Source organism: Pleurodeles waltl, chromosome 3_1, assembly GCF_031143425.1.
Source record: "Pleurodeles waltl isolate 20211129_DDA chromosome 3_1, aPleWal1.hap1.20221129, whole genome shotgun sequence".
In the NCBI taxonomy this organism is placed as follows: Eukaryota; Metazoa; Chordata; class Amphibia; order Caudata; family Salamandridae; genus Pleurodeles; species Pleurodeles waltl.
In genome coordinates, this window is record NC_090440.1 from 1,473,623,100 (window position 1) to 1,473,911,457 (window position 288,358).

Sequence of the window (288,358 nt, forward strand, 5' to 3'; positions counted from 1 at the left end):
GTAGGATGGAAAACACATCTGCACAGACAAAAGATGAAATTGAACTCTGCCAGGTCCATGCGTGCCGTGCAATGTACCACGTATACAGAACCAACAACATGAGGAGCCATCAATAGTAACAAGAGCATAGTATCCTGGCAATACCATCCCTGGGGTGGTGCAAGGTCTCAGCACCGCATGGGTGTATGTGAAACATGTAAGACTGGGACAGGGGAAAATTGCCATGTGTGGTGCTGTGGCATGAGCACAGCAACACCCATTGCAAGGCCTCACCATGCAAATGGATGCATAGGGAGGGATAACAACGACAAGATGGTGTCCAGCCACAAAAAGGATAGACATCACACCTAGACGATATGATGCAGCCAATTGTGCCAACTGGGCTTCCCTTCATGTGACACGCAGGTGGGGCATAGCGCTGTAGACTGCAGCCATAATGTACAGGAACAATGCTTTGGAATTAAGGGGCACATTATAGGCCCCTAGTGCGACAGGAACGTTACTTTTAGTGATGCTCCTGTGGCGCTAAGCACTGTGCCGTATTTACAAGGTGGCGTTAAGCCACTTTTTGTGGCTTAACGTCACCTTGGAAATATGGCCCCTTCCCACTCAGCACTGTGCGTGGAAGGGGCATGCAATGGGTATTGCTGTAGGCGTGCCACAGCAACAACCATTGCATTTTGATGCTGTCTCAGATGTATGAAATTGGGTGGCGTCCGAACAGAATACTTTTATTCCTCCTCCTTTTTGCTTTTTTGATTCGTGCTGCATAGAAAGAGCAAAATGCCAGAAATGATTGTTTGTGTGCGTGAAGGTGACCCTTCCTGCACTTAAACAATCATTTGAAAATGACGCTTTGGCACTTCTGTGTGTGCTGCTTTCTACAGCTCACACAGAAGTGCCAAAGCACTATTAATGATTGTTTATATTCTGGAAGGGACACCTTCACGCACATAAACAATCACACCCCCAAAACACAGACATCTTTGCACGATGGTACAAGGATGCCTGCGTTGGCGCTGGCAGCTGAATTTAGCACCAGCGCAGGGGACAGCACAGAAATGTGTTGTATTCACTGAAATAAGCACATTCCTGTTTTTCTAAATTGACGCTGCGCTGCCAATTTTGTTGCAGCACTGCACTGCACAAGTTTTCCATAAATCTGTCCCTAGGATGACAACAAGCCTCAAATATCAATTCAGTGACATGACATATCAACGGCCATAACACAGATAGACTGGTATTACACCATCTCATTGTAGAGGATGATGGCTCTCCTGCGGATCTGCCTGTCCCGGAGTACCCTGATGACCTGGATGACCAGCTGGCAATCATCAGCCAATAGACCTTCCAAGAAGTCCTTGTGACCTTCAGACACCACCTCCAGTAGCAAGGAGGAGTATTGATGTAGCAGCCATCCCACAGGCCCCACTTAGCACCCCAATAGTACGACCTGCCAGCACCAACACAGCTGAGGAATCTGAGGATTCAAGGACCAGCTTTGAGAGGACAGTGATAGGAGTCCAGCGGGAGCTGGCCAAGGAGTTGTGGGTCTGGATGCAAATTATGGCAGCCAGCCTAGAGGGTATGCGCACATGCATGGTTACAGCTACTGAACAGACTGCAGCCAACCAAGGCACACACTCCCCAATGCGTGGAGTCCAGGAGTGTCTGAGGGACATAGCTGCTACCATGAGGGAGAGGCCACAAAAATTGCCCTCCCAAACTGGCATCATCATGGTTGAGGACAAGATGGACTCCATGCACCGGGAATTGGTCTCCCTCAGGGCAGACATGGCTGCCTACCAAAGGAATGTTGCTGCTATGCTAAAAAATCAGCAGCTCCTCCCTGCTGCAGTGATGTCACATGTAGTTCCACAGATGGCAGCTGCCGGGAATTGGGAGTCCAAATCTCCAGCCACTGAAGTGTGTGTGGCCCCCTCTACCTCCCCACTACAACCATCAAGAGTAGAGGAGGCACCACATGGGCAGTGTTTTCCTTTGTCTTGTGCTTGACATCATGCCAGTGTTAGCACTGTTGCAGATATGCACTCCTTACCAACACACTGGTTGCCTTTCTCCGATGGAGTGCAATTGTCTCTCACTTTTTTTCAATTGGCAATTTATGTTCCCCTGCACTGAAAGTCACCTTACCCAAGCATGTCCCATGACATGTCTCTCAACCCTGGACTTGTGTTGTGTCACAATTGGATGGATTCCACTAACAGGGTCACAGACCTGGACATTGTAAATATTGCACTACAACATTTGTAATTAAACACCACCTACACAACCAGCATGTCTTTGTGTATTGTGACACATCTTCCACGCTTAGGAATTGTCATGGACCGCCAGGGCCAACGACCGCGGAAGCACCGCCAACAGGCTGGCGGTGCTCCCATGGGCATTCTGACCGCGGCGGTACAACCGCGGTCAGAAAACGGAAAACCGGCGGTGTCCCGCCGGTTTCCCGCTGCCCTGGGGAATCCTCCATGGCGGCGCTGCAGGCAGCGCCGCCATGGGGATTCCGACCCCCTTACCGCCAGCCTGGCTCTGGCGGTCTTGACCGCCAGAACCTGGCTGGCGGTAACGGGTGTTGCTGGCCCCTGGGGGCCCCTGCAGTGCCCATGCCACTGGCATGGGCACTGCAGGGGCCCCCTAACAGGGCCCCACTAAGATTTTCAGTGTCTGCATAGCAGACACTGAAAATCGCGACGGGTGCAACTGCACCCGTCACACCCTTCCCACTCCGCCGGCTCCATTCGGAGCCGGCTTCCTCGTGGGAAGGGGTTTCCTGCTGGGCGGGCGGGCGGCCTTCTGGCGGTCGCCCGCCCGCCCAGAAGGAAACTCAGAATAACCGCGGCAGTCTTTTGACCGCGCAGCGGTATTCTGGCGGTTCCCGTTTGGCTGGCGGCGCCCGCCGCCAGCCAAACTCAGAATGACCCCCATAGTGTCAGTACAAGATTGCAGGAATATGGGGGCACATATCTACGCACAAGGTACCTACATGATGAATGTCTATGCTGGTCTCATTCCCTACAAGCAATTCACTGAGTATGTCAAAAAATGTTGAACACATGTATGCTTCACCCACTACATACAACAGCAGAGGCTGTGAAACAGTTCACGGGCAATATCGTCAGCTGGGGTACCAGTAGAACACATTGGTGTGAAACAGAGGTACTTAACCTCATCTGTAATTGACACTACTCAGTTTAGCAGGATAGATTTGAAATGTAGGCTGTTGTCAGATATCCCACAGTGCCTAGCATTCCAACACAGGACCCAAACAATGACAACTGAATTACCACACCTACCTGTCAAATACATGGTTAACATAGTCACCTTGAGTGATGGGTACACTGGATGGCAGATGCACAGACAAGTAGATGTGTTGTAGCTGCCAGTGTGACAGCTCAGTTATAGGAAGGTGATTAACATGTCAAGAGAGGGATCTGGAGGCAGAACGGAATCCCTAGGTCAACACAGAATTTTCACTGTGCATCCATGGGAAGACCCTGAGACCCAAGCATATGACACATGAAGTAAGGGAGTACCCAAAATGTTTTAATTAGAATTAAACTAAACTAAAAAGAATGAATAACACCTATCCTAACCTAACCTAACCTAACCTAACCTAACCTAACCTAACCTAACATATCCTAACTATGCATAACGAAAAACTGACCCTAACTACTCTTTGCTAAACTTACCTAACACATTTAAAAACACACTCTAAACATTGGCACTCCACCCCCTTTATATGAAGAGACACATGCAGGGCAACATATACTAAACTAAGCTTATACTACCTATATCTAAACAAATATATATTTAATGGTAATTTTTTAATATTTTAAATAAATATAGATATATTTTTTATAAAACACATAAAGGCTCCAACATCACCCAACAAAGTAACATTTAAAAAGTAGAAAAACCACCCCCAAACCGTCTTATCCTAACTAAACTTCTAACCTAATCTAACCTGACCCTAACCCCCTAAAACTCACTATAAAATATTAAAACAAATGAGGAGGGAGGGGACTGAATTGGGGGTGAGAGTCATTAAGCCAATTACAGATTGGCCCTCTTGAGTTTCTGCTTGATGAACTTCAGTCTCTTGGTGTTCTTCTCCACCTTCTTCTCAAGACTGTCCAACTTTTTGAGGACCAGTGTCACATCACTATGTAGGTCCTTAATTGCACTCATGTCCATGGCAGCAGTTGGGGTGGGCTGTTGCACAGATGTTGAGGGTGTAGCAGCTGGGGCTGTTGTGATGTTGGCAGATGTGCCCCCCTGCACAGCTGTGGTGTTTGGTCCTTTCTGTGTGGGCAGTGTGCCCCCCCCCCGGGTGAATGCCCTCCATTCCCAGGTGGATCGCTCCGTACAATAGTGGCGTGCCATCCTCCGGAACCCAGATTTCACTGCCAGGATGTGCCTAAAGCAGAATGCTCTCTTCTGAAAAGGCCGCAGTTCCCCATTGTTCATGTTGGTAGCTGTTAAATTGAGACAGGCAACCATCAGTATCAGCATTGTGTGTAGAATGTACAGATTATTAGCTTCCCCTCTACATTGAATTGCACATGCACTCCAATGCACATTCCAGATAAAACAATGGCCCTGATGAATGAAAAGGCAACCCTGCCTTAGCATCATTTCATTGACACCATAGCCACTCACAACATGATTAGGAACCAAAACAAATTATGTGCATTGATTTTGTGCCATGTGTAACAATGCAAAGGCAACGTCAACTTCACAGAGATCAGGGCCACTATTCCTCATCATATGTGTCAATTTTCAACCATACATCACCAGTAACTTGGATCTGTTATTGGGAGTTTGGGATACAGTTGGTAACCAAAAGGGGTCAGTGTTGATAGGCACACATGCAAGCCTGATCACAATGACTGTCACCTACACTTTGAGCATCACATCGACCTACAACTTTTTTGTTCCTCACCCCCTGTTCCTTAGGGGGGATGGCCATGCAATCCATCATCTCAACTGTCCAGGTCATCCACCAAGGCATGCCCACTCATACATAGAGTCAGGGAGTGGACCATATGTTAGGAGGGCTGCCAACTAGGAAGCTGGTATCCATAGGTCTTTCACATCTAAATTCATGTGTCCAAGTGTAGACACCCATCAAGACCTGATCAGCAAATATTATTCCTTAAACACCCATATCCATACCAGCACACATCTGGCCTTGACCTGCATGCACGCCTTTTACATTCCATATAAGTGTCACGTAAATGGAGTACAAAATATGAGGCACCATGCTGGGGGACAATTGCCCACCCAGTCCTAAATGTACATTACAATACAGGGATGCACCAATTTGTGTTCAAAATGGTGCATCATTGTGTTTTGAGAATGCTGGTGTGTCCCTGTGCCAATAACGGTTCACTTCTAAGTCAAATGTGGGCTTGTCATCACCTTGTTTACACGATGATGCCCACTAAGCACCACAAGCCTCACAAGATATGACTCTCTACTTGTGCATGAGGAACCCTTAAATGGGACACCATGGTGGTCATTACAACCCTGGCGGACGGTGTTAAAGCGGCGGTAAGACCGCCAAGAGGCCGGCGGTAAAATTTTTGGAATAATGACCGTGGCGGAAACCGCCAACAAAGACAGCCACTTTAACACTCAGACCGCTACGGCGGTACAGACAAACAGCGCAGCGGTCACCGCCAACAGACAGGCGGAAGACAATGTACCGCCCCCAGTATCACAACCTACCAATCCGCCACCTTTTCCGGGGTGGATACACCGCAGATAAAAACACGGCGGAAACAGCCATTTCAAAGGGAAAACGTTCACCTCTACACATCCCACAAGGAATCAGGACACCATGGAGCAGGAACTCCATATTCTGCCAGCGATAGTCTTCCTACTCCTATACGAGGATCATCAACTCCGGCGGCGAAGCACACGGTGAGTACTGCACCTATGACATAGGGGAGGGGAGAGGCAAAAACACAGGGACACACACAACCAACATCCCAACCCCCACCCCGACCCTCACCCACTACAACACACACCAATGCATATCTATACATTACAGTAACACCCCCCAAACCCCCCGGAAGAATGCAAAGACAAAAGGAAATGAGTTGAACCATTGTAATATATCAAAATACAGTAAGCAAATATATACAGATATATATACACATTAAACAAAAAATACACCACGATTAGTAGTGCAGGTAATGCACCATTCATTGTCCGTGGACCACTGGGCCCAAAATGCATGGGCGAGGCCCACACAAGATACCTGATGAAAACGGAGAGAACACTGCTGGGGCATCAGATAGAAATACAACAGGCACCTCAGGGGGAAGGGAAGGGGGGGCACCTCAGCCAGATGAGTGCACCACGCCAGCTCCACGAGGGGGCTACATACCCATTGATGTATCCTGGGGAGTGCAAAGCCACAGTCTCTCAAGTCTATACAGTGTGTAGGTTGCCCACTGTAACATCCTGGGGAGTGCAAAGCCACAGTCTCTCAAGTCTCACAAGTGGGTGGGTTGCACACTGCCATATCCTGGGGAGTGCAAAGCCACAGTCTCTCAAGTCTCACAAGTGGGTGGGTTGCCCAGTGCCATATCCTGGGGAGTGCAAAGCCACAGTCTCTCAAGTCTCTATAGTGGGTGGGTTGCCCACTGTACCTTCCTGGGGAGTGCAAAGCCACAGTCTCTCAAGTCTCTACAGTGGGTGGGTTGCACACTGCTTTATCCTTGGGAGTGCAAAGCCACATTCTCTCAAGTGGATAACAGTCTCCACTGGTGCTGGAGGGGGACTGGTGCCCAGAGTGCAGCACACACCCCATGACGGTCCCAATTGCGTCACTGCCCCTGCCGCAAATGGGCTAGCGGTGCATTCCATGGCGGTCTTTGCCCTGTTCAGCGGTCCCTGGCCTGTTCAGCGGTGCTTGCGTTGCCAGTGTCAGACCTGTTCAACAGTGCATTCGATGGCGGTCTTTGCCCTGTTCAGCGGTCCCTGGCCTGTTCAGCGGTGCTTGCGTTGCCAGTGTCAGACCTGTTCAACAGTGCATTCGATGGCAGTCTTTGCCCTGTTCAGCGGTCCCTGGCCTGTTCAGCGGTGCTTGCCAAGGATGTCCTTCATTGCCCAGCAGGGCTGTGGCTGGCGGTCCTTCATGGGTCAGCTGGGCTGTGGCTTGCGGGGCCCTCCTGGCCAGCTGGGCTGTGGCTGGCAGTGGCCTCCTGGCCAGTGACTCTGGGGCTGATGGTGGCCTCCTGGGCAGTGACTCTGGGGCTGGCGGTGGCCTCCTGGCCAGTGACTATGGGGCTGGCCTCCTGGGCAGTGACTCTGGCGGTGGCTTCCTGGCCAGTGACGATGGGGCTGGCCTCCTGGCCAGTGATGATGGGGCTGGCGGTGGCCTCCTGGCCAGTGACGATGGGGCTGGCCTCTAGGGCAGTGACTCTGGCATTGGCCTCCTGGCCAGTGACGATGGGGCTGGCCTCCTGGGCAGTGACTCTGGCGGTGGCCTCCTGGCCAGTGACAATGGGGCTGGCCTCCTGGGCAGTGACTCTGGCGGTGGCCTCCTGGCCAGTGACGATGGGGATGGCGGTGGCCTCCGGAGCAGCGGGGGATGATGGCGGTCCTCTCCGCCGTGCTGCTCCTCCCAGACTTTGGAGATTTTTTCTGCCCCTTCCCCACCTTGGGAGGAGTCACAGCGGAGTTGACACTCCCCCCGGGACCCTTGTGAGCGTCTTTGCTGGCTGGAGTCTTCCCTATCTCCCGCCGGGTACTGTCCAACTTCTGGTGCTTCACAGGGGGGGGACTGGCTGTGCTGTAGCTCCGTGCCACACTGGCTGGCCTGGTGGCCGGTGCACTCCACATACCTGTAACAACAGGCACCACTGGTCCCAGAGATTTTTTGGCTGAGGTGCTAGTATGGGACCTATGAGTTGGAGGGGGGGGTGGTGGTGAGAAATAGGTTAAGGGGGGCCAGGAAACGTTTTTGGGAGACACTGGGACTTGTAGATGGAGGGGGTTTGGGAGTGGAGGAAGAGGTGGTGGTTGTAAGTTTTGTGGATTTGGGTGCAGGTGCATGGGCTTTAGGCTGTTGTGAGGTGGATGGCTGTTGGGTGGGTGTGTGCCTGCGTTTGTGTATCTTCGGAGGGGGCGTCACAGACAAACTGGGAGAGGACACAGGGGACGTGTAAATGGTAGTGGGGTGGTGAGTGAGCGGGGTGTGGTGGTGGGTGTGCTGGTGCGGGACGTAGTGGCTATAGTGATAGTGCATGCAGGTGTGAGTGTAGACGAGACTGGGAGGGAGGAGGGAGACGACGAGGAGGGGGACACAGTGGAGGCAGTGGATGTTGGTGTGTCTGTATGTGTGTGATGCTTGCGTGAGTGCCTGTGGGATGTGTGGTGCTTATGTTTGCCTGAGCTTCCCTTGTGTGGTGAGGTGTGTGCAGGCTGGTCTGATGGTGTGCTTGGGATAGGCAGAGGTACAGGGGATTGGGTCGGGGTGGAGGAAGTTGGAGGGGTTAGGCTAGACACAGGGACAATGGCTGCCATCAGTGCTGATGCCAGAGTTTGCAGGGTTCGATGAAGGGCAGCCTGACCAGAATGAATGCCCTCCAGGAATGCATTAGTGTGTTGCAATTCCCTTTCTACACCCTGGATGGCATTCAAAATGGTAGACTGCCCAACAGTGAGGGACCTGAGGAGGTCAATGGCCTCCTCACTGAGGGCAGCAGAGGTGACAGGGGCTGAGGTGCCTGGGGCGAAGGTGATGCCCACCCTCCTGGGTGAGCAGGCATGGGGCGAAGGCTGAGGGGCTGCTGGGAGGGCGGTGCTGGTGGGGGGTGGCGGCTGTACCTGTAGAAGTGGGGGGCACAGCTTTTGCCGCCACCACAAGGGAGCTCCCATCGGAGGACGAGTCCGTGTTGCTGGTTGCAGATCCTGTGACCGCCGTGGTGCTCCCCTCGCCCTCCGTCCCACTGGTGTATTCTGAGTCCGTGGTGTGGCCCTGCATGGCCATGTGGGATGCAGCTCCCTCGTGCTCCGGTGCCACTGTACCTCCGCCTGATGATGCTGATGCACACAAGACCGGGGAGACCACAAAAAGACCTCCCATCTTTTCCGGCAGTAGGTGCTCCGTCTGTGGTGGACCCCGAGGGTCCGGACGTCCTTGGCGATGGCACGCCAAATATCCTTCTTCTGGTGGGCGCTGACCTACATGACATGTACAGGGGAAGAAGAGAAGTCATTAACAACTGCACCGTCTAAGTGAGTGGCCCACATCCCTACCCTTGCCATGTGGGTACATACCTCTGAGTTGTTTGACTCTGTGGTCACTGTTGTCATTCCTAGGCACCGTCTGCTGGGACATGTGAGGAGATGGCGGAATCCTCCAGTGTACCGACCGCTGGTGGACCTGTCGACAATGGAGGAAAGACATTTGATCATCACCTACAGGTTTGACCGTGCCACAGTCCAGGAACTGTGTGCCCAGTTGGAGCCTGACCTGATGTCAGCAATCCGCCATCCCACAGGGATCCCCCCTCAAGTGCAGGTGCTATCAGTGCTCCATTTCCTTGCAAGTGGGTCATTTCAAACAACAGTGGCCATGGCATCAGGGATGTCCCAGCCTATGTTTTGCAATGTGTTGTCCAGAGTATTGTCTGCCCTTCTGAAACACATGCGGAGCTACATCATTTTCCCTCAGGTGGAGGATTTGGCTACAGTTAAAGGTGACTTATATGCCCTTTGACATATCCCCAACATCATCGGTGCCATTGATGGAACCCATGTAGCTCTGGTCCCCCCCCACAGGAGTGAACAGGTGTACAGGAACCGGAAGAGTTATCATTCGATGAATGTACAGATGGTATGTTTGGCAGACCAGTACATCTCCCAGGTAAATGCTATGTTCCCTGGCTCAGTGCATGACGCCTACATCCTGCGGAATAGCAGCATCCCTTATGTGATGGGTCAACTCCAGAGGCACCGGGTGTGGCTATTAGGGGACTCTGGTTACCCCAACCTGTCATGGCTACTGACCCCAGTGAGGCATCCCAGGACAAGGGCAACGGAACGCTACAATGAGGCACATGGGCGGACTAGGAGGGTGATCGAATGGACCTTCGGCCTCCTGAAGGCCAGGTTCAGGTGCCTCCATATGACAGGTGGATCCCTATTCTACTTACCAAAGAAGTTGTGCCAGATCATCGTGGCCTGCTGTATGCTTCACAACTTGGCTTTGCGACGACAGGTGCCTTTTCTGCAGGAGGATGGTCCAGATGACAGTGTTGTGGCAGCTGTGGAGCCTGTGGACAGTGATGAGGAGGAAGCAGAGGAAGAAGACATTGACAACAGGGACTCAGTTATCCAGCAATATTTCCAGTGACACACAGGTGAAGACACATTCCTGCCTACTACAAGTACTTTCACACTTCTACCTCTATCCTGTCTGTCGATTTCAACCAGTATATGGTAACTGAGTTGTACATTTCCCTTACGGTTCCACAGGTGTGGTTTCCAACGTGTGTCATCTGCTTATATTCCTCATGGACTTGAGATGTGTGACATAGGTATGTTGACATTACATTTGAAAGAGCATTTTGACACTGTAATTGCTAATACACATATTCGAAATCACAGACTGACTCCAGATTGTTTTGTGCTTCAAGGGTGTTTATTTAAATACAAAATATTGGAGGGGGAAGTTAAATGGTGAGGGGTGATGGCAGAGGAATGTCCATGGCAGAGTCCAGTCTATTAGTCTCACCGGTGCATTGCCCATATGGGCATGGGAAGTGGAGCTGGGGCAGTTTAAATATGGACAGGGTGGCAAAGTGGGACAGTGGGTTGACAATCAGGGTGGTCTCATTTCTTGGCGGGGGTCCTGGCATCGTGCTCTGTCTTGTTCCTGCATCTCAGGGACCGTTTGCGGGGTGGTTCGCCATCTGCAGTGGGTGGGGTGCTGGTGTGGTGGTCCTGTGGCGGGGCCTCCTGTCCTCTAGCACCTGCGGAGGTGGTGGGCAGTTCATCGTCCATGCTAGTGTCAGGGGCCCCTTGTAGTGCCACAGTGTCCCACCTGGTGTTAAGTATTTCCTTCAGCACCCCTACGATGGTGCCCAGGGCGGAGCTGATGGTTCTGAGTTCCTCCCTGAAGCCCAAATACTGTTCCTCCTGCATGCGCTGGGTCTCCTGAAAAATGGCCAGTACCGTTGCCATCGTCTCCTGGGAGTGGTGGTATGCTCCCATGATGGAGGAGAGGGCCTTGTGGAGAGTGGGTTCCCTAGGCCTGTCCGACCCTGTCACACAGCAGCCCTCCCAGTTACCCTGTGTTCCTGGGCCTCCGTCCCCTGGACCGTGTGCCCACTACCACAAGCCCCAGGTCCCTGTTGTTGTTGATGTAGTGGGTTATCCTGGGTTCCCTATAGTGGTGGACACACATCTGATTGGCGTGTCCTGGGGACGGAGGTATTGGCCCTCTGGGTGGGTGCTGTGCTGGTGTTACCAGAGGGTGGAAGCTCTGTGGTGGCCTGTGACTGTGTGTGGGGAACCGACTGTCCCGAGGCCCACGAAGGTCCGGGCTGGTCATCTGGATCCAGTTGAACAGAGCTGCTGTCATCACTGTGGGCCTCTTCAGTGGGTGGGGTGGAAATGTCTGGACCCTGCTGTCTGGTGACGTTGAGTAGTGGTCCTGCAGGGGTGTAAAAGCATGATTATTGCATCTGTGTGTGTCATGGTGTGCAATGGGTGGGTGACCGTGTACCCCAGTGCTAGCATTTCTGTGTGGGGGCTTGTGTGATGATGGTTGAGGGGGCTGTTATGGGTATGTGCAGTGGGCATGCTTTAGTGATGGGTGTCCATGCTTTGTTGTGTCATGCAGGGCTTGGTGCTGGGATGTGTGGTTTGTGTTATTAGTACATTTGTGAGGAGTTGGAGTGATAGGGGAGGGGGCGAAGGTGGGGGTCTGTGATAGCATGCAGGTAGGGTGGGGGATATGAACGTTAAGATTTGACTTACCAGAGTCCATTCCTCCACCGACTCCTGCAAGGCCCTCAGGATGCAGAATCTCCAAGACCTGCTCCTCCCATGTTGTTAGTTGTGGGGGAGGACGTGGGGGTCCACCACCAGTCCGCTCTACCGCGATGTGGTGTCTTGAGACCACGGAACGCACCTTCCCCCGTAGATCGTTCCACCTCTTCCTGATGTCGTCCCGATTTCTTGGGTGCTGTCCCACTGCGTTGACCCTGTCGACTATTCTTCTCCATAGCTCCATCTTACTTGCAATTGAGGTGTGCTGCACCAGTGCTCCAAATAGCTGGGGCTCTACCCATTTCCTCCACCATGACCCTGAGCTCCTCCTCCGAGAACCTGTGATGTCTTTGCCGTGCCATGGGGTGGTGTAGGTGATGTGTGGGGTGGTGTATGTGGTGATAAGTGTTGTGATGTGTAGTGGTGTGTGGTGTTTTGTGCGTGGAAGTAGTGTGGGTGATGGTGTTGTGTGCCTGTGGATGCTGTTGTTCTTGCTGGTGCTGTCTCTCTCTGGCCTTCTTTCAGAATTTTTTGTCATGGGGGTTTGTGGGTGATGTGGGTGTGTGTTTTATATTGTATTGGGTGTGTGGGAGTCGTGTGTGTATGTGTATCAGGTGTGTGTATTTCGAATTGTCCAATGTGGTTGTGTTTTGTACGAGTGTGTGTATTTTGAGCGCAGCTGTATGTATCGACAATGGAATACCGCGGTTGAAAGACCGCCGCGTGGATTCGTGTGTCCTGATAGTGTGGTCGTATTTCTGTTGGCGTGACGGTGGAGGTTTTGTTTTTGCCAGTTTATCACTGATCTTTGGTGTGGCGGTCTTGTGTGGGGGTCTGGATTTTGTCGGATTTCGAGATGTGGGTCATAATAGCTGTGGCAGAATTCCGCGGCGGCGGCGGTGTGTTGGCGGTCTTCTGCACGGCGGTAAGCGGCTTTTACCGCCAATGTTGTAATGACCCCCAATGTAACCATTCAGCCTACTTTAACATCTGACCACTTGACAGCTCATCACTTCTAGCATTGTGTGCAACACACATAACTCACTCACACAAAAGCCTCAACCACTACACAGCACAGACATTATCACACTTACTGGATACATCTGGGTCCTCAAATATTGCCACCTCGCCGATGGTACAGGGGGTAGGTCCACCTGTAAGAAATGGATGGAAAAGCATTGTTAGTGACATATCTCTGTCACTACTAGTGGACAACATATACAGTGTGTACTATTTTAGAGGAGTGAGCTAATTATACAGCTTGAAGACAGTGCAACAGCCATACCACTGCACACTTACTCTGATACTCAGGTGAGTGAAAGCCACACATCCGAACACTTGGGTGGTCATTACAACCTCTGTGGTGTTTTACCATGACCGCCAAGGGACCGCCATGCGGAAGACCGCCAGTGGTGGTGGTTTGCCGCTCAGCCTATTATGACCGTTGGCAGCTCTCCGTCCTTTTACGGATGGAGAGCCGCCAACAGCCATACTGGCAGGAGGCGGGGAAGTGGAGGTTGCTCCACTGCCATGCCTACAGAACACCGCCCAGCGAATCACGTCCTGTGATTCGCCATGGCGGTGTTCTGTTGGCGGTGTGGTGTCGGCGGAGCTGCCCCCATTGCTCGCGTCCCCTCCCAGAGGATCGACAGAACAGGTAAGTCGATCGTCCGTTAGGGGAGGGGTGTGGGGGGGTGTTGTGTGGGTGCATGGGGTGTGCGTCTGTGTATGTAGAGGGGGTGTGTGAGTGCGTGTATGCTTGCGGGGATGTTGCATGTTTTGGGAATGAGTGCGTGTATGTCTGTGGGTATATCTGTATGGATGTGTGCGTGTATGTTTGTATGTGGGTGCGCATGTCTGACTGTGTGTGTGTGGATGTAGGCATGTATGTCGGCGTGTGTCCGTGTAAGTGTGTAGGTGGTGCCTGCGTGCGTGTTGTGTGGGTATGAGTTCTGTGATGTTGGGGGTCGGGTGGGGAGGGGGGCCCTGCCACCTTTGGGGGGTGGCAGGGGTGGTGGGGGGGTAGGGGAGGGAGTTGGGGTGGGGGTGGGCGGTGGGGGAGACCCCTATCAGTGCCAGGGAAGGAATTCCCTGGCACTGATAGTGCTTACCGCCATGGATTTCATCGCGGTTCAAACCGCAGGAAATCCACAGTGGTAAGCAGGGTCAAAATACCGCTGGCGGTATAGTGACGGCTGCCAGGCTGGAGACCCAGGTCTCCAGCCCAGTGGGCGGAACGGAGAACCAGCGGATGACCATGGCGGTAACCACCATGGTCATAATTTCACAAAGTAAGACCACCAGCCTCTAGGCGGTCTTACCGCCGGTTCTCCGCCTTCCGACAGGGTCATAATGACCCCCTTACACTGGGCCTGAGACTCATGTAGTGCTACACCCTGCAACCACCATATGTGGGCAATCTTTAGAAGATGAAACTCCATGGTATGGGGAGGAGTTAGGTGACATATACATGACCCTACCCTGATGCTCTGCAGAACAACTGACTCAAGTAATCTGCCTTGTCCTGCAAGGTACTCAGAGGCACTCTGTGATGGACAAGCGGCTCCATTTTTAGTCTGCAATAATCATGTGTTGAGTAATCCATCACTGATGTGTCAAAGTTGTCTGATGGTACCAAATGCCCCATTGCCAGTGACACTTAAGGTGGGCATGCCCCCTTTGCTAAGATAATGGCAGGGATAATGTCTATGAAATGATGACAATGTAGCACTAAACATGGATTGCCCTACATTGTTATCACAATCCAGTTACATATGGTATGCTTGGCTTATCATATTTGACACTCTGCTGGGGCACAGGTGTTGCCATGGCCCCTGAAATGTGTGACTTGGCGATGGTTGTGCATGACTCACCAAACATCTGACCTGCATTGATAAAATGGTAGGACATGTGAACAGTTACACTTCCTTCTGGTTGCATGCAACCTGTCCACAAGCATTGCATGCAGCACGCCAACACATCTGCTACTGTCATTCAAGAGCAGTGAACTGTAAATAGTTTGCCAATGGGAGACTCACCAACAGGGCCACCGATCACCACACCAAGATGGTCAAGCAGATCCTGCTCCCTGGCCACCAGATCTGCTCAGCGATGCTTCAGCTTGTGCTTGTTGCGGTTGCTGCTGTACACCCTCTTCAGGTGGTGGAGCACCTTGCCCCACTACAGCCACCTCTCCTCCGTCCGGTAGCCCTGGCTCACACAGACTCCATCTCCATCATTAATGGCAGGTAGTGGGCTACCAGCCACACTAAGCCTCCCAGTTCCTCCTTCCCCATCCTTGTCAGCCTCCCCCTACCAGACATATCTCTCAGATACAGGTTGACAACAATAATGATTATTAACAAAATTCAAATTTAAAGCCCAAACAAATTCTCCCAACTTAACAACTATTCCGGACAGACACCCCACAGAACAAGTAGCTTGATAGATACAAAAAACAAACAAACATTTTACAAACACTGGGGTAAAGTACAGTCAAAAATACAAAAAACACAACAGGAGGGACATCACAAGATACAATACAGAGCAAGAAGACACCACCAACTCCAGGAGACAACCACACAGTCAAAAGAGGCATAGACTGTAGAGAGAAAGTGAATGTACACCCACTGTACCATGCCTGTAAACAGGATTTTGTATTACATCACTTCCTGTCCACGTGCGTCACGTTTTCTGTTATGAGTGTATTTAGTTGATGCATCTGATATTTGTGTGAGTATTTCAGAAGCATTAGCTACATGTGTCTTTTATTTTGAAGCATTACCTTTGTGCACCGATTTAACAGTAAATCAGCATTAAGATGAGTGCGAAGGTGTAATTTACGCTAAGGGCCCATGGGTCATATACTTTGCGTTTGCGGATGTTTTCAAAACATTTGCGTCATTTATTTTGACTCTATTCCTGATTGCGTAATTTTGTTCCATTGTCTATGTATGCACCTTGTATTAACATACAAATGGAATGGGGTGGGCTGCAGTGTGGCATTTTGTGTATGGCCACATGTGGTAGTCCATGCAACAATGTGATTTGGGTGTGAGTGGGCTGTTACACCGAAGTGTGTGTTACAGAATCGACAACATGCAAATATTTTCACGTCATGCATATGTATGCATGTGTGACAACAGTGTATCCACATATGAATGGCAGGCAGTACTATGCAACAGTTATGGCATGTGATTGTGTTTACGTATGTGATGTCTGTAGCTGTCTTAAAGAGCATAACATTTTTGATGAAAGACACAGCTCAGGCATTGTTGATGATGGCTGATGAATGCTAGGAAATGTTATCCGACAACTGTCTCCATATGTTGATCTTGAGTATATGGTGACTTGTGTGTGGACTACACATATGTCTGACATGTGTACATATTTGGTATATACTGTGATTGACACACTCTCCCAACATTCCACCCATATTATGTTTTGAACACAATAGTCAGATTAAACTCATTACATTTAGCAATGGTTGTTGTTTTTGTGTGATGGACTTGCAGACCTAGCTGCATATGTTCTTATCCGTTCTGATGTGCATTCCACAGATGTGTCCGTGCAAAGTGTGAGGTCATGTGTACCCTGTGTCTGGATTTGGCCCCTTGGCAGTGGCAGGACTGATTTCCATGGATGTACTGTGCAGGCCCAACTTCTTTCATTGCTTGTCATACCTGGGCTAATCTTATGACCATTGTCACCAGTGATGTCCCCCCTTGGCACACATGCTCCATGCAGCCATTGCAACTTTCACATTTAGTTGTGTCAGTGGTATGTTCAAACATTACAATCTCACCATATTTTGCCATCCACTGCCTCGTGTGGGGACCCTTGTTTACCTCCTATTTGGATACGTTGTAGTTGTGTGATGAGCTATTGTTGTACAAGTTGATAACGTGGATGTAAATAATATGCTGTGGTCCATAGATTATGTCCTTCAGTTGTCACATTCAAGTGATGAGGTTATTTGTGATGTATGTGATGATAGCAGTTCAATCTTACGCATCACATGTGATGTTGCTACAGTACTCTTCAGATTAGTGTTTGTAACATGCTCTCTGAGGTTAGACTCACAATCCTAGGGTATATGTTGTGGAGATTGAAGAGATCAAAGCTGAATTGTGTGAATAAGTGAGGTGTTTATTGACCAAATGGTCAAGGTGAGTTATGTGCTTATTAAGAGAAGAAGTTCTCAACAATGTGCAGTCTGGGGTGTATCGTAGCAGCTGTGTTGTTATGTTCCCTCTCATTTTCTTCTCCACCATCCTCAGGCAGGTCATCATTCTGCTCATATAAGGGGACATTCAACCGTAAACATATGTTTGCAGGATAACACATGTCATTATAATCTTGCAAATGATGTGTGGGGCATACAGGTGGCTACATCATGTGATGTCCAGGCACCTGAATCTTGACTTCTGGATGCCAAATGTCCTCTCCACAATAGTCTGTTTCCTCCAATGTCCCTCATTATATGCACGCTCTGCTGCTGTGCTTGGGTTGGGAAATGAGGTAATTATCCATGGCTGTATGCCATAACCCTGATCCACTGCAAAAGATTATAGGAGTAAGTTGTTGTTAGGGCTTGGAACAGGTTTGTCATATAGCATGGCAGTTGATATTTTGAGTTGGTAGTGACTCATATGTGTTTGTGGTATGCTGTGAGTTCCAGTCCTTGTGTGATGTCTCCTCAGCACTGGGTTGATGGTCATTATGTATATACCATGAGTTGTGTAGTGCTCCTTTATATCAGTGTGCTATCACTAGAGGGGATATGACACATCCTCACAACACAAAGGGGTCAGATGTTGTGGCAACATGGTAGCACTAAGGAGCCTGGACATCCATCCATTTTGACACGTGTCATTGCAGATGATGTGCAACACTTAGGGCCTTTGAAACTGGTAGGTGAGAGTGCATAACACAACTCCGAAATTGGCTGCACTGTCCTGCAACATTTAGACTATTCAAGAAAGCCCCATTTGTGGCATGTTACTAGGCAACACTTTGTTGTCCCCTGCGCCAGTTGCTCATATGCAGCCATGCACCTACACTACCTACCTTGCACCAGGGTACTTGGCTAGCTGCCTTGTAGAGGTGGATGTATCTGTGCATGAAGGGACACCACCCTATACATATGCTGTTTTGATGTCCAATTTGCTCTTTCTGTGTGTACAGTTGTATGGAGCATGCATTGGTGGCACAATCATCTGAATTCAAAGCACAGTCTACTTCCTTATTGCAACTTGCATACAGCACCCCTAGGGTGGTGTTTGTTGTTGGCACTGCCTCAGGTTTTAGGTGACAGCTACATCTAAGTGAGCATCATCATGCTATGTATCTTGTGGTGACACACCTGCAGTGTCACACATTGTACACCTCTTCCACACTACATACAGCATGAGAGGTTAGCCGAATTACAATGTGGCTTCAAGTCATTATGAAATGGTCATCTGCCAAGATGTACATACAGTACAGGCCATGACAATGGCACTGTGGGCTTTTACATAGGTCACTTGGTGATCCAGAGTGGTAGCTAATTTTTGTGGCAGTCATGAGGTGTCCAAGGGAGTGTATCCCATTGTTATAGGATGATCAACATAACTACCAGTGTCTCTTCTATCTTCCAACACATGAATCAGCATTTCTACTGTCGACACATGCACAGTGCAGGCTATGGGATGGAGCTCAGCTACTTAGCAAATATGTCCCTTGGGACAGTGCATATGAGGTCAGTGATGTCCTATTTTCTCCTACAGGGACCCACTATGGCATCCATGATCTGCACTCTCTGACAGTGGCTCTGCCCCATGGTGGCCCATCTATTGTATGTGGTACAGACATGATGGTGTTGTGAGTCTGTGAGTGTTACATGTGAGGTGCACTACAGTAGGTGTAGTACCACTTATCACACACCAGGCACATGGTATGTGATGGGCATTGATCTTATATTCCTATGTTTGTGAGCCAATTCGTCAGGCAGATGTCTATGCACACTACAGGTAAGTCAGGTATGTATTGATGAGATGTCGTTGGTATAGGAACAAGTTGTCTGGTATTTGATGTTTGTTCTGGCAGTGATTTGCACGGCATGACTTGAGGGATCTGTAGCTATATCAAACTTACATGACATGGGCATGGTGTATGCCATTGACTTGTCTGTGCTATTCTTTGTTTGGTGTACTGTGTGTGAACTGTATGCAGTAGGCAATTTGTGGGCACTTGTAGTGGTCTGTGTAGTTCTTCTGTTAGCAAAGGTTACATGTCTGCACCTGTCCTTCCCGTGTGTGCCTGTTAAGTTGTGGGTGTGTTACGTACATGTGGGTGTATGTGTTTGTGGTGTGCACTCATTGTGCTGTGCTGCAGCATAGTGCACATGTGTTGTTAGCTGCACATCTGTTTTACCCTGGCCATTTGTTAATGTAGTGGTGTATGCCTTGTGTGTCCACCAGGGTTGGTGTGTTGTGTGTATATTGCTAGATTTGTTGACTTACCCAGAAGGAGGCCATTCCAAATTGTCCATCCTGGAATTGTTCATTGATCCTGCTGTGCCAGAATATGTAGGCATCATGGACACTCCAAGGATACTTGGCCAAAATGTTTATGAATAGTCTGCGATGGTCCACTAAGACCTGCACATTAATGGAATGCGTGTGCTTGCAATTCCAGTATAAGTGCTTGGTTGCTGCAGGTGGTACGAGCCGGACATGGGTGCAGTCAATTGCACCAAGCACATTTGGGAAGCCATGGATTTGATAGAACCCATGTTTGTTCTGCTTCTTTTGCTGGGTGTTGGGGAAGATGATGTGGCTGGGTGTCAGGGAGATTATAGCGTCTAACACCTTTGGCTGGATTGCATAGTATGACAGCTGGAGACACCAGCAACCAGGGCACTCATTGTTTGGAAGGAGCCACTTGCTAGCGTGTCCAGGACAGCTAGCAGCTTTGTCACAGATGGTATGTTGGTGGGGTCTGCAGACTGGCTGTAATTTGTGACTCAATGTGGTGCAACAGGTGTAGTATGGCTTGACAGTTCAGTCTGTAGGTCCTAATTATGTCCTGGTCCCTGAGACCAAGGAGGGTTTTCCTGGTTCTGAAGACCCTCTCCTGCCTTCTGCATTTCCTTTGTGGGCCAAGTTGTAGTGGTGGTGATTGCTGTAGTTGTTGCTGTCCTCTGCGTCATCTCGCAAGCTGGATCAGTATCACCTCTGTCTTCTCCTGTGGGTTGGTTATGTTGCTTCTGTGTGTTCTCCTTAAGTAGTGATGTGATTGCCTCATTTTAACGCCTGCCCTGACCCAGGCGTTAAATGTTGACGCAAATCAGTGTTAACGTCATTTTTAGGGTCCACCTCCCATCCGTGTGTCTTTTTTGCCTGGGTGGACAAACATGGCGCTAGGGGGTTTGAGCCATTTGTTGGACAGGAATGCCTACCTTGCATCTCATTGACGCAAGGAGGTTTGATGCATCTGACAAACGACGTTAACACCAATATTTTGAAGATAGACGGTTCTAGCATCAAAAGATAAATAGGGTGTTGAGATTGAGCAATATTAGCATGTGAGAAAACAGGGCTGATTGCAGAGGCCCCCTAACTTTTTGCCCCCATTTTTCACTTTTTGCTGGTGTTTTCCCGACTCTGATGGTGCCCTGGGTACTGATAACCAGTCCCAGGGCCAGTGCTCTGTGTAAAATGGATATGCAAATTAGGCTAATTTTAATTGGCTAAGTTAACCTACCTATAAGTCCCTACTATGTGGTAGGGCATGTAGTTTTAGGGACCACAGCATAGGTAGTGCACCCATAGGTGCACTGCTGAGGTGCCCAGTGTCATTTTAAAGGCAGGCCTGCCTTTCTGGCTGCTTTTAAATTAAAGTTATATGCAAATTCGACTTTGGAATTAAAAGTAGTTCCAAAGTCTTAAACTACCTTATTTTTACATAAAAGTCACCCCTAAGGTGTGCCCTATGTACCCCTAGGGCTGGGTGCCATGTAACTATAAGCAGGGAGCTTATAAAAATAGTTTTATAAGCCCTGGTGAGGTAAAAACAGCCAAATTCATTGTTCCCTCATTGTAGTAAATGGCCTTCATAGGCTAGAATGGTGGAGACTTTATTTTAATTTTTAAAGTCCCCCTAAATGATGGATACCAAGAGTTTGGTTTCAAATTAATTGTTATAATAAATCCCACAACTTCCAGTTGTTGGATTTAATATAACTTGTTTAGGTAAAGATTTTTAAACTTTACCTGAAAAGTTGCCAATTTCAGCCCTGCATTGTTTTTGCTGCTGTGCTCTGATTGGCCAGCCTCTAGCAGCCTGGCCAGGCTGCCTTGATGAGGTGTGAAGTGGCCTGGCTTCACACAAAGGAATGTGCCTGTGGAAGGGAATCTCCCCTCAGTAGTTGGTGAGGCAGGAAGGGGGAGGGCTGCCAAACTGGTCTTCAAAGGCAGAGAAGGACATTTGGAGCAACCAGCAACACCCCCACATCCTGCAACCCCAGACAACTAGGTGCCCCCTTGATTAGATTAGGAGAGGGCAGGAGATGGGTGTGTTTATGATTTTTTACCACACCAGTGGGTGGGCTCAGCCAGATGTAACCTCCAAAACTCAGATTCAGCCATGATGGATTTTTGGAGAATGTTGCCTCGTGGGATTGATGTTTGCCAAACTTCCCAGGAAGTGGTCATCACAGGGGGAAGGACCTTGCACCTGATTGGAGAACCAGGACCCCCCTGCTTTTCACCCAGGAGCAAGGATAAAACTGGCAGACCTGCACCCACACCTCAGTTCCCTACCACATCCAACAAGGGAGAACCAAAGGAGAAGAAGGACTGCCCTGCTGGACCCCTGGACTGCACCTGGAACCTGCACTCAGAAGGACTGCACCAGCTGCACACTTGGGCTTCACCACAAGAAGGACTTTGCCTGGCTTCAACTGGTTCAAGGAGGGACTCCCTGTTTGCTACAGGTGACAAATTGCTAACCAGAGTCCGCTGCACCAACTCCTGAAGAAATCAACCAGCTGATCACTGCCCAGTGGCCAAAAAGGAGCTTGTGCAAGGTGCATTCTGGGAGTTGTAGTCCGCACCCCCAAGGACCTTCTCAGAACTTCTGGACCCTTGGGGTGAGCTGTGGACCTCAAACGAACCTTAAAAGGACATCTGGGAGAAGCCCCAGAAGTTTGGAGAAGTTTGGAGAACTTTTGAAATAAAGCTCCATAGAGGGACCGACGCGCCACGGCAACTCTAGCCGGCTTGCCTCAACCGCGACCCGGCCTGATTTGCTGGTTCGTCCCAGTAAAGAAAATCTCAGAAAAAGAGTCTAAGGGCCAGATGTAGCAAACTTTTGTGAGTCGCAAATGGCCCGATTCGCAAGTTGCGACCCCGCAAAATCGGAAATGGGATGCAAAAATCCCATTTCCGACTCTCAAAATGCGATGCGAGCCGTTACCGACTCGCAAAATTTGCGACCCCATTTTGCGAACCTCAAATAGGAAGTCACAATTTGCGAGTCGCAAACCATATGCAATAGCAACTCGCAAATTGCGACTAGTCGCAAAAAGCCCAGTTTGCACTTCGAATTTACCACTAACTCAGAGCAGGTGGTAACCATTAGCAAAGTATGAAAGGAGACCCAGAAGGCATCTGGGTTACTCAAGATGGCGGAGATATACCTGATAGCAGTGAGGAGGAGAGCCAACGCCGCACAGCAGAGGAGGAGGAGGAGCCAGAGACAGGAGAAGATATACAGAACCAGGCAGACGCTCTTCCAGCAAACTGAGGAGGAAATTTATGACAAATATAGACTTAGCAGCACAGCTATACTAGATTTAATAGATTTACTCAAACCACAGCTAGAACGCCAGACTGTGCGCGGCTGTGCCATCCCTACGCATGTGCAAGTGCTATGTTCAATGCACCTCTTGGCCTCGGGTAGCTATCAGGGGGTCATTGCTGTGGCAGGTGGGGTATCCCAAAGTTCACTATCACGGTTCTTTAGGGAATTCCTAGATGCCTTACTCACACATATGTCCCGATACATATACCTACCCAGGAATGAGGCAGAAATCAACACCACCAAGTTGGATTTCTACCGGATTGCCAACTTCCCCCATGTCATAGGGTGTGTAGACGGGACACATATACAAATATGCCCTCCTGCAAACTTGGAATATCTGTTCCGCAATAGGAAGTGTACCCACTCACTCAATATTCAGGTGGTATGTGACGCTCATTATATCATCACTGACATGGTTGCCAAATTTCCAGGCAGTACTCATGACTCCTGCATTTTTAGGCACAGTTGGATACACCAACGACTGGAACGTGGGGAGTTTGGAGATGGATACCTCCTAGGTAGAGCTGAATACACCTTGAAGACATGCACACAGGTCAATGTGCAAACCACCCATGCCTTGCTAACATTGTACGTTTTGTGCCAAACAGGTGAAAGTGCATATGCACTACGTCCATGGATACTGACTCCGTACTTAACACCCAGCAATGATTGCGAGAGGCGATAGAACAGTGCACATAAGAGGACCAGGAACATGATAGAACGAACCTTCGGACTGCTGAAAGCAAGGTTCAGATGCCTCCACCGAAGTGGAGGTGCCCTCCAGTATACCCCAATAACGGCTTTCAAAATAGTTGTTGCATGCGCTATCCTGCACAACATTGCCACCCGACGTGGGCTACCTCTCACCCCTGAAGACCCTGATTCTGAGGATGAAGAGCAAGAGCAACCAGATCGCCATCATGGGGATAGGAGCATCGCAAATCAAGGCAGACTGAGACGGGAACACATTGCAAACCAATACTTTGGAAGGTACGTGCCAACTTTTACCATACTCACCAATATAACAAAAAGTCCATGTGTGAAGTGGAAAGAACAAGTGATTTAATAAGTGCAAATAACAAAACTATATACAATAGAAACAGTTCTGGGGCTTCAGTAGTCCACCTGGCATGGGACACATTGACGTCATGTGCCCCAACCCCAAGGACAGTGTGGAGCTCACACCCTACGGCGGGGTCGGCCAGCCTGGCTGGTACTAGGGGCGTCAGCAGTGCTCTGACTTGTGCTTCCACTACATAGCACCCTGGTGTCACTGGCAGAGACAATGCTGACAGTGGAGCCCTCCTCACTGTCCTGTGGCGTGTCGCCTGTGCCCATGGCCACCTGCCGTGCCTCCATGAGGTCCATTGCATGGCGGAGACGTCCCAGTCCCCGCGCCACATCACCCGCAAAGTGGCCCATGTCCACCTGGAGGCTGACTGTGCGCCTAGACAGCCCAGTTGTGTTGACAGCCAGCCTAACTATAGAGGAGGCCATCCTATCCAGGCGTTGCAACAGCTGGCGGTCCCTGCGCCGTGCACTGTCACTCTGCGTTAGCAGTCCTGCCACTAGTTGGTGCATAGACAGTGCCAGGTCACCCGTGTTGTTACCAATCACCTGCAATTCCGAATATACCTGCTGCATACTGAGGGCATGAGTGTGTTCAAAGCGCTGCAATACCCCACTAATCCTCCTTAATTGTTGGTTTTGCAGGCGCTGACCCCGTAGCAGTTGGGCCTCTGTTGGTGATGTGGAGGCATGCCCTGACTCTGCCTGCTGCTCTGCTGTTGATATCCTACGTCGCCTGCGAAGCGGTGGAGGCCCTGTATTGTCTGCCGTGGCACTCTGGCTCATACCTGGTGCAGGCTCGCACACCATTGTTGCAACAGGTGTTTCCTGAGAGGGCATGGTGTTGGTGGTGCAGGTAGCAGTGGTAGCTGGTCCTGTTGTCTCCTGTGTGTGCTGGCTGACCATCGGCCCCTGGCTGCTTGGGCTGGTGGGGGTGTCTTGAGGGAGACCTGTGGGACATAGGGAATACACTGTCAGTGTCTACTATCTGTTATCAACTTCCTAATAAACAATTGCCTATGAACTGCCCACTTGACTACATTGCCCATAATGCATCATTCTGGTGTTTGCTACGCTGAACTGGAGCTATCTTGGTTGTGCATGCCCCTGTGTACAAGGTGGGTGGGGGTATGGCATTAATGAGGGTACATGCATGTCACATGGTACTCACCGGTTGATGGTCCTGGCTCAGAGGTGTCCAGATCTCCCATCCCGCTCACAGCCTCAGGCTCTAGGGTCTCTTCTACCCTTTCCTCCAGGGGTGTGGGTGGTGGTACCGTCGATGGTCCCCCTCCAGTGCCTCTCATCTCCCGGAGCCGCTCTGCCACCCTCTCTTTGGTCCGGGAGCGCAGGTCATACCACCTTTTCTTCAGTTCTTCCACACTCCGGTGGCTGACCCCCAGGGAGTTTACCTTGTCCTGGATCTCTTGCCAAATTCTTTTCTTCTCTGTGTCTTGCACGGTGAGGGCTGCCCTGCCAAACAGCTCGTCATGGTGCTGACAGCACTCATCAGTCAGCACCTCCAACTCCTTTTCAGCAAACTTTAGCTTCCTTTTCCTAGGATTGTCAGCCATGGTTGCAGGAGCTCTGTTTGTTTGCTGTGCTGAGTTTAAATGGGTGTGGTCCTCCCTCCTCCCAGGTGTATTTGTAAACTTCCTGGCTGTGATGTCATCATCATGTGCCAGGAAGTGTTTTCCTGAGTGTTCTGAGTAGTTTTCCAGAGTATTCTGCAGCACCTGCATTCAATTTTCAGCACAGTCGCAATTTGCGACACCCACTCGCAAAGTTCGTTTTTTGTGACCTCGCAAACAGCGGACTCGCTATCTGTGGTGCGACTCCATGTGCGAGTCGGAAATTGTCCTCGCACTTTCTACTTGCATTGCAGTTAGCGACTCGCAAATTGCGAGTCGCAAATAGTCGCAATTTGCGAGTCGCAATTTTTAACCTACCTACATCTGGCCCTTAGTCCGAAGGTAACAAGTTGACCGGGACCTCCCAGTCAGCGTATCCGAGGAGGGCTCCAGGGACGTCGGATCAAGATCCAGGTTTACACCGGTCGAAGGATTTTCACCTCGAAAAAACGACTAAGTCCGAAGGTTGAGGGTGAGAGTTTCCCGCAGCAGCAGTGCAACACCGCATTTCTGGGGGGCACTGCCTCCTGAGTCTTGCGAGGTAGGGCTGCAGCTAAACAATGAGGTCCCCACCCAGTCCCTGTGCAGCTTGCCAGACTCCTCCCTGTCTAAGTGTGTCTCCTGAAGTAGAGCTATATCAGCCTGCTTGGAGTTAAGGTAGGAAAGCACCTTTTACTGTTTTATGAAACGGGTAAGGCCATTTACATTCCTGGATATGATCCGCAGTGGGGTGGGGGGGCGGTGGGGGGCCATCCATTGTGAAACCCAGAGATAAGGGTAGAAAGAGAGGAGGGGAGAGGGAGACTGGGAGTGGGAAAGAGGGAAAGTAGAGACACAAGGAATGGGCCAAAAGGGTAGGGAGAGCTCGGTTCTGCCCTCAGGAGCAGAAGAGGGGAGAGAGAAGGAAGAAAAGAAAAAATTTAAATGAAAAGAAGAGAGAAGAGAAGATAGGGGAGGAGAGAAGAGAAGGAAAGAAAAGAGAGCGGAACAGAGAGTCCTGCTGATCTCAATCTGTAGCCTGTGGGTCTAAACCTAAGCCTATAGAGCTCAATCGCCCGACCAGTTGCCCCCCGCCCAGGGGAGGAGGCACGCAGGGCATCCCAGTCTCACCAACCCAGTCCCCCTGTCAGGGCACTAGCACTGGGGGGCAGCGCAGGAGCACTCAGCAGGAACCGGAGCGGTGCCGCACCGCAGGAAAGGGGGGTGGGGAGGGAGAGCTGTCGCATAATACGTCAAGGGTGATATCAGCCCATGTCCACGACAGTAGAGACAAACCACAGAAGTGACACAGGCGCATGATGTCCGCATGTAGTCTGGGGAAGGGAGAAAAAGGAGGAGGGGAGGAAGGGAAAGGGGGGGTAGCATCTATTAGCACGTCCAATGAAGACCCCGCACCTCCCAGTGCAGTGACCCCCAATTGGGAGACATAGGTCACAATGCCCAATATCAAAGCACTAGCAGTAAATGTACGGAAGCATATCCTTATAGGGGCTAGTCTAACAGCGTAGAGGGGGGGCAGTATGGCCTGTGGGAGGGGGGTGTATGAGTGCAAGAAAGGGGGGGTGATGCACAGGGTGGGGATAGGGTGAATTGAGGAAAAGGTAAAGAGTGTTACCCGGACATGTGCACCATATGGCATTGAGAACTTAAAACAGCAAACATCAGTCAGCTAAAAGCAGTCAAACTTGGAACATATTTCTAACGAATGGGATCAGAAGATCAATAAGCATGTCACGCAATAAACTCAAACAAACCAAAGGAGAGCTAGGCAACAGAATAAGTTTGCAGTAAGACCTGTTAGAATACAGTTCAACTGTTAAACAAAGCATCTGCGATATTATAAAGGCAGGTACTCATCTCTCCGTCATCTCAGTGGAAGAATCTCTGCAGCTCTCGCAGGACTCCACATCCCCCAATGGTGAGGCTCCCTTGGAATGCTCTGCGTCCCTGTCCTCAGGTGGGGGTCGCAGTGGGCTTCAGAGGGGAGCGAGATTTGTCTCTGTCTGTGGTCTGCATGTGCATCACCACTGCCTGCAGTACTTGACCCCTATTGTTGTGGCTCTTCGTGAGCTTCTCAAAGTCTCTCCCCCTAGGATGGGAGTCTGCTTTGGTCCGTCCCGCTTCTCCAGGTGAGGAATTCGGGGGGGGGGGTGCTGCCCGGGGTCGATCCCAACAGGTCCTGAGTCCGGATCAGGGTTGCTGTGTCCATGGACTGGGTCTGGTTCTGGAGCCCCTCCAGAAACACTCGAAGGTCTTCGGGGTCATAGAAGTCTCTGGACACACCATTTTTAGTGATTCACATTCTTGCTGGCTCGAACAACCCATATTTCACTTCCAGTTGACGCAAACAGGGTTGAAAGGCCAAGAATGCCCTCCTGTGCTCACTGGTCTCTTTGGAGAAATCAGCCGTTATTCTAACCTCTAGGACATCCGACTGAAATGGGCTGTGTGCCCGGGCCGCCTGCAGGAGTTGACGGGTCTGCACGTGGCACAAAAGGCATGCTATGATTGGGCGTGGACGATTGGCTTCCTCTCGCCGTTTGGGACCCAGTCTGTGCACTCTTTGAAATTCCGGGGGAGGTCGAAAGATAGGCCAGTTAGCTTGGGTAGAGTCTCCCGCAAATAAGAGTGTATGTTCGCACCTTCAATGTTTTCCGGGAACCCGAGAAAGCGGGCATTGTCTCTACGGCTCCTATCCTCCAAGTCAATCAGCTTGCTTCGGAGATGTAAAAGTTCCTGGTCTCTGTCCACTAAGGAGACAATATGCATTTCCAATGATGTTACTTGCTGGTCTAGTCCCGTAACTTGCGACTGAAAGCCTGCTATATCCAAGCGCATGGATTGCATCTCTGCTGTCAGTGAAGCTATGGCGCTGTCCCTCCCTTCCAGCTTGCGGCCCACCGCAGAGATCTCCTGTAGGATGCTTTCCATGGTCACTCCCTGCGTAGGGTCTGCCATAGTACTAGGTGGAGTGAGTGGGTGCTCCTCTACGGCGATGGATGGGGCTCTCTGTTGGGGCAAAGCTTCAGAGAAGAGCAATTGCTGGGATGGTTTGCCCGATTGCTTGCTTGCTGACCTACCACCGGGCATCGCAACCTCGCCAGTTCGGATAGAGTCCGGAAGAGCACCGTCCCCCGGTGCAGCAGATGTGGGAGGGCAAGTGAGTGATGCAAGAGGAAGCGGGGGAGCAAGGACGCCTCCCGTGCTGTGTTAAGTTCCCGGCAGAGACAGGTGGGTATCCACTGCAGCGCCAGTAATCAAGGGTCAGAAGTCAGAAGAGGGGTGGAGGGTGCAGGCAACAGTAGCTCAGGACCCACCAGGAGGAGTAACGGCAGATCAAGGAGTCCTCAATTGGACCAGCGCCAGGGTGACCAATCTTGGACTGCATGCACTCCAGCCTGAGGGTCAAGGGTAGTGCGGCTGATCCCCTGTCACAACATGCAGTGTTGTGAGTGTTCCACTCCTGGTGGTCCCATTAGGTTCCCCTCATTCCACTTACACGGCGGGGGAGAAAGTATTCTGTCTGTTTCGCTCATAGGCCCATTGCACAGTCCCTCCGGGCACTACTCCACTATGTGTCTCTTCTCTCCTCGCGAGTCTCGTCTTCTCCGGGCCACAAACCCCTCCTCAGGGCCACCAGCCAGGGTCGATCCCCGGCTGCGCCAGTCCGTAGTGCCTGCAATGTGTCTCCTGTGCACATTCATAAACTTCCGGTAGTCAGCCTGGGTGGGGGTCGGAGGGGATGTGAATCTAAGCCGGGCCACTATCCCCCTTTTACTTCCGTATGGCGGGCGCGCCTAGCTCAGGGCTCCAAGTGCCGTCCTCGGCACAACACGCACCAGAAGGAAGAGAAAGTAATATGAGGTAGGGCGGGCGCGGGCACACGAAGGTGAGCAGAGCCACGAGCCAAGCCCTCACCTTTCTGCCGAATCCCCAGCCTCAGCACGCCTCCCTTCCCAGGGCGCTTGAAGCCGACTGTCCTACACTCGTTGTGCCGGGCCTCCGATTCACACGAGGCCACGGCTCAGCACTAGACCGAGGGCCGCCACTCCACACTTGGCCCCCGTGGGAGTTATCGGGCGCTCCCTGTGTCCTTTCGAGGACTCCCCCAGAGGCAGTGGCCCCCAGCGCTCACTCGGTGATCGAAGCAGGATACTCGGTGCCTGTGTAGCGCCGCCACCCCCCGCCCAAGGGCCGCCGCTCCGCGGAGCCCAGCTCTCAGGCGGCCATCTTATCTCGTGGCCAGACCACACCCCGGGGAGGCCAACTTTAAAAGAATGTCATTACTTTCTGTCATTCCTTTCAAGATGGTTAGCTCATTATGCTTCTAGTACTCTTCATAGGGTGTAACAGCAATTCCAGTTGAGTGTTTTAGGTGCCAAATAAATGTCTCAGGAAACTGGTTTCATATATTTTTTTTGTGCCCACCACTTTATGGGTTTTGGTATAGATTTTTTCAAGAGCTAAGTAAAATAGTTGGGTTTTTGATTTGACCCGAGGCAGTTCTAGCATTATTAAAATATTCACAAAATACAAGCATGCTAGCAAAATCTGCATCTGCAAAAATATGTTATTTGCATTACCATTTCTGGTGCCCAGTCTTTAATATTACAATGCTGGAAAGCAAAATATCTAACTATGGAAAATGGACTTACAGAGGTGATTAGAATTGAAAATTTGAGTATTTACATGCACAACACGAGTTTACCACAACTTCTTGCAATTTGGAAGATTTTTTTATACGAGCATTATTCACTTTGTGAAGGAGCTGGCTCAGCAACTTTAAAATGAGTGTTTACATACTTCTGAAGTGAAATTCCTTCTGTTGCAGGTATGTGAATTTATCAAAGGCACCTTATTACTGTGTAGCACTTCATATTTGGAATGAATATTTATAACTCTGAGACATGAGTGCCCTATATTGCTATAGGGTATAAGGAGGGTTGATGGCTTTGGATTGTCATCAGTGCAATGTATTTTCATTAACTGTTCACGAAAGGGTGGCTAGATTGTGGGCTAGCATATATTTCAATTCAAGTGTTACTGCATTAGGTATTCAAATATATCAAAACCATCTCATTTGCCCATTGCACTTTACATGTTGATTTATTAAGAGCATATCCTTCATTTGAATGAATACAATTTATGGTACTAGCACAAAGCACTTTGTAATTTTTCTAAGAGAAAACAAAGGCACTTTACTCGTAGGTTGCACTGTTAACCATGCCCAGGAGCTTTTATTCACATTGAGGATTAATATTGACATATTTTGTATGGTCAACTTTTCATTTAGATTAAAGATGGCCTTTCTAGATGATGTCTTTTTTTAACGGTACAGATTCGTCAATTGAAATGCTTAATATTGAGTGGAATTTGCCTGTTGATGTTTTTTGCATGTTTTACCTTGCATTGCTTAATGAAAAAAATAAAAAATACAACTTCATTATTTCAATATAAAATATATTAACAACCTTTTTATTAATTCAAAATTTTATGTGACATCAATTTCGATTAAAATATAATTAAACTACTTAATTGTAAACATCTAAACAACAACAGCTAATAATGATGCATAGCAAAAAATATTTTGTTTAATTAGATGGCAATGTATATTTTCATTTAAACTTCAAAATAATAATTTAATTTAATTCATTGTAATTAAATGTATTAAATATGTAATTCAGGGGGTGTTAAAGTGCCCAGACACGAGATGGCTCCTCAGGTGTAGGGCCCCATTGCACCAAAATTTTGCACTCCTCCCTTCAGACAGCATCCAGCATGAAATTGAGGGATTCCATATGTCAATCCCATTTTTAAAATGATAGCCCGGCAAGAGCTCCAAGTGAGCTCCATGAGTGGATGTATGGTCTCATCTGACATTCCCTCACTGGCGGGAGTATGGTGGTGTATGCCTGTAGGCTCTCTCTGTGGTGGCACCATGATGGGCCAATGTGTAGCAGAGAGAGGGGCACAGAGACCTGAGGACTGTGACGAGGCTGAGTCGAATGGAGAGGTGTTTCCCCAAAGCAGCTGCCAGTGCTGATTGGGCCAGCGGCAGACTGCTGGGCCCACTTATGTTTGTGGAGCAAACGGAGGCCTTCCCTATAATAGTGCCATTTTAGGGTGAGGATTCAGAAGACAGGATGTATGGTGGACCTGACAACAAGGGGGAGCTGTGCTGGGCTGCAGAGCAGCTCTTGCATGTGACCGCTTTTGCACCTCCAGACTGGTGAGGGGTAAAGAGACCACTTGGGCCTCATGGCAGAGGACACATCCCACGGGGTGTGGTTTGGCCTTCTGGCTAGTGGCGAACCACCCCATTTGATGGTGCAAGGCATTTTGATTACCTGGACCATGGCCGCAGTGGTGTTGGATCAGGACAGCAACACAGGGAGGTGCCCTGCTGAAGCTGCCCAAGACAAAGTACCAGGGAGCTGTAGCGGATTGCAGGGGGGGGCAGAGAGTGTCTGGCTGGAAATTGCAGCCTGCTTGTGCAACCTAGTGCGACACCCTTTCTGGGAGGGTGAGGCTGAAGAAAACAGCACCGTCAGCTGTTTACACCATAGTGTATGACTTTGGGGTTCCCTGGCTAGCATAGTGGCCCCCACACAATTGTACATGCTACTAAGATCCGGGTCTGCCTTCTTTGACCTCTGCTTGCCTCTACCCTGCTCAAACTTTAAATTCATGGCAGCTGGCTATGGTTTTGGATGAGGCTGATGAGGCACAAGACATGCTACAAAGAGGAGGTGCTTGTGACTATATGAAGAGCCCTAGATTTGCTGATTCTCTGCATAAAGTGGCAGCCATCAAGAAAAGCGGGCCAAGATCACCTCTCGCAATGGTGCTGATGGTGACTCTTGATGATGGGCATACACACACATATATTGCAGTGATGTAATTTGAGATGTCATCAACAATGTCATCACTGATGTCACTAACCCTCACACGAGTGATGTAATATGTTGGGTCATAAGCCGTGCACTGCAGGGTGTAAGTTATAGTTAACTCAGGTAACTATAGCTGCTCAATTTGTATGGTTTTGTGTGTGTTAAATCTGAACCTAACTATAATGTCCCTATAATCATTGTTTTGTCAGTGAATTTCTAAGGTTTTTTGAAATTCTATTTACAAATTATAAGACCAGGTACCTTTTTTCCATGAACTTCTATGGTTTTTTAAAATGTATTTCCTAATTATAACATACCTGTAACATTTGGTATTTTAGTGAAATTCATCAGTTTTTTATTTAAATATAAATTTAACTACAATTTGACACATATGTTCAATTTACTAATACACATTTTGACTTGCCTGTACCTCTAGCACGGTTTGATGAATCTTCACAACCTTTTCCAGAAAATGTGGCTCGGTGATTCTAGGTGCGCAGGGGAAGGTTTGGGGTAATCCATCAAGCTGGGGCCAAGAAAAAGGGGGCTAAAAAAATGTTGCATTTCCCATATTAATTCCCATATGACATGTCAACACATCTACAGCCCGAACCACTGGATGGAATTACACCAAATTTGGCAGAAAGCTAGCTGCTGGTACGTAGATTGTGCTTTTTGGTATTTGGTGTCAATCCATTCAGTAGTTTAGGAGATATTTAAGGGCAAATACATTTGTGTACCTCTGACCACGAATAATTCACAAAATATGTGAATTTTTGTAAATTCCCTGAAAGAAGAAATGTTGCAATTGGATGACCGCAACCTGAGTAGAAAGTTATATTTACCATTTTATTTCATGGGACACAGTCCCTGGGGGTGAAATTTCAAATTAAATGTGGCTTAAGGGATCAGGGTGAATGTACCCTGACCCCAGGGGTGTGATCTAGGTGTGTTTTCTGGGCAAATTATAGGTTTAACATAATTTTGCACCAGGGTGTGCTAAATTCACAAAAACTCATGAAGTTCCAGGAATAATATGCAAAATATTCACAATTATGAAATATTTTGGAAGAAAAACCTCCGACTCATTTATACACCAATTCATTCATTCATACATGCACTCAGCGGCTCATATGCACACTAACACACCCACTCAGACACTCACGCACCCACTCACACATCCACTGACAAAGACAGGCCCTGTGCCCAACCTGTGCTGTGCAAGGCCAAAGGCCATGCATGGCGTGATGTTGGGTGTTTATAAGGGCTTGGTTGTAAAGCCTAGCTGCAAGGCAAGGCCTTGCAACCAACCCCCACCATGCACGGCCGAAGGCCATGTGTGGTGGAGTTTGGAATTAAGTATAGTAATTAAAATTACTTTATGTTAAAAAAAAACATAGAAATTCACTGAAAAAAAACAAAGGTTACATGGACATTATAGTTAGGTTCTGAATTTACTCATACAAAACCATAGAAATTCAGCAATTATAGATAGAGATCTTTCCAGTAACTATAACTCTCACCCTAAGGCAACTATAATTCGTGCATTCACCATGCATAGGTAGTTACTACACATATCATGTCATTGATGAAATCTTGTTTGGCATCTTTGATATCACTGCAACGTTTGCAATAACATTATTGATAAGAAAACTGTACTTGGCAAGGGTGCAAGTTATAGTTACTTGAAAGAACTCTAACTATAACTGCTGAACTTCTTTGGTTTTGTACGAGTAATCTAACTGTAATATATATATATATATATATATATATATATATGTATAAATATATATATATATATATATATATATATATATATATATATATATATATAATTATACAAACACACAGTAAATCACACAATCCAGCTGGCACCAATCACTTCCACCTAGCGAGGCCGGACACCCACTAATATGAATCTAAAAAATACCATACCAATCCTACATACATCAAAGGAGCACACTCCAGGACTGGGTGCCATGAAAGATTCTTATTTAGCAAGGTGTTTCAATCTCTACAATCTTCGTCACAGCCAAACAACAACTCATGCCCCAGGTCCTTTACAACAGGTGAAATTATTTTCGGAGTTTTCTGCGGATCCATTTGCGGATTTACACAGGGGGCCGCGCTGGGCTCTGCGGTGGATCCGCGGATCCTGTACAAACTCCTACCAACTTGGGCTATCTTTTGAGGAGTGTTGGAAAGGGTTGAGTATAGAAGCCAGTCATAAATGGTAGAACATAAGTTTCAGATGAAAGGGAGATTGGTATTGGTTTTCGGATTGAGTAACCTTGAAAGCAAAGGTGAAAAGTTTGCCACGTTATGGTTGCCTGCTGTGAGAGTAGATTTCCATTCTTGTGGTTGGTTTTCTGTATATTTTTCAGTGGGAAGAAATTGTAAGTGATACTGCAAGGCAAACACAGACTACAACAAGCACATTTATCAGGTATGTGTAGTAAAATATACTTTATGTTAGAAAGTATTAATAAAGGAATGAATGAATACTAGGTGAATGCAACTCAGTAGTTTGCTACCAAAATGTCATCACAACTATACGTAGTAGTTTTGTAATTGATATAAAGAAATTATACAAGCCAGCCAATAAATGACTAAAAGTATTTAGCAGCAATTAGAAAATAGTAGTAGTAATCTTTATTGTTTAGTTAATGAAAACCATAATAATCAATGCATTGTATACAATATATAAAATTCTATAAAAGAAGGACAAACAAAAGGAGGAAATTCTATAAAATCTTTGAAATAAATATGCAACTAAAGTGCGATGTGCCGAGATATATTTTTATTTTTTATTTTTGATAACTTACAATTCTAAAGCAGTCGAGGGGCGGAGTGACTATTAAACTAACTTTGTAGACACTTGATGCCCGTGGTGCGGTTGATGTTACATGCTAACTCAATGTGTACAGCCTAAGAACCTGCTGTTGCGCCTATGGGCTTCTCTTTGACTTTTTTAACTGAGTCGTCTTAAAATGTGTCCTTCCACGTGCTATAACATTGTCAAAACTCTAATACACGACTAATAAAATAAATGAACACTTAAAAGTGAGCCAACTGTCAGCTAAGGTGTGTCCTAAATAGTAAGTTTATGCTTGCGGTGTGGACAGTCATAAATTTGATGAATCTGCAGATTGACTGCGGATCGTGAGGGTCAATCATTGACATCACTGCTGGCCAACAGGAATGAGTCCCATTACTCTCAAAGACTGGTTTTAACAGTTGTCGTCGTGCTTCTTTTAAAGCCGGGCAAATACAAATCAGATGGACCATGTCTTCCTTGGGACCTTTACAATACCTACAGGAAGATTCTCCTCCATTCTTCCAAGACAGTTGGTCCGCTCTGGATGGTAGAGCACCTAGACAAAGAGCCAGAAAATGACGCTTGATATGTAGTGCGAAAGTTGAAATCAGATATTGTGATGGCGCCAAAGTGGTATAAGTGTGCATAAGAAGCCAGGCGTGCGAGCGTTGTGCAAATTTATATTTATCAGCTAGAAAGGACTGCAATCCCATTTCTTTTTTTAGCGCTCGACACAACAGTGGATATGAGATGTTGGAGTCCCACAGTTGCATCATTTCTTTCTCTTTCAGAGAATTATACAGATACCTTTTATGTACTGATTTTGGATTGATGCTCACTGAATACCATGAAGCCATGACTAGGGGGCTGGTCATATTTTTTCTTATTTTGTACCAGGACTTTATTGTGTGCGCTTTCCTGCCCAACAGCTGTTGTATTAGGCCAAATTCTAGCCTGATCTGTGCGGGAGAAGCGGAGCCAGGAAGTTTAAAGACCTGCTTATAAATTTGTATTTGTTGTTGGTCCAGTAGCAGTGTGTCTTTCCCATATAAAGCTTTGCTTCCATATGTAGTGGCTGGGAGGAATTCGGCTGACATAACAGACAGTAACTGCTTATACAATGGGCCTTTTAATCTTTTTGCTAGGGTACAGAAAGCTAACGTTAAAGCTTTGCACTTCGGTGCAATGTAGCGCTTCAGCGGTGCAAGATTGGCCTGGTTATCGATAATGATGCCAAGGTATTTATAGCAGCGAGTTGTTTCAAGGGTAATGCCATTCAACTTTATATTGTTAGCTAGATTCAGAGGACATCCCATGGACATGGTTTTGGTCTTTGAGGTGTTAACTTCTAATTTGTTTGTCTTTGCGTATTCACCTAAAGTAGTGACCAACCTCTGCAGCTCTATTTTCGTGTGGCTTAGCAGAACAATATCGTCAGCATATGAAAAGAGTGATTGGGTCAAACTTCCCATCCTTGGAGAGTGCGAGTTGGTTGCATCCAGCTTCAAGGACAGATCTGCCGTGAAAAGGTTGAAGAGGTGCAGGGCCAAAACCCAGCCCTGTTTTAGGCCTATATTTGTCGGTATCCTCCTAGAAATTTTTGAACCATCTGCTACCTTGACCTGTACCCAAGTTTTATCGTATAGCATTTCTATGCATCTGAGAGTACGCTCCTGCAGGCCCCACCTTCGCAATTTGCTCCAGAGAAGTGCCCTATCAACTCGGTCAAAAGCACTTTTGAAGTCCAAGAAACATAAATATAGTTTTTTCTTTAAGCATTTTGCTCGGTTGGCAATGTCTCCTAGTGTAAGAATGTTAATCACTGTACCATATCCCTTCCTAAAACCAGTTTGATTCAAAGGAACCAGGTTATTTGAGTTTGACCAATTGAGCTGGTCAGCCAGGACTAAGGTGGCAAAGTATTTGGCCTTGCTGTCAATTAACCCTATCAATCTGTAACTGGCTGGGTTTGCTCTACAACCCCCTTGTATATTGGGTTAATGATGGATCCTCTCCAACTTTCTGGAATGATTGTGTTACTCTCAACTTCAGTATACAGGATTGACAGTGTTGTTGACCAATATTCAGGGTCAGCCTTAAAGACAGCTTGCAATTAGAAAATGTGCTTTATGGGCATTTGTATGTTGTTTCACTATACTTAACTGACTCCTGAGCTATGTTGAAATTAGTATACAGAATGCAGTGATTACATATTAAAACATTAAAAATGTTGTAATTAGTATTAAAAAGTGAAATGCCTATCCTAAAACTGATATAGATATTTATGAAAGCAATGGATAACTCATAGAGAGTTGCATATGTATTGATAAATGTCAAAGGTTGCAGTCAGAGACAGACACAAGTGAGCCATCCTACTTGTAAGTATAACTGTGTATTTTTACTATTATTTTCAGTTAGCATTAAAGAAGTTGCTTAGGAAGTCTTATAAAATTATTTGTGTAATGATAAGCATAGATATATAGTTTTATGGTTAAGTAGACTTGGTACTATATGACGTGATTAAAAACTTTGTACGCCCAATTTACTGCAAACAAGTAAATATCCTTTAAGTGAGATGGAAATAGCTGACAAAAGTGAATGCCTTCTGATTAGATCATGAAACAGTTTTCTGAGTTTAATTAAGATATTAGCCTCCACATTCCTATGCCCAGGTAAATATACACTATAGTAAAGATACAGCACTTAGGTAGTTAAATAGAGAATGGAGCTAGTAACACTACCAGCCAATTGATGGATACACTGACACAATCACGCCGACACTGATGTATACACTAACAGACCCAGGCAGGAACTGATGCACACAGTAACAGAGCTAGGTAGAAACTAATGCATACAATGTAACACCCAGGCACACATGTATGCACACACTGACACATCCAGGCATGCACTAATGCAGTCTGACACACCCAGGTACACACTAAGTTATAAAATGAGACCTGCTGGCTTAGATAGATACATACTGTAACACATGTAGGGAAACACTGAATCATACACTACCACAGCCAGACACACACTCATACATACACTGATGCACCCATGTACACACTGAAGCATAGATATATACACATAGACAGACACTGATACATACATGGAGAAGTCTGAAACAGAAAATAAGAATGCTTCAAGAATTAGATCCATTTAAAGTCAGAAAAAACATAAATTTACAAGGCCATTCATTGGCATGTCTTTCGAAAACAGTGTGTAGAAGCACTTTTCATCACTTTAGAAGGTTCGCTGTGCATCATTCAAAAATTTGAAATTTAGTAAGGAGAGTTTATTTTGTAAAAAGTCCAGCTTTATATCTGGGAGATTTGAAGAGAGCTCTCATACATGATACTTTGGCTAAGGTTGAGAAGGTTTGTGAAGACATTCAGTTCCATTTCTTTGGCCCTGAAGAAGAGAGTAGGGAGAATGAGGAGGTAGTGATTGGAGGTGTAGAGGAAATGGACACAGAGAATATTATTGAAAAATTGAAAAAAGAGATACACAAGTTTAATGCTCTATGTTCTCAGAAACCAGAGTATATGTGCATTAGTTGTCTCCACACTCACTATAAAAATCAAACTCGTAATGTAGTTGTATTTCTCAAACTGAACAAGATAACAATGATAAGATATTAGGAATTTGGTGCACATCTAATTGTACAAGAACACTTTAATTAGGCATTTGATATGTAAGTATTGTTATGAACAATTAGAAGATAATAAAGTGCCAGCTAAAGCAATTCATAATAGATTAAAATTGGTACCAATTGCAAAAGAACTTGACCAATTAACTGTGTATGAATCAATTGTAGTACAAACTGTTCAACCATTTCAAGTGACTATTCAAATGGAACCAAAGACAGGTAAGCTCCCACCAACTGAACTTCAGGAAGGACTTAAAGGAAAAATGGTATATCTACCATTAGATTAAAAAATGTTGAGACTGTGGGTGTTGAAAAAGATGTAGATGAAACACTGATTATTCTGTTAAATGGAGAAAAGGGTTAGCCAAATTATACCTGAAAGAAATTAATATTTTTTCCCAGAATGTTGACATGATTGGAAATGTAACTTGTATTGATGATGGAGTACTAAAATCAAGTGGACAAATAGAACAAGTAGATAAAGAAAAGTCAGAAAAAATATATGAACACTAGGATTCATCCACTTTATTCTAAAGACGTTGCTAGTGATGCTATTGATCTCTTTAAAATGAAACAAGCAACAGGTTCCTCAATGAGTGTGTAGGAAAAAGGTTTAGAGGCTTGTTGTTTTCTGCAACTATTTCCCAGAGGAGTAGGGGGCCACTATGATAACCAACCTGTGCAAAAAGCTTCACTGCATACATCACAAAATCAGAAAAAACAGAGATGAAGGAAACCTGGGAAGAGATTTCTGCAGAAAAATCCCTCGCAAAGAAGTTATACAGGCAGGTGGTAGTCCTTGGGGCTGTGGAGGAGGCTACAGGGCCTCTACGGCCTCCTCCACCTTAAAAAGCATTTTGTCCCATGGTGGTGGTCCCCGGAGCGCGGGGCGTATGGCTTCTGCTCATATTAGGTCAATCAACCCGGGGAGGTGATGGTCCCCGGGGGTTATTAAAATCCAAGTAGGGGGGCTCCGTGCAACCCTCTCCTATAGTAACTTCAAATGCCTCTGAGACTTGGCATAGACTAAAGAAAGCGCGAGAGACCTCTTTTTTTTTTTAATTCTCTGAAAAATCTGCTGATCCATATACAGATTTTTACGATTTCTTTTCAAAACCATTGCTTTATAGCCATGGCAGAGTTCCTCAGCAACCCCAGCACCAGGGCTAAGGGGTCAGGGTGACTCTACCCTTGGTCCTTTTTTTTTTTTTTTTTTTCTGGGACTCGGCTGAAGCCGAATCCCAAAATGTCTGCCACGTCTTTGTTGAAATGTTGGCATCCAATCAGATATCAGCACAGGGACAGTTGGATCTGTGGAGGATCCTTGCCCCTATATATATCTATATTTTGTGGCCTTAAATTACTTCAAAACTACTGAACGGATCATGTTCATGTTCAGACAAGAATAGACCTTTTTCAATTCGTGAGAAAATGTAAGTTAAAAAAATGGTTTCAAACCAAGGTAACAACACAACCAGCTGCTGTGGTAAAAGCCCAAACTAGCAAGCTACTAATCTCGGATATTGACAAGCTACATACGTTATCTATTATGGATGAGGGCACACAGGCTCATGATGATCTTAATATGAATTTGGAGGTTTTGGGCCTACAAACAGATATTGCATGTATTATTCCATTTAAACCTAAATCTATTTTTGTACCAGTTGTACACAGTGATGCTATAGAGGTTTTTGAGAGGGATGTGGTCAAACACGTCGAGAAAATATGGTTTGGTGCAGCGGGTAGCAAACCTGACAACCTCTCACCCATGCAAAGATTGGCATTGGACAAATTAGTTAAGGATTCTAGTATTGTAATCCGTGAATCAGACAAAGATGGCCAGGTTGGTGTGTTAGATAAAAATGTATATTTGCTAGAGGGTGAACTTCAACTTAGAGTGGCAGACTGCTATGCTGTAGCTGAACAAGCAGATTTGAAGCTATCTACTGCAAAGTACCATGAGTTGTTAGTGGAATGGAGAGAGAGGGGTCTAATTGAGTAGGAAGAATATATTTTTCTCAAATGTGACCATCCTAAGACACCAATTTTGTATCTTCTACCTAAGCTCCACAAAGATAGTCAAAATCCCCCAGGCAGACCAATTGTGTCAGCAATGGGTTCTTTACTTGAAAATACTTCACGATACCTTGATTTCTTTTTAAGACCTTTTGTGGAGAATCTACCCTCCTACATGAAGGATACCACACAATTCGTAAAATTAATGGAGGGTCTAAGTTAGGAAGATGATTTTTTACTCCTAACCTTGGACGTTACAAGTTTATATACCTGCATTCAACATGATTTAGGGGGTCATTCTGACCCTGGCGGTAAAAGGCTCTTACCGCCAGTCAGAAGACCGCCATCATACTGCCGCGGCCGCGGTAAACCGCCACGGTCATTCTGACCCACAACTGCCAAACCGCCAAAAACCCGACATCCACTGAAGCCCGCCTCATCTGCGGTCAGCGATAAACTGGAGATGACCAAACCTCCACCGTCACGCCAACACAAACACGCCCATGCCATTACGACCCACGAATCCACGCGGCGGTCTTTCAACCGCGGTATCCCATTGGCGGTACACACCGCCGCGCTCAAAATACACACACATTTACAAAACACAGCCACAATGGACAATTCGAAATACACACACCTGATACACATACACACACTACACCCACACACCCATCACCATATAAAACACACACCCACATCACCCACAAACCCCCACAAATCGAAATTCAGAGACAAGGCGCAATACACAGAGAGAGAGCACAGGGAACGCAAACCACAACACACACAGGAACCCAACATCATCACCCACACCACATCTACGCACAAAACACCACACACCACCACACTCATCACCACAAACACCACCCCACACCTCATCCACACCACCCCATGGCACCCCAAAGACACCCCAGGTTCACGGACCAAGAACTCAGGGTCATGGTGGAGGAAATAATCAGGGTAGAGCCCCAGCTCTTCGGCACACAGGTGCAGCACACCACAATAGCCAGGAAGGCGGAGCTATGGCAAAGGATCGTCGACAGGGTCAACGCTGTGGGACAGCATCCCAGAAATCGGGAAGACATCCGAAAGCGCTGGAACGACCTACGGGGGAAGGTGCGGTCGATGGTGTCAAGACACAACATCGCTGTGCAGAAGACTGGCGGCGGACCCCCACCCACTCCACCCGAATTCACAGCATGGGAGCAAGAGGTCTTGAACATCCTGCATCCTGAGGGCCTCGTTGGAGTAGGCGGAGGAATGGACTCTGATAAGTCTAATCTCAACTACTTCACCCCCCCCAACCACCAGCATGCCAACCCACACCCCCACCCTCACCCCTAACCCCCCAGCACACATACTCCCTGTTAATGTCTCACCAGCACAACCCACCCAACCCAACCCAAACCCCTGAATGCCAACACAAACCATGGACACCCATCACCTAAGCATGACCACTGCACATACCCATCCCCCCCCACAAACCACCCTCACAACTCCTCCCACATGGGACTGCCAGCACTGGGGGACAAGGGCACCCACAATTCGCATGCCACAGCACACACAAAATCAATAACCATATTCTTTTACCCCTGCAGGGCCCGAACGCCAACACATCGGCCAGGAGGGTCCAGATTTGTCCATCCACCCCCAGAACAGGCCCCCAGTGATGACAGCAGCTCTGTCGACCTAGAACCTGATGACCAGCCTGGACCATCGGGTACCTCTGGACAGTCGGTTACCCTCAGTCAGCCCTAGGCCACAGCAGACCTACCCCCCTCAGGAAACACCAGCACAGCACCCACCCAGCGGGCCCATGCTTCTGTCTCCAGGACAGGTCAAGCAGCGGTGTGTCTACCAGTACAGGGCACCCAGGGTAACCCACAACCTCAACAACAACAGGGACCTGGGGGCACTGGTAGTGGGCACACCGTCCAGGGGACAGAGGCCCAGGAACAAAGAGGAACTGGGAGGGCTGCTGTGCGACAGAGGGAGGACAGGCCTAGGGAACCCACTGTCCAAGAGGCCCTCACCACCATCATGGGAGCGTACCACCACTCCCAAGAGACGATGGCGACGGTCCTGGCCAGGTTCCAGGAGATCCAGGCCATGCAGGAGGGCCAGTACATGGGGTTCCGGGAAGAACTGCGCAGCATCAGTTCCGCAATGGGTACAATCGTGGTGGCACTCAACCAGATTGTCACCACATTGCGGGACCATGTGGCCCCCCAAAGGGCCCATGCCACTAGCATGGAGGAAGAACAGCCCACCACCTCCGCCGGCGCTAGTGGTCAGGAGGCCCCGACACAACAGCAACGGCCCTCCCGGACCCCACCCCCTGCAGAACAAGAACCACCCCGCAAGAAAGGCCTGAGATCGAGGAAGAAGACAGAGTAGGATGTCAAGACCACCGCCATGCACGGAAACCCCCGGATGTCATCCCACTGTCCCACTTGTTTACCCTGCCCAACCTTGAACTGCCCCTGCTCCACCTTCCACAGGCATATGGACAATGGACCAGTAGGAACGACAGTCTGGACACTGCCATGGACATGCCTCCACCATCACCCTATTTGAACTATACACCTATTTTAAAACTTCAATAAACACAATTATTGCACATTAACCAACTGGATTCTGCTATCTATTTATTTAAACCAAATGTATTCGATATAACCAACAAAACATTTCTAGTTACATTGTGATGACAACATACCAGTGTCACACAGCGGTAGTCCATGGGGAAAAAAAACAGAGGGCACTCCGTGGGGATCAGATCACTGAAATAGGAAGTGATATACACAACTAAGTTACCATACATTGGGGTGAAAGGTCAGACAGTAGAGAGCCACTACAGTTACAGATATAATACAATGCAGGAGTAGATTATTACCTGTGTTTCACTGGAAATACTGCAGTATCACTCTGTCCCTGTTGTCTGTGTCGTCCTCTTTGTCTTCCTCCTCTTCACTCTCCGCAGGCTCCACAGCAGCCACAACACCACCATCTGGACCATCCTCCTGCAGGAAAGGCACCTGGCGTCGCAAAGCCAGGTTGTGAAGCATGCAGCAGGCCACGATGATATGACACACCTTCCTTGGTGAGTACATTAGGGATCCACCAGTCATATGCAGGCACCTAAACCTGGCCTTCAGGAGGCCGAAGGTGCTCTCAATCACCCTCCTAGTCCGCCCATGGGCCTCATTGTACCGTTCCTCTGCCCTGGTCCTGGGATTCCTCACTGGGGTCAATAGCCAAGGCAGGTTTGGGTAACCAGAGTCACCAATTAACCACACACGGTGTCTCTGTAGCAGTTCCATCACATAAGGGATGCTGCTATTTCGCATGATGTACGCGTCATGCACTGACCCTGGGAACTTGGCATTTAAATGGGAGATGTACTGGTCAGCCAAACAGACCACCTGGACATTCATCGAATGATAATTTTTACGGTTCCTGTACACCTGCTCATCGTCTTTTGGGGGAACCAAAGCCACATGGGTACCATCAATGGCACCAATGATATTGGGAATGTGTCCAAGGGCATAGAAATCACCCTTCACTGTAGGCAAGTCACCCACCTCAGGGAAAATGATGTAGCTCCGCATGTATTTCATCAGGGCAGACAACACTCTGGACAACACCTTTGAAAACATAGGCTGAGACATCCCAGATGAAATGGCCACGGTAGTTTGAAATGATCCACTTGCCAAAAAATGCAGTACTGACAGCACCTGCACTAGAGGCGGAATCCCTGTGGGTTGGCGGATGGGTGACATCAGGTCTGGCTCCAGCTGGGCACACAGTTCCTGTATAGTGGCACGGTTGAGTCTGTAGGTGAGTATGACGTGTCTTTCTTCCATTGTCGACAGGTCCACCAGCGGTCTGTACACAGGAAGATTCCTCCGTCTCCTCGCAAGTCCCAGCGGGCGATGCCTAGGAAGGACAACATGGAGCACAGAGTCAAGCAACCCACAGGTAAGTGCCCACAGCATGCCCAGTACACGAATCTCTCGGGATTGAATGGGTAGTATGATTGTCGGTGCAAGGCCTAGCCATGTGTGACGCAGTAGGAATGAAGCCATGTGGGCCCTTGAAATGGCGGCTGCCTGACCTGTGAAGTGTGACAATGTGAAGTGAGGTCATTGCGCAAGCGTGGCACACCGTGGCGGTAGGCGGTCGCAGTCCGCGGCACAAAACCGCATTGGACAACATTGAACCCTATGGGTTTCAGGAGCCAATGGCGGTGAGCGCGGCGGTCGCGGTACGCACCGCAGCGGTACGCACCGCCGCGGCACGCACCGCCGTGGCCGTAACCGCCATTTTCTCTCGGCTTGATCACACGAGACCTGAGCATCCACAGGAGAGGACCTATACTGCAAGTGCTGCTGTGACCTCGGTCTAGAAGTGACAATGGCTGCTGCGACTGGGGAAAGGGCCCCCGCCTTCAGTTCCGAGGAGTTGGAGAAGCTCGTGGACGGGGTCCTCCCCCAGTATGCGCTACTCTACGGGCCTCCAGACCAACAGGTGAGTACACGGGGGGCAATGCATAGTGCCCAATGCCTGGGCTGAGTGGGGAGGATGTACGATGGAGGGGAGGGCAGCGAATGACGAATGCATGGCACGACAGATGAGAGCATGTGCCACATGGCAAGGTTGGGGAGGGGGGGCCACTCACATCGAGCATGCAGAAAAGTGATGATGTTTCTCTTCCCCCCCTGTACATGTCACATAGGTCAGCGCACATCAGAAGATTGACATTTGGCGTGCCATCGCCAAGGACGTCCGGGCCCTTGGGGTCCACACCAGAAGGGGCACCCACTGCCGCAAGAGGTGGGAGGACATCCGCCGCGGGAGCAGGAAGACCGCGGAGGCTCTGCTGGGGATGGCCTCCCAACCTAGGAAGGGTGCCAGTCGTACCTTGACCCCCCTGATGTCCCGGATCCTGGCGGTGGCCTACCCCGATTTAGATGGGCGCTTGAGGACATCACAGCAGACACAAGGGGGTGAGTACCAGCACATTCAGCTATTTTGCGCGCAGTGGAGGTGCCTGGGTGGGGGAGGAGGGCTGTGGATATCCCTAGGCCAAGGCGATTTCTGTAGGATAGGCCCGTCCGTGAAGTATGGTCCTGTGCCCCCGCCCCCCACCTCTGTAGGGTGCCTAGTAACGCGATTCATGGACCAGTGTATACTGTGTGGGCAGTTGTCGCCCATAGGCTTGTAGGGTATGTCCCAGTGAATGAGTAGTGTACCCCAAGTGCGCAGCGTAGTGCAGGGGGCTTCTGTGTCTGTCCTCTCCGCCAACGGTGTCCCCAATGCATGCACTCAACTTGTCTTTATGTTTTCCACCCCCCCCCATTTTCTTTGTTTTACTGTGAATGTGTGCATTAGCATCATCAGGCGGAGGAGAAGTGGCATCGGCGCAAGAGGGAGCTGCATCTCACATGGCCCTGGAGGGTCATGCAATGGACTCCGACATGACCAGTGAGACGGAGGGCGAGGGGGGCTCCACCACGGGGACCCGTGGAGACGGCAGCGACACCGACACGTCCTCGGAAGGGAGCTCCCTTGCGGTGGCGGCAACATCCATGCCCACCGATCCTACAGGTACAGCCGCCACCCAGCGCACCAGCTCCGCCCTCCCAGCAGCCCCTCGGCCTTCGGCCCGTGCCCGCAAGGCCAGGAAGCCGGCCATCTCCTTCGCCCCAGGCACCTCAGGCCCTGCCCCAGTCACCCCTGCTGCCCTCAGTGAGGAGGTCATTGACCTCCTGAGGACCATCATTGTTGGGCAGTCTACCCTTTTGAATGCCATCCAGGGTGTGGAGAGGAAGGTGCATCAAAGCAATGCATACCTGGAGGGCCTTCATTCGGGTCAGGCTGCCCATCAACGATCGTTCAACGCTCTGGCCTCAGCACTGACGGCAGCGATTGTCCCTGTCTCCAGCCTCCCTCTTCTGACTCCCTCCACTCAGTCCCACTCCCCTGTTCCTCTGCCTATCCCATCCACACCTACAGACCAGCCTGCACACACCTCAACACCCAAGGGCAGCTCATCCAGACATAAGCACCACAGGACACACAAGCATTCACCCAAGCAACATCCAGATGCAGACATGCCAACAGCCACTACCTCCTCTGTGTCCCCCACCTCCTCGTCTCCCTCCTCCCTCCCTGTGACGTCTCCACACACACCTGCAAGCCCACCACCATCAGCCATTGCACCCATCACCAGCACACCCTCCACACCAGTCCGCACACGTGCAGTCACCACCCCCACTGCCATGTACACGTCCCCTGTGTCCTCTCCCAGTGTGTCTGTCACCCCCGCTTCCCAACCACACAAACGCAGGCAGGCACCCAAACAACAGCCATCCACCTCACGTCAGCCTCCTGCCCAAGCACCTGCACCCAAAGACAGCACAATTGACTCTCCTACAACCACATCCTCTTCCTCCACTCCCATACCCACTCCAGCCACCCTTCCCATGGCTCCAAAGAAAATTTTCCTCTCTAAAGTGGACCTCTTTTCCTCACCTGACCCACCCCCTCCATCCCGTAAGAGTTCCACAAACACCTCAGCCACCACCAGCCCAGCAACTCCAAAGAACGTCGTGCCTGGTTTTTGGAGTCTGCCCTTTCCTTGGGCTGGGACATCGTCCAGCAGCAAAGGCACAGCCAGCCCCCCCCCCCGGGAAGAGGACCAAAAAACTGAAGGGCAGGCGCGACAGGCCTGATACGCCTGCCCCCAAGGAGGGTAGCCTTGCACCGTCACCTGCCACATCGGGTAAGGGAGCCAAGGGCCACGGACAGTCTGCCAAGGAGGGCAAGGGCAGCAAGGAGCAAAAGGCAGGGAGCAGCCGACCTGGCCATGAGGACCCCACCAGCCCCATTCCGGGGGTATCGAAGGAGAGCCAGGGCCCCAGGACTCCATCACAGGAGGGCCCGCAACGGAAAGGTCCGATGCAGACTGAGCGGCAAGTATTGGCCAGGTGTGGTTCACTGGAAACACAAGACAGGCACCGCTGAACAGGGCCCCGCCGTGAGGAGCACCGCTGAACAGGGCCCCGCCGTGACCAGAACCGCTGAACAGGGCCCCGCCGTGAGGAGCACCGCTGAACAGGGCCCCGCCGTGACCAGAACCGCTGAACAGGGCCCCGCCGTGAGGAGCACCGCTGAACAGTGCCCTGCCGTGAGGAGCACCGCTGAACAGGGCCCTTCCTGTCAAGCACCGCTCCGCTGGGCCCTTCCTGTCAAGCACCGCTCCGCTGGGCCCTTCCTGTCAAGCACTGCTCCACTGGGCCCTTCATCTCAAGCACCGCTCCGCTGGGCCCTTCATCTCAAGCACCGCTCCGCTGGGCCCTTCCTGTCAAGCACCGCTCCGCTGGGCCCTTCCTGTCAAGCACCGTTCCGCTGGGCCCTTCATCTCAAGGACCGCTCCGCTGGGCCCTTCCTGTCAAGCACCGCTCCGCTGGGCCCTTCATCTCAAGCACCGCTCCTCTGGGCCCTTCCTGTCAAGCACCGCTCCGCTGGGCCTTTCCTGTCAAGCACCGCTCCGCTGGGCCCTTCCTGTCAAGCACCGCTCCGCTGGGCCCTTCCTGTCAAGCACCGCTCCGCTGGGCCCTTCCTGTCAAGCACCGCTCCGCTGGGCCCTTCATCTCAAGCACCGCTCCGCTGGGCCCTTCCTGTCAAGCACCGCTCCGCTGGGCCCTTCATCTCAAGCACCGCTCCGCTGGGCCCTTCATCTCAAGCACCGCTCCGCTGGGCCCTTCCTGTCAAGCACCGCTGGCCCATTGGCAGTCCCGGTTCTGTGTCAGGCAGGCCTTCACGACGCACTCTGCCCACCATGTCTCCTCCATGACCAGTGGTCTCTGTAATCCACCTGATGGACTGTGGCTTTGCACTCCCCAGGATGCCACAGTGGGCAATCCACCCAGTGTAGAGACTTGTGAGACTGTGGCTTTGCACTCCCCAGGATGGCACAGTGGTCAATCCACCCACTGTAGAGACTTGTGAGACTGTGGCTTTGCACTCCCCAGGATGGCACAGTGGGCAATCCACCCACTGTAGAGACTTGTGAGACTGTGGCTTTGCACTCCCCAGGATGGCACAGTGGGCAATCCACCCACTGTAGAGACTTGTGAGGCTGTGGCTTTGCACTCCCCAGGATGCCACAGTGGGCATGGAGGCCGTTCGTGGATCTGGCGTCGTGGACTCATGTGGCTGAGGTGCCCCCCTTTCCCTTCCCCCTGAGGTGCCTGTCTTTTTATTTTAGTGATGCCCCAGCAGTGTTCTCTCCAATGGACTCGATCTCGTGTGTGGGCTTTGCCCATGTGTTGCTGCACATTGGCCCACGGACATTTGGACTTTGAATGACTGGGCCGGACTTTTGCTACTGGTATGGATAGAGTTCTAGATGTGTATTCATTCTTCATATATTGCTAAGGTCGCTATACTTTATTGTTGCAATAATATGGTTCTACTTTTACATTCATTGCCTTTTGTCTTTGTTTTTTGGGGGGGGGGTTGGGGGTGTCACTCTGACTTTCTTATCTGCATAGGTGTGTAGGTATTTTGGTGGGGGTGAAAGTGGGGGTGGGTGTGTCGCGTATGTGTGTGCCCGTAACCTTTCCTCCTCCCCCCTCCCCTGTGTCGTAGGTGCAGTACTCACCGTTGTCGTCTGCGGCGAGGTTCGTGATCCTGGAAGAAGAGCAGGAAGGCAATGGCTGGGAGGATGTGGAGTTCGGGTTCCATGCTGTTCCGATTCCGCGTGGAGTGTGTCGAGGTATGCGTTTTCCATTAGAGATGTCTGTTTCCGCCGTGTTTTTATCGGTGGGGCTCCCGCCCCGGAAAAGGTGGCGGATTGGTGGGTCGTGATAGGGTGGGCGGTACATTGTCTGCCGCCTGTCTGTTGGCGGTGACCGCCGCGCTGTTTGTTTGTACCGCCGTGGCAGTCGGAGTGTTAAAGCGGCGGCCTGTGTTGGCGGTTCCCGCCAGGGTCAGAATTCATATTTTTAGGCCGCCAGCCTGTTGGCGGGTTGGCCGCCGCTTTAACACTGACCACCAGGGTCAGAATGACCCCCTTAGTCCTGATGGCGGTTAGGCATTACATGAGAGCTAGGTCCATCTCATACCTTATGCATAGAGAAATGATTTGTGATATGATTTGATATTGCCTCACTAATAACTTTTTTCTTTTTGACAATCAAGTGTATAAACAGCTACAAGGGACAGCTATGGGTACATGTTTTGCTCCCAGCTACGCAAACCTTTTCATGGGCTGGTGGGAGGAACAGATATCTATTAAGATTACTGATTATGAGGATAAGGTTGTACTGTGGTGTTGGTACATTGACAACATCTTTATAATTTGGAAATATGATGAAAATTCAGCAGTGAGATTTGTAGCAGCTCTAAATGTGAATGAGTACAATTTAAAATTTAGTGAACAACACAGCAAGATGACAATTCAGTTTCTAGATGTAGAAGTTAGCATTGAAAATGACTGTGTGAAGACAAAACTATATGGGAAAGCAACAGTTGGCAATAGTCTGTTAAATGCTAGGAGTGTTCATCCCTCCAATTTGATCAGGATCATTCTATGTGGTGAATTACTACGTGCCAAACATATCTGCAGTACTAGGGACAGTTTCCAACAAGAATGCATGGTTATGTGCAAAAGATTCCTTCAGAGAGGTTACAGAAAGCAAATTATCAATGCAGCTATAAAGGTAGAGTGTTGGTCTAGAACAGAGCTACTCTATCCAACACATACAACTAATGTTTTCAAGTCAAGCCCCAAATATGAGACAGATCCTGAAAAAGAGTTACCATATTTTGCAGACAGATCCCCATTTGATGAAGTTTGTCAGTGATATACCATCTATCACCTTCCGTAGAGGTAGATCCAAACGGGATAGCTTGATCCATAATCTGGTGGTCAATTTGAATAACAGGACTCAAGATAGATCTAGTGTTTCAGGGTTTTATTGTTGTCAACAGTGTAAGGCTTGTAAGTATTTATACCAACTGCTTGGATGTCATTTGGGGCAATGGACAGAACAGACACAGGATTCAGGGTCATTATAACTGTAACACTGATCTTTGTGTATATTGCCTCAAATGTCTGTGTGACAAAATATATGTGGGAAGCACCATACATAAAGCAAAGAAGAGAATTCTGGAATATTTATGAGCCATTTGTAATAATGATCATAATTACCCTGTGGCAAGACATTTCCAAGAAGAACATCAGGGGAATGAGAAACTGCTCAGCTATCTGGTTTGTGATCAAATTTAGATCTGATGTGCGTGGGGGTGATAGACAAAAAACGTTACGAAGGTTGGAATCCAAATATATCATTAGATTCATGACTCTCTCCCCTGGGGGACTTAATTCCAGTGAGGAAATGAGCTTTCATTTAGGTCATTAATTCTGGGTATAAGTATAATTGCTGGTTAGGTGTTTTTCATGAAAAACATTTTTAGGTTGTAGATATTAGTGATTGTTTTCTAACAAGGGATGTGGGGTGTTATTGGGCACTTTTAAACATAGACTCTTTGGCAGCGGTTTCTGTTTGAGATTTGTATACTTTCTGAAGTGTAGATAAACAGGGATTCTTAATGATATGGTTTGGGTTACTTTCAGCTATCATATGTGCATTTAGGGAATACAATTTCAATACTATTAATATATATTTAATTATTTAACTTTTATAATTGTTTGATGTTGATGTACTTTGGTACTTGTAGGAATGCCTAACCTTTAATCTTGTAAGTTTATCTTTGGATTCGGCTGTTTAGGCTATTTATGCATTATATGCTATATATACCATTCAAATATGGCCACTGCCTTTGTGAATAGTTTTCTTCTGTTTATACAATTAGTCTGTTTTTTATGTTTAGTGCACTTAGGTATTTATTAGGTTAATGTGCCTTTTTCCCCCATCCATGAAGAAGGCTACGACTGAAACGCGTTGGGAGGAGGAACTTTCTGTGTGACAGTAAAACTTTCTGCAAATGGCTGGAAGTGTCCTGACTTTTCTTTTTATTGTAAGGAAACCATTTTATATCTATATATCTCTCTATATTTACATATATATATATATATATATATATATATACTGACACACTGTTTGATTCTGGAATTAATGGAGTTCTGCTTAAATAATAACATCTTCCCTTTTGCAGGACAGCTGTATAGACAAGCACAGGGGACCGTCACCCCATGCTTCACCCCCAGCTACGCAAAATTGTTCGTGGGCTGGTAAAAGAAGCACAAAGCCTGGAAGTAGGAATGAGGTCTGTGGATTGAGAGTCTGGTCATATGTGCAAGATATATTGATGATTTATTAATTTGATGAAAACAAAAACAGGGAATCTGCAGTTGAGCATATTGCATACCTAAACAAGAACACTCTCAACCTGAACATTACGAGCCATATCAGTGACAGTGGTGTCACATTTATAGTGCTGACTGTCTTTATCAAAGAACATCAGCTACAGACTGCCCTATATTGCAAACCCACAGCAGGAAATTCTGTGCTAAATTCAAGGAGCTTCCATACGAGGAGCTTCAAGAGCAGCATAACATATGGTGAGCTCCTAATGATAAGAAACTATTTTTGAGGGGATGAAGATTACCAGGTGGCAGAAACCTAGCCCATCAGAGGATATTTTGCTAGAGGTTATTCTTCCTCAGTTCTAAGAGAGGCAAAGGCAAAGGGAGAAAAGCAATCTAGGCAGGAGCTCCTGGGAGTTCGAGTAAATGACCATAAAGGGGCTAATCAGATATATCTAGTGACCACATTCTCAAATGATTTTCAGGAGGTGATGAGGATGTTGTGCATTAACTGGTGGATATTGAAGGGTGATAATGCCATTGGGGACAGATCATCTGAACAGTCGCTAGTGACATATCAGAGTGCCACCTCCCTTAAAGACTCCTGGGTGCAGAGCCACTATACTACCAGTAAGCAGGAGCAGAAGGAAGGTATTACCAGTTTCTTTCCCTGTCTCGGCTGTAAGGTTTGCAAGACGAGCAGCAAAGTCAAAGATTATGAGATCCCAGGCAAAAAGAACTGAAGTAGGATCAATAAACTGTTGGACTGTCATTCTGAATTTACAGTTTATTGTCTGGTGTGCCCCTGTAGCAAAAGGTACATAGGAAGCACTACATATCCTGTAAATAAGTGTGTGCTTGAACACATGTGGGTGATTAAGAACAGGATCCCACTCCTCCTGTTGCTAGACATTGTGAGGTGGCCCATGAAAGCAACAGCAAGGATTTGTTTTGTTTTTTGTCTGGACCAAGATATCCAAGGCGGAAAGAGTGGGTAATAGAGTTTGGAAGTTGCGACAGCTAGAGTCAAGGTATGTTATTGACCTGCAGGCTAAGACACTAGCAGGACTGAATAGTGAGGAGGAACTTTGGGTTCACATAGGTGACTGAGGACATATTTATCTAGACAGTAGCTATGGTAAACTAGTGCTTCTGATGCACTTGCTGTGAGACTTTGTCATAATTCCTCTTATTTTTCTTTAATTTGGTTAGGTCCGATATCCTGAGTTATTTTTACATCTCTTATTTGCTTTTCCTTTTTATGAGTATTCTGTTTCCTTTCTGCTCTTTTTTTTTTCCCAGGGAGATGAGGGCATATATATAGTTTATGATTTTTGTCACCCATGAGTCTTTTCTCCTCTGCGTATTCGTTTTCAGTGGATGTTTCCCATGTAATGTTTTCCCCACTCCCCTTTTGGCCCTTATATGACTGACACAGAAGAGTAGTCTGTTAGGGTGAATCATCATTAAGCAGACGTACTAGATGAATTTCACCCAGTTGAAAGACTGCAAGAGAGTTTTATAGTACTATTTTGCACACTGTTCTTTTCCCTGATTTGAAGGAACCACTGTGGGGAATTGGGAGTGTTAAGGATTTGCCCATTTAGAGCTCAGTTATGGAATTCTTACCTAATTAGGGAGATGTGGAAAAATTGTAGTTGGGTGGGTTGGAGTGGTGATTGGCACTGATGTAATGTTTTATTGTAACTCCGCGGAATTCCACGGAGTGAAACTATGTGAGTTCTGCCCACTCCTATACTATACTCAAGAACATTGAACTATAGAACACTCTACTCCACTGAACTTCACTCTCTGCCACTACATTCTAAAATGCTCTATTATAGTCTATACCACTCTACGGCACTCTACTCAAAGACACTCCCCTCCACCACACTCCATTTCATAACACCCCAGTCAACAGCACTCCACGTTACAACACTCAGCTCTACTGCCACTACACTGTACAATGTTACTCCACTCTACGATACTCCAGTCCATGTTCTGATACACCATGCCACTCCAATGTATAACACTTTGCTCCACTGAACACTATGGTGGTCATTCCAACCTTGGCGGTAAAAGCCGCTTACCGCTGTCAGAAGACCACCAACATACCGCCGCGGCCGCGGTAAACCGCCACGGTCATTCTGACCCACAACAGGCAAACCACCAAAATACAGACATCCACAAAAGTCTGCAACACCAAAAGGCAGCAAGAAACTGGCGATGACCAAACCTCCACTGTCACGCCAACAGAAATATGCCCACACTATCACGACACACGAATCCACGCGGCGGTCTTTCAACCGCGGTATACCATTGGAGGTACACACCGGCACGCTCAAAATACACACACACTTACAAAACACAGCCACATTGGACAATTACAAATACACACACCTGATACACATACACACACCACTCCCACACAACCAACACAATATAAAACACACACCCACATCACCCTCAAACCCCCACTCCTACAGAATCGGGACCACGCACTGAGAAAAAGAGAACTGAGCACCCAGACGCGCATTTTACTTTCACCCAGCAATATTTCCACGCACTTCACACAACACACCAATACACATCACCACACAATCCACCCCACACATCACCCACACCACCCCATGGCACCACAAAGACACCCCAGGTTCTCGGAGGATGAACTCAGGGTCATGGTGGAGGAAATTGTATGGGTAGAGCCACAGCTCTTCGGAACACAGGTGCAGCACACCACCATTGCCAGGAAGATGGAGCTATGGAGCAGAATAGTCGATAGGGTCAACGCTGTGGGACAGCACCCAAGAAATAGGGACGACATCAGGAAGCGGTGGAACGACCTACGGGGGAAGTTGCATTCAATGGTATCCAGGCACAACATCACGGTGCAGCAGACTGGTGGCGGACCCCCACCTCCTTCCCCAGAATTTACAACATGGGAGGAGCAGGTCTTGGCGATCCTGCATCCTGAGGGCCTCGCAGGAGTAGGAGGAGGAATGGACTCTGGTAAGTCTCATCTTTACTACTTCATCCCCCCAACCCCACCAGCATGCCAACTCATACCCCCACCCTCACCATCACCCCCATCACATCCTGCTCCTTGCAAATGTCTCCCCATCACAGCCCACCCATCCCAACCCCAAGCCCTGCATGCGACCACAAAGCATGGACACCCATCAACAAAGCATGCCCACTGCACATACCCATCCCCCCCCAAACCACCGTCACAAAAGCCCCCACACGGGAATGCCAGCACTGGGGTACACGGGCACCCACCCATTACACGCTATGGCACACACAAATGCTAAAACCATACTTTTATACCCCTGCAGGACCCGAACGCCACGTACCGCGCAGGAGGGTCCACAAATGTCCACTCCACCTGCAGAAGAGGCCCACAGTGAGGACAGCAGCTCTGTCGACCTGGATCTAGATGACCAGCCCGGCCCATCGGGGACCTCTGGACAGTCGGTTCCCCTCAGACAGCCACAGCCCATAGCAGACCTTCCCCCCTCTGGGAACACCAGCACAGCACCCACCCAGCGAGCCCATACCTCTGTCCCCAGGACACGTCAATCAGCGGTGTGTCCACCACTACAGGGCACCCAGGTTAACCCATCACCCCAACAACAACAGGGACCTGGGGGCAGTGGTAGTGGGCACACGGTCCGGGGACAGAGGCCCAGGGAAACAGGGGAACTGGGAGGGCTGCTGTGCGACGGGGGGGACAGGCCCAGGGAACCCACTCTCCACGAGGCCCTCTCCTCCATCATGGGAGCCTACCACCACTCCCAGGTTTCAGGAGATCCAGCTTCCGCAGGAGGAACAGTATTTGGGGTTCAGGGAGGAACTACGAAACATCAGTTCCGCCCTGGCCACCATTGTAGGGGCTCTGAATCAGGTAGTCACCACATTGCGGAACACTGTGGCACCACAAATGGCCCCTGACACTAGCATGGACCAAGAACTGCCTACCACCTCTGCCGGCGCTAGTGGACAGGAGGCCCCGCCACAGGACTAACAGGCCACCAGCACCCCACCCCCTGCAGAAGGAGAACCACCCCACAAGTGGGCCCTGAGATCCAGGAAGAAGACAGAGTAAGAAACCAAGACCCCCGCCAGGAAAGAATACCTCCCTGATTGTCATTCCACTGTCCCACATTGACACCCTGTCCATCCTTATACTGCCCATGCTCCACTTTCCACAGGTATTTGGACAATGCACCTGTGATACTAATAGTCTGGACTCTGCCATGGACAATCCTCCACCATCACCCCTCACCGATTTGCAATCACCCACCAATATAGAGCACTGAAATAAACACAGTTATTGCACAAAACAATCAGGAGTCTGGCTGTGAGTTTGTACAAATGTATTAGACATTACCGTGCCAAAAATGCATATTTACATTGTGATGCCAACATACCACTGTCACACAGCTGTAGTCCATGGGGAAACAAAGCAGATGTCACGCAGTGGGGCCCACATCTATGAAATTGGAAGGGAAAGTCACAACTCAATTACCATACACTGGGGGAAAAGGTCAGACAGTAGAGAGGTAGTAGGGGTTAAGTATATGTAATATGCCGGGTTGGAATCTTACCTGTGTGTCATTGAAAATACTGCTGTATTACTGCGTTCCTGTTGTCTATGTCGTCCTCTTCGGCTTCCTCGTCTTCACTCTCCACAGGCTCCACAGCTGCTACAACACCACCATCTGGACCATCCTCCTGCAGAAAAGGCACCTGGCGTCGCAAAGCCAGGTTGTGAAGCATACAGCAGGCCACGATGATCTGGCACACCTTCTTTGGTGAGTACAATAGGGATCCACCTGTCATATGGAGGCACCTGAACTGGGCCTTCAGGAGGCCGAAGGTCCGCTCGATCACCCTCCTAGTTCTCCCATGGGCCTCATTGTACCATTCCTCTGCCCTTGTCCTGGGATTCCTCACTGTGGTCAGTAGCCATGACAGGTTGGGGTAAGCCGAGTCACCAATTAGCCACACACGTTGCCTCTGGAGTTGACCCATCACGTAAGGGATGCTGCTATTCCGCATGATGTACGCGTCATGCACTGAGCCAGGGAACTTAGCATTAACATGGGAGATGTACTGGTCTGCCAAACACACCATCTGTACATTCATAGAATGATAACTCTTCCTGTTTCTGTACACTTGTTCACTCCTGCTGGGGGGTACTAAAGCCACATGGGTCCCATCAATGGCACCTATGATGTTGGGGATATGTCCAAGGGCATAGAAATCACCCTTCACTGTAGGCAAATCCCCCACCTCAGGGAAAACGATGTAGCTCCGCATGTGTTTCAGCAGGGCAGACAACACTCTGGACAACACCTTGGAAAACATAGGCTGGGACATCCCTGATGATATGGCCACTGTTGTTTGAAATGACCCACTTGCAAAGAAATGGAGTACTGACAGCACCTGCACTAGAGGGGGGATCCCTGTGGGTTGGCGGATTGGTGACATCAGGTCTGGCTCCAGCTGGGCACACAGTTCATGAATAGTGGCTCGGTCAAGCCTGTATGTCAGTATGACATGTTTTTCCTCCATTGTCGACAGGTCTACCAGCGGTCTGTACACGGAAAGATTCCTCCATCTCCTCACATGTCCCAGCGGACGGTGCCTATGAAGGACAACAGCGAGCACAGAGTCAATCAACCCACAGGTACGTAACCACAGCTTGCGCAAAACACGATTCCCAATGCATTGAATGGCTTGTATGAGTGTTGATGCAAGGCCTAGGTATGCGTGACGCAGTAAAAAGTAAGCCATGTGGGCCCTTGAAATGGCGGCTGCCTGACCTGTGAAGTGCGACAATGGGATGTAAGGTAAATGTGCTGGCGTGGCACACTGTGGCGGTAGGCGGTCAAAAACCGCGGCGCTAAGCAGCATTGGTTAACATTGACCCCTATGGGTTTCAGGAGCCAATGACGATGTGCGCCGGTGGTCGCGGTACGCACCGCTGTGGTACGCACCGCCGCGGGCGTGACCGCCATTTTCTATCGGCTTAATCACTCGATACCTGATCTTCGACAGGAGAGGACCTACACTGAAAGTGCTGCTGTGACCTCGGTCTGGAAGAGACAATGGCTCATGCGACTGGGGAAAGGGCCCCTGCCTTCACTGCTCAGGAATTGGATAAACTCGTGGATGTGGTCCTCCCCCAGTATGCGCTACTCTACGGTCCTCCAGACCAACAGGTAAGTACACTGGGGCCATGCTTAGTGGCCAATGCCTGTGTTGAGTGGGGTGGATGAAAGATGGTGGGGAGGGGAGCGATTGAGGCATGCATCAAACGACGGATGAGAGCATGTGCCACATGGCAAGGGTAGGGATGGGGGGCCACTCACATTGAGGGTTTAGAAGGTGATGACTCTTTGTCTCCCCCTGTACAATTCACATAGGTCAGCGAAAACCAGAAGATTTATATTTGGCGTGCCATCGCCAAGGACGTCCGGACCCTGGGGGTCCACCACAGACGGGGCACCCACTGCCGGAAGAGATGGGAGGACATCCGACGATGGAGCAGGAAGACGGCGGAGGCTCAGCTGGGGATGGCCTCCCAACGTGGGAGGGGTGCCAGTCGGACTTTGATCCCCCTGATGTTCCGGATCCTGGCGGTGGCCTACCCCGATTTGGATGGGCACGTGAGGACATCACAGCAGACACAAGGGGGTGAGTACACTCTTATTCTGGTTACTTTGTGCGCAGTGGAGGTGTCTGGGTGGGGAAGGAGGGCTGTGGGTATCCCTAGGCCAGGGCGATTTCTGTAGGCTAGTCCCCTCCGTAAGGCATGGCCCTGTGCCCCCGCCCCCCACCTCATTAGGGTGCCAAGTACAGCTATTCATGGCCCTGTGTCATCTATGTGTGCAGATGTCATCCATAGGCTTGTAGGCCATGTCCCACGGATTGAGTAGTGGACCCCAAGTGCGCGGCGTAGTGCAGGGGGCTTCTGTGTCTGTCCTGTCCGCCAACGGTGTCGCCAATGCATGCACTCAACATGTCTTTATTTTCTCCCCCCCCCTTTTTTGTGGTTTTCCTGTTCATGTGTGCATTAGCATCATCAGGCGGAGGAGAAGTGGCATCGGAGCACGAAGGAGGTGCATCCCACATAGCCATGGAGGGCCATGCAACGGATTCCGATTTCACCAGTGGGACGGAGGGCGAGGGGAGCTCCACAGCGGGGACTCGGGCAAACATAAGTGACACGGACTCGTCCTCTGAAGGGAGCTCCCTTGTGGTGCCACCCAGCGCACCAGCACCGCCCTCCCAGCAGCCCCTCAGCGTTTGCCCCGTGCCTGCTCACCCAGGAAGGTGGGCATCTCCTTCGCCCCAGGCACCTCAGGCCCTGCCCCAGTCACCCCTGCTGCCCTCAGTGAGGAGATCATTGACCTCCTGAGGACGCTCACTGTTGGGCAGTCTACCATATTGAATGCCATCCAGGGTGTCGAAAGAGAGGTGCACCAGAGTAATGCATACCTGGAGGGCATTCATTCTGGTCAGGCTGCCCTTAAGTGATCGTTCAACACTCTGGCTTCAGCACTGATGGCAGCCATTGTCCCTGTCTCTAGCCTCCCCACTCCAACTTCCTCCACCCAGACCCTATCACCTGTACCTCTGCCTATCCCAGACACACCATCAGACCAGCCTGCACACACCTCAACACCCAAGGTAAGCTCAGGCAGACATAAGCACCACACATCACACAGGCATTCACCCAAGCAACATCCACATACAGACATACCAACACCCACTGCCTCCACTGTGTCCCCCTCCTCCTCGTCTCCCTCCTCCCTCCCTGTCACGTCTCAACTCACACCTGCATGCACTACATCTTCAGCCACTACGTCCATCACCAGCACACACACCAGAACCCCCCGCACACGTGCAGTCACCACCCCCACTGCCATTTACACGTCCCCTGTGTCCTCTCCCAGTGTGTCTGTGACCCCCTATTCCAAGATACACAAAAGCAGGCAGCCACCCACCCAACAGCCATCCACCTCACGACAGCCTCCAGCCCAAGCACCTGCACCCAAAGACACCAGACTTCACACTCCTACAACCACATCCTCTTCCTCCACTCCCATACCCACTACACCTACCCCTCCCATTGCTCCTAAAAAGCTTTTCCTGTCCAAACTTAACCTCTTTCCACCAACTCCCCCACCCCGTCCATGTCATAGGACTCCAGTCAGCACCTCAGCCACCACAGTACCGGGCCCTGTCATGACAGTCTGCCATGGACTATGGAGTCCCCCACCCTCCAGGGCAGCCAGTTCAGTACGGAGCCAACGCACGGGCAGCCCACCCCCGGAGAAACAATCAAAGATAGGCAGTGGCCGGCGCGAGAGGGTGAAGACACCAGGCACAAAAACCCCTACCATGGCTCCGTCAGGAGGTGTGGAGACAGCTGTCACACCGCCCAAGGTGGGGAAGGGCCACAGGCGATCAGGGAAGGCTGGGAAGGGCAGCACGCCCGACAAGACCGCCATCAGCCCAGCTGGCCAGGAGGTCCCCGCCAGCCCCATCCCAGGTGGGCAGGAGGCCATCAACATGCCCGGCACTGCAGCACAGGAGGGCCCCGCCAGCCCCATCCCAGGTGGTCAGGAGGCCACCAACATGCCCAGCACTGCAGCCCAGGAGGGCCCCGCCAGCCACAGGACAGATGGGCAGGAAGGCACCGCCAGCCACAGGCCAGGTGGCAAATGATCTCCACGCCATGGCCAGATCCGCTGAACTGGGCTCTTCATCTCAAGCACCGCTGAACTGGGCCGTTCATCTCAAGCACCGCTGAACTGGGCACCGCCGTCTCAAGCACTGCTGAACTGGGCACATGCTGTCTCAAGCACCGCTGAACTGGGCACCGCTGTCTCAAGCACCGCTGAACTGGGCCGTTCATCTCAAGCACCGCTGAACTGGGCACCGCCGTCTCAAGCACTGCTGAACTGGGCACTGCCGTCTCAAGCACCGCTGAACTGGGCACCGCTGTCTCAAGCACCGCTGAACTGGGCTCTTCATCTCAAGCACCGCTGAACTGGGCCCTTCATCTCAAGCACCGCTGAACTGGGCACCGCCGTCTCAAGCACCGCTGAACTGGGCCCGTCATCTCAAGCACCGCTGAACTGGGCACCGCCATCTCAAGCACCGCTGAACTGGGCTCTTCATCTCAAGCACCGCTGAACTGGGCCCTTCCTCTCAAGCACCGCTGAACTGGGCACCGGCGTCTCAAGCACCGCTGAACTGGGCCCTTCATCTCAAGCACCGCTGAACTGGGCCCTTCATCTCAAGCACCGCTGAACTGGGCACCGCCGTCTCAAGCACCGCTGAACTGGGCCCTTCATCTCAAGCACCCCTGAACTGGGTACCGCCGTCTCAAGCACCGCTGAACTGGGCACCGCCGTCTCAGGCACCGCTGAACTGGGCTCTTCATCTCAAGCACCGCTGCACTGGGCCCTTCATCTCAAGCACCGCTGAACTGGGCTCTTCATCTCAAGCACCGCTGAACTGGGCACCGCCGTCTCAAGCACCGCTGAACTGGGCACCGCCGTCTCAAGCACCGCTGAACCATGAGCGCCAGGGGCTGGCCCGCATCTTAGTCAGGCAGGGCTGCACAAAGCAGTCTGGGCACCAGGCCTCACCCAGAACCAGTGGAGACTGTTATCCACTTGTGAGACTGTGGCTTTGCACTCCCCAGGATGTAACAGTGGGCAACCCACCCACTGTAGATACTTGAGAGACTGTGGCTTTGCACTCCCCAGGATTGAACAGTGGGCAACCCACCCACTGTCCGGACTTTTGAGTCTGTGGCTTTGCACTCCCCAGGATTGAACAGTGGCCATGGAGGCCCCTCGTCGATCTGGCGTCGTGGACTCATCTGGCTGAGGTGCCCCCCCTTCCCTTCCCCCTGAGGTGCCTGTAGTTTTGCTATCTGATGCCCCTGCAGTGTTCTCTCCATTGGAGTCAGGTATCTTGTGTGGGCTTTGCCCATGTGATTTGGGCCCAGTGGTCCACTGACAATACATGCTTCAATGCACGGACTTGTACATTTATGTATATAACAGTTTTTGATGTAGAATTATATTTTTAAGCCTGTAATACAATACATTCCTATGTTTAGAATCATTTCCTTTTGTGTTTGCATTCTTCTGGGGGGTTTGGGGGGTGTCACTCTGATGTGTTGATACGCATTGATGTGTGTGTTGTAGTGGGTGAGGGTGAGGGTGGGTGTGTCTCCACCCCCCTCCCCTGTGTCGTAGGTGCAGTACTCACCGTTGTCTTCTGCGCCGGCGTTCGTGCTCCTGGTAGAGGAGTAGGAACACAATCGCTGGGAGTATGTGGAGTTCGGGTTCCATGCTGTCCTTATTCCTCGTGGGCTGTATGGAGGTGAGCGTTTTCCCTTCGAAATGGCTGTTTCCGCCGTGTTTTTATCGGCGGGGCTACCGCCCCGGAAAAGGTGGCGAATTGGTAGGTTGTGATACAGTGGGCGGTACATTGTCTCCCGCCTGTCTGTTGGCGGTGACCGCCGCGCTGTTTGTTTGTGCCGCCGTGGCGGGCGGTGTGGTAATGTGGCGGTCTCTGTTGGCGGTTTCCGCCAGGGTCGGAATTCCATTTTTTTTCCCGCCAGCCTGTTTGCGGTTTGGCCGCTGGTTTAACACCGACCGCCAGGTTTGGAATGACCCCCTATGTCATTCCACTCTACTCGACTCCACTCTGTTCCACTAAATGATACTCCACTCTATTACACTAGACTCTATTACACTCTCCTTCACTGTACTGCACTCCACTCCACTTTACAGCACCCCAATCAATGACACTCCACACTGCGATATGAGACACATTTTCATTAAAACATAAAAACCATTGACATACAATGAAAATCAAAGGTTATGGATAATGTATAGTTAGAAATATGTTACGTATTCTTTCTATATGAAAAAACTTCAAATACACACACATTACAAATTGTAATGATATAAATATAACTTCAATTTATAATGTATGCACCCCCTTCAAATTACTATGAATCGCACACCTCGGAATAGAGTCTTCTTACCTCACTCACCACACTACATTAAATACAACTCATGCCTTTTCCATTCACTATTTATACCCTTGCATACTACAGCACTTATAACATGTGAAATCATGGCATAACTTCTCAAACTATATTATTTGTCACAACACAGTGCATGGTGGAGTGGGGAGTTATAGTTAGCGCTGCTTGGTTAGTGAGTTGGAAAGAGTGTGTAATGAGGTCTGTAACTTATCATAACTTTTGAAAGTGGTGGATAAATTCTAACTATACCTTTAGAATTTTTAAAGTTTGTGTAGTTTAAACTTGGTTTATAAAAGGAAATTAGGTCTTCTTAATTATAAATAAGCTTTAATCTTTGTTCCTTTCCATTTTTGTGCATGGCAGGGGTTGGACACAGGTTATTTTGAACATGCAATTGCAGAGAAAACATTTACAGAGAAAACATTCTTGCTTTGCATTGAATACGTTCAATAATTAGTGAGGATTTGCCCTTTACAGAAGTGGAGCTTCATCTGGGGCACCTGCTATGTTTATTATGTATGTGTTCCCCGTTGAAGTTTAATTTCTGTGAACATCAACGCCAGAAAGGATTGTCACCTGCTTATTTAGCCAAGAAGAGTCCACAGTCTTGAGCAAAATGTCTACCAAACTGGTGCACTTTCTATTGGCTAATTAGTAAGTGCTACCTTGTTGGGAAAATGTATAGTGCACAATCTACTCTACCACTGGGTACAGGACCACAATGCCTCCAGTGACCATGTCGGGTATAATTTTGGCAATGTGACTGTTCCTCAACTACCTTACTACTAAAATCTGTACTAACATGAATTCCCGTATACATAAGGAGTCAAGACTGCAACGTGCTGAATTTCCACCAAACAAGTGTACTTACTCTTAATTATATTAATTAAATGCTTCTTTGTTTGGTAGAGATGTGCTCATATTCCTATGCATCAGGAACACTCGGGGGCTTTTTGGTAACCTGTCCATGAAGGGGGAAAAAGGTGGGAAGACTTATGCATACCACTAATGTATAAGGGAAGAGGCTAAACGGATGGAGCTTCAAGGTCATTTTTCACATTTCTATACTCATAGTAATTTAAAGGATGAACGATGGATTCTGGGTGCACTCTTCAGAAGATAACAGGAAAAATCCTGCTCATCACAGTCACTATAGAAAAGATTGTGCTCAGATAAAGCAAGGTTGCATCCATCTCAATCAAGCATTCCAGATTGGTTTTTAACAGGAAATTGCAGGGATAAGACCCTTCCGTTGAATTGAATACATTCTAGAAGTTGGAAGGATTTGTCCTTTAGAGAAGTGGGGGCCTCATCTTGGCACTTGCTTTGTTTATATTTGTAAGTGCTTCCAGTTGAGGTTTAGCTTCTGTTAAATGAGCTTTCATGCCAGAATGGGTTCTCACCTGCTTATTTTTCCAGGAGGAGTCCACAATTTGTGTTAATCTGTGGATACTTCTAGACCACCGGGGGAGCCTCCATTCACCCAAGGTCCCCATGCTCCCACACATGGGGAGCAGCAACAAATGCTGCTCCCTACATGTGGTAGCAATAGTTTCATCTGTATTTCTGTCTGCTTGACAGCTGTCCGTAAAACAGGTGAAAAGTCCTCTCTCAGAGAGCGGTCCCAGTTTTCCTGCTCCTGCCCACTGGAAGATGACTTAGCACTTGGTCTCACTTGGCTGGAGTTGTCAAGTGACTACTAAATCCAGAGAGTGGGCATCTTGGGACATAGGAAGGCGGACCCTGGGTGGCAGTCCCCAGGGCAATTAATGGCTCCAGAAGGGGGGCCATGCAGCCCCCTCCTTTGCTTTTTATGGCCAGCTCCAGGGAGGTGGTGGTTACTGGGGTCAAATATGTCCGAGGAGGGGGCCACATGACTCTCCTTCCCCTTTAAATGCTATTCATGGACCTGGGAGGTGGTGGTCCACGGGGCATTCAGGGCAAAGGAGGGGGGTTTGCAAAGCCCCCCTCCAATTTATTCATAAAGCCCCAGGGAGGCTCTGGGCTGGTTACATGTGATCACATGTGCACATGCATGTGCACCTGTGTGAAGGCTGCACAGGAAGATTTCTGGTGTGCACAGCCCAAGAACTGCGATTAGGTAGCCTGGTGCAGAAGGGACTATCAGGGGTGGGCGGTGACCTGGAGAAGGTCTCATGAGATGAGTGTACACATGTGAGGGATAGTCAGTGTGCTTATTGTCTTTTCACTGTAGGGACACTACATTAAATGTCAACATCAGTATGCTTACTGTCTTTTAACTTTGAGGACACTCCATTAAATGTCAATAACTGACCTGTCCAGATGCCTGAGCAGGGCCTTAAATCAATCAACCAGTTGTCATCCCGTACCAGGAAATGGATGGAGAGTCCATGGAAGGAATGTCAGGGAGGAAGGGCTGAGGCTTTAGGAGCACATGTGGCACTAACTCCTGGACGCCGCCATTTTGAGCTATTCCAAAAGACTTTGCAGGAAGGAGAGGACAGGGGCAAGAAAGTGATGTGGCATTTCTGGATTGGCCAGAGGTGCAGGGCTGCTGGACACTTTTGCCCCAACTTCAAAGCTCTTGCACAGGGGAGGGCTCTTTATCTTGCCTTTGCTTCACTGCAAGACACTGGAACTGAGGGCGGGTGTCATGGTCAACTGGAAAGAAGAACCTCCTGACTGCCCACGGGGCAGGGTCTCTGCCCCTGAATGACTTCAGACCAAGTGAGGGGCATGCCAAGGCCAGGTAAGCTGACCCCCTTACCCCTCCTTGGGACTAGCTGGGAGAAAGACTGGGCTGGCGCAAGGAGAGCGCACTACCCATTAGAAAAGGAAGGCACCCAGATGAAAGACTGGTGCAGGGATTCAGTGGGACTGGCTTCCCACTATTTAGGAACTTTCTAGGCCAGGAGGCTTAATAAAGGGCTCCTGGTGGCAAGAGCTTGCCACCAGCAGTGAAATGACACCAAGATCATCAAAATTGACCCTTGGACACCTTTGACCTTCTCCGAGTGAGTGATTAAGCATGTGGGGCTCTGCCGCTGCTGCAAGCTGTGTCCTGGGGTGGGCCAGGGCCTTGGGGCTGTCCCCAAAAGAAATGAAGCCAGGGGCTGCTGTCGCGCCCCCATGAAGTCTACCAATGGGGCCCAGAGCCCATCCTGGGACCCCTATGAAGAAGTAAATTCAGACAGCACTGTCACCCTTCCTGCGAATGTGTGGGCGGGGCCACTGACCTGAAGTACAGCCGGGGGCACGGTGGGATCTCCTGTGAAGGTGCTGGAAGAGGCCCGGACCCCATCCTGGGTTTGTGCCAAGAAATGAAGCCAGGGGATGCCGTTGCATCCCCAGTAAAGATGGCCACTGGTTGAAGGAGGGGCAGAAGACAAAGCCGGGGCGTGCCATCTTGCTCCCTGTGAAAATGCCCAGAGGGGCCATGGACCCCATTTCAGAGCTCTGTGAAGAGGAACAAATTTTGGAGTGCCATTTCACTCCCCGAGAAGGTGGGAAGGGACCCTGGACCCTATCTCGTGGCCCCCGCTTGTTCAGAGGAGGAGGGGGAGTGTGCCACTGCACTCCCCCAGGCATTCTGCCCACCAGCTGCAGCTGCATGCATCTGCCCACATGAGTGGGCAGACACCAATTGGCAGGCCCGCTCCTGCAGCAGCACCTGGAGGTGCTGGCCATGCAGGGAGCCAGCGGGAGCGCCAGGGGTGGCATCCCTGCACCGCTCCCCAGTGAGGGAACCACAAACATGTTGTGGGGGTGTCCCGGTGGGACTGGGCACCCCCAAGGCAGCACTCAAACTTCAGCACCATCACAGATGTCCCCAGCTCAGCTCAGCGATAGAGCCACTTATTCCATATGTACCCCACCCCAAAATGCCTTGCGGGCCACCATGATTTATTTTGTCTCCTTACCAGCGTGTAGTGGCCCAGGAAGATGGGGCTACCACCAACAAAGTGCCCATGGACTGGGAGAGCTGCAGGAGCAGTGCAGCCTCCCACCAATGCAAAGTTTGTGTACCCACCCTAGGTTGTGTGGAGCTGCCCCCTGCGCCCCCAGGGGCAGAAGGCTGTAATTACAAAGAGTTTGACAGCCCTAGTTGAAATAGTAGCATGTTATGCTAAATGCATTCTGTGAATGTGTGTTCCCAGGGGTGAGACTTGTGAAGGGTCATATGACAAGGCACCCTCTAGGGGTGCAGAATGGTGTTACACAATGTTCATGAAGAGTAAACTGAAAGTAATCCTAAAAGCACAAGTTGTTACAACTTGCCTATACAGATACCTCTTCATGCTTAATTAAGTAATAAGACTGACAGCCACCTGTTATCAAAGAAAACATATTTTCTTGCAAGATTTAGGCGCTCTCAATCCAAGTACAGTCAAATATTACACTGGAACATTAGTAAACGTTTTACCATGTGAGTTGTTGGATTATAGCTCCCCTCAGGGGGAGACCAGGATAATTACACCATGTCAACCAAAAGTAAATTCATCAACTTGTGTATATTTCTAAATGGCTGCATGATATTTAGTAGTGTGTGTGTGTAATAAATGTACTTTTACTTTATCAAAAGCAAACACAGAGACTGGACAATAACTTATTGAGTGCTGTTTTTGTGTGGTCGTGAATGGCGATTACTAGCCCATACCACCTCCCTTGAGTAAACCTTAGACTGCTCTGCAATGCTACCCTGTGAGAGTCAACCGCCGCAATCAGGTGTTTGGTCGAGTGCAGGCCCGTTACTTGTGCAGGCCACACATCTAATGACCCACTCTCCAACAATCAAAAAGGGCTCGTTCTGAACCAAGAGCTACCTTTCTGCCAAATTTGGTGTAATTCTGTCCATTAGTCTGGGCTGTAGTCATGTCTAAAATTCCTCCAGGAAGTTGTACGGGGAAAACATGTTTTGAGACTCCAATTTTCTCTTCCCTCACTTAATGAATCATTCTAAAACTTTCACCACAGCAGCTTACGTAAGTTTCATACTAGTTTTGAAAAGTTCATGAAGATTTTTCAATGGGCACCAAAAGCTTTTCCTAGGAAAACTAGGACCTTACTTCAACTACATACTGGTGACCAGTATGTAGTTTATATAATAAATTATATAAAAATTAAAAGTTGAGTTCAGCTGGACTCATTACCATTTTACAAAAAAAAGAAGTATACTTTTTTAAAAATATTAAATACATTTTTATGTTAAATCCAACCAAAATATCTCCTTTTAGGTATATGGGATATTAAAGCCTTAAAAAAAATCTTTCTCTCACTTTCTTTCTCTCTATCTGTATATCTTTTAATCAATTTCTCCCACTCATGCACCCACTTAGACACTTATGTACCCACTCAAAGACCCACTCAGACACTCATGCACCCACTCACAGACCCACTGACACCCTCATGCAGCCACTCACAGACCTGCGCACACATTGATCCACGCACTAAACACTGATGTATACACTCTCACACCCAGACAGACAATTTGACAGTCACACTCACACCCAAATACACTGTCTCACACCTATTCTCACACCCAGAAAAGCTGTGGTTAACTCCTGCCGCACATGGAGAAAGGGCTGTGCACAGCACAGGTTTGGGTGGTTGGGGGATGTTGGCTGTAGGGTCTGGCTGCAGGCCAGGTCTTATGGGCTCCCGCCCCTGCACATGGGTGAAGGACGTGCATGGTTGAGTGCTTCCCTGTGGCAAACTGTCGCCCTGGTGGTTGGATTAACGTATATTAATTAAAATTACTGTTTGTTGACAAAAACATAGAAATTCACTTAAAAAAACAAAGGTTATAGGGAAGTTATAGTTAGGCTCACATTTTAAACGTACAAAACCATAATAATTCTCCAGTTACAGTTAGAGTTGCCTCAAGTAACAATCACTTTTGCCTTTGCCATGCAGTGCAATTTACCCCACAAATTACGGCAATCATGCCATCTTTCATAGCATCATTGTTAATATCAATTGCAGTAAAATGTTTGACAAAAAAACTGTGCATGGCGGGGGCGCCTCAAAGTCATTCACTGATTCAATATGTGAATTTTACATTTAAATCATTATTATTTAAAGAGACAATAACACAATCCAGATCTCTCCTGTTTCCCACCACAACAACAAAAAGATTGCCAATGAAGCAAACCTAGAGTTTCACATGCTCCAATGTTTCTAGGTTTTGTTCTGTCCAAATTAATTCAGCTTCCCTCCATCATATCATCATGTTTGCATACGTTGAAACAAATGAGGTGCCCATGGTTGTTCCTTGTTCTTGTAGAAAATAATTGTCATTAAGAAAAGCACACCGTGGCACAGGCACAATTTCAGCATCTCTAATTAATATTGGAGAGTGTTCCATGAGGCTTATTGATGCACATCTTAGAAATATTACCGTGCATTGATTCCTTGAGAATGCTGCATTGATGTGTATAAGAAAACCACATCTGTAGTTGATGTAAGGTAATTCGACTTCCAGGGGGTCCCATCATTCTTTTTTTTTTTAAATAAAACAGTCACCTCTCTTAAATATGATGGTATTATTATTAAAACAAATGGAAATACAAAAGTGTCAATAAATCTGGATGTATTCCCCAATAATGAACTGATAGAGCTGACAATGGGACAGCTCCATGGGTTATCCATGCGTTTATGAATTTTTGGTAAGAAGTAGATGGTTGCATCAGAGGAGGAAACATCATCAACAATTTGTTTTCATCATCATTTATGAGATAAATCAAGAGTGGTTACATATTATGTTACTTCCTACAGTACGAGGCAGAAAAAGCAGACATGAAGGAAGTATTGGAAGAACTCTGGCAAGCAATCCTTAAGTAAAAGATTATACAGATTTAGGCTACAATTAGTATTGCAATGTCAGATCAGTAGCTATGAAGCGTGTGACTGTTAAAGTTCCTCAAGCTTATATGGCAAATCAAGGACAATCAAGGGGCTCACTTTAAGCTTATCAGCATCAGATTGAAGAGTTCGGAAAAGCCTACCTGAAAATAAACACTTTGCATATTTTGATGCCACAAACAAAATCATTTTGAAAACAAATATGTTGGGCACAAACTACTCAAAAAGAAGCCCCTCTATCCCTCTGTGAAGTTGCTCAGTGCTACACATATAGAAACAATATGGCAGAAGGTATCAACCCTGGAAATTTGAGTTGATTGTATCAATGGTCGTTTAATACATGACAGTAAACCTACTCTTATTAATCACTGTAAACTAAATTGTGACACAGGAAAAAAGAAATAATTTCACTATTTAGCTCTTCTTTTAAACCATGGTGCAAAGAAGAACTTAAAGGTCCCTTTCAATGCTATGTAAATGCATTTAACATGTTTATAAAAAATAATAATGGCACTGCATTGCCTGACTTTCAGACATACTTACAAATGTGTAATCAAGAAATAGAATAAGAGAACAAAATTAATGATGAAATTCAACAAAGTACTATACTAATAATATTTCTACCTCCAGGACTGCTGACAAACATAGATAACCAATTAAAGGCAGAAATGCAGTTAGGGCCACATGGGGGCCCCTGCAATGCCCACGACCATGTTGTGGGCAGTGCAGGTACCCCCCTGTTAGAACTATTACAATGTGCACTGTATGCTATGGCAGGCAGTGTGCAGTCCGATTGTGCTGTATGCAACGCCATTGGCCTTGGTTCCCTGAGGTAGCTGAGGCCAATGCTGCTGCACTGTTTCCGCTAGTCAGCACAATGGGAACATGGTAATCTGATAGTGGGGAGGCCGCCAGCTTGACAGCCGCCTCCCCACCGCTGTATTGGATTTCAGGCGGTCAGACCACCAAGCTCATTATCAGGCCCTTAAATATTGCAATTGTTCATCTTCCTACGCGGCAGGTACTCAAAATGTCTTATGATGTGCTCTTTTGAGGCAAACATGTCATTGTGTTTGAAACTCATTACAACTAACACCTGTAAAAAGTCAAACAAATTTTCAAAACATTTTTGGGAGCTTCAGACCCGAAATTGTTTGGAAAGTATAGGCAATGTCAACATTTGGTTGCATTTCACATATACAGAATTGGCATAAAATATGAGGAAAGCCAAAGAAGAGGAGTATGCCAAGATATTGAAAGACATTCACCAAATGAAGCAAAGATTAACAAAATCACAAGAAAATAATTTCCTAACCTTTATTCACCTGCTGAAGTTATGCATTACCTTCTGTCAAGTTCACAATCCGTTGTTTGTTCAATGCCAACTGAAGAACAATGTGCACACTTAAACTATGAATTGCTAAATCTAGAAAAGGAAATAACTTTACATCTTCTTTCTAAATATAAAGTGGAGAATCATAAACTAAACATACCTATAGGTAAAAGTTCAGCTAATAAATTTGTAAAGATAGAAAAATCTGTTTCACATACAGCAGGATTTGAGAAAGATTTGCAGCTATGCAAAAATTGCAGTGTAGTTTTATATCAAAATGTACATGCGGAAGAAAGAATAGTCAATGGGGCCATAGGATTTGTTTTCGGCTTGGTTACACCAGGTAAAAATTACGGCACTGAATTTATAGTGGTCAAATTTGACCACATTAAATATCAAAAACTTGTCTGCCAATGTGCAGCAAGATTCTTACTTTTGAAAAGATGTATATATCTGCAGATAACAGTTTCCTCTTCATTTGGCTTTTGTGGTATTAATACACAAATAGCAAGAACTAAGCTTAGATTAGGCAATCAATAGCATTGGATCACAAGTATTCAAAGAAAGTATGTCATACATTGCTGTTTCTCGAGTAAAAAAATGACAGGACTATATATTACCAATTTTGATTGGGGATAAAAATAAATGCAGATAGTAGCTGTGTAACAGAATATAATCATTTGCAAAACAGATATGCTCTTCATCTTGGTCAATAGCCCATTTAGTTACAACCTAAATTGATTTTAAAATTAAAAACTACAATGACAAAGAAGAGCTGCATGAACCTAAACAAAATGCCAGAAAAACAAAAATACGGAAATACCAATACATGTGTTTCAAAATCAGAATGATATCAATTGTTACAGCAATGTAATTGTTAATCTTCTTTTTTACCTAACATCTCTGAAAGATATAATCCATCAACATGTAGATCAGTACTTCTGCAATCAACAGATTTTGTCCCAGAATCAAATATGCTACTCTGCAAGTGACATAACAGATGTGGTAGATTTGTGTACTCAACAATATGCTCATTAATTCTGTGTGGCTGTTCTAGGAATAACAGCTAGTTGTGACCTGTTCAGTATAAACTACTCTTGGGACATGAATATTAAAATTGTCCACTTTCAAACTCCATTCTTACAAATATTGAAAGATTTTTATATATACCAATACCTGATTGCAAATAAATTCCATTTAGGAAAACAATATCTAAAGCTCTGCAAAACAACTATTCTGTAAGTATTTTGTTCTAATTGCAATGTAAACATTGTATTTTTTCTGTATGCAATGTAATTGCTTGTGTTTATATACAATATTTTGTTTTTTACTATTTGATGTATAGATTTTTAATTAAGTATTGAATTGATGCACTTTATGTATCAGTCTTCTCTTTTATTTTATTTTTTACTGAATTATAAAAATACATTGTTTAACATTTATTTTAAAAATGGTTATGTTCTGGTGGTGCTTTATTTTGTTGAGCTTTACTGGTTTGTGTTTAGGTAGGTGATTTATAAGAAGGAACTTGCTATTATGTCTAAATAGTCTACTTTGTTTTAAAGCTACATTGTAGCATTTTGTAAAAATTTTTGGTTTGTTTATTTATTTTAGGTTTCATTTGGCTCAGTTATCATTCTATCCCTCATTGTTGGTAGCTTTGATCTTATTTGAGGGCTTCGGTGATTCTTGAATTGGTTGGTTGGGTTGGGTTCTTCCTAGGGTGTCTTGAAAGGCAGTGTGTCATCCTTTAACTGTGTGGTCGGTTTTGGCATATTGAGCTGTGGTGATGTTGTGGACATTCCAACATAGTTATTGGATACTTGAATGGGCATCTGAGTGCAAAGCTGTGTAGTCTGCCAACTAAAATGTCTTCAAAATGGTCCATTTGAGGACTTAACTCTTATTTATTTTGTTGGTAAAATTGGATTTCTGTAAGCATTTTGTAGTGTTTAGCTGCATCTGTTACAAGGACATATGCCAGTGCAATTATTTTTTTGATTTCAAATGCAAACTGGCTGTTTGCTTCAGCCAGTGCAGATTTTTGGAGATGCCTCCAAATAATTTGGTTAAAGTGGTAATAGTAGCCTTGTGTGGTTATATATGGTATAGCTTACATTTTGTTTGCAACATTATCTGTTAAAAGTATATTAAACTTTTATGTGAGGAGTAGTAGCTAGCTTTTATTTTGATGTAAGTTAAACGTTTTTAGTAAGTACTACTTTGTTTGTTAGGTAAAAGTGTATAAATGAGGTGTAAGTTAGTGTTTAGATATTTACCACATATTGAATGAATCAGTGTGAATGGTCAAGGGCATATTCTGAAAATTATGGCCATCATTCATGTTTCACATTGGGTTATTATAGACGGATTATTTGAAGTGGCACATATAATTATTCTTTTGGCATTATTGTTGTTGTAGTCGTGTAGGAAAAAGGATCATTGATATGTGTAGTGGTTAAGTGCTCAGGAATTGCTGTGTCTTGGCATCTTTTAGGGGCTGCAGTAGTTTCACTGTATACTTTCTTGCACTATTAGCTGTTTTAATGTGTATTTCTGGTAGCTGATCTGTGTTGTGTTCAGGTACTCTAGGTAGTACATTAGTGCCATGTATATCATTGTTTTGTGCAAGCAAGATATCTTGCTGCACGTCATGAAAGAAAGAGGGCAGGAATGTACCATATCTATTCAAAATGTGGTTCATTAATGCTCTCTCCTTTTGCTGGCATACTTTGGGTTGCCTAGCACCAATGCAGGCACCTTTGCACCATGGTGTAAGAGTATCTGCATTGCAGGCAGGATTGTGTTTTTTTTGCAGGAATGGACACCTTCACCTGCACAAAAACAATCCTTTAAGGCTTTTCCCTCTTTATATGTGTGCTGCAGAAAATAATAAAAATACAAATACGGGAAGGTGTATCATTTTCAGGCATTCCCAGGTCTACCACTCATGATAAATATGGGAATGTGTCAAACTCCATGGGTGGATGTGGAACAACACCCATGCTCCACCCATGAATTACCTAATTGGGGAAGAGAAATGCAAGGAAGTGGCTGGAATAGTCTTGCATTACAACAAATTTATCAAGCCACACAGGGCCATGCAAGGTGTCTTTGCGTGTCTAGGTGAAGCACTGTTTGAAAGTGGATTATTTGTGAGGGCAGGTAAGTACCTACACTTAGCAATAGGCCACTAACCCCCAATAGGTCCAGTCAGATCTCAATAAATTAATCCCCGCTCAACCCTTGGTAGCTTGGAAATGAGCGACAAGGCTTAACTTAGGAGACAAAGGGCATCATTATGACTTTAGCTGTCTTTTTGGAAGACCACTGCAGTGGCGGCCGCCAAAAGACCCCCATGTTAGCGGTAATCCAATTGCCGCATTAAGAGTCACACTGTGAAGTCTGCCAAAAGACAGCCAAAAATCTGAAACTGCCAGGACACCGGAGGGCAGGAAAGAGGCGGCCCGAGCACAAGCACCGCCAGCCCTACACAATTCTTCCCACCAGAGTATGAGCCACAAATCACCACAGTGGTTCTTCCATGGCGGAAAACCATTGGCTGTGCGAACCGCAGCAGTCAAAGCTCACATCATGCAGAACACTACACCACATTGAATAGTTTGAATAGCCCACACCTGACACATAGCCACACACCAGACACATCTACTCACTGCACTATATAACACACCCCTACACAACACAATCCTTTACAACAAAAACGCCATGCAGATACCCAGAGAGTAGGAGAAAATAATTGATATAGCACCTTCACACAATAGGCACACATAAATATCACACTCAGCACAAACCCCACATCAGCACAAGTAACACAACACGCATATCACAAGCACACACAAATTGCAAAAACCGTCACACCCTCACAATGAGCACACACACCTCACCAATTACCCAACACTGCACCATTACACTCACAACACCCCCACACACCGTCGACACAAGCACCTCCATTTCCCCACAAAAATACTCATGTTTCACTGATGATGAGTTGAGGGTCATGGTGGATGAAATTGTCAGGGTAGAGCCACAACTGTTTGGAGCACAGGTCCAACAAACATCGATTGCCAGGAAAATGTAGTTGTGGAAAGGACAGTCGATAGGTCATCTAGGTAGGCGGCCATCCACGCACAAGGGACGACATCAGGAAGAGGTGGAACGACCTGTGGGGAAGGTGTGTTGCATGGCATAATGCCACCAGATAGCCATGCTCAAGACTGGTGGTGGGCCCCCACCTCCTTCCCCACAATTCACATTATGGAAGGAGAAGGTCATGGACATACTGCATCCTGAGGGCCTGACTTTAATATCTAGTGGATTGGAGTCTGGCAAGTACCAACAACAGCCATGTCACACAATTGTATTGTCCTGCATGCTTCCTCACCACCCAAATACTCTCTAATTAGCTAAATGTGCCACTACACCTCCCACTTAGCCACCTAGTGCCCCTCTCCTGCATGCCACCACTCCACCCAGCCCAACTGCCCCTCAGCACTTGGGAATGGCACGTTAACTGCTGGCAAATCCAATCACTAAGACTGCCAGAATGCACTAACCAAATATTGTGAAAACCTGCCATGTACACAACACATCACATTTCAAGCATGTACAACTAAAGCATGTACAATGACAGCAATGCAATGGTGCACTCACAATAGCATATAAAACAACATACAGCTACAGCTGAGTTACAGTTTCTAATGGCCATAGATCAAATATCCCAAGCCAGAAATAGACTCAACTGGGTTGGAAAGTATGATGGCTCAGTCGATGCACATGCACAACATCTAGATATAGGACTATTACCCTTGCATACTCACATACTGTGTTTGCACTAGAACACACTTGTGCATTGTACAGCTCCAATTTGTGTCATCTAGCAAGACCTACTATTCACTAGGTAACAGAGGACAACAGTTATGCCATGAATCAAACATAAACAGAACCCATCTCCAGTGGAATCTGTACCAAATAGTATGTACAACAAGGTACGCTGTGCAGCATCTGTCAATATCATTGCAGGGAATCATGTAAAGCCACTATCTGCTACTCATAAATAGGTAGTCAAACACACATTCCAAACTGAACTCTGTGTCTCACTCCATCCACAAGTAACCCAGCCAGTGCCTCCATGGAGAGGATACCTGAGACTACCAGTCCCTCTCAGGATGAAGGCCCCAGTGAGGACAACACGCCTGGATGTCTGGCCAATGAGGAACAACCTGGCCCATCTCAGACACCTGGTCAGTCAATGACTCTCTGTTTCACCCTGCCCACATCAACACCCCCCATCCATCATGAAATCACATCGCCAGCAACCATTTTTCCCCATCTGTGTCCCAAGGCCTGTTCAAACTATTGTGTGCCCCACAGTATAGGGACCTGAGTCAAACCTTGACAACCCTAACAATAAAGGCCCTGCTAGCACTGGGAGTAGGCACACCATGCCAGGGGCACAGGTAGCTGGGGATAGGGTGTGTGGGAGGGATGCTGTGGGCCAGAGAATGGTGTCTTAAAGGGACTCTACCGATCAGGAAACCATCTCCCAAGTCCTGGGATCATACCAAAGTTCCCAGGACAGGATGGGCCAAATAATCACAATGTTGGGGGAGTATCAAAGGCTGCAGAGGGAATACCCCAAGGAAGTCATGCAGTAGGCGCAGCCACATAATGCCCCCATGGTTACCATTGCAGGAGTGCTAAGTGTCATCAATAGCACCCTCATTGGCTCCACAAAACACTATCAGGCCCCTTCTACTAGCAACTTAACATCTGCCCCATCTACATCTGCGGCATCTAGTGGAATGTACGCCCTGCCAGGGAAACCACACACCTCAGACACACCTCCCTCTGTAGCTGAGGAACCCCCTGCAAACATGGATGCCCATGCAGACATCCGGCTGGAGCACATGCCAAGACCAAACCCACTGCCAGGAAGTGAACCTCTCCTAAGATGTCACACTTGTGTGCCATTGAGACGCTCTGTAGACTGTTCTGAGACATGACTCCATTTTCCCATGGTACAAGGACACTGGACCTATGTAACCAACCGGTGTAGCTGCTACTCTGATGAATCCACTGCCAGGAAGTGAACCTCTCCTAAGATGTCACACTTGTGTGCCATTGAGACGCTCTGTAGACTGTTCTGAGACATGACTCCATTTTCCCATGGGACAAGGACACTGGACCTATGTAACCAACCGGTGTAGCTGCTACTCTGATGAATCCACTGCCAGGAAGTGAACCTCTCCTAAGATGTCACACTTGTGTGCCATTGAGAGGCTCTGTAGACTGTTCTGAGACATGACTCCATTTTCCCATGGTACAAGGACACTGGACCTATGTAACCAACCGGTGTAGCTGCTACTCTGATGAATCCATCTACCATTACCTCATTCATCACCCTATTTTTCATTTTAGCACTTTGATTTTGAAGTTTACTATCCTGATGTCTGTAATGAATCACAAATGAGCACAGTTACCGAACATGTGTCTTTTATAATACATCAACAATTGCCATGCTTGCTGACTGTGGTCAGATCATGCCACCCTGCATCAAACAGCCAGTGCAATGGTCATCAGATGGAGGCTCCCTCAGCATGAGACAGATGACAACACAAATGTCACAGGACGGATGTCAGAGAGGTTGCAATCCAGGCCAACACCAAAGAATAGCAAGTATGCCAATCTGCAAATAGAGCATGACAGAGAGTACGAGCAGGAAATAAGGCATGGTGGCACAAAATGCACAAATACAGGTTACAGAAGTCATGTCCTTGGTAACCCACCTCCGAAGCCGGGCCACCCAGATCGGACCGAGCTATCACCAGATACAGACTCTTCACATGCACATACCATAGCTACACGATCACATATCCTATGTAACACACATATGACATCACTGAGAATGCAGTGCATTAACCATACACTAAAATAGGGCCAATACCTGTAGGATTGTTACTCACCTTTGTCATTATACAGTTATCGGCACCTTGGCCAGCAAAGTCAGAATACAAACACTGTTAGGTCTAATGGTTATCACAAAGTACTCCACCCACTGTGTAGCCAGAGGCCATGATCCTATCTTCAGACATGGGCCACAGACATCAACTGACATGTAATACACCATTTCACATCCCCCCAACCTCACAGATAATAGGAGAGGACTAAGCAGTCACAATCCCACTTCTATAAAGGGAGTACAAACAAGTTTCCATCCCAGTGTAAAAGATCCATTTTACCAGCTTTCTGTCATATACACCTCTTGCGAGAGGATGGTTCTGACCACCTGGTCAGCCCTGGTTGTTTTTATTTTTTAACCACCTGGTTTTTGACCTTTTGCTGTGAGGGAGCCTCCTAGTCAGGGAACCCCCCCACAGTAAGCTCATGGTAATATGGACTGTGTGTGTACCACCAGTGCCTCCTTGCTAAGGAAAGGCTGCTGTGGTACAGCAAGGGTAGGAGGCCCTGGGCTGGTTAGATCTGATCATGTGTGCATGCGCATGTGCACCTATATAAGGGCTGCACGTGGAAGGATCCTGGCATGCTCAGACCGAGAACTGCGCGTAGGGAGCCTGGTGCAGAAGGAACTCTGCAGAGTGGGTGGTGACCTGACGTAGGCGTCATGAGATGGATGTACCCAGGTGAGGGATAGTCAGTGTGCTTACTGTATTTTTTCAACCATAGGGGTACTCCAGTACATGTCAATATCAGTGTGCTTACTGTCTTTTCACTGTAGGGACACTACATTCAATGTCAATAGAAAAGCGTGGCCTAGGGCATAACTCAGGTCCCCTACCGCCCACAGAGACCAGAGTTGCACCAATGTACGCTGTAACCTGTAGGAAAAGAACGATGCAGTAGGTTACAAAAGCATAACTGTACAATTTATGGGTCATCCATCTTTCTCTGACTCAGCTCAGGATTAGGGTCAATTACTGCTCTGCCCAGCTGCCTGAGCAGGGCCTTGCATCAATCAACCAGCAGTCAGCACCTGACAGGAAATGGGCGGAGAATCCCTGAAAGGAATACTAGGAAGGAGGGGCTGAGTTTCAGAGCACATGTGGCCCAAGCTCCTGGATGACGCCATTTTGGAGCTATCCCAGAATTCTGTGCAGGAAGGAGGGGACGGGGCAAGGAACTGACGTGGTGCATCTGGGTTGGCCAGAGGTACAGGTCTCCTGGACATTTCTGCCTCCACTTAAAAGGTTCTACACAGGGGAGAGCTCTTTTTCTTGGCTGTGCTTCACTGCTGGACACTGGGACTACAGACGGGCGTCATGGACAACTGGAAAGAAGAACCAGCGACTCTATCCCTGAAGGACTTCAGGCCCAGCGAGGACCCTGAGGACTAGTTGGGGCAAAGACTGGGCTTGCACAAGGAGAGTGTGCTGCCCAGAAGGAAAGGAGGGCACCCAGAGGAAAGGCTGGCACAGGGAGTCAGTGGGACTGGCCCCCTTTTGTAGGAGGCTGGCCTGGCTTATAGTGAGTACCTTGTGGTACTTACACCCTGTGCCAGGTCCAGTTATCCCTTATTAGTAGAATAGAGGTGTTTCTAGCAGCTTAGGCTGATAGAAGGTAGCTATGGCAAAGCAGCTTAGGCTGAACTAGGAGACATGCAAAGCTCCTACTATACCACTTATATCATATAGCACAATATCATAAGAAAACACAATACTCAGAGTTGGTAAAAATAAAGGTACTTTATTTTTATGACAATATGCCAAAAGTATCTCAGTGAGTACCCTCAGTAAGAAGGTAAGTAATATACACAAGTTATATGTCCACAAACCCAAAGCAGGTAAGTAAGAGTCAGAAAAGTAATGCAAACAGTGTAGAATTACAATAGGTTGCAATAGGCAAACATAGGTCTAGGGGCAACACAAACCATATGCTCCAAAAGTGGAATGTGAATCACAAATGGACCCCAGACCTATGGGAGCTTGTAGAGGGTCGCTGGGACTGTAAGAAAACAGTCAGGGTGTTCAATATACCCCACCCCAAGACCCTGAAAAGTAGGAGTAAAGTTCCCCTACTGCCCCAAAAGGACACAACAGTCGTGATAGGGGGATTCTGCAAGAACCACAAACACTAGCAAAGCACTGAAGATGGATTCCTGGACCTGAGGACCTGCAAGGCAAGGGGACCAAGTCCAAGAGTCCCGATAGTGTCCGGGGGGCAGGAGCCCAGAAAAACCCGGATGAAGGGGCAAAAGGGCTGCCTCTGGGTGGAAGAAGCTGAAGATTCTGCAACAACGAAAAGGGCTAAGAACATCTCCTTTGGATGGAAGATGTCCCATGGCGTGCTGGATGTTGCAGTAGTGTTTCCACGCAGAAATACTGCAAACAAGCCTTGCTAGCTGCAAGGGTCGCAGTAGAGGATTTTGGGTGCTGCTGGGGACCAGGAAGGACCAGGATGTTTCCCCTTGGAGGAGGAGGCAGAGGGGGTGCTCAGCAACTCAGAGAGCTCACGCAGAACCAGGCAGCACCCGCAGAAGTACCAGAGCAGGCACTTAGAAGATTAGTGTAACCGGAGTCACAAAAGGAGGGTCCCACAACGTCAGTGTCCAACTCAGAGGGTTGAGCACTGCAGGAGGGAGTGCTGGGGACCCAGGCTAGGCTGTGCCCAAAGGAATCCTTGGAGAAGTGCACAGAAGCCGGAGCAGCTGCAAATCACACAGTACACAGGTTTGCTGTCTGGTGTGTGGAGGCAAGGACTTACCTCCACCAAACTTGGACTGAAGGATCACTGGACTATGGGGGTCACTTAAATCTAGCTCCTGTGTTCCAGGGACCACGCTCATCAGGGTGAGAGGGGACCCAGAGGACCAGTAATGCAGTCTTTTAGTGCCTGCGTTAGCAGGGGGAAGATTCCTTCGACCCATGGGAGATTTTTTCTTGGCTTCCAGTGCAGGGTGAAGGCAGACAGCCCTCAGAGCATGCACCACCAGAAACAGTCGAGAAAGCCGGCAGGATGAGGCACTACAATGTTGCTGGTAGTCGTGTTGCTATTTTGTTGTGGTTTTGCAAGCGTCCTGGAGCAGTCAGCGGTCGATCCTTGGCAGAAGTCGAAGAGGGAAGTGCAGAGGAACTCTGGTGAGCTGTTGCATTCATTTTCTTAAGAATACCCCAGAGGAGAGACCCTAAAATCAATCAATCAATCAATCAGGGATTTGTAAAGCGCACTACTCACCCGGAAGGTCTCAAGGCACTGGTGGGGGTGGGGGGCAGCTACTGGCTGAAAAGCCAGGTCTTAACCGGTTCTGTGCCCAGGACGTAATGGTTACGTCCTGAGGCACAGTGCTGCTGTGCCCAGGACGTAACCATTACGTCCTGTGTACAGAGCCCAGAGGGAGCGCTAGCGCTCCCTCTGTGGGGTTCCACCCCACCCCCCCAAGTCAGGGATGGAAGGGGAAGCCCTTCCCCTTCCACCCCCGACCCCCCCACCCCACCCTGTGACGTCAGCGCGCTAGTCACAGGGTCTCCCCCATCGCGCTGGAAGCTCTGTATCCAGCGCGATTGAAAGAGAAATGCAAAGCATTTCGCTTTCAATCCCATGGGGGAGGCCCGGGGGGGCTTCAAAGGGAAGGAAATGTATTTCCTTCCCTTTGAAGTCTCTCCCAGGGTTTCAAAAGCCGGATTGCTTGCAATCCAGCTTTTGAAACCCCACTAGACACAAGGGATTTTTTTTTTTTATATGAAACTGACAAAAGGGAGCAACCCCTTGGACAAGGGTCGCTCCCATGGGGGGCATTTTTTTGGGAAGGCCTTTTCTGCCCCCAGGGGGGGGCAGAAACCTCTAGGCACCAGGGATCATTTATTTATTTATTTTTCTTTTAGTTATGTTTTCTTTTTTTTTTTAGGTGGGGAGCGACCCCTTAGGCAAGGGTCGCTCCCCTAGGGGGCAAATTATATTTAGGCCATTTCTGCCCCCCTTGGGGGCAGATTGGCCTATTTATTTTGATGAGGCCAATCTGCCCCCAAGGGGGGCAGAAACCATTAGACACCAGGGAGTTTTTTTTTTGCGTGAATTTCACGCAAGGGAAGCGGCCCCTTGGCCAAGGGTCGCACCCTGGGGGGGAATTATTTTAGGCCATTTCTGCCCCCCTGGGGGGTAGATCAGCCTATTTTGATTAGGCTGATCTGCCCCCAAGGGGGGCAGAAACCACAAGGCACCAGGGATTTTTTTTTTTTTTTTTTGTTTTACAGATGGGGATTGGAAAAGGGTGGCTCCCCTGGAGGGGCAAATTGTATTTAGGCCATTTCAGCCCGCTTTGGGGGCAGATCGGCCGATTTTAGGTCAATCTGCCCCCAAGGGGAGCAGAAACCACTAGGCACCAGGGATTCTTTTTTTGCGCCGTCACGCAAGGGGAGCGACCTTGTAGGCAAGGGTCGCTCCCCGGGGGAGGGTGTGGGGGCAAATTTATTTTAGGCCATCTCTGCCCCCCCTATTGGTATTAGGCCGATCTGCCCCCAGGGGGGGCAGAAACCACTAGGCGCCACGGCAAATAGTTTTTTAGAGTTTTTTTTGTTTTGTTTGTTTTTTTAGAGATGGGGAGCGACCCATCAGGCAAGGATCGCTCCCCTGGGGGGAAAATTGTATTTAGACCATTTCTGCCCCCCTTGGGGGCAGATTGGTCGATTTTAGGTCAATCTGCCCTCAAGGGGGCAGAAACCACTAGGCACCGGGGATTTGTTTTTTGGCGCCTATGTCACGCAGGGGGAGCGACCCCGTAGGCAAGGGTCGCTCCCGTGGTGGGGCAAATTTATTTTAGGCCATTTCTGCCCCCCCGGGTGGCAGATCGGCCTATTATTAGGCCGATCTGCCACCAAGGGGGGCAGAAACCTCTAGGCACCAGGGCAAAAAAAAATTGTGTTTCTTTTTTTGTTTGTTTGTTTTTTTAGAGATGGGGAGCGACCCATCAGGCAAGGGTCGCTCCCCTGGGGGGCAAATTGTATTTAGACCATTTATGCCCCCCTTGGGGGCAGATTGGTCGATTTTAGGTCAATCTGCCCCCAAGGGGGCAGAAACCACTAGGCACCGGGGATTTGTTTTTTGGCGCCAATGTCACGCAGGGAGAGCGACCCCGTAGGCAAGGGTCGCTCCGGGGGGGTGGTGGTTGGGGGGACAAATTTATTTTAGGCCATTTCTGCCCCCCCTGGGGGGCAGATCGGCCTATTATTAGGCAAGGGTCGCTCCCAGGCAGGGGAGGCCTGGGGGGGTGGGTGGTCAAATTTATTTTAGGGCATTTCTGCCCCCCCCCCTGGGGCCGGCTGAGCTAGAGGCCAAAATCCACAGGTAGGCACTTTGCAAAAAACACCTCTGTTTTCTGTGAAAAAATATGTTGTGTCCACGTTGTGTTTTGGGCCATTTCCTTTCGTGGGCGCTAGGCCTACCCACACAAGTGAGTTACCATTTTTATCGAGAGACTTAGGGAACGCTGGGTAGAAGGAAATTTGTGGCTCCTCTCAGATTCCAGAACTTTCTGTCACCAAAATGAGAGGAAAAAGTGTTTTTTGGCCAAATTTTGATGTTTGCAAAGGATTCTGGGTAACATAACCTGGTCAGAGCCCCGCAAGTCACCCCATCTTGGATTCCCCTGGGTTTCTAGTTTTCAAAAATGCGCTGGTTTGCTAGGTTTCCCTAGGTGCCGGCTGATCTACAGGCCAAAATCCACAGTTAGGCACTGTTTTCTATGAAAAAATGTGATGTGTCCACGTTGTGTTTTGGGCCATTTCCTTTCGTGGGCGCTAGTCCTACCCACACAAGTGAGGTATCATTTTTATCGGGAGACTTGGGGGAACGCTGGGTGAAAGGAAATTTGTGGCTCCTCTCAGATTCCAGAACTTTCTACCACAGAAATGTGAGGAACATGTGTTTTTTTTGCCAAATTTTGAGGTTTGCAAAGGATTCTGGGTAACAGAACCTGTTCCGAGCCCCACAAGTCACCCTATCTTGGATTCCGCTAGGTCTCTAGTGTTCAGAAATGCACAGGTATGGTAGGTTTCCCTAGGTGCCGGCTGAGCTAGAGGCCAAAATCTACAGGTAGGCACTTTGCAAAAAACACCTCTGTTTTCTTTAAAAAAATTGGATGTGCCCACGTTGCGCTTTGGGGCATTTCCTGTCGCGGGCGCTAGGCCTACCCACACAAGTGAGGTATCATTTTTATCGGGAGACTTAGGGGAACGCTGGGTGGAAGGAAATTTGTGGCTCCTCTCAGATTCCAGAACTTTCTGCCACAGAAATGTGAGGAACATGTGTTTTTTAGCCAAATTTTGAGGTTTGCAAAGGATTCTGGGAAACAGAACCTGGTCCAAGCCCCACAAGTCACCCCATCTTGGATTCCCCTAGGTCTCTAGTTTTCAGAAATGCACAGGTTCGGTAGGTTTCCCTAGGTACCGGCTGAGCTAGAGGCCAAAATCTACAGGTAGGCACTTTGCAAAAAACACCTCTGTCTTCTTTCAAAAAATTGGATGTGTCCATGTTGCGCTTTGGGGCATTTCCTGTCGTGGGCGCTAGGCCTACCCACACAAGTGAGGTATCATTTTTATCAGGAGACTTGGGGGAACGCTGGGTGGAAGGAAATTTGTGGCTCCTCTCAGATTCCAGAACTTTCTACCACAGAAATGTGAGGAACATGTGTTTTTTTAGCCAAATTTTGAGGTTTGCAAAGGATTCTGGGTAACAGAACCTGTTCCGAGCCCCACAAGTCACCCCATCTTGGATTCCCCTAGGTCTCTAGTTTTCAGAAATGCACAGGTAGGGTAGGTTTCCCTAGGTGCCGGCTGAGCTAGAGGCCAAAATTTACAGGTAGGCACTTTGCAAAAAACACCTCTGTTTTCTTTCAAAAAATTGGATGTGTCCACGTTGCGCTTTGGGGCATTTCCTGTCACGGGCGCTAGGCCTACCCACACAAGTGAGGTATCATTTTTATCGGGAGACTTGGGGGAACGCTGGGTGGTAGGAAATTTGTGGCTCCTCTCAGATTCCAGAACTTTCTACCACAGAAATGTGAGGAACATGTGTTTTTTTAGCTACATTTTGAGGTTTGCAAAGGATTCTGGGTAACAGAATCTGGTCCGAACCCCACAAGTCACCCTATCTTGGATTCCCCGAGGTCTCTAGTTTTCAGAAATGCACAGGTTTGGTAGGTTTCCCTAGGTGCCGGCTGAGCTAGAGGCCAAAATCTACAGGTAGGCACTTTGCAAAAAATACCTCTGTTTTCATTCAAAAAATGGATGTGTCCACGTTGCGCTTTGGGGCATTTCCTGTCGCGGGCGATAGGCCTACCCACACAAGTGAGGTATCATTTTTATGGGGAGACTTGGGGGAACGCTGGGTGGAAGGAAATTTGTGGCTCCTCTCAGATTCCAGAACTTTCTGCCACAGAAATGTGAGGAACATGTGTTTTTTTAGCCAAATTTTGAGGTTTGCAAAGGATTCTGGGTAACAGAACCTGTTCCGAGCCCCACATGTCACCACATCTTGGATTCCCCTAGGTCTCTAGTTTTCAGAAATGCACAGGTTTGGTAGGTTTCCCTAGGTGCCGGCTGAGCTAGAGGCCAAAATCTACAGGTAGGCACCACAGTGTCTTTCCAAAAATTGGATGTGTCCACGTTGCGCTTTGGGGCATTTCCTGTCGCGGGCGCTAGGCCTACCCACACAAGTGAGGTATCATTTTTATCGGGAGACTTGGGGGAACATAGATTAGCAAAACAAGTGTTATTGCCCCTTGTCTTTCTCTACATTTTTTCCTTCCAAATATAGGAGAGTGTGTAAAAAAGACATCTATTTGAGAAATGCCCTGTAATTCACATGCTAGCATGGTCACCCCGGTATTCAGAGATGTGCAAATAACCACTGCTCCTCAACACCTTATCTTGTGCCCTCTTTGGAAATACAAAGGTTGTCTTGATAGCTATTTTTTACTCTTTATATTTCAGCAAATGAATTGCTGTATACCCGGTATAGAATGAAAATGCACTGGAGGGTGCTGCTCATTTATTGGCTCTGGGTACCTAGGGTTCTTGATGAACCTACAAGCCCTATATATCCCCGCAACCAGCGGAGTCTAGCAGACGTAACGGTATATTGCTTTCGATAATCTGACATTGCAGGGAAAAGTTACAGAGTAAAACGTAGAGAAAAATTGATGTTTTTTCACCTCAATTTCAATATTTTTCTTTTTCAGTTGTTATTTTCTGTAGGAAACCCTTGTAGGATCTACACTAATGACCCCTTGCTGAATTCAGAATCTTGTCTACTTTTCAGAAATGTTTAGGTTTCTGGGATCCAGCATTGGTTTCTTGCCCATTTCTGTCACTGACTGGAAGGAGGCTGAAGGCACAAAAAATTGCAAAAAGGGGGTATGTCCCAGTAAAATTCCAAAATTGTGTTGGAAAATTGGGTTTTCTGATTCAAGTCTGCCTGTTCCTGAAAGCTGGGAAGCTGCTGAGTTTAGCACTGCAAACCCTTTGTTGATGCCATTTTCAGGGGAAAAACCACAAGCCTTCTTCTGCAGCCACTTTTTCCAATTTATTTGAAAAAAACGAAATTTTCACTGCATTTTGGCTAATTTCTTGGCCTCCTTCAGGGGAACTCACTAAGTCTGGGTACCTCTAGAATCCCTAGGATGTTGGAAAAAAAGGACGCAAATTTGGCTTGGTTAGCTTATGTGGACAAAATGTTATGAGGGCCTAAGCGCGAACTGCCCCAAATAGCCAAAAAAAGGCTCGGCACAGGAGGGGGAAAAGGCCTGGCAGCGAAGGGGTTAAGGTGCTTCCTGAAAGATAGAAGGTCATCGGTCAGACGGAGGTGTAGTGGTAGGGAGTTCCAGGTCTTTGCGGCGAGGTAGGAGAATGATCTTCCTCCGGTGGTCGTGCGGCGCATGCAAGGAACGTGGGTGAGGGCGTGGTTGGCGGAGCGAAGGTTGCGGGTCGGGGTGTGAAAGGTGAGTCTGTCGTTGAGGTAGGTTGGACCTGTGTTGTGGAGGGCCTTGTGTGCGTGGATGAGGATTTTGAAAGTGATCCTCTTCAATACTGGTAGCCAATGTAGGTCTCTGAGATCGGGGGAGATGTGGTCGCAGAGTGAAATGTCCAGAATGAGGCGTGCGGATGCGTTCTGGATTCTTTGCAGTGTTGTCTGGAGTTTGTTTGTCATTCCTGCATATAGGGCGTTTCCCTAATCCAATCGGCTACTGACCAAGGCGTGGGTGACGGTCTTCCTGGTTTCGATGGGAATCCACTTGAAGATTCTGTGGAGCAGGCGGAAGGTCTGGTAGCAGGAAGAGGAGATGGCACTGATTTGCTGAGTCATGCTGAGTGTGGAATCCAAGATGACGCCCAGGTTGCGTGCGTGGGTGGTGGGTAAGGGTGCGGATCTAAGGGAGGAGGGCCACCAGGAGTCGTTCCAGGCTGAGGGGTTGTTGCCGAAGATGAGTAATTCTGTCTTGTCTGTGTTTAGCCTTAGGTGTTTAGCTTCCATCCGGCTGGCTGTGGCGTGGAGTCCGTTGTGGAGGTTGTCCTTTGCAGTGGTGGGATCATTTGTAAATAGCCAGAAAAGGAGGTTTGGCTACCAAGAAAGGAGGATTGGCTACTAAGAGAGGTAAGAGCCTATCAGAGGGGGTCTCTGACGTCAACTTCTGGCACTGGCCAGTCAGAGCAGTCTAGTGTGCCCCCAACACCTCTGAATCCAAGATGGCAGAGGTCTGGGACACACTGGAGGAGCTCTGGGCACCTCCCCTGGGAGGTACTGGTCAGGGGAGTGGTCACTCCCCTTTCCTTTGTCCAGTTTTGCGTCAGAGGAGGGCCGGGGGATCCCTGAACAAGCCTAGACTGACTTATGCAGAGATCTCCCCAGCCCTTCGATACTGGTAGCCAATGTAGGTCTCTGAGATGGGGAGATGTGGTCGCAGCGTGGACCCAGCCCTTCACACCTATTTCCAGAGGAAATCCTTTGTTCTACCTTCCCGGGCTGGGGCTGCCCAGACCCCAGGAGGGCAGAATCCTGTCTGAGAGGTTGGCTGCAATAGCAGCTGCAGTGGAAACCCCGGAAAGGCAGTTTGGCAGTACCCAGGTTCTGTGCTAAAGACCGGGGATCATGGAATTGTCACCCCAATACCAGAATGGTATTGGGGTGACAATTCCATGATCTTAGACATGTTATATGGCCATATTCAGAGTTACCATGGTGATGCTACACATAGGTAGTGACCTATGTGCATTGCACGTGTGTAATGGTGTCCCCGCACTCACAAAGTTCAGGGAAATTGCCCTGAATGATGTGGGGGCACCTTGGCTAGTGCCAGGGTGCCCACACACTAAGGGGGTGATTCCGACCCTGGCGGTAAATACCGCCAGGGCCGGGGTCCGCGGGAGCACCGCCAACAGGCTGGCGGTGCTCCTTTGGGCATTCTGACCGCGGCGTTACAGCCGCGGCCAGAAACGGAAAGTTGGCGGTGCACCAACGACTTTCCGCTGCCCAGGGGAATCCTCCATGGCGGCGCAGCTTGCTGCGCCGCCATGGGGATTCCGACCCCCATACCGCCATCCTGTTCCTGGCGGTTTCGGCCGCCAGGAACGGGATGGCGGTATGGGGTGTCGTGGGGCCCCTGGGGGCCCCTGCAGTGCCCATGCCAATGGCATGGGCACTGCAGGGGCCCCCGTAAGAGGGCCCCACTTAGAATTTCAGTGTCTGCTTAGCAGACACTGAAATTCGCGACGGGTGCTACTGCACCCGTCGCACCCCTTCCACTCTGCCGGCTCCATTCGGAGCCGGCTTCCTCGTGGAAGGGTGTTTCCCGCTGGGCTGGCGGGCGGCCTTTTGGTGGTCGCCCGCCAGCCCAGCGGGAAACCCAGAATGACCGCCGCGGTCTTTTGACCGCGGTGCGGTCTTCTGGCGGTTCCCGCTTGGCGGGCGGCTCCTGCCGCCCGCCAAGCTTGGAATGACCCCCTAAGTAACTTGGCACCCAACCTTCACTCAGTGAGGGTTAGACATATAGGTGACTTATAAGTTACTTATGTGCAGTGAAAAATGGCTGTGAAATAGCGTGGACTTTATTTCACTCAGGCTGCAGTGGCAGGCCTGTTTAAGAATTGTCTGAGCTCCCTATGGGTGGCAAAAGAAATGTTGCAGCCCGTAGTGATCTCCTGGAACCCCAATACCCTGGGTGCGTAAGTACCATATACAAGGGAATTATATGGGTGTACCAGTGTGCCAATGAGAATTGGTAAATTTTGTCACTACCCTGCAGTAACAAATTTAGAAAGCAGAGAGAGCATAAACACTAAGGTTCTGGTTAGCAGAGCCTCAGTGATACAGTTAGGCACTACACAGGGAACACATACAGGGCATACACTATGAGCACTGGGGTCCTGCTTAGCAGGATCCCAGTGAAATAAGGAAGGGTAAAAACAAACATACATACAGTGAAAATGGGGGTAACATGCCAGGCAAGATGGTACTTTCCTACACCTTTCCTCTGGGAAGCTTCCAGGCCAGGAGGCCTAAAGAGAGTGCTCCTGGTGGCAAGGGCTCATCACCAGGAGCAAAACGACGACACCAGAACCACCCAAATCGGCCCTTGGGGGCCTGAAATATCCAAAGAAGAAGGTCTTTGACCTTTAACCTATTTCAGACCTATTAGAACATTTGTACTTAGCTTCTGTGATTTCACTCTCTAGGGGTGCAAGTTGGTATTACACCAAAATAATCAAATGTATGAGGTTACACCAATGCAATCCAAAAGTAGTCTCTGAGGGTTTAAAGTATTTAAACATGTCTCTAGGTGTTTCTGATAATGCTGAGTAGTGTGGTAAGACTGATACTCACTCTCCTGCACAGTAGTTATGCTCATTGTCAGGCTTTGGTGCTTCCATTCTATATTATAGGCAAACATTGCATTGGGATACCAGGGATTGATTTGCCCTGTGGGTGGTCGGATTATATTTCCCCTAAAGGGAGGCAAGAGAGATTACACAATGTCATCCAAGGGTAATTCCATCCATTTGTGTATATTTGTAAATTGCTGCATTGTATTGAGTAGTGTGTGTGGAATAAATGTACTTTTACTTTATCAAAAGAAAAAGCACAGATTGGACCATCATTTATTAAGTGAAATGCTTGTGTGCCCGCAAATGGGGATAACAAGCCCACACCACTTCCATTGAGTAAGCCTTGGACTGCTCAGCAACACTACCCTATGAGAGTCAAGCGCTACAATGGGGTATTTGGTTCCCAGTGGTGGTCGTGTGCGGACCCTTTACTTGTGCAGGCCACACAACTAATGACTACCTTCCAAGACCTTTTATGTCTGTCATCTATCACCATTGATTACTGACAATGAATACCTCAAGCCACAGTTTCCAGATCCAGACACGAAATTGCAATTTCAGTGAGTGGAAGAAAAAGAGAATAGGAGAATGCAAGAAACATAGCTCAATACTGATTAGTCCTTTACAAAAGTGTACGTTAGGATCATATGTAACAATACATGTTTGAGCTGACCCTCTTTCGTGGTACACCTTACAAAATATCTGTCTGCTTGCACAACTCACACATAGTTATTGGAGATCACTACACACCCACTGATAATTCAAGTTTGGAGGGGTAAAGGCAGCTATCCACTTTAAATTGTGCACATTGAACGCTTGTAAAGGTCCATTTCACATACCTGCATGCCAGTGGAAGTACAGATTGATGGGCACTGTCTTAGAATCATCTGCTCTTTCTTCCTCTGGCTCTTCATCACTTCCAATATCAGCAATTCCAGCCACTGGTCCAGCTGCCTCACCCTCATTCACTATCAATGGTATCTGACATCTCAAGGCTAGATTGTGGAGCATGCAGCAGGCAGCGATTATTTGGCATACATTGTGGGGTAGGGGAGGACACCTCCAGATATGTCCAGGCACCAGAATCTTGCCTTCATGTTCCTGAATGTTTGCTCGGTTACACGCCTTGTCTTTCAGTGGGCCTCATTGAAACGGAGTTCCCCTGACATGGCTGGGTACCTCACAGGTGTCAACAGCCAAGCAAGGCTTGGATAGCCAGAGCCACTGGTGAACACAGTGGTAGAATAATTCATAAATAGGGGCTGTGACTGGCTATATTGTGATGACAGGTGACATAACACTGAAAAATACACTACAATGCTTACTTACAGAGCAGCCAGGCCCTCTCTGGCTGTTGCTCTGCCATCAGATGTGGGACATTGCTATTCTGTATTATGTAGGAATCTTGCACTGATCCAGGAAACTTGGCTATGACTTTTCAGATATACTGTTCTGCCAGACACACCACCTGTACATTGACTGAGTGGTAGTTCTTCCTGTTCCTATACATCTGTTCATTGGCACTGGGAGGGACCAGGGCTACATGAGTGTCATCAATTGCTCCTACCACATGAGGAATGTGTCCTATCTCATAAAAGTCTGCCTTCCCACATGCCAAATCTTCTCTTTGGGGGAACCTGATACAGCTGCCAGGTGTTTCAACAATGAACACAATACATCCTTCAAAATCATACTGAACATGGGCTGAGACATCCCATCTCTTAAGGCGACAGTATTCTGAAATGGGCCTGTGGCGAGGAAGTAGAGCACTGACAATACTTGAACGATGGGAGGAATGCAATAGGTATTATGAATGGCTGGCTTCAGTTGTGGCTTCATCTGTGTACATAGATCTATGATGATATGACATTTCAGACAATATGTCTGGATGACATGTCTGTCCTCCATGTTTGTCAGGTCTGCCAGTGGATGGAACATTGGCGGATGTCTTACTCTCCTCATGGTAGGATAACTATGTTGAGAGGAGAGAATGTTCAATGAGTGATGCAGTATGCACACATCAGCAACACATTGGATGTTACCTGACACCTCACATCTGTAGACGATACATAGCACTGCTGACATATACAATACAGACTATAGATATGTACCTAACACACCCTCAAAGCTGCAAATTGGCTAACATGTACATTGGATTGTTCATTTGAAACATATGTAATTGTACATGTGTGGGTGACTTAGCTGTACTACATTAATCACACATATGTTTTGGAATCTACCTATGAGTAGCTGTGGCCTATGTACCTCTGAGTAGCTTTACATAGTTGTTAACATGTATACTGCCTCAACATGTTATTGTGTGAAGATTATTACAATATGTTGCACAACCATGATGGCACCACATTTGTTTACACTGAATTTTAGGGGAGTAACTGACTGATACATATACTAAAGCATATCCATTGATAACATATGCCCAAAATGATAGGCGCCTGACCTACTTTAGTGGACAGTTGGAAGTGACCTAAGTCCGCCAGCGGAAGTCATCATAGTGGTAGGTGGTCGCAACCATAGTGCAACTTGTCATTGGTTAACATTGCTGCCTTTGGCAGACTGGGGCCAATGGGTATGACCGCCGGCAGTGAAGGTCCTGTATGTGGTGGCCATGACCACCATTTACTGCATTTTTACTCACTTGACTCCTGACACTGTTGCCGGCAGGGCCTCCACAACATGAGCTGCTGTGTACTGCTTCTGGGAGCCAGCATGCCATGTCCTGCAGGTGATACGGCCCCTGCCTTCATCCCAGAATAGTGGCAGAAGCTAGTGGAGTAGGTCCTACCCCTGTATGAACAGCTACATGGTACACCAGAGGAGCAGTTGAGTCCAATGCCCCAGCCATGTGGAATAGGTGTTGTGTGTTACGTTGATTCGGGCATGTGAACTGGTGAGGGTGTAGCTGCATGCAGATGGCATTTTGTGAAGGCATGTGAGCAGAAAGGATGGGTATGTGTGCCTACTTGCTGTGACAGATATGCACTGACCACACCTGTTGGTATGGGTTATGTGCACATTACTTTTTTCATTTGTCTGTGTCATCCATGCAGGTGAATGCCCATCAGAAGAAGGGGATCAGGTGTGCCATGGGGGTCTACAGCCGGCGGAGCACCAATTGTTGAACGCAATGGGAGAAACTGATAAGCTGGGCCCAGAAGACCACTGAGGCCCAGCTGGGGATGTTCTCCCACTGAGGAAGCTGTGCCCATCGGACCTTGACCCCCCCCCTAATGGCCCGCATTTTGGTAGTGGCCTGCACTGAGTTGGATTGAGGTTTGAGGGCAGCACAGCAGCCACAAGGGGTTATTTATAGAGTTTATCCTTGTACTTCAGTCTGGTTGTATGGTGTTTTCAGTCACACTGTAGCAGTTGTGACAATGTAGTAGGTGCTACATGTATGTAGACTAGTGGGAATACGTAGTACCTACACTGACTATTAGATGGAGATCTGGCATCATGGTTTGCTATGTGTACATTTACATCACCTGTATCTAGACATATTTATGACTGCATGTGGAGGTGCACAAATGACAATACCACATGTGTGACTCCACCCAGCCATTTATATGGATGTAAGCTTCTGTATCATATTATCCATAGAGTATTTCCAGGTCCATCCATCAGCATATGTGCTGTAGTAGCTCTAAGGTGTTTGACCGCTCTCATCTGTGATGATCACCTGTATTTGCAAATAAATACCTGACATATTTGGTACAGGGGCTATTTAACTTTTGTCCTGGTACAGGTATTGACTCCATGTGAAGCAGGCATCTCAATCTCTCCATAGATATGGCCAGTATAGGACTGTACATATGGGTTTGTAGATGTATCCCCATTGTCCCTTCATCTTCATACTATGGGATGTTTGAAGGTTATAACGGAAGAGACTTCTACTTTGGGTGCATGAAATTGTCTATTTGCCCTTTTCATGCATTTCCATGCCATTGACATGTGGGCAAACGTTTATCCAAGTGGCTTTGTTCGAGAGGTGGTCAGTGGCTTGGCAGAGCTAGCCTTTGACAATATGCAATGTCCATGCTATGTGTGCAAATGCGCTACCAATAACATTGCAATATATGTTATTAGCTGTCTACATCATGACTCAGTGTTTTTTGGGGGGAACATCTTATGCAATGGGACAACCATTGCTACCCTTAGCCTATAGGATGTGGGAAGTTTGGGCAGGAATTGGTACTGATTGACTTCTTCTTTCAAAAAGAAATGGTTTAACTGTACTACTATTTCTAAAACAGGTGTTGTTGTGGAATATGTTCTCAGTGCAATGGCAGTCATGTAGGTCCATGTGTACATCATGTGTACATGTCTTTTCAGTGGGAAATGTGTGTTATCTGCACTTAGGTACAGGAAATCACATGTCAGGAATGGTGTGAGTGACATTGGTTTACTCACACTGTCATGTTGTTGAGCTGTAACTGCATGTCAGGTGCAATGTTAGTTGCCCTATTATGTTTTTTGTGGCTGGCTAATGTTTAGTTGCTAGTACACTGCACTCAGTGATTGTCAGTGGATGTCTCATGTGCGCTATGTAGGCCACTATAGCTGCTCATGCATGTATGAAGTGATGTGGTGTATCTGTGTTTAGTGTCTGCAGATATTCTTCTGGGATTTGGTACATGTAGTGATGTGCCTGTTATCCAGACATGTATTCTACACATCAGATGTCACCTGTATGTGAGTGCCACTTGTGAGAACATCAGTGATTGTATCCATTAAGGCATATATGTACAGAGGCTTCAACCATACATATGATTTGAATGGCAGATGTTGTGTGGTCTGTGAATAGAGTTGTCTGAACTACCATAGGAAATTACTTATGGGCATGGACTAGTCAGGTGTAGAATCATAACATGCTTGTGTATGTAAAGAATGTGATGACCCTCTCTCACACTCTCTATCTCTCCCTCCCTCTCTCTCTGTTTGTCTACATCACCATCAGCAGGTGAAGGAGATGGAGAACAAGCGAGTGGGGATGCTGCTGGCCACGGGACCCCGTGCTGATACCACCAACAGCGAGGGACCCAGTGGCCCGGAGGTTGAGGGGATTGCCACAGAGGGACAGGATCCACATCATCATCCTCAGAATCATCCTCCAGTGGACATTCCTTGGCTGTGGCGGACCCTTTTGGGACCACCCCAGCACCATCTTTCTCTGCCACCGACCTTACTACCACTGCCCTCCCTGTAGCTCCCCACCCAGTTGTCCATGCCTGCCCATCCAAAAGGGTGGGTGTCAACTTTGCTGCAGGTTCCTCTGCCCCTGCCCCTGTCAGACCTGCTGCCCTCAGTGAAGAAGCTATTGACCTCCTGAGGTCAATCTTGGTGGCGCAGTCGACCATCGTGAATGTCATCCAGGGACCTACAACTCAAGTCCAACAGAGTAATGATTTCCTGGAGGGAATTCATGGTGCACTGGCTGGCCTACAAAGATTTATTCAGCCTCTGACCTCCACACTGATGGTAGCCAGTCACCCTTTTGTCTTCTGTCCGTTCCACCTTCCTCTTCCCCAACCCAAATCCCTCTTCTGCATCCCCGCCAAAGCACACAGACAGACAAGCATGCATCCACCTCAACATCCAAGGGTACTGCTGATAAACACAAGCACCACAAGACCCACCACCTCCATGCACACAAACAACACCCACCTGCAGACTCACCATCACTCACTACCTTCACTGACTCCCGCACCACCCCACCTTCACAGACACTACACCTGACACACCTGCAGACACCACACTAACTTTCACCGATATAGCCACAACTCCTATCCTACCCAATGTCACCACAATAGCAGAGTCGCAGACATCCATGACAGTCACCACATCCGCAGACATCACAACCACAGATACTCCTACATGCAGCACAGTCATCAACCCAACAGAAAGTCCACCATGGCATCTCCCAGCACCTCTAGCCCCTCCCCCTAGACACATAAACGCTCACACTCACCCACCCAACAGACACTCTCCACACACAAGCATACCTTGCACACACATGCACCCAAGACATCTACCAAAACACAACTTACAACCACTCCCTCTCCCTCCATTCCCAAACCCTTATGCTATGACCATTCCCATGTGTCAAATAATTTTTTCTCCTCTTAGTTGTCCCTTTTCCTTACTTCTCTCACACCCTGTGTGACCCCCAAAAGATCTGCGTCCCTCCTCAAGTCCAGCCCTTCCTCCTCCAACTCCTCCCCTGGCCTCCCCAGTAGGTTGTCATGTCTCTCCCCCACCAAGAAGTCGAACCCTCCCAAGAGTTCCCAGCCCTCCCCTAAGCCTCAACCTAAGCCCTCCCTCCCAAGCCCAAAATACCCCTACCAAATTGAAGCCAAAAACCCCCTCCACCACCCATAAATCCCTGAGGTGCCTGCCTGCCCCCTTGATGCCCCTACCTGTGGAGGTTATATGGCAGTCAGGTGTCAAGTAGGGCCACTTGAAGGTGCCATATGTGCATGATGTACAGATCTCTTTGGACTGGCCTACGGCCTTATTGTTTTGTACATAGTTCTGCATTTATATATTTATTTTTGTATTGACATACATCTGGCCAACCAGTTGTTTGTTCCAAGGTTGCATGTTTGTTCTTTCTTTCATTCCTTATGACTGGTTTGGTCTTCACTGCTTTAGTTTGTGTGTGAGTATGTTTTGTGTGTGTTGTGGTTGTGCTGGCAGTTGTGTCTGGGCAGCATGCGTGGGTCTGTGCATTGCATTTGTCCTGCAGTGATGAGTGTGTATTGTTTGATGGGCAAGTCTGAGTTTGGAACATGGATTTATGTTGAAATTGTGTGTTGTGATTGTGTGCCCTTGTGTGGTTGTACTGTGTGCGTGAGTGTTTGTGGCGGTTCGTATGTCTGATCCTTTATGAAGTGTGTTTGCGGGGTATGATGTATGCCTCATTGTATGGATGTGTAATTGTGTGTGTTGGCTCTCTGGGGTTGTTACTTAGTGTTGTATGTATTATTTGTCAAGTGGAGGTGTGTATTTTAGATGTTTAACAGGGCTTTTGAGGTGTTGCAGTTGTGGTGTAGTTGTGTCATTTGGTAGTGTTGTGTGTTGTTGTGTTTCACTGTGCTGGTGCTGTGTATCTGCGGGTTGGTGTTTGTTTTAGAAGTGTGTGTGTGTTGGTCGTAGTGTGTGTACTATGTATGTGTGGATGTGCATGTCAGTGTGAGGGTACATGTGTGCGTTGCCATCGCCACCTGTTCTGGATGTGTATGTTGTATGTGCGTTGATACATTGGCATTGTGCAACAGTGACAAGTGTGCGTATTCACGGTTGCTGTCGTCATCCTCATCGCTGGTTCCGGAGTCGTTGGGTAAGCAGGGGCAGGGGCAGGGGAAAGATGTGTAGCTCAGATCCATAGTGGCTCCAGATAGGTGTGCCTTCCTGAAGGTATATGTTTCCTTTTATAGAGTTGGGTTCCACCAGGGTTTCCATGGTGTTGGACAGCAGCGGAAACCTTGGCAGTATGCAGCCTTGTAATATGTCTGGCGGGAACATGGTCTCTGAAGGTGGCTACTGTTGTCTGTGGCAGCCTGGCCGCACTGTTGTGCCGGCGGTGGATTGGCTGTGTTCTGTTGGGAATACCGCCATGGTCATAATTTGGCCATCTTCTTTGCCAGCCGGTTGGTGGTACAACCGCCAACATGGCAGTTATGAGACTGTAACTTGTGGAATCATGGTTGTGAAACATATTGTGACAATATTTACACAATGACATGTTGAGGCAGTATATATGTTGAGAACTATGTAAAGCTACTCAGAGGTACATATGCCACGGCTAGTCATAGGTAGATTCCAAAACATATGTGTGATTAGTGCAAGACAGCTAAATTGCCCACACTTGTATAATTACATATATTTCATATGTACAATCCAATTTACATGTTAGCCAATGTGCAGCTATGAAGGTGTATTAGGTGGATGTCTATGGTCTGTTTTATAAATGTCATCAGTGCTACGCATCCACTAGAGATGTTAGGTGTCAGGTACTATATAATGTGTTGATGATGTGTGATTGCTTTATAACTCATTGAACATTCTCTCCTCTCATCATAGTTATCCTGCCATGAGGAGAGTGAGACAGCCACCAGTGTACGGGCCACTGGTAGACCTGGCAACCATGGAGGACAGGCATGTCATCCAGACATATCCTCTGAATTGTCATACCATCATGGATCTATGTACACAGGTGGAGTCAGATCTGAAGCCAGCCATTCACAATCCCTATTGCATACCTCCTATCATTCATGTATTGCCAGTGCTACACTTCTTTGCCACAGACTCATTTTAGAATACTGTCTCCTTAACGGAAGGGATGTCTCAGTTCATGTTCATTCTGGCTTTAAAGGATGTAATGTGTAAATTGTTGAAACACTTGGACAGCTACATAAGGTTCCCCCAGAGAGCGGATTTGGCGTTTGGTAAGGTAGATTTTTATGAGATGGGACACATTCCTCATGTGGTAGGAGCCAATAGGACCATTTATCCCTGGTCCCTTCCCGTTCCAAAGAACAGGTGTACAGGAACAGGAAAAACTACCACTCAATCAACATATATGTGGTGTGTCTGGCAGACCAGTACATCTCACAAGTCATAGCCAAGTTCCCTGGATCAGTGCCTGATTCCTACATAATGCTGAACAGCAATGTCCCACATCTGATGAAACAGCTACAGACAGCGAGGACATGGTTGCTTGGTAAGTATGCATTGCAGTGTGTCTTTCAGTGTTATGTCACCTGTCATCACAATATAGCCAGTCGCAGCCTCTATTTATTAATTATTCTACCATTATGGTCACCAGTGACTCTGGATATCCAAACCTTCCTTGGCTGTTGACACCAGTGAGGTAACTAGCCATACCAGGTAAACTCTGTTTCAATGTGGCCCACGAGAGGACAAGACATGAAATCGAGTGAACATTTGGGCTCCTGAAGGCAAGATTCAGGTGCCTGGACCTATCTGGAGGTGTCATCCTTCACTCACCCTACAGGGTATGCCAAATAGTCGTTGCCTGCTGCATGCTCCACAATCTAGCCCTGAAATACCAGATACCATTAATAGCAGATGAGGGTGAGGCAGCTAGACCAGTGGCTGGAATTGCTGATATTGGAAGTGATGAAGAGCCAGAGGAAGAAGGAGAAGCTGACTCTAGGACAGAGCTCATCAATCAGTACGTTCACTGACATACAGGTATGTGAAGTAGACCTTCACAAGTATTGAACTTGCACAATTTGAAGTGGATGGCTGCCATTACAGCTCCTCACTTGAATCATCAGTGGAGGTGTAATGAGCTCCAATGCCCATATGTGAGTTGTGGAAGCAGACAGATAGATTGTAAGGTATACAGTAATAGAGGGTCAGCTCAAACATGTGTTGTTACATCTGATCTGAACATACACTTCTGTAATAGATTAATCAGTATTGAGCTATGTTTCTTGCCTATTCTCTTTTCCTTCCACTCACTGAAATTGCAATTTTGTGTCTGGCTCTGGAACCTATGGCTTGAGGTATTCATTGTCAGTAGCCAATGGTGATAGATGACAGACATGAGTGGTATACTTGACAGACAGCTGGTAAAATGGGTCTAGTTACAGTGGAAGGGAAACGTGTTTTTACTCTCTTCATACAAGTGGGATTGTGACTGCTTAGTCCTTTCCTATTACCTGTGGGGTTGGGGGATGCAAAATGGTGTATTACATGTCATTTGATGTCTATGACTCATGTGTGAGGATAGGATCATGGCCTCTGGCTACACAGTGGGTGGAGAACTTTGTGAAGACCACGGGGCCTAGCTGTGTTTGTATTCTGAGGTTGCTGACCAAGGTGCAGATAACTGTTTAAAGACAAAGGTGAGTAACAAGCCTATAGGTATTGGCCCTATTTTAGTATATAGTTAATGTACTGGGTCCTCAGTGATGTCATATGTGTGTTGCTTGGGATATGTGATCATGTAGCTATGGTATTTGTATATGAAGCATCTGTACCTGGTGATATATAGGTCTGATCTGGGTGGCCCTGCTTTGTAGGTGGTTTATCAAGGACATGACTTCTGTAACCTGTATTTGTGCATTTTGTGCCACCATGCCTTCCTTCCTGATTGGACTCTCTGTCATGCTCTATTTGTAGATTGGGATACTGACTATACTATAGTGTTGGCCTGAATTGGAACCTCTCTGACATCTGTCCTGTGACATTTGTATTGTCATCTGTCTCATGGTGAGGGAGCCTCCGTCTGATGACCATTACACTGGCTGTTTGATGCAGGGGGGCATTGCCTGACCAGAGTTGGCAAGCATGGCAATTGTTGATGTGTTATAAAAGACACATACACAGGACCTGTGTTCAATTGTGATTTATATTGCATATCAGGATACTTCAAAATCAAAGTGCTTACATGAAAAATAGAGTGATGAGTGAGGTCATGGTAGATGGAGTAGCAGTTACAGCAGTTGGTTACACAGGTCCAATGTCCTTGTACCATGAGAAAATTAAGTCATGTCTCAGAACAGTCTACAGGGTGTCTCAGTGGCACACAAGGGTGACATCTCAGGAGAGGTTCACTTCCTTGCAGTGGGTATGGTGTTTGCATCTTCTCCAGCTGGATGTCTGAATGCACGTCCACATTTGCGAGGGGGTGATCCTCAGCTACAGAGGGAGGGGTGTCTGAGGCATGTGGTTCCCCTGGCAGGGCCTCTATTCCATTAGCTGCCACAGATGTAGATAGAGCAGATGTTAGGTTGCTAGTGAAAGGGGCCTGATGGTGTGCTGTGGATCCAATGAGAGTAGTATTGATGTCCCTCAGCACCCCAGCAATGCTAGCCATGGTGGCATTATGTGCCTGCTGCTGCATGGCTTTCTGGTGGTATTCCCTCTGCAGGCTTTGATTCCCCCCCAACATGGTGATTATTTGGCCCATCCTGTCCTGGGAACTTTGCCATGCTCCCATAACTTGGGAGATGGCTTTCTGGTTAGTGGAGTCCCTTTGAGGCCCCACCCTCTGGCTCACAGCATCCCCCTCACACACCCTGCCCCCACCTGCCTGCGCCCCTGGCATGGTGTGTCCCCTCCCAGTGGTGGCAGGGCCTTCATTGCCAGGGATGTCAAGGTTCGACTCAGGTCTCTCTACTGTGGGGCACACGATAGATTGAACACACCTTGGGACGACACAGGTTGGGGCGAGAATGGTTGCTTGTGATGCAGTTGCACCATGGTTGGGGGTGTTGATGTAGGCAGGGTGAGACAGGGAGTCATTGACTGACCAGTTGTCCCAGATGGGCCAGGTTGTTCCTTATTGTCCAGACATCCAAGCATGTTGTCCTCACTGGGGCCTTCATCCTGAGGGGGACTGACAGTCTGAGGCATCCTCTCCATGGTGGCATTTATTGGGATCCTGTGGAGGGAGTAAGAGACACAGAGTTCAGGTTGGAATGTGTGTTTGATTACCTTTTTATGAGCAGCAGACAGTGGCTTTACATGATTCCCTGCCATGACATTAACAGATGCTGCACAGCATACCTTTGTTGTACATACTACTCTGTTACTTGATTTCAATACTCCATGTTGGGAGCTATCACACAAGTTTGGTACAGATTCCACTGCAGATGGGTTCTGTTTTTGTCTGATGTTTTTAGATGACTATTCACCTCTGTTACCTAATGAATAGTGAGGGTTGCCAGGTGAAACAAATTGGAGCTGTACAATGCACATGTGTGTCCTAGTGGGAATACAGTATGTGAGTATGCAAGGGTAATAGTCCTGTATCTAGATGTTGTGCATGTGCATTGACTCAGCCATCTTACTTTCCAACCGAGGTCAATCTATTACTAGCTTTGTATATTTGATCTGTGGCCATTAGGAATGGTCACTCAGTTGTAGCTGTATATTGTTTTGTATGCTATTGTGAGTGTGCCATTGCATTGTTGTCATTCCCGTATACCGGTCCTCAATAGGACAATCTAGTAGTTGTAAATGCATGAAATGTGATGTGTTGTGCACATGCCAGATTTTCTAAATATTTTGTTAGTGCATTCTGAGAGCTTTAGTGATTGGATTTGCCAGCAGTTAACGTGCCATTTCCAAGGTCTCTGGGGCTGTTGGGCTGGGTAGAGTGATGGCATATAGGAGAGAGGCATTAAGTGATTAGGTGAGAGGTGTAGTGGTACATTTAATTAATTAGGGAGTACTTGGGTGGTGAGGAAGCATGCAGGACAATACAGTTGTATGACATGACGTTCTCCTCCCATGATGGGAACTGTGGGGGCGGAGGTGAGGGTCCACCACTAGTCTTGTGCACCGCTATCTGGTGGTGTGTTGTCATGGAACGCACCTTCCCCTGTAAGTCGTATAACCTCTTCCTGATGTCGTCCCATTTGCATGGATGGCTGCCTACTGAGCTGACCCTTTCGACAATCCTTTGCCACAACTACATTTTCCTGGCAATTGATGTTTGTTGGACCTTTGCTCCAAACAGTTGTGGCTCTACCCTGAATATTTCATCCACCTAGACCCTCAACTCATCATCAGTGAAACATGGGTGTTTTTGTGGGGACATGATGGTATTTGTGTCAACGGTGTGTGGGGGTGTTGTGAGTGTAAGGGTGAAGTGTTAGGTTATTGGTGAGGTGTGGGTGCTATGTTTTTATGGTGTGACGGTTTAAGCAATTTGTGTGAGTTTGTGATGTGTGTATTGTGTTAGTTGTGCTGATACAGGGTTTGTACTGAGCATGATATGTATGTGGTCCTAGTGTATGAAGGTGCTATTTCAATTATTTTCCTCTACTCTCTGGATATCTGAATGGCATTTTTGTTGCAAGGGATTGTCAGTTGTGTAAGGGTGTGTTATAAAGTGCAGTGAGTAGGTGTGTCCGGTGTTTGGATGTGTGTTAGGTGTGGGGTATTCAAACTATCCAATGTGGTGTAGTGTTCTGCATGATGTGAGTTTTCCCACAGCGGTTCACACAGCCAATGGTTTTCCGCCATGGAAGAACCACTGTGGTAATTTGTGGCTCGTAATCTGATGGGTAGAATTGTATCAGGCTGGTGGTGCTGGTGGTGGGACCACCTCTTTCCCGCCCTCCAGTGTCCTGGCAGTTTTGTATTTTTGGCTGCCTTTTGGCGGTCTTCATGGTGTGACTCTTTATACGGCGGTCGTATTTCCGTCAACCTGGCTGTCATTTGGCTGCCGCCACCATGGAGGTCTTCCAAAAAGACCGCCAAAGACATAATAATAAGCCCTTAGTCACCAATCCAATCCAATCCAACCCCCATTGAAGCCCTCTTCGGATATGCATCGCAGGAGACATTGGTGAAGAATTCTACCTTCGGACTTAGATGATTTTTCAGGATGGAAATCTTCGTCCAGGTCAAAGCATGTGCAAGTGCCCTTCTTGGTTTTCCTATTATGTCCATGGTGCTGGACATTCTTTTCAATCCAGTCTCTACCTTTATAATCCTCACTCTATCCTATGTAGCCTCCCCTGTTTTACATTTAGTACATTAGTGTGTGTATCTGTGTTTGTATATTTTATGTTTTTGTCTCTTTTTTATTTTCTGTGACTTTTTGTCCCTTTTTTGTTTTCCCCTAACTTCTTCATTTCTTCTTTTATATTCTTTCTCTTTCCTGTCTTTATTTTCCTTCACACCCATCACCTTGGCAGATCATAGGAGAGATTGTGCTAGTGCTGGGAATGCAGCTAACCGCATACCCTGCAGTCGTATGTACCACCAGGACGAGGGGGCCACAATGTTTTTTTTGTGCAGCGCTATCTACCCTCTATTCTGGCAGTAGGGGGCAGGCCCAGGAGTGGGTACAGCCTGAGGGAGAATTAGCTGCTGTGGGGGAGGGCATGAAGTTGTGTGCACAGATGTGCGGGGGTTTGGTACTCCCAGAAGCTGCTGACACACTGCTAGGCCAACATCCTCGACCTGGAACAGGACCTGCTCGACCTGCTGGGCATCAAGACTGTGGGGCTTTATGAGTACTAATTAGTCATTTTGTTGTGTCCTACAATGCTAGTTTTTTTTCAAATACCATGCTATTTACACTCAGACCTTAGTTCATTTCACGTAAGGTTACGAATATTATGTGAACCAATTTAAAAAAGCCAGGTGCTCAGTGCTACATAGCTCTGCTCATCGCTGTAGGTGTTTGCTTGGGCTGATTATTTAAGAAGTCATGCAGACTCCTCTGTCCTGTCACTAAGATAGTAGTACTGTGGCAGTAGTAATAATATCAGTGAGTTAGCATTATTTGTGTCTTTCTTTTTATGTAGCTCGTGCAGTTTTTAAGTAATCTCACAGGGATGTGTATTATTCATCTATGAATTTAAAAGGGACACAGAGTGAGTTGGACAATCAAATGGTGGTTGCAAAGCAAAGAGCATTCATTGCCATGCTTTAGTAGTAGCTCCAAATGGAGCTTAGGAAATTTGGAATAGGGCTACGGTAAGGTTTCAGGATTTAGGAATAGGTCAAATTGATAATATAGGTGATCTGATTTAGAAAAGTACAATGTCAATAAGTTACTGTGTTTGCCTTTGCCTGTCAAATATTTTCTAGGGCATTAACGGTACCACTAATCTATTTTTCTGAAGCTTTCCTCCTTCCCCAACTTATATATTATGTGTACTGGTACTGTAAGACTAAGACAATATATTAGGTATTGTGATGACACATGTAAGCTATTCTACACTTGTTTGTTGAGAAGGCTTTCTATTTCTTGCTCATGCTCAAATGATGAGAGAGTGGCAATGGCTATGGTGACCCCTCAATGTTGTGTTGTATGTATTATTCAGTATCCAAGCAGTTTCAATGACAGTGCAGCATGGCTGGAAAGTAGTATGAGGACGGTCCATTTGCATTTGTCAACCAAAACCATATGTCCTTCATTGACCAATTTATTGTACCCCTTCATTGTGCTTCAAATGACTCACAGTCATTATCATATCTCTGCCCCTCAATTATGGTTGGCTTGACCACTGGCTTTTCTAACATTGACAACCAACAAATTGCCTAAAGTGATATTTTAGATGGGAGCGAAGATACTGTGAACTAAACGTAGTCGTGTATTGCAGTCGTATTTTGTAAAACAAAAATAAAAAATGGTAAATGCAACAGGTTTTGCCTATGGGATTAATAATAGTTTTTTTTGTGTGGCTAGCACATGAACCAATGTAACCAAGGACGGGATGTAAGCCCCACTTTTAAGATTTATATTAAATACAATAGATTTTACAAGCACAGCACAAGCACTGTGCAGGCGAAACCTAAAAAGCAGTGATGACCTAACATGCAATTTTGCAGAGATTCACAAAAAGATAGGACTAACTAGTGTGGAAAGACGTGTGACATAGGAAAAGCAAAGAAAAATTCACATACTGATGCAATAATTGTGGTTTGCATTGACAATTACTGTTCTTATTTTCAAAATAATAAACGTAAACTATACTTCTTGGTCCCATAAGATATCAGTGAACACAAAGTGAAGATAAGAATGCCAAACAAATTATTTAAAAAATCCAATAAAATCAAGTATTGGTTTCTACATCAAGGATTCCATCAACAAATAATCACAATACTTACATAGTGAGTTAACTTTCTGAACACAACATGGGATCAAATGATACACAAAGTAAATCAAGCCTAAAAGTTGCATGTTATATAAGACATCACTGTAAAAGAATACATCAAGATTTAAGGTGCTGTCACAGAGCCTGTCCGAGAAAGCTCATAAATAAATAAATGTAAAACTAAAATGAAAAAAACTGTGATTCTAAAAGATAATATAAAGTCAAGTCAAGGAGAATTTATAAAAAGAAATAGGAAAAACCAATAGGTAGCCAGGAAAGGCATGGTGAACCCATGCAATAAGAGTGCTCACAGTGGTAGCCCGATCTGGACAGAGGTGAAATACAAAAAGAGAAACAGAAAAGATATTTAACAAAGGAATGCTGTCTTGCAACATGCACAACCAAATTGAGTGCGGTCACTAGAAAAGCCTAAAGGTGGGAAGCTATTGGTGCAGATAGAACATTTCGCTTAGAAATTATCAGCATGAAATAGAGCCAAATAAATGCTTGTGTCATCACTGGATTTAATCCAAAAGTATGAAGTTGTTAATGCTAAAAGAGCATCATGCTATTAGAAGCTCAGTGCAGATGTAGAGCTAGATCATACAGCTGTCACCACAGTAGAGATGTGTAAATTAAATAGTAAAACAATGTGAGTGAGCAAGGGCATAAAAACAACACACCAGCCCATCAGTGGCAATGTGACCAGGAAAATGAAAAGAGCAGTGCTGATCGCACAAAGCACCAGAATAAATATAAAGTGAGGCACGTCTTGCAGTTAAAACTGTTGAATTCAAATATGAGCAAGATGATAAAAAGTGTAAAAGATTGATATTTTTGGTGCATTGCGTGTGTGTGTCTGGTTCTGCCATAGATATTGGGAGACCTGTTGGAATGTCAATGCAGACAAAGGCTTCTGCGCATAATGGGAGAGGTGAGGGCAACTGCTCTGTATAGTGTGGTGAGTGGTGGTAAGAGAACCGATTACTGGAATTTAATTGCCCTTAGAGCTGAGGACTCATCGGCTGGGTAGCAGGGCAGACAAATTGAAGGGCAGGAGCAGTAGAGGTGCAGTTGGTTTCCCCATCTTTACTGCCAGTAACACACACGTTTTCCAGTCTTTGTTGCCAGAAGTGGGAACAACAGCTAGAAATACAATTTAGAAGCACTTGTGTTTCTTTTTTTCCTGTGGCCCAGAAGTAGAAGAGAAAAATGCAAAAAGGTTTTAGGGAAATAACGGTATTTAGTCAGCAAACTTCGTGTGCCTTATTGTTCTGCTCTCAGAGGCTGTGTGAGAGTGACAAAGAGCCAGCATGAAAATGACGTGTCAGAATGCACGCATGTCATAGAGATGTTTAAAGAAAGACTTTAGCGCATTGTGAAGAGGCACATGAAGGTGTTCAGCCTAACGTCGTTGAAGGAGAGGAGCACGGTTACTACACTGCAACAGCTGTAGACCACAGTTCTGTGTCAGAGGTGGGCACTTTGAGAGCTCTCTGCAATGTGCGCAGTAGTTGTGCAGGCAAAACATCAAAAAAAATTCCACTTCAAAAGCGGATGAAAACAGTACTTGGGCCATGGGAGACTAATTAGAGAAACACATGAGGAACAACAGGAAATAGTATGCAACAGCCAATTGAAATGGAGGAAAAGTAAGTGGCAAGCACAGAAACCAGTGAAAAGCAAGCACAGGATATAACCCCTTTTTAAGATTTATATTAACAATATTAACAATGCATTTCCCAAACACAGCACAAGCGCTGTGCAAGTGAAACCTAAAAAGGGGAGGTGTATCTGCCATCTAAAATGTGTACTGTTTTTCTAGCCCCACAGACCACCAGTGCTGGGGCCAGTGCTCCAGATGATGCAGCAGCAGCAATTGAAAGGGGAGTCTCTGCGGTACAGGGATGGAAGGTGGTAAGTCACATTGCATGGTTAATGACAATTACTAGTATATCCACTATATTTATTAAGCAAAGTATAGTTTGGATGGTTCAATTATGACCAATTGAAGCTTGTTTGATGATGAATGTCTGTTAAGCGAAGTAGATCTCACTCAGAGCCTCTCTGCCATAACCCATGGGCCATGATCCCACATTACTGCAGCATGATTGAATTTGGCACTGCAGTGTTGGCTTTGCAAATTGCATCTGCTTCTGTAAATGAAGCATTTACAAAGCTTTCAATGGATTACTGAGTGGTAAAAAAACAAGTTGTCTTTCCTTACCCTCCCAGTGCCCACTCAGTCACCTCCTAGTACTGCACTCCTTTATTAATTCCTAAGTTCTGTCCCTGCCTAACAAAAATATAAAAACATTTTTAGTATGAGCCACATATTATGGGACAAGTGGTTCATATGGCTTCTATAATGGATGTACGCCTTTTCAAATTTCTCCCTTTTGACATTTATCAACTTTCAGTTTCAACTACAGTGACTCACTAAGCCTACGCTTAGCCACTGAATTAGTAACCCCCCACTATTCTATAGCAAAACCTCTACCATACCTACCTGGCCTTTTACCCGAGCCTTACTTTGTTGCAAAAAACTCAGGCCTGATTTATAACTTGACAGACAGGTTACTCAGTCACAACAATGATGAATATCCTGTCTGCCAAAATCGAAATCCCGTTATATCCAAAGGGATATAGATTCCAGTGGACAGGATATCCATCACCGTTGTGAAGGAGTAACCTGTCTGCCAGGTTCTAAATCAGGTGCTAAGTCAAGTTTCCTTCCCTTACTGCCAAGCAAATGAATTTGGTTGAAATAATTTGTGTTTCAGGGTAAGGGCAGGAAGTAAAGTGGGAATAACTGTGTGTGATTTCATGTTTTGCAGATGGAATTCTCTGTGATGATAGTGTCCAATAGAATCTATGTGTCCCGTTCCTTTCCTTGTACTGCAGTGCATCCTTTTTCCCACTGTATACTAATGGTAGACAGGATATCTATTATCCACTTGCTGTACATGATGTGTGCAACCTATATTATTCATGTGCCTCTTAGGAGTCAGGGTAGAACTGAAAGGCATTTGGAGAAGAGCAGGACCATTGAAATCTAAAATAATTATTTATCCATTGCAGCTGCCCCAGCTGCAGACTTCAGCTAATTTGCACCTGAGGAGCTAGTTAGCACGGCTCCAGTCATTTAGCGCAACAAGCATAGAATACTTGTACTTCATGGTTGATGATGTCTTACTCATTAATCAGTTATATTTATTTTTCCACACAATGTTTCTGTGTGGTTTAGTTGTTTTAGGAAATCATTTCTAAGAACAAAAAAGCACTCTGTTTTTTTTTTAACTCTGGGATTGTGCTAGCTCCTTTCAGCCAGTCAGTGCTTTTATGTGAGGCATGTGCTTGTAAAAGCATTTCCATGTGACTCTCCTAATCACATTAAAAATGCCAGTGGCCCTAGGGGACCAGCAATGTACTTATACTGTGCAACTACATAATTTTAAACAAGCGTTTGCACAGAGCATTCTTTACAATTTGTCTTTTTTCTTTGTTTTCTCTCTTGATATAACTTACTCCTGCTGGTCTACCTCACCACAGAACTGGCAGGAGATAGCTGTCTGGCCCCAATAGCAGAGGTTGGAGGCCACGTGCGCCCAGTACCAATGGCTGGTGGACAAGGAGGATGAGGTACATGCCCCTGCCCCGGGGCCAAGTTCCACCAACCAACTGCTTGCACCTCTATCCTCAAGGTCACAACAACACCAATGCTGCCAGCAGCTTGAAGCTGCCTGAGCCTCTACCATTATTGTTGCCCCCCTTTCAGACTGGCTACTCCATTGCTCAGTGCTGTGCAAGCTGGAGAACTTGGGTCATAGGATGGCACGCCTTGAGGCCCAGATGCATCACCTGCAGCCACTCATGCAGAATGCTCTCTTCTGAAACCCCTTTTTAATTTTTTGTTTTGCGGGAGGGAGTTTTGTTGTGGGTAGAGAGGGTGGGAATAGTACAGGGTATCTTTGGACTTTTGGATATTAATAATTTTTTTGAACATTGGTTGGGGAAGGGGAGAGATATTTTGTGAGAGAGGTGGGTCTGTTGAGGATGGAGAGGGTGAGTTTAGGTTCTGATATGTTTTTTATTAAAGGGAAAAACTTTATATTCAACGTTATATTTGAAATGATTTAGCGTGTTTTACTTTACCTTTGCACTGATGCCTTTTTGCCCAGCCTGTCTTTTTAATCTTCTTCTCAAATTATATGCCAATTATTTATAGTCAGTTGCACCCTTGTTCCTTTGTATTAATACTCACCATTAGCAGGTATTTTGCCATTCCCTGTATTACCTACAGAAACGTAGATAAACAATTATTTATCTCATCTGCAGTAGAAGTTATTTACGTACTAACTAAACTAGTTCATTTCACTTCATAGGTCTCTTACCTGAATAGATTTAGTGATGGCTGGCAGCAGCTCCCTCTGTCAAATTTCCAACACCTTACTGAAGGGTTTTCCACATGCCTTCTTTGTAGTAATGGTAGTGTGCTAACAGGGAAGGCATCCCAACAAGCAAGGTCCTGTCCCACCTAGGTGATCTCCAACTGTAGGAATAATCAAAAGGATTATCCATCACAGGCAACTAAATTGATGGAAAACACACAGAGTTAGTGGGTTATACATATGCATTTAGATTGAATCTTTAGAAAGACTGAGGACAGATTACTACTACTGTGACACATCAAAGAATACCACATATTATTATAACAAAAACTAGCACTAGTAAACTATTCTGAGCAATAGTGAGCATGAAATTTAATGAAAACCAAAGTTGCTAAATCCATAATTCAGGAAAAGTGTACTCAAAGTCTGTACTCTGTAGTCTACTAGATTAGACGTTTACACATAATGAAGGTCTGATTGATTATATTGACATTTAGGAATGTTGTTTTTATGCATGGTTGGCAATGTGGGGCTGGTATGAGCTAGTGCTCAGGTAATCCCACAGTGAGTTGGTTATGCATTTAACCACATCTGCCCCACCAAGTGTGTGATCCATCACACCTCAATAAATCACACTGCCTGAGGGCAAGTGGTGTGATGAATGGATGGGAATGGGGATTTGAGGAAATTAGATATCTAAATATTCTGTCATCTAGGTTTGAATAAAACAAATTATGAAGAAGTAAATTGAACCCACCCAGTTCTAAAAATATGATGCATTCTCCTTGGGAATTCAAGTCACTCTTGGATGCCTGGCTGAACCAGTCTGGTAGGTAAGCATGAGTGTTGGGCTCAGCTTTCGCCTCTTGTTCTTGCAGGACAGGAGAAAGTCTGCAGATTGCAAAACAGAAACTGTATTTTAGAGTCAAGGAGAAGGGCAGAAGGAAGGTAAGCTTCATGAGGAGTGTACCAAAGAAGGCTCAGTGGTAGAGCAGGAACAAGAGGAGTTGCACCTTTGCCAGCAGTACAGCACACACACTCAGAAGCAGTTCTCAAATGAACACACCTCTCTCCAGTCTACATAGTTGCTAATTAGTCGTCAGAGTCCTCAACATCATGGTTTCCCTTTGAAGCCCTTCTGCTAGCTCTTGAGGTGTCCTGCCCTGGGTCCTTCCTTCCTCCTCCTGACTCTGAATAACTCCATCCTAATCCCAGCCCGAGTGAGGTAAAACTGTAGTGCACTGCTGTTGAAGAACAAGTAGAGAAACAGAAGTGCAGCATTTTGTGTAGATTTGTTTTGGTTAACTAATGTGACCCATCTGGTCTCTGAAGAACCAGAAAAAGAAGTGGAGCCTGCAGGTACATTTTCTCAAAGTTTGAAAGGGCTAGTCACCCTCAGAAAAAATGATCACCCATCAGACACCAAACATTGCAATTCATTGAAATTAAGTTTACTAATCAGTTGAACACCCTCCCTCACTGTCTGCCACCACATAAATCATAAATCCCTGCTTTGTGGTTGGAACACAATTGTATCATTAATTCAAGAGGAACATTGGACTTTAGTATTGGCAGTCTTGTAAATCAATGATCTTCTGGGTTGGCCCTCTTAAGTGAGGCAAGTAAAGGATAGGCATTTGAGGGAGGCAGGCATTGTCTCCAATGTCCTGTAGGAAATGTGGAAACTTCTTCCCTGTACACTGGTCAAACTTCAATCTGACAATTCATGTGACTAAATAATGGTAGGTAGTAGCATAAATCAGACACAAACATAATGTTCCACTAGCTACTTTTTATGAGCAAAGAAAGAAGTTCAAAGATAAATAATTAAAAAGCTATATGGTGGCATACAAAGTCTGGGAAGTAGAGTTCATCCTCAAACTCACGTGGTTTACCCAGAAGCTCGTCAGCCAACACACTTGATTCTGACCAATCATACTTCTCCTTGTCTTGTGCTGTCTCAGGAAAGATGTAATTGTGTGGTATGAGATGTTGGTTAATTTTGATCATGGTCAATCTCTCCATGGATTTCGGTGAGAGACTGGTCCTTCTCACTGTGACAACTGCGCCAGCTGCACTGAACAAATGCTCAGCAGCCACACTGGCTAAAGGACAAGCCAGATATTTTATTGCCAGCCTGCTGAGCTCTGGCCAGTGGCACATCTTCCCATTCCAATACATCAATGGCTTTTGATTCACATAGATTTCTTTTTGTCTTCCAGATACATCTGGAACATCCTCACAATGGTCATTGGTGCTGTCACTTACTCAACCTCTTTTGGCTTCCCCCCTGCACTGGACATAAGACGTGCCATTAGAACCCAAGTCAATGCAGAATTTGGTGGCAATTCTTTTGTTCCGGTTGTTGCATGTGTTCTTGTTGCAGTTGTTGGCTGGTGTGAGCTATGACTGCTGTCTCTAGACATTGAAGGTGGCACCCCAGATCTTCAAAAGGGGACTCTAATTTCCAGCTGTTCTTCTTCCAGGTCTCCAGCTTCTTCAACAATCCACCTCTTGTATTTTGAAACATCCCATTCAGAAAATGGAATGACAGTGGCTGGATTTTTTTTGTACCATGGATCAAGTAGTATGGCATAGATGTACTCTTTGAACAACGTGATGTAAAATTGCAGCCTTGCATTACAAGCCAAGCAAAATATTAAGCTCTGAACCCAGGCGTGTACTTCTGGGTTTTCGTTCATACCTGTGACTGTAATCTTTCACACACCTTTTTTAGCTGGTCCTGTAGCAGATGAAACAACTAGATGGTTTGGCCCATCAGACTGTCCTTGCTGACTTCCAATGTGAAACCCCAAAAGGAAGTAGTATCTGTGTTAGACATTTGACTAGGCCCTATTTGTTTGCATCTGTGGTCATAGCTATTCCTATTGCATACCCTCCTTTTTGAATGACATAGGACCTCATCATGAGTTTGCTGGTCTTACGGGCAGACAGCCCGCATTTTTGTGGTGGGCTACCCTGAGGTGGATGGGCATTTGAGGGCAGCACAGCAGAAAGAAGGGGGTAAGTACTGACTGAATCCATGTACGTTTCTCTGATAGTTTGTTGTATGCTGTCTCAGTATAGCAGCTGTGACAATATAGTAGGTGCTATAGGTATGTTGACTACTGGGAATACATAGTAATCCAGTTGCTATTATAAAATTAGAGATCTGGCCTTTGGGTTGTGCATGGAAACATGTTGATCACCCGTGTCCAGCAATATGTATAACTGCATGTGGAGATGCACATGTGATAGAGTCATGTGTGTTACTCTGCCCAGCCATGCATATGTCTGTAAGCTGCTTTATCATTATTTCCATCTAGTGTTCTTAGGTCCAATCATTCAATTAGTGTCAAGAGTTGCTCTAAGGTGTAATACCACTCCCTTTAAATGAGTCTGCTGTATGTGCAACATTGGGCCTGACATATTATTTACAGGGTCTAGTTATCCAGTGTCTTGAACCAGTTGTAGACTTCATGTGAGTCTGGCATACCATTCAGGTAATTGGTATGGCCAATATAGTGCTGTCTGCATGAGGTTTGAGGAGGTGTACCCATTGTCATAATCATACAATGGGACATGTGAAGTTTGCAATGGATGGACATCCAACAATGGGGACTGATGTTGTGTATTAGCCCTTAACATTCCTTGGCATTACATTGACATGTGGACAAATACATTTTATTTCAATGCCTTTGTTCTAGAGGAGGTAAGTGGCTTGGCAGTTTTACCCTTAGACAATGGGTTTTGTCCATGCTAGATATGCCAATGCCATACCTATAAGAATGCTACATATGACATTATCTGCCTACATCATGTCTCAATAGATACTTGGTTTAATCATGTACAGTGGGCTATTCTTTGCTACACTTACTTTAGCTGTCGTGGGCTGTTTGAACAGGATTTGGTCTTGGCTCACCTCACTATACCCACATTTCATGATTTAGTTGAACTTCCATTTCACATACACCTGTTGTTGTTATGGGATATGTTGACAGTGAGATAGCAGTCAAGTAGGTGCATGTGTAAATCATGTGTACATTGGTTTTCAGTGGGATAAGTTTTTCGTCAAGACTTAGCTCATGGGAATCACATGTCAGGACAGCTGTAAGTGAAGTAGGGGTACTAATGTTGTCATGTTGTGGCTCTTTTAAAGCATGTCAGGAGGAAAGTTATGTGCCCTCCTAGTAAATTGTAGGCTGTTCATGGTATTGTTGTATATAGGATGTCTGTGATTAACTGTGGATGTATCATGTGAGCAAGGTAGCACACAGTTGCAGTACATGGAGTTGTGGAGTATTCGTCAATGCCTGTGAATAGTGACTGCAGATAATCCTGTCAGATTTGGTACATATATTGTCATAGCTGTTCTCCAGTCATGGAATATCAAATTGTGCTGGCCACTGTAGGGAAATGTATGTTGCCGTTGTGTCAGGTAAGTACAGAAGAATCAGCTACGCATGTGATTGAAAGGCTAGGTACTGTGTCGTATGTGATGAGAGATGACTTTCCTTGCATGCAATATGCATTTTGTTGATGGACTGGGCAGTTGTGTAGTTGGAGGGGCCATTTTATGGTGTTATTTGTCAACTGCATTGCCTTAGACTGATAAGATGAAGGACAGTGATGAGCTGTATGGGAATGAAACATTTGCTTCAGCCAGGCTATGATGAGTATGCTGCCTTAGAGTCAGAGGTGATTTGATGGGATGGTCAAGTAGTGTCCAAATCCTTGGCTTATGATGTTGGTGAGATGGCAAATGACTAAAGATGATATCATATTTTGACATGATTTAGGATCGGGGGTTTTAAACTGGATTTTCCTACAGTTTTGCATGCTGTAATGTGTGCATGTGAAGAATGTACTGACTCTGTCTCTCTCTCCCTCCCCCTCTCTCTCTTTCTGTTTGTGTGCATCAGCATTGGCAGGCAAAGGAGATGGAGAACAGACAAGTGGGGATGTTGCCGGCCACGAGACCTTGAGTGCTGAGACAATCGACAAAGAGGGACCCAGTGGTCCAGAGGGTGACAGGAGTGCAATTGGGACAACAGGATCTACATCATCGTCCTCGGAATCCTCCAACAGTGGCCACTCCCTGGTGGTGGCGGACCCATCTGGGACCACCCTAGCACCATCTTTGTCCACCACCCCCTTTTCTACCACCGCCCTCCCTAGAAGCTCCTCACCCAGTTGTCCCTGCCCGCTCACCTAAGAGGGTGGGCATCTCCTTTGCTGCAGGCACCTCTGTCCCTGGCAGCTCTGTTGCCTTCAGTGAGGAGGCTATTGACCTCCTGAGGTCGACTTCTGTGGGTCAGTCGACCATTGTGAATGCTATCCAGGGACTTGCAACTCAAGTCCAACAGAGTAATGCATTCCTGGAGGGCATTCACTGTGCACTGGCTGGCCTACAGAGATTCTTTCAGGCTCTGATCTCCACAATGACGGCAGCCAGTTACCCTTTGCCTTTCGTTCCCCCTCAACCTTCCTCTTCCCAATCCCAAACCCCTGTTCCCCACCCCAGGCAAAACACACAGGCCGACAAATGTGCATCCACCTCATATCTAAGGGTAGCTCAGACAAACATAAGCACCACAAGACACACCACTGGCATGCACACAAGCAACATACACATGCAGATACACCAACAGTCACAACCTGCCCTGACACCCCCAATACCCCAGCATCACAAATAAGTCTGACACACCTTCAGACACCACACCAACATTCACACATCCAGCCACTACACCTACCTTACCCACAGACATCACAACATCAGAACCCTAGGACATCCACCCCAGTCACCACATTCACAGACACCACAACCACAGACGTGCCTATATGCAGCACATCCACCTGCAGTCACCAACCCAACAGAAAGTCTCCCATCCACCACAGCATCTCCCAGCACCTGCAGCCCCCTCCTCCCAAGACACATAAATGCCCACACTCACCCACCCAATGGACACCTACCAACCACAAGCATACCTTTCACAAACATGTACCCAAGACATCCGCAACTACACCTCAGACAACCACTCCCTCTCCCTCCGCAACCAAACCCTTTTGCCATGACCATCCCTGTGTCAAAGAAAGCTTTCCTCCCTGAGTTTCCCCTTTTTTCTACTCCTCTCCCACCCTGTGATACCACTAAATGTTCTGTGACCTTCCCCAAGTCCGGCCCTTCTACTTCCAAGACCTCCCCTGCCCCCCTGCTAGTACCCATGCCCCTCCCCATCAAGAAGTCAACTCCTCCCAAGAGTACTCAACCCTCCCCAAAGCCTTAAACTGAGCCCTCCCTCCCAAACCAAAACTCAAAGGTCCCCCTCCCAATCCAAAGCCCAAACGCCCCTTCCTGCCCCCCAATCTCTGAGGTACCTGCCTGCCCCCTTGATGCTCCTACCTGTGGAGGTCACATGGAAGTCAGGAGTCAAGTTGGGGGCACACACATGTGCTTTGTGTGCATGTTGCCCACAGTTGTTGGACTGGCTTCTGGCCATGGACATTGATTATATTTATTGACATTTAATATATGTTAGGACCAACCTGTTGTTGGTTTCAATGTTATATATTTGTCCTGCATTTCTTTACTTAGGGAAGTTTTAGCCTTGGCTGAAATTTTTTGTGTGTGAGCATTTGTGTGTCAGTGATGGTAGTGCTACCTTTTTTGTCTGGGCAGCATGTGCGGTTGTGTACATAGCATTTGTCCACCAGCGATGGGTGTGTTTTGTGTCAGCCATGTGTATGTTGGGGACATATTGTGTTGGTATTGTGTGGTGATTGTGTTGACATACATTGGTTGCAGTGTTGTGTGGCTTTGTGTGTTGGGACTGTGTGGAGAATGGCATGTCAGATACATTGTGATGTGTGCCATCGCCTAAACTAAATTACTACCATTGTCCGTGGCAACAAATCCAATTTGGAGACCTCTGGGTTGCAGCCATTCAGACATCTTACCATTAAATTTGTCCAAGATGTTTGCAAATGTTTGTGATCTCTCCATGGTGAACATGGCTAGTGTTACATGCCACTGAATGTTCTTAAAACTTCCTTCATGGCTAAGACCTGTTGCCTTGCCCCCTGCAAAAGATATCCAGTGTGAAGTGAAGCACATGTAATCAGTCTCCTGACAACTGGTCCACATGTCTGTGGTCAGATGGATAGTGTGAACAGCATTTCGCTGCAAATTCTATCCAAGCAATTGCAGCACTTCATGATGCAGTGCTGGAACAACAACTATAGCAAAATAGGTCCAATTTGAAATGTTCCTTTGCACGCATATGGCAGCTACAAATCCTAAAACTCTCTCTCCTTTCACATAAAAAAGGGAGGAGGGTCCAACGCTAATTTATTTGCCAGCTTTCCATTGTACAAACGTGTTGTTGGTTCATTGTGGTTGCACAGCCCCTCCTGCCTCAACATGTCTGCAATAGTAGCCTGGATTGTCTTCTTTTCTGGGGCACCTTATGCAGCCAACTTTCAAGAAGTAGGTGGTGGTAGACTCAATGTGTGCCTTGGGGCAATCACTGCATTCCATGGTGCCTTGATCTGACTCTGTCTTGTGCTATTTTGAGGTCGCTGAAATGGGTGATTTTGGTGCACTGCTGGGGCAGGGCTGCTTTTTGTGGAGATCTCAACCTCTTCTTCCTCATGACCTCCCACTGTGATTGGACTTCTAACTGATGTTTCCCGGCCCTCCTCACCTTCACCACAGCCACGTACAGCAATGTTTTAAAGGTGTTTCGCCCACCGGATTGCATGATGTTTTTCGTATGGGTCATTTGGCCTCCAGAAATGAAATGTGAACCAAGGTTACTTTGAATAACACTCACATGGCAAGTGGACATATTGCAATATTCTCCTCCTGCTTGCTAAGCATAAAAAAGACCCAAACTGGGGAGGAGTACATTATTTTAGTGGGCCAGTGCCAATGCCTGAATAAGAACTGTTAGGTAGGGGGGTGTGTCGACGATTGCCTCGCTGCAGTGCATCCGTCTACTTCAGTAGGGCTTGGTACAGATATCAGCTGGGGTTTTACAAGTATGGAGCTGGCACTACTACCTGTGCCGCATCCCTCAGAGCAGGTTGAATCGGAGGGGAAATGTTGGACTCCTCCATTCCTGCTTCTATAATGAGTGGCTCCTCGTCATCCTCCTCATCATCCCCTTCTACAATTCTAAGGTTTTCAGGAACTTTCCTTTTTCCTTGCCATCTCATGACATCTCTCAGACTCTGCCAGTGTCCAATCCATGTCCAGATCATCATCAGAAGGCGTGCTTAGAGAAGATGGTGGAGAAGTAACCTTAATTTTCTTTGCTGGAGATCTGGGAGCCAATGATTCTAAAAGAGGAGGTTATTGGACGGAAGGAAGCTTAACCTCCTGTTCTGCTCCAACTTCAGGAAGCTCTTCTATTGCTGGCTGCTGCTGCTGTCCATTTTGCTCTGTTTCCTGAAATGATTGGGTACTTCTTGCTAAAGGGACAAATCCAATTCACTCACTGTTAGTTGGTGTCACCATAATTGCAGAGGCTGTCTTGTTGACAGACATGGGCTTGGGCTTAGATTGGGGTGGTGCTGTTGATGCAGGAGTGCTGTACCGAGGTTCCTCCCCAGAGGCCGGTGCGGCAGGACATGTCTCCAAAAAAGGTTGTGGCTGGCATGCCAGTGGTAGAAAGCTGCTTCTTCTCATTGGAAACTATCTTGGCAGTGCCTTTCTTTTGGGCAATCTTAAAGCTGTCAGTTGGCATTGGCATTAAGTTGCACAAGCGAAAGAGATTGGAGGACTGACATCACATGTTTTTGTACAGGCCTTCTGTTTGTCAGTCCTGCGGGTGATGTCTCTTCTTCTCTTGTGCACCTACAAGCAAACAAGCAGTAAAAAAATTAGTGAAAGGTGACATTGCTGCAGTTTGCATTAGTACAGACAAAGGCAACACAACTTAGCATGGTTGATTAGTTAGGTAATAATTAACAACAATTTGTCCAATCATTTTAAAGTCAAACCACAACACCATACCATAAAATGTCATTTCCAACCAAGATAACAGTAACATGACATACAGGTATAGCTTGTTGCTTTATATGCATCCACTCTAAAGGAGACACCTGTGGCAGTCAGGGCGGTGTATGGTTAAGTGGAATAATCCTTAAAGAAATGAAGGTTATTGTGAACCTATAGCAGGCAAGGTGGTCCAGGGAAAAATGTAATAAGCATTAAAAAATGAATGATATTGATTGCTGATGTGTCTGCAGTTCACCTACTCTATGACAGACAGGGTGTCAGGAAGTAAATGAAATTAAACCTAAAAAAAATAAATGTTGTTGTGTGGCTGTATGCCTATAGTGGATAGATTGCTGCAAAATGCAAAAAGAAGAATAGAAAAAACAGAAATTAAAAAAAAGACATTTAAACATGTTGAAATTGTATAAACTTTTATAATAAAAAAAAGTAAAATAAGAAATAAAATGAATAAACAATTAAAATAAAAAGATAAAGTATTGCTCCCCAGGAAGGCTGCTGGGGGGGGCTGCAGGGCATCCCTATTCATTTATTTTCTAGCCCCAAGGAGGTGGTATTCCCCAGGGCACAGGTCCCCATGTGCCCCCTCTTTTATATGGCAATGTCACCAGGACTGGGCCCACCTGGGACAAAAACACTTATAAGCACAGGAGAGTGTGCATTGTTTTTAAAAATGTCAGCAAAATCTATGGATCCAGCCTCAGATTTTGCTGAGATTAAAAAAACAAAAAAACATTTTTAGACCTGGTGGCCCAGAGGGACCCCTGGCCCAAGCTGAGGGGCTCAAGGTACTCCTACTCTAGATAGATAGATAGATAGATAGATAGATAGATAGATAGATAGATACATCATGAATATTTTAAATACTTTTCAAAAACAGGTGTGAATATTAATATTTGTATATACTAAGATATAACAATAAAGACAATTAAAAAATGATATAAAAATAAATAAAATAAACACAATTTTTTAACAAATATATGCTTTTAAAGTAAACATGTTTCATCTTTCTCAAAAAGGTCTGTGATAAAGTAACATTTAGTAACTTAACTTCAATAGAAACACACAAAATAAACAAATAACAGCTGACATTTACTGTTCTAACTGCAATCTTAACAAAAATGGGCAAATGGTATACATTTTATATGGGTGTATTTACTTTTTTAACTGTTACTCACCAAGCACTGGGAGGGAGCATACATTGGGGGATGTCAGATTTACTATTCTAAACCAGGTTGAGCAAACACTGGGGATAATGCATTCATGTGGGAGCAGAACTACTATTATACCTCCAGCCTAACACACATTGGCAAAGGGCTTATGAGGGAAGTGTCAGATTTTCTACTGTAACTCCCATTGTTTGAAGAGGGATATACTGACATTTTTAACTCCTGTCTGACAAATACTGGGAAAGTGCATTCATTGTGAAGGGGGTAAGATTAACTATTCTAACTCCATTCAAACACACATTGGAGCAAAGTACATACCTTGAAGTTAGACATCACATTTACTTTACTTATTCCAGTCTGACAAAAATTGGGGAAAGTGCATATTTTGAGGTAGTGGGTGTCATACTTACTATTCTAATCCCATTCTAACAAATATTGGCAAAAGAACATACATGGGTGAGAGCAGATTTATTCTTCAGACTCCATTCTAATTAATACTGAGAAAGGTGGGTGCATGTGTGGACTCAGATCTTCTAAAGAACTGTAGTCTAACATATTCAGAATGTTTGAGGAAAGAGCATACATTTGGATTGTCAGATTTAGGGGGTCATTACAACCCTGGCGGATGGCGGAGAAACGGCGGTAAGACCGCCAACAGGCTGGTGGTCTTACCTTGGTGTATTATGACCATGGCGGTTACCGCCATGGTCAACCACCGGTTCTCCGTCCCATCCGCCAGGGCCGTCAGTATACTGCCGGTGATATTTGGACCCAGCTTACCGCCGTGGATTTCCAGCGGTTTCAACCGCCATGAAATCCATCGCGGTAAGCACTATCAGTGCCAAGGAATTCCTTCCCTGGCACTGATAGGGGTCTGCCCCACCCCCCACCCCCACCCTGACTCCCTCCCCTACACCCCCCACCACCCCTGCCATCCCCCAAAGGTGGCAGGGCCCCCCTCCCCACCCCGACCCCCAACATAACATTACTCACACACAACCGACACGCATGAGGGCACCACCAACACACACATGCACACACCCCAACATACATGCCTACATCAACACACACAGTCAGACACGCACACTCACATTCAAACATACACGCACACATCCATACAGACATACCCACAGCCATACACGCACTCATTCCCATACACACAACACCCCCGCAAGCATACACGCACTCACACACCCCCTCTACATACACACGCACACACCCCCATGCACGCACACAACACACAACACCCCACCCCCTCCCCTAATGGACGATCGACTTACCTGGTCCGTCGATCCTCCGGGAGGGGACAGGAGCCATGGGGGCAGCTCCGCCAACAGAACACCGCCACGGCGAATCACAGGACGTGATTCGCTGGGCGGTGTTATGTAGGCATGGAGGTGGAGCAACCTCCACTTCCCCGCCGCCGGCAAGTATGGCTGTTGGCGGCTCTCCGTCGGAATATCGACAGAGAGCAGCCAACAGTCATAATACGCCGAGCGGCAAACCGCCTGCACAGGCGGTCTTCCGCACGGCGGTCCCTCGGCGGTCTTGCAAAAAAGACCGCCGAGGTCGTAATGACCCCCTTAATGTTCTAACTCCAGTTTAACAGACCACATGGAAGCCAAATGTACTCTTCTAATTAAGTCTGATAAAAAATGTGAAAGTGTTTACATGGGGAGTCAGATATTTTGTTCTATATTCATTTTTAAAATAATGGGGAACCAAGGTTTTTGCCCATTGACCTAGCAGGAAGCTCCTAATAGGTCCGGTGGGTAGTCGCCAAGAAGGTGGTGGCCACCATGTCGGGAGTTTGGCAGACAGCTTTCCCATCAGCCAAACTCAAAATGAGGCCCTAAGTGACATTGGAAAAAGTACATTCATGGGGAGGGTTACCATTCTAATTCTAGTTTAGTAGAAATTTGTGATGGTGCATGTATTTGGGAGACAGAGACTATCAGATTCTAAACTATAACTCAAGTCTAAAAAATGGTTTGCTAAAGAGTGTACATTGGTGAAGTAACATTCACTGCTGCCAAAAAAATAAATAGCAAATTATTTCAGGGATTTTCAAAATTTAATGTTTAAGTAAATATTTTACAAATATTCACAATAATTTTTAAAAAATTAACAAAATATCAAATATATCACGTTAGAAAAAAGCTATTCACAATTTTAGATAAAATATTTAAAAAATAAACAGAATCTCTCAAACCAACTCTTCAGCAGACAATCCTCAAAAAGTAATAAAATATGAAATTCACAACAAAACAAAAGGATATTTTACACAATTTAATGTTTTTAAATTAAACATACCATTGCTAAATTCAATAAATTTGACAAAGTTTAACATAGTAAAACAAAACAATCAAATGAAAATTAATTAAAAGATTAATCAAATAGTATAAATAAATATATATTTTGATTAAAAGACCATCTGCTCGATACCAAAAATCACACATCCAAAAAACAAAAATAAATAGATAATTGTAAAAAACTAATTATACAAAAAATAAACACCAAAGTTAAACATTAAAATAGAAAATATTTAATACTTAACAATCATTTAAATATCCTTTAAAATAGCAATATCCACACCAACCCCACTGTACCACAAATCCAATAAATAATTGGTAAATTAATTTTCAAAAAATGTTTACACACATAGGGAGTCATTATGACCCCCGGCGTTAGGTGATAATATGGCGGTAGTACCGCCAAATGGCTGGCGGTACATACCGCCACAATATGACATTGCAATTTACCATTCCTACTGCCATGGCGGTAGCAGCCGCCGGACCAGAGATAACAATCTCCAGCCCGGAGGCAGCTATAGTACAGCCAGCGGCATTTTGAGCCAGCCTAACACCATGGTTTTTGTGGCGTTAGCAACACCACAAAAACCATGGCAGTAGGCCTAACCAGTGACAGGGAATTCCTTCCCTGTCACTGGCAGGAGGCTCACCCAACCCCCAAACACTCCCCAGATGCCTCTACTCCCTCCATCCACACTCCCCCATCCTCCCGTACACTCAGACATGCACCACGCATACACCCACTCACTCACACTGGCATACACTCATTCATACACGCATACATCCAGTCATGCTTGCACACATCCCTACACACATTCACTCTGACATGCATACACGCATTCACATTTCCATACTTACACGCATTCACACACATGCATACACCCATGCAAACAACACTACACACACAGACACATACACGCACACACTCACACATCCATGCACACAACCCCCCCCACACACACACACAACACCCTCCTCCCCCTCCCTTGTCGGAAGCCTAACTTATCTGCATTCAGGTGGTCTTCTGTCAGGGAACGGGATGGGGCGCTGCTACCGCCAGCAGCGCCCAACAGCAGAACACCACCAGGCCATATCATATGTCATGATACGGCTGGCGGTGGTCTACTGGCATGGCAGTGCTGGTTGTAGCAGCGCCAGCTTACCCCCATCTGCCAGTAAGACCACGGCTGGATTTCCACCCTTCTTGTGGCGGAAGTCCGACTGTAGTCATAATCTGGTAGACGGATGTAAGCCGTGGTGACAGGGTTTTGGTAGCTGTCAGCGCGGCGGTAGGCGGTTTATACCGCCATTGTCATAATGTGGGCCGGAATGTTATAATTTAACTGTATAAACCACGTAACAGATTACCATTAAACTAATTGTGGAATTGATACATTATCCAATATTATTGATTTACATATGTATTTTATTCAAAACATGACCCAAGCAATTTCTCAGTAAACATCACAACTCACGATCATAATTTATTACACAATAAAACAATACTAAACATGTAAACTAATGAATAACAGTACAAAAATGAGACATTTTGCAGAATAATCATTGAACATTAATTAATATGTATTTTTTTAAAAGCACTTACGACGCAGTCAACAATAAAACAAATAATTAAATATAAATGTCACAGTAGCATAATGTAATACAAATATTTTAACACAATAAAACAGAATTTTAAACAACAATATTATAATAAATGATATTTTAAACTCCGGATCTATGGTACACAAGTACCGCAAGATATTTTGACCAACGATATTTTGGATTCAATATTTAGGTGGGATACCATTAAGGACAGGAATTCTGCCACAGAGCACTCTAAGCACTTCTGCGAGACGGGCTGGTGACTACATGTAAGCCATTTTTCCAGAGCTGAGGGGACGTTAGTCAGTTCGCTGCACAAGAGTAGGATTTGCTAACAGTTAGATTCCTGTCTGCCCAGTCAGAGAGTAAATTGTGAATGCCTCTGCAGGAACAGAGACTTCACAGGAGAAGAGCCCAGTTTTTGGCAGTGTAACAACTATACGAAGTTGACTACAATTGTCACAGCCTACACTGAACCAGACTTGAAGGGTAACCCAGTGTTCCTACATGGTTCATTTGTAGAACTAAATGAAATGATCGGTAACTTAGGATCACTGTCTGCTGCTTGGCACATATGCAGAGGTTCTACGGCTATCAAACGTTTCAATAAAAACATTTAGATAGAAGTGTATTACAACACATCAATTACAATGATAACATTTCAACCGCATTGTAATATACCTCTATGGAAAATACATTTACGTCACAAACATTTACAGTGAATTATAGTTACATTGCATTTTTTAAAATGCATTGTAATTTCATGCTCATTTTTCATTTCATGCTTTTTATGTCAGTACTTTTTAAAAGTGTTTGTGTTCTGTTTAGGGGAGGAATGTGATCTATTCAATTAATGTTTATTTAATATTACAATGTATTTATTAAAGAATATTGTTGATTTTGGAATTGAGTTGTGAAATTATTATGGGACAAACAGTGGGAATTATTCTATTTAGTTATTTCTCATTTATCTTACTGTGAATTAGGTGAAGGCATATAAAGACAGAGTGTGGGAAAACATTTCTTTTCAACTTACGTTTTTTTGTATTATAGAATGTATTAAAAATAATTAAACAGAACACATCCCTCCCCGAAAATGACATGCAAACTGTTCTAAAGCACTTAGAATGAAATCATGAAACAAAAAATGATCAATTACAATGTATCATAAAATATGCAGTGTACATTTAAGTTTATGTAAATGACAAGCATTGCAAATAATGCAGTGTAAATGTAAGTCTATATATGAATTATTGTAAAGGTAACATACCCGGGATTAGTGCTGCTGCTGCTCACCAGGAGACTTACCAAAGAGGATCAAAGTCATCACTGTAGCAGACTACCCAGTACGGCCAAGAGGCTGCAACTATTCAGGGCAGCAAGGAGTGAGCCTGTATTGAATCCTAGTTTGTTTTAATGGGATACAGGAGTTAGCTTAGCCTTTGGTCCCTGTAACCTAGTGACTTTTACCCTGCTTAGATTGTTCTGTTTTAGTGCATTTATTTAATTACATCTTTTAAGATGGCCGCCTTGCTATTAGGTAGGCCCATGTTTTAGTTTTGCATTATCAGTGCCACTGCGCTAAGACGTCAATATCAAGAGACAAAGATAAACAAACTGTAGGTGTTCACCTTCTGTACTTTCCCTCTTCACACTTTCAAGGGAATTGTTTATATAAATTACCATCCCATGCATGTCTTGTTATCTATTGTTTGGGAACAGACCTACGTCAGGGGTCTAAGCAGATCTATATAAATACTCCTCACTAAAACAGATAGTCAGAGGGATTCTGACCTGATGCCATTGCTGCTATCGTGTCCCTACGGAGTCTGAGCTAGACACCTCATTCCAAGGTAACGAGGGTCGGGGCTGGCAGATTATGTTTAACATACCTAGCTCCCCTTTAGGTTAGAGGTTAGGATCATTATGCTAGAGTATTAGGAGATATCTTATACTTTATATAATTTCATGCTATTGCAAGATGGTGGGGGTCTTTGTATTAATGACTCTTGTTTTCACTATTCTGTTTCTTGCACCGTTAAGTATCCGTTCATTATCCTAATTATTGCAGCCTGTTCAACTTATCGCAGATTGCAGATTGCAGTTTTGTTAAATAAAACCTATTGAAACCTTACTGCATCTTCTTCAGTTCCTGTGTTTGATTGAGACATGTTGTTCATGTGAGAAAGGGGTACTCTCCGTTTAACCACGACACTCCCTGAGATGTCACACTCTTGAGTCTATGCGTAAAGGCTACCACAAATCACCTTTTACCTTTTGGGTTTCTGGTGAGGTGCTGCTTGTGAGCTGGGAGGATTGGGGCGACAGTTGTGACTTGTTGTAGGACTGGCATAGTCGCCTACCAACATAAGTACCGTCATCCTTAACCCCTTCGCTGCCAGGCCTTTTCCCCCTACTGTGCCAGGCCTTTTTTTTAGCTATTTGGGGCAGTTCATACTGAGGCCTTCATAACTTTTTGTCCACATAAGCTAGCCAAACCAAATTTGCGCCCTTTCTTCCCAACATCCTATGGATTCTAGAGGTACCCAGACTTTGTGGGTTCCCCTGAAGGAGGCCAAGAAATTAGCCAAAATACAGTGAAAATTTCGTTTTTTTTTTTAAATGGGAAAAAGTGGCTGCAGAAGAAGGCTTGTGGTTTTTCCCTGAAAAATGGCATCAACAAAGGGTTTGCTGTGCTAAAATCACCAGCTTCCCAGCTTTCAGGAACAGGCAGACTTGAATCAGAAAACCCAATTTTTCAACACAAATTTGGCATTTTAATGGGACATACCCCATTTTTACGATTTTTTGTGCTTTCAGCCTCCTTCCAGTCAGTGACGGAAATGGGCATGAAACCAATGCTGGATCCCAGAAACCTAAACATTTCTGTAAAGTAGACAAAATTCTGAATTCAGCAAGGGGTAATTTTTGTAGATCCTACAAGGGTTTCCTACAGAAAATAACAACTGAAAAAATAAATATTGAAATTGAGCTGAAAAAAACAGCAATTTTTCTCTACGTTTCACTCTGTAACTTTTTCCTGCAATGTCAGATGTTTGAAAGCAATATACTGTTACGTCTGCTGGACTCTTCTGGTTGCTGGGATATATAGGGCTTGTAGGTTCATCAAGAACCCTAGGTACCCAGAGCCAATAAATGAGCTCCACCCTGCAGTGCGTTTTCATTCTATACCGGGTATACAGCAATTCATTTGCTGAAATATAAAGAGTCAAAAATAGCTATCAAGAAAACCTTTGTATTTGCAAAATTGGTGCAAGATAAGGTGTTGCGGAGCAGTCGTTATTTGCACATCTCTGAATTCCGGGGTCACCATACTAGCATGTGAATTACAGGGCATTTCTCAAATAGACTTCTTTTTTACACACTCTCTTATATTTGGAAGGAAAAAATGTAGAGAAAGACAAGGGGCAATAACACTTGTTTTGCTATTCTATGTGCCAAAACAACACTTTTTCCTCTCATTTCGGTGACAGAAAGTTCTGGAATCTGAGAGGAGCAACAAATTTCCTTCCACCCAGCATTCCCCCATGTCTCCCGATAAAAATGATACCTCACTTGTGTGGGTAGGCCTAACGGCCGCGACAGGAAATACCCCAGAACACAACGTAGACACATCACAATTTTTGACAGAAAACAGAGGTGTTTTTTGCAAAGTGCCTACCTGTAGATTTTGGCATCTAGCTCATCCGCCACCTATGGAAACCTACCAAACCTGTGTATTTTTGAAAACTAGAGACCTAGGGGAATCCAAGATGGGGTGACTTGTGGGGCTCTGACCAGGTTTTGTTACCCAGAATCCTTTGCAAACCTCAGAATTTGGCTAAAAAACACGTTTTCCTCAAATTCCGGTGACAGAGAGTTCTGGAATCTGAGAGGAGCCACAAATTTCCTTCCATTCAGCGTTCCCCCAAGTCTCCTGATAAAAATGATACCTCACTTGTGTGGGTAGGCCTAGCGCCCGCGACAGGAAATGCCCCAAAACACAACGTGGACACATCACAATTTTTGACAGAAAACAGAGGTGTTTTTTGCAAAGTGCCTACCTGTAGATTTTGGCCTCTAGCTCAGCCGGCACCTAGGGAAACCTACTAAAGCTGTGCATTTATGAAAACTAGAGACCTAGGGGAATCCAAGATGGGGTGACTTGTGGGGCTCTGACCAGGTTTTGTTACACAGAATCCTTTGCAAACCTCAATATTTGGCTAAAAAAACAAATTTTCCTCACATTTCGGTGACAGAAAGTTGTGGAATCTGAGAGGAGCCACAAATTTCCTTCCATTCAGCGTTCTCCCAAGTCTCCTGATAAAAATGATACCTCACTTGTGTCGGTAGGCCTAGCGCCCGCGAAAGGAAATGCCCCAAAACCCAACGTGGACACATCACAATTTTTGACAGAAAACAGAGGTGTTTTTTGCAAAGTGCCTTCCTGTAGATTTTGGCATCTAGCTCAGCCGGCACCTAGGGAAACCTACCAAACCTGTGCATTTTTAAAAACTAGAGACCTAGGGGAATCCAAGATAGGGTGACTTGTGGGGCTCTGACCAGGTTCTGTTACCCAGACTCCTTTGCAAACCTCAAAATTCGGCTCCAAAAACACATTTCCATCACATTTCGATGACTGCAAGTTCTGTAATCTGAGAGGAGCCACAAATTTCCTTCCACCCAGCGTTCCCCCAAGTTTACCGATAAAAATTATACCTCACTTGTGTGGGTAGGCCTAGCGCACGCAACAGGAAATGCCCCAAAACACAACGTGTTCACACATCACAATTTTTCACAGAAAACAGTGCCTACCTGTGGATTTTGGCCTCTAGCTCAGCCAGCACCTGGGGAAACCTAGCAAACCAGCCCATTTTCGAAAACTAGAAACCTAGGGGAATCCAAGATGGGGTGACTTGTGAGGCTCTGACCAGGTTCTGTTACCCAGAATCCTTTGCAAACCTCACAATTTGGCCAAAACAACACTTTTTCTTCTCATTTCGGTGACAGAAAGTTCTGGAATCTGAGAGGAGCAACAAATTTCCTTCCACCCAGCATTCCCCCATGTCTCCCGATAAAAATGGTACCTCATTTGTGCGGGTAGGCCTAGCGCCCGCGACAGGAAATGCCCCAAAACACAACGTGGACACATCACAATTTTTGACAATAAACAGAGGTGTTTTTTGCAAAGTGCCTACCTGTAGATTTTGGCCTCTAGCTCAGCCGGCACCTAGGGAAACCTACCAAACCTGTGCATTTGTGAAAACTAGAGACCTAGGGGAATCCAAGATGGGGTGACTTGTGGGGCTCTGACCAGGTTCTGTTACCCAGACTCCTTTGCAAACCTCAAAATTCAGCTACAAAAACACATTTTCCTCACATTTCGATGACTGAAAGTTCTGCAATCTGAGAGGAGCCACAAATTTCCTTCCACCCAGCGTTCCCCCAAGTCTCCCGATAAAAATGGTATCTCACTTGTGTGGGTAGGCCTAGCGTCCACGAAAGGAAATCGCCCAAAACACAACATGGACACTTCACATTTTTTCACAGAAAACAGAGGTGTTTTTTGCAAAGTGCCTACCTGTAGATTTTGGCCTCTAGCTCAGCCGGCCCCAGGGGGGGGCAGAAATGGCCTAACACAAAAAAAAATTGCCCTGGCGCCTAGAGGTTATTGCCCTCCTTGGGGCAGATCGACCTAATAATAGGCCGATCTGCCCCAGGGGGGCAGAAATGGGCTAAAATTAATTTGCCCCCCAAACCCACCAGGAGCGACGCTTGCCTACGGGGTCGCTCCCCTTGTGTGACATTGGCGCCAAAAAAAATCCCCGGTGCCTAGTGGTTTCTGCCCCCTTGCCACCTAAAATCGGCCGATCTGCCCCCAAGGGGGCCAGAAATGGTCTAAATACAATTTGCCCCTCAGGGGAGCGACCCTTGACTAATGGGTCGCTCCCGATCTCTAAAAAAACAAACAAACAGTAAAAAAACACACAAAAAAAAATTGCCCTGGCGCCTAGAGGTTTCTGCCCCCCCTGGGGTCAGATCGGCCTAATAACAATAGGCCGATCTGCCCCCAGGGGGGACAGAAATGGCCTAAAATAAATTTGCCCCCCTGCCCCCCAGACCCCTCCGGGAGCGACCCTTGCCTACGGGGTCGCTCCCCCTGCGTGACATTGGCGCAAAAAAAAAATACCCGGTGCCTAGTGGTTTCTGCCCCCCTTGGGGGCAGATTGGCATAGCAAAAATCAGCCGATCTGCCCCCAAAGGGGCAGAAATGGCCTAAATACAATTTTCCCCTCCAGAGCAACCCATCTGAAAAAAAAAAAATAATAATAATCCCCGGTGCCTAGTGGTTTCTGCCTCCCTTTGGTGCAGATCAGCATAATCAAAATAGGCTGATCTGCTCCCCAGGGGGGCAGAAATGGCCTAAAATAAATTTCCCCCCAGGGGAGTTACCCTTGCCTAAGGGGTCGCTCCCCTTGCGTGAAATTCACGTAAAAAAAACAAAAACTCCCTGGTGTCTAGTGGTTTCTGTCCCCCTTGGGGGCAGATTGGCCTCATAAAAATAGGCCAATCTGCCCCCAAGGGGGGCAGAAATGGCCAAAATATAATTTGCCCCCTAGGGGAGCAACCCTTGCCTAAGGGGTCGCTCCCCACCTCCAAAAAAACGAAACAAAACATTAAAAAAATGATCCCTGGTGCCTAAAGGTTTCTGCCCCCCCTGGGGGCAGATCGGCCTAACAATAAGCCGATCTGGGGGGGCAGAAAAGGCCTTCCAAAAAAATGCCCCCCCTGGGAGCGACCCTTGCCCAAGGGGTCGCTCCCTTATGCCAATATCTAAAAATAAACAAAATCCCTGGTGTCTAGTGGGCGTTTCAAAAGCCGGATTGCTTTGCAATCCAGCTTTTGAAACGCTCAGAGAGACTTCAAAGGGAAGGAAATTCCTTTCCTTCCCTTTGAAGCCTCTCTGGGCCTCCCCCACGTGATCGAAAGAGAAATGCTTTGCATTTCTCTTTCGATCGCGCTAGAAGCTGAACTTCCAGCGCGATGGGAGGAGGCCCTCTGTGATTGTCTGCGCAAGATGTGCGCTGACATCACGGGGGTGGGAGGGGAAGGGCTTCCCCTTCCATCCCTGCCTTGGGGGGTGTGTGGGGAGCACATGGGGGGAGCGCTAGCGCTCCCCCCTGTTCCCGGGTGCAGGGCGACGTGATCTTGTCCAAGGCACCCGGGAACCTAACTATCACTGTCTCACATACAGCAGGTATCCTAAGCACCATTATACGGAGACGTCCGTGGTCTTGGGGCAGATCATCCTCAGATGAACAGGGAGCACCTAATTAGGCTGTAGGTTGTTCGAGCTCAAACTCATAAAAGGACTTTACTCCCAATTTCGTGTTCCATCTCTAATGCCCATTATACAATATAGCTAACGCCATAGACATTCCTGAGAATGTTAGACATGCATTACATGACTTCTAATAAGATTGGCTTATCAGATGAGGGCGGGGATGTTATATTGATAGAAGAAGCTGGTGAAGCTTACCAAACAGAAACACTCTACTATTGGGTCACCTTTCCTGAGGAAGACCAAAGATCATTTTCATTTCACACATACAGAATTGCAAACGTACCTCAACGGTACCAAGCATACCAATATCTTGAGATTCTGATTACTTATCAAGAATATCAGAACTGGTTTAATGGCGCCCTACCACATGTAATACAACCTGTGAGATTAGGTCCCTTAAGAAATGATGGACCAACGTGGCCTATGTTTGCCCCATACACACCTCACCCAGGAATACAAAATGTGCAGGCAGCAGATCTGCAAAACTTATACATTGAGCTAGTAACACTCTATAGGCGAGTTGTTCAGTTTTTAATGCGAACTCTGAACACTACACCAGCGCGTCCAGCACCACCAGCACCTGCTGGATATCAATTGGCTACTGGAATTAATCTACAAACTGTTAATACTATCAAGTGTAAGGTACCCACAGAATGAGAGAAAAAAAAGTTCTGGATAGCCCAGAAAACAAATCAGCTGGAAGCTGTGTTTCCCCATAGGGGACTACAAGAGAAACATAGAATTCTCACAATATGCTTACCCTTCGGGATGGTTCCCTCGGTAGATGACTGGGCCACATGGGGTACTGTCTTTGCTGCAATTTATACTACCACACATGGTACCCCAGACTTGCCAATTTGCCAGAAGTGTTGAAACAAATACAGAATGAGGATAGGGCTGCACCAGCCCTAGATTTGGGGATAAAATTAATGCATAACTTCGACGCAGTCTCCTCAATAATACTCAGTAATATCAAGGGGTAAGTGGTAGCACTAGCTATACGCCAGCGTCTCCGAGGGATTCCTCACTTGGACCAGGAGAAACAGCTACCAAAAATTATTTACGACACCTATACCAGTATAGTACGGGATATTTTGGGAGCCAAGCCAAAGAAGTTCAAACTACAGAGTATCACCCCTAAGGAAGGTACTAAACAGACACAGGACAGTTCTAAGAAGCACTGGGATAAACAAAAGCAATTTAAAGATAGATGAAATCAAAGAACAGATTCTCCACTTACTCTCAGAAATAGAGAAAATATAAAAGGTCCTGACAGATATACTGATTCACGTCTCTCATGTTCCTTTCAGGATGCACCTGATAGACATAGCGAAAGAGGGGGCCATACTGATTGACGTCCTGAATATGTGAAACAGAAGAAAGACTCACCACAGTCTTTAGACAAAAAAGAAGAAAAGTCCCCACAACAAAAACCACAGTTTAAAAAGAAAAAGGTGACAGCACTGTCAATTAAAAATACCAGTACACTTGAGAACATTGCTGAAGAACAAGACGTGGGCAGTGACACTTTTAGACAGTGCAGCAAAGGTCACAATATGTTGCCAGAGTCTGAAAGATCATCTGGATGTGACAGCAACTAGCGATTTCATTGCAATTGAGACTTCGGATGGCCATGTTCTCCCATCCAACAGGGTTTATGATTTAAATATCCAAATTGAGGGAAAAATGGAGCACACCATTAGTGTGATATTCTGGGATAAACTTAGTTGTGATATACTGCTATCCAAAAGGGAATGGCCACCCAAGCACGGCCCTAAGCTCCCACAGGGGGAAGATGTCATTTTGCCTTCTTTCTCTGATCTTGTTCCGGAGGCGGTAAAACAAGCATACGCTGTCAATTGGGCTTTGTACCGCAACCATGTAGGTTGGGAGAAGAACTCTCCTTGTCATGTTATACCTATCAGGCCTATACCCTAACCTCAACCACAATATTCTGTTAAACACAAAGCAAAAACCCAAGTGAGGGAGATCCTCGAATACCAAGGAGTAATTGAGCCCTGTGGCTCTGCATTGAATAACCTGTTATTCCCAGTTGCAAACCCCGACCATTCTTATAGAATAGTTTTAGATGATAGACGTAAACAGTCATACACGTACATACGCTATACAAAATTCACATAGAACAGCACTAATTAATAACATAGGGGGTCATTCTGACCCTGGCGGTAAAATCCGCCAGGGCCAACGACCGCGGGAGCACCGCCAACAGGCTGGCGGTGCTCCCATGGGCATTCTGACCGCGGCAGTACAGCCGCGGTCAGAAACGGAAAACCGGCGGTGTACCTGGGGAATCCTCCATGGGGATTCCGACCCCCATACCGCCATCCTGTTCCTGGCGGTTTTGGCCGCCAGGAACAGGATGGCGGTAAGGGGTGTCGTGGGGCCCCTGGGGGCCCCTGCAGTGCCCATGCCAATGGCATGGGCACTGCAGGGGCCCCCGTAACAGGGCCCCACAAAGATTTTCAGTGTCTGCCATGCAGACACTGAAAATCGCGACGGGTGCAACTGCACCCGTCGCACCCCTTCCACTCTGCCGGCTCCATTCGGAGCTTGCATCCTCATGGAAGGGGGTTTCCCGCTGGGCTGGCGGGCGGCCTTCTGGCGGTCGCCCGCCAGCCCAGCGGGAAACCCAGAATACCCGCGGCGGTCTTTTCACCGCGCAGCGGTATTCTGGCGGTTCCAGCCAGGCCGCCGGCTTCCGCCGCCGGCCGGGGTCAGAATGACCCCCATAGTGTGCAAAAAATACAAAAAAACAGTAGATATTTACAAAGTTTTTTTCTGCCAGAACTTAGCACATGAAAGTCAGGACCTGAGTACATCTCATTTGGCTCACAGGCACGCTCCTGCCATTTGCCCCAAGGGTACAGAGCAGCCCAGGGCTGTTCTCAGACTGAGTAACATCAATATTGCATGATATTGATCCTGAGGCATTGCCCTATGTGGATGACATCTATCTCACAGAGGACGACCTCAACATCCATCTTGCCAGGGTCGATCGGATCATCTTAGGATTCGCAGCCCTTGGCTACAAATTCAATTTTAGAAAAACTAAAATAGCCTTTCTCAGCGTACTGTTCCTGGGATACGAGCTATCAAACGAGGGGAGGCGCTTGGCCCCGCACTTTCTGGAAATATGTGCTCAACTCCACCCACCTAACACTCTCAAGAAACTACAGTCCTTACTTGGTTTCTTTAACCCCTTTGATGCCAGGCCTTTTCCCCTCCTGTGCCGAGCCTTTTTTTGGATGTTTGGGGCAGTTTGTGCTTAGGCCCTCATAACATTTTGTCCACATAAGATACCCACACCAAATTTGCGTCCTTTTTTTCCAACATCCTAGAGTTTCTAGAGATACCCAGAGTGTGTGGGTTCCCCTGAAGGAGAACAAGAAATTAGCCAAAATAGAGCAAAATTTTCGTTTTTAAAAAACAAAAATGGGAAAAAAGGGCTGCAGAAGAAAGCTTGTGGTTTTTTCCCCTGAAAATGACATCAACAAAGGGTATGCAGTGCTAAAATCACCATCTTCCCAGCTTTAAGGAACAAGCAGACTTGAATCAGAAAACCACATTTTTCAATCAATTTTGGCATTTTACTGGGACATACCGCATTTTTACAATTTGTTGTGCTTTTAGCCTCCTTCCAGTTAGTGACATAAATGACTATACAACCAATGCTGGATCCCGGAAAGCTAAATATTTCTGAAAATTAGACAAAATTCTGAATTCAGCAAGTTGTCATTTGTGTAGATCCTACAAGGTTTTCCTACAAAAAATAACAGCTAAAATAAAAAATATATTGAAATTGAGGTGAAAAGAACATTTGTCTCCACATTTTACTCAGTAACTTTTTCCTGCGATGTCAGATTTTTTAAAGCAATATACTGTTACGTCTGATGGACTCTTCTGGTTGGAGGGATATATAGGGCTTGTGGGTTCATCAAGAACCCTAGGTACGCGGAGCCAATAAATGAGCTGCACCTTACAATGGGTTTTTATTCTATGCCGAGTATGCAGCAATTCATTTGTGGAAATATAAAGAGTGAAAAATAGGTATCAAGGAAATCTTTGTATTTCCAAAATGGGCACAAGATAAGGTGTTGAGAAGCAGTGGTTATTTGCACATCTCTGAACCCTGGGGTCCCCATACTAGCATGTGAATTACACTCTGTTTCTCAAATAGACGTCTTTTTTACACACTGTCTCACATTTGGAAGGCAAAAATGTAGATAAAGGAAAGGAACAATAATATTTCTTCTTCTATTCTGTGTTCCCCCAATCCTCCCAATAAAAATGATGCCTCACTTGCCTGGGTAGGCCTAATGATCGCAACAGGAAACACAACTTATACACATCACATTTTTACATTGAAATCTGACATGTTTTTTGCAAAGTGCCTAGCTGTCGATTTTAGCCTCTAGCTCAGCCGGCACCTGGGGAAACCTACTGAACCTGTGCATTTCTGAAAACTAGACACCTAGTGAAATCCAAGATGGGGTGACTCGTGGGGCTCTCACCAGGTTCTGTTACCCAGAATCCTTTGCAAACCTCAAAATTTGGCCAAAAAACACCTTTTCCTCACATTTCGGTGACAGAAAGTTCTGGAATCTGAGAGGAGCCACAAATGTCATTCGAACCAGCATTCCCGCAAGTCTCCTGATAAAAATGGTACCTCAGTTGTGTGGGTAGGCCTAGTGCCCATGGCAGGATATGCCCCAAAACACTACGAGGAACATCACGTTTTCCCAAATAAAACAGAGCTGTTCTTTGCAAAGTGCCTAGCTGTCGATTTTAGCCTCTAGCTCAGACGGCACCTAGGGAAACCTACTGAACCTGTGCATTTTTTAAAACTAGACACCTAGTGAAATCCAAGATGGGGTGACTCGTGGGCCTCTCACCAGGTTCTGTTACCCAGAATCCTTTGCAAACCTCACAATTTGGCCCAAAAAACACTTTTTCCGCACATTTCGGTGACAGAAAGTTCTGAAATCTGAGAGGAGCCACAAATTTCCTTCCACCTAGCGTTCCTGCAAGTCTCCCGATAAAAATGGTACCTCAGTTGTGTGAGTAGGACTAGTGCCCATGACAGGAAATGCCCCAAAACACTACGTGGAACATCACGTTTTCCCAAATAAAACAGAGCTGTTTTTTGCAAAGTGCCTAGCTGTCGATTTTAGCCTCTAGCTCAGCCGACACTTAGGGAAACCTACTGAACCTGTGCATTTTTGAAAACTAGACATCTAGTGAAATCCAAGATGGGGTACTCGTGGGGCTCTCACCAGGTTCTGTTACCCAGAATCCTTTGCAAACCTTAAAATTTGGCTAAAAAAACACTTTTTCCGCACATTTCGGTGAAAGAAAGTTCGGAAATCTGAGAGGAGCCACAAATTTCCTTCCACCTAGCGTTCCTGCAAGTCTCCCGATAAAAATGGTACCTCTGTTATGTGAGTAGGCTTAGTGCCATGACAGGAAAGGCCCCAAAACACTACGTGGAAATAAAACAGAGCTGTTTTTTACAAAGTGCCTAGCTGTCGATTTTGGCCTCTAGCTCAGCCGGCACCTAGGGAAACCTACTAAACCTGTGCATTTTTTAAAACTAGACACCTAGTGAAATCCAAGATGGGGTGACTCGTGGGGCTCTCACCAGGTTCTGTTACCCAGAATCCTTTTCAAACCTCAAAATGTGGCCAAAAAAACACTTTTTCCTCACATTTTGGTGACAGAAAGTTCTGGAATCTGAGAGGAGCCACAAATGTCCTTCCACCTAGCGTTCCCACAAATCTCCCGATAAAAATGGTATCTCAGTTGTGTGAGTAGGCCTAGTGTCCGCGACATGAAATGCCCCAAAACACTAAGTGGAACATCACGTTTTCCCAAATTAAACAGAGCTGTTTTTTGCAAAGTGCCTGGCTGTGGATTGTGGCCTCTAGCTCATCCGGCACCTAGGTAAACATACCAAGCCTGTGCATTTTTGAAAACTAGACACCTAGGGGAATCCAAGATGGTGTGACTTGTGGAGCTCTGACCAGGTTCTGTTTCCCAGAATCCTTTGCAAACCTCATTTGGACAAAAAAAAAAACTTTTTCTCACATTTCAGTGACAGAAAGTTCTGGAATCTGGGAGGAGACACATATTTCCTTCCACCCAGCATTTCCCCATGTCTCCCAATAAAAATGGTACCTCACTTGTGTGGGTAGGCCCAGTGCCCGCAAAGGGAAATGTCCCAAAACACTATGTGAACACATCAAAGTTATCAAATACAAAACTACCTCTTCTTGCGTGGGGGGGGGGCACCTGCGTTTTTGTTCCCAGGCTCAGCAGCCATGTAGGGAACCCTACCAAACTCAAACATTTCTGAAAACTAGACACAAGAGAGAGTCCAGGGATGTGTGACTTGCGTGAATCCCCCAGTGTTTTCTTACCCAGAATCCTCAGCAAACCTCAAATTCAGCTAAAAAATAAATTTTTTCCCACATTTCTGTGTGGGATCACCACACTGGCACAAATGTCCTACCACCCAACGTTCCCCTCAGTCTCCTGTAATAATGATACTTCATTTGTGTAGGTGGGCCAAGTGCCTGTGACAGTGAAGAGCCAAAAACATGTTGAAAATGTGGGGGAACCAAAGCAGGCCCAAAAGGGCAGTTTGAAAAACAAATGTTTTTAGGCTGACAAGTAGGGCAGAATTGTTATCTGTATAGATGAGACAATGCTGCGTGGTAGGAGTTCTGTGGATTCCTGCAGATTCTGGAAGGTTCCAACACAAAAATGTGGAAGAAATGTGTGATTTCCAGCAAAGTTGGAGGTTTGGAGGGCTTTGTGGGTAAGAAAATGGTGTGGGGTGCATGTGAAGCACACTATCCTGGACTCACCCAGATGTTTAGTTTTCAGATGTGTCCAGGTCTCGTAGATTTTTCTACATGGCAGTGACCCAAAGTCTAAAAAGTGCAGCCCTCACTATTCCAACTGGGACAATTTTGAGAGTTGGACAAGCTCTCATGGCCCAAATGTAAAACCAAAACCCAAAATAATCAAATGTCCTCTTGCATGCCGTGGGATAAGATGTTTTAGCGTGCGGGGGAGAGTTGAGAGAGTTGGGGAGGGGGCTTAACTATGCCTATACTGGTTGGTGGCCACCACCACAGTATTTTTTTTTAATTCCCTGGCATCTAGTAGGCTTTCTCCCCCCGGGAGTGGATCAGGGGTAATTGCCCCATCTTCCCACCGGTGTGCAGACCAACTTTGTCCCCATTTAATTAGGGTAGGGTATAGCCATACCCCCACCCTCTTTTTTTTAAAGAAAATCTTCCATGGTGTCTGGTGGGGTTTCTGCGCCCCAGGGGAGTGATCCTTGCCTAAGGAGTCACTCCCCTTACATGAAATTGGAGCAAAAAAAATCCATTATGTCTAGTGGTTTCTCCCCCCCTTCTGGGCAGATTGGCCTACGAAAAATAGGCTGATCTGCCCCCAGGGCGGGCAGAAATGGCCTAAAATAATTTTGCCTCCCAGAGGAACGACTCTTGCCTATGGGGTCGCTCCTCATCTGTAAAAGAAACAAAAAAAGTCCCTGGTGCCTGCCCAGAACCAGTTAATTTTGGCAGCACTTACATTCCTGACTATGGACAACATATCAAGCCACTCTATGACTTAATATGCCCTGATTTTTCTAGCAGGCACTGGACAGTTGAACACACATGCGTCCTTAGGGAATTGCAATGGACATGCTAGAAGCAAAAACACTTGAACACACTTGACAACAAAACAAATTTGGTCATCGGAATAATTGCTGGTGCCGTTGGATTTACTTATGTCACCTTTAACGAGGGCAACACGGTGCCCATTCCATATTAATCATATTTATATTCTAATGCAGAACAACGTTTTGCACCCACAGAAAAGATTCTAACTGCATTTCAGATGGCTGTCATTAAGGAGAGGCCACTTGCCCAGGGTAAACGCATCATTGTCGTTATCCCGGTGCCAGCCTTAGAGGCTGCCACCAAAGCAAGCGTTTCTAACGCTAAAGCATTACAACCACGTTGGATTCAGTGGACAACCTCCCTGACTGCCACCGATGTTCACTACATCTTTGATCCAAAACTTCGGACACAAGAATTTCTCCAATATGAACAGGAATACCCTGCTCCTCTAGATATCTTGCCTCTCGACAGATATCACACTGTCATTTACACTGATGGTTCAGCACAAGCAGCTGTAGGTGCCAAACATCAATATTCAGTTGCTTGAGCAGCTGTGAGTGGAGTGATGAAGGATGGAGTTTTCCACCCTCACAATACCTACATGCAGAACCTAGGGGACTGCACAGCTTAGCTGACTGAACTCAAAGCCCTTATTCTAGCGCTAAAACACACAGAGCCAGGATTGCTGGCTTTGATTTTCTGTGACTCTTACTACTGCTTCCAGTCCTACAATGATTACCTCAATCATTGGAAGCTAAACGGGTTAAGAGACTCCAAAGGGAACACCATAAAACACAAAACATTGTAGGGGAGGTTGGCTGATCTCAAGGATAAGCTTCTGTGTGTACATGTAGTACATGCACTGGGCCACCAACGTGTAGGAGTACATGTTATCGGCAACACTTTGGCTGAAGAAGCAGCCAAATCTGTGGTAGCTGCAACTTCTGTGGCTGCAGTGACTCGTTCTCAAATGAGATTGGATAGTGAAATTCTGACTGCTGTGAAAGCTTCAGCAGAAGGCAAGCTTCTTCCAAAAGGATAACCTAAAAAATATTCTTACCACATCAGTTCACAGAATGTTGCTTATGCAACACTTCGTGGGGTGGAGATCGAGCGTTCCCCAACGAAGACCAGAGATTAGATCTAATAAAAGTAGTGCATGAGGGTGTCGCTTCTGCTCAGGCTGGTATTTTGGCCACAGTAACACTCTTACAGAAACGTTTCTGGTGGCCAGGTCTATATAAACAGACAAAACAGTATGTCCTTTGTTGTGACATTTGTCAGCAAATTAAGGGCTCAAACATCAAATGCCCACCGCAGACATCCCTCTTACTGTCCAGCAGGTCACTGCAATGTGTGTACTTGGAACATTGTTGTCCACTCCAACCTGATAGTGCATACAAATACATCTTAGTCGCTGTAGGTTCTTGTTCTAGATTCCTGTGGGTATGGTCTCATCAGTCGGCTGACACTCAAACTGTTATAAAAGACTTACTGATCTTTGTCGGTACATATGCAGTTGCAGCATTCCATTTGGACCAGGGCCCTGTATTTCTGCAATTGAATTGCTCCTTTGACCATTCTGTTGGCCCTTTCCACAATTCTATTTGCCTGTGGGATGTACAGAGCAGTGCGAGAATGCTTCTCTCCACTGAAAGCTTTCTCACTTCATGTGTTGTGAATTATGTACCATTGTCTGTTATGAGACACTTTAGAAATCCTTCATCTTTGAATATTTCACTCAGAACACTTATGGTTTTTGTTGATGTGATATCTGACATGAATGTGACAACCAACCACATAGAAGGTACATCAAAAGATACTAAAGCAAACTTCAAATCATCCCTAACTCTGTCAAATGGGCCAATTAAGTTGGCACACCCTGTATGCCACGCTTGCCCTGGATTGTGTATACTGCCAAAATCTGATTGATTACCAACTTTTTGTCTTTTTTCACATCTCATACATTCAGTGTACCTCTTGCGCCAATGTACCAGATCCTCATCCATCCCTGGCCACCAGAACTCTGCTCTGAGACTTTTTTTGCCCTGGTCTGCCCCAGGTGACCTTCATAAGCTACATCGAACAATTTTTTCTTCACACCCATAGGAGGTATAATCCTTTACCCTCGCAGTAGTTAATTGTCACACCAAGGGTAATTCCTCCACCATCTTGCTATAGGTATGTAGGGCCTTGGGTAAGGTACTTTCTCTCCTTTCACCTTTCAATATTAACCTTAACACACCACTCAATACTTCATCATGTGACATAGCCTGTCCCCAATCTTCAAAACTGACTGCACCAGAAGACCATCTCGCTACATCATTCACAGTACCTACAGTCCCTTCTTTCTCACTTTGCCTGACAGCTTCTTCATCAATCATTTTCCAATTCAAAGGCAGGTGTGATAAACAATCTGCCTGCACATTTCTCCATCTGGTATATACTCAAGGGTGTAATTGTACTCTTGTAACCTAGCAGTCAATCTTACAAGTCTAGTAGACCCTTTACCGGTTCCTCAAGGTGGTAAAAGTTTCATCAGAGGTTTGTAATCAGTTTGTAACTTGAGTTACCCACACATACGTTCTAAAATACTGTATTCCCCATGCAAAAGCCAACACGTCCTTCGCTTTTCTAGAATCTGCTTCAGCGTGTAATTGTGGTTCTCTACTGTGCCTCCAAAGATCAAAATGTTGTCTTGGAAATAGATTACATTCCTCATTCCCTGGAACAGATTTTTTATAACTCTCTGAAAGACACTCACTGCCGAACACAACCCAAAAGCCATTCTTGTAAATTGAAAAGTGCCCTCCATGGTATTAAAAGCTGTCAAGGCTTTAGACTCCTCATCCAATTTAATTTGATGATACGCAGGTTTTAAGTCCAATTTAGATAAATATTTTCTATCTTTGAACATGGAGAAACGTTCATTTATATTGGGGAGGGGAAAATTATCTGCCACCACATTTTGGTTTAAACTTCTCAGATCAACACAAACTCTGATTTTTGCATCAGCTTTATGTGTAATCACTACTGGAGAAATCCAATTAGACGCTTCGACAGGCTCTATTACTCAATTAATCTGCACTTCATCTAGCAATATCTTCACTTTATTGCTGACCATACTAGATACCCTTCTAATTTTGTTTTGCACTGGGATCACTACCTGTTTCAATCTAATTTTGTGTGTATAGTCTTTCATTGGTTCCATTTCGTCTCAAAAAACTCTCTCTGCATCCTTGATGATATCTTCCAAAGTTTTGTCTTCAACAATCATGACTTGATGTGAAGCATGAGGATCAATTAAAATGTGTAAATCATACTGATGAACTCACCCCATGATTGGTGGACCCGACTCTGCTACATATACTTGCCTCTTATACTCCTCACCCAAATGCAGTATCAGCCACTGTTTATTCTCTGATGTCTATCTGTTCATCTAGGTATCACACGGTTGATATCCTTCGGAAGTAATCGCACTTTTGGCCATTCAGACTCAAACATTTTCTTAGTGATGATGGTATATAATGAGCCAGAGTCAAACATTAAGTTAATGTGTTGTCCTCCTGCAACACATTCATCCTTAGGTCTCTCTCTTCTTTTTGAGGAATTATCCTCATCTTCCACATATAAAACTCTTTCCATTCCTCTGTTTCTAGCTGCAATATTCTCCCCATCTGACAATGCTGCTACCTTTCCTTTGAACACCTCCCTACACATGTGAGCAAAATTACCTTTACGCATACACATTCTACATGCTTTACCAATTGCAAAACAATTTTTTGCTTCAGTGGTATGACTGTAACTACCACATCTTCCACACCTCTTGCTTGTGGATTTATTGTAATATGTTCCTTTATTATGTTTAGTATTTACACCGCCACCCTTTTGCATGACTGCTCCATTACTAAAATGGGTTTGTACTGCTGAGACCTTTCCTTTAGTTTCTTTCTTCTCCATTTCTCTCATGCAATATTCAGATTCCTCCACCATTTTTGCTATCCCTACAGAATCTTTCAATGACGGATTTTTCACAGCCCATAGTCTTTTCTCCATCTTGTGACTCCAACACTGCATGATGTTTTGATCCCAGATCATTTTATCTCTCATTGGGCCAAGTTGACACTTTACTGATAGCTCTCCTAATCTAGAAATAAAGTTCTCAATAGATTCTCCTTGTCGTTGAGGATGAGTATAGAATTTGTGTCTCCCCATGACATTGTTCCTGTTTTTCGCAAACATCAGCTCTAACCTTTTCCATGTTTCCTTGTACGCATCTATATCAGGGTGACCTTCTTAAACCGGTAATGCAGGCAAGTACTTGAATATGTGCTGCCCTTCCTTCCATAGAGAATTTAAAAGTATGTTTGTTTTGCGATTTGGTCGAATATCCAGTCCATCTATTGCTTCTATATGTGTAGCCTCTCCTCCCACTCAATGAGTAGTTCACCTGGTTGTTCCAAAAATGGCGGAGGAGATGTTATGGAAGAAAATGCACTTGAAGATGTCATATTTCCAGATGTTATAACTGGTTCCTCCATTCTACATTCTATGTTTATGTAATGCATATTACGTCAAATCACTATAATTTAAAAGATAGATCACTTAATGAAAATTGACCTTTTTGCAGGTTTCTATCTGAATATTTACTTTGTAGTGTTAAAACATAAGTCCATTACCCTAAGCATCGATTTTGAAAGATGACCTGGAAGAGAATACCATGAATTGTTCTTTCCTCTAACACTCCTTTTAAAGTAGGCTGTACCTCCCCTTTCTTTCAGTGCCAAAGGAGACTTGCTTTTTCCCCCGACAACCAGGACGTTTTTCTCCACAGTCTTAGAATATTTGCTGAGGATGGATTGTCACATCTACACCACATGATTGTATTTATCCAATTCCTGTGCACGAAGTGTAGAACTCTCTTCACATTTTTTCTTCTTTCAAATGCGCAGACAGAATGTGAATAAATATTAACATACGTATGTCGTGCGGGCAGATTCCAAATAACTGGATGCCTCAGAGCTTATACACAATGCGAGCTGCCCCTTACGTTTTATTTCACACACTCATTGCACCAGCTTCTATCCGAGTATAAACGGTCCCAAAACCTTACTATTTGGCAGTGTGTGCTCTTATTTAACTTTTTAAATCGTCTTTTAGAATCAGTGTTAATATTGCTATAATCTCAGTGTCTCACTGGAGTTTGCCGAGATGCAATTCATACTGCGCAGTAATACTCGTAATGCTCAACAGCAGTGTCCCACCTCCACCTTGCCCTTCAGCTTTCTCTCAAACTATAACCTGCAGTAAAGAATTTTAATACACTCTGCTGTATGATGCTCTTAAATAGCCTTTCTTGGTCAAGCACTTCTATGTATGATATAAACTACTTTAAAAAAAAATTCTTACTGCCTATTTTGTTGTCTCCCGGTTCAATTTTCTCCACACAATCTGTGCTTACCATGTGTCTATGTATCACGTAACGCACAGCAGTGCTCATTGACTGTCCTTAATTGGCATACAGATTTAAAAGCTGCATTGTATCTTCTGAAAACTGGTCCTCCTCTAATTGGCACACCAATACTTCGCTGTCACTTCACTTCGTATATGCCAGTAGCACAACACGAAGATCACACTATGACTTATAATAAGCTGGCAAATAACTTCTCGCCAAAATCATGTTGTAAAAGCACATAAACTCCAAGGAGAAATTTTTTGTAAAAATGTTTATTATTAAGGTAGGTCGAGCGTGACTTCTCTCCCTGCCAGCTCAAAGCAACTGAGCAAGATCGAACCTCACGTGTTTTTATGACAACCAAAACATTCTAACAGTAATGAGGTCCTAAAATTACATATTATCATCTGGAACATGTAGATACAATTCATAACATTACAAGACAGTCCAGCAAAGCAGTAGTCCAGCACAGTGGCAGTGCTTCAGCAGCACAGCAGCCCTTCTTCCTGCCAGAGTAGTTACAGGTCCAAAAGTGTACTCAGTTGGTGGTGTCAGAGGTCCAGAACGTATATCCAGTTGGACCAAAGATGGATAGCTTGCCAGGTCAACATAGCAGTTTAAAGCTGCACGATCAGACTTTGCAGTTGCAGGTCTGAGACATGTTTAAAGGGCTACTGAAGCTGGTGGCACAATAAGTGCTGCAGGCCCACTAGTAAGATTTAATTTCAGGCCCTAAGCACATGCAGCACACTTTACTAGGGACTTATGAGTAAATTAAATAAACCAATTGATGATAAGCTAATGTCAATATTTTAAGCATAGAGAACCTGCACTTTAGCATAGTTTACCAGTGCTAAAGTTCCCTGAGTCCTAAAGCCAGCGCAAACTATGTCAGCAATTAGGAGGTCAGAGGAAAAAAAGTTAAGGGAAACCACACCGAGGATGCCAGGTCTAAGAGCAACTATGTGTGGAAACTGCAGATAAAGACAGAGTATGTAGGGGGGCACTCAACGTGCAACAGCATATGAGTTGTGGGACTATGAGAAAAGCTGAAGGACCAAGCGTAAAACTATATCTAGAGGACTTTCTACTGAAAACTGTGGTCCCTGGCAGCCACTCTAATATTTCACAAACAAACTATTGCAACAGGTCTTGGCATGGCCACCCCGCCTGGACTCCATTGGGCCAATGGTGGCATAGCTCAACAGTTTTCAAGGCAGGGATAACATTCTGCAAGTTGCAAGAGAACATGGCCCCTGAGCAGTGTAAAGGAGCAAGATCTTCATGATTGCTTATTATTAATACAATGTAAAAGCAGCAGCAGCATTCGGGAAGTGAAAAAAAACAATTGTGACAAATTAGCCTGAAATATGGACTGTTTTACCCAGCTAAAATGAGAGTAGCCATTGAAGATACAATTCATTTCTTTTCAGAATAGGTTGAGGTGCCGAATGTGTTGGAGTGCAAAGGACATCCATCTATTGGCTCAAGTGGGCAGCAGGTGGTGCAAATTGAGGATAAAGGGGCAGATGTAGGTAGGTAAAAAATTGCGACTCGGAAATAGCAACTCCATGCGAATCGCTATTTCTGACTCGCAAAACCAAATGCCAGAAAGACTCGGCATTCCAAATTGTGAGTCGCAGAGATGTCCCACTGTAATTTGCAACCTCTGTTTTTAGCGAGGTCGCAATTTGCAACCACGCTAAAAGCGAGGTCGCAAATTGCGCGAAGGGTGTGGTCCGCTGTTGCAAATTGCGACTAACTCGCAAATTGCCTGCAGGTGGAACAAAACAGTTTGAATACCCACTTCCTGGCTCTCAGTGATGACATCAGAAACAGGGAGCCTTCAAATAGAACTGGGAGGAGGGAGGAGCACACCCAGCCCAAACTGCAGAGCCACACCCAGGTGAGAAGAGCTGAAGCCACAATGGAGAAGGAGTCACCCAGTGCTGGCAGAAAGAGAAAAATAAAGTTCTCTGGCAAGGAGTTGGAGATATTTACTGAGGAGTGCAGCCTGCACCATGACCAACTCTTTGGCAAGGCAGCAATGAGTGTCCCTGACACTCAAAAAAAAAAAAATGCCAAGACATCCAGGACAAAATTAATGCCATTGGGGTAAGCCACCGCACCCTCGAAGAAATAAGGAAAAGGTGGCATGACCTTCACTCCAGGACCAAGGAGAGGGTTGCGGAGTGCATGAGGGAGATGCAGGCCACTGGAGGAAGCCCATTCACCGTTCCACCACCTACAGCCCTGGAAGGAAACCATGGTGGAGACAGCACTGGAGCCGGAGGCTGTACTGGGCATAGGAGATGTGGACAGTTCGGCACCTGGAACATCAACAAGTGAGTACCATGATATATGCTTTGACACCCACAAATTCACTATACATACAATCCCAGTACACAGCAGCAGGCACCCCCAGACTAGCTCCATTCCAGTCTAGCAACCTCTAGAATAGTGCATTATGGGCAATGTAGTACAGTAGTCCAAATATAGGCAAATGTTTATTATGAGGCAAAAAACAGATGTGCAAGACTGACAGTGTATCCCCTATGTCCCACAGGTCTCCCAGAAGGCCCCCCCAACAACAAAAATGTGCAGGGAGAGTAACATGGGCCAGACCCACAGGAGGAGGCTGCCACTGACACAGCAGGGCACGGCAGGACACCACCACCCATGGAAATGCCACCGGAGTCAATGGAAGATCCTGCCTTGGATATGAAGGCAGCAGTGGTAGCACCAGGGCCATGGCCTATGGAGAGGCACACACAGCCAGCAGCAGGTGCAGTGTGCAGACCTCGCCGCAGAGTGTAGTCTGTGCACAGTGAGGATGTCACAGATGTTGAGTTTGCAGGACTTGAGGCATCCTTAGTACAGGGTCGGCGCCTGCAAAATAGACAATTGAGGTCAATTAACAGGAACCTAATAAGACTGCAGACCACTGTGACCCATGGGCTGGTTAATGTGGACACTCAGTTCCAAACAATGAACACACATCTGGGGAACCTGACACAATCCATTGCCCTATTGGTCAGGGAACTGGTGGCTGACAGGGCACAGGCATGGCGCAAGGAGCGCAACACTGCAGCCCGGTTAGACAGACTTGCAGCATCCATTGGGCGCCTGGCTACAAACACAACCTGCCTGTCAAGGCACACAGTCAGCCTGCAGATCGAACTAGGTCATTTTGCTGGTGATGTGGCATGGGGACTTGGGCGCATCAGCCATGCGGTTGATATAATGGAGACCAGACAGGCTGCAAGGGGCACAGGGGATATCCCGCAGGACAGTGAGGAGGGCTCTACCATCAGCAGTGTGTCTGCCACTGATGCGCGTGTGCTGCGGAGTAGCAGTGCACGGCAGGGCTCAGGGGACCCACCTGGAGTGAGCCATGGTGGCCGCAGTCGGAGGTGGCTGTGAGCCATTGACATGTACTAATACTGAGGCACATGAAAGTAATGTGTCTAATTTGACTGTTTCCAATACCAGACTGTTGCATACTGCACATTTCTAATAACATTATAGTATAGCAATAAAAAGGTTTTGTTTGTTTGACTACACAACTGGGCTATGTGTGTCTGACATTAGTGAGTGTGGTCACGGTTGCCACGTACCTGCCAAAGTATTGGGTTGCAATTTGGTTCCGTCTCTGTCTGCCCTCATTTGCGATGCTTCTATCCCCTGGCTGGCACTGTGGTAGCTCTTGCTCCTCATCCTCCGTGTCTGTGTCTTCAGGGGTGAGATGTAGCCCACTTCAAATGGCAATGTTGTGTAGGATGGCACAGGCGGCAACTATCTTGCATGCTGTTTCTGGGGCATACTGGAGTGCTCCTCCACTTTTGTGGAGCCATCGGAGTCTTGACTTGAACAAGCCAAAGGTCCTTTCAACTACAGTTCTGGTCCGCCAATGTGCAATGTTATATCGCCTCTCGTTCTGATTGCCTGGTGTTAGGTATGGGGTGAGTATCCATGGTCTCAGGGCATATGCACTGTCACATGTTTGACAAAAGAGGCAAATTTAGCAGGGCATCACAGGGTTACACAGTGACCTGCACGTAAGGCTTCATAGTGTAGTGACCAATACCTAATAGATATCCTTCTCCAAACTCCCCACATTCTAGGCGTTGGTGTATCCCACTGTGCCTGAATATGTATGAGCCATGTGTACTGCCTGGATATTTAGCTACAATGTCAGTAATGACATTACGGGCGTCACATACCACATGGATGTTTAGAGAGTGGGTAAATTTCCCATTGCGGAAGACATACACTTGCAGGTGGGCAAATTTGTATATGTGTTCCGTCCACACACCCTATTACATGGGGGAAGTTGGCAATTCTGTAGAAGTCCAAGTTGGTGCTGTTAATTTCTGCCTCTTTCCTGGGAAGGTATATATATCTGCACATGTGTGCGAGTATGGCATCTAGGAAACGTCTGAAGAATCATGAGAGTGCACTTTGGGATACCCCACTGCCACTGCAATCACCCCCTGATAGCTACCCGAGGCCAAGAGGTGTAGTGAGCATAGCACTTGCACATGTGTGGCCGCGCATTGTCTGTCGTTCAAGCTGAGGTTTCAGCAGTTCAATAATCTCTATGATAAAAGCACTGCTCAGTCTATATTTGTCATAAATCTCCTCCTCAGTTCGTTGAAATAGTGTCTGCCTGGTTCGGTATATCCTCTCCTGTCTCTGCCTCCTCCTCCTCTGCTGGGCAGCCTGGACTCTCCTCCTCCATGCAATCACGTACAGTTCAGCCTTTTTGGGTAGCCCAGATGCCTTCTGGGTCTCCTTTTATACTTTGGTTCTGGTTACCACCTGCTCTGAATTAGTGGTAATTTGGGTGTGCAAAACGGGCTTTTTGCGACCAGTCGCAATTTGCAACTGGCTTTTGCATATGGTTTGCGACTCGCAATTTGTGACTTTCTGATTGCGGGTCGTAAAATCAGGTCGCAAAATTTTTGCGAGTTGGTGCTGGGTCGCATCGCTATTTGGTGATCAGAAATGGGATTTTTGCATCCCATTTCGGAATTGCGGGGTCGCAAATAGCGAATCGGGCCATTTGCGACTCGCAAAAGTTTGCTACATCTGGCCCAAAATAACCACTGACGTCACCAGGCCCCACAAAGAAGCAAGCAGCAGATGAAAGGGTCAAGCTGGTGATGGACATGCTGCAAAGAGGAAAATGCGAAAGGGCAGCATCCAGATGAGGGCCCACATCGTCTCTAGAGGACTCAGAATCAATAATAACAGAAAAACACGCAAATAACACATACGGCCCAAAGTCATACCCACAACAGCAGATTACATAATCTGAGTCACATGCCAGAGATTGAGCACCAAGAACAAAGAACTTGCATCAGGTAGGCACAGCAGAAGTGAAAAGAAATATGGCAAAAATTTGCTGAATCCGCACATAAGGAATGTTGGACTAGATAGATATAGACAACTACCCCCAAAACATGCACTCTGATCACAATATGCAAATAATTGATAGCTGATTAAATTAAAAGTGTTGTTATTAACGGCAGTTAAAATCTATAAGCAGGAACCGGGATTTGGGAAATTACATCGCCCCGATTTGATCTGTATTTCGTATGTAGATAAGTTTGACCAGAGCCAGAAGATGGACACAATTGACAGGGCTATACAGAAGCACAGTACATGTCCACTGACGTGAGAAAGAGATACATCGAATGAGATGCAAACAGAAACAAAATACACTAAGAAATCCTGACAGAGATAGGCATCCCCTTTAGATGCCAAACACATATAATTGTATAATCTGGAGTGTATGTTGGCTCGGCAAAAGAGCTAAGTGATACAGGACCCATACTTATTTCAATGCAGAAAGGTGCATATAGCATGCTTACAGCAGCACACCTTATCAGGCAGAAGCAAACGAAATCCAAAAGAAATAGAAGTCCAGATTGGGAGGACCACCAACTCCACCTACTCGAGAGGGGCATTGGTTTAGATAGTGCCTAGCCTAGGAAATAAAGGCATGAGACTTAGGGCCCAATTCACAAAGGTAAACTTACACTTCGGTGTAAGTTTACAATGTTTCCCTATTCACAAAGGTATTTTACTACTAGTATAGTTAGTACTGTGGAGTCTCCACAAAGAAAAAAAATAGGAATTACCAATCTTTATATGTGTGGAGTCTCCGTCCCGAGTCAGAGACTTAGGCCCTCATTATGACATTGGCGGTAAATCCTGCTTACCGTCACAGTGATGGCCGCCAACATGATGTCAGGGTGAGCACCATGGGACAGCATCCAAGAATAAGGGATGACATCAGGAATAAGTGGAACGACCTACGGGGGAAGGTACGTTCCATTGCAGCAATGCAGCAGCTCGCCATCCAGAGGACTGGCGGTGAACCTCCACCTCCTTCCCCACAGCTCACAGCATGGGAGGAGCAAGTCTTGGCAATACTGCATCCTGAGGGACTCACTGGAGTTGCCGGAGGACTGGACACTGGTGAGTCAACATTGACTAATTATCACCCCCATACCTGCATGCCATCACACCCCCTCACCTTCACTCCCATCACTCCACTACATCCCACACACTGCACCTACACATATGACTAACCACAATGCCCAACCCTGCAAACTATACCAATGCATGGACAGCCCTCCCAGCCCTGCATGGACACCCATCACCAAAGCATGCACAGCATGGAGAACTAACAATCCTACAATACATCACCATACACAAACAAAGGTGGCAGGGAAACAGCAATGATAGAGGGGAAGCTAGGGATGTACAATATGTCACAGGCATGAAGCACAATGCATCAATTACATCCCTGCAGATGTCCCAGCCAATGTCATTGGAGAGGAGGTGAGACGACAAACCAGTCCCCCAACAGAAGATGCCCCCAGTGATGACAATAACTCTGGACTTCAGGATCTGGATCAACAACCTGGCCCATCATGGACCACTGGACAATCGGTCACCCCAGCCCACTCACAGTCCACCACAGAACCTTCCCCATCAGTATCCAGCAACACAGCACCCACCCAGCAACCCCACACCTCTGTCCCCAGGACACGTCAATCAGAAGTGTGCCCACCTGGACAGGAACCCCAGTACACACCTCACACCCAAGACAATCAGGGATCTGGGGTCAATGGCAGTGGGCACATCATTCAGGGGACAGGGGCACAGGGCAATAGGGACACTGGGAGCATAGCTGTGCACCAGGGGGAGGACAGGCCCAGGGAACCGACTCTCCAGGAGGCACTCACCAAGATCCTGGGTGCCTACCAACAATCCTAGGACACGATGGGCCAGATCCTTGAAAACTTGCAGAAGAACATGTGGCTACAGGAGGAACACCATCAGGAGATCAGGGAGAACTTGTAGGTTTCAACACCACCATGATCTCCATAGCAGGGGTGCTGGCAGACATAGCCAACATCATAAGGGAATGGACAGCACACCAGTGGGCCCCTTCCACTAGCCAGTCTATTGACCAGCCCACCACCTCTGCTGCAGCTAGTGGGCAGGAGTCCCCACCACAGGCCCACAGGCCACCAGCACCCCTCCTCCTGCAAAAGGTGAACCACCCCACAAACGTTCCCTGTGACCAGACAGAAGCCAGAGACACTTGCCAAGACCAAGACCACCGCCAGACGATGAGACTCTCCTGATTGTCCCACTTGTGTTCCATCCTGTCACCTTGTCCACTTTGAACTGCCATTGCTCCCCTTCCTTGGCCCTTTGGATACTGCACCTGTGCTACAATCAGACTGGAACAATACCCTGGACTTTCGTCTTATATCACCCCATTCCATTGCACTTTACCCTCAATTTTATATCACAACAATAAACACCCTTGAACACAACTTGACTGATAGTATTTTATGTGTTGAAAATGTGCATTTAGGGGAACAGTCACATCTGGTGCAAATTATATGGACACTGTGATAGCATACATGGATCTGTCTGTAGTAATCACATCAGGACACTGTTGTCATATCACCAACATCTGTAAGATTACAAGCCATAGGTGACAGTAAGTTTAGATGCAAAGGATTCGAATGCCATCATGCCATGGTCACACAGGTGAAATCAATATTCAGAGCAATGATCAGTTCCACAGTCTCACCTGTGTATCATTGGAAGTATTGACGTATAACTGATGTTCTGTTGTCCACATCCTCATCCTCTGCCTCCTAATCCTCACTGTCCTCAGGGTCCACTGCTGCCACATGGGGCATCTCCAGTCTCCTCCTCCTGCAGAAAAGGCACATGCCGTCTGAGGGCTAGGTTGCGCAACATGCAGCATGCCACTACTATCTGGCACACCTTCCCTGGTGAGTAGCATAGGGATCCACCTGTCAGATGCAGGCACCTGAACCTGGCCTTCAGGAGGCCAAAGGTCCTTTCAATTATTCTTCGGGTTCCCCCATGTGCCTCATTATAATGGTTCTCACCCCCTGTCCTGGCATTTCTCACAGGAGCCAGGAGCACGAAAGGTTTGGATAGCCAGTGTCACATGCAAATAGTGAGGGACAAACTTTTGCCTTACACAATCCTATGGGGATAACACCGCAAGGCATACACATGCAGTGGGTGGGGATTCTGGCTCACCTGTTAGCCACACCCTGTGCTTCTGTAGTTGGCCCATCACATTTGGGATGCTGCTATTCCTCAGGACAAGGGCATCACGCACTGACCCAGGATACTTGGCAGCGACGTGGGAGATGTACTGGTCAGCCAGGCACACCATTTGCACATTCAGTGAGTGGATACTCTTCTGATTCCTGAACACCTGCTCATTCTGACGGGGGTGCTGCTAACACAATATGTGTACAGTCAATCACTCCAATAATATTGGGGATATAGCCCATTGCATAGAATCCTCGCTTTACAATGGCCAAATCTTCCATATGGGGGAAAACAATGTAGCTGCACATGTGTTTCACAAGGTACAGACAGAACCACCCTTGCCAGCACAATTGAGAACATTGGTTGTGACATTCCTGCTGCCAAGCCCACTGTCACTTGGAAAGAACCAGGAAATGGAGTACTGGTAGCACTTGAAAAAGAGGGTGGATCCCAGTGGGATGACAGGTGGCTGATATCAGGTCAGGTTCCAATTGGGTACACAGTTCTGTGATTGTGGTCCTGTCCAGTCTATAGGTGAGTATAATGTGCCTGTCTTCCAGTGTAGCCAAGTCCACAAGGGGTCTGTACACGGAGGTTTGTCTCCTCCTGATATTCATCTGCAGTGGTAGGTATCCAAGGGACACAAGAGTGAATAGGCTGTCACAATTTGAACAATAGAACCACCACCTCAGTGTACATAGAGCATCAATGTGATAGGACAGTGGAATGGCAATGTATGTGCTATTTTAGGCAATGATGCCGTGATGGTTTATCTGATCGTTGTCCACCACCATGAGATGGCGACAGCCTGTCTTGTTTCTTGGGACAGGTGGAATTGAGGTAACTCTGCTAACATTAGGCGTCGTGGAGGAAAGCAGTCTTGCACTGCTGTGCAATTCCTCATTGGAAAATATGGGGCTCTATGGAGTACAGTAGCCAATGAGAATCTGCGCCGGCGGCGACAGTATATACAGCAGTGGATGTGACCGCCATTTCTTATCCAAATCCTCACTTGTTTCCTGACTTTCCACAGGACCACACCTACACTGTGTGTGCTGCTGTTACCTGTGTCTGGAACCTAACATGGCCCCTGTGACCGGGGAAAGGGCCCCAGCCTTCACTTCGGAGGAGTTGGAGTGACTGGTGGATGGGGTCCTACCCCAGTATGGACTGCTGTATGGGCCGCCAGACCAACAGATGAGTACACCATGGGCACGATGCAAGTGGGAAGGATGCATGAGGATGTGAGTGCAAGCATCGTGTCACTGGCAGGGATGTCTGGTGGTAGTGTACATGGTGGGCACAAGACAATGTGTGTGCCAATGGTGATGGAAACGGGATTGGTGGGCCATGGTGTGACAGGCTGGATTGTATGGTTAATGGTGTCCTCCTGTCTGTGATTCCTCTGCAGGCCAGCGCCCATCAGAAGAAGGGATTGTGGCATGCCATCATCAAAAATGTGTGGACGGTGGCAATGGATGACTGTGGAGGCCCGGCTGGGCATTGCCCCCCAATGAGGAAGGGGTGCCCGTCTGAACCTCACCCCCCATACTGGCGATGGCCTACCCAGAGCTGGATGGGCATTTGAGAGTATCACAGCAGCCACAAGGGGGTGAGTACAGTGCGCATTACTACAATAATTGGTAGGTGGCATGAGATCCAGGTCCTGCGTTTGAGTTAGTGGGTTCCCCTTAATTCCAGGTCAGACATTGCAGCATGATCCTGCTCAAGGGTAATGGGTGTACGGTAAATGCAGGTATCCTAGCTCATTTGCATTCCATATAAGTCAGGGCTTAGTGGGTCCCAGGAGTGGTGCATTTGGTGGTGTTTGGCCCTCATCTTGCTGTGGCATCTAGCCAAATCAATGGCAGTGCAATGCATAGTGCTCAATCCTGATCCCTGTGTGTGACGGTGCTCTTTATGCTATGGTGTTGGTGCTGTAATTGACCCAGTGTTCCCGTTCTCTCTCTCTCCCCCCTTTTTTCTTCTGTCATCCTGTCCATGTGTGCATTAGCATCATCTGGCAGAGGAGCAGGGGCACCGGTGACAGAGGGTGCTGCATCCCACTGGACCCAGGAGGCAGAGTCCACCGACGCCGAGGGAACCTGTGGGACAGAGGGTGAGAGGAGCACCATGGAGGAGACATGAGGTGACAACACTGACTCAGATACCTCCTCTGATGGAAGCTCCCTGGTGGTGGCCTGTGCCCGCTCATCCAGGAGGATGGGCATCTTCTTCGCCCCAGGCACCTCAGGCCCTGCCCCAGTAAGCCCTGCTGCCCTGAGTGAGGAGGCTATTGACCTCCTGAGATCCATCTCTGTTGGGCAGTCAACCATTGTGAATGCCATCCAGAGGCTGGCATCCCAGATGCAGCAATGCAATGCATTCCTGGAGGGCATACACAGTGGATTAGCAGCCCAACAGAGATCAATTCAGGCTATGGCCCCCTCACTCATGTCAGCCTATTCCTGCCGTCCTCCCTCCAACTACCACTTCCCAGTCCCAGTCTCCTCAACCCCAACCCATCCCATTCACACATACAGACAAGCGTGCACAAAAGACATCACACAAGAGTGGCATAGTCAAACACAGACACCACACTTCAGCCCACAAGCACTCACGCAAACACCAGACAGTTGCACACATAACTACATCCGCTGCCTCCACTTTCTCCCCATCCTCCTCCTCCACCTGCCTTACAGTCACGTCCACATTCACACCTGCATGCACTGCTTCAACATCTACCACAAGCATCACCACACCAAGCAGCACACACACCTCACTTTCAAGACACCTCTACAATATCCATCCATGCATCCCCTGTGTCCTCTCCCATACTGTCTGCCCCCCTCCTAAAGGACACAAACACAGGCACTCAGACACCCAACAGCCATCCACCTCACTTCAGCACACTGCCCATGCACCTTCACCCAAGTCCAGCAGATGTACTCCTCCAACAACCACTCCCTCAACCTCCACTCCCATCCCTCCTCTGTCATCCCGGCCCAAAGTCCCTAAGAAGCTTTTCTTTGCCCAACTTGACCTCTTTCCTCCCCCTTCTTCCCCCGTCCTGTCCGTGAGAGCTGGGGCCCAATGATCCAGCCCAGCACCTCAGCCAAACTGTCTACGGGGACAGTGGAGGCACCTCCTAGTCGTGAAGGCAAGACATTGAAGGATCCCACTTCACCAGCCAGGAAGGATAAGGATCCTTCTCCAAAAGCCAGGAAGGGTAAGGATCCCACACCAACAGCCAGGAAGCGGAAGGATCCCACACCCTCAGCCAGGAAGGGGAAGGATCCCACACCAACGGCCAGGAAGGGGAAGGATTCTACACCAACAGTCAGGAAGGGGAAGGATCCCACTCCAACAGCCAGGACAGAGAAGAAGCCCTCACCTCCTGCCATGAAAGTGAAGAAGCCCTCACCTCCAGCTGCCACACAGCAGCCCTCGCCTTCAACTGAGGCTGCCCAGGAGGCACCTTCCACAGCTGAGACACAGCAGCTCTCACCTTCTGCAGAGGCTGCCCAGGAGGCACCTTCCACATCTGAGACACACAGCCCTCATCTCCAGCAGAGGCTGGCAGTGTATCATCACCACCACCACCACCAGTGGTCACGGAGCCCTCTCCTCCAGCTGAGACGGTGCAGCCCTCTCCTCCAGCAGTGAACATTTAGGCCACCCTCCAGGGACTGCTGTGCAAGGAGTCCCCTCCAGAAGCAGTGGGTGAGTTCCCCATCTGAGAGACTGTGACATTGTACTCCCCAGCAAAGGAAAATCAGCATGGAACCACCTCCAGAACCAGTGGGCAAGTGCACAACTTCGGCACCCCCCACCCCCCTTCCCTCTGAGGTGCCTGCCCACTTCAATCATGATGCTTCTTCACAGTTCTGTGAGGATGTCATCAGGAAACAAATTGGGCTTTGGACTGTGCCCTGTGGCCAAGTGAGCTCTTAGTACTTTGGACTGGGCATTGGCCCTTTGTGGACAATTGTGCATATCTGGTCCATGTGGTGGCTTTTCCCTTGCTAATACGTTTTCAGTAATTCCAAAATCTAGTCCTTGTTTTATTATGCAGTGTTAAGTGCCATTGGTTTATGTCTACAGCTGGTTGTGTGTATGGTGGGTGTGTGTCTGGTGTTTGTTGTGCGTGTGTGTGTGTGTCACTCTCCTTTTCCTCCCTCCCTCCCTTGTGTGCTAGGCGGCTGTACTCATCATCATCATTGGCGTTGGTGTTCCAGGTGAAGCATGGTGTAGAAAAGCATTGGCAAGACTTGCAGTTCCAGTTCCGTGGCGGCGTTGTTCTTCTCTGTGTCTCTGATGGTGAGTCTTTGCTCTTCTGTGCAGTGTTTCCACCAGGATTTTGATGGCGTTGGTTCCACCCCAGAAATAGTGGCGGATTGCAAGGTCATGATATTGTGTGCATTACCTTGTCTTCCGCCTAGCTGTTGTTGGCTACCGCCGTGGCGATTAGTGTTAACACCCTGGCGGATGGTGTGGTACATTGGCTGTCTATGGGAGTTCTCACCACCATGGTCATAATTTGGCAGTAATTACCGCCAGCCTGTTGGTGGTATTTCTGCCACTTTATCACTCACCGCCAATACCATAATGATCACCTTAGTCCTAAAGACACCACTCGTAAAATGCATTTGTGAATAGGGAAAAAACGTAAATCAGGACCATAGATAACGAATATTTTTACATAATACTGGAGTGTGATGTGAAGGTTAAACCCCTGACCATAGGAAGCATATACGTCCCAAAACAGTAACCAGTTTGTATTGACTTACTCGCCCTGTATCTGCTTAGAAACTACTAAACTATAAACATCTAGGGCAGTGACTACTACTGTGTACACTATACTAACAAAGACAGATGTATCCCCCATATTGCAGGGCAATACCAGCTATGTTTAAACCAAGGCTACAACAATAGCAGCTGCTGTACATATCAAGGGAAATTAATCCTAACAACTGCAAATACTTCTTCTGTACTTTAGTATATAGGATACACAATAGACTAGATATGTTCCAGAAGGGAAGGTGTAGGGCAAAAAATACCCAATACTAAAAGCCTCATTTACAAAGCTCGTAGTGCAGGGCGGAGCAGCAAGTGTCTTGCTGCCCCGCCCTGCGCTACCCTGAGCCACCCTGCACCACCGGGTAAGGGCAGAAATACACTGTATCTACAAAAAACAGTGCATTTCTGTCCTCTCCCCCTCCACTGGGGCAGAAATTGCTGCCATGCACCAACGCAGAATGCAGCACACATAGGAAGAGGAAAAAAAGTGGAGAAATGAAGATATTTCCCCCCGTTGCGTCACTCTTCTGCCACCCCTGAGATGGCGTAGGAATCTGATGCATTCTCAGACTTGTAAATCTGGGAATGTGACAGATTCCTTCGGGTTCCATGGGTATTGGCTAGGAACACCACAAGTAACACACATTGAACGCCCCTTACACACTGTGTTAAGCGTGAAAGATGTCCATATTTACAAGAACATGAAAAGCCACACAAGGTGGCTTTGCATGGCCTTCTAAATATGGGCTGGCACACTGTGCCACCGGAGCATAAAACATGACTCTCGGGTGGCATAGTGTGCCACTAGGGCCTCGTAAATGAGGCCCTAAATATCTGGGTTGCACAGAATCTTGTCATAAACCCCTCCTTGTGTCGACAGAATAGAGTGTCCCCATATGGAAGCCCCACAGGCTACACCTTTCAGAACCACACTGTGGGAAAACATAAACCTCTGTTTTTGAGAGACTGATGCTATAGAACAAAACATTGCATTAGAAGGGGATATATATTAAGATCATATATTGAAATAAGCAGACATTAAGAAAGAAAATCATGATAATATAACAAAATATCTAACGACTAGAATTGGTAATCCTAATGGATCAGTAGTTAACACACTGACGGTATCAAGCAATGAGCACAGCACACGAGTGGAAAGCCTTGAATATACAGATTACAGTTAGTATGTGACAAAACACCATACCGAAGAGTATGCTCGTCTGGCTGATAGCAGTGGGGACCCCCTGGGCACCCATATATACAACATGCACAATCATAGGAAACACAATAATCTTACAATTAGAAATAATTGCTGCATTTTGAAAATATTACAAGAAATTACATTAACAGAGACAAGGAGAATGAGGAAGTATTTACAGGCCATCTCAATGTAACTTGTGACTCCTGAACAGAGAGAAAGGTTGGTTGAACCTTTTGTACTAGGCAAAATAAAGAAAGGCAATTGTTCAGGGGGACGCCATCTTGCTCAGAACGGTTGTTGCCAGAATTTTGTAATGCTTACAGAACACCATAACCACTAAATTATTAGCAATGTACACAGAAATATATAATGAAGTCATGTTGCCCCACATAACCAGAGAAGCAATAAGTATGGTGCTCACTATAATTATTGAATACTGAATATGAAATCAGACTGCCCACTATCATTATTGAATATTGAATATCAAATACTTAAGAAATGGGGGCATGGGGTACACACTGACCAAAATGGCTTTGGCTTTATTGATATAAACCTCAATTAGAGAGGTATACTTCACATGCTTGATGAGGCTGCCCAGCAAGCACACATCCCACCACATATAGAGGAGGCACTCAAAATTATATTATAGTCTCATTGTTTTGGTGTGGTAAGGTTGATGGGGATGGCAGATGGATCTTTTAAATGAATACAACTGTTTTACACTCAGCCAGGAATCGTCATGAAGGAACATAGGCCCATGAAGAAGGAGCACAAAAAGAGGCTGGTCACTGTTGCCAATACTGTTTTCCATCACCATTGAAGCATGGCATATATAATAAGGAACTGCTAGCTCATATGATAAGAAATAGGGATCAAGAATGGTGTATACTACTGCCAGGTCATTCTCTATAGATAGACTTCCATTCTTATGCATTCAAAATCTGGAGGGTAGCCTACCTGAATCTATAAATATGCTCAGGCAATTCTGACATGTGTTATGACTAAGGGTTCACCGATGGGAATCATGCCTTTAATCACAAGGCTTCTTAGGGACAATAATGGCTCAATAGGGGCTTGTTTAAATAACATTTGTTTCACTTTCTGGTGCATATGTGTTTGCACCATATGTGCTAATAGGTCAAAAAGAAATAAAGTACTTTCCTGATAAAAGACGTAACATATAATTATAAGTTTCAAATATCCTCAGTGTTTATTAGAGGAGGGTGAAATATTCTGTTCCACCAGTCAAATTTGTAGAATTTTAGCAACTCTGCATTACTCTTGTATCTCAGAGTTCTGATCAAATTCCGCCAATCACTGTGTCAACAGTAAATTGGTGAGTGCGAGTGAGATTTGGCATCCCCTAGCACAATTTCCAGTTGCTAGGAGGACATTAGGTGAGAGTTTTCTGATGCAGGCGGTAGCGGGTGGTCACAACCATTTCCAGCAAGAAGGCTGCTGCTCAAGTACAAAGTAAACTTGAGCGTCAGCAAAATCAGCTTGAGCAGCTGCACCCTTTGTTGTGCTGTCTGGTGCTGTTTGCATTGACTTTTCAGGATGGAACATATATATATATACCCTAGTGGTAGTCACCTCTAGGTAGTTATAGGTAGGACCACGTTTCTATACAAAGAGTGTTTTTTTTATTTGCCTATATCTTTGACACCATTTAACGAATGTTCACAAAACTTTCTAAAAACATTTGCCAGTAATGTCAGCTGCTGCTTGGAAAGTTTTGGGGTGATCTGTCTGGGGGGGCATTCATTTTTCCCTAAGGATTTTGAACAGTGATAGCACAAAAACTACTGGATGGAATTACACCAAATTTGGCAGGAAGGTAGGTCCTGGTCTAGAAAGAGTGATTTTTTTTTGTTTTGGTGTACTTCTGCTCAGTAGTTTTTAATAAATCATTGAGAAAACAAATGTGTATATCTAGGAATGCAAAGGATTTGTGACCCCTAAGGGTCTAGGTAGCCCATGAGGGCACTGAATTAAAAAAATAAAAATAAAAAATAAAAGTAGGGACCGCGGGCGGGGGCCTTGAGGACTCCCTTGTGGTCCCATATAGTCCATAAAGGGCTTTATGATAGAAAGTTAAATAAAAGGTAAGAAAATATACTTTTAAAATATATTAAATACATGTTTTGTTAAATCCAACAAAAATATGTCACTCTAAGTATATGAGATATTAAAGCCTAACAAATCCTCTCTTTATCTCTCACTTTCCTTCTCTCTTTCTGTTTCTCTTTTAATCAATTTTTCCCACTCACACACCCACTTAGACACTTATGCAACCCACTCAGACACTCAGGCACCCACTCACATACCCACTCGGACACTCATGCACCCACTTGCAGACCCACTGAAACTCTCATGCAACCACTCACAGACCTGTGCATAGATTGATACGCCCACTAAAACATTGATGAAAGTACTCTCATACCCACATAGACAATCTGACAGCCACTCTCACCCCCACATACACCCTCTCACACCTATTCTCACACCCAGAGAAGCGGCGGCTAACTCCCAGCATGCACTGTGAAAGGGCTGGGCACAGTGTGGGTTTGAGCAGTTGGAGGATGTTGGCAGCAGTGTCTGGCTGCAGGCCAGGTCTTGCGGCAGCCTCCCCTGTGCACAGGTGAAGGATGTGAATGGGTGGGTGCTTATAGGGGGTTGGCCTCAGGGCCTGGCGTGGCCAACCTCTGCTGCGCATCCGAAAGCCATGCACGGTGGTGGTTGGATAAACGTAAAGAAATTAAGGTTACTATACATTTAAAAAACATAGAAATTCAGTGAAAAAAATGGAGGTTACAGGGATGTTATAGTTAGGACATAGAATAAAAAAAAAAGTTAGAAATTCACTGAAAAAAACAAAGGTTACATGGACGTTATAGCTAAGTTCTGAATTTACTCATTCAAAACCATACAAATTCAGTAGTTATAGTTACCTGAGCTAAATATAACTTGCGCTCCCGTAATGCACTGCTTATGACCTCACATATTACATCACTAATGACATGGCCAGTGACATCACTGATGGCATCTCATATGACACCACTAATGACATCACTGTGGACATCACTGATGACATCATCCACACAGTCATACGCCCACTCATTTGCTGATACAAATTCTGGTATACCTACACACACATCTACTCACATACTTATTCAGAGATGCATAACAGTAGTGATTTATAGACATTCATTCAGTCAAACAACCACGGACACAGTTCACTCACCCATACACCACTAATTGAGGTAGTCACAGTCTCATACAGTTACTTACACACCCACTCATACACCCACTGACACCCACTCATACTGACACAGCCCATTATTGATTATTATTCTAGTGACACATCCAGTTAATCAGCTGTAGAAACACTGACAAGTTCTCACACATCCACTTACTATCCTATACAAAAACAGACTCATACACTCAGTTTACGATACAGCTACTCAGACACCCACTGACTCTTGCATACAGTCACTGACAAAGCCACTCTGTTATACTTACAGCCATTCAGACACTCACTGACTCATCCATACAGTAAGTGACTCAAGTCACTCACCAATACAGTGACACCCATTCACTTACCCAGACAACCACTCTGACACCCACTCACTCACACACGCAGCAAACCACAGACCCACTCACTAAATAAAATGCAGCTGCTCACACTTTCACTTGCTCACCTATACAGCAACTTATGCATCCATTCAGTCTCACATACAGCAAATCATTCAGCCACTCATTCACCAATAAACACACTCACACACCCACTCACACATTGATACAGCCACTCACACTCACTGGTTGATGTCATCAATGATGTCATATGAGATGTCATCAGTGGTGTCACTGACCATGTCATGAGTGATGTAATATGTGAGGTCATAAGCAGTGCATTACGGGAGCGCAAGCCATAGTTAGCTCAAGTAACAGGGATAATTGCTGAATTTCTACTGTTTTGTACGATAAATTCAGATCGTAACTATAACGTCCATGTAACTTTTGTTTTTTTCAGTGAATTTTCTAATTCCTAACTATAATGTCCCTGTAAACTTAGTTTTTCCAGTTAATATATATACACACATATTTATATATATAGATATATATGTAAATAATAATATATAAAATGTTACACTGAGGTTATAATAAGAAAACTAATAACAAAAAATATTAATTCACTTTAAAAAAAACAATGGTTACAGGGACCTTACAGTGAGGTTCACATTTTAAATGCACGAACCGATATAAACACACCTGTTATAGTTAGAGATATCTCAAGTGACTATAACTCGAGCACACTTCCATGCACAGTTTTTTTCATCAAAAAACGTACTGCAAATATTACATTGATATTAATAATGATGTTATCAAAGATGTCATGAGTGATGTAATTTGTGGGGTAATTAGCAGTGCATGACAAGGGAGTGAGTTATAGTGACCTTAGGGCACGAATTAGAGTTACTTGAGATAACTCTAACTATAACGGGTGAATTGTTATGGTTTGGTTCATTTAATATGTGAGCCTTATTATAACGCCCCTATGACCTTCGGGTTTTTTAAGTGAATTTCTATGTTTTTTTCTAATTGTATTTCTTAACTATAAATTATCTGTAACTTTTTTTTTTCAGTGAATTTCTTTTTTTTTTTAACTTTATAGTCATTTTCATTGGCCCTGAAGCCAATCCCTATAACCACCCAACCTGCAGCCACATTAATTAAAACTAGAACAGAAAATGACTATAGACTCACCCAGACTAGAACCCCCAACTTGTAGTGCGCATGTCTGAGACCTTAACCACCAGGCCAAAGGTGACTAGTAACAGTACCTAGACATAGCTATGACATTCAACCCACAGATTTTGAGGGGAAAAAGACTTCAATTTTCCATCACTAGGAATGCTTAATAGTGAACATGCTAGAAAATAAACAGACACACTGCCAAGCAATGCTGGGATTTGAATTTCAGCCTACAGAATGACAGCAAAAGACCTTGACCATTAGGTCAGAATTGACTCTGTTCTGTCATGCATCCTACTGTATTTATAACACTCGTACCAAACATCTTGCTTGTCTTACTTTTTGAAGTCATTGTATGGAGAGACCATTGCATTGACAATCTCTCTCTCTCTTTTCCATCCCATTATGGGATGGAAGAGAGAGAGAGAGAGAGTGATAGGACCACGGGAGAGCCTCAAGGCCCCTGCAGTCCAAGCTGACTCCCTGTGTCCTGCCGGAGCCAGCATTGCTCCCATAAGCAGAGAGCAACATTAAATAGCAGCTCCCTGCTTGCGGGAGCAATATTTTCATCTGGTTCCCTGTACGCATATTTGTGTGCAGGGAAACAGATGAAAACTTCACTTTCTGCAAGTGAGAGTTATTTGACAGATCTCCTGGGCAGAAAGTGAAGGGTTTGCTCTGACTTGGCATGAGCTGTCAAAGCTCCCGCAAAGGCTGATCAAACAGTTATGTCCCGGGGATGGGTATCCCGGGACAAAGCAAGTGCCAGCTCCGGGAGGTGGCGGTCCCAAGGCCATCATGGGTTCCATGAGGGGTGCCACATAGCCCCTATCCAATGATTCAGTTAGTCCTGGGGAGATGGTGGTCCCCGGGAGCTTTGTGGGGGCAGGCAGCCGCCGCATTTAATTTGCTATTAGCCCCAGGGAGGGGGCTCTCCTGAGGATATGGGACGCTGGGTGGCCCCACCCATATTTGATGAGAAATTTTACCCCAGGGAGGTGGTGGTCCCCAGAGCTGTGAGGGGTGCTAGGCACCCCTCCCCATTCAAAATTTCAATACCCACCCGGGGCGTCATAAAAACAAGCGCAGAGCCTTGGGACCCTATCACCCAAGTTAAGGGTTCAGGTGACCCTACCCTGGCCCCTTTTCATTTTTTGCAGTTTTTTCCAAGATGGCTGCCTACACTTCCCGGATGAAGTGTAGGCAGCCAATTAGAACTCTGTATTTCCCTGCACAAGCTCGTCACTGTTCGCAAAGTCATCACAGCCAGAGATATACACATTTGGATTTCCTTTACTTTCTAAATAACTAGTGAAACGACTTAAACCAAATAACAAGAAGTGTAATCTGCGTAAAGAAAGCTACCTTTCTGCCAAATTTGATGTTATTCTGCCCAGCAGTTTGGGCTGTAGTCGTACTCAAAACTCCAATTGGAATTAGCATGGGAAAAGCACATTTCATGCCCCCCCAACCCTATTTCTCGGCTCCCGCTAGATGGACCACCCCGAAACTTCTGTAGTGCAACAAGAATAATCAGCACACTTTTTTAGAAAATTGTGTGAAGATTTGTCAAACTGTGCCAAAGATATAGGCAAGTCCCAAAAAACTTTTTCTAAGGAAACATGGTCCTAATGATAACTACCCAGTGCTGACCAACACTAGGTTTTATATATACATAGATATATATATATATATATATGCATATATATATATATTTATATTTATATTTCATGCAAACAACGCCACAGTTGTGGCCAAAATGTGCAGTTAGATGTGTGCCTGGATTCTTATTGATGTATCTATGGGAGTGGAAATTATAATAGTTATAGTTATGATCTAGTTTCCACAGATAGAGAGTTTTTTATTTTGCCTATAACTTTGACGCTGCTTGATGACTTGATGAATATTCACAAAATGTACAAAACTTATACTTTGGTCAGTTCAGCTTCTGTTTTGACAGTTTCAGGGTGATGTTATTCTGCCAGCAGTTTCGGCTGTAGTCGAACTCAAAACTCCAATGGGAATTAACATGGGAAAAGCACATTTTATGTCCCCCACCCCTATTTCTCGGCCCCTGCTTGATGGACCACCCCAAAACTTCCCATGTGCAACAAGAATAACCAGCACACTTTTTTGGGAAATTGTGTGAAGATTTTTTAAACTGTGCCAAAGAGATAGGCATGTCAAAAAAGAATTTTTCTATGGAAACGTGGTCCTAACTATAACTACCTAGTGCTGACCCCCACTAGGTTATATATATATATATATTTATATATATACGTATATATATATATATATATATATATATATATATATATATATATATACAGTATATATATGCATATTTATATTTCAGGCGAACAAAGCCAGAGTTGTGGCCAAAACGCAACAAGGCAGTAAGTAGCGTGGAATAATATCAGGGTGTGACTTAAGGTAGGGTGTGTGTCTGGATTCTTATTGATGGATCTATGGGAGTGGAAATTATATGTAGTTATAGTTAGGATCTAGTTTCCACAGATAGAGTGTTTTTTGTTTTGCCTAAAACTTTGATGCCGCTTGATGACTTGATGAATATTCACTTTGGTCAGTCCAACTTCTGTTTTGAAAGTTTCAGGGGTGATCCGTCAAGCGGAGGCTGAGAAAAAGGGTGGTCCCAAAACTAATTTTTCCCATTCATTTTTCCATAGGACCTTAGACATGCCTATAGCCCAAACCGTTGAATGGAATTACACCAAATTTGGCACAAAGATAGTATCTGTTCCTCAGATTACTCTTCTTGTGGATTGGTGCAAATTCGTTTAGTAGTTTTGGGGAAAATTACAGTTTAAAAATATAGATATATAGGGACACGGATCCTAGGCAGATCTGACTGTCCCAGTGCAGGTATCTTGGCTGTCAACACTTGAACAAGGAAGTGTTGGGAGCCATCTCGAAGCCGAGTGAAAAAAAGGAAAAGGGGCCAGGGGACAGTCACCCTTACCCCTTAGCTCTGTTCCTGGGGTCCTAGAGTGACCCAACCAGGGCTTGAACACATTTTTTTTAATGTTGGAAAAATCTGTGGATCTGGATATACAGATTTTTCCAACATTAAAAAAAAGCATGTGGTTTACCGCCCTTTTTGTTAAGCCCCTGTGTAGGCATTGACCTGGGGCATTTAGATTTTCTGTGCAGGGGGGCTTCCGGCCCCCCATACCTGGGGACCACCACCTCCCCTGGGCGTAACTGAAATATTATGCTGGGCCATAAAATCAATGGGTGGTTTATTGAGCCCCTGGGTGGGTCGAGTATCAGGGGCATTTATATTTTCTCCACCTCCCTGGGGCATAACTGAAATATCATGTGTGGGGCATGGGGATAACCACCTCCCTGGGGCCTTAAAAAACAGAATGGAGGGGGTTTGTTTCGGACCCCCAAGCCACGGGGACCACCACCTCTGTGGGACTATGTTGGTTGGAGGTTGGAGGTAGGCTGCGTGTACCCCGCGAGGAGCCACTGATGGCCCTGGTGACCCCCCCAGGCCAGCCCCTGTTTTGTCCCAGAGTGCCAACCCCTGGGACATAGCTGTTTGCTTTTGCTTTGATGGGACCTGACTGCAACTCCTAGGAGGCTTTGTGACAGTTGCTCCAAACACCAACCTAGTGGTCTCTTGTCCAAATACCCTTGTTTGGTAACTCTCAATTGAAGTTTACTCACCTGGGAGTGACCAAGATACAGTTTATGCTCAACTCAGAGATGTGTCTGTCTACCTTGCTCCATCTTTACCTGCTAACCCAACACAAAACTATTGAGGACAGGAATGGCACTTTACCCAGTATGTACAACAAGTATTCCTAAGGCCTCAAGCTGCATCACCAGATTTGTATAGGCAGCAGACACATTGACACAGCACTGTGCACATGAACACTCTGTGACCAATGGATGTGTAGTAAGGTCCTGGCTTATCTGGGCAACCTGGTCAGATGGCAACAGTGAGTCTCACTGTGGCCACAACGTCACTTCCCAGCCCTGTTGCTTCAACATCACAGGCAACGATGCCGCCCCAACCTGTGCACAGTTTTCACTGTCTTGTTCCCCCCAGGCCTGGATCCTGAGGTGCAACTCAACACTCTGGAGACTAAGGGTCCAGGACCCAGTTGGTGAGGGCACCATTTGCCAAGGGCAGAGGCTTGTAGGGATAGGGTGCATGGGAGGGGTGGTGGGGGCTGCTGTCAGCCAGGACACCATCAGCCATGTCTTGGGGATCTATCAGGAGTCCCAAGGCGTGATAGGTCAGTTGTTGACTGAACTTCACGAAATGAAGCAGCTTCAAAGGTACATGCATAGGGACATGTGTGAACAAATGGAGGCCCACAATTGAAACATGGCCTCCCTAACAGGGGTATTGTAGGAGGCTGGCCTGGCTTATAGTGGGTACCAATGGTACTTACGCCTTGTGCCAGGTCCAGTGATCCCTTATTTGTAGATTAGTAGTGTTCTAGCAGCTTAGGCTGATAGAGGTAGCTATAGCAGAGCAGCTTAGGCTGAACTAGGAGACATGCAAAGCTCCTACTATACAACTTATATCATACAGGTACTATATCATAAGAAAGACAATACTCAGAGTTACCAAAAATAAAGGTACTTTATTTTAGTGACAATGTGCCAATAATATCTCAGAGGATATACTCCCTTAGGAAGTAAGTAAAATACACAAAATATACACACAGACCAAAATCAGGTAAGTAACACAGTCAGAAAGTAGTGCAAACACTGTAGAATACAATAGGATGCAATAGGCCTAGGGGCAACACAAACCATATACTAACAAAGTAGAATGCGAACCACAAATGGACCCCTAGGCTAGTGTAGTGTGTAAGAAAACACTAAGGGTGTCCAAGATACCCCACCCAAAGACCCTGGAAAGTAGGAGTAAAGTACTACTATTTCCCCAGAAACAAGATAAAGTCGTGATAGAGGATTTTGCAAAGACCACAACAGACTGCAAAGTACTGAAGATGGATTCCTGGACCTGAGGACATGCAAAGGAAGGGGACCATGTCCAAGAGTCGTGAAAGTGTCCAGCGGGGGCAGGAGCCCACTAAACCCCGGATAAAGGTGCAAAATGGCTGCCTCCGAATGGAAGAAGCTGAAGATTCTGCAACAAAGAAAGATGTTATGAACTTTTCCTTCTTGCAGAAGATATCCCATGAAGTGCTGGAGGATGCAGAGTTGTTTCCTTGGCAAAACACCACAAACAAACCTTTCTACCTGCAAGAGTTGCGGTTGAAGAAAAAGGGTACTGCCCGGGCCCAGGAAGGACCAGGATGTCGCCACTTAGGAGAGGAGACAGAGGGGGCGCTCAGCAACATAGAGGGTCCATGCACAAGAAGATAGCACCTGCAGAAGCACTTGAACACAGGTTCAAGAAGTCTGAACATGGCGGTCATCTCAACACTGCAAAAGAGGGTCCCACAACACCAGAGATCAACTCGGGGAGCTGGGCATCGCAGGACAGAGTGCTGGTGACCTAGGCTTGGCTGTGCATGAAGGATTTCATGGAAATGTGCACAGAAGCCCTTGTAGCTGCAGTTCACGTGGCGCCCAGGATTACTGACTGAAGAGGGGAGGCAAGGACTTACCTCCTCCAAATTTGGACACTTGGACCACTGGAAAGTCTGGGTCACTTCGGTCCACCACCTGTGTTCCAAGGGCCATGCTCATAAGGATGAGAGGGGTCCCAGAGTACTGGTGATGCTGAAGTCTGGTGGCTGCTGGAGCAGGGGAAAGATTCAGTCGACCCACAGGAGACTTCTTTGTGGCTTCCAGTGCAGGATGAAGGCAGGCAGCCCCCAAAGCATGCATCACCAGGAAACAGTCGAGAAAGCCAGTAGGAGTATGCGCTGGTAGTCTTCTTGCTAATTTGTTGCAGTTTTGCAGGTGTCCTGGAGCAGTCAGCGGTCGATCCTTGGCAGAAGTCGAAGAGAGAGGTGCAGAGAAACTCTGGTGAATTCCTGCAAGTCGTTATCTGAGGAAGAGCCCACTGGAGAGACCCTAAATAGCCCTCAGAGGAGGATTGGCCGCCTACTGAGGTAAGCACCTATCAGGAGGGGTCTCTGACATCACCTGCTGGCACTGGCCACTCAGAGGTCTCCAGAGTGCCCTCACACCTCTGGATCCAAGATGGCAGAGGTCTGGGACACACTGGAGGAGCTCTGGGCACCACCCCTGGGTTGGTGATGGACAGAGGAGTGGTCACTCCCCTTTCCTTTGTCCAGTTTCGCACCAGAGCAGGGACTGGGGGTTTCCTAAACCGGTGTAGACTGGCTTATGCAAGGAGGGCACCATCTGTGCCCTTCAAAGCATTTCCAGAGGCTGGGGGAGGCTACTCCTCCCCAGCCCTTAACACCTATTTCCAAAGGGAGAGGGTATAACACCCTCTCTCAGAGGAAGTCCTTTGTTATGCCTTCCTGGGACTGGGCTGCCCAGACCCCAGGAGGGTAGAAACCTGTCTGAGGGTTGGCAGCAGCAGTAGCTGCAGAGAAAACCCCAGAGAGCTAGTTTGACAGTACCCAGGGTCCATGCTGGAGCCCCGGGGATGCATGGGATTGGCACCCCAATACCAGATTTGGCTTGGGGGGAGAATTCCATGATCTTAGACATGTTACATGGCCATGTTCAGAGTTACCATTGTGAAGCTACATAGAGGTATTGACCTATATGTAGTTCACGTGTGTAATGGTGTTCCTGCACTCACAAAGTCTGGGGAAATTGCCCTGAACAATGTGGGGGCAACTTGGCTAGTGCCAGGGTGCCCTCACACTTAGTAACTTTGCACCTAACCTTCACTACGTGAGGGTTAGAGATATAGGTGACTTATAAGTTACTTAAGTGCAGTGTTAAATGGCTGTGCAATAATGTGGACGTTATTTCACTCAGGCTGCAATGGCAGTCCTGTGAAAGAATTGTCTGAGCTCCCTATGGGTGGCAAAAGAAATGCTGCAACCCATAGGGATCTCTTGGAACCCCAATACCCTGGGTACCTAGGTACCATATACTAGGGAATGATAAGGGTGTTCCAGTGTGCCAATCAGAATTGGTGAAAATTAGTCATTAGCCTGCAGTACAATTTTAAAAGCAGAGAGAGCATAAACACTGAGGTTCTGGTTAGCAGAGCCTCAGTGATACACTTAGGCACCACACAGGGAACGAATATAGGCCATAAACTATGAGCACTGGGGTCCTGCCTAGCAGGATCCCAGTGACACAGGCAAAAACAAACTGACACACAAGTAAAAATGGGGGCAAGATGGTACTTTCCTACACATAGTTAAGGTACCTGAACAAAGAACAAAACAAGGAGTATAGGCATGAAACTGTACAAATGACACAAGTCACATAGCAAGTATCTGGAAAACAAAGTATATTGCAAAAAATCTGACACAAACAAAGCAACATCATCAAGGTGGGGATGTATCAAAAGCTATCTCATCAAATAGCCTTTGGCTGATTTTGTCTGAGTCTCAGCTCCCTAACTAGTGCAAAGAATCAATGCCACACAGTCTCACAACTACAGTACATGGTATGTTCAAAATCATGACATCACATGACATACTTACACTCATGAGAAGAAGATGTCAATGTAATCTTGTTGCAAGTCAGTTCATTCCTCTTCACCACTGTCATCTTCAATTGACATTTCAAGATTTCCACCCGGTGACACTGCAGGCAATGTTATAGAACATGCAGCATGCAACAGTGAGCTGACACATTTTCTCAGCTGAGTAGAGGAGGTCTCTACCAGTTCTGTCTAGATAGTGAAATCTGGCCTTCTGGAACCTAAAAGTCTACTCCGCTGCCTGCCGTGTTCTTCAATGGGACAAATTGAAGCAGACTTCCTCTAGAGTAGTTGGATTCCTCAGCAGCGTCAATAACCAAGGATGGTTTGGATATGCTGAGTATCTTGTTTATAAATGGGACATAGGTGCAACAATGAGCTACTCTACTTCATGACTGTAGCACCTGACAGTGCTCATCCATAATCAAGACAGAGGTGACTTACCAAGCAGCCAGACCCTATTTGGTTGCAGTTGTGACATCAGTTGGGGTGTGGTTCTGTTCCGCATTATAAAGGAATCATGGGCCGATCCATGGAAACTGGCCCAGACATTTGACATGTAGAGAGTCAGATATATAGACAACTTGCAAGTTGATAGAATGGATGTTTTTCCTTTTGCAATAGACTTGTTCAGTGGCCTGCAATGTTACCAATGCAACATGTGTGCCATCAATGGCCCCTCCACATATGGGAGGCAGGCAAAACCAAAGAAGTCAGTCTTTACATTGGCCAAATCCTCACGTCGGGGGAACATGATATGGCTGTCAATGTGTTTCAACATTGCTGATAGGAAATCTTTCAACAAAAGACTAAACATAGGTTGCGATATACCAACAGATATGACCACTGAATGTTGGATGGAACCTGTGGCCAGGAATTGCAATACGGCAATAAGTCTCACAATGGGTGGTATTCATGTTGGATTAGTGTTTTCAGGCATCAGATCTGTCTCCAACTGATGGCATAAATTTACTATTGTTTGCCTACTCAGAAAGTATAGTTGAATTATGTGGCATTCTTCCATGGTTTGAAGGTATGGCAATGGACAGTACACTGGAGGTTGTCACCTCATCCCTCTCCCAGGGTACCTGTGTGTTAACCCCTTCTGTGCCTTGGACGAGATGATCTCGTCCAAGGCTACAGTTCCCCTGTGCCTTGGACGAGATCATCTCGTCCTAGGCACAGGGGAACTTGGGGGCGCGCTAGCGCGCCCCCCGTGCACCCCCCTCCCCCCCCCCAAGTCGGGATGGAAGGGTAAGACCTTCCCCCTCCACCCCCGACCCCCTCCACCCCCTCCTGAGACGTCAGCGCGCGAGCGCGCGCTGATTTGTCACAGGGGCATTTCTTTTTCAATCACTTGGGAGGTCCGTCACATTGAAGGTCCCTTTGAAGTCCCTCCGAGGGTTTCAAAAGCCGGATTGCTTGCAATCCGGCTTTTGAAACCCCACTAGACACCAGGGATTTTTTTTTTTTTATTGAAACACACAAAGGGAGCGACCCCTTGGGCAAGGGTCGCTCCCAGGGGGGGCATTTTTTTGAGAAGGCCTTTTCTGCAGGCACCAGGGACCATTTTTTTTTTTTTTTTTTTTTTATGTTTCATTTCTTTTTTTTTTGGTGGGGAGCGACCCCTTAGGCAAGGGTCGCTCCCCTTGGGGGAAAATTATATTTTGGCCATTTCTGCCCCCCTTGGGGGCAGATTAGCCTATTTTGATGAGGCCAATCTGCCCCCAAGGGGGGTAGAAACCACTAGACACAAGGGAATTTTTTCTTTGCGTGAATTTCACGCAAAGGGAGCGACCCCTTAGGCAAGGGTCGCTCCGTGGGGGGGAGGGCAATTTATTTTAGGCCATTTCTGCCCCCCCTGGGGGCAGATCGGCCTATTATTAGGCCGATCTGCCCCCAGGGGGGGCAGAAACCTCTAGGCGCCAGGGCAATTTTTTTTTTTGTGTTTTTTTTTTTGTTGTTTCTTTTTTTAGAGATGGGGAGCGACCCATCAGGCAAGGGTCGCTCCCCTGGGGGGCAAATTGTATTTAGACCATTTCTGCCCCCCTGGGGGCAGATTGGCCGATTTTAGGTCAATCTGCCTCCAAGGGGGCAGAAACCACTAGGCACCGGGGATTTGTTTTGTGGCGCCAATGTCACGCAGGGGGAGCGACCCCGTAGGCAAGGGTCGCTCCCGGGTGGGGTGGGGGTTGGGGGGGGCAAATTTATTTTAGGCCATTTCTGCCCCCCCGGGGGCAGATCGGCCTAATATTAGGCTGATCTGCCCCCGGGGGGGGGGGCCAGAAACCTCTAGGCGCCAGGGCAATTTTTTTTTTGTTTGTTTGTTTGTTTTTTTAGAGATGGGGAGCGACCCATCAGGCAAGGGTCGCTCCCCTTGGGGGGCAAATTGTATTTAGGCCATTTCTGCCCCCCTAGGGGCAGATTGGCCGATTTTAGGTCAATCTGCCCCCAAGGGGGCAGAAACCACTAGGCACCTGGGATTTGTTTTTTGGCGCCAATGTCACGCAGGGGGAGCGACCCCGTAGGCAAGGGTCGCTCCCGGGGGCGGGGGTGGTGGCTGGGGGGGGCAAATTTATTTTAGGCCATTTCTGGCCCCCCTGGGGGCAGTTCGGCCTATTATTAGGCCGAACTGCCCCCAGGGGGGGGGGGGGCAGAACCCTCAGGGCACCAAGGCAAAATTTTTTGTTGTGTTTTTTTTTTAGTTTGTTTTTTTCGAGATGGGGAGCGACCCATCAGGCAAGGGTCTCTCCCCTGGGGGGCAAATTGTATTTAGACCATTTCTGCCCCCCTTGGGGGCAGATTGGTCGATTTTAGGTCAATCTGCCCTCAAGGGGGCAGAAACCACTAGGCACCGGGGATTTGTTTTTTGGCGCCAATGTCACGCAGGGGGAGCGACCCCGTAGGCAAGGGTCGCTCCCGGGGGGGTGGGGGCTGGGGGGGGCAAATTTATTTTAGGCCATTTCTGCCCCCCCTGGGGGCAGATCGGCCTATTATTAGGCCGAACTGCCCCCAGGGGGGGGCAGAACCCTCAGGGCACCAGGGCAAATTTTTTTGTTGTGTTTTTTTTTTGTTTGTTTGTTCTTTTCGATATGGGGAGCGACCCATCAGGCAAGGGCCGCTCCCCTGGGGGGCAAATTGTATTTAGGCCATTTCTGCCCCCCTTGGGGGCAGATTGGCAGATTTTAGGTCAATCTGCCCCCAAGGGGGCAGAAGCCACTAGGCACCGGGGATTTGTTTTTTGGCGCCAATGTCACGCAGGGGGAGCGACCCCGTAGGCAAGGGTCGCTCCCGGGGGGGGGTGGGGGCTGGGGGGGGCAGATTTATTTTAGGGCATTTTCCCCCCCCCCTCCCGGGGCCGGCTGAGCTAGAGGCCAAACTCCACAGGTAGGCACTTTGCAAAAAACACCTCTGTTTTCTGTGAAAAAATATGTTCTGTCCACGTTGTGTTTTGGGCCATTTCCTTTCGTGGGCGCTAGGCCTACCCACAGAAGTGAGGTATCATTTTTATTGAGAGACTTAGGGGAACGCTGGGTGGAAGGAAATTTGTGGCTCCTATCAGATTCCAGAATTTTCTGCCACAGAAATGTGAGGGACATGTGTTTTTTTAGCCACATTTTGAGGTTTGCAAAGGATTCTGGGTAACAGAACCTGGTCCGAGCCCCGCAAGTCACCCCATCTTGGATTCCCCTAGGTCTCTAGTTTTCAGAAATGCACAGGTTTGGTAGGTTTCCCTAGGTGCCGGGTGAGCTACAGGCCAAAATCCACAGGTAGGCACTGTTTTCTTTCAAAAAATGGGATATGTCCACGTTGTGTTTTGGGGCGTTTCCTGTTGCGGGCGCTAGGCCTACCCACGCAAGTGAGGTATCATTTTTATCGGGAGACTTGGGGGAACGCTGGGTGGAAGGAAATTTGTAGCTCCTCTCAGATTCCAGAACTTTCTGCCACAGAAATGTGAGGAACATGTGTTTTTTTAGCCAAATTTTGAGGTTTGCAAAGGATTCTGGGTAACAGAACCTGGTCCGAGCCCCGCAAGTCAGCCCTCCATGGATTCCCCTAGGTCTCTAGTTTTCAGAAATGCACAGGTTTGGTAGGTTTCCCTAGGTGCCGGCTGAGCTAGAGGCCAAAATCTACAGGTAGGCACTTCGCAAAAAACACCTCTGTTTTTTCCCAAAATTTAGGATGTGTCCACGTTGCGCTTTGGGGTGTTTCCTGTCACCGGCGCTAGGCCTACCCACGCAGGTGAGGTATCATTTTTATCGGGAGACTTGGGGGAACGCTGGGTGGAAGGAAATTTGTAGCTCCTCTCAGATTCCAGAACTTTCTGCCACAGAAATGTGAGGAACATGTGTTTTTTTAGCCAAATTTTGAGGTTTGCAAAGGATTCAGGGTAACAGAACCTGGTCCGAGCCCCGCAAGTCAGCCCTCCTTGGATTCCCCTAGGTCTCTAGTTTCCAGAAATGCACAGGTTTGGTAGGTTTCCCTAGGTGCCGGCTGAGCTAGAGGCCAAAATCTACAGGTAGGCACTTCGCAAAAAACACCTCTGTTTTTTTCCAAAATTTAGGATGTGTCCACATTGCGCTTTGGGGTGTTTCCTGTCGCCGGCGCTAGGCCTACCCACGCAAGTGAGGTATCATTTTTATCGGGAGACTTGGGGGAACGCTGGGTGGAAGGAAATTTGTAGCTCCTCTCAGATTCCAGAACTTTCTGCCACAGAAATGTGAGGGACATGTGTTTTTTTAGCCAAATTTTGAGGTTTGCAAAGGATTCTGGGTAACAGAACCTGGTCCGAGCCCCGCAAGTCAGCCCTCCTTGGATTCCCCTAGGTCTCTAGTTTTCAGAAATGCGCAGGTTTGGTAGGTTTCCCTAGGTGCCGGCTGAGCTAGAGGCCAAAATCTACAGGTAGGCACTTCGCAAAAAACACCTCTGTTTTTTCCCAAAATTTAGGATGTGTCCACGTTGCGCTTTGGGGTGTTTCCTGTCGCCGGCGCTAGGCCTACCCACGCAAGTGAGGTATCATTTTTATCGGGAGACTTGGGGGAACGCTGGGTGGAAGGAAATTTGTAGCTCCTCTCAGATTCCAGAACTTTCTGCCACAGAAATGTGAGGAACATGTGTTTTTTTAGCCAAATTTTGAGGTTTGCAAAGGATTCTGGGTAACAGAACCTGGTCCGAGCCCCGCAAGTCACCCCTCCTTGGATTCCCCTAGGTCTCTAGTTTTCAGAAATGCACAGGTTTGGTAGGTTTCCCTAGGTGCCGGCTGAGCTAGAGGCCAAAATCTACAGGTAGGCACTTCGCAAAAAACACCTCTGTTTTTTTCCAAAATTTAGGATGTGTCCACGTTGCGCTTTGGGGTGTTTCCTGTCGCGGGCGCTAGGCCTACCCACGCAAGTGAGGTATCATTTTTATCGGGAGACTTGGGGAAACGCTGGGTGGAAGGAAATTTGTAGCTCCTCTCAGATTCCAGAACTTTCTGCCACAGAAATGTGAGGAACATGTGTTTTTTTAGCCAAATTTTGAGGTTTGCAAAGGATTCTGGGTAACAGAACCTGGTCCGAGCCCCGCAAGTCACCCCTCCTTGGATTCCCCTAGGTCTCTAGTTTTCAGAAATGCACAGGTTTGGTAGGTTTCCCTAGGTGCCGGCTGAGCTAGAGGCCAAAATCTACAGGTAGGCACTTCGCAAAAAACCCCTCTGTTTTTTTCCAAAATTTAGGATGTGTCCACGTTGCGCTTTGGGGTGTTTCCTGTCGCCGGCGCTAGGCCTACCCACGCAAGTGAGGTATCATTTTTATCGGGAGACTTGGGGGAACATAGATTAGCAAAACAAGTGCTATTGCCCCTTGTCTTTCTCTACATTTTTTCCTTCCAAATATAGGAGAGTGTGTAAAAAAGACATCTATTTGAGAAATTCCCTATAATTCACATGCTTGTATGGTCACCCCGGAATTCAGAGATGTGCAAATAACCACTGCTCCTCAGCACCTTATCTTGTGCTCTTTTTGGAAATGCAAAGGTTTTCTTGATAGCAATTTTTTACTCTTTATATTTCAGCAAATGAATTGCTGTATACCCGGTAGAGAATGAAAACGCACGTCAGGGTGCAGCTCATTTATTGGCTCTGGGTTCCTTGGGTTCTTGATGAACCTACAAGCCCTATATATCCCCGCAACCAGAGGAGTCCAGCAGACGTAACGGTATATTGCTTTCGATAATCTGACATTGCAGGGAAAAGTTACAGAGTAAAACGTAGAGAAACATTTATGTTTTTTTCACCTCAATTTCAATATTTTTCTTTTTCAGTTGTTATTTTCTGTAGGAAACCCTTGTAGGATCTACACAAATGACCCCTTGCTGAATTCAGAATTTTATCTACTTTTCAGAAATGGTTAGGTTTCTGGGATCCAGCATTGGTTTCATGCCCATTCCTGTCACTGACTGGAAGGAGGCTGCAAGCACAAAAAATTGCAAAAATGGGGTATGCCCCAGTAAAATGCCAAAATTGTGTTGAAAAATTGGGTTTTCTGATTCAAGTCTGCCTGTTCCTGAAAGCTAGGAAGCTGCTGAGTTTAGCACTGCAAACCCTTTGTTGATGCCATTTTCAGGGAGAAATCCACAAGCCTTCTTCTGCAGCCACGTTTTCCAATTTTTTTGAAAAAAATGAAATTTTCACTGTATTTTGGCCAATTTCTTGGCCTCCTTCAAGGGAACCCACAAAGTCTGGGTACCTCTAGAATCCCTAGGATGTTGGAAAAAAAGGACACAAATTTGGCTTGGTTAGCTTATGTGGACAAAAAGTTATGAGGGCCTAAGCGCGAACTGCCCCAAATAGGCAAAAAAAGGCCTGGCACAGGAGGGGGAAAAGGCCTGGCAGCGAAGGGGTTAAAGTGCAGGAGTGGGAGCATAAGTCACTGTGTCCACACCCACATACATGATGTATACCAACAAAATCAGGTGACAAAGCATTTCTGGCTTGAAATACATTGCACCCAGTATCTATCACAGCGGTCAATTACACAGATGTGTGTCCACAACATGGATTCATGCAACACCCAAAAATCTGCTCCTCAATTGCCCCTTGAAATGTTTTTTCCAACCGCCTAAAATACTGTCAGTGGTGGTGGACAGTGCAACGTCATCATATGCCATTTGTGATCAGCAACACACTACACTAGTGATTGTATAGTAGGACCTACACAAGAAGACTGATTTGGGATATTTGTGATGATACCCCACATGCACTGTTGTTGTAATGCATTTAACAGGGCCATGTACTGTATTTCCAACCTAGCAGATGCCTCACCTAGTCCATAGGACATTAGGGACCACCCAAGGCCACTGACAGAAGTAGTCTGCATGGTGGGCGATACCATCCGCAGCAGACACAGCCATAGATTAACATTGTTGGCTGTGGTTGTCGCAGGACAATGGCTATGGCTGTAGGGGAGGATGACCGCATACGTGCCATATGTGTAAGCTGTGTTTTGCAAAATCAGTCACTTGACTCCTGACACTGCTGCCAGCAACACCTCCACCACTTCAGCTGCTGTGAGCTGCCTCTGGAAGCAATCATGTCATGGCCAACAGGTAAAAGGGTACCTATCTTCTCACCAGAGGACCTGGAGAAGCGAGAAGCTTGTGGACGAAGTCCTTCCCTCTATGGTCAGCTCAATGGCTCAGCAGAGAAGCAGGTAAAAGCCTCTTAGGCACTATTGACTCTATTCAACACCATCCTTTCCCTCCTCACAGGCTACAATGTACCTCTGTGTGCCAGTTAAAATTATTTTGTGCCTGTTGTTGCAGTTTGTGTGGCATCAATGGGATATACAAGGTGCAGGTATTGGAGAAGATTACCGTTTGTTTTGGACATTCCCAGTGTGTTGTGTGATGTACATGGAGCCCTAGATCCTCCTTGTGTTGGATCCATATATCTAGGCAATTAGACTTTACTGCCATACTATGACATTTCTTTTGATTTCAGACAACATGTATGTGCATGACAGCATGAGCTGTGTATGCATCTTGTTTGAGTCATTTGAGGATTTTCTCAGCAATGTGTATTGTGTCACAGATCTTTCACACCACATCTGGCCTTGCAAAACTGTTGTTTGGAAGGCATATCATGACTCACCATCTCCTCAGGTTGTCACACAAGCCACATTGATGATGGCTACATGTTGTACAGTCATGCATGGAACTGATGGAAATGTGAGTGACATTTAGGTTCTGTATGCTCAGGCTGAAGCGACCAGGGGCTGTCAAATGTATCTCCCAGTATGCAGCATACTCTAGGCTGTGGGAAAGTCGCTGTGGCTATGCAACTGTGGCACTGTGCCCACTCCCTGCAGATCCTGTCATGTGGCCAATATGAGGCTCTAGTGTCAAAACTTGCCCTGAATGCCTCAGTCCATTGACTAAATTAGGAATGGGTACTGAGGTAAATACCTGAACTAGTCCCTATGTCAATGTGTTACTTTTACTCATGACAGGTCTCTTACTCCCACAGCTCTATTGACACCTTCACATAGATGATATTTGTCCAGTACAGGCATATTGCTGAATTCACAAATACATAGGGGGTCATTCCGACCCCGGCGGTCAAGGACCGCCGGGGCCGGGGTCGGCGGGAGCACCGCCAACAGGCTGGCGGTGCCCAGCAGGGCATTCTGACCGCAGCGGTTTGGCCGCGGTCAGAACAGGAAAACCGGCGGTCTCCTGCCGGTTTTCCGCTGCCCTCAGGAATCCGCCATGGCGGCGCAGCTTGCTGCGCCGCCATGGGGATTCCGACACCCCATACCGCCATCCTGTTCCTGGCGGTTCGCCCGCCAGGAACAGGATGGCGGTATGGGGTGTTGTGGGGCCCCTGGGGTCCCTGCAGTGCCCATGCCAATGGCATGGGCACTGCAGGGGCCCCCGTAAGAGGGCCCCACAAAGAATTTCAGTGTCTGCTTAGCAGACACTGAAATTCGCGACGGGTGCAACTGCACCCGTCGCACCTTCCCACTCCGCCGGCTCCATTCGGAGCCGGCTTCCTCGTGGGAAGGGGTTTCCCGCTGGGCTGGCGGGCGGCCTTCTGGCGGTCACCCACCAGCCCAGCGGGAAAGCCAGAATGGCCTCCGCGGTCTTTCGACAGCGGAGCGGCCATATGGCGGTTCCTTCCGTAGCCTCAGAATGAGGCCCATAGTGTTGACTGTGTAGATTCCAGGGAGACCATGACATGTGACTCAGTAGCTTGGTTACATACCAGAAATTGAACCAAACATACCTTTGATGTTGTATGCCACCTCTGTATGTTTACCACATATGTTCAAAGGTGTGTTCTGTGGTACAGGTGCATCCCACAGAAATCCTCCCTTGTGTAGCATTTGGTAGGCCGCATATCCACACATGAACTGGACAGAGACTTTCCATGCCCACCATTCCAGCCCTTTCATTGTCACTTGTTGGAAAATGGATTATTGGTAAGGACAGGTAAGTACCTACACTTAGCAATAGGCAATTAACTCTCACTAGGTTCAGTTAGGTCTCAGTAAATTAACCCCAGCTCAACCCTTGGTAGCTGCAACGAGCAACAAGGCTCAACTTAAGAGACAAAGGCCCTCATTATGACATTGGCGGTAAGTCCCGCTTACCACCATGCTGACTGCTGCCAACTTACCGGCGGCAGTTGATTACCGCTACCCATATTATGACACACACACAGCAATCTGTCACTGTACAGCCACACACACAAGTCTGCCAGCCCAAAGGTCAGTGATAAACTGGCAGTAGCAAAACCCACACCATTATGCCACCAGAACTACGCCCACAGCATTATGACCCACGAATCACCGCGGCGGACATTCAACCACGGTAAACCATTGGCGGTACATACTGCCACGCTCAAAATACACACACTCAAACAAAACAACACTACATTGGACAATTCAAACTACACACCCCTGACACACATACACACACCACACCCACACCACTATAAAACACACACACTACCCACAACCCTTTACCACTGCAAACAAGTGCCAACTGAGAGAGAGAAACCAAGAGCACCCACAGAACCTGGGGTATATAACACCATCACCCATACACCATCCACGCACCTTACAGCACACACCCCAACACATCACCCCTCACACCCTCACACACACCACTCACACCTCACCCATGGCACCACAAAGACACACCAGGTTCTCAGAGGAGGAGCTAAGGGTCATCGTGGAGGAAATCATCCGGGTAGAGCCACAGCTATTTGGATCACAGGTGCAGCAGACATCCATTGCTAGGAAGATGGAGTGATGGCGGAGAATCGTGGGACAGCACCCCCGAACAAGGCATGACATCAGGAAGAGATGGAACGACCTACGGGGGAAGGTGCATTCCACAGCAGCAAGTGACCAACTCACTGTTCAGAGGACTGGCAGTGGACCCCCACCTCCTCCCCCACTACTAACAACATGGGAGGAGCAAGTCTTGGCAATCATGCATCCTGAGGGCCTGGCAGGAGTAGGAGGAGGACTGGACTCTGGTAAGTCAACTCTTTACTACTTTTATCCCTCCTACCTGCATGCCATCACATACCCCCACCCCTACCCTCACCCCATCCCTCCACCACCTCACATACACCTGACCATCACAACCCACCCATCACAATACCAAACCCTGCACGTAACACCAATGCACAGACCCCCATCACAGACCTGCGTGGACACACATTACTAAAGCATGCGCTAGAGACAATCACCTAACCCACAAAATGACTATTCACACAAGTCAAAGCTGACAGGGCAATAACAACCATAGAAGGCAACACACCCATGCACAAGATGTCACACGCAGAAACAATAACACTGTATTTACATCCCCACAGGCCCCACACCCAATGTCACCAGAGAGGAGCGGCCAGCAACATCCAGTCTACCCCCAGAAGAGGCCCACAGTGATGACAGCAGCTCCGGACGCCTAAATATCGAGGACCAACCTGGCCCATCAGGGATCTCCGGACAGTCGTTTACCCAGGCACAGTCCCATACCACCACAGAGCCTCCCCCCTCAGGAAACACCAGCACAGCACCCACCCAGCAGGCCCATACCCTTGTCCCCAGGACACATCAATCCGCAGTGTATCCACCACTACAGGGACCCCAGGACACCCCACAAACACAGGACAATCAGGGACCTGGGGTCAGTGGCAGTGGGCAAACGGTTCAGTGGACAAAGGCACAGGATAACAGGGAAGCTGGGAGGACTGCTGTGTGACAGGGGGAGGACAGGCCCAGGGAACCGACTCTCCAGGAGGCACTCACAAACATTCTGGAAGCATACCACCATTCCCAGGAGACGATGGGCCAGATACTGGCCAAGTTGCAGGAGACCCAGTGGCTGCAGGAGGGACAGTACCTGGGGATCAGGGAGGACATAAACACCACCCTGGTCACCATTGCAGGGGTGCTGACAGACATGGGCAACACCATGAGGGAGGCTGTGCACACCAGCATGCCCCTGACACTAGCAACCCTGATGAACAGCCCTCCACCTCCACTGCCGCTAGTGGACAGGAGGCCCCGCCACAGGAACAACAGTCCACCAGCACCCCTCCACCTGCAGAAGGAGAACCACCCTGCAAACGGTCCCTGCGATCCAGGCAGAAGCCAGGGAACATTGGTGAGACCCCTGCCCGGAAATAGGACTCCCCTGATTGTCACCCTTGTGTACTACTCTGTCACCCTGTCCACCTTGAACTGCCATTGCTCCACTTCCCATGCCCCCTTGGACAGTCTACCTGTGATACAAATAGACTGGACTCTATCCTGGACTTTCCTGCACCATCACCCCAACCCATTGCACGTACCCCTCTACTTATTGGCACTCAAATAAACACCATTAAAAATAATTACAAGTATGGAGTCTGTCAAATGATTGCACTATGTATTCGTTTAACAAGCTTTAAACGATGCAAAAGAACTGTACAGGAATGTATACATAGAAATGACCTGTAGTAGGCTGCCAGAGTGGGGCACAGGTATCTGAAAATAGAGATGCCAAAGGGTACAGCAAGTGGCCATAGAATTGAGAGAATCTGCCTGCCATGTACAATGTCAAACACAAAACTGTCAATGTAAGTGAAGTAACAGTGTCTTACCTGTGTGTTGTATTATTGCTGTTCTGTTGTCCTTATCCTTATCCTCTGCCTCCTCATCTTCACTGTCCACAGGGTCCACTGCTGCCACTCACCCATCTCCAGCCTCATCCTCCTGCAGAAAAGGCACCTGGCGTCCCAAGGCAAGGTTATGCAACATGCAGCTTGCCATGATTATCTGCCAGACCTTCTTGGGTGAGTAGCGTAGTGATCGACCAGTTAGATGGAGGCAACAAAACCTGGCCTTCAGGAGGTCAAATGTCCTCTCGATAATCCTTCTTGTCTGCCCATGTGCCTCATTGTAACATTCCTCTGCCCTTGTCCTGGGATTCCTCACAGGGGTCAGTAGCCATGAGAGGTTGGGGTAACCAGAGACACCTGCAAATATCGAGGGACACCTGTTAGACCTACACTAACCCTTAGGGCCAACACCATACCCATACACCAACATCCACTTGGTGGGAGCCAGAGCTCACCTATTAGCCACGCCCGGTGCCTCTGGAGTTGAGCCATCTCATTTGGGATGCTGCTATTCCGCAGGGTAAGGCATCATGCACAGACCCAGGATACTTTACATTGACATGGGAGATGTACTAGTCCGCCAGGCACACTATCTGCACATTCATCAAGTGAAAGCTCTTTCGATTTCTGAACACATGTTCATTTCTCCAGGGGGGGACAAATGCAATATGTGCACCATCATTAGCCCCAATAATGTTGGGGATATGTCCCATTGCATAGAAATCTGCTTTCACGGTGGCCAAATCCTCCACTTTGGGGAAAACGATGTAGCTGCGCATGTGTTTCATCAGGGCAGACAGCACTCTGGTCAGCACTATTGAGAATATTGGCTGTGACATTCCTGCTGCCAAGTCCACTGTCACTTGTAAAGAACCAGTTGCCAAGAAATGGAGCACAGATAGGTCTTGCACACGAGGGGGGATCCCGGTGGGGTGACGGATAGCAGATATCAGGTCAGGCTCTAGTTGGGCACACAGTTCTGTGATTGTGGCCCTGTCCAGTCTGAGGATAATATGCCTGTCCTCCATTGTTGCCAAGTCCACCAGGGGTCTGTACAAGGGAGGATGTCTTCATCTCCTATTCATCCATAGCGGTTGTAATCTAGGGGGCAAAACGGAGAGCAGCTGATCAGTATTCCACATTTCCAAACACTACACTGCATTGCATGTTGTGACAGTAACATAATATTGTTGGATAGGCCAAAACGGTGCATATGTGTACTGTGATGCAGTTAGGTGCCATGGCCTGCCCCGCCCTTGAAAACGCGTCCTCCTGTCCTGTGTGATGGACATGTGGAAATTAGGTAATTCCGCTGACGTTCTGCGCCGTTGCGGGAGGCGGTTGAGTACCGCCATGCAACTCCTCATTGGTTGTCATTGGGCCCCTATGGGTTACAGTGGCCAATGGTGATGTTCGCCAGCGGTGACTGTACGCACCGCCACGGACTTAGCCACCATTTTCTATCTGTTCACTCACTTGCTAACTGACCTTCAACAGGAGAGGACCTACAGTGCATGTGCTGCTGTGACCTGTGTCCCTGGCCAGCATGCTGCATGTATGGTGGGCAATGTCTATGCATAAGAGGATGTGAGGGCTATGGTAGGACATGAGTGTAACAAGCCGGACTGTCTGACTGATACCTTTTTCTATGTGTATTTTTTTGCGCCCATCAGAAAAAGGGTATATGGCGTGCCATCGCCAAGGACGTGCGGACCCTGGGGTCCTACGGCAGGAGGAGCACCCACTGTCGCAAATGGAGGGAGGACCTGAGACGCAGGGCAAGGAAGATGGCGGAGGCCCAGCTGGGGATGGACTCCCAATGACGAAGGGGTGCCCGTCAAACCTTGACCACCCTAATGGCCTGCATACTGGCGGTGGCCTATAAGGTGCTGGCTGGGCGCTTGAGGGCATCACAGCAGCCACAAGGGGGTGAGTAAGTTTCCCAATATACTACTCGCGCATGGTGGGGTGGTCTCCGGGTGGGGGATGTGGGCCTGTGGGTGCCCCTAGGCCAGGCATTACATTGCAGTGTAGGTCTCATGTTGGGAAGGGTCTGATGTACACCACCTCCTACCAAGCTAGTAGGTATCCACTACTGGGCAAGGGTCTGTGGGTGTCAGGTATGCTGCTATTGGCGTTAGGTATTCCTGTCCATGGGCTTGTGACTAGCATTGTGACTGGTTGTGCATTGTCTAGTGCATAGGTCTGTTCCCTGTGTGTGTGTGTGTGTGTGTGTGTCATGTACGCCAGCGGTGGTGTTGGAGCAGCCATTGACCAAGTGTATCCTTTGTCTCTTTCCCCTCCTTTTTGTTTTGTCACCCTGTCTTTATGTGCATTAGCATCATCTGGTGGAGGAGCAGAGGCACCGGCAACGGAGGGAACTGCATCCCACAGGGCCCATGAGGCCGAATCCACCAACGGTGAGGGCACCAGTGGGACGGAGGGCAAGGGGAGCACTATGACGGAAACAGGAGGGGATAGTTCTGACAGTGATTCCTCCTCATATGAACGCTCCCTGGTGGTGGCTGACACCTCTGTGGCCATCCCAACTACAGGTACAGCTTCCACCCCCATACCAGCACCGCCCTCCCAGCAGCCCGTCAGCGTGTTTCCCGTGCCCTCTCACCCAGGAGGGTGGGCATCTCCTTCGCCCCAGGCACCTCAGGCCCTGCCCTAGTTATCCCTGCTGTCCTAAGTGAGGAGGCTATTGACCTCCTGCAATCCATCTCTGTTGGGCAGTCAACCATTGCGAATTCCATCCAGGGGCTGGCAGCCCATATGCAAAAAACTAATGCATTCCTGGAGGGCATTTAATCTGGCAGGAGGGCCCAACAGAGATCAATCCAGGCTCTGGCCTCCTCTCTGATGGCAGCCATTGTCCCTGTTTCTAGCCTCCCCCCTCCAACTTCCTCTACCCAGTCCCATTCCCCTTAACCCCAACCTATCCCAAGCACACAGGCAGACCAGCATGCACACAAGACAAAACACAGGAGTGGCTCAGGCAAACACAAGCACAACACATCATACCACAGGCACTCACTCAAAGACCATCCAGATGCAGACATACCAACATCCACTGCCTCCACGGTGGCCCCCTCCTCCTCTTCCTCCACCTCCCTCCCAGTAGCGTCTACACTCACACCTGCATGCACTACATACTCATCCACTATCTCCATCACCATCACACCTATCACTACACACCCCTCACTGGCAATCACCATCCCCACATCCATGCACACGTCCCCTGTGTCCTCTCCCACTGTCTCTGTGCCCCCTCCACCCAAAGTACACAAACACAAGCACTCAGACTCCCAACAGCCATCCACCTCACAACAGCATCCAGCCCATGCACCTACACCCAAAATCAGCAGACAGACACCTCCTACAACAACTTTCTCTTCCTCCACTCCCAAACCTTCACTCTCTTCCCACGCCCCAATATGCCTAAGAAGCTTTTCCTCTCCACTGTTGACCTCTTCCCTACCCCTCCCCCCGTCCTTCAAGTCGGACCAGTGTGATCAGAACCCAGACGAGCACCTCAGTCACCCAGTCCACGGAAACAGTAGTGTCAACAGCTACTGCAAGTGGGAGAGGCTCCAGGGAACCAGGCAGCAGCACTGAAAGTGTGCCTGCACCAGGTGCGTCAAGAAAGGGCAAGGAGGCACCACCAGCTGCCAAAGGGAAGGGCAAGGAGGCACCACCAGCTGCCAAAGGGTAGGGCAAGGGGCTTGTACCAGCAGGCAGGAAGGACAGGAGGCCTGGTACTGGGACTGATTCTGAGCACCCACCACCAGCCATGGCAGTTCAGCCATCCAAGGCTGCAGGGGATGGGCTGGAGCCTCCTCCCACCACTGCCAGCACCGCCACCAGCACTGCCACCAGCACCACCACCAGCAGCAGCAGCTCCAGTGGGCCACCATCCGAGGCTGTAGGGGAAGGGCTGGAGCCTCCCCCCACCACTGCCAGCCCCGACACCCGCACTGCCACCACTGAGCAGCCGTCACTTCCGGCAGGGAGTGTGTAGTCGTACCTCCATGGGCTGTAGTGCATCCTGGACCCTGCAAATCCTGTAGGTGTGACACCCAGGTGAGAGACTGTGACTTTGCACTCCCCAAGTGCTGCATCACAGGGCACAAGGCCCCCTCCAGAACCATTGGAAGAAGCCATCCACTCACCCTATCCTTGCCAGGATCAAGCACACTGGGCACAATGCCCCCTCCAGAATCAGTGGAAGAAGCCATCCACTCACCCTATCCTTGCCAGGATCAAGCACACTGGGAACAAGGCCCTCTCCAGAACCAGTGGAAGAAGCCATCCACTCACCCCATCCTTGCCAGGATGAAGCACACTAGCACAAGGTCCCCTCCAGAACCAGTGGGCAAATCACCCACTTGAGAGACTGTGGCCTTGCACTCCCCAGGACCAAGCAGTGGGCAAACCACCCACTAGAGAGACTGTGGTCTTGCTACCCCTAGGACATCGCACAGGGCATGTAGCCCCCATTCCCTGTCCCCCTGAGGTGCCTGTGTATTTTTGACCTGATACCCCTGCAGTGTTCTTTCTGTGTTGTTGCAGGAGTGAGGTTGTGCCTTGGCCTATGTGTTGTGGCCCTGTGGCCCACAGACATTGAGGACTGGGCAGTGTCCCTCCATTTGTAAAAATGTATATACGTTTTGAAGCACGTATTTATACTATTTTGTCTTATTACACTCACTTTAATCAATTCCTTTTGTCCTTACATTATTCCTGAGAGGTACGGGGTGGATATGTAATGTTAGTGCATCTGGTTGTGTGTATAGGGGTGGGGGTGTTGCATGTTGCGTGTGTGTGTCACTGTCTTTCCCCCTCCCTCCCTTGTGTGCTAGGTGGCAGTACTCAACGTGGTAGTCTTCACCGGCATTGATGTTTGTAATGCAGGAAAAGGTCTACAATCATGGGGAAGATGTGCAACTCGGGCTCCATGGAGTCGTGGTTGCTCCCTGAGTCTCCAGAGGTGAGTCCTTTCACTTCTGTGTTCTGTTTCCATCATGCTTTTGATATCATTGGTACCGCCCCGGAAAAGGTAGCGGATAGGCCTGTCTTAATATAGTGGGCGGTACATTGTCTTCCGCCTCACTGTTTGCGGTTACCACTGTGGTGCTTGTTGCTACCACCCTGACGGTCAGTGTGTTAAAGTGGCTGTCTGTGTGACCTGTTTCCACCTTGGTCATAATTCCATTTTTGTTACTGCCAGCCTGTTTGCGGTATACTGGCGCTTTATCACCGACCGCCAGGTTTGTAATGAGAGCCAAACTGTAAAGCATTAAAATATCACAAAACAGTAGTTAAATAAAACACAGGAAACAGTTTAAAAATCCAAAAAAAATTATAAAAAGAGGAAATATTTTTAGCTTTAAAATTACTCCAAAATGAATAAAATTAGATAAAGGGAACCGGAGATTTGAATTTATAAACAATTAATGCTTTTTAGGACTTAAAAACAAACAGCGCCAATCTGGTCATCTGTTCGCACCTCGACCGGGGCAAAGTCAGAGTTTAAGGCCGACCGTGATGGAGCCCTGCTCGGCTACAGCAAGCGTAAGGCCTTGGTCAAAAGTTTACCTTTGGACTTAGTTGTTTTCTTGAAGATTTTCTTCAGTGGGACCAAGTCGCCAGTCAAATCCGACCTCTTGGAACTTTTCCTCGGATACGCGTTGCGGGAACCCTCAGTGGAGATTTTTACCTTTGGACTTGGTCATTTTTTTGAGCTGAAAATCCTGTGACCAGGGTAAACCTGAATCTTGATTTGACGTCCTTGGAGCCCTCTTCGGATACACTGTCTGGGAGGTCCTGGGCAACTTTATACGTTCCGACTTAGTAACTTTTTCTGAGATTTTCTTCACCGGGATGAACCTGCAAGTAGGGCCGAGTCACAGATGAGGCAAGCCGGCTAGAGTTGCCTAGCAGATCAGTCCCTTTATGCAGGTTTTTTCAAAAAGTTCTCCAAACCTCTGGATCTTCTCCCAGATGTTCTTTTTAAGGTTCTTTTGAGGTCCACTGCTCACCCCAAGGTTCCAGAGGCTCTGAGATGCTCTTTGAGGGTGTTGACTACAACTCCCAGAATGTACCTGGGGCAAACTCCAAATTGGCCAGCTGGTCAGTTTCTTCAGGAGTTGGTGCAGGGGACTCTGGTTAGCACTTTTTCACCTATATCAAACATGGAGTCCCTCCTTCAACCAGTTCAAGCCAGGCAAAGTCCTTCTTGCGGTGAAGCCCTAATGTGCAGCTGTTGCAGTCCTCCAGAATGCAGTATCCAGGTGCAGGTCAGGGGTCCAGCAGGACAGCCCTTCTTCTCCTATAGTTCTTCCTTGTAGAGATCTGAGGTGTGGGTGCAGCTCTTCCAGTTTTATCCTTGCTCCTGGGTGAAAAACAGGGGGGTCCTGATTGCCCAGTCAAAAGCAGGGTTCTTCCCCCTGTAATGACTACTTCCTGGGAAGTGTGCAAAAATAAATCACAGGGAGCGCCATTCTCCAAAAATCCATCATGGTTGAAACTGATTTTGGGAGGTTACATCTGGCTGAGCCCAACCACTGGTGTGGCTAAAAGTCCTAAACCCACCCCTCTCCTGCCCTTTCCTAATCTAATCAAGGGGGCACCTAATTGTCTGGGGTTGGAGGATGTGAGGGAGGTGCTGGGTTTCTCCTTCCCTGCCTTTGAAGACCAGTTTGGCAGCCCTCCCCCTTCCTGCTTCTCCATCTACTGAGGGAAGTTCTCCTCCCTCAGGCACGTCTCTTTGTGTTCAGGCCAGGCTACTACAGACCTCATCAAGGCAGCCTGGCCAGGCTGCCAGTGGCCGGCCAGTCAGAGCAGAGCACTACAGGGCTAAAGTTGGCAACGTTTTAGGTAGAGTTTAAACTATTTACCTGAACAAGTTATATTGAATCCAACAATTGTAAGTTGTGGGATTTATTATAACAATTAATTTGATATCAAACGTGATATATCTGACACTTAAGGGGACTTTATACATTAAAATAAAGTCTCCCTGTTCTAGCCTATGGAGGCCATTCACTACAAGGAGGGAAAAATGAATTTGGCTGTTTTACCTCGCCAGGGCTTATAAAACTATTTTATAAGGTCCCTGCTTATAGTTGAATGGCACCCAACCCTAGGGGCACATAGGACACACCTTAGGGGTGACTTATATGAAAATATAAGGTTGTTAAAGACTTTGGAAGTACTTTTAATTCCAAAGTCAAATTTGTATGTAACTTTAGTTTAAAAGCAGTCAGCAAGGCAGGTCTGCCTTGAAAATGACACTGGGTACCTCAGCAGTGCACCTATGGGTGCATTACCTATGCTGGGGTCCCTAAACCTACATGCCCTACCATATACTAGGGATTTATATGTAGTTGAATGTTGCCAATTATAATTAGTCTTATTTGCATATCCACTTTATACAGAGCACTGGCCCCGGGACTGGTAAGCAGTACCCAGGTCACAGCCAAGAGTCAGTAACCACCAGTATCTGTCCAGAAAGTTTGGGAGTGACCAGGGCAAAAAGGAGGACTTTCCTACATCACTCAATTCTTAGGGTGAAGTATGTACTATGGTAGTTGCCTGTAGGGACTTTATGCATTGAGTCAATGTTGCAGAGTGTAAATGTGTTGGCCCAGTCAGGCCCAAGGAATTTGCCCTTCAGAAGCCACATTGGTGTGTAGTATTTAACTGCGGCTCGCATCACAGTGCATGTTGCTGGAGTGCGGGCTACCTGATGCAGTAGGCTTGCTTAGTCATTTTAGGCCATGAGCAGGGTAGTGGCTTAGTCTTCAAATAATTCCAAAAGTGTGTAGTCATGTTGCTGTACCTACCAGCATGCCTGCTTTACACTTGTTGTGTGTTGACAAGTTGCAAATGTTATGCTTGGTGTTTCTGACATGTTTGTGACAGAACCTTTTGTGCAAACATTTGTGTTTGTAATTTCATTGAGTTTTCTCCTGCATCCATACAGGTCAATGCTGATCAGAAGAAGGGGATTTGGAGAGCCTTCGCCTGGAGGGTGTGGACCCTGGGGGTTTATAGCCAGTGGATCGACCACTGTAGGAAGAGGTGGGAGGACCTGAGATGTTGGGGCCGGAAAATCTATGAGGTCCAGCTGGGGCTGTCCTCCCAACATGGGTAGGGCACGTGTCTGAGCCTGACCCCTCTAATGGCCCACATTCTGGCAGTGGCCTACCTGCAGCTTGATGGGCATTAGAGGGGAGTACAACAGCCACAAGGGGCATATTCCTACCTGTCACATTGCCAAGTTGATGTGTTAGGTTTGACCATCTCCCCTTGATAATTGGGGGTGGGCCATTCGTGACCCACAAGATGAGTAACTGTGTAGATATGGAAGTTGGTGCATGCTGATGTGGCATACCTATTAGCCCTAGTACCTAGGACACAACTTAGTACAGTTCACAAGCAAATGTTCTCTCCAGGGCCAACACATGGCTGTGTACAGTGACCAATCAAGTAATGCTGGTAGTTTTTATGGGTGTAATTTTCACACAACAGTTCACTACTCTTCAGTGTGACAGCCCAAACAAAATTAGGTGATGTATCACTGTACTCAATGTCTGCTCAAGTGAGTAAATTGGCATCTGACCCGCAGAGGCCACTTGTCTTTAGTGTGTCATGAGTGCTGGTGCTTCACTACTTTCATGTATAGGTGACCATCATGGAAGTGACAGGGCATACATTGTTCTTTGTGTGCAGCTAAAAATCTGTACTTTCCCTTAGTAATTGGGGAATTTCCATTGACATGATTTATGTAACGTCACTGTTGCCAACATTCCTTGTGCCTACATGTTAGTATGTGTTCCTTTCACTTTTGAAAAATTATTTTCACTGCTGTTTCATGCATGGTGTACTTGTGTTTATGGGATGGTTTTCTGTATTCCCTCACATAAGTGTGGATGCCAACATGTGTTTGGAGTTGGACATATATCATGGTGCTACATTTCATGTAGTGCCCTAGACAGGAGTATGCCACCCTTGATTGGTGGCTCAGACATACCCTCACCCGTCATTGCATGTCATTTGGCATGTACAACTGCAGTAGCAATGAAGGCCTTCAACAAGTACTTGGGACTCCTCTCCAACATTCAAAGGACTATTGGCTTCTACTGATGCAATCAGCATATGTCATTGTCAGGGGTGTCATTCAAGAGAGGTGATTTCCCTGGGGCAAGTTGATTCATTGTGTTGTGGATTTTGGAGACATATATCCATGGCATTTGGCACACTTTGTCTACAGTGTACTTTTCCATGCAAAATGTGTAATATATCAACATAAATACAACCTAAATGACTTCATTAGGTCAATTTACACATAGTGAAGTAAGCATTATTATTTTTTTTCCAGGGTGATATGGGTATTTCTATGTGTTTCAAATAGACAAGGGAAATCCAAGGATACCTTGGGACCGAGGGTAGTCATATAGCTATATGGAGCAAATGCCCCTAAGAATACTCATAGGGGAATAACGCCCTTAGTGCACAGTAATAATGCACAGGGAAAATTCAAAACAATCAGGAATTTATTTTTAGGGGTATCTATCCCTACTGGGTGTACCAAAGCAGGTATTACACAAACAAACAGACAAAAGAACAAGGTTGTGACATCAAGAAGGACATAGAATCAAAAGGTCACATTTCGTAACAAAAGAAAACACTACTGGACCCAAAAGAGCAATTTTATAAATTCATGTTGGTCAGAGTGATTTGGTCGATGATGTTTCAATCCCCTAAGCATATGGGATCATCATTAGGACAATACAATATTTGCCTGACTACATCATTTATATACAATAAATCAAGGAATACATGTTGCAACCCAATCAATAGAGGGAAGCTCAAAGCATATATCTCGAGTACATTAACTGAACAGTTGATTATTATATAACCCTGATAATACTTAGGGTAGGGAACTTTAAGCCTACTAAATGTAGACTCTAAAAAAGAGGAACCTGTGTGCCCGACACAATGGAAATCATAGCAGGTCATGGCAGGAGCTAGTGCAGTTTAGGGATCTTGACTGGCAGCAAAAAGAGGGCTTCCCACGTCACAAATTTATGTCACTGCCTCAACTCAAATCCTATTGTAGTGTCAGTGATTGCTCCATCCTAAGTTACTCTCCAGCAAAATTCAAGCAGCCTTTTATCTGCTTTGGTGTGACCCGTAGGGATACACACCCCTTAAAAACTGATTTTAACTTTTTCAAACAAATAAATTACTGATTGTTTTGAATTTTCCCTGCACACTATTATTGTGCACTGAGAGCATTACTCTGTTATGTGTATGCTTGGGGACCTTTGTTCCTCATGGCTTTATGGGTATTTCTATGTCACCTTCTTCAGGTTACTCTACTTTTGTCAGCAACATGCCAGGATTTTGGGCCATCATTTCTTATTATTGTGTATGTGACAAATAGATATATGCATGACCTTGTGTGGGATCTGTGGGAATGAACTTGGCATTGATCTACTATTGTATGACAATAGGTAACTGAGGTATGGTACACAAGGCAAACTATTGAAGGTGATGAGGTTTCCTACTTGTTCAATGGTTATTGTGTTGCACAACTTCACCCATGCAATTGGAGTTGTCTGAAATTCTGGTTTTCCTGAGTGCAACTGTTGACAGTTCATGTGGAATGCATGCATGTGGTGTGGTAAATATAGGAGCCACTTTGATGGAATTTGCTGCTGAGGCTCTACTTTACATTATGGTAATGTTTGCTAATCATAGCTGTTGTTCATGTGTGGTCAGGAACATGCAGTGACCCTATTTCTCTTTGTATTTGCAGCATATCACAAGCAAGCAAAGACTGGTGTATCCAAGTGGGGAGGCAACTGGCCATGGTACCTCCAGTCATGACACAACTGATACAGATGGACCCAGTGGCTCAGAGGGTGAGGGGAGTTCCAAGGAGGACACAGGATCGACATTGTCATCATCTGATTCTCCTCCAGTGGCCACTTCCTAGTGGTGCCTGACCAATCAGCACTAGCTCCTGTTCTATCCTTGTCTGCCAAACCCCAGGTCTATTGCCACCCTCTCTGTTGCTCCACACCCAGTTGGCTGTGTCTGCTCACCCTGGAGGGGGGGGTTCACCTTCATCCCAGGCACTTCATCCCCAGACCCTCTTACCCCTATTGCCCTGGGCGAGGAGGCTATTGACCGCCTAAGGAGTATCTCTGTGGGTAGATTATGAATGTCATCCATGTTTTGGCCAGCCAACTTTAGCAGACAAATGTGTACCTGGAAGGGATTCATAGTGACATGTCTGGATTACAGAGATCTTTTTAGGCTCTGGTCTCCTCACTGATAGCAGCCATCCAACCCCCACAGTCTTCATCCCAACGATCACCCTCTTTCTAATCCAAATTTCCTATTGCCCTACCTGTCCCAAGTACACAGACACATACGCACGCACCCACCTCAATACAAACAAGTGACACACATAGACACAAGCACTACAAGACACACAGCATACAAGTACTCAACAGTCATCCACAGACACCACAACAGTCACCATTCCCATAGACTCCACCACCATCCCCATGGACCCACTCACCACAACCACCATACCCAAAGACCCCACCAGAACACCCAGTGACATATCCACCACACCCACCATATACCCAGACAACACCTCGCAACCCACAGACCCACACACCTCAGGCATCATACCCCCAAACACCACACCAACACCCACAGACACATTCACCACATCTACCATACCCCCAGACACCATCCCAATAGCCACACACAAATCCACCACTCCTATATCACCCAGCACCTATACTTCACTGCCCTCAAGATATGCAAACACCCACACTCATACACCCAACAGACACACCCCAAATCCAAGCATACCTCACACACATACCCCAAAGACATCAACAACCACAGACAAGACCACCACTCCCTCAACTGCCAAAACCCAATCTCTTATAATAACCCTACCGGTTTTCCCAAAGAATGTTTCCTTTTTGACCTTGAACTTTTTTCCCCTGTTACCTCCACCAATTACCCAAACTGAAGAGGCCACCACCCACATCCCAACCCATCCCTTCCACATCCAAGTCCTCCCCGGTCACACCTGCCCACCTGTAAGCACCCGTACTCCTCCCCCCAAATAAGAAGCCACCCCTCTGAAGAAACAGTCCACTCCTACCAAACCCACCTATCCCAGATCTGCCCCACCCCACCATCCCTGAGGTGCCTGCATGCCCATGTGATGCCCTTTCCTGTGGAGGCTCCCTGGTAGTGATTGGAATCACGTTTGGGCACAATCATGTGCACGGACTTGTATTTGGACTGGCCAATGGCCGTTGCTCTTCAGCATTTACTGTTAATAAACCCAAGGTGTTGTTTTTTGGATACACATTAGTCCTGTAATGTAGCTATTTTTAATATAGCCTTTGCACGTTTGCTTAAAGCATTAGGCCTCTGTGCACTTTGTCCTAGATGCATTTTATTCAGCCTTGCACTGTTATTTTTCAATAACCAGTTTCACGGTCTTGTTTTATTTTCTTCTATCACACTGTTTAGCTTCCTTCAGCACCGGAGTTCTCAAACAATGCATTCTTGCTCGCTATGTGCTTCAGTCAAGGCTACAGTCTGGTACATTGCTGATAGATGTGGTAGGAGTTTAGTCTTTAGGGTTCGTAGAAAGTACACATTCTTACGTAGGGACGTTTCTTAGAACACCAGCGTGTTAGTTATAAAAACACTTCCTAGTCCTGGTACACGTAAGAGGGAGATTCCGACCAGGGAACCGCAACTAGACGCTGACTGCCCTGTTGCAGATGCTGATCCAGATCACAGGCCTTTGCTCAGGTATGAGGGTTGATGTCCTCTCCGGGAATCTGAAAGGCAAGCTTAGAGCTTAACATTCATGTAGAAGAGAGAACGTAATCTGGTAACACTATGATAGCGTTATTTCTCTGTTTCACTCTCCTCGTTACTATTTCAATCCTACTGTGTTGCATGGTTCTGGTTATTGCGGCTCACGCCTTGTTATCTAAAATGCAGTTGTTTTATTAAATCAATCTGTAAAACTTAAACTGCCTTTGTCATTTGTATATGAGACCACACTTGGTATGAGAGAACTGGTTGGGATCTGAGTGACCACGACTTCCCTGAGAAGCTATAAGATGTCATGCACTCGGCTGCCCAATCATCCCTTCCTTTTGGGAGAGATGTGGCACTGCTAGTTAGCCGGAGCAAAACCGGATTGAGGGCGACAAGGGTCCTTCTCCGTGGGTTAGACTTAGTACCCCACACTGAGAACGACCCTGCCACCCAAAAATCCAGTAGTCTCATTAGGATAATGAGAGCCTACGCGACAGTCCTGTAATTACTTTTTGTAATTTCTGTTGTATGCCTACAATTAGGTGTGTTTCACTCTGATTGGTGATCCATTTGCTATTGTTGGCAACATCTGACTTTGTGGCGGCGCTGTTGTCACCTAGGACAAGGATAGATGTTGACTGGATGGATATGTGTTTGCTAATTCAATTGGGGTGTCAATGCATTGGGTTATGTTTGATATGTGTTAGACTTGGCATCATTGGCATGGTCTCCCCTAACCTTTTGCCTATACTTCCCAGGTTGTTTTTGTGTGCTGGAGTCTGTTTTTGCTGTTTGTGTTTGCTCTGGACACTTTACCACACCTGACCAGTGCTAAAGTGAAAGTGCTCCCTGTATAAATTGTATGTGTACAGTGGCTTATCCATGATTGGCATATTTGATTTACTAGTAAGTCCCTAGTAAAGTGTACTAGAGGTCCCCAGGTCCTGTAAATCAAATGCTACTAGTGGGCCTGCAGAACTGGTTGTGCCACCCACATTAGTATCCCTGTAAACAAGGCTCAGATCTGCTACTGCAGTGTCTGTGAGTGCAGTTTTAAATTGCTAATTCGACTTGGTGAGTGTACCTACTTGCCAAGCCTAAACCTTCCCTTTTTATACATTTAAGACACCCCTAAGGTAGGCTCTTGGAAGCCCCATGGGCAGGGTGCAGTGTATGTTAAAGGTGGGACATGTACTTATGTGTTTGATATGTGCTAACAGTGAAATATTGCCAAATTCGCTTTTCACTGTTGCAAGGCTAATATCTCTCATAGGTTAACATGGGGGCTGCCTTTAAATATTATTAAAGGGCAGATTTCCTTTGGGAGCAGATAGACATGTGGAGTTTGGGGTCTCTGAACTCACAATTTAAAAAGACATCTTTTAGTGAAGTTGGTTTTTAGATTGTGTGTTTTTGAAAATGCCACTTTCAGAAAGTAGGCATTTTCTTGCTTAAACCATTCTGTGACTCTGCTTGTTTGTAGATTCCCTGTTTGGGTCAATTTGACAGTTGGGCTGGTTGCACTTCTCCTGTAGACAGTGACGCAAAGGGAGCTGGGGTGTAGCTTGCATATCCTGATGGGCCATCTGGGCTGAGGGGAGGGGAGGAGTAGTCGCTTACACCTGAAAGGGCTGTGCATGCCGTCACACAATTCAGTCTCCAACTCCCTGGTGTGTGTCTGGGGCCTGGCCTAGGGCAAGGCAGGATCTTGAAAACAACAGAGACTTTACTTTAAAGTATGCCTACTTCAAAGGCAGAGATAGGGTATAAGAAGAGGACCCAAAACCCCTGAAAATCAGATTACTCCTGGAACTAAGATGAACCTCTGCCAAGGAGAAGAGCCAGAAGCTGGAGGAGGAGTACTGTCCCTTTGCTGTGACTGTGCTTTGCTGGGTTGGCCTGCAGTAGCTGCTTCTGCCTCATAGAGGACAAAGACTGACTTTTGTGTGACTTCCTACTGGTGAAGAATCTCCAAGGGCTTGAACTGAGCTTGCCTTCTGTTGTTGAAGTCTCAGGGACATCAAAGACTTCTTTCTGCCAGCACTTGGGCTTTCTGCTGAGACTCCTGTCTGCCAAGTGGTGCCCTAACCTGTCAATAGGCCCTTGAAATGTGAAGCTGGTGAAAAAGGACAAAAATCCATGCAAAGACTGCTATGCGTAGAAACTTTTGACACTCCACCTGCCTCGCAGCTGAAAAACGAGGCGCTGCCAGCCTCACAGCTAACATCAATGCTCCACCTGCATCTTGGCTGGAAGATCAACGCAACGCGGCTGGAGAAACAACACGCAACACCTGCAGCAGCTGCTTTTAATGACTCAAGCCCCCACACAGCGCGGTCTCTGGACACAGTTCACCAGATTTCCATGCAACATCGCTGGGCGCGGAAAATCAACACCAAGCATGCCCGGACCCAAGGTGGTTGTCCAGATTGACGCATTTTTTCATTGTGTTGCAATGTGGGTAATATGTGTGAGCCCATTAGAAGGATGTTTCATGGGAGGGGTATTTGTGTTAAATGAAACATCCATGCATATGTGTCTTCAATCTGATGACAGTGCACGGCATGTGAGCAATGTCAGGGTTTCTGTTGGATTATGTGTTATGTTCATGCGGTGCTACTGTTGTGTGACACAATGCTCTGTACACTTCACTGTGCGTGTGACGAAGATGAGCAGATGTGTTTTTGTGGAGTGGGACGGTGCAGTGCCTGTGACCTGTCCAAAGGGGTAATTTTGTGGCTATGAATGTGTCATTTGTTGTGAATGACTCCACCCCGGGACACAACAACAAGTGTACTGTGGATGACGGTGCAATGATCTATTGTTGAGCTTAATAACACAGGTAGGTGTGTGTTCTTACCATCAGTTGCGTCCACAGTGGTATGGATATAGTGTTCTGTCTATGACAAGCAACAGCAGCAGGGAGTGGGTGATCGGCTACATGGCGGCACAGGACATGTGACGCTGACTGCTGGTGAGTTCCTTTCTTAACACTCTCTGTTCCCGCCTGTTTGAATGTGGTCATGTTGACAAAAAGCAACATGTGTCCATTGGAAAGACTGCCTCCGATGGCCTCATTGGTCTGCCTCCCCACCGCGGTGGTCTGCGCTGCCTAGCATGCTGGTGGGACTGCTGAAGTCTTTCCTGTATGGAGCCGCATGTATCGTAATATGGTTGTTCGACCACCAATCCAATGGAGTTTGGACCACCACCATGGAGGCCCATGGATTGCCAAATTCCTAATCAGTCCCTTTATTTTTTGAGGGAGGGGAGCTGCATAGCCCTCCTCCCCGAGTGGATTTCTGACCGAGGACCATGCAGGTCACCCAGTGTGCATTGGAAATCGTGGGGGGAGCCTGAAGGCTCCTGGTATCCCAGCTGTCTCCCCACCTCCTGCAAGAGCCTGCATTGCTGTCAAAGAGAGGGAGCTGCTAAACATTCAGATCCCTCTCTGTGAGAGCAGTTGTTTCCTCTGTTTACCTGCCCACGGGCATGGAAACAGAGCAAACCTCTGCTCACAGCAAGTAAGAGTTGTTTGACAGCTCTCACTTGCAGTGAGTGGAGTGTTTGCTGTGAATTTGTAGGAGCTATTAAAGTTCTCACCAAGTCACAGCAAATACCTATGTCCTGGGGGTGGGTGCCCCAGGACATAGCAGGAGCCAGCAATGAGGGGGTGGTGGTCCCCAAGGCCATTATTGGCTCTACAAGTGGGGCCACAGGCTCACCTCCAATATTCAGTTTGCCCCAGGGAGGTGGTGGTTCCCAGGACTGGGGGCTTGCAAGGACCCCCTTTGTTCTTTTATTGCAACCTCGGGGAGGTGGCGGTCCCCGGGGCTGTGGGCTGCACATGGCCCCCTGCATATTATACAATGTAAGTCCAGGGTAGGTGGTGGTCCCGAGGATTGCAGAGGCCACACATTCCCCCACACATACTTCCTATTTAGCCCTGGGGAGGTCGCAGTCTCCTGGGATCTGTGGGAGGCAATAGGGCCTCCCTCATGTTAAAAAACTACTTTGAACCAAAGAGGCAATGGTCTCCAGGGCTCTGGGGGAGGCGATATGGCCTCCACATATCAAAGTATTATTTTGCGGAGGAGCAGGTCCCCAGGGCACGGGGGGCAAATGTTCCCCATGCATTTTTCAAATAGAAGCTCTAGGAGGGGGGCCCCATGGCCCCACTTCTTTACTAAAGCTCCCAATGCCCCAGGACCTGTCCTGCACAGTGGCTAATTAAAGGGAAAGGGTAGGAAACCACCCCTTTTTTAAAAACATTGCAAAAATCTGCAGATCCAGAGTGCTAGATTTTTCTGCTGTTTAAAAAAAATGCTTTTTAGTCCTGGAGGGGTCCCTCTGGGACCCCAGCACCAGAGCTAAGCAGTCAGAGTGCCCCTACCCTGACCCCTTTTCTTTTTTTCTGAGACTTGGTTGAAGCTGAGTCCCAGGATCGCTGCTAACACGTCCTGGTTGAAATGTTGGCAGCCAATCAGATATCAGCATGAGGATAGTTGGATCCGCGGGGAACCGCATCCCTAGATATCTATATTTTTTAAACTCTAATTTCTCTGAAACTACTGACGGGATTTACACCAAATAGGTAATAATACGTCAAAGCTTAGGTTTCCAAATGGCCATGCACTTTATTCAGCATTTAAGGCAGCAGTATCTCTTTCCATCCTGACACGTTTCGGCTCCTCCATGAGCCTTAAGCATAGGTACACAGCTTACTGGTATCAAATGACCCTCACACTTATTAAAGACAGACTCCACTGTGATTGGCAGTCCTAATGGGCCTACATTGACCAGAATGCACCTTGAATGATATAAATACTTTTAGACTGCAGTGCATTAATTTTCAATTTCAATCCATCATTCAAAGCGCTGCAGTTTTAGTTTCAGTCAGTCACATCCTTTCAAACTGCAGTGCAATATTTTTCAATTTAAATCTGTTATATATACAAGAATTCCATTCTCGTAATTAATCCACATTATCTTTAATTAACACCAAAATGAATAAAATAGGATAAGGGGAACCAGAGATATGAATTTTTAAAGAATTAATATTTTTTAGTGCTTAGAAACTAAAAGCGCCACTTGGAATATCTGGTATCTGGTAGCACTTCGACCGGGGCAAAGTCAAAGTTAAAGGCCGACCACGATGGAGCCCTGCTCAGCTACAGCAAGGGAGAGGCCTTGGACAACAGTTTACCTTCAGACTTAGGCCCTCATTATGAGTCTGGCGGTTCTAGGACTGCCAGACTTGCAATGACGGTCAGACCGCTGCCAATGCTGTGGTCTGGCCTCCACATTACAATCGTGGTGAAAGAGCTACGGTCAGACCACGGGCACCACCATATTTGCGGCGGCCGAAGGTCTGGCGGTGCCGGCGGTCTGAATCCACCAGGGCAGCACTGCTAGCAAGGCTGTCTTAAGGATTATGACCCCCGCATCCGCCAGCTTTTGTACTGCGGTTCCACTGCCATGCAAAGACTGGCGGAGACGGGTGCTAGAGGTGCCATGGGGGCCCATGCACTGCCCATGCACTTGGCATGGGCATTGCGGGGTCCCCATTGGCTGCCCCCTTCTTCTTTTCACTGCCTGATTAACAGGCCAGACTCACTTTTCTTTTTTAAAGTACACATTATTTTTATTTTTAAAAATGACAGATACATGTTTAATTTTGAATTGTACAGAAATATCTCATTTCAAGTATATCATACACCAGAGCCTAAAAAAACTATCTTTCTCACTCTCACTTTTCTTTCTCTCTCTCTGTCTCTCTTTCAACCAATTTCTCCCACTCACACCAGTTAGACACTTACGCATCCACTCAAAGACCTACACAGATACCAGTGCACCCACTCACAGACCCACTCAGACCCTCATGCACTCATTCACAGCCCTAGTCAGACTCTCACAAATCCACTGACACCTTCATGCAGCCTCTCAAAGGCCTGCGCAGACACTCACGCACCCACTAAGACACTGATGCACACACTCTCAGACCCAGACAGAGATTCTTACAACCACTCTCACCACCAGATACACCCTCTCACACCTTTTCTCATACCCAGAGAGATAGGCCCCAGCCAACTCTTACCACGCACGGCCAAAGGTCCATGTGTAGAGTAGGGTTGGGTGGTTAGGGAGTTGCCCATAGGGACTGGCTACAGGCCAGGCCTTGCAGGCAACCCTTGCTGCGCATGGGCGAAGGCTGTGCACAGTGCAAGATTGAGTACTTATATGAGGATGGCCTCAGCCTGGACGCAGGCCAGGCCCTTTGGCTAACCGCTGTCGTGCACGGCGAAGGCTGAGCGTGGCAGTGCTTGGATTAATGCATAGTAATGAAAATGACTATACATTAAAAACGTAGAAATTTACTGAAAAAAACAAAGGTTATGGAGCGTTATAGTTAGGAAACAGAATTTTTAAAAAAACATGAAAATTCACTTAAAAAAATAAAGGTTACAAGGACTTTATAGTTTTATAACATACAAAACCATAGAAATTTACTAGTTATAATTAGAGTTACCTCAAGTAACTATAACTCGTGCCCTAAGGTAACTATGACTCATGCCCTCGTCATGACTTCTCTTTATATTGATATTCAACATTAAAATAGAATTTGGGCAGTTAAATATTTCCTGATTCCGAGACCATTGAATTTGGACAAACGCACAATGATGTTGCTATCAATGATTAGATGGTGTTTAGAGAATGCTTATTTTCTCTTCAATAAGGACATTTTCAGACAACTGCTCAGGATGGCCATGGGCACCAGTTTCACCCCCAGTTATGCTGGCTTGCATATGGGCTGGTGGGAAGGTGTACATCAATGACCATGGCAAATTGTGAGGTGAGTATCTCATTTATTAATTATCTATTTGTCATATGGAGGGGTACTCAACAAACAACCAACCAAAGCATTGGTAGGAGCAATCAGTCACAACAACCTCAAGTTGCACTTCACGGTTCACATCAGTGACAGATAAGTAGAAGTTTCTGATTTGCAAGTGTTTATGCATGAGGGTAAGCTAGATACTAGGTTATTCAGAAAAACAACCACTGGAAATTCTATCCTACATGCCCACAGTTCTCACCAGAGCCACACAGATTCCAACATCCTGTATGGAGAGATGCTGAAACTACAAATAAATTGTAGCGCCTTCTACAATTGGGATAGTAGTAGAGATAAGGCTGTGGCAAACGTTTTGCAACACAACTATTCAAAATAATTGCTTGAAATAACAGTAGTGGCAGTGGAGCAAAAGAGCAGGGGGTCCCCATTATTCCCCGAACAATTGCAAAAGGAAGGGGATCCAGTCATTAGGCTAACAACATATTGTAAACAAGAAAAATAACTTAGAGCCATTCTTAAAGACATTGGTATTTGGTTTGGGGGGATCATGTTCTAGGGCCGACTATTTACTGCTCCCCTTCAGTTTCATCTTCAGAGAGCATTCTTCATGAGGAATGCCTTGGTCAAGAGCAGTCCAGAAGTGATTGAAGGTAAAAACTGTTTACAGCGGGTGAATGGTTTCTGGAAATGTAAAAAATGAAAGGCTTGTGGCCTCACGTTGAACATATTTGAGTAAACAACACCTTTCTCAAGAACAAAGATTGGTCATACCCAGTAGCCAGACATGTGAAAGAGTGCCACAACAATGAAGTTGGTTATTTGAAATATTATGTGGGTGATGCAATTCCAATGCAAATTAGGGGTAGAAATTGTGAGGGATTACTTAGACAAGCTGAGAGTAGACACATAATCAATTTAACTCCATATCACCTAATAGTTTGAATGTGGAAGAAGAGTTTTTTTAGGAAAATCCTCTTTTTTTGAACTTTTTAGAATTTTTCAAATTCAGGGTGACCATATGAATGATTCTTTTTGAGTGAGTTATCAGATGCTGTTCTTTAGTGCAATTTTAAATGTAGTGCCTGCGTAGGAAATTGTGATCAGGTAGAGAAATTTGGATTTACAAAATATAAATGGATATGAGACTCTTGGCCTGATTACGAGTTTTACTGTTGGACCAACAGTCTGCTATGTTAGCCGTCCAAAAAGGACCTCTGTGCCAGTGGTCCATAGCCCACTGCATCATGATGGAAATAGGCAGAAGTGCCGCCCACCAAGCAAAAAGGCAGACCACCAGCAGCAAGGGGGTCTTGTATCTAGACGATCCGACATCCAGTTCCTTCAGTGCAGCAGCGAACAACCAAGTTCCTTACAAACATACATTTGCTGTAGCAGTTCCCTTGCGGTGGTTAACCAATGGCGGTCGACCACCACAGCACACGTTCAGCAAATTGCAGATAAGTGGAGATTAGACGAATTAAAAAAACAACACAGCTTACACACATTGGTCCAGTGGACACACCTGCAAATCACACTATAAAACACACCATTTCATAGACCACAATCCTTTGCATCTCCCAAACTGATAGATAAGGCAACCCTTTTGTTACCATCCCATCCAATACCTTGCACAAACTTTTGGACATTCACTCCCTATTGCACGTCCCCCGTTAAGTAGCTCCTTACCACCCGCTTTAGTTGTCCACCATATCATGTGCCAAAAATCTGTGTTTCTCTGAATATGAGTTGAGAGTCATGGTGGACAAAATCATAAGAGCAGAGCCACAATTGTTTGGAGCCCAAGTCCAGCATACTCCTCTCAATAGGAAATGGACCTGTGGCAAAGGATCGTCTACACAGTGAATGCTTTAGGCACCACCCTGCATCCAAAGGAGGATGTAAGGAAGAGGAGGAATGACGTGAGGAGCAAGGTGTTTTCCATGGCCTCCAGGGAACAGATGGAGACCAACAAGACTGGTGGTGGCCTTCCTAGGCACCATTAAGACTCTTTCCCTGGGAGGAGAAGTCTTGGTCATCCTGCATCCTGGGGGCTTGACAGGAATACGTGGGGGATGGGAGCCTGGTAAGTTACCACACAAAACTGTCACAAAAATGCAATGTCCTGAATGATCACAGTTCAGCTTTTGCCACTGTGTTGTTCATGTACATTCACTAACATTCAGTACTCAGAGTATATGAGATGTAACACTGTCAATATGTATTGTTGGACCCAACAGCACCGCTACAAAGGACCATCACATGCTGTAATTCAAAATGGTGCCTGTAAGTCTTTCCATAAGAAGAAATCATCCCAGCAATCATGGTATGTTTCAGCATGTAAATGCATGCTCAAACCTAAATGTATCTGCCTACAGATATGTAATACCCAATACTTGTGAGTGTGGGAAGTAGATGTATCTGACTGCAACTCTCAGGAGGGCCTGTGTCAGTAATTCTAACCACCAGCCCAGTGGTCACTTGCCCCAATACATCTGTTAGCAAACTCTCAAATGAAGTTCACTCACTTGGGAGTATACCATTTATCAAGTGTTGGGAAGTAGAGGGAGTGACCTGACTGTAAAACCCAGTAGGCCCTGTTTCCGTAACTCCACCCACCAGTTCAGTGTTCACTACCTAAATACACCTGTTAGTGAACTCTCAAATGAAATTTACTCAACTGGGAGGATACCATTTGTCAAGTGTGGGAAGTAGAGGGAGTGACCTGACTGCAACACTCAGGAGGCCCTGCATCTGTAATTCTAAACACCAGAACAGTGGTTGCTTGCTCATATATCCCTGTTTGTTGACTCTCAATTGAACTGTAGTCAGCTAGGAGGGTACCATTTGTGAAGTGTTGGGGGTAGAGGGGAATGACCTGACTGCATCTCCCAGGGGGCCCTGTGTCTGTTATTCTAACCACTAGCCCAGTGGTAATTTACCCTATACCCCTGTTTGTTGACTCTCTATTGAAGGGTACACAGCTGGGAGGATACCATTTGTCATGTGCAGGAAGTTGATGGAATTACCTGACTGCAACTCCTAGTACGCCCTGTGTCTGTAATTCCAACCACCAGCCCAGTGTTTACTTGCCGAAATCCACCTGTTTGTTAACTATCAATTAACTGTACTCACCTGGGAGTGAGCAATTTACAGATGATGCTCAACTCAGAGGCATGTCTGTCTACCTATCTCCATCTTGACCTGCTATCCCAAGATTAAACTATTGAGGGCAGGAATGACACCTTATCACATGTGTACACCAAGTATTCCTAAGGACTCAAGCTGCCTCCCTGTAATGGTATTAGAAGCAAACACAGTGACACACCACTGCAGACACGATGAATGCAGTCACAAATACAACAAAGTTCTGTGATTGCCTATCACTCAACTTGGCCTTCAAATGGTGAAAGGCATATGTTGCCTTTCCACTGTGTTGGCCTCAATGTTTTAGGATGTCATTTTTATTCTATCATCTAAAGTGCAACTAATCTGCACATCTCATCAGCTGTTTGAGTGAAATGGTTCAGGCAGGCTTCACACATGTCACGTCAAATAATCCAATAGCACAGTAACATTGCACCATAGGCTAACCCACAATTTAAAAATGTCTGATTTCTATGCTTACAGTAGCACAGAATCTTTGGAGGTAGATGTCACACTTCAACCAGTAACTATGCACTTCCTTCATCAAAAGGTCGAGCTGCCACTGGGCACACTGAGGCCACAGAACGGACACCCACTACCCTATTGGATAAAGCCCTAAGTGATTATAACACTCCTGGACATGTGGACATGGAGGATGGTTTTGGCCCATCTGGGCAACCTAGTCAGATGGCAACAGTGACTCTCGCTGCACCACAATGTCACCTCCCAGCCCTTTTGCATCAACATCCCAGACAACAATGTGCCCCCCAACCTGTGCACCTAGCACAATTTCCACCATCTTGTGCCCCCCAGTCCTGGATCCTGAGGTGTAACTCAACACTCCTGACACTGAGGGTCCAGGATCCAGTTGGAGAGGGTATCCTGTGCCAAGAGCAAAGGCTCCTGAAGGTAGGGTACGTGGGAGGGATGTGGTGGGCAGAGCAAGGCCACTGGGGCTGCTGTCAGCCAGGCCCTTATCAGCTATTTCTTGAGGGTCTATCAGGAATCTCAAGACATGATGGGCCAGCCTGTCGACTGAACTCGGGGATATGAAGCAGCTTCAGAGGGTCATGATTGAAAAAATGGATAACCAGAAAAAAGAAATGGGCACACTAACAGGGGCGCTAAGGGAAATCAACACCGTCTGGAGTAGGGATTTCAACCCACCATCTACCCCTTCCTGTGTGGCAACTACATCACACCAAAGTAGATCTGTGGCAGCCACAGGAAGGGATGACCTGCCAGAGGCACAAACACTCACAGACACCCTTGTCTCTGTCACAGCTGACCCCCCTCACAAGTGGGATGTCCATCAAAGAATCCAGAAGGTGTGGATGGCAAGACACCCGCCACTGCCAGCAATAAACTTCTTCCTTAATGTCCTCCTTTGTGTGTCACACATGTGCTCTGTGGACTGATCTTGAACCACATTCCATTTCCAATAGGAGAAATAATGTGGACTTTGGACTTCCTATTGTGTGGCATCTATTCCAATGATTTCATTCACCATGACTGACCCCTTCACTCAACATTTCTGTTAATTTGTGTCACAAATATTTTCTGTTAGTAGTAACATTGCAATAAATTCACCTCTCAAAAACTCATTGTCTGCTGGCTTTACCTTCAGATTTAGCCATACGTCAGACCACGTGAACCATACGATGATGATCCAAGGTACTTGTGTAAGCTGGGAGGTGTTGCAAGTACACAGTGTCCAGCTCAGGATTACAACCATTCCACACACACATATACAAGTGTCTTGTCAAAAAAGACATTTTATTACATTGGTCAGCGCATATGCTTTCACAATGTCTGAAACATAGCAAATCATACATGTTTGAATCATTCTGTGTAATGATCAAATTTACACGTACAGACCTCCAGACCATGGAAGGAAGGGTTTTATCAGATATTATCCTGAAGAATAGGCAAACATTAAAGTGATTGATGTCATTAGCTGAAGCATTAATGCCTACCACACAAACGTAATCCAACATCATATCATGCAGATGGCAGTACAACAGTTTCTGGTCACAAGGTCACTACAATACAGTGAGTCTTTATCTGGTGGTATGACACAAACAAATGTCAGTGATGAGGCACAGGCGCTTTAGCCTATATACATCAACAACTACATGCAATTCATAATAAATTAGTGTTTAGCCAATGTGAAGGGAAACTAATATGATTGTGGCCTACAAATACATATTTTCTGACCACATGATGACATACATGATGCATCAGGGCCAACATATGACAAGGAACAAGTCCAAAGGAGACTTCAAAACTTCCATTCTATAAATCTGTGACCTATATTCCCTGGAACAATCCATTTCCACTTTGGATGTCAAAACAGCATCAGATACCGGTCAAGGTCACAACTCTGAAATGCCCCCATGAAGATCAACATCATCATGGTGAAAGTACCTGAACAAATAACAAAAAAGGGGTATAGGTTTAAAACCATGCATATGACACAAGTCACATAGTAAGTATCTGAAGCACAAAGCACATTACAGTACACCTAACACAAACAAAGCAACTTCATCAAGATGTGGATGTGTCAAAATGCACCTCATCAAATATCATTTGGCTGATTTTGCCTGAGCATCAGCTACCGAACTATTTCCAAGAATTTACTACACACATTATCACAACTACAGTTCATTGTTCAGTCCAAGTCATGACATCACATGACATACTTGCACTCATGAGAAGAAGATGTAGATGAGATCTTGTTACAAGTCAGTTCCTTCCTCTTCAGCACTATCATCTTCATTTGGCATTTCTTTATTCTCATCCGGTGACACTGCAAGCTCCCCCTCCTCTGGGATGTAAGGGATATTCTGCCACAAGTAACATCCACAGTGATCTGTCACACTTTCCCAGGTCAGCAGAGGAGGGCTCTACCAGTCCTGTCCAGACAGTGAAATCTGGCCTTCAGGACCCCAAAAGCCCTCTCCACTGCCCGTCATGTTCTTCCATGGGCCAAATTGAAGCAGGCTTTCCTGGCATAGTTGGATTCCTCAGTAGTGTCAATAACCAAGGACGGTTTGGATATGCTGAGACTCCTGTTTAGAAATGAGTCACAAGTGCAACAATTAGTCACTCACTTCATGACTGTAGCATCTGACATCACTCACACAAAATCAGAACAGATGTGACTTACCAACCAGCCAGGCCCTCCCTGGTTGTAGTTGTGACATCAGTTGGGATATGGTATTGTTCCACATTATAAAAAAATCATGGGCTGAACCAGGGAACCGGGCACAGACATTTGAGATGTATTGATCCAAGAAGTAGACAACTTGCACGTTGATTGAATGGAATTAATTCCTGTGGCAATAGACTTGTTTACTGGCCTGCAATGACACCACGTCAACATGTGTGCCATCAATGCCTCCCACCACATGTGGGAGGCAAGCAAAACCATAGAAGTCATCCTTCACATTGGCTAAAGCCTCACATTGGGGAAACCTGAAATAGCTGTCAATGTGTTTCATTATTGCTGATAGGATATCTCTTAACACAAGACTGAACACAGGTTGGGACATACCTCCAGATATGACCACAGTATATTGGAAGGACCCTATGGCAAAGACATGCAATACTGCCATGAGTTGATCAATGGGTGGTATGTAGGCTGAATTACTGTTTTTAGGCATCAGATCTGGCTCCAACTGAGTACATGAAGCCACAATTGTTTGACTATTGAGACAGTACTATTAGATAATGTGACGTTCTTCCATGATTCCAAGGTCTGGCAATGCAAGGTACACTGGAGGTTGTCGCCTCCTCCCTCTCCCAGGGTACCTATGAGTGAACATGAGTTGAAGCATTAGCCACTGTGTCCACAACAACATACATGATATTTAGCAAGAAAATCATGTGACAAAGCATTACTGACTGGAAATATGTTACACCTAGGTCACATCACAGCTGTCAACTACACAAGGGTCAAATGTGACCCCCATGGTTGCAAAACAAATGTTTCCACAACATGGGTTTGGGCAACATCCAACTATCTGTTCCTCGAAATTTAAAAGCCTGTTCCAACTGCCAAAACTACTGTCAGCGACAGTGGACAGTGCACTGCTGTCTTATGCCATCCGTGCCCAGCAACACACCACCCTGGTGACTGTGTAGTATAACCTACACAACAAGACTCCTTTAGGATGTTTGTGATGATCCAACACATATAACAGGCAGATGTCTGACCTACTTAACTGGACATTACGAACTGGCCACGGCTGCCGACAAATGTCATCCACACTGGGGGTGGTTTCAACTGCGGCAGACACAGCCATAGGGTAACGTTGTTGCCTGTGGTAGTCGTAGGCCAATGGCTGTGCCTGTCAGTGATGATGACCCCATACGTATACACCGTGTTTGGCAAATTCATTCTCTTGACTCCTGATACTTCTGCCATCAACACCTCTACCGCTTCAGATGCTGTTTGCAGCCTCTAGGAGCAATCATGCCATGGCTGTCAGGTGAAAGGGCCCCTGATTTCTCTCCAGAGGAAATGGAGAAGTTTGTGGGTGAAGTCCTTCCTCTGCCTGGTCAGCTGTATGGCTCACCAGAGGAGCAGGTAAGGAACTCATAGTCACATTTGACTCTGTTCAACACCATCCTTTCCCCCCTACAATGTGGCTCTGTGTGCCAGTGAAGCTTCTTGTGTGCCTGTTGTCACATACTGTGTGGCATAAATGGGGTGTACATGGTGCATGTAGTGGAGAAAAGTACTCTATGTATTGCATTTTCACATTGTATTGTGTGATATGTTTGAGGCCTAGATCATCCTTGTGTTGCCTTCCTATATCTAGGGAAGGAGACTTTACATCCATACAATGATATGCCAATAAATATGATGGTTGTAAATGTCAAACGACATGTATGTGCATGACAGCATGAACTGTGTATGCATACTGTTTGAGTCATTTGAGGATCTTGTAAGCAAGATGTAGAGTGCCACAGATCTTTCACCCCTCAACTGACCATGCCAAAGTGGTGTCTGAGAGGCATATAATGACTCACTGTGCCCTTCATAGTGCCACACAAGCCACATTGATGATGGCCACAATTATGTACTGTCAGACATGGAAATGGGAGTGTCATGTAGGTTATATATGCTGAGTCTGCAGAGATCATGCCCTATCAAATGTATGTCCCAGTATCGGACATAGTCCAGGCTGGGATAGAATTACTCTGGCTATGCAACTGTGGCACTGTGCCCCCTCCCTGCCGACCTGCAGATCTTGGCATGTGGCCAATATGAGGCTCTAGTGGCAAGACCTGACCTGAATATCTTAGCCCCTTGACTACATTAGGAATGGGTACTGAGGTAAATTCCTGAACTAGTACATATGTGTATTGTGCATCATTGTCAAAGTTTGTCATTGACTTATGACATGTCCCTTACTTCCCAGCTCTGTTCTCACCTTTACATAAGTCATATGTGTCCAGTACAGATATACTGTACAAGTAACAAACCCACAGTGCATATAGTTTGTAGATTCCAAGGAGGCCATGACATGTGACTCAGTAGCTTGGTTACCACCCAAAAAGTATACCAAACATACCTTTGTATGTAGGATTGTATGTTAGTAGGTTTGTCACATATGGTGAAAAGTGTTTTCTGTGGCACAAGTACATACGTTACAAATCCACCCTGAAGTGGCATGAGTCTACATTGGGTAGGCCATATGTCCACACATGCACAGGGAAGAGACGTTCGGTGCCCACCATGGTAGCCCTTTCATTGTCACTCATGTCTTAGGGTGAAATCTGTATTATGGCATTTGCCTGTAGAGACTGTATGCATTGAGTAATTGTTGGAGAGTGTAAATCTGTCTGTCAAGTAAGGCCCAAGGAGTTTACCTTTCAGGAAGCCACAATAGTGTGCTGTGTTTCATCGTGGCTCAAATCACAGTAAATGTTGCTTGAGAGTAGGCAACCTGATGCCAGTAGGCTTGCTTAGTCAGTGTAAGCCATGAGCAAGGTAGTAAGTTAGTCTGCAGATGAATCCAAAAGTATGTAGTCATGTCGCTGTACTTAATAACATGTGAGCCTTATATTTGTGGTGTGTTGACAACTTTAAAAATGGGTGTTTGGTGTTTCTGGCATGTGTGTGGCACAGCCATTTGTGTTTGTAACCTTTTGATTTGTCTCTTCTTTCCATACAGGTCAGGCAAAAAGGGGATTGGAGAGCCACTGCCTGGAAGGTGTGGATCCTGGGTGTCCATAGCCAGTGGATTGCCCACTGTAGGAAGAGGAGAGAGGACCTGCGACGCTAGGCCCGGAAGATTAGTGAGGTCCAGTTGGTGCTGTCTTCCCGATGTGAGTGGGGTGCATGTCAGACCCTAACCCCCCTAGTGGCCCACATTCTGGTGGTGGCCTTCCCGGAGCTTGATTGTGATTTGAGTGGAGCATAGCAGCTACAAGGGGGTGAGCCCAGGGCATATTCCTGCATGTAACATTGCCAAGTTTGTGTGTTAAGGTCTGACATCTCCCCCTGAAGATTGGGGATGGGCCATGATTGACACACAAGATGACTAACTGTGTAGGTATAGAAGTTGGTGCATGCTGATGTGCCTTGCCAATTAGCCAGTGATCTAGGACACAAGAGTAAAGTCCTCAACCAATCTTCTCTCCAAGGCTAACACATGACTGAGTACAGTGATCAATCAAGGCATTTTGTTTGTTGTTGTGGGTGTAATTTGTACACCTCAGTTCACTACTCTCCGGTGTGACAACCCAAACAACATGAAATATTAGCTTACTGACTTCAGCCATGTGTCTCTTGGACTTGGTCCCCTTGCTTTGCAGGTCCTCAGGTCCAAGAATCCAACTTCAGTGCCTTTCTGGTGTTTGTTGTTCTTGCAGAATCGCCATATCACGACTATTGTGCTCTTTTGGGGTAGTAGGTGCACTTTACTCCTACTTTTCAGGGTCTTGGGGTGGGGTATCTTGGACACCCTGACTGTTTTCTTACAGTCCCAGCAACCCTCTACAAGCTCCCATAGGTCTGGGGTCCATTCGTGATTCGCATTCCACTTTTGGAGCATATGGTTTGTGTTGCCCCTAGACCTATGTTTGCCTATTGCAACCTATTGTAATTCTACACTGTTTGCATTACTTTTCTGACTCTTACTTACCTGCTTTGGGTTTGTGGACATACAACTTGTGTATATTACTTACCTTCTTACTGAGGGTACTCACTGAGATACTTGTGGCATATTGTCATAAAAATAAAGTACATTTATTTTTAGTAACTCTGAGTATTGTGTTTTCTTATGATATTGTGCATATGATATAAGTGGTATAGTAGGAGCTTTGCATGTCTCCTAGTTCAGCCTAAGCTGCTTTGCCATAGCTACCTTCTATCAGCCTAAGCTGCTAGAAACACCTCTATTCTACTAATAAGGGATAACTGGACCTGGCACAGGGTGTAAGTACCACAGGGTACCCACTATAAGCCAGGCCAGCCTCCTACAGTCAGGAGTACCAGTCAAGTGAGGTGTTATCCCTGGGGCTGGCTGATTCATTGTGATGTGGACTTTGTAGACATATCTCCCTGATATTTTGCCTAACTTGTCTCCCTTGTCCATTTTCGTGTAAGATGTGTTAACTGTCTGAGCAACAATAGTATAACCTCCATAAGTCCATTCATACAACCTACACATAGAGAAGTGACCATTGTTGATTTGTTTCCACTGTGACAGGGGTGTTTCCATGTCACCTTCTTCAGGCTACTGTACTTCTGTTAGCAAGACGGCTGGATTATTTGGACATAATTTCTTCATGGTGTGGCATTGGGTATATGAAGATTAGGTGGATGCATGACCTTGTGTGGGATTTGTGTAAATGCACTTGGTGTTGCCCTACTATTGTATGACAACAGGTAACTGAGGAATGCTGCATGAGGCAAACCATTGAAGGTGATAAGGTCTCCTACTTGTTCAATGGGTGCTGTGATTGGGCAAATTTTGACAGTTCATGGGGCATGCATGAGTATGGTGTGGCAAATATTTGAGCCGCTTTGCTGGAGCTTGTGGCTGTGGGCTACTGTGCATCATGGTAGTGTTTGCTAATCACAGCTGTTGTTCAAGTGTGATCAGGAACAAGTAGTGAACCTATTTGTCTTTGTAATTTCATCATCATCCTGGGCAAGTGGGGAGAAAGGGCAGAACCAAGTGGGGAAGCAGCTGGCTGTGGTACCTCCAGTCATGAGATGATCAACATAAAGGAACACAGTCACCTGGAGGGGAGTGCCATGGAGGACACAGGATCGACCCCATCATCTTCTGATTCTTTCTCCATTGGCAACTCCCTAATAGTGGTAGACTCATCAAGACCTGCTCCTGTTCCATCCTTGTCTGCCACCCCAGCTCCATCTCCATTGTCCCTGTACTTCAGAACAAGTTGGCCATGCCAACTCATCCAAGAGGGTGAGCATCTCCTTCACCCCAAGGACCTCAGCCCCTGCCCCTGGAACAGCTGCTGCCCCAGTGAGGAGGCTATGACCTGCTGAGGAGCATCTCTGTGGGTCAGACTGCGATTCCAAATGCCACCCAGGTACAGGGCAGCCAGCTCCAGAAGGTGGATGTGTACCTAGAAGACATTCATAGTGCCATGTTTGGCCTACAGAGATGTTTTCAGGCTCTGGCCTCTTCACTGGCAGCAGCCATCCACCCCATATAATCCTCTCCCCATCACCTACCTCTCCTCAATCCATATTTCCTTTTCCCCTTCCTCTCCCAAGCACACAAACACATCTGCAAACACCCACCTCAACACAGGCACACAGCACACATAAATACAAGCACCACAAGACACACTGGCACACAAGCACTCAACAGTCACTCACACAGAACACAACAACCACCATCCCACAGACAGAACCCCCACCCCTACTTTTAGGAAAGTACCATCTTTCTTGGCATGTTACCCTCAATTTCTGCCTGTTTGTCAGTGTGTTTTGCCTGTCTCACTGGGGTACTGGCCAGTGCTCATAGTTTGTGGCCTATATGTGTTGTCAGTATGCTTGACTGTGTCACTGAAGTTTTGCTAACCAGAACTCCAGTGCTTATGCTCTCTCTACTTACCAAATTTATCACTACAGTTTAGTGACTCCATATTCCAATTCTGTTTGGCACACTGGACCCCCCCTTATAATTCCCTTGTATATGGTACCTAGTTACCCAGGGCATTGGGGTTCAAGGAGATCCTTATGGGCTGTAGCATTTCTTTTGCCACCCATAAGGAGCTCATACAAACCTTTCTTCAGGACTGCCACTGCAGCCTGAGTGAAATAGTGCACACACTATTTCACAGCCATGTTTTACTACACTAAGGCCCTCATTTCAACCTTGGCGTGCGGCAACCGCCACCCGCCAAGTTGAAACAGCCGGGCGGCCCCCAATGCGGCTGCACTCTCGTGGGGCCTAATTGGAGATCCTAATTTCCACCCGCCGGCCCAGCGGGGATCTCGGCCGCAACACAGGAGCCGGCTCCAAATGGAGCCGGCGGTGTTGCGGCTGTGCGACCGGTGCAGTTGCACCCGTCGTGCTTTTCACTGCCTGCTATGCAGACAGTGAAAAGCTGCATGGGGCCATGGCAGAGGGCCCCTGCGACTCCCCTTTCTGCCAGCCTTTTCATGGCGGTTCAAACTGCCATGAAATGGCTGGCGGGAGGGGGACTCGTAATCCCCTGGGCAGCGCTGCAAGCAGCGCTGCCCTGTGGAATTTAAACCACCGGGACTAAAGTGGCGGGAAACCGCCGGTCCCGGCGGTGCGAAAGCGGCGCTTCCGCCGCGGTCGTAATTCCCCAGGAAGCACTACCAGCCTGTTGGCAGTGCTTCTGTCAAAACAGCCCTGGCGGTCAAAGACCGCCAGGGTTGTAATGACCCCCTAAGTAACTTATAAGTCACCTATATTTCTAACCTTCATTTACTGAACGCTAGGTACAAAGTTACTATGTGTGAGGGCACCCTTGCACTAGCAAAGGAGCCCCCACATTGTTCAGGACCAATTCCTCAGATTTCGTGAGTGCGGGGACACCATTATCATAGTGCACTACATATATGTCAATATATATATGTAGCTTCACAATGGTAACTCTGAATATGGCCATATGCGTTGTCTAAGATCATGGAATTGACACCCCAATACAAATCTGGTATTGCGGGGCCAATCCCATGCACACTGGGGGCTCCACCATGGACTCCCAGTACTGCCAAACCAGCTCTCTGAGGTTTCCACTGCAGCCCCAGCTGCTGCCACCCTCCATAGGATCGAGCAGCTCAATTCCAGGAAGGGAGAACAATGCATTTCCTTTAGGAGAGGGGTGTTACACCCTCTCCCATTGGAAATAGGTGCTACAGGCATGGGAGGGGTATCCTGCCAGAGCCTCTGGAAATGCCTTGAAGGGCACAAACGGTGCTCTCCTTGCATAATCAAGTCCACACCAGTTCAGGGACCCCCAGTCCCCGCTCTAGCATGAAACTGGACAAAGGAAAGGGGAGTGACCACTCCCTTGTCCATCACTACCTCTGGGGTGGTGCCCAGAGCTCCTCAAGAGTGTCCCTGGTGTTGGCCATCTTGGATTCCAAGGTGTGGGGACCCTCTGGAGACCTATGAGTGGCTAGTGCCAACAGGTGATGTCAGCGAACCCTCCTGATCGGTGCATACCTGGGTAGGTAGCCGATCCCCCTCTCAGATCTATTTAGGGTCTCTCCTCTGGGTGTTTCCTCAGATTCGGTTTGCAAGATTCCTCCAGGACTCCTCTGCATCCTCTGCTTCAGCTTCTGACCATCGGATCAACCGCAGACTGCTCCAGGAACTGCTGTAACTGCAACAAAGTATCCAGTTCGACTCCTGTGACCTGCATCTTCAGCTCCAGCCAGCATTTGCAACAGTTCCCAAGGTGTGCACGCTCTGAGGTCTGCCTGTGTTCACCCTGCACCAGAAGAACCAAAAGAATCTCCTGTGGAGTGACGGAGTCACTTCCCTGCTTCAGCAGGCACCTCTCTTCGATGACAACCGGTACACTGGGACTCCTCTCCTGGCGACGAGCATGCTCCCTGGAACTCAGGTGGTGGACTCAAGTGGCCCAGACTGTCCAAAGGTCCAGCTGTCCAAATTTGGTGGAGGAAAGAACTTGCCTCCCCATGCTGCGACAGTACCCCTGTGCACCATGTCTTCTGCAGCTCCTTGGGCTTCTGTGCACTTCTTCCAAACATTCTTCATGCACAGTGTAACCCAGGACCCCAGCACTCCAACCTGTGATGCACAGTTCCCACAGTAGTTCTCCGGCGGCGTGGGACCCTCCAGTGTAGTGCTGTGATGACTGCACTTTGCATCTTCTTTGTCACCATGTTATGGGACTCCTGTGGGTACTGCCTGGTCTTCTGAAGGCTCTCTGAAGTGCTGAGAGCCCCCTCTGTCTTGTCAGTCTGAGTTGAGATCCCCAGGGGCCTCCTGGGTCCAGGCAACTCCTCTTTGATGCAAACCGCGTATTTGCTTGAACCAAGCCTTGTTGGCAGAATCCAGTGACACAAACAGCCTGCATCCAACAACACAACATGGGACAACTCTTGCACCAAGCAGGAACCCCCAGCTATCTTCTTTGGTGCATTTCTGTACTTTTTCTCTAACTGGAGAATCCACTTTTGCACCGTCTTCCAGGTTGGCAGTGGTTCCTGTCAACTTGACTCTTCTTTGACTTCTGGACTTGGTCTCCGCTCTCCACAGGTCTTCCGGTCCAGGAATCCATCATTTGTTGCTTGCAGTCTTGCTGGGTTGCTGCATAATTCTTCATCACAACTTGTAGTGTGTTCTGAGGAAACTTGCTGTACTTTATTCCTGCTTTACTGAGCTGGGGTACTTTACTTAGCTTTGGTGTTTTCTTACACCCTCAGCGCCCTTCAATACACTACACTTTCATATGGGGGAATTCAGCATTCGCAATCCACTATTTTAGTATATGGTTTATGCTGTCCCCAGGCCCATTGCGATCTATTATATTTTCTACTGTTTGCACTATTCTATGACTGTTTACTTATCTGATTTTGGTTTCTAGTGTATATACTGTGCTTAATACTTACCTCCAGAAGGAGTATTGCCTCTAAGATATTTTTGGCCTTGTGTCAATAAAATGAAGTACCTTTATTTTTGGTAACACTGAGGGCCATATTTATACTTTTTGACGCACAACTGCGCCAACGCAGTTGTGCGTCAAAAATTTTAACGCCGGCTAACGCCATTCCAAAGCGCCATGCGGGCGCCTTATTTATGGAATGACGTTAGCCGGCACAGCTGACTGGTGTGCGTCAAAAAAAATGACCCACACCAGGCTGCGCCGGCGTAGGGGAGAATGGAGCTTGGGCGTCAAAAAATGGAGCAAGTCAGGTCTGAGGCAAAATATTGGCCTCAACCTGATTTGCGCCATTTTTTTTTACTCCCAACCCCCATTGAAATGACTCCTGTCTTAGCACAGACAGGAGTCATGCCCCCTTGCCCAATGGCCATGCCCAGGGGACTTATGTCCCCTGGGCATGGTCATTGGGCATAGTGGCATGTAGGGGGGCACAAATCAGGCCCCCCATGCCACAAAAAAAGAAAAAAAAAAATACTTACCTGAACTTACCTTGAGTTCCCTGGGATGGGTCCCTCCATCCTTGGGCGTCCTCCTGGGGTGGGCAAGGGTGGCAGGGGGTGTCCCTGGGGGCATGGGAGGGCACCTCTGGGCTCCTTCTGAGCCCACAGGTCCCTAAACGCCTGCCCTGACAAGGCGTTAAAAAATGACGCAAAAGCGCCTGGACGTCATTTTTTTTGACCCGCCCACTCCCGTGCGTCATTTTTGCACGGGAGTTTAAATAAGGCTCACATGTCTTGGAGTCATTTTTTAGACGGGAACGCCTACCTTGCATATCATTAACGTAAGGTAGGTGTCCACGCTAAAAAATGACGCAAACTCCAAGATCTTTGGCGCTAGACGGGTCTAACGCCAAAGTATAAATATGGAGTTAGCTTTGCGTCAAAAAATACGACTCAATTCCGGCGCAAACAGAGTATAAATATGCCCCTGAGTATTGTCTTTTATTGTGTATAAGTACTGTGTAACTATAGTGGTATTGCAGGAGCATTGCATGTCTCCTAGTTTAGCCTAAGCTGCTCTGCTACTGCCACCACTAGACAGCCTAAGCTGCTAGAACACTGCCTACATTTCACTAATGAGGGATAACTGGACCTGCTCTATTGGTGTAAGTACCTTAGGTACCCACTACAGACCAGGCTAGCCTCATACACCACCGACCTAAACACCACAACCATCATACCCACAAACACCACCACAACAGCCTGGTGACACATCCACCACACCAACCCTTCCCCAGACACCACCTCATCAACCCCAGACCAACACACCCGAGACACCATGCATATGACACCACCCTGACACAGCCACCGCATCCATCATACCCCCATACACCACCTCATCAGACAAAAACACTGACACCACATCAACACACACAGCCACCACTTCCACATCACCCAGCACCTCCACCTCAAAGTCCCCCAAGAAACACAAATGCTGACACTCACACACACAACAGATACCACCCAAACCCAAGCATACCGCAGACTTGCACACACCAGCAGCATCAACACCCACAAGCAAGACAGTCACTCCTCAACCTCCCAAACCCCAGTCACTTCTGAAGACCCTACCCATTTTCTCAATTAAAGTTTCCTTTTTGACCTTCCCCGTTTCCCTGTGACCTACACCCCCTCCCAAACCCAAGAGGACCCTACCCATATCCCAGCCCCTCCCTTTCATATTCAGGGTCTCCCTTTCACAGCTGCCCCTCTCCAATTACCCATACCTCTCCCACCCTGAAGAAGAAGCCCACCCCTCCTAAGGAGAAGATCACCTTTCCTGAGAAAAAGTCCACACCTCCCAAACCCAAACCCACCCATCCCATTTCCAACCTCACACCATCCAAGAATGGTCACTGAGTTGCCTTCATGCTCACCTGATTCCCCTTCCTGCGGAGTTTCCCTTGTAGTGATCAGAGTCAAGCTGGAGCACAATACTGTGCATGGACTAACATATTGACTGTCCAATGGCATTTGTTCTTCATCATGTCCAATCAATAAACACAAATTGTTGTTTTTGGGTACACATTTGTTCTGCCATTACTTTTCTGCCTTGTGTTGTTCCTGAGTAGTATGTGTTGTATGCCTGCAGTTGTGTGTGTTTTACCATGATTGTGATCCATTTGCTGTAGTTAGCAAGATCTGACTTTGTGGTCAATGATGGTGTTACCCAGGAGTAAGGTGGATGTTCACTGTATGGATATGTGGGTGGTAATCCAATTCGGGTGTCCTTGAATTGTGTTTTGTTTGATATGGTATTTCATCTTGGGTTGGTGCATCGGTCAGAGTGTCCGCCTTGAGAGCTGGAGAGCCTGGTTCAGGCCCCAGGATTGGCACAACATCATGGCCCTCATTACGAGCCTGGCGGTCTGTGACCGCCAGGCTCGCGGTTGGCGGGAGCACCGCTGACAGCCTGGCGGTGCCCCTTAGGGCATTCTGACCGCGGCGCTTTGGCCGCGGTCAGTGCAGGAAAACCGGCGGTCTCCCGCCGGTTTTCCGCTGCCCGTCAGAATCCTCCAAGGCGGCGCAGCATGCTGCGCCGCCTTGGGGATTCTGACACCCCCTACCGCCATCCTGTTCCTGGCGGTTCGCCCGCCAGGAACAGGATGGCGGTAGGGGGTGTCGCGGGGCCCCTGGGGGCCCCTGCAGTGCCCATGCCAATGGCATGGGCACTGCAGGGGCCCCCGTAAGAGGGCCCCGCTTGTATTTCACTGTCTGCATAGCAGACAGTGAAATACGCGACGGGTGCAGTAGCACCCGTCGCACCTTCCCACTCCGCCGGCTCGATTCCGAGCCGGCGTCCTCGTGGGAAGGTTGTTTCCCGCTGGGCTGGCGGGCGGCCTTAAGGCGGCCGCCCGCCTGCCCAGCGGGAAACTCAGAATGCCGGCCGCGGTCTTCAGACCGCGGTGCGGTATTCCTGCGGCGCAACTTTGGCGGGCGGCCTCCGCCGCCCGTCAAAGTTGTAATGAGGGCCCATATGATTCTGTGCAAATAATTTAATCTTCCCGTGCTCATGGACAGCGCTTTTAGACCCCCGTGGATGATAAGCTGCACTATATAATCTACATTTCAATTTCAATTTTATTTCAATGGCAGCATGTATTGTGTTAGATTTGTCTCCCTGATGTATATTGGCCATTTGTCTCATGTGTGCAAGCTAGAGTTTTGTTTGTCCACACATGGAGTTCGTTCAATTGTGCTACCTTCCTTTACATTTGACTGACCATGTGTCTGTTTTGATGTTTGTATCTTCCAGCTACTTCATCTACATGTGTAAGCTATGCTGTTGCTGTTGTATTTGCTTTCTTGACTTGCACCTACACATTTTGCAGATTCGCAAATCACTTGGCTCTGCTACTGGTTGTCCTGAGATACATGAAGGGCCAGTTCCTGTGCTAATGTTGTTTTAGGAGCATGTGTAAAGTGAAATGTGTCCTAGGGCAGGATCCTTCCAGGAATACCCCTGATGCCCCATCCCTATTCTGCAGGTAATGTTTACATTGTGAGTTTTAGATATTTGTCTCATAAAATATTGTGCATTCCATTGACCTTCCATCGTGTTGCAATGTGGGTGATATGTGTCGGTCCACTACAGGGATGTTGCATGGGTGTTTGTGTTAATTGAGACATCCATACATATGTGTCTTCAACCTCACCGCAGTCCATGGCATGTGAGCAATGTGAGGGTGTGAGTTTAATTATGTTTAATGATGATGTGGTGTTGGTGTTGTGTGACACAATGTCCTGTGCGCTTCACTGTCCCTGATACTGGGATGAGCAGATGAATGTTTTTGTGGAGTGTGCTGGTGCAGTGTCTGTAACCTGCACAAAGGGATTCTCATATGGCTGTGAATGGGTCATTCGTTGTGAATGACTCTGATCCAGGACGCAATGGCAAGTGTACTTGGTCTATGTAGTGCAACCCACATATCAGGTGGATGGTGACACCGTGAGGTGTTGTTTCGGAACACGGGTAGGTATATGCTCTCACCGTTGGTTGCATCCAGGGTGGCATGGATTTTGGGCTTCATTTAAGAGAAGCAGCAGGACGTGTGTGATCAGCTCCATGGCAGCACAGGATGTGTGACTCTGCCTGCAGGTGAGTTCCTTCCTTTAATCTTTGTTTCTGCCAGCTAGAACGTGGTGATTGGACCACCACAGTCACATTGGCAGAAGTTGACATCATAGTCACTGGCTACGATGGCCTAATTCGCCACCGTGATGGTCTGCGCTGCCTTGCAGGGCCTGCGGGACCGCAGCGGTCTTTCCTCTATGGGACGGCATGCATCGTAATACGGTGGTCCGACTGCCAAGCCGACGGCTATCTGACCGCTGCCACCGCCAAGGCGGTCCACGGACCGCCAAACTCATAATCAGGCCATTTGTTTTTCCAATAGCATGAGTCCGTCCAGAAATATGGATTGCCCATTTGCGCTTGAGTGATGGATGATTTTTTGATGTCTTCATATCCATATTAGTTATGTTCTAAAATAATTATTTTGTACAATATGACGCTCAATCCAACATACCACATAATGAAGGTTAAGCAATAAACTAAGATGAATGCCAGTTGTGGATTAAACAAGCCCACTAAATTAGATTGCCCACTTGGCATGTCCACAGGACATTAGGATGAAGGTAAACAAAGAAATAAGGTTAAAACAATGAAGCTTTCGACCATGGTGGAGGTTCTCCCTAGGGCATCTGCCACAACATTTGAAGACCCAAGGCCAGTGTCCTATTATCCCTGTAAATTGGACAGTGGTTGTAGAAGAGTCAACAGGGTGTGTCTGTGGCAAAAAAGGGAACCAGTCATTTGAGGATCACTTCCTGGCAGTGGTTGTTGTCTTGGCATTTGCACTTCCTGTTTGTTTGGGTGGACGTCCACACTCGCAGGGTGGGGGTTCTTCAACTGCAGAGGGAGGGGTGTCTGAAGCATGTCCTTCCCCTGGCAAAACCTCCATTTTACTGGGTGCCACAGATGTTGAAGGGGCTGGTGTTACTTGGCCAATGGAAGGGGTCTGGTGTTGTGGACATACCCTGCTCAGGATGGTTTTGACATCTCTTAGCACCCCTGTTAGGGAGACCATGTTGGCAGTGAGGGCCTCCCACTGTTGCATGACTTCCTGGTGTTTGTCCCTCTGCAGCTGCTTGATTTCCCACATCATGGCAAGTACTTTGGCCCATCACGCTTTGGGATTGTTGGTAGGCTCCCAAGACTTGGGAGATGATGTCATGGCCAGAGATGTCCCTAGCAGCCTCAAGCCGCTGGCCATCTCTCCCATGCACCCTACCCCCACTGTCTACGCCCTTGGTTCAGATTACCCGCTGCCATTGGTGCCAGGTCCTTCATTGTCAGGATTTTTTAGTTGGGACTCCAGTACCTGTGCCCTGGGGCACATGCTAGTTGTAACTGTCCTTGGGACACAGGATTTGGGGTGACTGGTTACCTGGGTTGTAGATGCAACAAGGCTGGGAAGAGTCAATGTGGTCATGGTGAAGCTGACAGCCAGATGTGGTCTGCCAAGGTAGCCCAGATGGACCAGAGCCATCCTCATTGCCCACACATCCAAGAGTGCTCTCCTTATTGAGGGCTTCATCCAGGAGGGACGTAGCTGTCTCAGGTGTGCTCTCCATGGTCACAGTGGCAAGTAGATCTATTGGAGATGTGGAAGAGGCCGGCACGGATTGTCATGTTACACATGGTTCCACATTTGACAGGTAGATATGTTTTTGGCCATGTACAGAATGACTTTACTTGATCCCCCCACATGACAGTGACACCTGCTTTCAATAATGGAGACCTGATATATGAGTACAGACAATTCCTTTTTAAGTCACCTTGCTACAGGATATCAGAGTATCTTGGCAGTTGGATATCTGTTCATTCACTCATAATTTGACAGTTGTGTAGATTTATGTTAGCAGTAATTCATTATTGAGTCTACAGACAGCTGCACAATGTCATGTGGACACTGACCTGGCCACCAGATTACACATAACCATTCTACCTGGCCATATGTGTCAGGTTACACCAAGTATGACACACAGCATATATGTGAGATCCCCCCAGGTGAGTACAATTCAATAGCTAATGAGAGATGGAAGGGACAGTTTAGCAGTGAACACAGTTGTAGCTGTGTGTTACTGATATGGTACTGGCAGATGTCAATAGCATTGCTGTCGTTGCCACAGAGTGGACAATTGTGGAGCATTCAGGTCGGTTTACTTTATTGTTTAGTTGACATGGAAGGCAATTGTCATTGTGGTACACTGCTCTGGTTTTCTTAATGGTGGAACAGTGCCTGCTGGGAGATGTAGTGCTCTCAGTCCCTGTACTACCCACTCCATACACAGATACTGTTCCCCTAGGTGAGTTAAGTGCAAAAGCAACAGGCGATGGATGGAATGCAGATCAAATCAAACATTCACCACCCAGTCACAGATCTGGGTTTAATCCATCAGTTTTTTTCCTTCCCTTGCCATTCCACTTTGGACCCAGCCATATGCAAGTCAGTCTTGACCCTGTTCCCCATGGGACAGTCCAGCCTGAAAAGCCAGGCCAGGTCCTCCTTGTACCAGAAACAAGCATCCTAGGACCAGTTTTAGGGTATCACCCTTCACCAGCCAGGCTAGCTTGAATCTGGTGGTATACCAAGCACGGGGCCCACATCTGGGCATAGCCTTACCACTTGGGGCAACAAATGCAAAAACAATAGATGATGAGCGGAATACAGAACAAATCAAACATTCACCCCCAGTCATAGATCTGGGTTTAATCCATCAGTTTTTTTGCTTGCCATGTTAGTCCAGTTTGGACCCAGTCACATGCAAATCAGTCTTGACCCTGTTTCCTATGGGAACAGTCCACCCGAACTGCTAGGTCAGGTCCTCCTTGGACCAGAAACAAGCATCCTAGGACCGGTTTCAGGGTATCACCCTCAATCAGCCGGGCTAGCTTGAATCTGGTGGCCTAGCAAGCACGGGAGCCACATCTGGGCATACCCTTCCTACTTGGGGAAACAAAGGCAAAAAGAACATATGATTGGCAGAATGCAGAACCAACAGATGAGTTAAGTTCACATGTGAGATGCAAAACAGGGGTATTCGGGCAGCTGGACACAGGGGCGGTGAGTGAGTTGCCTGTTAAGGTGTCAAAAGGAGATCAATGAGCATTCATGCCAATACATTTTGGTGACAATATTTTGGGTTGTGACTTACCCGACTCGACTCCCCCAGGTATTCCTGTCAAGCTCTCAGGATGCAGAATGTCCAAGACCTTCTCCTCCCATGATGTGATCATTGGGGAAGGTGGTGGAGGACCACCACCAGTCTTCATGACAGCCAGCTGGTGCCTGGCGGCCATAGAACGCACCTTCCCTGTAATGTCATTCCGCTTTTTCATGATATCCTCCCTTGTGCGTGGAAAGCTGCTTACAGAATTCATCCTGTCGACTATTCTTTGCAGCATTTCAATTTTCTGAGCAATAGTAGTTTGCTGGACTTGGGCTCCAGGTAAGTGTGGCTCTACTCTGATTATTTCATCCACCATGATCCTTAACTCGTCATCAGTGAAATGGGGATGTTTCTGTGGTGACATGGTAGTGGTTGATGACACAGAAAAGTTAAAAAAATGGATGATGAGGTGTGGGTGCTGTGTTGTGAGGGGGTGACGGTTTGTGTGTGATGTGTAGAGGTGCTATTTTGTGTGGTGGTTGTGCTGTGCAGTTGTGGGGTGAGTGCTATGGGAAGTGTGGAAGGGGGCCTAATCTATAGTGCTGTGTGTCTCTGCTTTTTGGCTCTGGCTTCTATGAGTGGCGTTCTTGTTGCAAAGGACTGTGGTGTGTGAAGGGGTGTGATTTATAGTGCAGTTTGTAGGGGTGTCAGGTTTGTGGATGTGTGTCTGCTGTGTGAGATTTAAACTATCCAATGTGGTGTTGTGTTATACTGTGATTACTGATGACCATCGCAGTTGGCACTGCCATTGGTTGTCCATCATGGAAGAACCGCTACTGTGATTTTTGAGCTGTAAAAGGTTCGTGGTTGTTTGACGGGCTGGCGGTGTTAGTGGTGGGACCATCACTTTCCCGCCTTCCAGAGTCCTGGCGGTGTCATTTGTTTGGCTGGGTTTTGGCTATCCTGCCTATGTGACTCATAATACGGCGGTCTGTATGACCACCAACAATGCACTCTTTTGGTGGCCACCACCATGGTGGTCTGGCAGTCAGACCGCCAAACCCGTAATGAAGCCCAAAGACTTTAAAGGTAGAGCTATATAGTTACCTTTAGATTTTAAACACAATATTGAAAATGTGAGTGTAGAGAGAGATGTAGATGAATCTCTTATTATTAATGCCAATGTTATGCCTACAACAAGCAAAGAAATTTGGCAACAACTAGTGGATCTGAATAAGGTGAAGAAAGCAACATTATGGGGGTCATTCTGACTCCCGCCGGCCGCGGTAACCGCGGTGCCGGCGGGAGCCGCCAGAATACAGCTGCGCGGTCAGAAGACCGTCGCGGTTATTCTGTGTTTCCCGCTGGGCTGGCGGGCGACTGCCAGAAGGCCGCCCGCCAGCCCAGCGGGAAACCCCTTCCCACGAGGAAGCCAGCTCCGAATGGAGCCGGCGGAGTGGGAAGGGTGCGACGGGTGCAGTAGCACCCGTCGCGATTTTCAGTGTCTGCATGGCAGACACTGAAAATCTTTGTGGGGCCCTCTTACTGGGGCCCCTGCAGTGCCCCCACGACACCCCTCACCGCCATCCTGTTCCTGGCGGTCAAAACCGCCAGGAACAGGATGGCGGTGAGGGGGTCGGAATCCCCATGGCGGCGCAGCTTGGAGGATTCCACAGGGCAGCGGAAAACCGGCGGGAGACTGCTGGTTTTCCGTCTCTGACCGCGGCCATACCGCCGCGGTCAGAATGCCCTTGGGAGCACCGCCAGCCTGTTGGCGGTGCTCCCGCGGTCCCCGGCCCTGGTGGTCCATGACCGCTAGGGTCAGAATGACCGCCTATATCTCAAACAGAATAATGTGCATTGCATAGATATAGATGTTCTTAAACACAGAGCCTTCATGGAGGAAGAAATGTTATCTTCAACTGGACAGTTTGAAAAAGTGTTTACAACTAGATGTAAAGAAATATATGAGTACTACAACATCCATCCACTCCATTCAAAAGAGATTATGGGGATGCTATAGAACTCTATTAAATGAAACAAGGGAAACAAGCTCCAATGAGTGTGTGGGAGAAAAGTTTATCGTCTCACTGTTTTCCAAAGCGGTTTCAACTCAAGAACGCGGATGATATGATGAAACCCCAGTGAAAATACCAGCAGGTGAGTACAGGTCAACAAGATTATATTCAGAAGTTCCCAGATTGAGATAAGTATTCCATATATATTTCATCTATTATTTGAAAGGGATTTGTCTGCACTATTATACTTTATTAATCATATTTTTAAAACAGGAAACAATGAGAAACAATGAGAAGTTGGAATACAATTTGATAAATCTTACGGCATGCCAACATGGGACCAATGAATATTGAGATTCTTGTCGTGGAGAGCTGAAGTATATGTTGCAAAATAAATGTAGGTGCAGCAACTTGGTTTGTGACCCTGAGTTGTGCAGAGAATGCATTGGATGACTTCCATGACTTTTGAGAGAAACAAACTCTAATATTAAGGGAATCAATTTGAAGACACCAGGAGAACTTTGCTCTTTGGATCCCACAAATGTTTCTAGGTATTTTAACCACAGGTTTGAAGCCATGCTTTTCTGTGTCTGCAACAAAAAAATTCACCTCTTGAAGAAGATTTATTTTCGCGTAAAGCGCACCGAGCAAGAGGTTCTTCTCATATTCATGTTGTTATGAATAAAAGATGTACCAAAATATGGAGCAGACAGATGAGTCTGTACTTTCTTTCATAGAACAGTATGGGTATTCGGAAAAAATACTGAATAAAAAATACTGTGCAACATAAATATTTGGTCAAGAATATTGTGACTCATAAATATTGCTGTAGTAAATATTGTTGTGAAAAGTATTTTAGGTTTTGTATTTATTATTGATGTTTTAAATATTAACGTTTTTAATATTGTTGTTTTATAGTATGATTCTTTAGTGCTAAATATTGTTTAATATATTGTATTTTTGTTTTTTAATTTATATGTATTTATAGTAAAAGTTTTATTTAGAAATGTATTTTAATAAAAATGTTATTTGTTTTATTTATTTTTTATGCTGTTTTTATTTTTGTAAAATATATATTTTTAGGAGTGGGCTGTTGGGATTATAGGAGTAAGGGTGGGAAGTATTTTAAAAATATATGTTTAATTTTTCATTTTTTAATGTGTATTTATTGTATTTAATCAATGACAATTAAAAATGTATTTTTCTTGAGGTCTTATTTAAATATTGAATACATTTGTGGATTTTTTTTATAGAATATTTAAGGTAATATAAATATCAAAATTATATATTTTAAACAAAAAAGTATATAATATAATTAAAAAATACATTTACAAAAAGAATGAATTGTTATTCATAAATTAAAGTATTTTCATTTTTTTAAAATAAATACTGTAATGTATGTTTTATTAAAACAATTCATATTCCAGAAAAAATTATATTTTAAAGTTCTTGAATTTTGTAAAAATGAAAAAATACATTCATTTTAAGATTTTAGTTAATTTAGAAACAATTTATGTACATTGCAAAAAATATGCCAAAGTTTTATAAATAGGTAAATTAGTTGTATTATATTTAGAGATTGTTAGTGTTTAATATAAATTTCAAAAATACAAAATGTTGAAGCTTTTTAAAATGTTTTTAAATACAAAATTTAGAAATATTTATATAATTTAATCAAATGCATTATTATGTTTAACAACATTTTATTTTATTATCTTGGTTTGTATATAATTATTTTGTTGTAGGAAAGTCCTCCTTTTTGCCCTTGTCACCCCCAAACGTTTTGGACAGATACCAGTGGTTGCTGACTCGTGGCTGTGCCCTGGGTACTGCTTGCCAGTCCCAGGGCCAGTGCTCTGTGTAAAGTGGATAGGCAAATCAGGCTAATTATAATTGGCAATATTAACCTACCTATAAATCCCTAGTATGTGGTAGGGCATGTAGGTTTAGGGACCCCAGCATAGGTAGTGCACCTATTGGAACTTTGGAATTAAAGATACTTCCAAAGTCTTAAATTACCTTATTTTTCCATACAAGTCACCCGTAAGCTGTGCCCTACGGGCCCCTAGGGTTGGGTGCAATGTAACTATAAGCAGGGGCCTTATAAAATTGTTTTATTAGCTCTGGTGAGGTAAAATCACCACATTTGTTTTTCCCTCACTGTAATGAATAGCCTCCGTAGGCTGAAATGGGGGGATTTCAATTTAATTAACATAGTCCCCTCAAGAGTCAGATACCTCAGGTGTGGTATCAAATTAATTGTTAATTTACAATTGTTGGATTTAATATAACTAGTTCAGGTAAAGAGTTTTAAACTATACCTAAAAAGTTGCCAACTTCAGCTCTGTAGTGTCCTTTTCTGATTGGCCAACCTCTGGCAGCCTGGCCAGGCTGCCTTGATGAGGTGCGAAGTGGCCTGGGCTGAACAAAAAGGGATGTGCCTAGGGGAGGAGAACTACCTCAGCAGATGGGGAAACAGGAAGGGGAGGGCTGCCAAATTGGTCTTCAAAGGCAGGAAAGGACACTTGGAGCAACCCAGCACCTCCCTCACATCCTGCAACCCCAGACAACTAGGTGCCCCTCTTGATTAGATTGGGAGAGGACAGGAGAGGGGTGTGTTTAGGATTTTTATCCACACCAGTGGTTGGGCTCAGCCAGATGTGACCTCGAAAAATCAGTTTCAGCCATTATGGATTTTTTAAGAATGTTGCTACCTGTGATTGATTTTTGCCACACTTCCCAGGAAGTGGTCATCACAGGGGTAAGGACCCTACATCTGATAAGAGAACCAGGACCTCCCTGTTTTTCACCCAGGAGCAAGGATAAATATGGCAGAGCTGCACCCACACCTCAGATCCCTACAAGGAAGAATATCAGGAGAAGAAGGACTGCTCTGCTGGACCCCTGACCTGCACCTGGACACTGCACTCTGAAGGACTTCACCAGCTGCACACTTGGGCTTCTCCACAAGAAGGACTTTGCATGGCTTCAACTGGTGTAGGGAGGGACTCCCTGTTTGCTACACATGAAAAATTGCTAACCAGAGTCCCCTGTCTCAGATCCTGAAGAAACTGCCCAGCTGACCACTGTCCAGTGGCCAATTTGGAGTTTGAGCCAGGTGCATTCTGGGAATTGTAGTCAGCACCCTCAAGGAGCAACTCAGAGCTTCTGGAACCTTGGGGTGAGCCGTGGACTCCAAAACCAGCCTTAAAAGACCTTCTGGAAGAAGATCCAGAAGTTTGGGAATGTTTGGAGAACTTTTGGGGTAAAAATGCATAAAGGATCTGACCCGCGGCAGCAACACTAGCTGGCCTGCCTCACGCGTGACCTGGCCTGACTTGCAGGTTCGGCCCACTGAAGAAACTCTCATAAAAAGTGACTAAGTGCGAATGTAGGAAGTTGACCAGGACCTCCCACACAGTGTATCCGAAGAGGGCTCCAGGGACGTCGGATCAAGATTTAGGTTTGCTCCGGTCGAAGGATTTTCATCTTGAAGAAAATCGCCTACGTCTGAACATAGAAATCTTCACTGAGGGCTCCCGCAATGCGTATCCAAGGAAGGACTCCAGGGAGGCTGGATTGGACTGGCGACTTCATCCGCCGAAGAACATTTTCAAGAAAACGACTAAGTCCAAAGGTAAACTTTTGGCCGAGGCCGTCCGCTTGCTGTAGCCGAGCAGGTCTCCATCACGGTCAGCCTTAAACTTTAACTTTGCCCCAGTTGAGGTGCAACCATATGACCTGATTGGCGCTACTTGTTTCTAAGCGCTACAAAACTACAAGGCCCTCATTATGACCCTGACGGTGAGTGATAAAGATGTGGTTATACCACGAACCGACTGGCGGTAAGTACCGCCATATTATGACTCTTGCGGTGATAACTTCCATATACAGCCAATGTACCACACCAACCGCCACAGTGGAAACAACATTCAACACGGCGGTATCCACCTACAGCCAGGCTGAACACAAAGTACCGCCCACCATATTAGGAACCTGCATCCTGACACCTTTTCCGGGGCAGTACCAATGCCAACAAAAGCCTGGCAGAAACAGAGCTCAGAAGTGAAAGGACTCACTATTGGAGACACAGGGAAGAACCACGCTGCCATGGAACCAGAACTGCAAGCCTTCCCGATGATCTTCTACGTCATGCTCCAACTGGGACACCACCGCCGACGAAGATGACAACGGTGAGTAGAGTCACCTAGCACACAAGGGAGGGAGGGAGGAAAATGAGAGTGACACACACACGCACAACACACACCATTCACACACACACACCATACACACAACCAGCTGCACACGTAAACCAATCGCACACAACACACAGCATAATAAAACACAGACCATAATGCTGGGGTAACGACAATCTATTAGCTGGCAAATTCCACCACACAAACCAAATATATACAAATGTCCAAAAAAGGCCAATGCCCAGTCCAAAGTCATAAGGGCACACAAGGCCACAGGGCACAGTTCAAGGTCCAACATGTTTCCTGACACAGTCGGAGAGAACACATCAGGGGCATCATTTTGCAAGTGGGAAGGCACCTCAAGGAGATGGGGGAGGTACCTCAGCCGAATATGGGAATGTCCCTAATGGTTCTGGAGGGGGCAACATGCCTATTGCTTTGTCCTGGGGAGTGCAAGGCCATGGTCTCTGGAGTGGGTGACTTGCCCACTGGTTCTGGATGGGTCAACATGCCCATTGCCTTGTCCTGGGGAGTGCAAGGCCACAGTCTCTCAGGTGGGTGACTTGCCCACTGGTTCTGGAGGGGGCAACATGCCCATTACTTTGTTCTGCAGAGTGCAAGGGCACAGTCTCTCAGGTGGGTGACTTTCCTACTGGTTCTGGAGGGGGCAACATGCCCATTACTTTGTCCAGGGAGTGCAAGGCCACAGTCTCTCAGGTGGATGACTTGCCCACTGGTCCTGGTGGGGGTAGCCCACACACCTGCCCCAGAGGGTGACCTACATGGTGTCCACCAGGTGTGATGGCTGCACTGTGCTGGTGGTTGGTGGAGCCTCCTGGGCAGCCCCTGCACTCCCTGATGGCCCCATTCTGGTGGTGGTTGGAGGAGCCTCCTGGGCAGCCCCTGCACTCCCTGATGGTGAAATTGTGGTGGTGGTTGGAAGAGCCTTTTGGGCACCCCCTGTACTCCCTGATGGCTGCATTGTGGTGGTAGTTGGAGGAGCCTCCTGGGCAGCCCCTACACTCCCTGATGGCTACATTGTGGTGGTGGTTGGAGGAGCCTCCTGGGCAGCCCCGGCACTCCCTGATGGCTGCACTTCCACATCTGGCAGTAGGGGCCCCGTGACTGCTGGTGGTGGTGGTGGTGTGAGCCTGACAGCTTCCATGGCGTAGAGTGCCTTGTCTCCTCCAATCTATAGGTCATGGATCCCTTACCCTGCCTGGCAGGGGTGGATGGGCTTTTCCCCTCTCTGCCTGGTGGTGCAGGCTCCTTCCCCTTTTCCACAGCTGGTGCAGGCTCCTTCCCCTTGTTCAAAGCTGTTGCAAGCTCCTTCCCCTTCTCCACAGCTGGTGCAGGCTCCTTCCCCTTCTTCACAGCTGGTGCAGGACTCTTCACACTCTTCCCTGGTGGTGCAGGGCTCTTCCCCTTCTTCCCTAGTGGTGCTGGCTCCTTCCCCTTCTGTGTTGTAGGTCTGGTATCCTTACCACCATGAGTAGGTGGTGCTACCACTGTCCCCCAGGGCTGTTTGGCTGAGGTGCTGGTCTGTGTTCTTGGTAGCCTGCCCATACGTGCAGAATGGGGAGGGGAGGTGTGGGGAAGAGGTCAATTTGGGAAAGGAAAGCATTTTAGGGACGTTGGGGTGGGAGGAGGGAGGAGTAATGGGAGTGGAGGATGAGGGAGTGGTTGTTGGGGGTGCATGTCTGCTGGATTTGGGTGCAGGTTCATGGGCTGTATGCTGATGTGAGGTGGATGGCTGTTGGGTGTCTGAGTGCTTGCATTTGTGTCCCTTAGGAGGGGGGACAGACACAGTGGGAGAGGACACAGGGGACATGTGCATTGTTGTTGTGGAGGTGTCTGCTAATGAGGTATGTGTTCTGCTTAGTTCGGTGATGCTGATAGTGAATGTAGATGTAGTGCATTCAGGTGTGAGTGTGGACGCGACTGGGACGGAGGTGGGGGAGGAGGAGGAGGCAGTAGATGTTGTTGTGTCTGCAAATGAATCGTGTTTGTGTGAGTACCTAGGGGATGAAGTGTGTGCTTGTATTTGCCTGTGCCACTCTTGCGTGTTGCCTTATGTGCATGCTTGTCTGCCTGTGTGCCTGGGATGGGTTGGAGCTGAGGGGAGTGGGACTGGGAAGAGGTAGTTGGAGGGGGAACTGTAGAAACAGGGACAATGGCTGCCATCAGAGAGCAGGCCAGAGCCTGAATCTATCTCTGTTGGGCCACCAATCCACCATGAATGCCCTCCAGGAATGCAGTGCATTGCTGCATCTAGGATGCCAGCCCCTGGATGGCATTCACAATGGTTGACCTCCCTACAGAGATGGATCTCAGGAGGTCAATAACCTCCTCACTCAGGGCAGCAGGGCTCACTGGGGCAGGGCCTGAGGTGCCTGGGGCGAAGGAGATGCCCACCCTCATGGGTGAGCAGGCACAGGCAATTCGCTGGGGGATACTGGGGGGGCGGTGCTGGTACGAGGGGTGGCGGCTGTACCTGCAGCTGGGGTAGTCACAGAGGTGTCCACCACCACCAGGGAGCTTCCATCAGAGGAGGTATCAGAGTCTGTGTTGTCCACTCCAGTCTCCGCCGTGGTGCTCCCCTCGCCCTCCGTCCCAATGGTTCCCTAGGCGTCAGTGGACTCTGCCTCTAGGGTCTTGTGGGATGCAGCTCCCTCTATCTCCGGTGCCTCTGCTCCTCTGCCAGATGATGCTAATGCACACAAGGACAGGATGGCAAAACAAGAAAGGGGGAGAGAGACAAGGGATACACTGGGTCAATGACTGCACCAACACCACCATTGGCGTACACAGCACACTCACAGGCCTATGCAATATACATTGCACTACTAGTGATATGGCTAGTAACCAAGGCATGATGAGGAGCACACACCGCCAACTGCAGCACACCTGGTACCCACGCAGCCCTGCCTAAAAGTGACTCCTAACAAGCTAGGTTACCTGTATTTGCCATGCAACCATTACCCTTCAGAGGACCCACAGTGCAATGTCTGCCCTGGCCTTAGGGGCACCCACTAGCACACAACCACCACCTGGATAACACCCCACCAGCCATAATTTTTAATGATACCCACTGTACTCACCCCCTTGTGGCTGTTTTGATTCCCTCAAGTGCCCATCCAGCTCAGGGTACGCCACCGCCAGTATTGGGGCCACCAGGGTGGTCAGGGTCCAACGGTCACTCCTTCCTCATTGGGAGGCCATCCCCAGCTGGGACTCTGCAGTCCTACGTGTCCAGCGGCTCAGGTCCTCCCACAGTTTCCGACAGTGGGTGTTCCACCTGCCATAGACCCCCAGGGTCTGCACCTCCTTGGCGATGGCACACCAAAATCCCTTCTTTTGATTGGCGCTGACCTGCAGATGCAATAAAGATAGGTGAACACCATCAAACTAACAGTCCAGGCTGTCACACACATGGCCCACCATACCCGTTTCTATCACCATTGGGTCACAAATTGCCCAGCGCATGACATGCATACCACAAACAGATAATTCCCCCCCTTACAGAATGCCTTCACACACATCTCTATGCATCCATGCCACATGCATCATGCCCACCGTGTACTCATCTGTTGGACTGGAGGCCCACACAGCAGTCCGTACTGGGGTAGGACCCCACCCACCAGTCGCTCCTCTGAAGTGAAGGCTGGGGCCCTTTACCCGGTCACACAGGCCACGGTAGGTTCCAGACACAGGTCACAGCAGCATATGCAGTGTAGGTCTTCTCCTGTTGAAGGTCAAGAAACAAATGAGGAATGATTTAGAAAATGGCGGTCACGTCCGCAGCAGTGTACACCGTCACCACTGGTGTACGTCCCCATTGGCCACTGTACTCCATAGGGCCCACAATTATCCAATACGGAATTGCACGGCGGTTCAAGACCGCCTACCGCCATGACGCCCAACGTTGTGGAATTACCTCACTTCCACTTGTCCCTCCACACAGGACAGGCTGTCGCCATTTCAGGGGGGTGAACATGTCTATCAATGTTTGCTGCGTCATTCACTAGATTAGCACATACCTCACCATTCCCACTGTCCCATAACATAAATGCACCAAGTATACTGAAGTTGTGGTTCGATTGTTCAAACTGTGATAGCCTACTCACTCCTGTGTCCCTTAGATAAGCTGCGGATGAATAGGAGATGGAGACATACCCCGTGTAAAGACCCCTGGTGGACTTAACTACACTGGAGGACAGGCACATTATCCTCACCTATAGACTGGACAGAGCCACAATCACAGAGCTGTGTGCCCAGTTGGAGCCTGACCTGAGATCAGCTAACCGTTGCCCGACTGGGATCCCCCCTCTTGTTCAAGTTCTATCAGTGCTCCATTTCCTGACAACAGGTTTGTTCCAAGTGGCAGTGGGCTTGGCAGCAGGAATGTCACAGCCAATGTTCTCAATCGTGCTGGCAAGGGTTTTGTCTGTCCTGATAAAACACATGTGCAGCTACATAGCTTTCCCCCAGGTGGAAGGTTTGGCCACTGTAAAGGACGGATTCTATGCAATGGGACATATCCCCAATATTATTGGTGTGATTGACGGGACACATATTGCGTTTGTCCCCTCCCTCCAGAATGAACCGGTGTCCAGGAATCGTAAAAGTTTCCACTCCATTAATGTGCAGATGGTGTGCCTGGTGGACCAGGACATCTCCCACGTCAATGCTAAATATCCTGGGTCGGTGCATGAAGCCTTTGTTCTGCGGGATAGCAGCATCCCAAATGTGATGGGCCAACTACAGAGGCACAGGGTGTGGCTTATAGGTGAGCCTTGGTCCCCACCCGGTGTATGTTAGTGTATGCCTCTGATGTTAACCTAATAGGATAGTGTGTGGCTAAATCTTGTCCCTCAATGCCTGCAGGTGACTCTGGTTACTCAAACCTATCGTGGCTGCTGACCCCTGTGAGAAATGCCAGGACAAGGGCTGAAGAACATTATATTGAGGCACATGGGCGAACCAGAAGGATCATTGAAAGGACCTTCGGCCTCCTGAAGGCCAGGTTCAGGTGCCTCCATCTGACAGGTGGATCCCTGTGCTACTCACCCGAGAAGATCTGCCGGATAGTAGTGGCATGCTGCATGTTGCACAACCTGGCCCTCAGACCATGTACCTTTTCTGCAGGTGACTGGAGATACCCCTGTGGCAGCAGTGGACCTTGAGGATAGTGAAGATGAGGAGGCAGAGGATGAGGATGTGGACAACAGAACATCAGTTATCCACCAGTACTTCCAATGACACACAGGTGAGACAGTGCAACTTCACATTTCTATGACTACTGGTGTATTCTCTGTGGCAGTGGCATGCTGGCATTACACACTTGTTACCTCTACTTACTGTAACCTATGGATTATCATTATAGAGATGTTGGTGATATGGTGATATGACAACAATGTCCTGATGTGATCACTACAGCCAGCTACAGGCCATTCTTTCTATGCTCTCACTATGTACAATTCATTTGCATTGGATGTTGCTGTTTCCATCATTACATATTTTCAATAAATGAAAGCATAATAGTCGAGTTTTTTCCAAGGGTGTTTATTGTATAGCCAAGAAATAGAGGGGAAAATGCAATGGAATGGGGTGATGATGAAGGAAAGTCAAGGGATTTGTTCCAGTCCAAGGGGCCATAGGGAGGGGAGCAATGGCAATTCAAGGTGGACAAGGTGACTGAGTGGACACAAGAGGGACAATCAGGAGAGTCTAATTTCCTGGCGGTGATCTTGGCAAGTGTTTCTGTCTTCTGTCTGGGTCTTAGGGAACGTTTGCGGGGTGGTTGACCTTCTGCAGGGGGAGGGGTGCTGGTGGCCTGTGGGTCTTGTGGCATGCCTCCAGCAAGTAGCTGCAGCAGAAAAGGATGGCTGTTCAGTTGACTGGCTAGTGGTAGGGGCCCGCTGGTGTGCTGTTGCCTCCCTCATGATGTTGGCCATGTCTGCCAGTACCCCTGCTATGGAGATCAGGGTGTTGGTAATGGCCTGCAGGTCCTCCCTGATCCCCTGATACTGTCCCTCCTGCAGCCGCCTGTTCCCTGCATGTTGTGTAGGATCCAGCCAATCATGTCCTGGGAATGTTAGTAGGCTCCCAGGATCTCGGAGAGTGCCTCCTTGAGAGTCAGTTCCATGGTCCTGTCCTCCCCCTTGGCTTGGGTGACCGGCTGTTCAGTGGTCCCTGATGGGCCAGCTAGCTCATCCAGATCCAGACGTCCAGAGTTACTGTTATTACTGGGGGCCTCTTCTGTTGGGGCACTGGATAGTGGTGGCACTTCCTCACCATGAAATTGGCTGGGGTACCTGTGGGGATGTAAGTGATGTATTATGCTTCAAGTGTATGACATTTGTACTTCCCTAGCTTCCCCTCTATGATTCGAGTTGCCCTGCCCGTTTTTTGTTTTGTTTATGGTAATGTATTGTGGAATTGTTAGTTTCCCTATGCTGTGCTTGCTTTAGTGATGCGAGTCCATGCAATGATGGGAGGGGTGTCCATGCATTGGTATGACATGCAGGGCTTGGCATTGGGGTAGTGAGATGTGTAGGTGCAGTGTTTGGGATGGAGTGATGGGAGTGAGGGTGTGGGTGTGAAATGATCTGCAGGTATTGGGGGGGGGTGATAGGTAGTTAATATTGACTTACCAATGTCCAGTCCTCTGGCTCCTCCAGCGAGTCCCTCAGGATGCAGTATTGCCAGTACCTGCTCCTCCCATGCTGTGAGATGTGGGGGTGAAGGCGGGGGTCCATCACCAGTCCTCTGTATGGTGAGCTGGTGTCTTGCTGCTTTGGAATATACCTTCCCCCATAGGTCGATCCACCTCTTCCTGATGTCGTCCCTTGTTCTTGGGATGCTGTCCCACGGCGTTGACCCTGTCCACGATTCTCCGCCATAGCTCCATCTTCCTTGCAATGGATATCTGCTGTACCTGTGCTCCAAAGAGCTGTGGCTCTACCCTGACAATTTCCTCCACCATGACCCTTAATTCCTCCTCAGTGAAACGGGGGTGCCTTTGTGGTGCCATGGGTGTTGTGTGATGTGTGTTGGTGAGTGTGTTTTGGGTAATGTGGTGGGGTCTGGGATGTGGAGTGCATGAAGGGTGTATGGGTGTAAGTGGTGTATGTGTCTAGTTGTCTCTGTGCTCTTCTTCTCAGTCTCCTGGTGGCAATTGTTGTTCGTAAGGGGTTGTGGGTAATGTGGGTGTTTTATAGTGCTGTGGGTATATGGGTGTGGTGTGGTGTGTGTATGTGTGTCAGGTGTGTGTATTTGGTATAGGCCAATGAAGTGTTGCCACCGGCCCCATTACAACTTTCCTCTTGGGCTGATGGGTGGAAACCAAGGTCTCAGTGGGAAAGTGGCAGCAGCATTGTGAAGCATTGATCCCCATAATAGGCGCTGTCTGCACAGCAAACAGTGAGAATCATGAGTGTGCTGGGCAGGGGGACCCCTGCACTGCTCATGCCATGTGCATAGGCAGTGAAGGGGACCCCTTGTGGCCTCCTGCACCTGTTCTGTGCCAGCATTTTCATGGCAATGAAACCACAATGAAAAGGCTGGTAGAAAGCCAGGTTGTAACCAGCAGGGCGGTGCTGAGTTTAGCACCGTCCTGGCTGAATCCAACCTGCACTGCCATCAACCCATCGGGAACATTGTTCCCAGCGGAGATGGCGGACATTTTGCGGTCCAACCATCAAACACTTAATTTGGTGGTTGGATCACCAAACTCTTAACATGGCGTTCCAACTGCCAAACCAGCTGCAGTCATCACCACCTCCGCGAGTCTGATGGTCAGTTGACCGCCAGACTCGTAATGAGGCCCTATGGGGCATATTTAGGAATCCCTAGTGCCACCTTAGGGCTGCCATAGCATAATTCTTTTATGCTATGGCGGCACTAAAGTGAAATTTTTACCACGCCATATTTACAAAGTGGGGCAATGCATGCATTGCCCCACTTTGTAAACCCTTGGGTTACATTATGACTACACCAGGCATAATGTATAAAATGGGGGCGCTCAGAGCAGGCCCCTATTTACTCTACGGGAGTAGCGCCAACATTTTCGTGCTACTCCTGTACAGTACATCAATAGCATAAAAAAAAATTACACTATTGCCCCCTACCCTGCACTATGGTGTGCCGTATTTTAAATATGGCGTTCACATGGTGGCGGTAGGGGGACGTTAAGGGCTCAAGAAGAGTGGGGCTGCACTGGACCCAGCAGCACTTTTCTTAAATTTGCCCTCTAGTGTCCAAAACCTTCCCTAAGATGTTTTATTTTAGTTGGAATGGACAATGTCCAAAACTGGGTTTTTAGTGCCCAGTCTCTTCTCTGTGTTAAGTTACACTGGAGTGGAAATAGCAAATGTTGCACCTTTACTGTCTAACACTTTCCTTTCATTGTTTAATTTTGGAATGGGAATAGCATATTTAACCCTTTTAGTGTCCAAAACCTTCACTGAGTTGTTTTGTTTTAGTGGTAATGGACAATGCTAACTTTTTAGTGTCCAGCATCTTCCCTGTGTTAAGTTAGATTGGAGTGGGAATAGTAAATCTCATTCTTTCAGTGCCCAACACGTTTAGAGAGTTATTTTATGTTGGAGTGAGAAAAGCATATTTAATCCTCCTAGGCCCTCATTACAACCTTGGCAGTAAATGCTGCCTACCGCCGTGCTGACGGACACCAACATACCGTGACTGCTGCGGTATTCCGCTACAGGTATTATGACCCACACTGAGAAATCCGCCACTCTACAGACACCCACACTAGTCTGCCAGACCAAAGGTCAGTGATAAACTGGCGGTACCAAAACCCACACCGTTATGCCAACAGGAATATGCCCACAGTATCAGGACCCATGAATCACCTCGGAAGGTCTTTCAACCGCTGTAAACCATTGGCGGTACACACCACCGCACTCAAAATACACACACACAAACAAAACTACACCACATTGGGCAATTCAAACTACACACACCTGACACACATACACACACCACACCCACACCACTATAAAACACACACACACATTACCCACAACCCTTTCAACGAAAAAAAAAAGATTTGCCAACAGAAAGAGACAGAAGCCAGGAGCACCCACTCAATCAGAGCCACAAAACACCATCACCCATACACCATCCACGCACCTCACAGCTTCAGGAGGCCAAAGGTTCTTTCACTTATCCTCCTTGTTTGCCCATGTGCCTCATTGTAACATTCCTCTGTCCTTGTCCTGGCATTGCTCACTGGGGTCAGTAGTCATGAGAGGTTGGGGTAACCAGAGTCAACTGCAAATAATGAGGGATTCCTGTTAGACACTCACTAACCCTTTGAGACAACCCCATACCTGTACACCAACTTATACTGGGTGGGACCTTGGGCTCACCTATTAGCCACACCCGGTGCCTCTGGAGTTGAGCCATCACAAATGGGATGCTGCCATTCCTCAAGATAAATCTGTCAAGCACAGAGCCAGGATACTTGGCATTCACATGGGAAATGTACTGGTCCCTCAAACACACCATCTGCACAATAATAGAGTGGTAGCTTTTTCTATTCCTGAACACTTGTTCATTTCTCCGGGGGGAGGAGGGGAGACAAATGCCACATGTGTACCATCAATGGCACCAATGATGTTGGGGATATGTCCCAGGGCATAAAAGTCAGCTTTCATTGTGGCCAAATCCTCCACCGGGGGGAATACGATGTAGCTGCACATGTGTTTCAGCAGGGCTGACAACACTCTGGTCAACAGGTTGGAGAACATTGGCTGAGACATCCCTGATGCCATGACCACTGTTGTTTGGAAGGAACCACTTGCCAGGAAATGGAGCACTGACAGGACCTGCACTAGAGGGGGTATACCTGTGGGCTGGCGGATAGCTGACATCAGGTCTGGCTCCAATTGGGCACACAGTTCTTGGATTGTGGCCCTATCAAGTCCGTATGTTATGATAATGTGTCTGTCCTCCATTGTCGCAAGGTCCACCAGTGGTCTGTACACCGGAAGATGTCGCCATCTCATATTCATCCTCAGCGGTTGAAGCCTATGGAGGAAATCGGTGAGCAGAGGGTCATATTTACACATCAATTGAAATAATGATGCATCTTTTCCTTTACAGAACCTGTATGTGAATCCGAGAGTCAGTTGCTGTGCCAATGTCTGCTGTGATGCAGTTAGTTACCATGCCCTGTGCCCCCCTGAAATGGTGGCTGCCTGACCTGCAGTGGAGAGACAAGTGGAAATGAGGTAATTCCGCTGGCATTGTGTGCCGTTGCGTAGGCGGTCGATGACCACTGCGCAACTTCGCATTGGTTATCATTGGGCCCTATGGGTTCCAGGAGCCAATGGCAATGTGTGCCGGCGGTGATGGTAAGCACCGCCGCGGACGTGACCGCCATTTTCTATCTATTCACTCACTTGTTACCTGACCTTCAACAGGAGAGGACCTACACTGCAAGTGAAGCTGTGAGCTGTGTCCGGAAGCGACAATGGCTCATGTGTCTGGGGATAGGGCCCCTGCCTTCACTGCGGAGGAGTTGGAGAAAGTAGTGGATGGGGTCCTACCCCAGTACACGTTACTCTACGGTCCTCCAGACAAACAGGTGAGTACACTGTGAACATGATGCGTGGGCCATGAGTGTGTGGATTGCTGTGTGTGTAAGCCACATGTGGGGGGGCTGAGGCATCCTGGTCAGAGTGCTGCATGTATGGTGGTCAATGTATGTGCGTGAGGGAATGGGTGGATCTGGTGGGCCATGAGTGTGACGGTCCAGACAGTTAACTAATTCCCTTTTCTGCTGTATTTCCATGCAGGTCAGCTCCCATCAGAAAAAGGCTATTTGGCGTGCCATCGCCAAGGAGGTGCGGATCCTGGTGGTCTTTGACAGGCAGAGCACCCACTGCTGCAAACGGTGGGAGGACCTGCGCTGCTGGGCAAGGAAGACGGCGGAGGCCCAGCTGGGGCTGGCCTCCCAACAAGGAAGGGGTGCCCTTCGTACCCTGGCCCCCCTGATGTTCCGCATCCTGGCGATGGCCTATCCGGAGTTGGATGGGCGCTTGAGGGCACCACAGCAGCCACAAGGGGGTGAGTACACATTCTGAATCATGACTGTGCGCGTGTTAAGGTTTACTTGGGTGGGGGATGTGGGCTGAGGGTGCCCCTAGGCCAGGGCGAACATGGCAGGGTAGGTCCCTTGTTGAGCAGGCTTTGAAGCACTCCTACCCCAATAGTGTTAGCGGGCATCTACTACTGGGCAGGGTCCTGTGGGTTTCAGGTGTGCAGCTAATGGTGTTAGGCATTGTACCTCATGGGCTGGTGACTATCTTAGTAACTGGTAGTGCATGGCCTAGTGCATAGGGCTGCTCCCTTGTGTGTTGTGTATGCCAACAGTAGTGGTGTTGCTGGCATTGACCAAGTGTATCCTCTGTCTCTCCCTCCGCTTTTTGTTTTGTCATCCTGTCCTTGTGTGCATTAGCATCATCTGGTGGAGGAGCAGAGGCAACGGCGACGGAGGGAGCTGCATCCCACATGGGCCTGGAGTCCGTATCCACCGACGGTGAGGGCACCAGTGGGACAGAAGGCAAGGGGATCACCACAACAGGGACAGGAGGGGAGACCACAGACAGCGACTTCTCCTCTGATGGAAGCTCCCTGGCGGTGGTGGACACCTCTGTACCCACTCCAACGCCAGGTACAGCCACTACCACCTCTGCCAGCACCGCCCTCCCAGCAGCCCCTCAGTGTGTTTCCCGTGCCCGCTCACCCAGGAGGGTGGGCATCTCCTTCGCCCCAGGCACCTCAGGCCCTGCCCCAGTCAGCCTTGCTGCCCTCAGTGATGAGGCTATTGACCTCTTGAGATCCCTCACTGTTGGGCAGTCACCATTCTGAATGCCATCAAGGGTGTTGCGAGGCATTTGCAACAAACTAATGCATACCTGTAGGGCATTCTCTCTGGCGGGGCACCAAACAGAGAGCATTTCAGGCTCTGGCCTCCGCACTGATGGCAGCCCTTGTCCCTTTCTCTAGCCTCCCCCCTCCAACTTCTTCTACCCAGTCCCAATCCCCTACACCCCAGCCTATCCCAAGCACACCTTCAGACCAGCATTCACCCAAATCAACACACAAAAGTGGCTCAGGCAAACACAAGCACCACACTTCATCTCACAGGCACTCACACAAGCACCATCCCCATACGGACACACCAACATCCACCACCTCCATTGTGTCCCCCTCCTACTCGTCATCCACCTCCCTCCCAGTAGCGTCTCCACTCACACCTGCATGCACTACATCCTCATCCACTATCTCCATCACCAGCACAGCCATCACAACACACCCCTCACTGGCAGTCACCACCCCCACATCCATGCACATGTCCCCTGTGCCTCCTCCCATTGTGTCTGTGACCCCTCCTCCCAAAGTACACAAATGCAAGCATCCACCCACCCAACAGCCATCCACCTCACAACAGCATCCAGCCCATGCACCTGCACCCAAACTCAGCAGACAGACACCTCCTACAACCACTCCCTCTTCCCCCACTGCCAAACCCTCTCCATCATCCCACCCCAGTGTCTCTAAGAAGTTTTTCCTGGCAAACATTGACCTCTTCCCTACCCCTCTGCCCCCCGTCCTTCCCCTCGGGCCAGAGTGGCCAGAACCTAGCCTAACACCTCAGCCACCAAATCGACGTCCACTGTGGTTCCTGAAGCTATCAGAGGCTCAAAGGGGGCACCCGCAGCCCAGCCAGTGTACCTCCAACCCCTGCCAAGGCCAAAACCATTCCTCCACCTGGCAAGGTGAAGAGGGGGACAGCATCCAGCAAGGGGAAGGAGCCACAACCACCTAGCAAGGCCACCTCAAAGACTCCAGCTGCCAGACCCAAGGCAACACCACCATCTGCCAAGGTGAGGAAGGGGCACAAAAAACAAGGCAAGGCACTTCAGCCATCCGAGGCTGCAGGTGAAGGCCTGGCGGCTACCAGCACAACTGCCAACACCGCCACCTGCAGCGTGGCCAGCACCGCCAGTAGCGCCGCCGCTAGCACCACTGCAAGCACTGCCACCTGCAACGCCGCAAGCACCACTACTGTCAGTAGCAGCAGCCCCAGTGGGCAGCCGTCCGAGGCTGCAGGAGAAGGGCTGGAGCTTCCCTCCACCACTGGCAGCACCGGCACCTGCACCACGGCCAGTACTGCATCCTGCACCACCGCTAGCACCGCCGCAGGCACTGCCGCAAGCACCACCACCTGCACCACTGACAGTAGCACCACTACCAGCAGCAGCAGCCCCAGTGGGCAGCAGTCGGAGGCTGCAGGAGAAGGGCTGGAGCCTCCATCCACCATTGGTAGCACCCCCACCAGCACTGGCACTACCACCAGATTGCAGCCGTAGCCGCCGCCGGATGGAGTCTAGCCCTGCCTCCATGGACTATCATGCAACCTGGTCCCTGCAAATCTCGTGCCTTAGACACACAGGTGAGGGACTGTGAACTGCCACACCCCAAGTGTTGCATCACTGGTCCCAAAGCCACCTCCAGAACCAGTGGAAGATGCCAGCCACTCACCCCCTCCTTGCCAGGATGAAGCACACTGGTCACAAAGCCCCCTCCAGAACCAGTGGACATATGCATCCACTCACCCTATCCTTGCTAGGATGAAGCAAACTGGGCACAAAGCCCCCTCCAGAACCAGTGGACATATGCCTTCACTTGAGAGAGCTTTGCACTCTCCAGGACCAAGCAGTGGGAAAACCACCCACTTGAGAGACTGTGGCTTTGCACTCCCCAGGACCAAGCAGTGGGCAAACCACCCACTTGAGAGACTGTGGCCTTACACTCCCCAGGACCAAGCAGTGGGCAAACTACCCACTTGAGAGACTGTGGCTTTGCACTCCCCAGGACCAAGCAGTGGGCAAACCACCCACTTGAGAGACTGTGGCCTTGCACTCCCCTGGACATCGATGTGGGAATGGAGCCCCCTCCAGGAGCAGTGGCGTTATTCCATCTTCCGGCTGAGGTGCCCCCCCTTACCTGTCCCCCTGAGGTGCCTGTGTGTTTTCGACCTGATGCCCCGGAAGTGTTTTCTTCATATTGAGACAGGAGTCAAGTGTGGGCTTGGCCTATGGGATTTGGCCCAGTGCCCCATGAACATTTTGCGTGGACAATGTACCGCCTTATGTACATATTGTATATTTTTGTAAATACTGTTTTTCAAATTATTACGTATATCTGACTATTTCTAAAATATCACTCATTTGACTCTATTCCTTTTGTCCTTGCGTTCTTCCAGGGGGTTACGGGGTGTAAATGTAATGTTGATGCATGTGTTTGTGTGTATGGTGTTATGGGTGAGGGTGGGGGTGGGGCTGTTGCGTGTGTGTGTGTCACTCTCTTTTTCCTCCCCCCTCCCCTGTGTACTAGGTGCAGTACTCACATTGGTCGTCGCTGCCGCCGTTTGTACTCCTGGTAGATGAGGAGGTAGACTAGCATGGGCAGGACGTGCAGCTCGGGCTCCATGGCGTCCTGGTTCTTGGTTGAGTGTCGAGAGGTGAGTGGTTTCCCTTCCAAGTACTGTTTCCGCCATGCTTTTGATGGCGTTGGTACCACCCCAGAAAAGCTGGCGGATGGGTGTGTTGTGATAGGGTGGGTGGTACACTGACTTCTGCCTGTCTGTTGGCGGCTACCACTGCAGTGTTTGTTGCTACCGCGGTGGCGGTCGGAGTGTTAAAGTGGCTGGCTGTGTTGACAGTTTGCACTGTGGTCGGGATCCCATTTTTTTTACCGCTGGCCCGTTGGTGGTATTACCGCCGCTTTAACACCGACCGCCAGGGTTGCAATGAGGGCCTAAGTATCCCAAACCTTCCCTACAATAAGTTATATTTCAGTGGAAAAGGACAAAGTTGCATTTTTAGTGTCCAGCACCTTGTTTGTGTTAGGTTAGATTGGAGTGGGAATAGTAAATGTTGCTCCTTTAGTGTCCAGAACCTTCCCTGAGTTATTTTATGTTGGATTGAGAATAGTATATTTAACCTTTTTACTATCCTAAAAGGTCCCTGAGACATGTTTTATTGAAGTGTGAATGAACAATGTTGCTTCTTTAGTGTGTCCAGCACCTTCCCTGTGTTAAGTTAGATTAGAGTGAGAATAGTAAATATTGTTTCTTTAGTGTCCAACACCTTCCCTGAGTTATTTTATCTTGGTGTGGTTATAGTACATTTAAGTGTTTTAGTGTCCAAAACCTTAGTTGAGATACGTTTTGTTTAATGGGAATGGACAATGCTACCTTTGTAGTGATAAGCACATTCTCTGAGTTCAGTTAGATTAGAGTGGGAATAGTAAATGTTGCTTGTTTAGTGTCCAACACCTTCCCTGAGTTATTTTATTTTGGAGGGGGGAATAGTTAATTTAGCTGTTTCAGTACCCAATAACTTCCCTGCCCTGAGATATGCTTTGATTAAGTGTGACTGGGCAATGTTGCTTCGTTAGTATCCAGCATCTTCCCTGTGTTAAGTTATTTTGGAAAGGTAATAGTAAATGTTGTTCCTTTAGTGTCCAACACCTTCCCTGGGTTATTTCTTTTTTGAAGTATGAATAGTATATTTAAGTTTAAGGTGTCCAAAACCTTCCCTGAGATATGTTTTAATTAAGTGTGAGTGGGCAATGATACTTCTTTAGTGTCCAGAACATTCTCTGTGTTTTGTTAGATTGGAGTGGGAATAGTAAATGTTGTTGATGTCCGTGCACTGCCATGGCGACGGTGGCGGTCCGACCGCCATCGGTTTGGTGGTCGGACTACTGTATTATGAGTCATGCGGGACTATGGAGCAAAGGCTGCCACAAACCCAACGGCATCGCCAGGCAGTGCAGACCACCACGGTGATGAGGCAGCACAAACAGGCCAGTGGAGACAGTATTTCCGCTGGACAGATTATGAGAATGAACACCGCCAATTTGACAATGGCAGTCCAACCACCACATCCTAGCAGGCAGAAACAGACAGGGTAAAGGGAGCAGCTCACCCGCAGGCAGCATTGCACGTCCTGTGCCACCATGGAGGCAATCACAGGCATCCTGCTGCTGCTGCACAAACTCCATGCCGCCATGGATGCAACTGACTGTAAGTACACACATCTATCTCTGTCATTAAGCTCAACAGCAGATTATAATGCCGTCATCCACATGATTTGGGGGTCACGCTATGGACATCAAGTACACTTGTCATTGTGTACACACTCTGGCCCTCATTACAACCTTGGCGGATGGCAACCGCCGCCCGCCAAGGTTGAACTGCTGGGTGGCCACCAATGCGGCTGCACTCCCGCAGGGTCTATTATGAGATCCCCGCTGGGCCGGTGGGCGGAAACCTGGTTTCCGCCCGTCAACGCAGCGGGGATCTCAGCTGCAACACGGCAGCCAGCTCCAAATGGAGCCCACGGTGTTGCAGCTGTGCGACTGGTGCAGTCACACCAGTCACGCTTTTCACTGTCTGCATAGCAAACAGTGAAAAGCTCCATGGGGCCGTGGCAGGGGGCCCCAGTACTGCCCATGCCAGTGGCATGGGCAGTGCAGGGGCCCTCAGGGGCCCCACAACTCCCCTTTCCGCCAGCCTTTTCATGGCGGTTCTTACTGCCATGAAAAGGCTGGCGGGAGGGGGACTCGTAATCCCCTGGGCAGCGCTGCAGGCAGCGCTGCCCTGGGGGATTTAAACCGCCGGGACCAATGTGGCGGGAAACCGCCGGGACCAATGTGGCGGGAGTATGACCGCGGCGCATCCACTGCCGTCGTAATGCCCCTGGAAGCACCGCCAGCCTGTTGGCGGTGCTTCCTCCAAAACAGCCCTGGCGGTCGAAGACCGCCAGGGTTGTAATGACCCCCTCTGAGTCATTCACAAAGAAGGACACATTTATAGCCACAAAACGCTCCCTGTGGGCAGGTCACTCATACTGCACTGCAACACTACACAAAAATACATGTCTGCACATCTTAGGCACAGGGACAGCGAAGTGTACACAACATTGTGTCACAAAACATCAACAACAAAGCAACATCACATCTACCAATACAACTTACACCCTCACATTGCACACATGCCATGTTGTCAGATTCAACACATATGTGTATGGATGTGTCATGGAACACAAACACCACTCCCATTAAACAGCCCTGGTATGGACCCACACATCAACCACATTTCAACACAATGGAAGGACAATGGGATGCACAATAGTCAGAGAAACAAATATCCAAAGCTCACTACGCAAACAATACCTGCACAATAGGGATGAGGGCATCAAACACACTTAGGGAAGGATGCTGCAAACTTTGCACTTGCCCCTAAAGCAGTATTTGCAGAGGAACTCACCCTATATGTATCTCAGGGAAAAACAATACTATAGCCAAGTGACATGCCTATCTGTAGAATGTGGAAGTGCAAGTCAGTCAAGAAAGTGCATACAACAGAGGCTGCATAGAACATGCATCTAGATGAAGTAGCTGCAAGGGTTGAATGGCAAAATTGAGCACACACACAGTCAAATGCAAAGGAAGCAAGTACAATTAAATACCCTCCATGTGTGCACAAAGAAAACTCAAGATGCCACACATGAGCCAAATCTACAATCCATATCTGGGGGACAAGTCTAACACCACACTTGTTGACATTGAACAACACAAGATGAAATACATACCATACCAAACAGAACACAATGCAATAACACCACAATTGGATTCCCACCCACATAGCCATACAGTCAACATGTACCCTTGTCCTGGGTGACACCAGCAGTACCCACACAGTCCGATTTTTGAAACAACAGCACATGGATCAGTGATCAGGCTGAAACACACACAATTGAAGGTAGACAATACAAGTTAAAGGTAGAAAAGGAACTGCAGGACAAATGTGTACTCAAAAAACAACTATTTGGGTTTATTATGAGCAAAGGCCATTGGCCAGTCTATCAAATACTCATTTCACAATACTGTGCCCACACCTGACTCCTATTACTGCCTGGGAACCTCCACAGGAAGGGGCATCAAGTGGGCAGGCACCTCTGGGGATCATTTTTGGGGGGCAGATTTGGGATGGGTGGGTTTGGGTTTGATATGGGTGGACTCTTTCTTAGGGGTGTGGGCTTCTTCTTAGGGTTAGAGGTATGACTGCTTGCAGGGGGGCAGGTGTGACGGGGAAGGCCTGGATATGGAAGGGATGGGTTGGGATGTGGGTAGGGACCTCTTGAGTTTGAGACTTGGTTGGAGAGAACAGGGGAAAGAGCAAGTTCCAAAAGGAAACTCTTTATTGGAACACCGGGATGGACAACAGAAGGGGTTGGGGAATTGAAGGTTGAAGCAGTGGTTGTTTGGTGTGTGGGTGTAGATACCTTGGGTCTGTGAGGTATACTTTCATTTGGGTGGTGTCTGTTGCGTGTGTGGGTGTGGTTATTTGCATGTCTTGGTGGGTTGGAAGGTGAAGGGTGGAGGTGCTGGGTGATGTGAAAGTGGTAGATGTGTATGTCTTTTGGTGTGGTGTCTGAGGGTATGGTTTGTGTGGTAGCTATGTCACTGCCTGTTGTGATAGTGCCAGTGGGTACACTTGTTGTGGTGTGTTGGTCTGTGGGTGTGGTAGGGGTATCTGCTGAAGTGGTGGTTGATGTTGTATGTCGAGTGCCTCCGTGCTGCTGCTGTCTGGTGGTGTTTGTGTTTATGTGTGCTTCTTGTTTGTGCTGAGGTGGATGCATACTGATGTGTCTGTGTGCTTGGGATAGGTGGGGGAATGAGGGATTTGGATCAGGCTGGGGTAGGTGGAGGGGGCATGAAATGTGCGGGATGACTGGCTGCCGTCAGTGAGGAGGCCAGAGCCTGAAAAGATCTCTGTAGGACAGAGATTGCACTATGAATGCCTTCCAGGAAAGCATTGGTCTGCTGAAGTTGGCTGGCCAACCCCTAGATGGCATTCACAATGGCAGTCTGATGCACAGAGATGTCCCTCAGGAGGTCAATAGCCTCCTCGTTCAGGGCAGCAGAGGTAAGAGGGCCTGAGATGGAGGTGCCCGCTGCAAAAGAGAGCCTACCCTCCTGGGTGAACAGGCATGGCCAACTGCTTGGGGAGCAACAGGGAGGGTGGCGGACAAAGATGGTAAATGAGCATATCCTGATGGGTTTACCACCACTAGGGAGTGGCCACTGGAGGAAGAATCCGATGAGGAGGTTCTAGATCCAGTCTGCTCCATGGCACTCCCCTCACCCTCCAGGCCACTGGGTCCCTCTGTGTCTTGACCAGAGGCACCGTGGCCATATGCTTCCCCACTTGGCTGTGCCCTGTCTCCTTTGCTTGAATGGGCTGATGCTGAAAATACAAACAGAAAAAGGGTCATTGTGTGTTCCTGATCACACTTGAACAAAAGCTGTGATTAGTAAACATTACCATGATGTCAATTAGGCCCCAGTAACAAACTCCACCAAAGTGCATGTACCAAACCATAGGTATGCATGCAATCTGAACTGTCGACACTTGCCCACAGGAAAATCTGAATTTCAGACAGCTACAATTGCATGGCTGAAGTTGTGTAATCACCTGTAATGCTTTGTCTCATGGAAAATACCTCACTTCCCTTTTGTCATACAAAAGGCCGATACCAAATGCATTCTCACAGATCCCACACGAGGTCATGCAGGCATTTATTTGTCATAAATACAATAACCCATCTATAGCCTGGAAATGATTCATACATGTCTTGTCCCTCATTGTTACTGCGGTTGTAGATGCCAAATAATTTGCAACGATGGTTGAGGGTATGTGTCAGCCAACAATCAATGGTTACACACGCCTGTCTGTGGCACAATATGAAATGTACTCCCATTGCAAATTCCACACACAGGTTGGTATACACATTTATGTGATGGAATACAGTAATCATCCCATCAGTACAGGTAGGCCATGGATGAAACAGCAGCGTACACATTTTGTCAAAAGAGAAAGGGATACATACTAATATGTGGCACGAGGAATGTTGGCAATAGTGATGCACACAAATCATGTCAATGGACATTTCCCACTTACCAATGGAAAGTATTGATCTGTAGCTGACCCAAAAAACAATGCATGCTCTGGCACATGTATGATGTTCATATTCATATTCCAGATAGTAGTGAGGCACAAACACCCATCACACTGAAGACACGTAGTCTCTGGGTGGCAGATGCCAATATATTCATTTGACAAGACACATGGCTGAGGATAGTGATTGTCTCACTTCCTTTCCTTTGGCCAGTAATAATGAGGAGTAGTGGTCTGTTGCATATAATTTACACCCACTACAACAACAAACAGTACTTGATTGATCAATTGATCATATGTTGTCCCTGGAGAGCAAATTGTTTGTGGATTGTACATAGCTGTGTCGTAGGTGCCTGGGTCAATAGGCAAGGCACATCAGTATGCATCACATTACATCTATAAAAACAATCATTCATCTACAGTGTCACACATGGCACATCCCTTATCATCAGGGGGAGATGACGGAAACTAACATATTAACTTGGCTATGTGACAATCAGGAGTATGCCCTGTACTCACCCCCTTGTGGCTGCTGTGCTCCCCTCAAATACCCATTAAGGTTTGGGAAGGCCACTACCAGAATGTGAGCCATTAGGGGGGTCATGGTCCAATGTGTGCCCCTCCCACATTGGAAGGACAGCCCCAGCTGGACCTCAGTGATCTTCTGGGCCCAGCGTCTCAGGTCCTCCCACCTCTTGTGAAAGTGGGCACTCCATCAGCTGTGGATCCCCTGGGACCGTACCTTCCAGGCGATGGCACTCCATATCTCCTTCTTCTGATGAGTGTTTACCTGCATGGATGCAAAAGATAAATAATGAGATTACAATCACAAGTTTGGCACAAATGGTTGAGTCACACACATGTCAGAAAGACCAAGCTAGAAATGTTCAGTGAACACTGGTCTGGCGTTTCTAGTAGCAGAAACAGAGCCTGCTAGGTGATGCAGTCAGGTCAGTCCCTCTCCTTCACATACTTGACAAACAGTATCCACCCAGGTGAGTACACAGCATTTGAGAGTCAACAAACAGGTGTTTTTGGGTAAGTGAACACTGGTCTGCGGTTTGCAGTAACAGAAACAGGGCCTGTTGGGAGTTGCATTCAGGTCAGTCGCTCTACTTCACACACTTGACAAATAATATCCTCCCAGTGAGTAAACCAAACAGGGTTGTTTCGGCAAGTGTACCCTAGTCTGATGTTTGGCACAGTGCCTCCTGGGAGTTGCAGTCATGTCAATCTCTCTACCACACACACTATACTCATGCTATCCTCCTAGGTGAGTACACTCAATTGAGAGTTCAGTAACAGGGGTATTTGGACAAGGGAACACTGGGCTGGTGGTTGGAATTATAGAAACAGGGCCTAATGGCCTTAGCAGTCATGTCACTTCTTGTACTATACACACTATACAAATGTTATCCCCCAAAGTGAGTACATTTCATTTGTGAGTTATCAAATAAGGGTATTTAGAGACGAGAACACTGGGCTTGTGAGTAGAGTAACAGTAACAGAGCCTCTTGGCCTTAGCAGTCATGTCACTCCCTATACTACACACACTATACACATGTTATCCTCCCAGGTGAGCGCACTTCAATTGGGAGATTATAAAAAGGGTCTTTAGACAAGTACACATTGTGCTGGTGTTTGGAGTTACTGAAGCAGTGCCTCCGGGGAGTCACAGACATGTTGCTCTCTCTATTACACACACTATACACATGGAATCCTCCCAGGTGAGTACGCTTCAATTGAGAGTTGAGGAACAGGGGCATTTGGACAAGTGAACCCTGGTGTTTAGAGTTAGAGAAATAATGCCTCCTCTGAGTTGCAGTCAGGTAACTTTTGTTAGTACAACACTGTACAAATGTTGGTTTTTACATATCTACAAACTGCATTTATGTTTGGGCATGCATTTACCTGTTGAGACATACCATGAGTCCTGTGATTATTAGTGTATATTGAAAGACTTACAAGCTCCGTTTGGACCAATGGCATATGATAGACCTTAGTATCTGTGATGTTGGGACCAACAATACAGATTGGCAGTGTCAACACCCAGATGCTCTGGATTTTGAATGCTGGTGGGGTACCTGAACAAGACAGTGGAAAAAGGTGAGCTATAAGCATGCATGACATGGCATTTTTGTGCCATTTTTTGGATTGTTGCTTACCAGACTCCACTTCCCCAAGTATTCCTGTCAAGTGCTCAGGATGCAAGATGGCCAGGACCTTCTCATCCCAGGGAAGGAGATGTAATGAGGCACTGGGAGGGCCACCGCCAGTCTTATTGGCCTGCAGCTTGTGCCTGGAGACCAGGGAATGGACCTAGCCCCTGAGGTTGTTCCACCTCTTCATGATATCCTCCTTTGTGCACAGGTTGCTGTCTACAGCATTCACTCTGTCAACTATCCTATCAGACATTTCCACTTTCCTGCTGAGAGGAGTATGCCAGACTTGTGCTCTAAACAATTGTGACTCTACTCTTATGATTTCATCCACCCTGACTCTTAACCCATCTTCTGAAAAACGTGGATTTTTTTAACATGACATGGTGGAACAAAAAGAAATGGAAGGCAGTTACTTACTAAAGAGGGGAAGTGCAAAAGGGTGTGAATGGACAAAAGTGTGTGCAGGGTGTTCGATGGGATGGGGAAAAAATAGGGGTGCCTATACTATGAAAAAGTAGGAAAACGGTGGTCAGTGTTCTTCATCATGCAGTGGAAATGCAAAGGCTTGTGGTCTGTGAAAGGGTGTGTTTTATAGTGTCCACTGTAACAATGTGTGTCAGCTGTGTTGTTTTCAAATTCATTCAATATGCAGTTGTCTGTTACTTTGCTGACTGAACCACCATAGTTTGATCCACGATTGGCTGACTACCATGAAGGGACCACCGCAGCGACTGTTTGCTTGTAATATGCTCAGTGGTTGGTCACGGTGCTGACGGCGCTGGTGGTTGGAAAGCCTATTTCCAGGCTGCTGTGCCGCTGGCAGTTTGCCATTTTTGCATGGCGGTCAGAGGTCCTGATTGTGTAACTAATAATAGAGTGGTCTGAAATACTGCCAGTATGGCGGTCTGGCAGTCGACCGCCAAACTCGTAATGAGGTCTGATGTCTTTCCTCAGTCTGATTTTTTTTTGCTCAGCCTTGTCTTCACCACATTTGCTCTCTTTTTCTCGCCCTATCATCTGCAGTATTGTATTTTATTCTCTTCTCTTTCTTTATTTTGTCTTTCTCTTTCCTATAATTTTAATGCCTATTAAAGCTCTTTCTTTCTCCTCACTTTTGTTACTGCAGGTCCCCAGTCTATTTCCGCTTACAGCTTCAAACATCCCAAAAAGCTTACAAAACGTCAGTGGCCTACTTTAAGATGGAAACTGTGCTTTCTTAAAATAAATAAATGTATACATTCATGAGAATGTTTTGTAAAAAAAAAATATCAGTCATGTTTCTGAATCAGATCTGAAACTCAAAGTATATCCAGCAATATCTTCTGATTCAATTGATCCAGTTAGTGAAAACACTTTATTTTTTTTATTTTTTTAAAATCTGTTTATTAAACTTAATACAAAACAAAATGAAAAAGTATCAGTACATTACGTATATATTGTAGGGAGAGTATCCAGTACTTCTCCATTTGTATCTTTTTTAGTTTTTGACATTTGTACATTATACTGCACAACAAAGCTGTATCTGAGTGTACTGATTTTCATAAACATTATATAACTAATAACACATTACATGAGGATTACTGTTCTAAAATATATGTATATTGGCGTCAATTATTATAGTGAAAGCAGGGATCTGTATAGGTCGTAGATACTCCTTTTTTTTTTTTTTTTTTTTTGTGTATGTACATTGGTATCAGAGAGTCGCATTAACAAAGTGTAGCCGCTTAGCAGATTTATAATGGGTTAGACCTGATATTACATTGGCATAAGGTAATTTACGGCAATCTCGACTGCTATGGATGGCTTTTAGTATTAACGTATCTTTAGAATTTTAAAGAGATTGCTTCAAGGTGGGTACTTGTCGTTTTTGGATTCAATTCCAACTATAAAGAGGTCCCAACTCTCAATCCCGCTCTGTGCCTGACCTCTGTGCTGTAATTGCCTTAATGTTCGAGATTCCGCCAGTGCATAATCATATAAGTCTCGTATCCAGAGGGACTGGGAGGGGGCGTTTGGGGCCTTCCAATGTGTAGCTATCAGACGTTTATATGTCACGAATGCTAAATCTATGAACCTATGCTTATGTTTATCATTTTTTGTACGATGCCGCACATTAAGCAGACAGGATTCTGGAGTAGGGGACAGTGGATGGCCTACTATGTCTGCGGATGTAGCGACCAGTGAAAACACTTTAAATCGAAATCGAAACGTGAGGGGAAAGAAATGTCTTAGTAATGCTTAGCTGGCATTGCCGCCACTCTGGGCTTTGCAGATAGCCAAAAGACATCTTAATCTTGGTTCTCTTTGTCCACTAGCCAAGCACACGACCTTAAGGGTTTGTATGATTAGACCCAAATAGCCTTCCTGCCTTCCCCAGGCCACCTCGGTTCCGGCACTCCAAGCTTCTGCACAGCCCAATCAGTAGTGCTGCATCCATTTTCAGAGGTGGGGTGATGGCATCAATGTTACAACTCAGAAGTCATAGGGATTATGAGAAAACCAAATGCAACAGGATAAAAAGAAAATGTAAAGGCATCTTTATTAGTCGTTCACTTTCTGAAATCGAGAATGTTTTTTTAGAGGTGCTGCACCCCTCCCTCCCCACAGCTCTACTTTAATTGCCTATTACAGCTGTGCTTCTGTGGGCCTCTCAGAGCATCCCATTGTTCTAAGTGGCTTTGAGATCCCTAAGGACCACCACCTCCGAATTGCCTACAGGTCAGGCGAACACACTCTAGTTTCAATGTCTCAGTGTAAAAAGACACTTTCATGTAGCATTGGATGGAGGAGTGGCTTGTGGTTGCGAATTATCATGAATACCAAGACTTAGGCAGCCCACTGTGCTCCAAGCTACGCTCTAGGTGGCTATCTTTCTGGAATCAGCATTCAGTTTTTGACAGTGGGCTAAAATTACTATCATCAGTATCATAAAACACTTTTTGCAATACGTGAATAAATGTTAAAGTTTAAGCTTTGCTTTCTAATAAGTCATTGTCTTACATGGTTACGCCTTTTAACACGTTATTGTAATATTCAAATATATAATAATAATTATATTATTCTACCTTTATAGGAAATAGCATAAATACTACTGTAAGGATGATAAATAGCATAAATGCACAAATACTATTGTAAGGATGATAATGATTGGTGAATGTACCCAGAAGTCTATGTATCTGCCCAGTGTTATCTTGTGCACGATGCTGACTTCAGTCTTTTTTCCGATATGCTCGGCATAAACTGTGGAAACAGGTCTGATCTTCAACTTGATCTAACAGTGTAATTAATCTCCACAGGTGAATAAAATATAAGAACACTTTAGGACTGTGTAAGTGCTGCCACTAAGTATAAAATGAAGAGAGAAAATCACTTCAATATTCGCAACGTGGCGCTCTTTCTGAGCTTGCAACATTAAGGGCCCTGAAGCAATAACGACGAAGCTACTTAGAAACAGAGTAAATATTTCCTTTCCATTAAAATACGTTTCCTCTCAGTTTGAATGTGGAAAGTGCACTATTAAAAGCACCCAAGCAGTGCAGATGCATTAGAATAATTATGCTTAAAGCATATATTTACTTTGTATTAAACTAACGTACTTTAGGCAAAGTGGGAGGTCTTGCAATAAAGTCCATATTTCGTAAGTGACATAAAAATGGGGAAAGACGTATTTGCCGTTAGCATTTAATCCTACAGTGCCGAAAGGTTGCGGCGTTAGTCAATAAAGTACTTGGGGCCCTAATACCGCTTATTGAACTACTTATTCTCGAACAGGAACAAGTGACATCAGAGTAATCTCTCCACAAGTACGGTATGGCGGCAAAGTAATATCATATGGAGGACATCCAGGGATTAAAAATTGATATAGAACACCCTCCTGAGTGGGCGTACTGCTCTACAACAGCAAGAAACAAGCAAGCCAATGAGGGTCACTTCACTGACTAGCCACTAATTACTGAACTGGATACCATAGCTGAACCAAACTACACACTGACGACTGCGAGGACAAACCCTGCTAGTGTTCCAAGATTAATGGCACTGCGCCCTCCAGTAGTGAAACCATTGCAATACCTTGGGTATTGGTCAGCCAACATCGGACACAGAGAAAACGTCCCCATCCAGGCCTGAAAAGGACGAGGAGTAAGCCCCAGTCAAGGGACTTCAGGAACACCCTGTATCTCCTGCCAGAGTGCCCTGTTGTCCTGTAAACAACCGTTTAACCAACTTACCTCCTGCTTCTGAGGGCATCCTTGTGAACAGCTCCTGGCTCACCGATTCGCTCTGCACCCAGCTGCTCTGTGCCCTGCACCAAAGAACCTGCTGTTGAAGGTAATCTTACATTGATTCCTATGGTGCGTAAATGCTCATAAAAAGAATATTTTTATTAAACTTGAAAAAATTAATGTCTCCAAAAGTACTAAACCAATTTTGATAATCCTGGTCTTAACAAATACATAAAAATCAGAAGTATTTTTTTAAATTGGTCTCAAGTTATTCCTATGAGTGTGTGAGTTGGAAGATTGATGCTGTGAGTACAACAAATGCTTTGCACTTCTCCAAGATCGGCCTAACTGCTCGACCAACCTACCTTAAAAATTAGAGCATTAGGTGATCTACCTTTTACTCCTGTAAACCAACCCTGTGTTTGTCTGGAACCCTGCACAGTGTGCCAAGCTTTGTACACTACATAGAGGGCCAGCCTCTTACATTTGGTTGATTAGCAGTGGGATAAAGACTTTGCATTTTCTGATACCACTTTGTCAATTTTGTGAGCACACCGATAACTCTACAAATTGCCCTTATTTAATTATATTTTGATTTTTAATTAACTAAAAAAAAAATCAAATTATTAAAATAAGTGCTACGGCCCTGGTTATGTCCCTGCAACCTTAGCAAAATTTTTAAAAGTCCTTACTTTAGGTAGCCTATCCAAAAAGGGGATTCCACATTCTTAAAAAGGTCTCAACTTTAGTAAAGTAAATATTACAGATGCGGAGACCAAGAACCAGGAGCTCAACCTGGAACCTTATGACGCCTATAGCTAAGACCAATTAAGGAGACTCCGCAGGCTGTACCAAATTTGTACTGGAAAAAGCCCCAGTGCAGAGAAACGTAGGTTTCTGGAGGCTCAGCACAAAAATGGTAATCCCCCAGATAAAGAAGATGATGATGCATCTGTGGTGGGTGAAGAAGACACTGTGGACAATGGGGATGAGGGTAGTTCCTCTTCAACCAGAAGCACTAGAGCACCCACAGAAATAGACCTGGACATTGCCAGGCTAACCAGGAGACTGACCTTAGAAAGTCAACTCTTGGAAAAAGAGAAACAAAGAAAAGAGTTGAGTCTGGCACCCATCTCTGGGGGCAGCATACTAATAAATAGGGAGGAAGAGAAACTTTTCAACCTGAGACTCCCAAAAGGAATTGCCCCCACTACAAGGCAGAAAGGATATCCAGAAATGGTCCATTGCCTTTGAAAGAGCCTGCCTTGGGAGTGATGGTGAAAAGAAGCACTGGGGCACTCTCTTCTGGGAATTGTTCTCAAGAAAGTGCAAGGATGGGCTCCTGACACTGAGTGAAACAGATGTCAAATCCTATGACCTCATGAAGGGTACCCTGATTGAGAGCTTTGGATTTACCACTGGGAAATATAACATAAAATTCAGGGGGACTCGAAAATCCCAGAAGCAGCCCTGGGTAGAATTTGCAGAATTCTCAATACCAATGCTAGGTGGTTGGTTAGAAGGCAATAAGGTACATGATTATGAAGGGCTGTACAATTTAATGATGAAAGAACACCTTTGGAGTAATTGTGTTCATGACTTGTTGCACCAGTACCTAGTAGATTTAGGGCCAGTCTCCCCCCAAGAGTTTGGGAGGAAGGATTATCATTGGGTGAGAACTAAGGAGTTGATGACTAGAACTGTAGGGGTGACCAAAAGAAAGAGTCAGGAAGCCCCCCCTAAAAGAAAAAGGTGGAGCACCCCAGAAATAAAGAAAAAGAGTCCGTGGGCCCCCAAAAATCTGTCCAGGAGGGTGGACCCAAATACACCCCACAAAGCAAAGGTGGGCGCCAGGGTAAAGACTTGGATGCCACTAAGGCATGGTGCCACAACTGTCAAAAGAGAGGGCACCACACCAAGGACACTCCTTGTCCCAAAAAAACAACAACTAGTAAGCCCCCAGGTGTAACTAGTGTAGCCATTGGGGGTGACTCTCCAGATGAGGATGTCCTCTTAGCCTTTAACTGGAAAGTGGACCCCACAGGTGAGTTGGAGATTCCAGAGGGGAGTAGACACTTCCACCACCTACTGGTAAATGGAATCCCAACCACAGCCGTGAGGGACACTTGTGCCAGTCACCCAATTGTGCATGAAAGGCTGGTGCTCTCAAACTAGTATATCCCAGGAGAGACTGCCAGTATAAGGGTTATCCCAGGGAAAGTCACTGATATGTCAGTGGCTATAGTGCCTATAGAGATATATAGGTCCCTTAGCTGAAGAAGGGTAGTAGTCAGTACAGATGTCCCCCTTGACTGTCTCCTTGGAAATGGCCATCCAGAGATTGGTCAGATCTCAAATGAGGAACTGGTCCAGTGCCAGCCCTCTCTCAATCATTCAGGAGGTGCCGCCCCTGCAGTGAGTGCAAATTGGCCCCAGAACAAAAAGTAAAAGTAAAATAAGGTGGGAAACCTTTAACTAAGGCACTAGCAAGCCTACGACTTTCTGCTTCATTAGGGAAGAACTCCACTATTAGAACTGGTGAAGCTCAACTTGACCCACAAGAAAGCCTGACTTGTCAGACACCTACTCAGCCTGAGTTGGTGGCTCCTCAGCTGACAGAAAAGAGAGTGGAAGGAGGGTGGAAGGAGGGTGTTCTCTGCAGGATGTAGAGATACCCCACTCTCTTACAGCAGACAGACATCCTGAACCCAAGAAGCCTGTAAATTAGCCCTGTCTCCTGTGGGTATGAAGCTAAAGGTGTGGTTCTGTGCACTGCCAGCTGTCTGTTGCCTCTGCTGGGTGTTAGCCTTTATGGCTGCACTGTCTATGGCATGGTGGTCTGACCTCATACCAAATAGTAAGTTAGGCCCCTTGACCATGTTGGTCATGGTGGGGTTACACCAGTTATGGATAGCTTCTTTGGGTAAGCTAGGGGATGTCCTGGCAAAGATAGGGATAGCAGAGGTGGACATCACTGACTCAAAGACTGAAGGGAAAAGTGCAGACACTGATGGTACAGTTATAAGACATTTCAGATTGGGTCCTATAGCTGTTGAGGTGGGTCAGTTCCCCTGAGGAAATGACCTGGACAGTAAGATGTGATGCAGAGTAGGCCTTGCAACTAGCCAGCCTTTTTCCCTTCTCTTCCTCGCCTGACAAACTAGCCAGCCTGTTTCCCTCTCTCTTCCTCGCCTGACAAACTAGGAAGCTTTTACCAGAGATTGGCAGTGTCCTGGCCTGTGGACTGGGAGGAGTTGTGTGGGAAACTGGCACTTTTTTGCAGTACCCCCGCAGACACCTTTTGCCTGGTTTCTAGTTACAACTTGGACTGTAGTGCACTGGGATTCTGCTATCCAGGTCCCCAGTGCCCTTTCCTTAAAAATTGCAAAGGTAATTGGAAATACCTTTAGCTGCCACTGTATGTCCCTAGTAAATGGTACTTAGGTAACTAAGGCATGAGGTACTAAGGGTAGGCACCTGATGGCAGCAGCACTGATTGTGACACCCTCTAGGGCCATGCATCCAGATGCCCCCAGCACTGCCATTGCAGGCTGAGTGTCCTGGTACAATCCTAAAATTAAAACTCAATATGGAACACCGTCTGTGTGCCCTGCCACTCTACACTACTTCCAATATAGATAAGTCACCTCTCTGGCAGGCCTTCCAGTTCTAAGGCAGGGTGCACTATACTGCATGTGACGGCATAGCTGGATGAGCAATATGCTCCACTGTGTCCTAGCCTAACCTGGGACATAGTGAGTGAACAGAGCTGCCATTTAAATGTATGTGCTGGACACTGGTCAGTACAAGTTTCACATCTACATGATGGCCACTCTGAACCCTGGGTTGCTTGGTGTCAGAATGAGAAATCCAAACTGCTACCAGTGTTTGATTTACTATAAAATGCACCCAGGGGTCACCTTAAGGGAGCCCCCGGCAAAAGCTAACTACCCTGGCATGGTTGCTGGCCGGTCTCAACCAGCCTGCCGCCAACAGACAGGATTCTGGACCCTGGAGAGAGAGTCATTATTCTCTGGTGCCAGAAAACAAAACCCTTCCTGGGAAGAGGTGCTACTACACCTACCCCAGGAATGTGCACAGTCCTGCCTAAGTGCTTCAAAGAGCTTACCGCCCTTAAAACTTAACCCCAAGCCTGCTGCTTGTAGCAGGTGGCCTCCCCCATTGCAAACCCCAATGTTTGGTGAGAGCAACTGCGGGAAACTACACAAAAGATAGGAGGAGTGGCCCCACCTAGCATGCATCACTCCCAAGGTGTTGCATGTGAGGTGGACACTCCATTTCATTTTCTCCCATCTTAGATGGAAGGAAAATAGCCAATCAGGTGTAAGGATATGACCTCTGCCTACCGGACATGGTCACTTAGTGGGTGTAGCCACCCTAAGGTAATTGACCCATTGGTCACTATCAGTTTCCCCCTAAAACATCCACTAAATACAGTATTTAGTTGGCATCCCTAGACCAGGAAATGATATTCAATGGACAAAAGAAGACCCGCACCAAGAAGATCCAAGGCACAACAACTGTGGAACTGCTGCAACAAAGAAAAGGTGCCACACCCTGCCTGTTTCACCCAGGACCCAACAATCACCACTGAGGAGATGCTGGACAGCTGGGAAAAGCTCTAAAGAATCCCAGAGGACCTTCAGGCTTTGAAGATCACCATAGAACTCCCTCCAGAGTGGATGTACCGTTCTACAGCAGCAAGAAACCAACACGCCAGTGAGGCTCAATCACTGACCAGCTGCTATCTCCTGAACTGGATGCTACAGCTGAAACAAACTACATATCAACAGCTGTGAGGACAACCCTGCCAGTGTGCTAAGTTTAGTGGCACTGTGCCCTTCAGTGGTCAAACCGTAACAATAGCCTGGGTATTGGTCAGCCAACATCGGACACAAAGAAAATCATCTGGCCCAGGGCTGAAAAATGACCAGACGGAATCCCCAGTCCAGGGACTTCAGGAACATCCTGGACCTCCCACCAGAGTGCCCCCATTGTCCTGCTAATGACCCTTGAACCAACTTACCTCCTGCTTCTGAGGGTATCCTTGCGCACACCTCCTGGCTCATCGATTTCTTCTGCACCCGGTGGCCCTGTGCCCTGCACCAAAGAACCTGCTTTGCCCTAAGGGTTTCCCACCGCTTGCAACCTTGACACTCCAAGGCAACCCCAAAGAACCATCTTTAAACTTAATTGTGCAAGGCTTTTCCGAGTAGTCCTCACAGTGGCTATGCACTAGCTCGAGAGACCTTCTCCCGCTCCTCCTGCCGAACCGGGAGGTGCCCGAACTTCTCCAGCTGGTACAGCTAACCACCGATGACCTTAACCAACCTGAAAAAGAAGAACTTGGTGAACCAACTGTTCTTTTTTATATGTATTTTTAAAGGTGCTCTTCTATAAATTCCTATGGTTTGCAGTTACGCACAAAAAGACTATTTTTATTAAACCCCAAAAATTCATACTTCTAAAAGTACTTAACCAGTTTTTACAATATTGGCCTTAAATAGTACATAAATATCTGAATTATTTTTATAAATTGGTCTCAAGTTATTCCATTGAGTATGTGAGTTGCACGATTGATGCTGTGAGTACATCAAATGCTTTGCACTTCTACAAGATTGCCCTAACTGCTCGACCAAGCTAACTTAAAAATTAGAGCATTAGGTGATCTTGTTTGTGGATGCCTGCCCCCCTGCACAGTGTGCCTAGCTTTGCACACTACATAAAGGGCTAGCCTCTTACAGTATGCAAAAAACATTCTAACATGGGCACATTTTGCCACAGTCAGAGGGTTACAGTGGCACCCATTGTCTGGTCAGGCCATCTGTTAGGCCATGAACTCCCCATCTGATATTATAACCATTTATTATTGGTTTGGAAAGGCCCACATAAAGATGTGTTCAGAGTAGCATAACGAACCAAACAGTTTACGTGAGCCTTAGGTGCATCTGCCTGGCTGTTGTAGTGGGTTTTTCCATTTGTTCAGTGGTAGATAGTGGGAAACACAACCAGGATCCTCCGTTGTTATCGTACCTTTTTCACTTAAAATGGGTAGTTACCTACATCTATAGGGTGGTGTAAATGCATGAGGAAATATGTGAACCACACAATTTGTACTCTATTCCTAGTGGCACTTTAAGTATGCTTTTAAGCGCTACAATTTTGATTACTCTTTAAAAGTTTATATCTCAAGTTCTACTTATTTGATTTCTGCTGTTTTTGTCTTGTTTAGTTCATTAAATTAAACTCTATTTCTGTAACCAGGTGCTGAGACCCAAGCAGGTGATCAGTCACAGAGCTTAGCAGCTGGCCAAGGCAGTTCTCATACGAGGTGAGCTTGGGCCGTGCATAAAGCGCACCCCTGGGTCTGGCAAATTACAAAGAATCTTGGCACAGACATCAATACTACCTCCATCTCATCAAGTGTGTGTGTCATTTATATGCAGTTAACTGAAGTTGACACCCATTTGTTAGCTGAGGCTTTGGATTTTGTTCAGGGACTCGTAGTCCCACAAAGCTATCTGCCAGAGAGGAGGGGCTGCCGGCTTTTTCCTTGCATTGCTCACATGCTATAAAGTGCCTTGTAGTTCCTGTGTCGTGGGATGCCCATTTTTTTCCTGGGTCTTTGGACTTCATTCGGTTTGATCTTATAGTTGCAAATTATCTGAGTCAAGCTGGAGACTATCTCTAACTGGCTCTCGTGGAACTAAGCATGGTCTTTGATTTAGTTCCCAGGTATCTCTTGTGTTCCACTCTAGCCAAAATGGGCATTGCTCCAATTTGTTGGATGTTTTTTTTAAGAGTGAGTGTATCCATTCACCAAGGCTAGCTGACTCCCTCACTCCCGCTGTGCTCTTCTCCGACGACACTCTCCTGCTGTCACTAACTCTAGTTGGATTTCAAAACCTCCTAAACAAATTTACTGAGTTCTGTGATATTTGTGGCCAGAGGTTAACATGTCCAAAACTAAAATAATGATTCTTTATCCACACAGAGTCTGTAGAGTCAATTTCACCATGAAAGGTGAACCATTGTAACTGGTAGATAGATTTGACTGGTTAGGGATTAGAATTGATAAAAGTAGAAGCTAGAACTCCCATATTGAACAAAATTGAACTGGTGTTGGTACATTCTGCCTCTGCAATTACTAAGAGAATCAAAACAACCACTCCTAAATCTATCTCACCAGCAGAGGAGATATGAAGGGCAAAGGCCCAGGCTGAAGCTCACTACAGGGGCAGAGGTTTGGGGAGCTTGTTTGTCAGAGGCTTGACCACTAAAGACGATAATTTTATAGGAATGCTTTTTTTGACACAGAGCACCTCATTTTTGTTTTTTTGGTGTCAAGCAATTTATGAAAATGTACTCTATTTTTCTAAATTGGTTTGGGATTTTATCTTGTTGTCTTTACACTCGATTACTGTTTTGTGCTGCATAAATATTTTACACGTTGCCTCTGAGTTAAGCCTGACTGCTTTTAGTGCCAAGCTACTCTGGGATAAGCACAGGTTAATTTAGTGACTTTTTGTGGTCACCCTGCAAGAGATAGTGGCTGTTGCTTGATCAGGACTCACACCCCAGTAACCAACAACCTAATTTCTCACAAATATGTAACACTTTGCCTTTTAAGTTAAGCCTGACAAGTCTGTGTCAAGCTACCAAGTGGTGGGCACAGGTTAAGGTTAAGTGTGTCCGTGACTGACCCTGGCTATGACTGTGCTTCCTGATTGGAAAGGGTACATGCCTCTGCCAAACAGAAACCCAATTTCTAACATTGATGGGAGTGGTGGAGGTATGACTCGTGTTTGTGCAGTGTCATACAATTACTTGGTATATGCTACCATTTCACATCTAAGACCAATTTGAGTACATTTCCTTTTTGGCTGAGCCTCAGACAGCATCAAAGCCATGCAAGTGGAGTCCAGCGGTAATGGTTGCGGTATACCTGCAGTGTCAAATGGAGAAGGAAAGGTCTGCATCCCCAAGGATTTTGTGCCCCTCCATGTGGTGGGGGCGGACATTAAAAAAATGTTTCTCAACAAATGAGGTAGCTCTAAGAGTGCACAGGATTCCTGAAGAGTACTTGGGCGGTAGCATTTGGAGGTATATACTAAATGTGAGGAGAGACACCCTTCTTATACTAGAGGTAAAGGGCCTCACACAGTACAGCCCTATGAAGGTAATTCCTGTCAAGAAATGTGAGTTTAATCCTGAGAGATATAGGCAGTAGCTCAGGGATAGCCACAAACCCCTTACAGAGACCTGGATGGATTTCCTGGACTACTCTAGCAAGGCACTGAAGGGCTGGATGAGGGGCAGCAAGGTATAATATTTCACAAGATAATCAACCCAATTCTGAGGGAGCACATGCTAAATATCTGTTTTACAGAGCTGTTTCAACAGCTGGTTAGTAGCTTGCTGACTTAGCCCATGAAGCTTGCTGAGGAGAGAGACCTGTGAGTCAGCACCAGAGTGTCCTAGATGGCATCTGAAGGCGGCTCCCAAAAGGGTGGTCAGGGTTCTGGTTGCCACCAGAAGAAGGAGGGGGGGGTAAAAAGAAGGAGTTCTCTTCAGGCCCCCAAATAGTTCTGGAAGTAAAGGGTCCCATTCCAATTTTGTCCACCATAAAATACTTTTCCTTGCAAGAGTCAGAACAAGACTCCCACGTGTTATGAGTGCTATAAGTATGGGCATTTCAAGGGTGGTGCCAAGTGTCCCAAGAGGGCACAGCCTCCCACTGGAGGAAAGACACCACTTGTGGTAAGTGTAGTGCTAAGGGAGGAGTTTGTCCTACTCAATGGGGGAGAAGTTAGTAATGTTACCCTAGTGTCACTGGGTGGCGTGGAAACGCCCAAATGCCTTCTAAAACTGCAACGTATAGGCAGTGGATCTCACCATTAACGGACAAGGTGTTAAGGCTCTGAGGGACAGAGAGACCAGCATGACTACAGTAAGAAGTCGGCTGGTGGGCCGAGAGCAGATTTTACCCAATGCATTCCACCAGGTTGTAGCAGCTGACAAATGAGAGAGTCACTACCCAGTGACCCTTGCTCCATTTGAGTAAAGGGGAATCTCAGGTCTTCTGAAAATATCTGTGTACCCTGCCATGCCTGTAGACTGCTTCTTAGGGAAAGACCTTGAGCATACTATCTGGAAGGAAGTGGAGCCTAAGCCACACATGGAAATGTTGCGATAGCTTGTGTAGATGTGTACCACCACCATGTCCATGGCTACTCAAGGAGGTCAAAACAGAAGAGCTGGAAAAATGGCCCGGCAACTGTCAAGAAAGGGAAGGGGAAAGTGGCATGGGAAACATGTCTCTAAATGTCTCCCTGCTGAGGTGGATGGTGCACCAGAGCAGATTGCCCCAGAGCCCACTGAGAAGGATCCGCCACAACTTGTTTGATGGCAAGAAGAAGAAGGACCCACCACGGAGGACTTATGTCAAGCATAGAAAGAGTGCCAAGTCCTGGAGGACATAAGGCATCAGGCCAAAGCCTGGGTCGCTAGTTGTGCCTCAGGGAGTCATCACATTCATTGGAAGGATGGCCCCCTATTCAATGACCTTAGGGCACATTTGCATAGAATCTAGTGGTTCTCCAGCATCACAGAGCCTTCCTACTTGGGCTGGCTCACAAGATTCCCCTGGTAAGACATCTGTGCCAGGACCAGACCTTTGCAAGGTTCGTCTCCCAAATTACCTGTACCTGGATGCATATTTCCTCACATGCTTTCTGTAGGACCTGTTTGGCCTGCCATGTTGAAGACAGGTCAGAACCTGGAATTCCCCTGAGTCTCTTACCTGTCATCATTGGCACCCCCTATGAAAGGGTGGGTATCAACATTGTTGGGCCCATTGATCCCCAGACAGCCTGAAGGTTTATCCTGGTAGATCATGCCACAAGGTACCCAGAGGCCACCCCTCTGAGGACCAGAACGGCACCTGCAATGACTAAGGCCCTAATGGGAATTTTACTAGAGCAAGTTTCTTAAAGGAAGTGGTGCCTGACAGGGGCACCAACTTTATGTCTGCCTACATGTAGTCAATGTTGAAGGCGTGTGAGTCACTTATAGGTTTTCCATAAGCTATCTTTACCAAACAAATGAGCCTGTTGACAGATTCAATAAGACCCTCAAGGGCATGATGAAGTGCCTACGAGAACCCGTGAGGCATAAGAACTGGAAGCAAGCTTCTTACAACTTAGAGGCAAGTCAGGAGATAATGAAGCAGTGGTCCAACTGGATGGCTACCCCTGTGGAATTCCACCTTGGACAAAAAGTGTGGGTGATGAAGCCAATGGAGCTCAGGGCCCTTCAATACCTCTGGACTGGGGCCTTTTAGGTGATTGAGAAGAAGGGGGAGGTCAGCTACCTGATGGATCTCAGGACCCCCAAACACCTCCTAAGGTTCCTCCATATCAACCACCTCGAACCTCACTATCAGAGGTCTGAGGTCACCATGTTGTTGGTGACAGATGGTGGGTAGGAAGAAGAGAGTGAGCTTCTCCCTAATGTCCTAGCCACCAAAGAGAAGGATTGGTCAGTGGAAGGTATAAACCTTTCCCCTATCATGACATCAGAACAACAGTTGGACTGTCACAAATTGCTGTGCAATTTCTCCTCTCTGTTTTCCCTCATCATTAGGGTTCTACATCTGTGCAGCCATGATATTGACAGAGGAGATATCTCCCCTGTCAAAAACAAACTATACAGGCTGCAGGACAAAGTGAGCACTGGCATCAAGGATTAAGTATCCAAGATGTTGGAGTTGGGGGTTGATTGAACCCCCCAGTAGTCCCTCGTACAGTCCTGGGGTGCTGGTAAAAAAGCTGCTCTACTGGGCACAGGTTCTGTGTAGATTACAGGGGGCCAAACTCAGTCACCAAGGCTGTCGCTCATCCAATTCCCCAAGCTGATGAACTGATTGTCAGGTTGGGGGTTGCCCTGTTCCTTAGTACTTTTTACCTTACTTCAGGGTACTGGCAAATTGCCTAACTGAAGGTACCAGGGAAAGGTCAGCCTTCTCCATTCTAGAGGGCCACCACCAATTTAAAGTGATGCTCTTTGGGCTCAAGATCTCCCCTGCCAACTCTCAGAAGTTGGTGAACCACGTCTTAGCTGGTATGGAGGCCTCTGTACTGCTTACTTTGATGGTATATCTGTCTTCAGTAGCAGCTTGAAGGACTGCCTGTTTCACCTGCAGGAAGCGCTTCAGGCTCTGTGGAATGCAGGCCTGACTATCAAGGCCAGTAGGTGCCAGATAGGGCAGGGGTCTGTGGTGTTTGTGGGACACCTGGTGGGTGGGGTAAGTTGTAGCCCCTCCAGTCAAAGCTAGAGACTGTCATTGTCTGGGAGCCTCCCATAAACTCAAACTGAGATGAGAGCCTTCCTGGGCCTGAAAGGATATTACAGGAAGTTTGTCAAGGGGTATGCCACCATTGTTGCCTCCTTGATTGAGCTGACTTCTAAGAAATACTCCAGAAATGTGATTTGGACTGAGGCATGCCAGAAAGCGTTTGACTCCCTAAAACAGGACATGTGCACAGCCCCTGTGCTCAAGGCCCCTGACTGTTCCTTGGAATTTGTTGTTCAAAGGGATACATCAGAACATGGGATAGTGGCAGGACTTTCACAGCTCCTGTGCTCAAGGCCCCTGACTGTTCCATGGAATTTGTTGTTCAAAGGGATACCTCAGAACATGGGATAGGGGCAGTACTTTCACAGCTCAATGATAATGGACCAGACCAACCTATATCTTTCATCTTTAGGAGAGTAGTTCCTATCCTAGAGAACAGAGGTGGAGTGCTATTGAAAAAGACACCATTGCTGCAGTCTGGGCACTGAAATTTGAGACTATACCTGTTTGGAAATCACTTCCAGATTCAGACAGAATACAGGCTCGTTAGGTGGCTAATTCAAATGAGGGGTGAGAGTGAAAAAGTGTTGAGGTAGTCCATCTCCCTGCAGGGAATGTACTTTACGGTGGAACACCTTTCTGGGTCAGGCCACACCAATGCTGATGGTCTTTCTAGGTTCTTCCACTTCAGAGATGAGAAATCCCATGAGGTTGGGTAGTTCTCTCCACTTTCAACTAGGAGGGACACATTTTAGACCAGACAGCCTTAGGACGGTCTTCTCCCAAACCTTTTTCCTGCTTGCCTCCCATTTCACGGAGTTCTTTTTCATTGGCCTTAGGATTCTGTGCATTTTACCACTGTTAACCAGTGGTAAAGTGCTTGTGCTGTCTCCCTAAAACATAGTTTGATTGGTACATACCCAATTGGCATATTTAATGTACTTATGAGTCCCTAGTAAAGTACACTACATGTGCCCAGAGCCTGTAAATGAAATGCTACTAGTGGGCCTGCAGCACTGCTTGTGTCACCAACTTAAGTAGCACTTTAAAACATGTCCAAGGGTTGACATTGCAGCCCCAAAGCATTTAAAATCCAAGCCTTAAACTCCCCTTTTCCTACATATGTCACCCCTAGCCAGGCCCTACTTAGCCCATACGGCATAGTACTGTACAATTAAAAAACAGGACATATGCTTTTAAGTTTTAAATGGCCTGGCAGTGACAAACCCTCACATTCACGTTTTACTACTGTGAGACCTATCCCTCTCCTAGGATAACATTGGGGATTACTTATTACATTTCATAAGCTGTAATTTCTGATTGGGAAGGAGTAGATCTGCTATGTTTAGCATCTATAAAATTGTAATGACTAATCCTCTTTAATTGTAAAATCGGATTTATTGTTGCAGTTTTGACAATGCCACTTTTAGAAAGTTGTTTATAAAGGACAAGGGTAACCCATGATTATCAAGAGACAGGTGGACATTATGTTATAAAGGAACAATGATCCCTTATCATAACATTTACTGCTAATATAATGGAAAAAACAATTATGCCCATATATTTAATCTCCTAATAAACACATTAAAATCAGTATTGCTGTGGAATAACAAAAAAATAAGTAGGTGAAAACACAAATAACAAACAATTGCATGAACAAAGAAACCCAGGAACTAGTATGAGACGAAGAATAAGGAAATTAAGTTAGTTACAATTGAAAGCAACACTTATGCTTTTAATTCAACAAACACTACAATAAGGTAAGGTACAGAGTCAACGTCGTTTCCGTCCTTACAGAATCATAGGATCATGAGAGAGTCCCGGACAAAGAAGACAGCTGACAAATTGTTTGTGACAAATGCTACAAAGACTGGTAATATGGCATCAACTGAATGGAACCTACTAGGGCCAGATGAGCGTAGGTTCAGGTTTTCAATGACCAAATAGAGAACTTTTACAATTCGCTATTTGGTAATCCTAATCACCGATGTACAAAACTGTGGTTTACTCTTTTTGTGATTCCCAGTGGGTCGCAAATAGACTAATCTCCTTAATATCCATGAGATAGGTCTCAGTTTGTGACCTGTTGGATGTAGAAAAAATAACAGGGATGGTGGTCTGATGATTTCAGCAGACCACAATGTCTGTAACTGCTTTTAAATAAAGCAATGTTTTTTTTGTTTTAATGGAGCCTGTTTTCCTGAAAGGAACATAGGATGAACTTCACAAAAAAAAAATAAGTTTTGTTTTCATTTTTTGAGAGTAGGCAGTAGTCCTTGAGACCACTGCTGGCTCTTAAAAAATATTTTTACAACTATTTTCAAAGGGGAAGGGATCCTTTGGGGTTCCCTTCTGGGGACTCCTTCCCATTTGTGAAGCAGTTACCATATATTTGAAGTAGTTGCAACTGATTTTGGTCACAAAACATTCACACATGCCACTGAGATTTTAGGAAGGGATACCCTAAACACGCCTCTTCCTAATGGCGAATTGCAAACCTAATTTGCAATTCAGTAACAGGTTACTGAATTGCAAATTGGGCCTTTATACATTAAAAAATGCCTTTATTCATTTGCAAACATTTTGCGAATAAAAAACAAGCTTTGCACATCTGGCCCCTATTGAATACACAATAGAAGTATAATAAATTGGAGGAACTTTAAAAAGGAATTATCTAAATTGTTGGATGCGGTCTCACCTCAGAAAATATTGAATGTCAGAGTGTCCCACATGGCTTGAGGATTTTTGTGGTGCTCACATATGAGGACCCACACCTGGAAATGTTGGGGAAATGAGCAGGTAATTCAAAGAACTGTTCACTAGAGATGAAGTGCATACTGGTTAAATAGGGGTTCATGGTGGATCATTATAATGATAGCGGCTATTCGGCTGGCCACGGCGTATGTGAGAGAATGTATTGACAACAGCGGGGCTCCTGCAGGTCGGTAGGCTGATTGCTAGCGCCCAAAACATCAAAGGCTGTGCCATAGCAGGCAGAATCTTCAATGGGTCGTGGAGGAGGTAGCATGGGCACCGCCCCATCTATAGAATCTGCAGCAGTCGGGAGGGGGAGTAATCTCCCGGTCACACCGTCCAGGAGCAATATCCGCAGGCAAAAGGTCAATATAGAGACGTTAGAGCAGATCATCTGCTGTCTGGGGAGTCACCTCCAGGTGAGCCGGGGATCCCAACTAGGATGAGTTCTTGAGAGAGGAAGGTTCCTCCGCATTGGACTGTGAGAGTTCTGTCTCCACTTCTGAAACAATCGGGAGTACGTTAATAGCCGCCGTTGACTGCAGTGCACAGCGATTCTCCTGTAAGATCTGCTCTAGGTCGGGAACATGCTTTGCCTTCCTCATGGTGACTGCTTGATTTCTGTGGCTTTTCCTCCTACGGGAGCGGCAGCCCTGCGCTGGCAGTGGAACCATTATTGTGTCTCACCCGCTTATGCGACCAGTAGATTCCAGCCATTCCCATGCTGATGCAGGTGTGGTAAAAAAAGTGGGACTGGTTCTCAGCCATTGTACGAAGCTTGGCTGGAAATAGAAGGGAGTACGTGAGGTTAAGGGCCCAGAGCTTGCGTTTTAAAGGCAGATATGAGGTGTGTTCCCTTTGTACAGCAAGCGTATAATTGGGAAACAGCATGACTTGGGCATTGTACACTCGAATTGGGGGCAACTACCTGACCACTCAGAGGATAATATCTCTGTCTGCATAATGAAGTAGACAGAGCGGAAAGGAATGTGGACTGTTCTCCGGTGGCTGTGCCTTGGTATGACCCTATGCACATGCTTCACTGAGAAGAAAGGGGTCAAGGACCCCTCCAGCACTAGTCCCCAAAGCCAGGACTGGAGTAGGTGACCGCATCCAGGCCCTCCACACCTTCCGAGAGGCCTATGACCCGAATATTATTTCTCCTGGTGCGACCTTCAGCATCTTCAACATGATACTCCAGCTCGCCTATTTGGGTCAGAGCATCGTGCAGTGAAGACTCTAGCCAAGACGTCGCAGGCACCAGTTCACCAAGCCTGTCCTCAAGTGTGCATGTTCTGTCTGCCAATTTGCGGTGGTCCGCATGAAGCAAGATAAGGTCGCTGGTCACCTTATCTATTTTGCCCTCAAGAGATGTGCGTGCCTGTTCCAAGGAAGCGCCTATGCGATCCACTGCTGCCAACACAGCATTTAATTTGTGACTGTCCGGATGTAGCGTTTCTGAAGAGGGCCTAACGCTAGTCCCAGATCGGAGGAGGCCAGTGCCCCCATGTCTGCGTCAAGGAAAATGTATATGCTGCCACAGGGTGTTGCCACAGGCACCAGTCTGGCCACAGCAAACGTGGGCAGGGGGGCCCACTTGCATGGTTAGTCTGAATGGGAACCGCAGCAGCAAGAGCAGCCCCCTCCTCTGTCTTGCCCGCACCACAAGGAAGGTCATACTGTGCACAGGTCCGCAGGAGGCAGGCAAGGCGATCAGACAACTCAGCACATCTGGGCACCTCCGAAAGGAAACAGGACCTCCGTTCTCTGAGCCACCATGCAACAGTAGGCAGTCAGGAGGTCAAACAGGAGTCCCCATCATGTAAGGCACAGCCATCAACAGTGTTGGGCGCTGGTTCATGAGCGATAAGTGCAGGAACAAGAAAGGCCCACTTGCATGTGCACCAGTGTCAATGGGACGCAGCAGCACGAGCAGCCTCTCCGCTCATCACGGTACTGTCCTAAAGGGTGACCATGTAGGGTGGTCCAGAGCCAGGCAGCCACGGCGCGCAATTGCTTCAGCACTCACTGGCAGCTGCAGTGAGCCCAGCATATGGGGGTGCAGCACTGCGCTCCCTCAGTCTGATTGCGTAGTTACAATAAGCTCCAGGCCTGTTGCAAAACACCAGAGGCAGAAGAGCAGCATAGGCGCACCAGTACCTCCAATCCAATCTGGCACCCTAGCTGTACCACCAGCACTCACCCATGCACAGCGCACTGCCATCTCCAGAGGCCACGCATGGCTGCAGCTTCTGTCTCCAGCCGGGTATGCCCTCCAGCACTCACCAGGGAGGCTCCCTCCAACAGCCCCACATGCGGAATGACAGCTCTGGCAGGGTTCCCGGACCGTCGGCCCACCAGAGGCTCCGCTCAGCAATGCTCAGGGTAGGTGGTGGTCATCAGCCCCCGTGCTGTTGTTCAGATGGATAAACTGGGATTGATTGCGGAGCTCGTTCAAAGCGTGCCCGCCCTCTTGGCTCACTGGCCACGCCCCCCCCCAACTGGTTTTACACTGATATCAGTGTTTTTGTCATCGTTTTCTCATGATGCCATTGATGTGCTTGAGAGTGGAGTTATAAAAGATCTAAAACTCCTTCATTATATAAAAAACTTAGGGTCTAGATAATCCTACATTGGAGCTGCATAATATTCTTGAGAGTTTACGGTATAACCAGGATATTGTTATGCCAATTTGATGTGGATGGCAATGTGGCCATCCTCTTCAAATCTGCATACTTGAAGGAGGGGCTTAGACAGTTGATATCTCTGGTTGCTATGAAAAGATATCTAGGCCTGGACGGAGTTCGCATAGTCACACTATGCTGAAGTACGCAAAGTTTCAAAAAACCTCAGTCATGGAACACAGATTCTGCTAGCGGGTGGAGTTTCTTGCCACGCCCTGTCATGTGATGTTTAACGTGACTAGCAATGCGAAGTACATCCTCCCATTGGAATCCTCGCGCGAACAGCACCAAGCGGTTCACATGGGTGCGACCATCTTGTTTTTTGCTTTGTTATGGTGCTGGGGCATACTTTTATCTCTCTTCAATCTGTCCCAGACAACACTTTTAAAACGTATTATCCCCTATTTTTTGTATATTATATTACCTTTCTCTTTGTGTTTTTATATTTTAATTGTTTTCCTAATTTGTTTGTGTTTTTTGTGACTTTTTTACTTTGTAACTTTTTTTGCTTAACTTTCTTTTTTTTCCTTCCTTCCTTTTGTTCCTTTCTTATCTATTCCCCCCAAGTCCCCAGCACCATGTCAGAGCAGGGGAGCGGCAGCGCCAGGCCCCCAACCACCACAGGCAGCTGCCTTCCTTGTGGGAAGAGCTGCCATAAAGGGGTGCAGAATCACAAAAGATTTTCGGAGGTGGCTGCATTGGTCTTGTATGTTCATCGCCACCTCCCCTCCACCTTGGCAGCAGGCAGCATACAGCAGGCAGCAGGCCTGTGTTCGGCCTCCAAAACAGCCGGCAATGCTGTGCGCCAGAGCTCTGGGGTCCGGTGCACCCAGCAACAGCCAATGCACTGGTGGACCAACATCATGAACGGGGAAATATACCTGCTAGACCTTCTATGCGTATAGGTTGCGGGGCTCGGTGAGTAATAATGAATTATTAGTTGTGTTCTATGCTAATAGTTTCTTCCCAAATAGCAAGCATGCTGCTCACACGCAGATAAGTTAACTTTATGGTACAAATGTAATATTATGTGATTGTCTCGTCATCTAGACAGGTGCTCTGCGCTACCTTATTATACTTGTTGTTGGCGCTTGCTTGGGCTAATTAAGAAGTAATGCAGAGACTCTTCATGTGCTCTGTTCTGTCTAAGAGAGTGATAGTGAATATTAGTGAGTAAGCACATACTCTCACTTCTCTCTGCCTTTATTTTTTGTAGCTGGTACAGTGCCAGCTGCCAAGCAATTTCCCAGTGATATAAAGTTATGCATACATGCATCCATCTATGCAATGAGAGATTGAGAATGAGATGAGAACTGTAGAAATCATTCTTTGCAATTTATTAGTAATTCCAAAAAGTAGTTTAGGAAATTTGGAATAGGGTTAGGAAATTTGGAATAGGGTAGTCAACAATACTGGTATATTCATGTGTTCTGATGTAGAAATGTTGCTGTGTTTGCCTTTTCCTTAAAACAAATAATATGCTTGGAGAGATTATTTATTAATTGTACAACTAATCTTTTCAATTTTCTTTCTTACATCATCCGGCATCCAGGGGCAAAAAGAGGGCTGGTCAGGTGAGGGAGGGAGCTGAAGGTTCCCCCTCCACATGTGCAGGGCAGATGCTCTACTGGCCCCAGTAAGTACTCCTGTTGTTAAATTTAATATTTATTTTCCTTACTTTTACCCCTCTACATTTAGCATTATCTTTTACCTTTTTATCGTGTCTGTCTTCTAATTTTTCCCCAGCTCCACTTCGATTTATTTGGTTTGTAAATCTTCTTATTCCTGCATTATCCTATTTACTTATTTTCTATCATTCAAGTTTCTTTACTTCAAACTATCTGGCTGTCCTAGTCTGTCTGTAGCTTCCTTTCTTCTGCTTTGTCAGTGAGCTTTTCCTCTCCCGTTAGACATCTTGTGGACTAGTGGGAAAGCTCAGAGAACCCTTGTACTGAAGATGGCATGCCCATACAAGGTATTCTATGTGTGTTTCGTGAGAAGATTTCTTTTTTTTTTGCTCCAGGTCAATCAGTAAAAAATAGGAAAAAATTGTTTTAGAACATGGTGATGTAATTGTTTGGACCCTCCAAGGTTGTGTATGTATTATTAAAGTGTACCAGTAGTTGATAACCGTGCACCATTGTTGGGAGTATGAGGAGGATGGTGCCATTGCATTAGCCAACCAAGACCATATGTCCTTCATTGACCAAATCTTGCACCCTTTTATTTTTCTTGAAAAACTCAGAAGAGATCCATCAATAGCTAGCTCTGCCCCTTCATTACAAAATTATTTTGTTTGACTTGACTACATGGCTTTTAAAAAATTGCCAACCAACAAAATGCCCACCTGATATTTTGATAAAAGGTAAGTCTGTAAACGAAAATATAGAGGGGTATTGTGGTTGTATTTTGCTATTAAAAAAAACAATAGCCACACTGACCACCTGTGCCAGAGCCAGCAGTGATATCGCCAGCATAGATGCGGCAGCGGATGACGGGTGAGTCTTGGCAGTGGCAGGTGGTGATAAGTCATATTGCTTGCTTATTGATAATTAGTAATTTAGTCGTTGCAAAGGTGTACTAGTGTTGTTAATTCACTAGTCAACACCGTGCTTTAGCAGATACAATGGGAATTAAGTATTAATGGCCTCTTCTATCTACAACTCAGCAGACTAAAGTTCATAAAATGAGAAAGGAAGGGTGAAATATATGAGTGAAAGGATGTGTGGGAGAAAGGGTGCATAATAATCATATAGGTGAGTGATGATGAGAGAATGCATGGGTGAATGATGGATGAAAGGTTATATGGGTGAAAGGATGCCTGCCCCGGTGGGTGAAAGGATGCCTGTCTGGTGGGTGAACGGAATCCTCAGGTGGGTTTGATCTCTTGCATGGGTGAAAAGATCTATAGGTAGGTATTGGGTTAATTCACATTGGTGAAAGGTTCGTTGAGAGCCATGTTTCGAATTTGGATGGTTTTAAATGGTGAAGGACTGGATGAGAGAATGTAAAGCTTAAATTCCAAGGGAGAAGAATAAGAGTATTAGAAGAACAAATTTGCAATGATGAATAGATAAATGCTTGTAAAGAAGAAGCAAGGGAGCTCATCTTGATAGGTGCATTCCTCTCACCTACTTTACTTGCTTGAAATGGTTTTTATCAAAGGTTTGATTCAAAGGGTTGGGTGGTATATCTGACTATTTCCTTGACTCACAGTATTTTTTAAGCGAGGCAGATAATTTGTATCCCAGCATACATTAACCATCACCTCCCTCCCTCTCTATGGCCTTTCACCAGTGCAACCCATGATGACCTAACAGCTGCATGGTTCAATTCAGCAGATTCAGCACCCCAACATTGGCTGTGAAATATGCGACTGCCTAAGTTAAGTTAATGTGTCAAACAGTTTTCAATGTATTGCAATGCAAAACAAGGTGTTTTTCCCTTCCTTCCCAGTGCCTACTCATTCAGCCACTTCCTAGTACTTTACTCTTTTAATATTTCTTAAGTTCTGTCCCAGCATTCTGAATTCTTTGCTTGCGCCACATTTTTCTAGCCAAGTGATATATAAATATAATTCATTATGGCTTCCATAACGGATTTACTTACATTCAAATGTTTCCCTTTAAACATTTGCCAACCACAGTGACTCACACTACTAGCCAAACCTTAGGCACATGATAATGATGATGAATTGATCAGTAAAGTATGTACTCTACCTACCCGCCTATTCCCCTCTACCTCACCCTGCAATCGAGTAAGTTACGATTCCTTTCCTTATTGCAAAGCAAATGTACTTTATAGACAAAAGTAATTTTTACAAAGTGCGGTGGAGGAGGGTGATAAGGACAGTGAGTAAAGTGGGACTAAGTAAGTGCCTTGACTTTCGTGGATGGGATAGTCTGTGATGAACGCACCAAATACTATATATATATGTATATATATATATATATATATATATATATATATATATATATATATATATATATGTATCTCATTCCTTAATCCTTTCCCTGTACTGCAGTACATAGCTTTTTCCACTATCTTTTTATGGCAGATAGGATGTCTGCATTATTGAATTTATTATAGTATGTGGTGTGTATCTTTCTTAGTATTCATCTGCCTTATATTCCGGGTACAATTGAGAGGCATTTATTTAGGAGGAGAGCAGGACCATTGGAATAAGAAAATGGTCCAGTACAGCTGCCCCAGCTGTAGACAATAACGAGTATGATTAGGGCACCAGCTGAGCTAGCATGCCTCCATTAATTTAGCGCAACAGAAGAGAGAAGAATACTTGTACTCCTTAATGCATAATGGTTGTGACTCTAAACACCTCAAGATCAAATGGCCTGAGGTGACCAGCAAATGTACTGCTACTGTGTTTTGCTCAGAGCATTGTTTACAATTTCTCTATTTTTCTTTCTTGATATAGCTATTCCTGCTGGTCCACCATGAAGGCAGGAAATAGCGGCCTGGCTGCAGCAGCAGAAGCTGGAGGCCATCAAGGCAGAATATCGGTGGCTGGCGGTCCTCGAGGAGGAGGAGGAAGAGGAGGCAGCAGCAGCAGCTGCCAATGCTCAGGGCCCCAGCCAGCCCCCAGTACCTCCAGCCATGTTCAACACCAGCGACTCAGTTCTAGGGCAGCTGCCCACCACCATACCATTGCTGCTACACCCCCCAGGCACCCCTTTCCAACGCCATGTCCTAAGAAGGCTAGTGCAAATTAAATCCAGGCAGGTAAGCGCAAAGAAGCACCTCAAACAACTCCTGGCCTGCCATTAGTGCCCTATTCTGCCCCTTTTTAACCTTTCATTTGGCAAAAGTAAGATTTGCTTGGGGATAGGGGCTGGCCAGTTGTGGGTGGATTTCTTATTTTATTGTTATGGATGGGGTTAATAAATAATTATGCCTAAAATCTTTTTAAAAGTGTTTTACTTATCACTGCTTCCTTTTAGTGCAGCATGTTTTTAAAATCTGCTGATAGTGTATTCCTTTTAGCGCAGGATGTTTTAAAATCTGCTGATAGTGTATAACAATTAACTATGTAGTTAGATACCCTTGTCCTATTACTCTCCTGGTATCTGCATTGCATTCCACAACTATATTAAACCCATAAGAAATGTGGAGGGAGAGATTTGCCATTGACTATTATGTTGCCTAAAATAAAAGCACAACAATGCTCCCTAGTTCTCTTACCTGAATAGATGAATCAAGGGTGGCATGGTTTCTCAAGGTGCCATGGGGGTGTAGTAGCAGTATGCTAGTGTACTAACAGTGAAGGCATTAGAAGTGAGGTCCCACTCTACCTCAATGAATACAAATGAAGATCCTGCACACTGAGTTAGTGTTGCTTCCACCACATCCACCCCACCAAGTGTATGATTAATCAATGTTGTAAATTATTAAGTAGCACCTCAATAAATCATACAGCCTGGGGGAATTGGATTAAGGGTTTTGATTAATGGATTGGAGAGGGATTTAGGAAAAGGTGTGAAAAAATTGCCCCATCAATCTTCTTGAGTTCCTGCCTGAAGTTGTCCGATAAGGGAATCATGAGTGTTATGGTACAGGAGAAGGCCTGCGGATTGTAAAACAGAAATGATTTTCATGATATTGTGGAATCAAGAAAGATAGAATGGAAGGCAAACTTCATGGGGAGTAGTGCACCAAGAAGACTCAGAGGTGGCAGAGCAAAGGCCTTGGTAATCATTCATTTTATGAGTTATGTATGAACAATTATGTGAGAGCAATAACAACAACCAACAATCACAGACAAGTGGTTGCATGTATCGGGTTGATCAAACTCACAACTGTCACGATCGGCATAACATTTAGCCTAGAGCACATGCATAATGTGACATCATCCATCACAGGTCTATCTCCTCCAGTTACCTACGACAACCGCCCCCCTGCCCAACTATATAGTTTCAAATTCGAACCAGCCGGCACACACACAAAGCAGCATTGTGTTTCCCAATCAAGTAATCGATGCACCTCTCACCACCAGTCCACAGATTGGAGTAGGCCTCTTAGACTCATCATCATCCATGTGGATTTCCATGAAGTTGATAACTTCCTTCTTCTGCCAGTTGTTTAAGTTGTCAATGTATGCTCTGATTAAAGATTATGTCCAAATCGTTATCAACTGCTCAAAAGCATCACAGTCTCCTGACCCACTTGAGATAGAGGGACCTGTGGCCCATTGTTGTACATTGAGTATTTTTTTCATGTAGACTAAATTTATGATTGTTAGCTAAATGGTCTCATCAGCTATTTGATGAATGTGAACCAGAAGACAAAGCACAAGAAAACAAAGCAGCATGAAACCGCCAGCAAACAAATCTCACTAAGTGTCAAAGGGGAAGGAAAACAAAACACATTCTGGAAAAAATTGATCACCCATCATTAGGCCACCAACATTGTGAATCAATGACAACACAAACACAATCAAGCGTAATAATTATAGTTAAGTTATAAACACCCCCTCTCACTATCTGCCACCAATAAACATGAGTCACATGAACCATCTTAACATTGAAACAAGAATCCCTCAAATCACTCAGTGGGGCATATAGCATTACTTACCTGTTCCAATCAAGCATGGTGGTACATTGCTGATCCTCTTTAATTCATGCAACGAAACATACATTTGCCAGTAAGTTGTAAATCAAATATATGGGGCAGTCCTTCCAGGGGTAAAAGGAAGGATAGGCACAGGATGGAGGCAGGCATTGTCTCTCAAATCTCCTTAAAGTGATTTTAGGGTTGGGGTCTTCTTCACTCCACAATGATTCAACTCCAATCTGGCCATTCATGTGCCTAACACAGTTGTGGTTGACTGGTTATTGTGACAGAAACAAACAATATAAAATAATATCTTCCCTCAGCTAGCTAGCTCTTTTTTTCTTTTTTCTCAAAGCAGTTTATCAATAGAAGAAAAAAGAAAGTTCTATGGTGGCCCACGTCCACTCAGTAGTCAGGGAAGTAGAGTTTGTCCTCAAACTCAGGTGGTTTACCCAGAACACACTACCATGACCTGAGTCTGACCAATCACGCTCATCCACCTCCTGTTGTACTTCAGGTATGCTGTAACTCAGAGGTATAAAGTGCTGATTCATTTTTATCATGGTGGGTCTCTCAATATTTTGGGGTGAGAGACTGTTCCTTCTCGCTGTGACAACAACACCAGCTGCACTGAACACACACTCAGCAAACACACTGGCTACAGGGCAAGAAAGTTACTTTATTGCCAGCATGCTGAGCACTGACCATTGGCACCTTTTCCCATACCAATACACTAATTGATTTTGATCCAGATAGACCTCCGGTGGGTCATCCATGTAAGCTCGGACCATCCTCTCAATAGTCAGTGGTGCTCAACCTTGCTCATCCTCTTTTGCCTTCTCCTCTGTAATCGACTTAAGCCCTGCCTTCAGAAACCAATCAAATGCAGATTTCAGGGATGCTGCTCCTGTTGTTGTTGCTGGTCTTGGTTTTAGCTGCTGTGATCCAACAGCACTGTCCGCAGGCTCTATGGAAGTTTTAGGATGAAGACAGAACTTCTGCCCATGAATGAGTCTCTAATTTCCAGCTGTTCTTTTTCTAGGTCGCTGGCTTGCTCAGTAATCCATGTCTTATAGGTTGAAACATCCCCAACTGAAAACGGAATGAAAGTGTTTGATCCGTGGGTCAAGTATTGTGGTACTGATGTAATGTTTGGATGGCATAAAGGTGGTCATTTTGACATTGGTGGTCTTTAACACAGACCGCCAATGTCATGCCCGCCAAATTACCATGTTATGAATGCTGGCTGCTCTCTACCACTATTAGTCTGGGAAACAGCAAGCAGCTATACTGGCGGTCGGTGGTCCAGTGGAGGCTGCTCCACCACCACATCACCACAACACCACCCGCCATATTACATCACTGTAAATGGCGTGGCAGTTTTGTGGTGACGGGGCGCTGGTGGCGGAGAATGTGCCAGTGACTCCATTCCATCTCAGATGACCACCACGACCACCAGGTAAGGTGATCGACCGACAGGGGAGGGAGGGTGTTGAGTGTTGTGTATGTGAATGGGGGTGTGTGTTTGTGTAAATGGAGGGGGTGAGGGGTGAGGGGTGTTGTGTGTGTTTGTGTGCGTGTGTATGCAAGTGTATTTGTGATTGTGTGGGGAGTGGGGGGGTGTTGTGGCCGTGTGTGTGTGAATGAGTGTGTGTGTATGTGTACACGTATGTATGTATGTGTGATGTGTGCCTGCTTGGATGTACAGGGGAAGGGGGTTCAGAATGGGGATCAGGGGTTTCATAATGGGGATCGGGGTGGGGTTCGGAATGGGGATCGGGGAGGGGGTGTCACTGCTTGGGGCTATGGAGCTTCTGATGGGATCAGGGGTGGGGGGGAGAGTCCTACATGGAGGGGGGTATTGGGGAGTCGTGGAGTGGTGACTATCGTTACCGCCAAGGATTCCTGTGCGGGACTGCTGCCACAGAATCCCTGGCAGTAAGGATACTCAAAATACCACTGGCGGTGTTAGGTGAACCGCAGGGTTGAAGGTGGTCAACCTTCGGCCAGTCGGTCCTACCCCCCTGGTGGTACATGCGGTGAACTTGCTGCAATGCAGCCAGTTCACTTCCGTTGTCATAATTTGGTGGTCCTGCACCGCCATGCTGTAGGCAGTCTGGCCGCCACCATCTGCGTGGCGAAATAGGACTGCCAGGGTCATATTGACACCCAAAGTCTCTTTGCAGCCTTGCATTGACAGATGAGCAAAGGATTATGCTCTCTATTTCATTCACACCTGCATATGTTTTAGACATCTCCTTTAGCTGTTTCTGCAACATATGCACCAATGGGATAGATTAGCCCATGGTACAGACCTCCTTGCTGAGTTCCAGTGTGAAAATTTTAAAAGGAAGTAGCATCTCTGTCAGTCATTTGACCAGGTCCCATTGGTGCATCTCAATGATCATGCCTTACACAGTTGCATCCCCTCTTTGTATGACATATTCATTGATAAATCTGAACTGCTCAAACAGACATTGCAACATGTATTAAGTTGAATTCCACCTCGTTGTATGAGGACTTTAACTGGCATTCTATTATCATGCTGGATAATCCTCAGCACCTTGATGTCTTTAAAATAATGGCTAAAATGAGCGCAGATTCTTCTGCATGTAGACAGTAAGTTGTTGACTTTGGGTTCTTTTTTTAGCAAGTCCTATATAATGATGTTTATGCAGTAACCAAACACAGGACCCTGAAATAGCCACAATCTGACATGGCCTAAACTATATTACTGTCATTGTCTGTGACAACAAATCCAATGTTAACTCCTCTGGGGTGCAGCCATTCATAGACCTTGTTGTTAAAGTCATCCAAAATGTTTGTAGCTGTATAGTATTTCTCCATGGCAAACATAGCTACCGGTGCATGCTTCTGAGCACTATTTAAAATTCCAGCAGTGTCAACACCTGCAGATATCATTAATCTAACCCCCACAAAAGAGATCCAGTGTTCAGTGATGCACATATAATTAGTGGCTTAGCAACTGGTGCACATGTCTATCATCAGGAGGATTGTGTGGACTACACTCTGCTTCAAAGCTTGTCCACCACTTCCAGCACATCATGATGTAGTCCTGGAACAGCAACTCTGGCAAAATAAGTCCGGCTGAAAACCTTCCATTTCAGGCAGATGGCCATCACAAATTCTAGAAAACCCACTCCTCCCACAAAAGAAAAGGGAGTAGGTTGAGCGCTAAAATTTTAGCCATTGGGTGGTTGCATTCATGCTACCCTTCCTGCCTTAACATGCCAGTAATAGTAGCCTGGATTTTTTTCTTCACTGTTGCCACTGATGCAGGTGACTTCTTGAGAGCAGAAGGTGGTGATAGGCTCAATGTGCTTCTCAATGGGGCAGCCACTGTATGTTCTTGCCTTGGTGTCTCGACCTGACTCTGAGTCTTCTTGTGCCATTGTGATATTGCTGATGTGGACAATGATCATTCTGCACTGCTGGGGACAGGGTGGATTTGTGTAATGAAAATATCACACTCTTCTTCACCTTCACGTTCCACCATGATCAGATCGGATCAGATTCCATGCTTTCTCCACCTTCACCAACACCACTTGCAGGTTTTTGGCTGCTAAGGTACGCCTCCCAGTGGATTGCGTGGTGTTTTCTCAAATGGGTTGTTTGGCCTCTGGTACCATGGTTTGTACCAAGCTTGCCTTGACTAACACTTGCTCAGCAAATGGATCATGTGGCAATTTTTGACTCCTTTTCACCAACCGTAAAGAAGTCCCAAACTGGGGAGGTCAACTTTCTAACACTGGTGCCACGGCCAATGTTGGAAGAAGTGGTGGTTGGTGGGTGTTGTTTTGATGATCCTTTCCTCTCTGCAGTGCCTACTTCCACTGAGGTGGGCCTTGTAAATATGGAAGCTGGTGGAGGTAGTGATATCTATGCGACATCCATCAGTGCAGGTTAAGATGTGGTAATGTCAGACTCCACTGGGGCTAGGCTAACATTCATGAGGACTGGCTCATCGTCAGACTCATCCTCCTCCTCTTCTTCACCCATAACTCCAAGACTATCAGGAACCTTCCTTTTCACTCCTTGCCTCTCCTGGCATGTCTCAGACTGAGGTGGCATCCAAGTGGAGTATTGATCATCAGAAGAGGAGCTTGAAGAAAAAGATGGCAGAGATCTAGAAGACAGTAGATCTTGTGAAAGAGGGATTTCTTGGACTTACTCAGCATGAAGCTCACTATTGTGATGTGCTCCTACTTCAAGAGGAATTACTGTTGCTGGCTGCGTGCGTCTGTTGTTGTCCACTGGGCTGAGTTTCCAGCAGCATTTGGGTACTACTTTGAGAAAGAGATGAGTCCAATTCAACATCATTGCTCGTCAGCATTACCATGATTATAGAGGCTGCCTCTGTGTCAGAAATGGGCTTGGGCCTAGTTTGGAGTGGGGCCACTGATGCGGGAATGCTGCTCCCAGCTTGCCCTCCAGAGGCCGGTGCAGCAGGCACATTTTGTTGCCCGAAAAAGGTCTGGGTCAATATACTAGTGGAAGGAAGCTTCTTCTTCTAACTGGCCACTTTCTTGGTAGCACCTTTCTTTGGGGCCATCTTGAAGCTGTCAATTGGCAGTAACACTTAGCTTCACAAGCTGAAGAGATGTCATTGTGGTCATGAGTGTGGTCATGCGTCACGTCGTGCACAGGCCTTCCATCTGGCGGTACTGTGGGTGATGTCTTTTTCTCTTTGTGCATCTAAAAGCAAACATGCATGAAGGATATCAGAGTAACATGGCATTCTTGCAGTTGTATTAGTAGTAAAAGCAATATAACTTAGTGGTTTCTTAAATTATAAATAATTATTAAATAATACAGTATTCTCCATTTGTAAAACCACACCAACATTAATTTTCATCATCATGTACACTCAAGAAGGATAAGATAAGGGCAAAAACTACAACATACAGAATGTAACTGTTAGCTTTATGTGCATCAAGTTGGCACGTGGTACTCATGGAGGTGCTGGTGACAAATGGAATAATCTTTGAATAATGTAATGTTGTGCAGCTGTACACCTATGGCAGACAGGGGGCTACTGGGGAAAATGGAAAGAAAAAAATTAAACAATAAAAAACGAATAAAAAAATCTACAAATCAAGAAAAAAGAAAAAAAACACTTATTAATATTAAATTAAATTAAATAAAGTTTGTGAAACAAATTATTTTAAAAAAGAATACACATTTTAAAAATTCAATTGCTGATGTACTACGGGAAGTAGGCTACTATGAAAACCACAGGGATTTGAGAGGCAAGGAGTTGTGGAGGTGAAAAATGCAAAAATGTACATAATAAAATATAAAACACTGTTCATGCAGTACATTTAGTAATAAGCATTGATCTATTAGGCCTCAAGCATAACACACAAAATGACCGCCAGCCACATGGTGAAAGAACAAACAGCAAGGAGGCATGGCTACCACAATAAAGAAGATCATATACAAGCCTAAAAGCACACTGGCTACCTACACAAAATGGCTGCCAGCAACATGGTCAAGCAACAACCAGCAAGGAGGCATGCTACAACAACAAAGAAGAACACATGCAGGCTTAAAAGCACACTGGCTGCCTTCACAAAATGGCCACCAGCCACATAGTCAAACAGCAACAACCAGCAAGAAGGCATGGCCACCACAACAAAGAAGAACACATGCAAGCCTAAAAGCAGTAAGCATACTGGCTGCCTACATATAATGGCCACCAGCCACATGGTCAAACAGCAACAACCAGCAAGGAGGCATGACCACCACAACAAAGAAGAACACATGCAAGCCTAAAAGTAGTCACCACACTGGCTGCCTACACAGAATGGCCACCAGTCACATGGTTGAACAACAACCCACAAAGAGGCATGACCACCACAACAAATAAGAACAAATGCAGGCTTACTGTCTGCCTACACAGAATGGTCACCAGCCACATGGTCAA